The 243,793-nt window shown below is 41.8% G+C and overlaps 3 protein-coding genes across 7 annotated transcripts; 2 read left to right on the top strand and 1 right to left on the bottom strand.

Annotated features, from left to right (window-relative positions):
• Positions 1-5,232: 5,232 nt before the first annotated feature.
• Positions 5,233-100,298, top strand: LOC308223217 (unconventional myosin-X-like; the record flags this gene model as incomplete). Its single annotated transcript, XM_080621970.1, has 41 exons — positions 5,233-5,637; positions 19,146-19,244; positions 24,797-24,955; positions 29,764-29,951; positions 30,196-30,330; positions 37,875-37,999; positions 39,352-39,365; positions 40,007-40,091; positions 41,704-41,807; positions 43,099-43,228; positions 44,085-44,203; positions 47,342-47,488; positions 48,208-48,308; positions 50,500-50,566; positions 51,026-51,118; positions 54,684-54,752; positions 55,620-55,702; positions 57,237-57,345; positions 58,043-58,123; positions 59,093-59,217; positions 59,992-60,106; positions 65,990-66,096; positions 70,368-70,673; positions 74,655-74,694; positions 76,182-76,973; positions 78,893-79,016; positions 79,505-79,748; positions 80,592-80,687; positions 82,345-82,438; positions 83,079-83,134; positions 84,570-84,712; positions 86,397-86,591; positions 89,168-89,325; positions 90,532-90,655; positions 92,543-92,840; positions 94,041-94,248; positions 95,035-95,171; positions 96,041-96,164; positions 98,208-98,657; positions 99,428-99,619; positions 100,185-100,298. 41 exons carry the CDS (start codon positions 5,233-5,235, stop codon positions 100,296-100,298), a joined length of 6,555 nt encoding a protein of 2,184 aa, XP_080478096.1.
• Positions 100,299-110,316: 10,018 nt separating this feature from the next.
• LY75 (lymphocyte antigen 75) lies at positions 110,317-159,837 on the bottom strand. Of its 5 annotated transcripts, none has more exons than XM_080622088.1 (35): positions 159,720-159,837; positions 156,841-157,215; positions 155,097-155,270; positions 154,655-154,819; positions 153,962-154,072; positions 152,063-152,203; positions 150,153-150,341; positions 149,402-149,559; positions 148,378-148,488; positions 147,001-147,089; positions 146,479-146,651; positions 146,105-146,301; positions 144,634-144,776; positions 138,866-138,947; positions 138,262-138,333; positions 136,759-136,882; positions 135,865-135,900; positions 135,080-135,255; positions 134,180-134,244; positions 132,856-132,932; positions 131,620-131,756; positions 130,556-130,661; positions 124,790-124,950; positions 124,002-124,131; positions 121,371-121,597; positions 119,519-119,687; positions 118,181-118,342; positions 117,046-117,168; positions 116,421-116,615; positions 115,797-116,017; positions 114,495-114,669; positions 113,809-113,976; positions 112,444-112,566; positions 111,841-112,008; positions 110,317-110,851 (listed from the first exon to the last, which is right to left on the bottom strand). In XM_080622088.1, the coding sequence occupies exons 1-35, from the start codon at positions 159,817-159,819 to the stop codon at positions 110,667-110,669; spliced, it is 5,208 nt and encodes a 1,735-aa protein (XP_080478214.1). In that variant the 5' UTR covers positions 159,820-159,837; the 3' UTR covers positions 110,317-110,666. The 5 variants fall into 5 exon arrangements, with proteins under 5 accessions (XP_080478214.1, XP_080478216.1, XP_080478215.1 ...); XM_080622089.1 differs by lacking the exon at positions 110,317-110,851 and adding an exon at positions 110,915-111,353; XM_080622090.1 differs by lacking the exon at positions 118,181-118,342.
• Positions 159,838-202,957: 43,120 nt separating this feature from the next.
• MYOZ1 (myozenin 1) lies at positions 202,958-216,833 on the top strand (the record flags this gene model as incomplete). Its single annotated transcript, XM_080621576.1, has 5 exons — positions 202,958-203,033; positions 204,705-204,886; positions 212,534-212,777; positions 215,610-215,769; positions 216,602-216,833. 5 exons carry the CDS (start codon positions 202,958-202,960, stop codon positions 216,831-216,833), a joined length of 894 nt encoding a protein of 297 aa, XP_080477702.1.
• Positions 216,834-243,793: the final 26,960 nt, after the last annotated feature.

The raw sequence follows: 243,793 nt of genomic DNA, 5'->3' as shown, positions 1-243,793 counted from the left end.
ATTAGGTGGATGCGCTTGGCTGGCCTCATCTTCACATGTTCTGACTGTAATTATAGCCTTGTGCAGCTCAGCTCTCTTATTCAGCAATCTCACCCCAGGAGTGCATTTCTCATGACCAAGGTATAAAAGCCGCATGTAGCTATGTTTTGGCCCCAAGCAAACCTGTGGCAACACAGGGGAGCCATGGCAGGGAACCTCAGCTTGCTGCTACCTGGAGGGGGGCGTGTGGCCTGGGATGTGGCAGAGAAAGGGAGGAAGGGTTGGGCTGGGGGAACAAGACCGGGATCCCTATCTGCAAGAGAAAGCTAGAGGCACCTCATTATGGGTTTGGTCCATCCAGCACAGCCAAGTTGTCCTGGCTTCAGCAGTAGCAGTCAGTTTTTCTCCTTCTTAGTAGCTGTTGCAGCACTGTGTTTTTGACTTTCGGCCTGGGAACAGAGCTGATAACACCGATGTTTAGACTGACCAAGGACTTTGTGAGTCTCATGCTCTGCCAGGGAGGAGGAGAAGCCGGGAGGAAGCAGGGACAGGACACCTGACCCAAACTAGCCAAAGAGGTATTCCATACCACAGCACGTCATGCCAGGGGATGTAACTGGGAGCTACCCGGAAGGGCATGTCCTCTTTTCTGTTGGGCTCTTTTCCGGCGGGCGGTATCATATTCTCTTCCCTTGTTATTTCTCTTATCATTATTATTATTGGTGGCAGCAGTAGTGATTTGTGTTATACCTTAGTTACTGGACTGTTCTTATCTCAGCCCGTGGGAGTTACATTCTTTCGATTCTCCTTCCCATCCCTCTGGGGGGTGGGGGGGGAAGTAGACTGCGTGGTTCTAATTTACAGCCGGGGCTTAAACCACGACACAAGTGCAGATGGGCTGGTAGAAAGTCACAGTGTTACAGCTAGTGCTGGCCCCAGTGACGCAGCTTGGAGGATGCTTCAGAGGCCAAAGGGTGGCATGCAGTGACAGTGGCGTGGATGCTGGGAGCATACACCCTCCAAGCCCATCTGCTCCAGCTCTCTGCTCTTGTGCTCAAGCTGAAAGTGAAGAAGACATCTTTTTTTCCTGACCTACAGAGAAAGGGCAACCCTGGAGGTCATTCCTGCTCTCGGATGAGATAGAAAGCTTTTCCTGCTGCTGTTAGACTAACCAGGGGTTCAGCTGCCCTTGGCCTGGGCTCTGCAGTGTGAAAAGGCAGTCCTGTGTTGCAGTGAGTTGGCTCACTGCTGATGGAGGCTGAAGTGAGACAGGAGACAGTGGGGTGCCCAAGACAGATAAACAACCCCATCCCACATTGCCCCCCTTGCAAGGAGAGCTCTCCCTCACCTTCCTGCTCTCTGGGGGAGCAGGTGGCACAGTGCTTGGTGTGACCCTGTGAGAGCCTCTCCAGGCAGTCTTAATCACATTCCTCTGGAGCAGGGACACATCTGGCACAAACATGATCCTGTCCCCAAGGAGCCTGGGTTAATTCCTGCTTCAGAGCCCCAGAGAAGCCCTGAGCAGAGAGAGCTTTGGCACAGATTTGGACACCACCATCCTTACCTTGGAGGGGACAGAGACAGCTTGTGAGCAGCAGGGCAGGAGGAGAGGTCCACAGCTCCGTGCTGAGTTTGAGCAGTCTGAGGCTGAGCTGTGGTGGCACTTCCTGAAGGCTGGGAACGGGAGACGGGAGGAACTGCCCTTTTCAGGAGTTGATTTGTAAGCTGATTTCAAGCAATTGTGGAACTGGAGTGGGGAGGGGGCTAGAGCTGCAGGGTCAGTGTGTGCCCTGCTGTGTGTTCCCATCTCCTCCCACCAGTGCAGACTGCATCAGGAGAGTGCCTCAGTGTCTGGTGCTCTGCAGGGTCAGGTCACTGTTGCAAGGGGACACACTTGACTTTTGGCTGCTGCTTCTCAGTAGTTCCCCTTTGGAGAACCATCTCCTACCTTCTCTGAGCAAGGAGGATTTTGGTGGCCCTGGCAAAGCAGCAGGGCCTTGTGGAGGGGACTGCCATGGTGGCAATGCACAGCAGAGCACGGGTGCCCTCTTCCTGCGTTCATTCTTTCCCATCCCTTCAGCTGGGTCCAAGGTATCCTGCCTCTGCTGTTGGCTCTCCTGAGTGAGTTTATGTCAGGGATGATGTCAGAGATCAGTCCCCCACCCTATGAACACTCCTCTGATAACCCACTGGGGAGGTGGCACTGTGGCCAAGGTGTCATAGCTCATTACCTTGCAGGCAATGGTTGACCAAGCCTGGCTGATGCTCATCACCTGTAGCAGGGGCATGTTGGCCTGCCTGCCTCCCAGCTATGTGCCAGACCCGTGGCAGAGGAGGAAATTAGGATATTGTCTGGTGTCCAGGAGGAATTCCTGCCTCGGCTTGTTCCTGCCAGTCCTCCACCGACCTGCCCTCAGCATATAAAGCCCAGCAGGAAGCTGACTCACTGTCTGCTGCCGCCACGGCTGAGTGCGGGGCCCTGCTGCCTGCAGCACTGGAGGGCTGCTCATTTCGCAGATGCAGCAATACCTCATTGCCCAGATCCCCGACACCAGTCTGCCCCAGCTCTCCTCTGCTAGAGCCTGTCTCTCTGCTGACTAGCAGAGAACAGCCATGGCACCCCAGATCCTGTGCCATCGGCAGCTGGGCTGACAGGAGAGTTGGGAGCTCAACAGGTTGAGGCTCAACAGGCTAGCAATACTTGTTGTACATGCAAGCAGTGCCACTGCACCAGGCTCAGGGCAAGAGGCAGCCCTGAGGCAGGGAGAGGAGCAAATGGGCTGGAGGGGTCCTGGGCTTGTCCTGCATGGGGGTCCCATGCCAGCCCTTGTTGGCTGCTTCATATTCATCATGTCGCTGATGTGGCAGCCAGCCCTGGAGCTGCTGGGGTGGCAGAGGTAAGATTCCAGGCACATGGTGATAGCAGCGTCTGGGTGCAGCGATGGCAGATAAGAGCTCACCTGCTTGTCAAAGACCTGTGAAGAAGCAGATGGCTGTAGCTTTTCCTGGTGAGCAGCACCGAGAGTTAGGAGACAGGTCAGACATCGCTGTTTCCAGCTGGGCTGTGTGAATGTAGGACTAGTGATTTAATTCAATAGCAGAAAGGAGCAAATATCAGGCATAAATTTCTTATGAAGATTCTTTCCACCTTTTCTACTAGGCTGATAGAGCACAGGGCTTACTGCATTAGCCAGTGCTGCTGCATTTGAAGAATGTGACTTTTATTGCCTGCATTTTTTGGAAAGCTACTTTGTTCTGAGGGCTCGGTCAAGCCACCTTCTTCTTCCCTCTTAGAAGGTGTCACTCAACTAAAAACTTTTGTCTTTTGACAGGTTGGTTCCTTACCCCGCCCTGGGCTTTCCAAGGTATTAGCCCCCTGCCTCAGAGCTGCAGAGAGGTCTGTCAGGTTGGAACAGCAACTGCTTCCGTACAGCCCAGCAAAATGTGTGCTGCACAATTGCCACTGTACTGGAAACTGCAGCAGTGATGGGTTTAGACTTTTTCCAAGGTGTGTGTAGGAACTCAGCCTTGCAGCACTCTATGGAAGGTGATGAACAGGAAAGGGAAAAGATCACAAGGACCCTGTCCAAAGAAAGAAGAGTAGGACCCTAACTTTATGATGAGTGCATTTAGATTGCTTGGTGAGTTTGCTGGGAATAGGTTTGCTGTTAGCTTGTCACTTCGTTGTCAGATCTCCCTTGACATACAGCTGTGAGGGTCATGCCTTGATGAATAGCTTTAGATGACAAGAACCACCACCAAAGTTTCTCCACTGGAGAGATCTGGGAGGGGTTATCTGGGGATGTGTGCTGGTGGAGACTCTTGGCAGGCAGGCAGAAGAGGTAAACAAGAGGTGTGCTCCTCAACTTCCCCATGGCTGTGAGGAGCTTGACAGCCTCCTGTGGTGACCATCCAGTAGCTGAACAACCAAAATGGTCTGCAGAAGCAGCAGTAGCAGAGGAGGAACTGCCCTTCTATGGGAAGAAGGCTGATGGTGGCAGAAACAGCCTGATGACAAACGTATGGTTGCAGAGAGGACTGTCAAGGATACATTTCTATTGAGTTGATCTAATCCCCTACACTCACAAGATAACTGGCCATGCAGACAGAAGTATTAGATGTGAGTTAAGGACCGTGAGTTAAGGGCTGTAAGTTAGGCTTCTGGTACTGTCTTGCATGATGTTTTCATAAAACAGGAAAAGTGGTGTAGATTAATCTAAGCCAGCACAAGTACAAAAGAGGCTGGGTAGTCATGCCCAGGGTAGTTCTCAGTGGTGTGTTCTCAGTCATTTCAAAATGGAAGGACACAGTGACAGTGACTCATACATTAGAAGTCCTTACCAAAAGGTTCATATAGTGAAAATGGAAGAGGCTGGTGGGGTGGTCATCATGGGTTAGACAGCAGCCTAGGTGTGACTTTGTCTTGCAGCAGAGATTGGACAAGACACTGCGATCTCCCTCGGAACCCTCTCTGTGTTTTTAAGTAGTTAAAAAGCATATTATTGACAAAAATAACAAAAAACCTCAAGCAACAACCCCGAATTTGTGTTGTCCCCCCTCTTGCTGTTAAATCTCCTTCCTTTCAGAATGAAGAAATAATTTCTTCCTGCAAGAAACACCCTCACAGTGTAGGCTTTCATGAAATATGATATAGCCACACTTTTTTGACAAACTTCACCCAGCCTCTTGCTCTGCGCCAGCTCTTCCAGATCTCAGAGACATGATTTTGAAGCTCTGTCAGAATGCTTGTTAACGGTTTCTCTCACTATATCCTGCTATGACAACCGCTGAAAGGATCCCAGATCCCAAAGGCTAGCTATTCTATCCGACATCAGTTGTCCTTCCGAAACCGGCACTTGGCCGCTGTGGCTGTGTACAGAGGTCGTTCCTCTTCCCTGCCGTGGGTCCGCTGGCAGCACTGGCTTCGCCAGCGCCTCCAAAACCCCAAGCCTTTCTCGGCATCACGATGCCCTGCACCCCGAGCTGCCCGCAGCAGTGTGACCACCTCCCCTGCTCCCACATGCTCAGCACACGCCAAGGTTCAACCCCCCCCTCCCCCAGCCTCCACCGTCGCAGCGGCCGCGCTCCCTGCGCCCCGGGGCGGAGCGGAGCGTAGCGGGACGGCCCGGCCGCTCCCCATTGCCGGCGAGGCGGAGCCAGAGCGGCGCGGGGCTGGCGAGTCGTGCCCCCCCCCGGCCGCGGCGATGCGGAGCTGAGAGCCGGCCGGCAGTGCTGTGCAGGGCGAGACCGCCGATGGACGCCGCTCTTCGCCAGGTAGGAAGCGGCGGGGACAGGCGGCGGCAGGGGACTGCCTTTCCGCCTGCTCGCCCCTGCTCAGGGGCTGCGGCAGGCGAGGGAGCCGGGCCGAGGCCGGCCGCAGGATCAGGTCCCGGGTGGGACGAGCACAGAGCCGCAGTGCTCAGGGTCGGGGCTGCCGGGCTCTGCCCCGGCCTGGCAGAGGGCCGCCGCAGCCCCTCACCCGGGCGGTCCCGGTCGCACTTTTCCTTGAGCGCTGAGGTGAGGGGGGTTTTGTCGCCGAGCGCCCACCGGACCCAGAGCGGCAAGGGTCAGGCAGCCCCTGTGGGGAGCAAAACGGGTTACGGGAGCCGGAGCCCTGGTGATGTGCGGCTCCAGCAATTCAGGCTGAGGGCTGCTTGCGTGCGGGGGGGGTTTGTCGCATGATAGTCATGGCTGCCCAGAGACTGCTCGCATGCTGCTTAAATCCCCCGGAGCGACTGAAGAGTCCGGAGCCTGCTCCTGCCTGTGTGTGCTTGTCACGGCTCGGCTCGCCGCTTGTGGCACCGGGCCACAGCCGAGCCGGTGCGGAACCGGGAAGCGTGCAACGGGAGTCTTCGCCTTGGTCCTCTGCCTCCTCGGTACCTCTGCCCAGTCACCTTCACGCTGACGGGCAGGACCTGCTCCGGAGCCAGGCTTCTACCTTTTTGGCGTGGGCTCTGGTCCTGAGCCTGCCCCACTGCTCTGGCCTTGGGTGTGTACAGCAGCCGTGTGAGGCACTATGCTGCCCGGGGGTGGGCGTGGGGAAGTAATATCCAGTCTTAATGCATGTGCTGGTGCTGTGCACAGCTCAGATACCCCGAAATTATTTCTGCCTTTTTCCTTGCCTGAGCATATGCAGGTTTCCAGCCCAGCCTGATGCTGCCTTTGGTTGTGAGGGGCAGGGGGTGCAAGGCTGGGGCAGCCCTTGCTGGCCCCATGGGTGACAGTGGGTGCCCATGGCACTGGCAGTGGGCATGGCAGGCACTGTGGGGTAATGGAGCCATCCTGAGGTCTGAGCTGAGCTCTGAAAGCCTCTTATTTGGGGCCAGGGGCATCAGACATTCACCCCTTCCAAACCCTGGTTGGTTTCCACACCATTAAATCCAGTGTCTGGCCCTTGCTGTGTCCTGGGTGCGGTGAGGGAACTGGCAGCCCTCCCAGGAGCAGCCGCTGGTTGGGGTGCTGGAGCAGCTGATGGATGCTCAGGCCTGCTTCCTCCTTGGTGAAGTACTTTCTTTATCAGAACAGATGTTCTCCGAGATCTGATCCCAGAGAGAAAGGAGTGGCTGCCTCGGGGGCTGTGCTGCTGGGGCTGCCCCATGGCATGCGCAGCACATGGCCCAGGATCCTTTCAGCCATTAACTGATTAACTTGCTGCTCCTGGAAGCCCGGGCTGCCTGTATCTAATCAGATGGAGGCCACAGTTTCCCAAAGGGCCATTTCAGCAGAGCCTTTATGCCCACTCCTCTGTCACGAGGAACCTCCAGGCCTCTTGCAACAGGAGTAGCCACCAAGGAGCCTGAAGTGCCTGATGGTAATGAGAGGCTGGAGAGGGGATGCCCAGAGGTTCATGTCTCAGCAAGTAGCACCCAGCAGAGAACTGCTGGCTTTGTCCAACTCCACTTGTTCAGGCATGTTTCTACCATTGATTTCCAAGGAAAGGCTGAGGGGCAGTCCTGAAGCCAGAGACTCTCTAGGAGTCTTATATCTCTCATAAATCACAGGCTTAAACCCTGGTGAAGCAAGGTGGCCAAGGCTGGAGAGTCAGGGCGAGCATGTGTGGGAAAGCATCAAGCTTTCCTTTGCAGGAAAGGCAGTGGGGGTGGGAGAGAGGGAACGTGGCTTCCCTGGAGGGGGAATGTTTGGCATTTGCTGCACCCCAGCAGCTCTTCCTCCTTCTCTATAGGGGGTTCTTGGTGGGAGGGCATGCCTGTGCAGAAGGGAGTTGCTCCACCTCTCTGCTGCAGCAGAAGCCAAGCTTGTCCGAGGGGATATATGTCATCCCTGACAATGGATAGCTTAAACCCCAGCATGTTGTTGGTCTTGCCATTGCAGGCTCCCTTGCTGTGCTTGCAGCATTTAGATACCATGCTCAGCAATGTGGTCACTGTCTGGGGTTAGTTGGGGATGCCATGAGTCTTCTCAGTTTCCCTTGTTCTGCCCTCAGCATGCTGTGAACCAAAGGAGTTCCTATTGTTTGAAGTTTATCTATGGTAAGTGGCTTAGGGATAGGTTCAAACCTACTTATTGTCCTGGCTCTGCCAAGAGGGAAATAGTTTTGGCCAGTTGTGCCAGACTGATGCTGCTGGAGGGCTTCCCATGTGCCATGCCCTCCTCTGACTGCTGACCTCAGGAACAGAGAGTTTGGGTGCATGCTGCCATCACTCTTCCCCTGTGGTGTCCCAAGGGGGAGAAAGCCTTCATTCTCAGCAAGTGGTACAGCACAAAGGCATGTGCCTCTGCCATCTGAGGTCTGGTGTGCAGCATGGCTCAGAGATGTGGTGAATGACACCTTTGATCCAGCTGGGTGTGAGCAGAGGAGCTGAGATGATGTGTGCTTCCTCATCTCCTTTCTTGGCTGCTGAAGTGGGTCCTGTGCCCAGACAGGGAGGAGGGGCCCTGGAGACCAGGGCTGTGGCATGGTGACGGATGATGGTTTCCCTGTGTGTCTGGAGTGCGGGCAGGATGTAGGGTGACACAGAGGATGTGACTCGCTCTCCAATTTTCCCCAAGGAGCAGGAATGTTGTGGCCAGGGTTGAAGGAGATACTTCTCCCATCCCATCCCTCTCTGCTCTCCAGTTGGAGTGACCAGTCAGCACGGCCTTATGATCAGCCTGCACTGAGAAGAAGCATCCAGTGGAGTCAAAGGTGCTCCTTCTGTTCTCTGCCACTGGCATAGAAGTGCTGGTATTTTAAACATTAAACAGTTTTCCTCATTGCTCTTTTGGTGAATTGCAGTGCTTTTCATCTGTGTTGTAAAATGAATCCCCTTAAGTTCTTAAGCTTTCTGACATGGTAAGAAAGAGGCTGGGGGGATCTTGTGCTCATGTTCTGCATGGCTGTGGTGGTCTGAGCTGTCTTCTCTACAGCTGACCTGGTCTTCACTTACTGTCCCATATCCTCCCCTGGCTACAGCCCCTCTCATTGTTGTAGCTTGGGACATCTGCGGTGCAGGTGATGAAAGGAGCCGTCTTCCCCAGGGACACATGCAGACCGGAGTGGAGCCTCAAAGTCAAGTCCATGGAGGAGGAAAAGGGCTTCCTGAGTTGCCACCATGTGTGCATCTGAGTTGCTTTCTTAGTCCCAAACTGAGGTTGGGAGCAAGCAGCTCTGGCAGGTCTCTCGCGCTCCGGCAGCTTTGCCTTGGCTGCTGCGCAGATGTGCTGACTACTGGATGCAAGTGGGAAGTGTGTGACTACTCCACAAAGCCATCAGCTAGTCGGCAGAGCCATTTGCTGGCCACGTAATACTCAACTGTATATGCTGTCCTCCAAGCATCTGATGGTTCCTCAGTCCTGGTGTAAACTCCAGTGTGTAAACATTTGCAGACAGAGTACATGGGTAAGGAGAAGAACTGAAGTGACTTGTCTGTGAATGCATCCTTGGAGTATGGAGCCTGCCTTATTCATGGGTGCAGCAGGTACAGGACTGCTCTGATTTTTGGTTGTACATGAGATTCTAACCAGCTTTGAGCTGTTGAAGCTGCCTGGATGCATATTTCAGAGATCAGTGTCCCCAGGGAGCCCAGCTTGTACTGTTGGGGAGGGCTTGTACGTGGCATGCTAGATTAGGTTTCTCAACAGCTTGGTTTGCCCTCCCCATGCTCCTTGCAAATGGGAGAAGGTGGAGTTCCTGTGAGAAAGGAGCATGGCCAGATGTGCTGGAAGATTCTTCCAGAGATTCTTGTCTGAGATGAGGGAAATGGTTCAGCTGAGTGAGTTGATGCTGACCATGAGTGATGTGCTGTCTTTCCAGATAACAGTGAGCTGAGTGCCCATGTGTTAACAACTGTTACTGTTGGCTTAGGAAGGAAATAGTAGGTAGAGCATCATCTTTTTCAGAAATGAGGCTGCTCCATGAAGTATTCCCACCAACCCTCTCTCTTCCTCTGAGGAGCGTGTGCTTTGCTAACTTTCCCCGATGACCTTTTCTTAGAGTTTACGGAGAATATTGTGACCTCTTAGAAAAGAGGATCTGAAGGGACTGAGAAAAGACAGAGAAATGTGAACTGTTACATCCATGCTGCATATGTGACGCTCTCTGAGTCAATACCAAACAGAGCAACCCCTCTGTATTTAATTAGTCTGTGTAGTTCAGCTAAAGATAAGTACCACTGTCCTTGAAGATATCCATTGGGTTAGTGCAGCATGGATGTTCTTACATGTGGAATCTTCCATCCCAGCCGCATTCCCCCAAAACTGTTTAAGCGATGGAAAGGCAGAGGTGGGGCAAAAGGGCCTGGCTGCCTGTTCCTGAGCCACAATTGTGGGGAAGAAAACTCCTGTGCCAAAGGTGACATGAAGAAGTGTCTGGCGGCAGGGAGGGAGTCCTGCTAGCTCTCTCCTCAGGACATTCATCTGGAGCCAGACTGCATGAGCTGTGACCTTGTCAGGTACTATCAGTGGTGTGAGTGTGAGCTGGCTCAGGCACTGTATGGGAGCCCCCACTTGAAGAGCAGCCAGGTCTCCATGGGCCAGTCTAGCTGCCCCATCACTGCCTCCAAAACCACCCTCGTACAGCTCTGGTTTCACTTCTAGCCTCACTTTTTTATTTTTTATTTTTTTCGGTTTTTTACATAATAATCAGAAATGTTTCGCAGTTTCTTATTTCCCATTTTGCTTCAAGGAGAAGGTACAAGCTGTTTAAATGTGATCATTAAGACTGAAACTTCTGTGAGTCTGTTTCCTGGTTATCCTCCAGTTACCCTAAGCTCTGCTGTTCTGTCTCCTCATTTCCATCTGAGATTGCACACAGTTCAGCAGTGCTGTGGAGCTGAGTCCCAGTAAAAACACCTCCGGAGGGCCTGTCTGCCATGTACTGCTTGGCACAGCGTCCGAGGGACTCTTATAAATGCAGTAAGTATCATAGCAACTGAACCAGTGGCAGAGCCTCTCATATATACAGTGACCAGTGTATGTTGATGAGAAGGTGGAAATTAGGGTTAAGACCAAGGCTGTGTATTAATGCTGACTCCTGCTACCTGTGTCTTGAGCCAATGATTAAGATTTGGCTGAATCATACTTTATGGAAAGGGTTCTTATTTCTGGAGGATCCCCCGCTTTTTGCAGTTTCTTCAAGTGGTTACACAACCTTGTTTTAAAATAAATCCTGCTTCAGTTCTAAAGTGTCTAGCAGCTCCGTCCATTTTTGGGTCCTACTTTTCCACTGCTTCATGAGAGTTGTTTCATCCCAAATAACTTCTCTATCTGCAAGAAGTTATTCTTCAGCACCGGTTTGCCTCTTGGCTGCTGGCAAAGGTGAGACAGCAGGTAGCAAAGCAGCAGCCTCAGTACTGCTGGCATTCATGTGCTTTCACTAAGATGTAGTTCAGTATGCAGGGATCGAGGTGAGGTTTGCAACCCATGCTTGGGCCACATGCTGTTGTGCTCCCTCTGCTATCAGTGTCTAGGTTAGATACGGCAGCCCTAGCTCTGGCAAATCTACATAATGACATTAACATTTTCACAAGTACTTTTGCATTACAAGGGGTCTTTCTGAATAGCAAAAATGTCCGACTCTTTTAGATTTTCTCTGGAAGGCTTCTTTTCTCACACCTCAAAGTATAAGTAAACAGTCAACTTCCTTACTCCTGTTTATACATCCCAGACATGCATCAGCTCTTGTTGCAACCAAATGTCCTGAGATTCTGTGCAACAATTCACAATCCTCTTCGAGTCTGTGAGTTTCCAGAAGACATTCCTCTGTTTGAAGTGCTCCTTGCATTCCTTCTCTCCTGCAGCTGACCTTTCAGTTTGGCTGTATTTTAATCCTGTTTTTTTCAAACAAGCAGGCTGTGGAATCCATATTGCTCTAATGGTCTCGTGTTTGTGGGTACTTACTGATTCCCAGATGTTGGCATCTGCTAGTACTGATTTTGATTTTAGGTCCTTGATGAGAATACAAAATAGTACTAATCCTGTCTCTGCAGAATTTTGTTAGAAAATCCCTCAATTAGTCATGATTTTTCCCATTCATAAGAATTGTTTTGAGATCCCTTTGCTACTGTTTGCTCCTCATGGGCTGACTTTTATCAGAATACTGTGTTCTACATGAGCAGTGCCACTAGAGTCTATTTATCTCTCATGTTTGGATGTAAAGAATGTACATGTTGAGTGACACTGGACAACACTTAAATGTAGAGTATCCTTAAGCTGAAAAAACTGAGGGTAAAACTCATGTATTTTCCCTGGGGTTCTCAGAATAAACAACCCGTGGTTACTTGGGATGACCCTGCTATCGCCCCCATTTAGGCTCTGACCCTTCCAATCTCTTGGAATTTCCTCAGTGTTACCAGGCTGGTGGGAAACTTTACTGGACAGATTTCTGGGAACTCTTGGACCTGTTGATTTTTAAACATTTTACATCCTTTCCATCTACTAATATATGGGAAAGCACTCTACCCATCTCAATGTGATGCAAGAGGGGTACTTTCCAGGGATGTTTATTAAAAACTTCTGCATGTCTCCATCGTTACTCACAATGCTGCCACCCCCATCTAGTAGCTGGATGTTGCTACTAACACAGGTCTTTGTCCCCAGTGATTTTAGAAGAGAAAATAATGAAACATACACAGTTCTGTCTTTGCTGTCTTTTACTTACATGAGCTGTTTCTCTCAGTTTTTCCCACTTTCACTCTTATTTTGGATTGGCTTGCAGTGCATTGCAGCTCAGAGGCACTCCACTTGCTTTCTTTGTGGTGTCTGAGGGAAGGACACTGAGAACAATCAAATGTCTCATGCAAAGAGTTTGAAGAACTTTATTAGTGAAATGACAAATAGGGTGGGACACAGCAAAAGAGCAGAAAATAATGGATGAGACAGAGAAGGTGGATTAAATTCCTCTGTTCTTCCACCTCTGACTGCAAGACAAAGGGATTTTCTGCTTCACAGTGTTGAGACTGATTAAAAAGTGTTCCCATACAATGTGTGAGTAGATGGTGCAAGTCCACATGGCAGAGAATTACTGGAGTTAAAGATACAGAACGGTATTGGACATAATCCCAAATCATGCATAATAAATGTTGCAGAAGAAATACTGCTTCAGGGCTCTCATCTGAGATTTTTACAGGATGGATTGCACTATGGCTGCTCGAAGGCATGATGCTGGAGCTGGCATCTCTGTAACAGACAGCTGTATCCTCATGGCTTTCTGAGGCCCTGAGCTCTCCTCTGTGGAGCATGAATTCCCCTCAGCTGTCCACCAGCCCAGCTTCAGCATGAAGCCATTGGCCAAATTTGAGAGAGGAGGTAGCTGCAAGGAAACCGTCTCACTGTATTTGGTGGCAGGAGAGGGAGTAGACCCAAAGCAGTGTCCAAGTTGAGGACAGGGCAGGGATAGCTCTTCTCTTGCTCAGTTTGGAGCTGCTAAATTGTCAGTGAAGGTTCTGCTAGGGCCAGGCTGGGATTTTGCACATGCCATGTTGCCTCCTTCCTTTCACGGCTATGGAGAGGATGTGGGAAAGCCTGTGATGTGTCAGGGATGTTCAAAGACAGGGAATACACATCTGTAGATATCCACGTGAGTAATGTGCCCTGGGCAATGACTAATTTTAATTCAAGTTTTAGGTGGGGAGGGGCTTGTAGGGAAGGCATGGAGCTGGTGCTAGCTTTTAGGAACTGAACTAAATTTAGTATGCATTTTTAAGGCTTGTGAGAAGTTCCATGTGGTTGCAAACTGTAGCATTGTTGCTTCACCTGAGGAGGGCAGTGACTCCAATGCCCATGGTGGAATTGCAGGGAGGCAGCTCATCTTAAACTGAGCCTGGAGGGAGCTTGCAGTAAAGTCTGGAAGGATGCATGCCTGCCTCCTCTCTGTGCACCTTGTGCTCATGGCAAAGGACAGCCTTGAAGCACGTAGAAGCAGTTGGGAGTTCACTTCCTTCACTCTCAGGGCAAGGAGCTGATGTGGTTGCTGGTAGTTCTTCCTTTGAGAAGATCAAGAACTACCTTCAAGGACCAAGCATTTCCTGGAGGATATCTGAAGTTGGGAGATGTGCAGGAAGAGTGGGGAGAAGAGAAACTGTGCAGCAGCCAAACTGGGGGAGAAGAGAGGAACAGAACAGATGGGAGGAGGAGGCAAAAGAGGGATGCGAAGCAGTGCATATATATCAGTGACCAGAAGTAACAAGCTGCTCTTAGATGATTTAAAATGCACAAACCTTTTCCTGATACTGCTATTCTGCAGAGCTGCTAGCAGACTGAGGGCATTGCTCCTTAATTAGTAAGGAATGGGGCTGCTAATTGGCAGAACTAGTCTGAGTCATGAGCTCAGCCTGGGTTGCTGTTCTGGAGCTGCAAGACCTATGGCTGCAGCTTTGTGCTCAGCTCTGTGAGCTGCACTGGCTTGCAGGGGCTGCCTAGACTCTGTGGACTACTGTGTGGGAACCATGGGATCTTCCCAGGTGCAGCCCAGACCCTTTTTGCTCTGCAGTGTGTCATCCTTGTGTCTCACAAGAACTCTGCTTTTGTTCCTGTTATCCCTGCTCCTGCTCTTGCAGGTGGTGTCCCTCTTCCCAGCTTCTCTATGTTGGCTGCTGCCAGTTCAGCTGTTGTTGCTTCTGTCTCTCTCTTAGTTGTGGCCTCCAGGACAGCCCCCTCCTTGCCAGTAGGGTTTACTCATCGGATACAACCCAGGGACTGGCTGTATAACTTCATTGCAGCCTGACATCAGAAAAACAGCAAAGTTGCATTCCTTCTCATATGGGCCTAGGGTGTCAGGGACTCCTCCCCCCAATCTTGTATCCATTAGCCATGTCTCTTTCTATCTCTGTCATCACTTATTCATGATCATCTAGATCAATCTGTTGAAAAGTGCATTTATTGAAACCTGATCCTGGCTTTGTCTGGATTACAAGGGCCTTTCTAGCCCAGTCTCTGCTGTGTGGTTACAACCACAAAGCCCACTGAGGCTGGCAAGAGAGCTGGCTTAGCACAATGCTGTTTCCAAGCCTAGGACCATATGGATTCATTACCAGGAAAAACACAAGGCTTGGATGCCTAGCTGAGAAACTTGAAGTACCCACAGATATTTTTGGTTTGGACTTACAGGGCATGCGTACATTTTTGAGGCATCCCTGCCTCTTGCAGAATGTCTGCAGCAGTGATCAGGGGTCAAACCAAACCAGGCACTGCAGGAGCCTCTCATAGTATTGTGTCTGCAGGTAGATCTGGAGGCTGAGAGCCATGTTCATTCACAAAGAAAACCTTACAAAAACATCCTGTAATGGAAATAGTGGACAACTGTGTACATGTTTTGTACACTGGAAGGTGTCTTCCAACAAAAAGTGCGTTTGCTCTCTGAATAACTCCTGAAAAATTGATGCACCCATCCCAGTTGTAGGCCCTGCTGAGCATGTTACTTGTGGGAGTTATGCAGGTTTGTGCACAAGGAGGAATGGGGTGTGTGAGTGCTGTTAGAGAGAGGCAGTGCTGCTAAATCTCAAATGCTGTACAGCTGGGGCAGCTCATTCTTGCTTGTGCCTGGGAAGAAGGAGGTTCCAGGAGAGAGAGACATCCTGGGGGAACGTGAAAATTCAAGGGTAATCCAGACTGCACAAATAAGAGGAGAACAAGATTTGAAGACTTGTTTCTAAAGGGTGGTAGGTGCAAAGCAGTGGCTTGCTCATGTCAGTCCCTGAATGTGTCTCCTGCTGAGTTGGGAGGCTCTGGGGAGGCAAAGGCACCTGCAGGTTCTGTGTCTTGTCCTCTGGAGCTTACTTTACCTTCAGTAGCTGGATAGCTGATGAGAGTGCACCCACTGGTGGCTACGCACTCTGCTTTAATGTGTGGGTGCTTTGCTTGTCTGCATCTATGCCCCTTCTCTCATGCTTTCCCAGCTGACACAGTGTATAATGCATCTGCTGAGATGCAGATGCAGACATGTGAATGCAAGAGATAACTTCTGGTATCAGTCATGCTAAAAAAAAAAGGCAGAGAAGGCCAAAGAAATCTGTGGCTTCAATTGATTTCTTGATGTCATGGATACCGGGAAATGTTATTTATTTCAAAGACTAGAATCCCAAAGTGCCAGGTCTTATGTGAACAAATGAAAATGACATCTTAGCATTTACTGTCCACAGTGGAAGACATCATGGTGTGAGAGTGAGGCAGTTCTGATGAAACACTGCTCTCAATATGAAGCAACTTTATTTTCTAAATCATAACCCCATGCTAGGGGATCAGTTTTCAAGATTGTGCTTTGCTATGTACTTTGTGGCAAGGCCAGTTCATGGACAGATTGTTACTGAGGCCATAGGAATGAGGATGCTGGTCTCAGAGTTCATGTAACATCCAAGTGGCCTACCCCCTGATACAGTACATGACTTCAGTACATGACTACTTGGTTCTTTCTTTCAGTATCTGCTGTTGTTGCACTCCCTTAAAAGCAAAACAACCCCACTAATAAACTTCTAGTTAAAAGAAGAATTGGGAGGGGATGGGCTATTCTCGTTATATAAGGGGGCTCCACTTAGCTGTATCATCAGTATTCAGCCAGCTTTATTCGATGGAAAGTGGTTACACAAAATCATCACTGCTGTTCCTTAGCTGTCTTTTAAGGTGTTCTCTCCAAATCAGTGATTGCTTGTTGCTTCACTGTGTTAAACTCTATTGTCTCTGGATCTGGGTGAGACCCTCTGTATCCCAGTTTGAAAACTGAAGGATTTTTACTCTTGTGCTAGGAGAGCAGGGGTTCTTTTGTCATCTGCAGTGCCTGTGGCAGCTGGTACACCCCCAAAGCCAGCAGGTCTCTGCTTTGCTGCCCTTGCTTCTCCCATGGAAGTTCTGCCTTGCTGCCTGGCAGTCCTCAAGAAGCTTTCTGCTCAATTTAATCCTTTCAACTGATCAATGAAATGTGTTGTACTGAGGGAGAAGGGAGTGATGTGGGGGCAGTCTCTTTGGTGTCACCATCTGTTTCTGTATTTAGTCAAGGCTCCTTGGGGAATTTCATGTTTAGAAAAAGGGGCTGATGGAAGGAGATGCACTAAAACAAACTCAGCCTTTCAGGAAATGGGGGCTATGCTGGGCAGAAGTTACAACAATTATTTGCTCTGTGGTTCCTATTCTGGCTGTCTCAGCATGATGTTCCTTTTGGAAACAACATAAATGGGTGCAGTTATTCTACTGGGCAGAGGCAATTGCTGTTGTAAAAACAATTACAACATCCAAGTAAACTGAAGTAAGTAGTTCTGGGCAGCTGAAATGCCACAGTGCCTGGGAGTTCTATTGTGTTGTCTTCTACTCCTTAGCAGCACACAGAAGGATCTGCCATAAATCTGTAGGAAATGGTGTAATATGGTACAAAAGAACTCCTTTTGAGAGTACTACTACTTTTGCACATGGACTTCTGCTGGCAAAGGGGTCTGGGTGACTCTGGACTTTTTGATAATTTCTAGGTGTTGAAGACACCAGAGGGATATCGTTGTCCATCTCCCCTCTTTTCCTCTCTAAATGGTACCTAATAAGTAACAATGTTCATGCCTGTGGAGTGTCTCTTGTGTGTAAGATTATCAGCTGCCTCTATCTCCAAACTTATTTCCAAGTTCAGAGTGTGGAAAGTGTCTGTAACCCAGACCTCCCTGGTCTGCAGGGACAGACGATGCAGGGTTCTGTGAGCATGGCACACTCCTAATGCATGTGCATCTGCCATGACATTGGGGTGCAGTGTGTTTAGGAGGGTGCATGCCTGGCTCCTGATTAAACTGCACTTGCTGGCAGGCTCTCATCTCTGTGCTCCTGCATTACTGGTATGTGAAGGCATTGAGATGCACTGATAGGAATGAGGGTATTAGAAAGGTTTTCTTTCATCCCACTTTTTGGAACTCCAGACACAACTTTGCTATTTGGCACTTTGTTCTATACTGTGATGGTAGTAGGAGCCTTTGGTGAAAATAGCATAAAGATCGTCTACTAATGCATGTTCCTGTCCATATGTTTAGGCAGAATAGTCAGAATGTGATTTAGGAAATGGATGATTTCTCAACAGCAATGTCTTGCCCAGATGCTTCAGGACACTTTGTCTCAAGCATCAAGAGTTTCAGAAAATGTAAGAAGATGTCGTGAAGACCTCTTCCTGAATCTGACGAACCATGAAGTTCCTCAAAATCTGTATTCAGTGCATTGCTTACCAGCTCTCTGGGATCTTGAATCTGTAACATAAGAAAGACTATTGCTCACTGACCATGAGGGTGCTCTTTGCACACTGTCCTTGGGTTTAATGACCAGATGCACTACTGCTTTTCATCCACTTGGTGAGGTGAAGTTAATCTGCCTGCTGTGGAAACTCTGGAACAGAACACAGTAGCAAAGCTGGAATTGTGTAGGCCTTTTTTAGTGTCATTAAAACCAGTCCCTTTACAAGGAGAACTGGAGGTTGGCCAATACACATCTTGTACAATAGGGAAAACCCAGGGTACTAAAGTGTTTAAAGTGACTAAAGTAGTTTAAAACCCCTAAACTAATATAAAATAAATCATTAAAAATAGAATTAGTGTTCCACATGCTGTATAATATAATACAGAAATACCATGGCATCTCTTCAAACATAATAAGCCTATAAGCAAAGAGCTAATGGTGCTGACAGGTTAAAGAGGATAGGAAGGGCTTTTATAATCAATAACTTAGGGGTAGAAAACAAATTACGAAGAAAGTAGATCTATGAATCGATGAAAAGCAGGATGGCCTTAACATTACTCAACAGTTCAGCACTTTGGCTTTTTCTCAATACTTATCCAAGTAGAGTTTATGGGATTTCTATGGGAAGACATGGAACAGATTAGTCTGCAATAACTGAAATGCAGTGTGACGTTATGCTAATTCTGTGTAACTTCAGGTCATGCTTTCCCTGATTTGCCTTTGTGCTTCTGCTGTTTCCATTGTATCAGGTCCCACCATCAGGCAGAGCAGAAGAGGCCAATCCAGCAAACTGATTTCCCCTGCACTTTCTTGGTAGGCAGACTGTCAGATCAGATCTGCTTACTCTGCAGATTCCTCCATGTGTATTGCCAGAAATCTGCCCTTGTGCTCAGGGTTGTCTTGAAAGGCACTGAGCAATTTAAGATGTTTTAATGTGTGTGAAACTATGTATACATCAAGACCATCATATATACATCAGTGAGTATGTATATATATATATGAGAGAAACTGTCAAGTCATGTCATTTACCAAAGGAAATTCTTGCAAGAGAGGCCAACAAAGCTCTGTGAAGCTACTTAGCTGTTGCTGATGCTTTCTGGAAGCATCATGGCTTACAATGATGTGTGGGTGTATAAAATTGTAAACATGCTTTATTTACGTTTCCTATTATTATTATAGAATGACTTTTAATGACTGGCTATCCTAAGCTCGAAAATATTTAAACAGACGAACCCACTATTCTGTGTGCTTGTATCTTTCCATGACTCTTTCCGTGAAAATTGATGTTTCCTTCTGCTGATTTCCACATGAAGCTGATTAAAACTGCTTTTTCTTCCTCTCATGTTATGTTAAAAAAAATCAAAACCAGTTTCTCTGAAAATGTAAGTAGGACTTGCTTAAAAATTTTGAGCAGCTGTAGCTTTGAAGTAATCTCTGAATACCGCAGCTTCCCCCAGCTTTCCTTGGGTGTTTGCACCCCCTGTGCCAATCTTGCAGGCTCCAGTTCTTTCTAATGGGAGGTCTTCTGGTTTTTGCAGGGTGCCAGGGTATGGCTGCGGGAGCAGGACCAGCTGCAGCCATGCACTGTTGGCTCATGTGCCGATGGAAATGTGCTCTTCACCTCAGATTATGGCATGGTAAGTGAAGGTTGCATGAGGCTGTAGCCTATGTGAAGTTTCAAGATGTTCTTGTTCTTGCATGACCTTCATGTTAAAATGAAATGTATCAATGGAAATATTGCAATTCTGTTTGAAAAGTGACCCAGTTCTGTTACAAACCATGCCAAAGGCCTAACAAAGGTTAAAAAGAGAAGATTGTTCTCTCTCTTCTGTTCATTTGTCTACTTGCCTCGCTCTGCTTGGTTTTTATTGTGCCATCTCTGAAGGAGTTGCATTAACAGCCTAGCAAAACCATTACATTGGCAAAATGCTCCTAGGAAGGAGGCAGCTCCACCAGATAAGCAGCCCCTTCTGCTGGGATGTGCTTCTTGCAAGCCATGCTGCTGTAAGGGCTGTTGTGCTCACCACCATCTGCTTCAGTAGCTTTTGCCATCAGCCCTTTGGGTCATGGGCACATGGAAGCGAGCTCCCTGTGTCAGTCAGCAGTGTAAGTGCAGCAGCTATGCACAGCACAGTTCAACAAGGCAGCTAGGCTCCTCTGAGAGCAAAGCTCTCTGCCAGAGAGAGGAACAAGCCTCTTTCCTGCCAGGTTTCCAGCCCTGTGCGCCTTGTGGTTCCCTGGCATGCTTTCTGCAGTGCTTGTGGAGTAATGTTGGTAGGAAGGGACCTCTGGGAGTCATCCATGTCCTCAAGTGAGTCAGCTCGGCTCACTAATCCTGGGAACACTATTCACTGCCTTCACTGAGGTTCTTAGTGAGTCAAACTGGTGCCTGGGCAAGGAGGAGGATTGGGAAATCTGCAGGACCGTGCCCTCTAGCAGTGAGCAATTAGATCTGCTCAGCTGTGTTGGTGAATGGTGCTCTGCAGGCAAGCTGCTTTGTTACAGAAAATTGGACAGGTTTTTTCAGCCTCTTACCTGCAAACAAATGAGAGCACAGGGGGAAAGGGATTTAGGACTCCAGTTTGTGGAGAGTCAGTGGTAAAACTCATATTTTTCAGTCTTGCTTTGAAAGGACTAGATTTCAAATCATCATTCCTTTTTAAAGAGTCTGTTTTGTTTCTCAGAGTCAGAAACTCATCTAGTAGACACATAGGTTTTCCGTTTAGTTACTCTAGTCTCAAATCTTTTCTCAAGGAGTTGCCTTGTTTTGGGAGTCATTAACTCATTGTAAGAGATCACAGGGTTGTTCATCACAGGTAACACAGCAGCTCAACAAATGGTGAGTACTTCTGTAACTCTCCTAGAGTTGCTCCTGTCTCTTCTGATACGCTGCTGTGGCCTTGGAAAATCCTCCAGACCCACCTGGCACCTCTGAAAGGACACCAGAAATCCAACTCATAGAGCCGGCTGAGTGGGTGCACCCACCACCAGTGTCCATGCTAGAAAGTGTGCACATGATAATGCTGGCTGGAGTCACAGGTCTTAAAAAAAAAAAAAAATAAAAAAAAAATGAAAAGGTGAATTTGGTTTTGGTGTTGGTTTTTTTTCTTTTTTTTTTTTTGGTCAATGCATTTTTCCCTATGCGGTTCCCTCATCTGCCACCTTCATTGCTTCATAAATGCAGGAGGGACTGGCTGTCCTACCCCAGGTGAAAATTCGGATGGAAATATCTTCACTTTACTTTGGGTTGGATGGGCTAGTTGGTCCCTGTGATTTTAGGATCTCTAAATGTACTGTTCTCATGTTTGCTGTGGCCAGCATTCCTGCAGCTCTTGCAGCTCTGAGGTAAGAAATTCAGTCATGCTTCAGAACTTTTGTTATTTGTTTTCACTTCCTTAAAAACACCTCAAGCAGCAAATCTATCAGAAATGTCACTTCCTGGGAGGAAAGGAGGAGCCAACTCTTAGGAAAACACGATTGGAAACCACAGTCCAGATAGACCAGGCAAATACTTTGTGTATAGATAAACATAATTTAGATGCCAGGTAGGTGCTTTTGCTCAAGTGCCCAGGGTTGCGCTGAAGGATGGATTTGAGATTGAGAAGGAATCATTTCTCCCTTTCTCAGCCTGGTGAGCAGGGTTGGCAAACCTCCTCTTGGCTTGCCTGCTGGCCAGGTTTTGCTTTATTCCTGACCATTGCAGGGGCTTAGAGAGAGTCCTGATCATTTTGCTGTCTGTGGGCTAAATCTGAGACAAAATTAGTTTATCACTGGGGAGAAAGTAGAAATCTTTGCCTATGTTGTGAAGTACCTGTGTGGTATTTGATGGCTTTGTAGTTAGAGTGAAAGCTGAAAGATCTGCTCATTAACACCTATAACTTTCTGTTTAAATGTTAACTGGTTGGATAAGGGATATTCCAGAGGCAGCTTTGCTGAGAGAACAGTTTGTGTTCTCACTTGCTTCAGACAAAATCAGCCATCATATTCAGCTCAGCAGTGTAAGCTGCTGAACTCAGCCTGGCTTACCAGTCATGCTTCCATGTTACCTGAAACAGGATGATGGAGAGGATGTTCCTCCAAACTGGTCCCCTGGCAGATTGCTGGAGGGAACCAAAAGTGAGCAGTAGAGTAAAAGGAGCCTCTTCTTTACTGGAGTGACTGGAGGTGGATCAGTGCCGCACCCCGCAAGCTCTAAGGGCACAGTGTCATCATGTCTGGGTCATGTTTGTCTCTCAAACCTTAGAAGTCCTGTGAAAAAAATCCTTTGACACAATTTTGGGAACAAAAAACTACCACATGTCTGTCTCCAGGATCCTGGATGATCACTGCAGTCTGTTAGTGACAGAGACTGGAAACTTGTCTCTACCCTGGAGGACACAGGACCGATTAAAAGTCAACTCTCACCCAGCACCAGTGAAGGCCTGAAATTTCTCACGCATGCCAAAGGTGCCTTCCACAGGCACAGAGACCTCACCTCCCAAATTTCAGTGGGGCTGGAGGCTCTAGGTGAGCTCTAGGGGTTCAGTGATGCACAAGGGTATCAGGTGAACTTCCCCAGTCTCAGGGACACGTAGTGGCCTGAGCCAGGGTGTCAGTGTGATGCCTGAAGGGCATCAGACTGCTCCTCCAGGGAGTGTGTTTCACCTATGCAGTGTTTCTGTCCAGAGGATACCGGAGCCAATGCTTCTAATCCATCTTTGCAGCAGTCTTCCCAGAGCACCTGCTTAATTCTTTGAGGATCTTGTACCAGATTTTTTTTTTTAAGAGGAATGGCTGAATAATCCCAGTCAGAGGCAGCTCAAAGCAGGTTTAGCAGGTGATGATCTAATCTGTAATCGTTTACTTGTGTATTTAGGGCCTCTGGTGTTCTTCAGGGTCCCAGTTTCTCCCTTATGGTCAAGAGCAAGTAGACAAGCTCTGGCCCATCACACAGTTATTTTTCATTCTTAGCAGCCTCTTGGCACACGTGCTGCTGACTGCCTGGTATCTTTCGGGACACTTGTCCACTCAGCTTTTTCTCTAGATGTTTTCTTAATATTTCTCTTCTGGTCCAAATGGCCACAAGTGCTGACAATGCATTGGTGAATGAGTAAGTGCCAGGCAGATGTAAGCAGAGATCACATCATACTGCTCTGGACTTGTCCCCTTCCAAAATTTGTCCAGGTCAGCAGAGAAGAGAGAGCCAGGGTGGTTTGCTGCCTCATGGTTTGAAAGTGGTATAGTGGTTTTGCTCCTGACAGAGTCCAGTTCACGTTGTGCATCTGCAGCTTGTACTCTTCACTGAATTTAGCTGTCCCATTCTCCCTTCATGCTCCATCAGTTCTCGTGTCAGAGGCCTCTACTCTGAAGAAGAAATAAAAATTGCTGTGTTTCTCCTGGGCCATGCTTGTGGAGCCAGGCTCCTGCTGCTGGCAGTCATACCTCTCTGATACCCAGGCGCAGAAGTGGTGCAGAGAAGCCTAGAGATGCCTGGGAAAAGCCTGTGTGCTGCAGTGGGCTTTGTCCTATGATGTTCATGAACATGAACTATGTCTTTTTGAAAACCTCCTGGCTGGCAAAAAAACTGGACTGTGGGTGGTTTCCGAGTGGAAGAGACCAAGTGCTTGTTACATTAGGTGTGACTGAGCAGACCTGGGGCAAACACATCCAGGGAGATGAGCCTGTTTCTGCTTCCCAGCTCCGTCCAGGAGCAGAGCTGCTGCTGTAACTGTGCAGGCTTCACAGGTATCACAGGGTTCTTGTACAGGGATCCTGTGCTAGGTCATTCCTTCCTCACACTGGCAAGGGTGCGGGCTCAGAGCTGAGAAGGGGTGCTTGCTGGGCACCTGTGATGTGCTGCAGCAGTGAGCACCCTGCAAGGGACTGGCAAGGTTGGAGTGGCCAGGGTGACCTCATTCTGTTGTCAGCCTGCAGCTGGTGGATGGCCTCTCCCTGGCAATTACAGCAGCCCAAGGACTCCAAGAGAGCAGGCAGGAGAAACGAGTTAGGTCAATGCTATAGATCATGGTTCATTCTCTGTGGAGTCAGTTTCTTGCTGGCACCTAGGAGGACTGACAAACAGAGATATAGATGACGTAGAGACCAGAGCCCCAGAAGGGAAAGAAAAGCCCAGGTTTCTTTGGAAGTTTTACTGCAGGCCGGTTTGCTTCTCCAGGCTTCCTGTATGAAGTCTCCCATCTGTTTATATTGGGTCTTACCATCTAGTGCAGCTTGGGATGCTGGGTGGGAGATGGCACATGGTTGAATCCAAGAGTGGGAAGCAACTGAAATAACTTGTGAAATGCCAGCATCGTGCTTGAAAAGGAGGAAAGGAGGGCTGGGATGTGGTTATGGTGGAGGGGAACAGTCACATAATCTCAGCTGTGTTGGAAGGGGGTGAGGAAGATGACCTGATAGTGGAATAGTGGGTTATTGAGGAGGAGGAGGAAGCTCTAGCAGGAAGGATGCAGCAGTTGAGGCAAGAAGAGTGCAGCCTCATAACAGGAGAAGCTCTTTCCAGAGCAGTGATAGAAGTTAATAGCTGTCACTGCACAAACACTTAAAAAGTTGTATCATATACATACATGACAGTGTACACATAGGATGTCACTCCTTTATTTGGCTTCCATGTGCTTTGCTTTCCTCTAGTCTTGACATGACAACCTCTCCCAGACACTCTCTGGCTGCTTCTATGGAGAGTGCAGGGCCAAACCTGGAATATGAATAGGCTTTGCCTCAATCTCCCACAGAGACATGATGACACCTGTGGTTTTGTGCAGGATTGTTCCTGGTCTCTTGGGAGCAGCTGCCATCATTATTCACAGTTACAAGTGTAGTGTGTAATACCTGTGCAGCCCAGAGCAGCTGGAAGCTGGTGCCCTGCTCCTGCTAAGGGGATTTTATTAAAAAACAAGTAACCTTGCACTGATCTGTCCCTGTCAGTAGCAAAGATGAGAGTTTGACTCTGTAGCAAAAGAAGAGAGTGTTCTGTATGGTTTCTGGCCAGAGAGCTCAAATTGGTAGGAACAGGAACGGAAGAATGACTATAAAAATAGGGAGCAGATCTGTGCACTATTCATTTCCTTTTCCAGTGCTGAAGTATAAAGCTGTGAAAAGGGGCGTGTTTCTGGTAGGGAATAAGACCGTGTGCCCACATGTCCTTGTCCATGTCCATGTCTGAGCTTATTTGTCCTTTCCCTTATTCTTCCAGGTATTCCGGTACCCCAAGGCCTCCCTTACCAGAGAAAAGGTCTTGCCAATGCACCAGACCAGCGTTGATGGGGTAGAAGACATGTCCATGCTGGGAGATCTGCATGAAGCTGCCATCCTGCTTAACCTGCACCAGCGCTATCAACAGGGTTACATCTATGTAAGTGCTCAAGCTGGGCCACATCCCCTCTGGCTAATGATTTTTGTTTAGTTCTGATGCCACTTAGCATGTGAGATACTGATTTTAGCGTTGTTTCCTGAGCATTGGTTCATATGAATAGGAAATGAGATTTTTTTTTTTTTCCCTGCCTTGCCAGGTCCATCAGCCCTGTGAGACCCTTCCTCTATCAGTAGAGTATCCTTGCATCTATAGAACTTCTAAAACATGAACATTCACCTCTAGGCTTTGTCGTAATTGTGCAGCTCCATGAACATCCATGTATTACAAGCTGGCATTCATGTTCCCCGGATTCCCCATTATTGTTGTTCAGAGGTTTATATGGCCATGTAGGCTGGACAGTGCAGTGTACACAGGTTGTTGCTGAGTATCCCTTTTGATCTGGGCAGATGAAGCTATTACCTCTTTCCAAAACTAGGAAAGCAAGCTTGTTGCCTAATTCTTCTGCTTTTATGTACAGTTGTGCCTTTTTTGAGTTGCCCTGCCGTCCTTGCCCAGATGAGGACTCAAAGCACCTCCTGATTTCCCTCAGGCCCTCAGGAAGGAGGCAAGCATCAGGAAAATGACTTGTGAGGGAAACCGCACCTGGACAAGGCATCCCTGGAGTGCTGGGATGGCAGCGTGCTCTGCTGAGACATGGAGAGGACAGGAGGATATATTGCAAAGACTGCCTTACTTTGCTTTACTCTCACCTTGCTTGTCCATTCTACGTGCACCCAGAATTTTTCAGATTTTGACAGGAAAAATGTGAATCTCTGTGTTGCATAGCAACTATTACCAAGGCAACCAAACCGTATGCACCTGTACTCCAGGAAATGATCAATAAAGTGACCCCATTTCTGAACCATCTCCTGCACCGGGATGTGAAGGAGATTGCAAATTCTCTCTTTTGTCACTGTAGATCCTTGCCTGTTGTCTATCAGCACAGCCTTGTGACCCTGTGGCCGTACTCATGTGCACACACTCTTTTGATGGCCCTTGTCCTTGCTGCTCTTCCTGACCTGTGTTTGACATTCACTATGTGTTTGTGCAGCTGTTTGCCCATGTGGGTATATTCCTCCCACTTCCTCTTCCTCACACTTTGAAATGTGAGGCAGGGTTCTCTGTCTTTTCAGTCTGTGCCTTGCACCAGAGATGCTACACTGCCAGCACCGTAACAGTGTCACAGCAGCTGTATGTCCTTAAGCCTTTCCTCTAGCTCTGATAGAATCATAGAACAGTTTGAGTTTGAATGGACCTTCGGAAGTCGTCTAGTCCAAGCCCCCTGCAATGAGCAGGGACATCTTCAACTAGATCCTCATTCCTTCTTCTATTCAGTATTAGTTCTGTGCCTTCTCCGTCTGTGTGTAAAAGTGTTAGAGTTTAGACATGATGTAATTTTTGGCCTGTGCATAGTGCACGAATACCAGCTGTGCACCTCAGATCTGATTTTTTTTGAGATTTATGAAGGAGCCTGACTTCTGTAATGTGCTCAGCGCTGGGAAGAACCCCTCAGTGAAGAACTGTAAGCCTCTCTGAGTGAGACTGTATCCGGCTATATGTGTGCAGTGTCTGACCTGGAGCACATCAAACTGTAGAAATGCTGTTTTGCATTTCTGCAGTGCAGTTGCATTTACCTTATCACAAACAATTTGTTTTTGCCATAGGCCAGCTGCATATAGTTTTCAGTTAAGCAGAAACTGAGAATGTCAGCTGTCACCTAGTGACTTGCAGTGATCTGTTAATACCAGGAATGTTACAGAGCTTGTGTTCATTTAATATCATCCTCAACAGTCTCCACAGATAGAACATAGGCTCAGGTTGCAGATGAAGCTGTACGGAGAGGAGTTATGCTTTTCAGTCAGGGCCAAAAATATTTGGAAGGAAATCAGAGAGACCAGTATCAGGTGAGAAATACAATTATTTTTCTGGAAAACACATTCAAGCACTGGGTACCATGGAATACTGATAATTAGTCTTAAAAATACTAATAAAATCATAAAAATAATGAGAGAATGGAAAAACTGAGAATGTGAAGTGGACAGCTGCTGTGAAAAAGGGCAGTGCAGTTCTGAGTTGTTCTGATGCCTGGAGGCATCCTACCATGACCTCCTAAAGGGGTCCTATTTGGTCAGGGAGTGTAGGTAGCAGTATATCTAGACTGGTGTGGTACCTATAATTAATTTGCTACAGGAATACTGACAATCTCAGCAGTACCTTTTGTTTTCCAAAGAAATCCTATTCAATCTCTATCAAACTGTTTAAGGAAATTATGTGAGAACAGCAACAGTCTGCAGCTTTTAGGAGTGCATCTTCCCTTCTCTCTTAATTGCTGCAGTTCCTGTATCCCTTAATAAAAGTAGACCCAACATAATGTGAGTGATGTATAAATGAGCCAGGGACTGTGTTGCCACGTTTTGTGCTGTCCCTAGCATTGCTAAGCTGAACCACCCAAGTAGGATCTATTGTCTTGATTGTGTTGAGAAGTAGACATGCCACGCACGGCTTGTCCTGCTGTAAAGAGTTCTCTGGGGATGATTAGTCCTTGCTAATGGAGTGGCTGGTATATACATGGTTGATTCACAAATGCTACCACTGTTAAAATTTGTGGATAGAAATTGTCTGTAAGGGACTGCAGGTGATGAAAAGACTGCAATTGGGAGATGGGAAAGTTTCCTTTGAAAGAGATGGCTGTAGTAGAAGAACTGAGAGGAACTGAGGTGGGAGAGCTCCATTCCTTGGGAGAACTGGAACTAGAGTGGGAAATTGCAAATAAAACATCTGAGAGGAAAAAAATGCAGTGATGATCTGAGAAAAGTGTTAGGATGGAAATCTCTGTCTTGTAGTCTCTGGACAATGCCTGTTGCTCAGCTGCTTGTACAGTGCTTTTTTGTGATCTGTGTTTTCACTATCAGTGCTTTCCTATTTTCTCACACCTATCTTGCCAAAGATCATTTGCTTGCTTATTGCTTTCATCACAAATGAATTATATTTCTTCCCACAAAACTCCATGTCAGAGTCTTCAGGACTTGTTGCATGCTAGCCTGTTCATACTGATAATGCAATTAGGCCTGTGTGGATGTTTTCCCTCTGATGACCTCTGACTGCTGCTTTCATAAACAAGTCCTAAATATTTTGGTGAATACAGCATTTCTCGGTCTGGCTTCAGAGCTTGGCATTGCAGTATGGCCTCAGATTCCATTTGGCAGGGAGAAAGCATGTGTCTTTCTTGTCACCAAGTGTTTTATTTACAGCTTCTCCAATGGATGCATACAAATCCTTGTATATGTATGTGGTGACTTGTAGTTCATGGTTTGGAAATAATACTAGATGGTATCCCTGGCCACAAAGCTTGGCACCTACTGCAGCTAAGTGTTTCCTCTGTCACCCCTGCTGAGAATGGGTATTCCTGGCATAGAGCAGTCCACACTGTCCTTGTGAAGGAGGCCACCGCAGCAGCAGCAGGATTTAAGCTGCATGTTGACCATATTACAAAGTCATTGTTAGGAAAGTGGTGGCACCATTGCTCTGAAGTGCAGCTCTGAGAATAACTGGATTTGAGCTGGTTGGCTGAACCAAAAAGGTCATGCCCAAAACCCGAAATTAATTTGCTTCTGACTTCATAAAAGAATACATTAGAAATTCAGTATTAGGCTTTCTGTGTTTAATTTTAAAGATTACTATCTCTTTTCTCGAACTATGAGATTTTCAAAATAAATATTTTCAAAATAAAATGCTTAGAAAATGTAGAAATGTTTTGACTTGAAATCCTGAGTTTCATCTTCAGCTGTCAATTTTGATTTGGTTTACCGAATGATTTAAGCTGCTTCAAACAGCATTTTTCAACAGAATTAAAGCAATATGCTTTAGTGGCTCTTTGCACACACGTGTGCATGAGTGTGTATTTCTGTGTCCCACCTCTTTGTTCAGAAGGTGCTTGAACATTGCCAAGCCCCCTCTACTTAAGACTGCGGATAGCGGCATTGAAGGTATCTCCTGACACTCCTTCAGTCCTGGTTCTGCTTTTCGGATTCAAGCACAGTTCAAAGTAGACGGGCATGAAGACAACTTCATGCTTTTAAATTGTGTAAGCTTAATTCAGCAAAGACAATAGAATCATAGAATAGTCAGGGTTGGAAAGAACCTTAAGATCATTAAGTTCCAGACGCTTGCCATGGGCAGGAACACCTCACACTAAACCATGTCACCCAAGTCTCTGTCCAGCCTGGCCTTGAGCACCGCCAGGGATGGAACATTCACAACTTCCCTGGGCAACCCCTTCCAGTGCCTCACCACCCTCACAGGGACTTCCTCCTTATATCCAATCTAAACTTCCCCTGTTTAAGTTTTAACCCATTACCCCTTGTCCTATCACTACAGTCCCTAATGAAGAGTCACTCTCTGGCATCCTTACAGGCCTCCTTCAGATACTGGAAGGCTGCTATGCGGTCTCCATGCAGCCTCCTCTTCTCCAGGCTGAACAGCCCCAACTTTCTCAGCCTATCTTCATACGGGAGGTGCTCCGGTCCCCTGATCATCCTCGTGGCCCTAAGAACTTGTAGACTAAGAACATTTTATTGCAGAGCCCCATCCAGACCCAGTTGTGCAGCCCCTGCCCTGGAATTTGACATTCTTTGCCATTGTTTGAGCTCTCTGCTTAAGCCTAAATTCCTTATTTAGGCTTTCTTCCTTCACCATGAGTTATTTCAAGGTCTGGGTTTGTTGTGATTTTTTGGTGTTGGCTTTTTTTTTTTTTTTTTTTTTTCCCCAGGAGCTTTATTTCCTTGCTGTGTTTTGTTTTCTCCCCCTAGACAAACATTGGTTCCATTTTGGCATCAGTAAATCCCTACAAACCCATCCCTGGTCTGTACAGTGTGGATGCCATAGACTTGTACAGACAGCACCGCCTGGGTGAGCTGCCTCCCCATATCTTCGCCACTGCTAACGAGTGCTACTGCTGCTTGTGGAAGCGTCATGACAGCCAGTGTGTTCTGATAAGGTTAGAAATGGGACAACCTGATACTCCCAGACTGCATTACATGCCTTGCTCCTGCTGCTCCATTTGCAACGACATCTGCCTGAATATCCATACCATCTTGCCTACCCTTTGCTTGATCCCTGCTTGCCACAGTGGAGACACCACGTGTTTATTCCTGGAGATCACTTTTCTGCTGCGGGTGGGATGGTCATTAGCTCTGTCTGTCCTGGATTTGTGAATGAAATGTATGGTTTTTCCTTAACAGTGGAGAAAGTGGAGCTGGAAAGACTGAGAGCACCAAGTTGCTGCTGAAATTTCTGTCTGCTATGAGCCAGACCTCCCTTGGAGCCCCTGCATCTGAGAAGAGCACTCACGTGGAAGAAGCCATCCTGGAAAGCAGGTACAGTAACTCTCACTGGCCCGTGGGGCCCATCCTTGTGGATGCTGTCATGCGGGGGCAGCCTGTCTTTGGTAGGGCTCTGCCTCCTGGATAGCTGTGCCGTGGATGGAGGCAAACCTGGGAGGTGAGGATCATACAGCTGAACGGCGTAATATCAGGGAAATGCAGCAGTTGTGGTCATACCAGGATGCTTTGCACTGACTTCTCTTCCAGCTGCCCGTGAATGAATTAGGCTTCTTTCCAACAGCAGTATGGGGTGCCTGTGACAGCCAGAATCCCTCTAGCCAAGGCTGGGATTTCTCCTTTCGTCAGTACATGCAGCTGCACCCTAGAACTCATCCGCACATCACTCCACTGTCCCTCTTTCCAGCTCTGCATCTATTGTGTCAGTATCTGGAGGGGACATGGGTAACATCCCTCCCTGGTTGTCTCAGGTCATCCCTGTCTCCTACAGTTCTCAGTTGTGTCTGTGTTCACAGTGAGTCTCCATCACGCTCTGATTCCTGATCTCCTCATTTAGCCTCACTCTCTGTTTCAGACCCCCTGTATGTCTTGCCCTCATGTGTACTGTGTGCTGCCTTGCAGCTCTCTTGCTGTCCAGGCAGGTGATTTCATGGAGAACTGTCCATGGGAGCTTTAAGGGGCACGAGCGAGGAGATTTCTGGGGCACAGCAGGACTGTGTGGAAGGAAGCCCTGGACTGTAGCTTGGGAATAACCACCACCCACCAAAACCTTGCCAAGGCATCAGGTAGGCAGGAGTCATAGAATCATAGAGTGGTTTGGGTTGGAAAGGACCTTAAAGATCATCTCGTTCCAACTGCCCTGCCATGGGCAGGGACACCCTCCACTAGACCAGGCTGGTCACAGTCCCATACAGCCTGTCCTGGATAAAACATGTTTGGGAAAGAAACTGGCAGCCATAAGGGGATGGAGACAAACTCTGTGGGGAATCCCTCATGCCAAAGGAGGTCCTGACACCCCCAAGAGACTGTGGTGACCCATGCCAGGGAAGGGATACCTCTGAGGAACTGTGGCCCATGGGTGAACCATGATGGAACAGGGACACCAAGGAAAAAAGCATCAGGAAAACATGAATAAGCGAAGTGCAGTTGGGGAAAACCAATAAGGAAGCAAAGAAAAACAGAAAGAAAGTTATGTGTGTGTGACTCCAGCCTCCTGTGCTGCCAGCTTCCTTGAGGGTGGAGTTGTGAGAGACTGGTGGTAAAATGGGAGCTGAGGCTAAGAAAAGATCGACAATAGATGTCAACTTTCAGGTAAGCCTTTGGAAAAGGAAGGAAGGGTGTTTACTGAAGTGTCTGTTTTATTGTTTGTGTCCTCATTTCTCTTAACACCTGAATTCTATTTAGTAAATTAAATGAAAATTTCCCAACACAAGACTGTCTTGCCTGTGACTGGAGGACCTTGCTGGGGGTCTTGCAGTTCAGTACTGTCAAGGACGAGGCTGCAGGTTGGTCCCAGTTTGAGATTCTGATCGTTGCAGTAACCTCCAGCGGTATAAATCAGATATCTGCAACAGAATCTAGATGTGTAATAGCTGAAATCCTTTGAACCATCTGTGCAAAAGTGACTGTCGTGCAAGTGGCATATTTCAGGGCCCAGAGAGAAAGAAAGTTTCTGGAAGATGGTGACACAAAATGTTACTAGTAACTGTGGGGGAAATAGCCTAAGCAGACATGGAGTGTCTAAGATAGCAGCTGCAAGAGCATTGCAGTTTTTAGGTTCCTTGCAAGCAGAGCAGCATCAAGCAGAAGGGTTGCTGCCTTTGGACCTGGTGCTTGAAGAGACAGTTGTTGGATGATTTATGCTTTGCAGGGTGCAGATTTCACCAGGGACATTGGCAAATTGGTAAAAGCTCTTAAGTGCAATACAGTCATGACTCAAGATCTGCAGAATCTGTTTTAAGGCAGGTGGCTTAGGAGGCTCAAGCCCACTTAGTGGTTAAGTGGTAACTTGACTGTAGTCCAGAAAGCTTATAATGGTAAGGTAAGTGATTCTGGAGTCTGCAGGATCCCACAGCTGTGATGTTTAGTGAAGTAAGAGCTTGTGACCTGTTTTGTGTATATCTTTAGTGTTAAGTGAGCTATTGCAATGTGAGTGCCAGGCAACGTGAATTGTCACCTTTTCCCTAAGAAGAGAAGCTGAAGACCTGGCCCAGAGCCAGAAGCTGCTGCCACTGCTATTGAGTCTACCTCATCCGTTTGTGGTTCAGCCTCACTTGCTCTGCCCTCCTTGGGTTAGCTAACGGCAGCTTTTCATCCTTACACCCCAGCACATACCCAGGAGCAATGCTGGATTCTTTCTCAGTTTCAGACAGCATTATAAACAAAGCCTTACGTCAGTTTTCTATCATTTGTCTGTGTTGTAACATTCATACTTGGCGTATTTCTCAGAAATCAGGCTCTTAAAACTCCTTTGGCACTGTTTATTTGGTCTGTTTTCCTTCTTGAAAATATCCAGCATTCCATTAAAAATTCTGCTAATTCCTCTGAGCTTTCTTTCCTTGTTTGTTTCACTTCTCTGTGTTGGGTGCCACTGCTGACAGCATAACCACCTTTCTTGTTATTCATCCCTCTAATCTTCGAATCTTCTTTTTTTGTCTTCAGCTATGCATCTGAATCCTGGAGCTGCATATATTGTAGTATTTCTAGAATCCAGGCTTCACTTTCTGCTGCCCTCCTGAGACTGTTTCCCATCTTTTTGAGTCCTGCAACACACCCTGCCCACATCCAGCTGAGTAGCCAGCATCACCTTTCTGATGCGCTGCTCCACCTCACGCAGTTTGATGTGGCATCAACTCCACGTTGCAATGTGCCTGCTGGCGTGGGCAGTCTGCTCTGCCCTCATTCCTGGCTGCACCAGCTCACCCACCCCTCCGCCTCGCAGCTCCTGCCAGCCTCAGACACCCATGTGCCTGTTCCCTTCCCCATCCCTGACAGAATTCTGCATTCATGTGCACGAGCCTATTGCCAAACTAAACTATAAAGATACTTCCTTGTGCTTTGCTTATCTAATTTAACATGATTTAGAGCCATAAAGATTGGCTGGCTGGTTGCTGCACTCTCACTGCAACCGTGGTGGTCATATAATGTAACCCTGTCCTCCCTTTTTCTGGTTGTTCCCATTAATTATTGTTGACTCATGGTGTTGGTGTGCTCAGGGGGATATTCCCGTGCAATGTCCTTATTTACATACTTCTTTCAGAGTCATGGGTCTTGGAGTTCACATCCTCCAGGGCAAGGAACTTAACCTCCTGATCTGTGCACACAGACTTCTATGACTGGGATTTCTATAGTTGTAACCTATTATAATGGAGCAATCTAATTTCTATGCTTGTGTTTCTTTAAAGTGATGTTTTCAAGAGATAAACTAGGACAATACTGCCTGAAGTTTCCTGAAGGTTATTGGGCCTTTCCTAATCACAGCTCTCAGTTAGCTACCACTTGCAAGGCCTGAAGCTTTCAACAATCTCCAGCGGTATCTGTAGTTGTGATTATTTGTCATGTTAATAATTATTAACTTGTGAATAATCCTGTATCTGCCCCTTTCTTCAGTGGAACCATGCAGTGGATTGGTAGAGATGTTTAAAAAGCCAGTATTTCTCAGGGTGATAATGGCAAAGATTTTTGTTAAAAACTACATGTTTTAAAAATAAACATGACCCACATACAGGCTTGTTCTTGTAGCGTCTCCATGGCTCCTTGCTTGTCAGGCCTTCAGATTATTTTAGAATTGGCTAAATTGCAAAAATGAATATTTTAATCCTGGATTCAGCATGTCAGTTTGAATGCTTTGAGCTTTCCCTTGTACTGTTCTGTGGAGCAAGAGTTGAGCTGCATTTTAACTCACCAATCTCCATATTGTATGAACCTCCTTGAAGACAGGAAGGTGACCAGGAGACAGAATTCTTCAGTTCGTCACCTGTCTGAAATTTAGTGGTAGATTATTTCTCAACATTTTTTTTTCCTGAAGTGGATTATGTGGCTCTCTTAGAATAAAGTTTTCAAATCTATAGTGTGTGTATATAGTCCCTTTACTTAGAAACCATGTGGCTTGTACCAGCCTAAGTAAGATTTAAGTAAATAAGGGCTTGTGTGTTCTAGTACCAAACAAATCAGTTTGGTACTATGTTTGTTTGATAGTTCTAAAATGTTCGCTTGTAATTTTTAGAGATGGTTTATACTGTCCTCTCTCTCAAAGATAGAAGCAGAAACAAAGCAATACATAATTTAAACTTATAGAGTGTTTGCACTATATGTTTGATGCTTCTGAAAATCCTGAAAAAAAAACCACAGCCACAAGCCTATACCATGGGATGCTGCTGTGCTGAGCACATACCTGGCTGGGTCTTGCCTCCTTTCATTTCCTGAAGCCACACTAGTGAGGAATGCCCTTGACAGTGTAAACACCAGCCAGCAGCCCATATTCACTGGGGACTGATTTAATTAACTCTGATCCCAAAGGTTCAAAATTCATCTAGCAGCGTGTTAAATTGCTCTTGCCATCATTCCTTGCCCTTGAGCTCTTCCTGCTTGTCCATTCTGATGCTGTAACAGATTAATCTCGCATGGCAGTGCACACTGTGCAAATGGCAAAGAGCTGGGCACGCAGAATAGAATCATAGAATAGTTAGGGTTGGAAAAGACCTTAAGATCATCAAGTTCCAACCCCCCTGCCATGGGCAGGGACACCTCACACTAAACCATGTCACCCAGGGCCTCATCCAACCTGGCCTTGAACACCGCCAAGGATGGAGCATTCACAACCTCCCTGGGCAACCCATTCCAGTGCCTCACCACCCTAACAGTAAAGAATTTCTTCCTTATATCCAATCTAAACTTCCCCTGTTTAAGTTTGAACCCGTTACCCCTCATCCTGTCACTACAGTCCCTGATGAATAGTCCCTCCCCAGCATCCTTGTAGGCCCCCTTCAGATACTGGAAGGCAGCTATGAGGTCTCCACGCAGCCTTCTCTTCTCCAGGCTGAACAGCCCCAACTTTCTCAGCCTGTCTCCATACGGGAGGTGCTCCAGTCCCCTGATCATCCTCGTGGCCCTCCTCTGGACTTGTTCCAACAGTTCCATGTCCTTTTTATGTTGAGGACACCAGAACTGCACACAATGCTCCAAGTGAGGTCTCACGAGAGCAGAGTAGAGGGGCAGGATCACCTCCTTTGACCTGCTGGTCACGCTTCTTTTGATGCATCCCAGGATATGGTTGGCTTTCTGGGCTGCGAGCGCACACTGCTGGCTCATGTTCATTTTCTCATCGACCAACACCCCCAAGTCCTTCTCTGCAGGGCTGCTCTGAATCTCTTCTCTGCCCAACCTGTAGCTGTGCCTGGGATTGCTCTGACCCAGGTGTAGGACCTTGCACTTGGCATGGTTAAACTTCATAAGGTTGGCATCAGCCCACCTCACAAGCGTGTCAAGGTCCCTCTGGATGGCATCCCTTCCCTTCAGCATATCAACTGAACCACACAGCTTGGTGTCATCGGCAAACTTGCTGAGGGCGCACTCAATCCCACTGTCTATGCCACCAACAAAGATGTTAAACAAGATCGATCCCAACACCGATCCCTGAGGGACACCACTCGTTACTGGTCTCCAGCTGGACATCGAGCCATTGACCACAACTCTGCGTGCGGCCATCCAGCCAGTTCTTTATCCACCGAGTGGTCCACCCATCAAATTGATGTCTCCAATTTAGAGACAAGGATGTCATGTGGGACAGTGTCGAACGCTTTGCACATGTCCAGGTAGATGACGTCAAGTGCTCTGCCCCTGTCCATCAGTTCCGTAGCCCCATCATAGGAGGCCACCAAATTGGTCAGGCAGGATTTCCCCTTAGTGAAGCCATGCTGGCTGTCACCAAGCACCTCCTTGTTTTTCATGTGCCTTAGCATGCCTTCCAGGAGAATCTGCTCCAAGATTTTGCCAGGCACAGAGGTGAGACTGACTGGTCTGTAATTCACCGGGTCATCCATTTTCCCCTTCTTGAAAATGGGGGTTATATTTCCCTTTTTCCAGTCATCGAGAACTTCACCTGACTGCCATGATCTTTCAAATATGATGGAAAGTGGCTTGGCAACTTCATTTGCCAGCGCCTTCAGGACCCGCGGATGGATTTCGTCAGGTCCCATGGAGTTGTGTACGTTTAGGTTTTTAAGATGGTCTCGAACCAGATCTTCTCCTACAGTGGGCCTGGGGTCTTCATTCTCACAGTCCCTGTGTTCGCCTTCCAAGACTTGGGTGGTGCCGTCAGAGACTTTGCCAGTGAAGACAGAGGCAAAGAAGTCATTAAGAACCTCAGCCTTCTCCAAATCCAGGGTAGCCAGTTCTCCCGATATCTTCCGAAGGGGGCCTACGTTGTCCCTAGTCTGTCTTTTACTCGCTACGTACCTATAGAATCCCTTCCTATTATCCTTAACATCCCTAGCCAAGTTCAATTCTAACTGGGCCTTAGCTTTCCTCACCTGGTCCCTAGCTTCCCGGACAGCATCCCTGTATTCTTCCCAGGTCGCCTGTCCCTGCTTCCACCTTCTATAAGCCTCTTTTTTTCTTTGAATTTTCCTGAGCAGCTCCTTATCCATGCAAGGAGGTCTCCTGGCCCTCCTGCTGCACTTCTTTCTAGTTGGGATGCAACATTCCTGAGCTTGGAGCAGGTGATCCTTGAATAACAACCAAGAGCCTTGGGCCCCCCTGCCCTCTAGGGCTGTATCCCATGGAACCTTACTAAGCAGGCTCCTGAAGAGGCCAAAGTCTGCTCTCTTGAAGTGCAGGGCAGTGAGCTTGCTGCACGCTCTTCTCACTGTCCTGAGGATCTCGAATTCGACCATCTCGTGGTCACTACAACCAAGGCTGCCCTGGAGCGTCACATTTCCAACCAGCCCTTCCCTGTTGGTGAGCACGAGGTCAAGCATGGCACCTCTCCTTGTCGGCTCCTCTTACTTGCAGAAGGAAGTTGTCTTCCACACAATCAAGGAACCTCCTTGATTGCTTGTGCCAGGCCGTACCGTTGCTCCAACAGATATCAGGGTGGCTGAAGTCCCCCATGAGAACAAGGGCCTGTGAGCGTGAGGCTTTTCCTGTCTGTCTGTAGAGTGCTTCATACGCAGATTCCTCTTGATCAGGCGGTCTGTAACAGATCCCCACAGTAATGTCCCCCATCGCTGCTCTCCCTTTAACCCTGACCCACAAACTCTCTGTCGACTGCTCACCTGTCCCCAGACAGAGTTCCATACTCTCCAGCCTATCTCTAACATAAATAGCAACTCCCCTTCCCTGCCTGCTGGACCTGTCTTTTCTAAAGAGCCTGTGTAACCTTCCATTCCAACACTCCAGTCATAGGAGCCATCCCACCATGTTTCTGTGATGCCTGTTATATCATACCCCTGTAGACGTGCACACATCTCTAATTCCTCTTGTTTGTTCCCCATGCTATGGGCATTTGTATAGAGGCAATACATGTTTTGTTTTAATGGTATCTCATCACCAATCATATCTTCATTGCCTTGTTTCTGCAGCCCCATTCTGGAGGCCTTTGGAAATGCCAAGACCATTTATAACAACAACTCCAGCCGCTTTGGCAAGTTCATCCAGCTGCACTTCTCTCAACATGGACACATCCAAGGAGGGAGAGTAACTGATTGTATCCTTTTCTTCAGTGGACCAGAAATGGGTGGAGTGAGTGAAGATGTGGAGCTCAGAGTGGGTCAGGAAATCTCTCATCACAGTTTCTCAAAGCCAGTTTATAACTGTGAGAAAAATTTACAACTTGAAGAGGGAAATGTTTTTTGTGGTTCTGCAGCACATAACTCTGGAAACCTTTTGTCTAGGTATTACATTAGGTAGGGACACATAGTCTGACTTTTCACTTGTCAGTGACCACAACTCTTGATACTTAAATCCCTAGAATTTGCTGCCTAGAAAATGCCTCATGTTGATTGCATCCTGTTTTTCACAGAAGATTGTTCCCTTATGTTAGGTCTGCCAGTGAATTCACAGTTTAGAAAAGTGAGACCAAGCTAAGAATCGGTATATTCTGCACAATATTTGGATGCAGGGAACAGGAATTTAGAGGGCCAGTGATGACTTCCTGTTTTGGTCTGCCCATCTCCAGTGGACCTTGGAACGCTAATCATAGAATCATAGAATATCTCAAGTTGGAAGGGACCTGTAAGGATCATTGACTCTAGCTCCTTGCTCCTTGCAGGACTACCTAAAACAAAATCACGTGACTAATAGCGTCATCCAGATGCTCCTTGAACTCTAGACAGGCTTGGTGCCATGATCACTTCCCCAAGGTGCCTGTTCCAGTGACAACAAGGACAGGGAAGACTGGATATAGTCGAATTATGTTGTGCTATGACCACTGTCTTCCCTGTATGCCCATGTACCCTTCTCACAAAGACTTCGACCTATCTTTTGTCTGCACGAGGCAGCTAAAGCTGCCCTGGCTACATTTCTTGATGCTGATATTCAAAGCTGCTGCTGACTGCAAATCACACCAATTTCCACTGGAGTAGCAACCAGATGAATTTACTACTGTTGTAAATAACAGGCTTGGATTGTGTAGTCTCTGCTTTTTATGCTCAGTAGATTAAAGATAGTGGTCTCTTGTAGAAGCAATGAGAACTGATGCAAGATTTACTGTGTGCAATAGAAACTTTCAGATTAGAGTGGCATCTCTATCTTTTTAGGTGTCCCTAATGTGGCTCATCCTTTGTAAGGTTACCTCACCATTGTGCAGGTCCTATGCTCTATCTGACCCTGCCCTTTTAAATGGATCTTTGGCACATGATACTTCCTTGGACAAAGAGTAAAGAGGATCTTAGATGATGTTTGGGACCACCCTTTGTTCCAATTTCCAAAGTGTCAGTTATTTAATGATTTGTTGCTTGTCACAGGGTTCATCCTAATGTGTCTAGAAGATTCTTTGCCAGTCATCAGCAGATCTGTGAATATGTTATTTGAATGGTTTTTCCTTAACATGCTGTTCAGATTTACTGGAAAAGGTAGGTATCACCTCTACTGACTGCTGTGCGAGCCCTGTTCTCACAGTATGTTGAGGCAGTGCCAGATCTCCAGGATGATGTTGCCTCTGTCACAGCGCATAGTTCTTTCACTGTCCTCTTCCTCAGTTGAGACAGTTGCAGTAGTATCACCTAAAAAGCTAATATCTATGTTTGTTCTTTATCTGTCTATCTGAGCCTGTTCTCCTCTCTTTGTAAACTCTGTGCATTACAGAGAAACTTCAATAAAAAGCTGTTTACCAAGGGTAAAACGAGAGAGAACAAGTACCTGGAAACTCAATTCCATAGGGAGGAATATGGGGTTACAACTCCAAAATGCAGACATATCTGCTCTGATGTAGGTTACTTTGAACACCAGAACTCACTGAGTAGTGGGGCCAGAACTGGCAAAGTTCAGTTTGTCCATGCATGTACATTCTGAGTTCAGAGAAGTCTACATGCTTGGTTGCACACAGGACAAGATCTTGATGTAGACCTTATTTAGACAACACCATTACTGAACTGGAAGAAACCCCTCTTGTGTATTGACCCTGGAGACTTACCTATATTGTGGTCCTCTCTTTGTCTTTGCAATCACAAGTGCAATCTCTTTCTACTGGCTACTCCTGTATTCTTTGTTTCAGAACAGAGTGGTACACCAGAACCCCGGAGAGAGGAATTACCACATCTTTTATGCTCTTCTAGCTGGTTTGAGCAAGGAGCAGAAAGGTAATTTCATTTTCTGGAATACGTTTCTGTCCTTTTTCCAATCCAGCATGGGAAGCAGGTATAAGTCAGTCAGAGCATGGATATTTCAGGTACTTGATACATAACTTTTTCTTGAAGGCCATATGGTGATTTAATAGGAAACAGAAAGGAGATTTGAGAGAAATAGGCTGAGGATGACAGAAATGTTGTATGAGAAAAGACAACTCAGGCATTCTGAGGTGGAGGGAAAAGTCTGTGCAACTGTGATAAGGTAATGCAATTAGCTAGAGGCAAAGGAAGAGTGAAGTCTCTTGATTCAGATGCTGATGGGAGCTGTTCAGGGAGTTCAAATGTTGGAGAGACAGACATTCAACAAACCTTCAGTATAGGTAAGAGGAGTGAGAAGAATTAGAGAGATCAGCAATGATGCAGGACTAGAGTCAAAACATGTCTAGTATCTGAATAAAGGATTTATGGCTCTGTACCTAGGGAAGGGGGAGGTGGGTCTGGAAGAGGACATGCAGAGAAAGCAGTAGCTGCAAGCAGTGGAAGAATCCTCTTGGTAATACAGCACCCCCTTAATAACATTTGTGTGTAGCTGCCTTGGCACTGCTGAGCACTGGTGGTCTTGCTGAAGAGGATACATAAGTGGACAGGAGCATGTTACAGTTGCAGTCCGGTTTTGAGGGATTGGGGAGCTTCCTTATGCTTTTATTCTGTGTATGTTAGGATAATCAGATAGAATTGGGCCTGACACAGGTGGGAGTAGGGCTTCAGTTCTAAAGAGTTCATGCAGGAATGGCTACAGAGGTCTATTCAGAGATCCATCTACAATAAAAGGAAAGTGGAGACCATGGTTATCAGTGAGTGCTTAGAGAAAGCATACAAACTAGATTTTCTTCAGCAGATCTTTGCTATTCTTCCCCATCTCCTTCCAAGCTGATGTCCCAGTCTGTTTCACTTCCACCGTCTGTAATGCTTTTCTAGTTCTTGATCATCCTTGTCTCCTTTTTTTCATATATCTTTCAGTTCTCCTCTGTCTTTTTCAAAATGGGGATCAAACATGCAGATATCATTTAAGATGAGGTTGTGGTATAGATATGTACAGAGACCTAATTCTGGTTTTGTGTTTAGTTCTGTGTTCCTTCTAAAACTGAAGGAACTGAAGTGTATTCAGTTTTTGACTGTTGCTCAACAATGCCATTGTATCTTTAGAAATCTTACTGTGACTCTTGGAACTCTGCCTCAAGTGGTAATACCTAACTTAGAGGTCTTTATTGTATGGCTAAGACTTTTTTTCTGTACACTATATGAGATTGAATTTAATCTTCTGTTATTTTTCTAAGTCAATTCAGTATTAAAGCATTATTCTGCAAGCCTGCAGCTTGGGATTTGACTGTTCTAAATCATTTTACATACCATCTTCAAGCTTTGTTACCACACACCCTCCTCTTTTCCTTCCCCAGGGAATTCATTGTTCAGATGTAGATTTTGAGGGATATGGAATCTGTTCAGATGAATTCTCCCTGTGGTAAACATATGCACTGTTTTGGGAGTCAGAGATCGTAGAATGAAAAGGCTGATTGCTAAACAGTTGTCTTTCCCTTCCTTGCCTCTCTTTCCTCTGTTGCAGAGAGCCTCTTTCTCTCTGAGCCAGAGACTTACCACTACTTGAACCAGTCTGGTTGTGTGACTGATGAGAACCTGAATGACGTAGAGATGTTCAGTAAGGTCATGGTGAGTCCTGTCCTATCTCTTCCTGAACTTCTGAGCACAGTCTCATGGGCTAAACATGCTGCAGGATCTAGATCCCACAGGCAGAATTTATTTGTCCTAAGACAAAATACGGTGTTCAACTAGTCTGAAACTCAGCTCTACCTTTTTATGGTAAAAACAAGGCTCCAAAACTGTTTTTTTCTGTACAGAAATGGGGTATTTGAGAAGCAGTCAAGGATGAAAAATAATTTAGAATGATGGAGACTTTGGAGACCATAATGGTTCCTGGGAGCCCTCTAGATGGCCTGATGCAGGAAATCTGACATTGACCATTACAAGGGGAACAGTTTGGTTGAAGGTAGTGTTCTCCTGAAATGTTCTGGTAAAGTTGTATCACCTGAAATACCACACAGATTTCAGTAGACATCTGTAACTTTACCAGAGGCTATGGGTTTAGCAGGATGAGTATGCAATTCATGTTTTGTTTGTTAAATGGTTATTGGCCCAAGGGCTTTAGTAATGTAGCTGAAACCAGATAAGCAAGGTGAGAGGAGTCAGCTTAGGATTTCAATAGTTCCTAAATAAGTTTGAGTTAAGGGAAAGAGATGTCTCCTGTGCAGCAGAGGTTTCAGTAGCAACATGGGGTTTATACTTCAGCTGAGGAGACACCTGGAGGAAAGAAGGGAACTAGAATCCTGAAGTGCCCCACTGACACGGTGAATGCATGAAAACTAGGTCCTACCTCTCAAAGTCAATTTATGCCCCAAGAACCGAAGCTCACGTGCATGGACTAAGACAGATGGAACGTACCATGCTTGCTTATTATCTGTTTTTAACCATCTAGCAGTCAATGCTGAAAGCCTGGTTTTAAATCTTGCTGCATAAATCTGTTATTTTAAACTAGAGGAAATTATGGGGGTTACCTGGATCAAATTAGGTATATTATATGGATCTGTCCTTCAGGGAAGATAATAAAGCAGAATGTAGAAGCAGTCCAGTGACATCTATAACTTGTACTGCCAGTGTTCAGGAAAGGATTTCTTCACGCAGGCATGAGCACGTTCTTCCTGTGACAGGCAACAGCAGCAGTGAAGTCCAGCTCGAGGATAGGGAAAATACCCACCTGCTTTAGACAGTGAAGATCACTGATAGATGTGCAGCTGAGAGAGGGTCTGTGCCATCACATTTCATTTTGATTCATGATTAATATAATTCTGAGTTTTACATCTTACATGGGTTGGGTATTGTTGTGGTGGTTGCATTGTACTCTGGCTATATGTACAGCCAACATTAGCAGTGTGGTTTTGCTTAGACTGCCATGAAGGTGGTGGACTTCAGCACTGAAGAAATCAGAGACATCTTCAAACTTCTTTCTGGGACACTTCATTTGGGAAATGTTGAATTCATGACAGCTGGTGGGGCCCAGGTCACAACGAAAGCAGGTGAGTGGGACTCTAGCAACTAGGTAGACCATGCAAAGCCCTTTAAGGACCCCAATAAAGCTCATTCCATTGACCTTTCTCCCTCTGCTGTGCTGATCTGCAGTGCCTTTGTCAGCAGGTTCTCTGCAGTTTAACTCTGCAAAAGCATTGCCACAGGATGCATGGCTCTAAAGCACTGATATGATTTAGTTGGGCTGTGGCCATGTAATCTGTTGTCCTGGATACTCTCAGACTGACTTCAGTCTCATGATTTCTTTTTTGCATTGAAAGAGCTGAAAGAAATAAGAACAGAAAGGAGTCTGAGATAAAAGTAGTCTGTTAAGAGACTTTCCTGCATCTTCCTTTGAGTATCTGCTAGTATGCGCTGTGTTACAGTTATGCAATCTGAGCTGGTCTGGTAAAGTGAATCCCTAAACAGACAGAAGCAATAAATATAAATTACAAATGCTGGAAGTCTTAAGTTAATTGCCTGTCTTCTTGACATCCATGCTTAGTAATCCCACGCTCAAGCTGCACTACTGTGCCCTTAGGAAAACATGTCTTTTCATTCAATAAATATTTTCCTGGTGCTGATTTTTACACAGTGCTTTGCTCTTCTGGTTGTCAACAGAAAGGCTGACTTACATGAATGTCTGACTGTGGCCAGTAACAGATGCTGACCCTACCTTATACTGGAGCTTACAGCTTTGGCTGTGCCAAAGAGAATTAAATAAAGGGGAGTGTGTTTTGTGCTGGGGTTTAGTCACTTGCCTTGTAGAAGTTCCTGGGATTTCCTTGCTGAGTTGCAGAATATGGATCCCCCATGAATGATGGGGATCCATGCAAAAGAAAAAAGTGTCTTCTCCTTTGTTATTAGTGCTGAACATTGCCAGTGACCTCCTGGGCTTAGATGCCTTTCAGCTTTCTGAAGTACTGACACAGAGGTCCATGATTCTGCGTGGGGAAGAGATCAGCTCCCCTCTCACTGTGGAGCAGGTAAGTGCTCAGTGTATGCTACTTCTTCTGCCACTTCTGCATTTCCAGACCCTCTCTCTCCCTCCTGTATCATCCACTGAATTTTAGGGTTTCCTGTTACACCCCCTAGGTGCTCAGCTGTGTCCTCAAGTATTTTGCCCTTACTGGTAGTTCAGGTCCCATTGTTGACTCTGCTTTTTAGGCTTTACAGGGGAGTTCACTTGCAAATCACAATGCAAAATACTGGTTTTAAGTCACCTTCGCTCACCCAGAATTAATCACACTTCTGTCATGCAGAAGGTAGATCAGATGTTTTGTGGTAATTGCATGTGTGCCATTTATTGGGAAAAAAAGCTTGCACGCAGTTACCATGAAACATCAGGAGGATGGTAGGTTGTTACCCCTCAGTAGCTTCTTTGTGTACCCATACAGCTGCAAAAGGGGACCAAATAAACTGATATGTAGTTCTCATCTTCTGAACCTGTACTGTGTGCTGGAGCCAGTCCTGCTTATTTATTACGTTTCTCTGTGGTTCATTACAGTGTTGTGCTGACTAATTTTAACTTGTGGTGTTGTTGATCACTTGAGGGCACTCTTGGTGTTTTAGGTCCATGCACAGACAACTGTTGAAAATCTTCTGTTATTAATAAAATGCAAGACACTGGGCAACAAGGAACAATATTACTAGGATGGAAGAAGCATCTTGTTACAGCAAAATGAACATCTGTAATGGAAATCTTGTGTTGGCATGGAACTGCAGAGGGTTATCAATCCAACCCTTACACTGGCAGAGAAACCAGAGTTACTAGGCTCTCTCTGATGGATATCTGTCTAACTTTCTGTCAGATTTCCCATGGAAGGAATTTCACAGCCTCTTTAAGTATGTAGCTGCAGTGGAGTCTGGAGCTGAAAAGATTTTCCTTATATTTAAATTACCTTTGACATCCCAGCATCTGTGAAGTTTTTCATGTGATGTTCTCTTTTCTAAGCTAAACAATCCAGTTCCTTTGATGTTTCCTTGTAAGTAATTTTCTAAATCTCTTCTTCTCTATCTGTTTTCCCACGTCTTTCAAGAAGTGGAGTGACCCTAACTGGACACAGTGTTCAAGCTGAAATCTCAGCAGTGCTCATTACAGCAGAGTAGTCATAGAATCATAAAATAGGGTTCTTTTCTTGCTGTGAACACACCTGCTAATATATCACAAACCAAGCTTTGCCTTTAAGAAGTTGTATCTTTTTTTCCATAGTCTGTCACCTTTCTTTGCAATGTAATTGTGTGAAAATAATTTTTCAATATACAGTCTGTGGTAGATACCCTCAGTATCCAGTACCAGTTTCTCTTCTCAGCTATCTGTCCTGAATAAGCTACAACTTTCTATATCAGTGCACAAGGATGGATAACGAATAATGCCAGAGACACCTTATGCAGTCCAGAGCAACAGTGCATAGTTGTAGGATTTACAAAACTCTCCCAGAATAGAGCTTTCCCTTAAACTATAGCTGTTCTTGACATCTGTGCATGTTGGACTCTACACTTACTGCTTTGCAGCCCAGCACAATACTAAGTCTGCAAGAAAATCATTATAATGCAAGTGAATGCTGGTACTTATGTGTCTTCAGTGGGTGAGCCTGTTGCACTGAACACTGGGCCTGTACAGACTGTTCCTGCTTAAGCCCTTGTGTATGGTGCCCACCTATTCCCTCTTGCTGTGGGAATGCATTGATAAAGCTGCCAGGGATTTCTCATTATGTAATGGGTTTGTTACCCATCTGAGCTTTGGCATTTCAGTGGGCTGAATGGATGAAGTGGTCTGAAAGCGGGCAAAGCTGGGAGGATGAAAGGAGCCTTTGAGAATCTCATTTGAGCTATATTGTGGGGAAAGCGGTTTTGCTTACAGATGGATAGGGAGCTCCTGTTCCTGAAAAATTAGTCCAACTTGCTGGGTAGCCAGAGGCAGGAGAGAGGCATGGCCTTAAGGGTATCCAGTCCCAACTAATAAGACAGACCATCTGGTAGAGAGAAGAAATATCCAGAAAAGGCATGTGTGCCCATGTTTTAAAATATCCTCTTCTGTGGAGAAGAGAGGTTGCTGTGTGTTCTCAGCCTTGGTCTGCTGGAGGGAAGGTACAACCCAGGAATAGAAAGGTCTTTGCCATCTGCTTTCCTTGCCCCCTTTTCTGCTCTCTGGGATCATGTCTTATATTTGGGAACCCTTCTTTTTAGCTTCCCCTTCTTTCCAGTACCCTAAACCCTGGTTTCCCAGTCTAAATAGTGTATGTGCAGAAGGAAAACATGCAGTCAGCTCTTAATTTGTGGTTCTGTCTCATGTCTCTGTATTAATTGGGGAATTTGGCTGTGTCCCTTTTGTTTAGTCCAAATGTCACCAAAATTCAGAACCAGCCAATTCCTGTTACAGCTATCAAGTGGTAGGCTTTTGGTTGATATTTCAGTTGTTCTCTTTCAGACACTGATCCACACACTTACATGCACCCAACTATCTACTGCCTGTTAGCTGTCACAATTTAAGGGTTTTTTTTCCACCTGTAACACTTGGTTATGATCACTGTGTGAGATGTTGAGTCAGCTCCAGAAAGGTCTCTCTGCCCATGCTCTTCTGGGGCATGTGTCCTGGCTGTTGGCCAGTCTACTTGGTTTGCAGTAAGATAATGCTGTTTGCAAGAAAGTTTTGGAGAGTGGATTTTTGAGTATAGCTTGGTGCCAGAATACTCTATTAAATCCTGCCCTACCAGTTTTTTAAAGACTGAGCAGACACGCGTTTGACAGCTGTAATAGGAGTACTGAACTGAGATACCTTGCTGTCACTGCAAATGTTTGCTCATGTGACGCAACTGACTGCTACAGGCTTAGTCATGAGGTATTTTGCCACCTTCCTGCCCTAGCACTTGTTCTAAAAGATGGCAGGGAATTTGCTTCTTCCTTCAGCCTCTCAAGTTCAGTTACCCAAAGGTCTGAAGTTACATTGTACATTTGTGTGTGGCTGGGCTATTTGCAGACTGTTGACTGTACATACAAACACTGCACCATACACAACCAATACAGATATCTGAAGAGGAGAGGAGGAACCTGAAGTCCCTTAGAGGTTCATGGTGCCCCTTTTGCCTTCAGTTCTCCTTGTGACTCATTTTTTCTATTTGCAGGCATCTGACTCCAGGGACTCCCTCTCTATGGCACTCTATTCCCAGTGTTTTTCATGGCTCATTAGCAAGATTAATACGAAGATCAAAGGCAAGGAAAACTTTAAGTCTGTGGGCATCCTGGATATTTTCGGCTTTGAGAACTTTCAGGTCAGGATTTTGTCTTTGCAGGGTGGGTTGGTCTGGGAGATGGCAGCCCATACAGGAAGAAATTTTGGTTGGTTTGTATCCTGTTTAGGTTAGGATAGAGCATCCTAAGATGTCTCCACTGCCACTTACTCCTGGAAGCAGAAAGATATATTTAGCTGCCCATATCTGCCACCTGTATTTATGTAGACTGATGTTCAAGGTCTGGTTTGTGACACAGGCCCTAAGAAGATGTACTGTGATAGATAATACTGAATTTTTGACTTGTGTACAAATTAAATGTCCAAATTCTACATGCACATTGTTTGTTAACATCTATTTTGCTTTGTGTTGAGAATCTTTGTGTAATGCTTCTGACTGCAGCCGATGAGGGATGCATATTAAACAGCCATATAGTGACTGCTCTGATATTTCACAGAAGAGCAAGCCTGGTGACCTAACACTAATGGTATTATATTTCTTCCTTCCTAAGAAGAGAAATGTGATTGTCTTTAGCATCCTTTACTACCATTTAGGCCTACTGAATGAACCTTGTGTGAGCTACAAAAGCTGTTTTCCTGGGGCACCTCCCCATACTGTCCTCCTCAGGTCCTTTGGACGCCCTTTGCCTCTATGCTTTCTGGCTTTATTCTAGCCACACCTGGCATCTTCCCCATTGCTGTTATAGATTCTTTTAGAGGCCAGCTTAAATTAAGCTTTATTATCTTCGTTTCTTCTTACAGGTGAATCGTTTTGAGCAGTTTAACATTAACTATGCAAATGAGAAACTCCAGGAATATTTCAACAAACACATCTTCTCCTTGGAGCAGCTGGAGTACAACAGGTGACAAACAGAGGGAGTGGGGGCTCTATTTCTTTAATGGATGACATCATTCCTCCATTGCGCTGCCTGGTCCCTACCACTAAGGCAGAAAAGGCAGCTGAGCCTTAGTGCAATCCTGACTGTGGATGTATCTCTGTGCTTTTCCAGCATAAGTAGGTCACTTGTCTCCAAGCAAAAGCTTTCTGTCTTGTAGAATTTAGAAAGTCCAGATTCCCTTCTATCTTTCAGCTGAATGGGAACATCGTGGGCTTTAACCCATTAGAACACGTGGTCACTGGCCTTGTTTCTGATTTCAGTAATGATTTACCTAAGGTAGTGGTGTTGTTATGCAGCTGCAGTCTTGGTGTGCAAAAAGTAAAGTCCCTAAAGATAGATGGTTAGACATCTGACAAGCCTAGAGATTCCTATGGTATGAAAAGGGTTCTTTTCCTTACCAAGGATATTTAATTCAGGCTGTTTCCTGAGCTTAAAGAGCATGGGGCCTTCTGCACAGCTGTTTCACTTCTGTGGACTTCATATTGGATTGTGTTTTGTGAAGTACCTGGGATGTTCTAGATTATTTCTGCTTCTAGAGGCCGCTAGACAAATACTTCTGTTCTTGCTCTGAAACAGTAGCCTTTATGTTTGTGAATGAAGCAACTGAATAGGGTCAGTGAGGGCAAATGAAAGCAGCCTTGTAAAAGGAGACAGTTGAATAGGCAATTCATGAAATTCTAAAGATTACAAAACTGCAAGGCTATTTATGCACTCACTTCTCAGGCCAATTCCACCACTGCAGGAAGCTTATGTTAAGAATGGTATCATACTGACAAAAGATTTTTTCCCGATGATTACATAGGAGTGTAATTTCTGTGGTTGAACTTTGCAAAGAACAAGAGAATTTTATTATTGACTATTCATCAAGTTATTCTAGGATGAAGTGTTTAAAGACCATCTTTAAGAGTATCAGCTCTGTTTTCTTGAGTTTAGTAAATAGTTCCATGAATTTCACCGTTTGATTAGACAAGGGGTCTGTGGCAGTAGAGACATCTTGATTCGTTTGTGATTTTGATTTGCTTCAGAAAAGTCTGCTCCCTTCAATTCTGGAAGGTCATCTTGCTCTTAGGAGGAATCCAGGAGGTCTTTTTGTAAAAATGCATGGCTCCTCTGACACCCATTGTTGCAAAAATCTGAAACACTGCGAACTGATATTTTTTTCTCATTAAGTGGTTAAGTTATTTTGTTCCTTGTGAGGGATAGATAGTCCTTTCCATTCTTAGAAATTATTCCAGTTTGTTGCTTCCAGCTGTTGCCCACAGGTTTCTGAATGTTTTGAACCTGAAAGTACAAAGCTGAGGCTGAAAGGTTTGTAGACAACAGCTTCGCTATCTTCAAAATGTTAGCCTTCACCTGAAAGGGGTCTGTATCAGAATATCAGTAAGTAGCTTCACACATAGCCTGTAGTCTTCCTTGGATTCCTGAGCAAGAGTTATTCCCAGGCTTCTCTGAATTCTGAAACCAGAAATGGCCTGTATTATGGGAGTGTAAGAAGGTGGTAAGAGAGGGGAATACACATTCAGCACAGATTTACAGAATTACATGCATAGTTTTCAAAGTACGCTTATCACGTTGCTTGCCTACATGTACTCTCATTCTGAAAGATGCAGAGTCACCCTGCAGGTCCCCTGCATGTTAGACCAAAGCTTACATGTCTCATCCTCTTCAAAACTCTCCCTGAAAAGTTGCCTCTGTCTCTTCTTCTGCTTGGACTCATGATTATTCAGTCTTCTGGTGGATGTGCTTCCGGCCTACTTTCCAGATTGGTGGGTAAGCAGTTGACTCTTGAAGCTGTGTAAGAAATAGTCCATCATCACCACCACTTAGTCTGATGCTCATCACTCCTGAATAAACAACTGAGAGCAACTACAGTTTGTTACTGCTTGGTATGGAATTTGCTGAATGACTACAAGATAAGCATCAATCTAAAATGCTGGGATGGATAAGAAAGGCTGTCTCCTACTTTCATCTCTTTGTGGCAGCCAGTGTATTTTGTGTGTGCTATTCTTTTTCCTCATACATGGCAAAGCCTAATTCCTGCAAATTGTCTGGAGTCTTAGGACAGCTGCCTTGCTCAGCTACTTCTGTTCTTCTGCACCTCAGCGCATTGCATCTTGCATTTCACATCTTTGTTCTGTTTGTTCTTGACTGTCAGGGAAGGGATAAACTGGGAAGCCATTGACTGGATGGATAATGCAGAGTGCCTGGACCTTATCGAGAAGGTGAGCGGTTATCTGTGACAGTTTCCAGGTATCACAGTGAGGCCTGCTGATTTTCTTGAAACTTTCCCTAGGGTTTCCTACTTTTAAAAACAGGTAGCTGCTTAGACCCTCTTCCCATCGTGACCTGGCAAAAATATAAGCTGTTCTAGCCATAGTCCTGGCTCAAGAAAAGAGATCTCTGCTCATTGTTGAGAGTAAGCTTAGGGAGGGTGTCATAGTTTTAGACAGGGAGCAGAGATTATGTAAAACCTTAATGTGAATTTTTAATAACTAATCTCCAGTTATCTTCTGTGTGATGAATGCATTGGCTGGCCAGAATTCTGCTTTCAGCCCAAGCTTTGCTGGGTATAACTCAGGGGTTATTGCTCAATGTGCTGTCCAGATCTCCAGTTCTTGGCTTGGTGCTGTGTAGTTAGAGCTTCTGATGCCTGTAAAAGCGCCTCTCTTGTTTGGCTGTAGAAACTGGGTCTACTGGCTTTGGTGAATGAAGAGAGTCGATTCCCCAAAGGCACAGACAACACCCTTCTGGAAAAACTTCACAGCCAGCATATGGTAAGTAAGAAAATAACCTGGCAGGCAAACGATCAGTATGTTAGCCCCATCAGCATTTCAAAACCAAAAGTGAACGTTTTGTTGATATAAAATACGTGATTTGTGCAAAAAATTTAAAACGCCTTAGGCCTGAAACCTGAAAATGGTTGCTTGTACATATAGAGGGAGGGATTGTACGTTTCACAGGCTGTGGGTGGAGATTTGAATCTGTAGCATGGGATGGAGGTCAGATTCTGCTGGTCTGCAATGGGACATGAGGCAGCACCCCAGGCACAGGATGCTGCTGCACAGTGTGCATGCGTTTCTCCTGCCAGCTGACTCACAGGAGTCTGCTCCAGAGCACGTCAGATCTTTGTCTCCTGGGGCTGGGGACAGCTTTTGCCTCATGACTTTTAATGAAAGCTCTTTTATTGTTCCTAATTAATTAAATTCTTTCCTCCTTTTCCTTGCATTTTGGACACAGGAGTAGAAGGGCTTTTTCATGCAGGTCAGAAAGTTATCCTGGGGACACAGAAACCACAGCGAGATCACTCTTACCCTGTCTCTGGTACATGGATCTTCTAATAGAAAATAGACTGAAAACAAAGCAAATTAAACCCTGTAGCAGAGACATATGGAATAATTTACTACTGTAGTAAGAACATTGTCAGCTAGTGTTTCCTAATCCTCTAATTTAGGCTTCATTTCATGCCTGAAAATGTGCAAGTTTGTATCCTTTATCTGAACTTCTTTTTTTTTTTTTAATAATTTGTATGGATGCAGATATTCTTATTTTTTGTATTTGTATCTAACTCTTATGACTACAAATTGCATACAATTGCAATAATTTCTGGTTGGCTGCTTACACATAGTTTTGTGGAAGTATTTCCTTTCTTTAGGCTTAAATCAATGCCTTCAGTTTAGTCCACTGCAGCTTTCCCTAGGTATATGAGAGTGTAGGTATATAAGAGTATAGGTATATGAGAGTGCCTGATTTACCTTCTTATTTTTTATTGTTGCTGGTGTTTTGTTAACTTTTAATATAGTACTTATGAATATTTTTATTATATCACTTCTTCTGAATTTTATTTCTGAACTGTCCCAGCCTCCTCAGTTTGTCTCCAAATGGAGAAATTTCAAAGCTCCTCTTTCTTTCTGCTGTTTGTCTCTGAATTTGTCTGCGTCTTTTCTCTATTCTTTTCTGAGATAAATAATCAGACCAGAATGCAGTTCCCTTGGTAAGAAGGTACCTGTGGTTTATTGTACAGCAGCATGAGACTATCAGTATTATTTTGCATTCCTTTATGTCCCACAACATTTTGGTTGCTAGTTTTGGTGATTTCTGTGCATCTAGTAGCCCTTTCATTAAGCTGTTCATAGTGTCACCTCTGTCTGCTTTGAGGGGATAGCAGTTAACATGGAACCCTATGAGAGATGGAAGAGGCTGAGGAGTTGAAGTGCAAGGTGGAATGATGAAGTACATAGATAGTGCTGTAGGGTTTGCATTTATTTAAGGTGACAGTGTCTTTTGTACCTGTTAAATGTCTCTAGTGCTAGCTAGAAGAGCACTGGAAGGCATCCAGCCAGTGTTGCTGGAAAGCCCGAAGAACATTACACAAAAACAAGTCCTCTTTGTGTTTTCTGTGGATTCCAGTAGGCTTAAGGAGGGGAAGCATAGAGCTGGGATTTAAGAGAATATGACCTCTGATACAGTTGGGGAGAGGAGCAATAGTGGAGATGGGAGAAGGAACCAGAAGTGTTGTAGGCATGGATGAAATATAAAGGTTTGGTAATGAGCGAGAGGAGGGTGCCCATCAACACGAGAGAGTAACAGTCATGTTTGGAGTGGAAAAAGATGACTGGAGGGGGGAAGAGAAGAGCAAAGAAATTAGGTTAACATGAAAAGGAAAAAGGCAATGAAAAGGTTTTCAATAGAAATAACAAATTATCAGGGTCAGAAGCCATCCACCTAATATTGCTGAAAGAACTTGAAGATGAGAGCTGAATTACTAACAGTGTTATATAACATCATACTTAGATTTTTTAGTACTTGTATATGAGAAGGTGGGAAATTATTTCAATTTTTAGAAAGTACTCTAGGAAATTATGGGCTTGTAATCCATATTTCTCTACTCAGTAAATTCACAGAATGTAAATGGTCAGTTATCTCAATGGAGCAATGCCTGTAAGACTATCTCATATGAGCACAGAAGTGGAAGTTTTCTCATGATTTACAGGGTAAGGCTGCTGAACTGAGAGTTGCCTTATGAAACTGATTGGGTTGTAAAATGATGATGAAAAGAAGTGTAGATAAATGTAGAATTGTGTGCCTGAAGGAAAACAGTCCAAGTTTCACTTTTGAAATGATGGGCCTGAGCTGGTTGCTGCTGTTCAGGAGCAGCAATCTCCCAGACAAAGGCTATGATGGATAGTTCCATAGAAACATCAGCATGGTGCTGGTGTAGTAATAAAGAGCCCAGATCAAGTATTAGAAATTCCTAGGAAAGAAACAGACCAGAAGCAGAAAGCATTGTTATAGCTCTGTATAATCCATGGATCACTTCTGCTTTGAACAGTGTACACCACTGGGCTCCTCCACTCAAGAAGGGCCTATATCAGATCTGGTCAGCAACAGGTCTGTTGCTTCAGTGTTACAAAATAGCTTGTTGAAGGAACCCTGCAGTGTGGAGAAAAATGACTTAGGGAGGATGTGATGGTTTTAAAAGTCACATATGGCCCATGGAAGACAAATGGCACTAATTGGAGCCAGGCTGTATTTCCCTGTGTGGTTGGTTGAGAGCTTCCTCCAAAAGGACACTCTGGATGCAAGAAGTCTGCATGGAATGGGCAAATATTTCAAAGAGAAATCTACTTGGAGGTTCTAGCTAGGGAGACTACATGAATATAATCGGAGTTTGAGAGAGTATTAGGCTGAAAGCATAATTTACTTGCCTTCTTGTTACTCTACATAACCACTGCTGGAGGCAGAATCCTCTGCTGGATGGGCCATTGGTCTCAAGCAGCATGCCGGTTCTTACATAGCTAATGTTTTTCATTTCTATGAAAGGAGAGAGAAAATGAGAGTGTATAACAGCTAGTAAGAGAAAGGAAAAATGAATATTGAAAAGAGGGGAAGAGAAGTGCAAAGACATGAAATACATAGGAAGACAGGAGATTGTTATTATATTTTCCTTGACAAAGTAGAGATGTGTAGGAGTTTTGCAAATCTGCCATCGTCCCTGCACCCTGATCCTGTGTCCTGTACCACATGGTTTGTGTGGAGCCCAGTCTCCTCAGGTTTCAGACATGCAAGAATTAACATTTCATCCATGGCATGCCTGCCCAACCTTGATTCTGCAAGCCCTTGCTCACATGAGGAGTGCCTTGAAGGGCTGGATTTTTCCATCTTATTGGAATACCGTATTTGTAATGTAGCTGCAGATAGCAGCAGCAGATGTGGTCGGGCTCTGCAAGAGCTAAGGTCCTTCGCCATCCCAGCGTTGTCATAGTCATGGCAGAATTCCTGACTGAGCGTATTTATTCTTACACTGGTGTTATAAGAAGGCTTCTTTTTCTTTCATTTCAGAGCAACCACTACTACGTAAAGCCTCGGGTAACAGACCATCAGTTTGGAATAAGACACTATGCTGGTGAGGTAGGTGTTCATGGTGTGAGATGCTTGGTGTATACTGGGTGTGTAGTCCTGCAGTTTAAATTCCAAAAATCAGGAATATCTCCCAGGGCTGTTTGTGTTTCTGCACAATTGGTGCCCCATACCAGATCACAGGGAGTATGATGGGCTTAAATTAGCATGGCATTCTCCAGTACTTATATTTTCTAGCTTGGACATTTGTTTGAGTTTCTCAGCTAATTTTTGATTTGGGAGATAAAATCCTCCTTACTTCTGTTACTTATGTTGTCTTTTCTTACACATTCACAAATAAAACCCAAAGTAAAAGCCACAAGGATAATTTGACTTTTGGGGAGGAGGAGAAAAGGCTAAATACTTATTGCAAAAAGGAAGAGGTCTCCAAGCCTTCAAGGTTAATGCTGCTCTTTGTTGAGAGATGGAGCAGACGGAGGTGTGTCAAGGGAGGGCACCTGCACACTAACAAAGGGCTAACCTCCTAGAATCGTATCTGCTGAGCACTAGTGGTTGGGAGGTCAGGGGACTGGATGGCATAGTTAGTATTTCCTGAAGTGAATGGAGTTCCTCACACCTTGCCGAGGATGTTGCCACTCACACACCAAAGGCAAATCTCTGCAGCTGTTTCACTTAGCTTCTGGTTTTGAGGTCTGAGGTTTGGGTTTTGGGGTTTTTTTTGTGTTTTGATTTTTTTTTTATAATTGATGGCTAAAAGCCACTTTCTTGCCAGTAACTGAGGAGCCCAAAAATTTGGATCTTGGCACATGCCCACAGCATTTCTTTGTAGCTCTGCTGGAGGTCTTGTACACTGAATTGTTAATGTAGAAGTGCTTAATGATTTGTGTAGTGTTCTAGTGGCTCTGTTCTGCATTGCAGGTGCTATATGATGTGAGAGGCTTTCTGGAGAAGAATAGAGACACCTTTCGAGATGACATTTTAAACATGCTGAAAGACAGCAGGTATGTCCTTGTTATGCTTGTGAGGAGGCCACATCTGTCCTCATTTGGTCCTTATTTGGGCTGGACTAAGCCACATTCATGTAATAACTAGCCCAAGGAAAGCAGTTGCTTTTTGTCTGAGCATCAGGCATCATTCTTAAGTTTGTGCTTCAGTGTCCTGGCAAAAGAAAGGAAAGCTGGAGAAGTCAGATGAGGCACCGATTTAATCAGTACTTTTGTCCCAGTTTTGAAAAGAGCTATAAAAGCATGTTGGAAATCCCTCCAGGCAGCGTTGGTTTTCTCCCTCCTCCCTTCTCCCTTTCCTCTTCTTCCTCTTATCTCCCTGTCCCAGCAATGGCAAATTTGCCGCTGAATGAGTCAAGACTCTGCCATGCTGTCATGCAGAGAGGCTGCTTCTTTTCCAGCCTGCTTGTTAGTGGAGAGCTTCTGTCCTTATCCTGAGCCACACTGAGCCTTTGCTGTGGGACCAGGCATGGCCCTTACTATTATACGCCACTGCTGCAACATGACCCTAAAGAAATGACTTTGACCTTCAAAAAGACTTTGACCTTCAGCAGGTCTGGAAGACAGAGGTGGTGCCTAGTAGAAGGAGAGAGGCATTTAATAACTTGGGGGACCCTAGAAGTTTTTGAGTAGCAACTCTTACCACATGCCTCTTACCTCAGTCACTGTATCGCCTCTGGGCTCCAGCCTGATGAGACTGTTTCAAAACTGCATCTTCTCTGAAGCTTCCTGCAGAGTTTGCACTGTGAGCACTCTTGAAACAACCTGAGGGAGCTGAGAGTATGAGCTGCTTATAGCTGCCTTACTTGGACAGTGGCATCTGGGGAACATTTTACATAGGGCTTGAAGCCAGAATTGTGGTTGTCATTGTCCAGCATAATAGAAGGACTCAAGATTTTTCAACAAGCCAGAAAGGGAAATTCTGCTAGAAGCAGTCATAACAATAAACACGCACAATCAGTGATGGAGAATTTTGTGCAGCTTCATAACAACCAGCACCACTGTCTAAGGAGTGGCAAAATAGTGGAAGATTCCCCAGAGCTGACCTGCACTGAGGGTAGCTCTAGAAGTCCTCTAGCCACAGAAGGGCTGTGATTGCAATTGTATGAACATGTCATGTGTGCTAGCCATGAAAGCTAGGTCAGGAAGGGTGTGACAGCACAGTCTAGCTGGAGTATCTTCAATGTAGTTTCACCTGGGGGCATATACCTTGAGGGAGATGTCCTCCTCAGGGCAGAATGGAGATCTTCCTTTGTGTAATATCCTACTTGACAGCATGAGATGGAGTTTCTGGTTTTGCAGCTGAGTGTGGCATACAGGGCAGCCCGCAGGATCTGGGCAGCCACATGGAAAGTATTAATTTCCTCACTGAAGTGCACAGCTGAACTGCATCCTGCAGCTATTCTGTGTCACAACAAGAATAAAAATGAGGTGGTTCACACTGGGACAGGGCAGTAGCTGAGAGTGAAAGCCATCTTCTCACAGGCAGTGGGTGTCTTGCATCTTCTTTAATTCTTTTCTTCTCCCTTAGGCTGGACTTCATCTATGACCTTTTTGAAAGAGTCTGCAGCCGGTGCAGTGAAGAGACACTGAAGATGGGCACCCAGAGGCGCAGACCGACTGTCAGTTCCCAGTTCAGGGTAGGATGTTTTCCAAGACAGCAGCAGGCTTCTGGGGAGGAGCAGATGGGTAAAGCAATGCCTGCAGCCAAGAGGAGTCATTCATCCTTGTTTTGTGTTCAGCACTGGAAATGTGAAGGAATGTTGTTGTTCTAAAAAACAACAGTGCCACTGCCCCAAGGATTTCTCTCTGATGTGAAATGTGAGATGCTAAGACTGACCAGGGTGGAAGAGGAAAATAATAGTTTCCTGAGTATATGAGGTTCTTGAGGTTCTTTGATCTTCCATGTTGGTTTGGTGTTTCAGCTGAGTGAATGTGTCCTTTTAGGCCACATCTTTTACTGATATAGTGGCAATTCCAAGAAAACCTTACTGGGGGGATCTTGCAGGTATGAATCTCAGCCCCTAGATTGTCTGCAAACCTTCTGTTAGTTTCACAGTTTAAGTTTCCTATATTTAAAGTTTGAGAGACTTGTAAAAATAACTCGCATCAGCTATACAGCTCTGAGAACAATGATGTCCATGTTAGAACAGCGTTACAGTAAACTAACTCTGTGGGTGTGGTTTGGACAGGAAGTGATCTCCTGCATTGCTGATGTTTTGGTAGGCGAAGAACATTAGGAATGGGAAGGATACATGAGGATCCTATTGCATCAAATGTAGCACCTTTCCCACCTATTGTGACAGATCCTTTGGGTTTTGTCTTTCTGCTTTTTAGGATTCTCTCCATTCCCTGATGGCCACACTTAGTACTTCCAACCCATTCTTCATCCGTTGCATCAAACCAAATACAGAAAAGGCAAGTCTGTCTTCCAGCAAAACATATGCATGCACACAAACCTTCCTGAGCACTCACTTGCACAAATGGCTGACAGGTGCCTCTGTCAGGGTATACGCAGTGTATAGGAGCAGTCCCCCTTCAGCTTCCTTTTTTCATTCTGGTTGTTTTATAGTTGAGGAAAAATACACCCTCCTTCTGGTAATCAGATTAAAAGACTGTGCTGCGTATGGTACGCTATAGCCATTCCTACCTTTTTCTGTGCTTGTGCAGAGTCCATAGCTGTGGGAGAAGCAGCAGTTGATCCTGTTTGTGGTGCCTGTAGCCAGTTTGTTCTGGAATGCAGGACTTGTGCAGTAGGAAGCATCTTCTGCAGATCTCTGGCTCTGAGGCAGTGGAGGTGCATACTTCATGAGCAACTTACAGTGCTTAGAGACTGGCTCTGGCTTGTATTGTGGACTGTGATGGAAGATATGCTGCTAACTAGATTGAGTGGGGAGCTCTGAATGGATAATTTTTCTTTGTGTACTTTGAAACTGTGTGAGATATGGCAGAAGAAAGCCTGCTCGGAGGTTTATGCCAGAAAGGAATTCTCCAGTTTGTCTCTAGTTTGGCTGGAGAGAGACTGTAAATAGAACTGAGTCAGAGTTCTACATCTTGTATGCGTTAATATCATTGCTTTACTGCCATGATCCAAATATGACAGCAGGCTGCACGCTGGGTTTTCTCCAGGATCGCCCAGCTCCCTTTTGTCCCTTTTTCTGAACCATGCAGAGCTGTGAGGTTGCTTTTCCCTTGACCCAGACTTCCCCTTTTCACCTGGCATGCCCAAATATGCAGGGCTGACTTTCTACAGCAAAATGGATATACAGCCTGTGACTATCTGTGTTCAGAGGAACAGTTAACGTTCAAGTCAGCAAAGAAATAACACCAAGATCAACACTTTCTGTCTCCATGCTTGCTTGGTTTTTAATTTGGATCATTATGTAGGCACCGAACCTCTTCAATCCAGATGTGGTGCTAAATCAGCTCCGGTACTCAGGGATGCTGGAGACAGTGAAAGTTCGAAGAGCAGGTTTCCCAATACGGCGCCTTTTCCAGGATTTTCTTAGCAGGTAATTGCTATCATTGTACCACATGCTGTAATAGCCCCACTGTATATAATTCTGTATGTTTATTCCCTCTATAACTGCTACTACTGATATGAATAATTCGTGGGATGTTTTTCTAACCTGGCCTTGTTGCCCATATCATGGACTGATTTGGAAGCCATTTTAGGGACTTGCCTTTAGGGTAAGAGTCAGAATGGAAAAGTAGCCAAGCGTTCCATTTTTTTAATTTATTTTTTGTAGCTTTGCCACAGATTCGCTTGTGTGCTGCTGTGAAACCCAGCTGGTCATAATGATATGTGAAAAGAAAATAGGCTGAAGCAAATTCTAATGGACAGTATAGTTGAGGATTAAAATTGGAAAAATGATTATTTCTTTTAATTGGCTGCATCAAAAGGATTTCTTGAAGTTTAAGGCTAGAAGAGACCATTGAACATTGCTTCCTTTGTCTCTTGCAGCATTAAATGCCACCGCTATACTGAACAGAATAACTTGTGTCTGATGAAAGCACATGTTCCAGAAAGACAGTTGTTCTTTACTGAAAAATGCAGTTTGGTTTGTAGTTTATTACTGGGATTGCAACAATAATTGCCAGTGTGGAAGGAACAGATAAAGGCTGGGGGATGGAGATTTCCAAATTGGATGGCAAACATGAAGAAGGGAGGTCCCAGAGGAAGAAGGACTAATGGGAGGAGGATAATTAAAGTTAAAAGATTAGAGAGGAAGGAGGGGACGCATTACTGTTTTACATAATCTCATGAGATTTTGTTTGGTTCTGAGGTACAAGATGCTTGTGAAGGGGCCAAGTCTTTCAGACAACAGCAGAGCTGTATGTGGAGGCTTTCTTCAGATCTATGACAGCAGCAAGAAAGAATGGCAGTTGGGTAAAACCAAGGTACTTCATCAGTGTGGTGTGGGGTATGGCTTTGTTCCAGGTGCAAGGGTATGCCATTGCATCTGTTGAAATTCAAGCCAGTAGAAAGGGCAAAGCAGTGATGACCCTTTAAATATATTGAACTATGCAACTAACCTGTCACATCTCAACTATTTCTCAGACTATGTACCTAGAGATGTAAAAGGCTTTTTAATTTTGTCTAAAATTCTTCTCATTGACCAAGCCAGATTGACTTTGTTGTGTCTAATCCAATTTCAGGATCCAAAGAGGACAAGCGTGGGTCTCATTTTATACAGTTGCCTTGTATGCCAGACATTTTGCTTTGCTTGGCTAACCCAAATTCTTGCAGGAGGCAGTGAGCTGCTGCTTGGTATATATTAAACTGTGAATAGGTAGCTAGATCACCAGATATGTGGCAGCTTTCTGCTGTGGAAGCTCAGCTGATGGTTTACGCAGTTAGCCCAGATGCTAGCATACCTTTTCTAGGAAAAGGTATCCAAATGCTTCTTACCACTTGCAGAATTCAGATTTTATTTCTGTTCTGGTGAATGTTTAACAATTCTCTCTTGCCTGATACAGTCTGGATTTGGGGTGTGGGTTGGGTTTCTTTGTTTAGAGTATTTGGTTTTGTTTTGGTTTTGTTTTTTTTCTCCAGATGTCCAGATGGAAATGTACCACTATCTCATTTCATAGAGAGGGAGCTGGGTGTTTCATTCTGAACTTTTTCAAGCTTTGAGGCAGCTTCACATAGCAATAGATGTAAGCATTGTGCAGTTGCTATAGAAACTGGGAGAGGGAAACTATCACAACTTTCCACATACTCCAGTAAATTCGTCAAAGAACATGCCAAGATGGATGGTGTCCAGTTACAGACAGCATTTCTAAGTAGAGGGTATACAGTCCATATCCAGAGCATATGGTGGTCCATGAAAGCAACTTTTCTTGCATTTTTTGCCTTTAAGCCTTCAAAAAAGTAGGTCAGAGTATTTCCAGGGTCACAATGGAACTGAAGCGATTTGAGTGAATAGTCACATTTAATTTGCTAGGAGATCAGATAACAGTATGTGTTACTTTGAGCAATCATTTCTTAATGAGTGGGTATCTTACAATGTTTCTTAAAAAGCGAGCTCTTTCTCTCCTCTTCTTAGAGGAGTGGTGATAGCCAGTTGGTAGTCTGGGCTATGAACTCTGTGTGACAACCAAGGAAACCACTGGCTTTTGCTATGAGAAGGAGATGTATTAGCCTGAAGTTTCTATGGCCTTCCTTCACGTTCCTCTACTTACATTCAAGAATGAAGGTTTTATCACTTAGCTGTATGTCTGCTCCATGATTAAAGTGTTCCTCATCTTTGATTTGGGAATCTGGTGTCTCCTCATTGGTCCCTGCAAACCAGGAACCATTTCAGTCATTCTTGTCCCTAGACAGCCCACACTGCTTGGGTGGCTGCCAGTCTCACAGCGTTTTAGTGTTGAGGACTGTGTGGAGTGTGTGTGTGTATTGCAGATCTGCTTGTGCTGGGGAAGCTTTAGAAAGTGGTGGTTAGAGCCGGTAAACATGGAATTTGAACTTTCTTCCTAGCATAACAAGAGATGGAAGATTGCTGGCCTACAGCAAGGGCAGCAGGGAAATACATGTGAGGACCAAACTCATGTGCACATATTCACCTCTTAAAGTATAAAAGGTTATATGTAACTGGAGTTCATGGACTACAACAGACTGACGACAAGCAGGAAATCCAGGCTGCTTTGAGCCCCTGGCAGCAATGGGATCCTTTTTCTCTTCCGCCCCTGTTGTGCATCCTGAAGGACTGAGTCCATCTGTCTGTTTTTGCTCACTCCTTGACCTGCACAAACAAATTCTTTTGGAAAAACAATGTAAATGGTAAACTGTGGCAAACAAAAGGTGTTTATATTTTGCTGAAACACCTGATGTACTCTAATGTAATTTTTTGGAACAATTACATCCTATAAACTAAAACTTGGCTGGAACAGCTGTATGCAGCATGTTGGTAAACAGCAGTCTTTCTGCGAGGGCACTGGTTGCTTCAAGTGTGAATGTTGTGGAAAGAAAGAAATTATTAAGAGTTGACAGTCTTTGTATTTCTTTATGACTGAGAAAGAAAACTGAAAGGAGTTGGGAAGCAGTTGAGCCATCTTGTTTGGTTATAGAAGTTAATTTATATTCAGCACAATTTGCATTAGAGATGTGTATCTTAGTAGAGGAGAGCATTTCTATTTTTTGTAAAGAATGTATCATTCCAAGGCTCTCCTGGCCTGTTCCAGCCTTGCTGCCATACTGAATGGCTGACCAGCCCCTGGCTGCTCTAGGGTGCTGTCACCATTGCCCTGACATTTCATTCTTCAGAGGAATTGCTTGACATTCTTTCTCATGCTCAGATGGTGGCAAAGCCATTTCATTGCTCCCTTGGAGACCCCTCAAGCAACTCTGCTTTGTGCCAGTGCCTCCAGAAAGCTTGAGCCTAGGAAAGCAGATGCCAAGGTGAGGCCATGCAGAATAGTTGTGCTTCCTGGTAGTCCCTTCCTTGCTGCCTGCATCCAGCTGTTGTGTCTTGGGTTTGGCTTACAGAGTGCCTTGTCTGCATTCATGTTTTAATGGGTGTTATGTAACACAGGCCTGGAATACTTAGGTTGATAAGAGCCCTGACTTTGCCTAACTTTTCCAGAGGATTTCAGGTAAGGCTGAAGTTACCAACTAAGGGGCACAGAGTGTAGGTCACTGTCCTGGAGGAAAAGTCCCCTGTGTGCCCTTGCTGCCATTTGCTGCTACAGGTGCAGCTCTGGGTACCCAGATAGCAGTTCCCAGAACTAACCTTGGCTTATGGAGTCACAAGTAGCTACTGAAAAAGGTGTGACAGGCCAATGGGGATGTAACCTAGGAAGAAGTATAAGGGGTGGGTGAAGAGCAAGGCTTATAGAAGGGGGAATACTTCCTGCAAAATGAATGGATGGATAATTATATCCTTAGCAATTGTTTGGAAGAGGAAGGAAAAGAGTCCGTGAATTAGTGCAAGGGATTGTGAATCTTGGGAAAGGAAATGGAGAAGGAAGGGCAAGATGATCTTTTGTGTTTTTCTTTAAGAATAGAGCAGCTGCTGTGTTGGCAATTGTCAAATTAATGTTTATAAGAGATATTAATGTATATAAGGAAGGTTTTATCCTGTGGCATGACAGACATGAGGGCTTGGATGCAAACAAGCAGTGTGATGATGGAAGAGCTTGTGCTAACGTGTCCTTGTCTTCAGTGGGGGGGGGGGATGGAGCAGCAGCTTCTGTGCCCCTTTCCTTGGGGCACCTGGACCTCCTGCCATACTTGGCCATACCCACAACACAGGTTTCTTATGGCTGTTTAACACAGTAATCCTTGCTGTTTGAAAGCTTTAATTTCCACAGTTCAAACTGCTGCTTTGCAGGGCGTTTTTGAAGGAGGAGATTTCTGTAGACTATTTGGCATCCAGGTCACAGTGACCCACTTCCTGCTTTTCCTAGTGTTGTCCCCAAGAATCACATGAGCCCACTTATAAACACATGGGTGCACACGCAGTTCCATTTGTGCCTGCATGTATCTATACGTAACCTTAACATGTTCACTGTTGCATTGATAGTGCTTGCAGGCATTGAGGTTGTGAGGAACACCAGTGCTGCACTATGGTTTAAAACTTGTCCAGTGTCTAATATAAGCAGATATGATAGAAGTAACCATGTTTGTTTTGTTCAGTCATTCCTTCCTCAGATGAAAGTGATCTCATGTTTTCAGAAAGTGAGTATGATTTATGACAAAGAAATGGCCACCTTACAAGTTATTTCTACAAGGCATCAAAAATATTTATGGATTTGAATACATTTTACTCTTTCTTGTCACCTATGGGAGTCTGAAAAAAAATCCTCAAAATGCCAATTGCTTATAACTAGGTATTATTTCGTTATTTGAGATTAACCCCTCACTCTCAAGCATAGAAAAGCCTATAGGGTTAAGGTTGGGTCTTGCTGAACTTCACATGCGCTGAAGTTAGGGGTTTTTTTCCCCCTCCTTACTGACACAGAAAATTCTGTGCTTGCTAGGGAAATACTGAGGGACTGAGTATTTTTGCAATTTGATGAAGATAATGGACTGAGACAGTGTTTTGCTGGCTGCATTCTTGAAATGGGTGACTGCTGCTTGGTTCTGGAATGTAATGGAAAGAGCAATCTCTGCCTCAAAGAAGTCTTTAAAAGATTGTTGAGTTGACAGAGGGAGTGGATGTACAACTTGCAGGGAAGGATGCCAGCTTCATGGTTGGCAGTACCTTGATAATGAACCTTCTTTTAAGGCTACCCATGGTTACTTAGTCATTACAAACCAGCTCATTTCTTAAGGCCATCTTAATGGAAATGGCTTCCCGGGAAAAATTCGAGTCCAAGGAAATCACTGGCTACGGGTAATAACTCAGGGAGAGGCTTCAGTACGTGGTGATCATTGCAGGGGGAGGAAAGAGCCTAAATAAGTGATGAGGCCAAACGCAGTGATGGAAGGGAAGGCATACAGAGATATAAGGGGAGGTAAGTGGAGAAGGGGAGAGTTTGTGTAGAGCACTGGACTAAACTGTTCAAATCTCTGGACATCCCTCTGGCTTCTCAGCATAGCCATATGGATCTAATAAATTTGTAAGGCATTTTTACTGATTAATGTAGTTCTGCAGGTTTATGAGTGTCAGCTCACAGCCTGTGTTCATGGCAGTGCTTTAACAAGTAGGGCACTTTCCTAGTAGCAGTCCGTTCTGCTGCTGGCACTGGCAGTGATTTAGCCAATGTCAGGCAGCAGGTCACACGAGTGTGGCCGTATGGCAGTTGCTGCTCTGACTACAGCTTGTATGGACATGGCTCTTAGCCAGCTTATTCTAGGCTGGGTACTGCTAGCAGCATACCCACAGTGCCATGGAGCTCCATGCATGCTGCAGTCCATCTCAAAAAGCAAAGCATTTATTTGAGCAATTTGTGCTGAAACCTGTGGTAACATAATGCAAACCAGCTAATTTAAAGTACCTCAGATATGTCAGCACAATTCCTGTAAACATGCCCTTATCTTGCTTGTATCTCAGTCCTTTTGTCTCTAAGATAGCACCGTCATCCCTCAAATAAGTGTTTGGCACTGAGCAAAGGACTGAAATACTGGTGATGAAAGATGGTTGAGAATTAAAATACGGGACACTGAAGTGCAACTAGTAATATTTCAGTTTCCCCTAATGCATGTTCCACTGCTGAGCCTCTTTAGCAAAGAAGCATTTCCACCTCTGAGTTCCTGGAGGTTGGGGAAGGATTTCAGCTCCAGAGGACTGAGGGCGCACTCAGCTTTGCACCCCGACGGGGCTTTTAGTTTTCCAGCTGTCTTCCATTATCAGGATCGCTGTTAAGATTTCTTCCTGGAGTCTAGAAATCTGAATTTTCCTCCCTTCCCTTGAAATGCTGAGGAGTCCCTTTGCAAAATATTTAATCACCCAAGTAGGTATCAGTGCCAGCTGCAGGGAGATACTGGTCTGTGCAGGGAAAGCTCTCAGCCGGGAAAGAGTTAATCCCAGGCGCAAGCACAGGCTCTCCTCCTCCCCTCCTTCCTCCGCTCCCTCCCTCTCTCTTTTAAGTCTTGACCACAGCGTGAGGGCGGTGGGGGTTGGGCACGGAGTTTGGTTCGTGTAGCTGCAGAACTTTTCCCGGTGCCCCTCGTATGGGCTGCCCGGGCGAGGCGCCGAGGTGTGCGCTGGAGCGGCGGCGGCCGCCGGGACACGGAGCGCGCTCAGCGCCGGCCACCCGGGGATGAAATCTCCCGACTCTCCCGGGGACTGACTTCTTTCCTCTCTTTGTGTTTACTGAAACTCCTCCCCGTGGCGTCAGGTTTTCCTGAAGGAAGCTCTTGAGCAGAAGCTGGAGAAGGATCGGGAAGACGAGTTGAGGAAAGCAGCTGTAGTCATCCGGGCCCACGTCTTGGGCTACATGGCAAGGTCAGTGCTGGGGGCTGCCCCACCATCCCTGTGCTTGCGTGCCTGGGTTGCCCCGACCCCCTGCTTTGCTCTTTAGTCCCTTTGCATCCCTCCCTTCTCCCCCTCCAGTATTCCAAGGGAGAGTTGCGGTATCTGCCCTCCCTGCCAGCATCAGTTCTGCTGAAACCTTTCTGCACCTTTGATACCTCTTCTTCAATTCTGTGCACACTGGCACCCTCCCTTAGCAGTGCTCAGCAGGCTTCTGCAGGGACCTCTGCACCTACTGCTTGCCTCCGATGATACCTTTTCCTTGCCTTCAGGGCTCTCCTGGCTGAGCCCCACCTATACTTTGGGTCCCCTCCTTTTCCTTATGCCTGTCAACTCTTGGTTTCTGCTCCCCCTGCAAATCGCTTCTTCCTCAACTCGCAGCTCTGCCTTTGCTCACCCTCTTCCCTCACCCTGCCTGTTTGCCTCGTGATCTCCCTCTCCTTTTAATTAACTCTTCAGAATTGGTTTTTGGCCAGCTTTGCACCAGTAATCTCCTCTTGCCGCTCCCTTTTGCACCTGACTGGAGAAGGGTTGAGAAAACCAACTGCAGACAAACCGCCCCTCCTCTGCCCCTCACAGTCAGTGTAACAGCTGACTCCTTAATGACTGTGGCATGCACACTTAATCGCAGTAAGATGCTCTTTCCTGGCTGGTCTCTGCTCCAGACACCTGTCAGTCAGGGATGTGAGGAGGTGAAAGCCCTGGCCAGCAGAGCTCTTCCAGCAGGAACTCTTCTTACAGCTCCAGTTACACCAGGTAGCTCATTTTGCGTTGTGAAATGTGTGCAAGGTTGTACCCTGCCTTGCTAATGTGGAATACCAGCAAAATACACATTCGGTCTCAGGGGCTTTTATTCATTGGTTTATTTCCCTCTAGGAAGACAAACGAGCTAGCTCCATTGTTCATACATTAGCTTGCAAGTTCTTTGTGTCAGGGCCTCTGCTCTATTTTACTTTGTGTCTAGCATTTGGAGAGAGGGGTAGAGATTAGCACAGGAAAATTGATTTTTCTGGGAAACATCACTGCAGGCAAACTGAATTACTGCTTTTCTGAGTTCCTGGGAAGGTAGCTGCTGCCTTGCAGGGCTGTGATGGAGACAGTGTTGCAGCAGTGTTCCTTTTGGATAGAAATCTTGAAGTCGTCCAGTCTGCACATCCCACATGTTGCTCTTCTGAGTCCCATCTTCAAGAGCAAGCTGTACTTCCGCAGCCAGAGTGGGAATCCTTACAAGCAGCTGGAGGTAACTGGACTTTGCAGGGAAGGAGAGCAGGGAGTGAGGAAAGAGCTAGGGAGGGACACAGGAAAACTTTTTGTGAAGAGTTTCCAGTTGCACTGCACCTGTATTGGAGAAGGTCCAGCAAGAAGGAGTTCATCTGGGTGAGTGCTGAATGGTCTTGTGCAGAGTTGGGCAGAGATCAGGACTACCAGGGTGTGCTGCCTAGAGCTTAACACCATTTCTGTTAGTTTTGCAAGGATAAGTGTATTTAAATCCATTCAGTCTCATGCGAAGTAGGCTGGTGAAGAAGGGGTACATATGCCACAGGAAAGATTTTACTGGCTTCTTCCCTTTTGTGAGCTTGTTCTGTGAGCCTGGAAAATCAGTCCTAAGGATGAGAATGTTTTCTTTGTCTCATTCCCTACAGCCTAGTATCTCTGACTAATCACTAAAAGTGAGACAACAAAATCAAGCCCAAATCAAGTGATCCCATTTTTTATAGCTAATCTGTGGAACTCTAAGCTGCAGGATCCATGTACAAATTTGGCTGTGTCCCTGGATTCTGCAGGACTTTATTGCTCAGGGGAAGAAGACAGTAAGAAATTACTCCATAGCCCTGTGTTCGCTAGTCCTTGGAGGCATAACTGCTAAGTACAGCTCATCAACAGAGTAATTAACTAAATTCCAACATGCAGCATAGGAGCCTTGCAGTCACCCTGCTTTCTCTTGTGATACATGGTCAGGATGTCTCCCAACTCCTCAGCACGGATTGCAGGTTTTATTTCCTAGGTCAGTGCAAGAGGGTGAGTGGAAAGCTGAACAAGGGGAATGAAATTCACGGCCTGTGTGCAGCAGTTCCAGCCGAAGGGCGTCTGCAAGCTTGGCTGCGGTCATGAGGAATGAGGGGACACTTCAGCCTGGCAGATTAGCAGGCAGAGCTGGCCTGTAGCTGCGCAGGGCTTGGCACATGTTGCACTTGAGAGAGTTCCTGGCAGATGCATTTTGTAAAAGTCAGAGTACCCTTTTTGATGCGCTTACATCTGCCTTGGCAGAGGGTGCGTCTGCAGCTGTTCACACCCCATGTGCAGGGCACAGGGAGAACAGAGGGAGCAGCGGTGAGGGAACTGCAGCTCCGGAGCAATTAATCTAAAACCTCCCACTTCTTATCACCTCTTCCTTTTCCTTTTCTTTTCTTTGTGTTTCCTCCCTTTGATTTAATACTTATGGAAAAGAGCATGACCTCTGCACACTACTGCTATTAGCATCCCTCTCCTGGCTTTCTTGACTAGGCTGACATATCTGCTGTGCAGGTTGGTGACAAACTGTCAGCATGGGTCCCTGTTGCCATTTGAAAAGGGTTTTATTGCCAGGAAAGGGATTTTGAGGTGTGTCTTTTCCTCAGGGGATTGCAGAAGGTCTGTGGGAAGGATATGTGAGAGCAGTGTGCTTTCTAGGACTGCAAGACCTCACAGGATTACTGTAACCTACTTGCCTAAGATCCTGCATAACAGACCCATAGCATTTCCCTCTGCAAATTTTGGTTTGGAGTAAAGAAGCTTTTGATTTTAATAGTATCAATGATCATTTTCCTACAGCAAGATCTTAAGGTGTCTAAGATATATTCAATTACTTCTAAAAAATATCCACTTACTTTCAGGCTGAACAGACTTCAGCTTCAGGTCAATTAAATCTTATGTCTCCTTTTGGATAAATGGAAATGGCACCCAAAGATGTGGGTACTTTGACAGGGATCAAGCATTTCCATAGCCTTCTCTTTCTTAAGGTCATTAAACAAGTGCTCTCTTTCTGTAAGCCTGAATTTCTGCTTCCAATCCTGCTTCTTCAGAAATCACTTGAGGGTCTAACATTGTTCCTGAAATGAAAGTGCTAACACTGAATACAGGATAAAAGAGGCAGTGCAGTCCCCTTCTACACAGTATTTCTGCTTGCAAGTGTAAGAATCCCAGTAATTTTTTTTTTTTTTTATAGCATTTTGATGGGATCTGATCATCTGTCCCCCAAAATCTTTTTTTGACTTGATGCTTTCTAATCTAGTCCCACATCAGGTGTGTTTGGCCTTTGATTCTTCAATACAAGACTTTATGTTTGGCTCTTTTGGATTGTTTAATGTTTTCTTGAATCTAGCTTACAAATTTAGCTTTACAAATAGCTTACAGATTACTGTGTAATAGTAACTCTTTGAGATTTGCCTCGTTTGTGTATCATGTACAAACTTCTACCAGTGACTTTTTTTTCAGGTCCTTGGTAAAAATAGTCTGTAATGCAGAAGCAAGAGCTGACTTTTCTAGAACTTCACCAGACTATAGAAATACTGAATGATGATTCTTTTTTTTTAAGGCCCTACTATGCTTTTTTGGTTTTAAAGTGCTGCAAAGTTGATTATAATATCATTATTGTTTAAGCAAAATATTGTGCAATATAAGTATGTGTTTGTGGGAGCCTGTTACAATGTTACATTCAGCAGTCAGTGTTGTAGTATCACTGTGTTTTCCTCCAAACAATGCAAGATTAATGCGACCAGATTCTTTTGTGCCCCATTTTTGCTTTTCTAGAGTAAATCACTTTTGGCCACTGAAAATATAGGGCAGTTTGGGACTTGGTTCTCATATAGTGAGGCCACTTAGATACTTTTATTAGAATAAATCCACACTGAGTGATTATGCTAATTGCACAGTGAATGTGTGTATGTGCAAGGCAAGGAGACTTTGGACCAGTGGACCATCTCTTTCCGTGTGCCAAATACCTGTCCCTCATCCTCTGAGAGTCTTCACAAACATAGGCGCCCATGGAAACAAACCAATGGTAGATAGAAGAGTGAGAGCAGTGAGGAGGATATGATTTATGGGTAATGGCAGTAAAGGAACAGAAATTGTGTCATTTCTGAGGACTGCTTTTCCAAATTAATTTTTCTGTGGACGTGGTAAGGTTGATCAAAATATACCAGGGCATGAGAAATGCAAGACCTGTATTACTTCATGGTGCATTAAGTATCTGGTTTTGTTTTTAGGAAGAAGTATCGGAAGGTGCTAGCCAGTGTTGTTATAATCCAAAAGAACTACCGAGCATACTTCTGGAAGAAGAGCCTGCTGCGACTGAAGGCCTCTGCGGTCACCCTGCAGAAGCACTGGCGTGGCCGCCTGGCTCGCAGCCTCTACCAGCACCTGCTGCAGCAGGAACTCCGTCGGAAGCAGGAAGTGGAGGAGAGAAGGAGGCAAGAAGAGGAAGAACAGATCAGAAGAAAGGAAGAGGAAAGACAATGGCAAGAAGAGGAGGAGCGTAGGAGGAAACAGGAAGAGGAAGAGGTGAAGGAAAGGTACAAGATGGTATCTTGCACTTACAGTTCCCTAGCACTGAGGGAGCTGTACAGGCAGGTCTGGTGACACTGGAACAGCAGTTGCATGAGAAAGTGGCCCAATGCCAGGGGACAGAGTTGGGGTGCACTTGTGGGCAGCCTAGAATAGAAAAGCAGCATAGAAAAGGAGTATCCTGCTTCCTTTAGGAAGTCAAATTGCAGTGCATTTTTCCCTTTGGAATCTACATGGTATTCTGCTTTGGAAAGTACATGAAAGCTTCACCAATTGAGCAGAGATGAATATTTTTGTCATTGCCTTTGTAGTGGTAAAGGAATATTTATGCAGTCTTCCAAACTCTGGAAGGATTAGCAATATGAGAAGATACCAGTATCATGGGTCTTGGTGTGTCCAGTAAGATGCATCAGAGAGCAAGATGGGCAGTGTACCTCTGGCTACTGTTGTTCTTACATTCATGAGAATTTACATGTGTTCCTGCTGCTGTGTATCTCTCATCAGGGATATGGATGTGTCGAGAGATCAGGAGGAGAAAGGAAAAGCTAATGTGACAAAAAGAGGCAATCTGTGAGCAGTGACAGTACACCTATTGAGAATCTTGTGCCTCGTATCATTTACTGTTCACTCCATGGTTACCTACATCCTAGCAAAACTGGGTGTCTCTTTTGATATTCTTTTGTTTTAAGAAGCATAAAACTTCAACTATGAGATTATTACATAAGTTTGAAAAAATAACCTGTGACATTAAGTTTTTCATAAATAGTTGGTATGGTTTTTATAGTCTTTTGTAACATACTTGTCCTGATGTTGGATCTTGGCAGACTTAAGGTGTGTGACAAGCATCAGAAAATTCTAGGGTTAGAATCATGTCACAAGAAAAAGAAATTGCTTGCAATTTCACTGGAGATAGTAGGGTGATGTATCTGCTGGGACAAGACATGGAGTCAGTGACACCAGTGATGAAGTTTGGTCAAGGAATTTGTTGAACAACACTGAAGGCTCCATTTTATCAATATGTCAGTTTTCAACAACAGCTGTGCAAGTTCAGAATGTCAAATACTACAGACGCTCTCTCGGGTCTGAAGTCCTCATTGTACTATGTAGAGCCTGTTCCTACCCAGATAAAAGAACCTATTTAGCTTATTCAGTCTAGTGTGTTTCTATTCCTGCCCTTTGGTTCCCAGCCCCATGCAAGGTGTGATGAACTCTGCATCATTGTAAAGAAGTGTCAGTGTTTCTAGGAATTGGGTGAACTGCTCATTTTGATTTCATTTTCTGCTTGAAGTCAAATGGCTTCATTCAGAGTGAGTAGCCAAAAAGGTACTAGCAGACCAACTTGACTAAATCCTGAACTTCCATGGGACCTCAAAAATGAAGTGGAAGTCCACAGAAATTGCAGATTGGCTAATCTACTGAGAACAAGCAAAAAAAACCCAACACACATGCAAGGAGAAAATTAGAAGGCCCAAGATGCAACATGAATCCTAACAAACTCAAAGTTGGCATGCAGTTATTGTGCATACACTTAGGGAGATATTGAGCAATTTGGTTCTACTGTTCAACAGGAAGAAAAAATTATAATGTTGAGAAAGCTGAGGTACTTTATATTATTTTTGTCTTTCCTGGAAGGAACAATACAGTTAGCACAGATGTGAATTGAGAACCTAGTAGGAAAATAAAAGGTTAGAGAATGCTCGAATAAATCAGATTGCAGAGTCATCCAGACTTAGTGAAATCAATGTTTGGGTACTTTAGGAACCAGCTGAAGCAGTTCTATTTTATTCTCGCTTTCTCTTCCTTTGCAGATATTGAGTAGAATTTCCATAAAATGGGAAAATTCCAAACCCACATTTAAAATGGGAAGAGGAAGAATGAGGGAATTGTGGACCAGTCAACCTAACCTCAGTTTTAAGATACTGAAACAAACAGTGGTAAATGCTTGATAAAGGAGTTAAGAGCTAACATGGATTTCTGAAGAACAAACAGCATTAAGTTACTTGTTTCCTCCTGTGATAGCTTATGACATGCCCTCTGGATAGGGAAAAGCCATACAGGGTGGATAACTTGATTTTGAGTAGGTAGGGACTTTGGCATGTTATGACAATCCTGTAAGACACTATGATGAATGTGATTTAGAAAAAAAATGCATGAAGCAAGATTAGGATTTGTGTTTTTAATGCATTGTATTCATAGAATCATAGAGTAGTTAGGGTTGGAGAGGACCTTAAGATCATCAAGTTCCAACCCATTGCATTTTAATTAGTAAGCAATAGTAGGCTTTTGTTAAATAGGAGAGAACTCTTTAGTGGGATTCTTCCACGGTTTGTGCTGGGTATGGTACTAGTGCAATGTTTTCATAATAAGTTGGATGAGGAAATATGAAAACCCTTATTAAATCTGCAGATAAAACCATCTTTTGGAGGGCTTTAAGTATAAAACTAGACAGGATTATAATTTGAATAATTCTGGCAAATTGAAGAAAGGGTCTGGAAAACATAGGGTAACTTCCAATACAAACATATGCAGATCTACAATTAGGAATAATCAAATGCACAGAGAGAGAAAAACAAATGCCTACTTCAACTGGAGAAGAAGATTTGGAGGCTAAGTTGAGCATGTTTTCAGTGTCATGCTGTGTGAGAGGAGAAAGCAAATGCTGTCTTTAAACAGGATCCTTTCTGTGAGATGTGGGGGTGATTCTTCCGTTCCGCTTGGCACTTGTAAGGCTTCAGTTGGAGTACTGTCCTCAGTTTTGGGTGTCACATTTCAGGAAGAGTTTGGATCATTTGGAGATGAGTGGAAAGCAGCAAGAAGTATCAGAGGTCTAAAAAATGAGAGGAACAGTTGCAGCAATTAGTGTGTAGATTGTAAGTGATATTCTTGATTTATTTTAAAATGGCTCTGCTTCTCTGCCTTATCATTTAAGGCAATTGTTTAACCCATGGCTCTTAGAGATCTTTCAGTAGAGTTGGAACCATCTGGATCTCACTTATGTCAGCTTTCATTTATAACCATTTTCTGGATTTTGTTTTTTTGAGAGGGAGAGCGCAAGAGTGAGGACTTTGTGACTTGCAGCTGCAATTTAGAGTTTGGCTGGGAGGCTGAAGGCCCTGAGAAATAAATATTGTTGCCCTCCTATTCTGCTTGAGGTTGAATTATAGATTTGAAAATTCCCACTGCCAGTCTGAATTCAGCTGCACAGTGGTTACTACAGGCAAACTCTTCCATCCAACCACATACTATCCCTGCTCCCTGTGCATGACTCTGGCATTTTCTGCTAGTTCAGTTGCTTGTAGCATGCTCACTATGGAGAAACTGGCCATAATAGTGACAGCTTTCTCTTGAAGTACAACCTTTTTGATCTGAGTGGAGATGCAGCACCGTGGGATAGTTTTTTTCCTCTACTCATATTTACTAACAAACTGACTCTTACAGCCCTTACTAGTAAACTAGGTTTTGGATGCCATTGAGAAGTTATGCAAGCTGGAGCACCCAGGTCTCTAGAATAGAAAGTAAAAGCCAAACAAAGCACAGATTCCATTCTGGTATTACAATAATTCTGTTTTTTAAAAAAACCAAACACAAATAGTTTCCTGGTATCTGTCAGTCATGCAGGTACAGTCTCATTTAATATCCATGGACGTACAGTACTTCAGAAGATTCTGTTTACATTTATTGTGAGTCAACCTGATCAGTCTTTCTGACAGTGTTTCCAATGTCCTTCTTAGTGTGTTCTACCTAGTCCAGTTTCCTGATTGATCTGAAAAAAGCTAAGTGTGTTGAGGAAATCTGTTGTATCCACAAAGGTCGTGCCAACCACAGAGAATTGGATGTTTACTATATTACAAAAGCTTTTAAATCAGTCTTACCACAGGCACCTTACTTTAAGCTTAACTGTGGAGGGATGATGTGTCCATGTAATTCTGAAAGCCTCATATAGAAGGACTGGGACTATCTCTTGACTATTGTGTCTTGTTTCTTAACAGAGAAAAGGACCAACTGAATCTGCTACTCCAGGTGGCTCAGGTAAGTTTAAGAGTTATTCTTTACGTATATTTTCTATTGAGTATCTGTGAAGGGTCCCCCATTGCCTACACTTTGACCAGAGCTAGTATTTTTATTGTGGCAACACTATTTAAGAAATTGGCTTTGTTCATTCAAAACCTGCAGATGTTTGGCTTTGGCAGAGAAGCATAGAGTGAACAAAGTGGTGTTTTTTTCAAGGCTCCTGTACCAGCCTGCATAGTTCCTGTCTGAAAATTTTTTATTGAACGTGCAGCATCCTTTCTTCTCTCTCTACTGCTTGAGCTTATTGTATGACCTTGTGATGTGCTGAACATAGTCTATTTTCCTGGATTGTTGCCTGTAACAGCCAAAATAAGAGTGCAGCCAGCTGCTGCCATGGCTAAAATAAAGCCCTTGTAACTGATCTAATTGTTGGTACTTGATATATCAAAGAGCACACCACCTACCCTGAGGTGTGTGAAAACAGCTGTGTATTTTCTTATTTCTTGTCTCAAACCACTTGTTCCCCAGTTTTAGGCCAGCTCTGTTCTGGAGAGATGACAAGTTAGAGTATAGAAATGCATTTGTCCACAAGTAAGAGTCAAGTAGAGAGCAATAAACAGTATAACTAAAGAAAGCAAGGTTTGTACCTTAAATGGGCCAGTTCATTGGCTGCATTGTCATACTCCAGACAGGAAGTACATGAAATCCTTTTGGAATTTATTTATGTTTTTTCTTGTGTGTGTGTGTTTTCAACATCCTCTGTGGAGGGGAGGGTGGCTTTATCTTACAGCTAAATGTCAGTGAAAGTTACCAGTATCTTCCGTCTTCTAATTATTGTGTACTTACTAGAAATTTCCTGTTACTTCAGTTATGGAGAACAGGAAGACTGAGTCTTCAGCAGCCAGTCATCATCCATCCAGTGATGCTAAAGAATGCCAAGAAACTCTGGGTGGAGTTTTGGTGGAGTGGGATTGGAATGGATGCAGTCCTTACTTCACTGCAAGTACCCCTTCCAGACCTAGATTTTCTGATGGTCAGGCCCCCAGCTCAGGAAGCAATGAAATCCCCAAATCTTCCAATGAATTTCCAGGAAATCTTCAGCTCTTAAGCAGGCAGTGCATATATGTATTCATATTGCTCTTTTATGTGTGTGAGATAGTTCAAAAAGAGGCGATGGGCTTTCAGAATGCTTTTACCCAAATTGTAGTGTACAAAGGGCTGTAATATGAGCAGCAGACAGAGGGGATCTTCTAAAATTTCACTGATTCCAGTGAGCTTATTTGTAAGATTCAGAAAGGAGTTAGGCTGCTTAAAAAAAAGGAGGTACCTGAAAATCCATTAGTTCTACTTTTAGCTTTTATACCATGGATGATTGCAGGATGCTTAGTCATCTTTTTGCAAATGGAAAGTACAAGGCAAACAAGATATGAGGGAAGAAAGATCCAGGCAAGGAACACATATAAGTTGAAGAAACTGCTTTAACACTGTTGTATAAATTCTTCAAGGTGGAAGCTGTAAAGACTGAGGAGGTAGATATTCCCCTGCAGGAAGAGGAGAGACGTCAGATGGAGGAGATCTTAAGACTGGAGAAGGAGATTGAGAAGTTGCAGCAACAGAAAGAGGATCACATGTCTATCATCTGTGAAAATACCAGGAATGAAATCAATCGGCAGCGAGAAGAAGAGATCCAGAGGCTGGAAAAGGAGGCATCTAGGGTTGCCCAGGAGTTTTTGGAGCTGCTGGATTTTGGCAATCTGGATGAAAGTGTGCAGAACTTGGAGCGCTCACTTTCTAGTGAGGGGACACTAAACATTGACTGCAGCCTGGTGGCACCACTGGCTGAAGAAGAAGTGGATGAGGGTTTTCATGCTGATGATGAAGGACGACCAACTTCCAGTTTGGTGGTCTTGAATCAGCATGGCACAAGAAACAGCAATAGCTACTCAGAGAAAGTCACAGACACAAGCCTTTCACTTCTCCATAGGGAAGTTGGAGAGGTTGTTCCTGCTCCAGAACAACCTGTGGATAGAACCACTAGCCCCAAGGAGCAGAGGGCTCTATCTGACCCAGCAGAGAGCATTTACAGCACTGTCTCAGATACACAAAGGAGTAACAGAAGAGAGGTGGGAGAGCCGATTTACACTTCCCCCCCCGATGTGGAGTCTGACTATGACCATGAGGAATTTGATGGCTGTGGAGAGGCAGGTAGCACCTCAGCTGAGCCTCTGAATGGTGAGGAAGGTCTGAGACACTCCCATGGTACCAGTCTGGACTCCAACCGTGGCAGCCTGGACTCGGTAAGATGCTCTCCCTTTACTTTTCCAGACACCAGTGTAACTTTGTTGGCATTTTTAATAATATCCTTGTCTTCTTACTCAGTGTCTGCTTGCTGTTTGTATTATTACTGACATATAACTCCCTGTTACATCAATAATCAGCTTGAAAAAAGGGAAGAGTCATAGGTAGGCTGAAGGCCAGAGGGCTTGTGATTGTCCAGTGTCTACTGGTACAGAAGCTAGCACATGTCTCTAGACTATTTTAGATTTTTTTCCATCACCTTATATTAACCTAATACCCTTTAGGAAGACTGAAAGCAGGCAACTAGTATCTTGTAGGTATGTGTTCTGCCTTAGAGAGATTTCACAGAAGTAGCCTGAGCTTTCAGTGGACAGTCACAAGAGGAAATGGGAAGGGCTGGGGTTTGGTTTGTTTCCATCACTAAAGCTTCTCTTGTTCTAGTCCTGTTACTGTTCGGAGTCAATGGCTTATTTTCAGCTACTGTGTAATAGATAAGCTATTCTAAAGCTACAAAAAATTGCTGTGCTGATATAGGCTAGGTCCCAGTGCACATAACTGAGACTGAACCTTTTCATTCCTACCACAGGGACAGTGACTTGGTAGTAAAGCTGGGCTATTAGCTTTACACTTGGTGCATCTCAGTTTAGATCCCATACTAGGCTCTGAACTTCCTGAGTGCCCTGAGGCTAGTTGCTTAATAATGCAATGATACATCCCCTTACAGAAGCAGATGTCAGGTGAGCCCACATAAGATTGTGAGGAGTTCAGGTGTGAAGCCAAAGATAGCCATAAAAATACTTCTGATAAATTATGTCTCTGAGAATAGAGCTTTGAGCTATAAAATATCTGTAGAAAAGGATTGATTGGTTGACTTTTAAGGAATTCAGTTTACTTCCTTTACTATTCTTTTCCAATGGCAGATTGTGACCTCTCTTAAAAAGTTGCTTGATCTTTCCTGTTTGCATTTCCCTAATGTCAGCTGCCAGCCATCAGAATATTTTGTGATGTGATCTGCTTGAGTAAAGATACCTTCTCTGTGGGCAGGTACTCGGATCACTGTCAGGTAATCTTCAAGTCATGAATCATTCTGTCACAGCCTAGACCAGTTTCCACCATTCTTCATAAAATGTAAATAAGAAGTGGAGGGTTTTATTGAGCTGCACAGCGAGTAAGACCCATAAAAAATCCAGCTGTTACTGTGTCATGGCAAGAAGCATACGAGAGATAACTGCAGCAGGGTCAAGATCCCATCAGTAGCTGCTGGTCCAAGAGTACTTGCTTTTTGAACCTCAATGGCAAGAGAGGGAGAACGACTGAGTGGAACAGGAATGGGACAAAAGAGTAGCACTTTGCAGGGTCACAGAGAGAGGACAGAAGGGAAACATGAGAAAAAGCAACATGCATTTGGGAAAAGAAAAAGTCTAAGGAACTGCCTTTATTAGTATTAAATTAATAAAGCCAGTCAAATGAAGTTGTATTTAAAGTAAAGGAAATGATAGGGTAATATGAGGTTTCATCGTAAAGTACTTTCTTATGGTTGAGGGCCATTATCTAGTTGTAGAACAGGGATGAGTAAATACTGTGATATTATTTCAGTAGTTTAGATCTTTGGACTGCGGGCTCTGCCTTGAAACAGAAAAGTTTGTTACCGCAGGTAACTGGAGTTTTCTAGCCATGTCCACTGCTGAATGTCACTTTCCTTTCTGATATGGAAATTCCATGCTCTAGAGACTCTTGCTTTAGGCATTAATGGGTAAGCGGTCAAGCCTCTAGTTTTACTGTATTGCTTTTTTTGTACAGGGAGTATGTGTAATTTTGCACCTTTTGATCATGTGACTTCTCTAACCTTGTTAATTTGCTCCAGCCCTCCTGCAGTCAGGAGAGCCCAAGTAGCCTGTATTTGTTATTTCCTTTGTAGTTCCTGGAGAGTGAAGAAGAAGTGGATGTTTACATTGATACAGATGAAGAATTTGGTAATGGACGAGTCACTCTCTTCAATGGCACAGGACCACCTTATTTTCACAGCTATCTCTACATGAAAGGTAAGTGCTTTAGCCAACACTTTGGAAGGATGGAATCCACAAAGCCCACTTCCCTCTTCTGTTTCTTCAGAACCATCATCTTCGTCTTCTCTTACTTCTCTATTTAATCTCTTTTTATCCCCTTCTTTTATTTAATGCAAGCAAACCAAACAACTAGGAGGTGGATGTCAGGGAATTGGACTGGTTTTCTTTGCCACTGGGACTTAATTGTGCCCACTTAGCATGGGCTTAAATGACTCATTCTGAGCAACAAAACTGAAGACAGTATAAAAATATAGTAGTGTATGTATTTCTATATTTTATGTTTGTTTCACTAGTTTGTTCTGGTTTTTCTCTGTCCAAACTTAAGCATAACCTTATTTCCCTCCTTCAGCTCCTTTGTTTCCTCTAGGAACTGAATTTCCTACCAAGCGCCAAAGAAGGAGGGTCAGAATGGAAGCATGGCACTTGTTGCATGTCTGATGAAATCTTGTTTCCTTGCTTTTCAGGAGGTCTCATGAACCCATGGAGGCGGCGCTGGTGTGTTCTGAAGAATGAGGCCTTCATGTGGTTTCGCACCAAGCAAGAGGCACTAAAGTCAGGCTGGCTCTATAAAAAAGGTGGAGGAATGTCAACACTTTCACGCCGCAACTGGAAACGTCGGTGGTTTGTGCTTCGAGAATCCAAGCTGATGTACTTTGAGAATGATAGTGAAGAAAAGCTGAAGGGGACAATTGATATCAGAAGGGCAAAGTAAGTGAAGAAATAAATCCTTGTGATCCCCAGTATTCACGCTCTAAATTAATAATGAAGTGTTTAGTGCTGCCAGTTGATCAGCCTATGTATTTCCCATAGGGCTAGGAGAATCAGAAACATAAGGAAAGAAAAAGACAATTAGAACTTGTAGTTTTAGTCTGGAGGTAGTCTGGAATTGCTTGATAAGTAGTATCAAGTCTTGCATTTCATAATTCAGCAGAAGCTCTTTCCAAGCCATGGAAGAAGCCAGAACGGGAGGGGATAATTAAGTACATACCCCATGCATTCTCTCCTACCCTGACTCCATCTGTTTCCTGGCATCTTCAGGCATTCACAGAGGTGGTATGAAGCTCACAGCGGATCTGAATTTGGCAACATGTACTGTGCTTTTTCCTGAGTCCCAGATGCTCTTTTTGCCGCTTTAGCCAATTCCTCAGCTCCTGCTGTAGGAAAGGAGAGCCTAGTCATCTGTTAGCATTATGTGGTCCTGTAAAGTGCCGAAAAGAGTGGCACACCCCACTTGTAAACAGCCCTCTGTATCAACCTCCCTGTTATCTCTTCTTCCATGTAATCATGTAGTCTGCTGGTGTCTTGAAAAGCCATTTAACACCTAAAGTTTTGCTTTTGTAGTAGATTAACAGCACAAATGTTTTTAAGGAGATCCTAAAATCCCTGATGTATATTGGAAAAATGTGTTTCTGTTGGAGTTATAAGCCATCTGAATCAGTGCTTTCCCTTCTCTATGTTGAATGGTACAATGTGGAAAAGAAAGTTGGCCAGATGGAATTCATGCCTGTGAAAGGTTTTCAGTTTTGACTCTTGTGATTTGGTATGTTCCAGGGAGATTGTGGACATTCATGAAAAGGAGAATGCCTTGGACATTGTGACGGAAGACAGAGTTTATCACATTGTCGCAGAGTCACCAGAAGATGCCAGGTACAAGAGGGAGTTTTGTTAGGTTTGTTCATTCAGTGCAAGTCTGACCCAACTTGCTCATGGGACAGCCTGGGAAATATAATCACTTCCCTTTTGCTGGAGAAAAGAGGGGATTCATTCCTGACTGTCATTTAGTGCTTACTAGGAGGTACCACACCTACTTTGGGGACTCCCTGTTGCAGCTTCTGGGATGGTGGTTCAGCCTATCAGTCAGTTAGAGGACTGCCACCTTCTTATGTGGCTGTGAGCATGCTGAATTCAAGGGTTACTTCAGGAGACACACAAAACCTTAATATAAACTGGAACATCTAATAGCTGATTTATTTATTAAATGGAATCTTGAATCAAACAAAAAGTCTATTCATGTTGTCTGTAAATGATTGCGAGAGCAGCTGGGTTTTACCCAGGAGACAGAGAAGAGGCTGCAGCTTATCAGAGTCTGTAGTGTCATCTGATAAAATCTTCTCAGTGCAAAGCAAACAAATGACTCATGTCCTTCCTTCTTGGTGTCCTGGCCAGACAGTGGGAATCAGTCACTTAAGGGCAGGTTGGACCACCTATTCTGCCTATGCAAAGCCAAATTAAGAGGTTACTGTCCCTAGCTGCTCATGTCTTCCCACTTTTCCCACTGCTACCAAGGCTTCTACTCTCTCAGCCCAGCCAGTGTAACTGCTTCTCTGATCTACTTTAATCTGATGCTGTGAAATTATTTAGGGTTGGTTATTATTTCATTTGGATGTAGGAAGAGTATGGGGGAAGGTGAAAGAGACTAACAAAAATAGTCTGAAGAACTGCCACATGAACAAGAAAAAGGCAAATTCACGGGGCAGTAGCTGAAGAAACAGTAACTTCTGAACCTAGAACTTCCACAACTGGAAGGAAAAGGAATGGGCCTGCCCTAAGATAACATTGCAGAATTGCTAGGAGAAGTATAAAACAAATGTGGCCTCTGTCAATGCTGTATCAGTCTCTGTTCTGAGGGACAAGAAAGCACCAACACTTGCAGTAGCAAAATTAGCAGATCTGATAGAGTATCCAATTTGAGAATCCTTCATGGAGTCTAGATATTTGTTGTTATCATTGGAAGCTGCAGATAAGAATCTGCTTGCTCTGTAACAGAGATTAGCCTCGAGATACGTCCGTAATGAGAAGCTCTCTCACAGCCAAATAATTTAACTCCAAATTAACTTATAAACCCCCCCATGTTTGGCAGCCATATGACTTTTGAGTTTATGAGCAGATCAGAGAGACACTAGTTGGAAAGGCTTCCAGCCGTCTGTAGGACTCTAGTCCAGGAAGATTCCCAACTGACCCTGACTGCCTTACAACTGCTGTATGCTCTTCTCAGTCTGCTGACATGTGCTTATGTAAAGCCATTGCCTGCTTCCAGTTTCTTGAATAGCAAGTAGAAAACTGGATTTTGTGGGAGCAGCTGTCAGTGGGTTGGAGAACGTGCACAGAATTTTCATGGATAAATAGGGAGGAAGGAAGACATTAGAATCTGGTATGATCAGCCCAAGAGATATTTTGTAGTACAGTCCTGAGGAAATTGTGAATGAAGAAATTTTCCCACTGGCAGCTCTCCAGGTTCCTTGATCATATTCTACAGCTAGTTTCACTACCCAAATCTTAACTGTGAGTCTGTTTCAATTGCCAGTGGTTGGTTTAACGTCTTGAGCCGAGTACACAGCGCTACAGCGCAGCAGCTGAGGGAAATGCAAGATGAACAGGCCAATCCAAAAAATGCTGTGGTGAGTTACTGTGCCACCAGTCTGTGGGCATGCTTAGAGCCCTCTGTGTTTAACTATTTTGTGCATGTTTTTCCAGCACTTGCAGTGCTGTAGTTCATCAGCTGCATCAGAAAGTTGCACAATTACTATAAAGAAACAACAAAGATGATAGAACAAAGGGTAAGCAGTGGGGAACATGGTGGTTGTGGTGGGTGGCTCAGCTTGATCACTAATGGCTATCTTTAGTTTGAGGGAAAGATTGGGGCTGCCTTATGCAGATAAAATGCCTTTTGATGGGATTATGGGACTAGTCTGGGACTTCTGTCTGGGTCACAGTTACTCCAGACAGAAGATACACAGTTGGGAAGAACAATGTATTTATTTTGCCAGTACTGAGATACCAGTGAAGGTTATTTCAGACCTTCATAATGCTCTTTGGAAATTTGTAGCTCTTTTTCCTCCAGTCCCATGGAGCCCTTGTACATCTTCTTGTGCTGTTCAGGGAGCAAAGTGACTCACTCGTGCCTTTCTCACATGTTCATTTCTACTCAAGCTATTGGAATTCAGAATAATATTTTCAGTTCCAATCCCATTCATGAAGGAGAATGTCTGTAATGTAAGATGCAAGCAGTTCCTGTTCTCTGTCTTTCTCACTGTACAGGGAACCCTGGATGTTGGGCTTATTGACTCTGTCTGTGCCTCAGACAATCCTGATCGGTAGGTACAGCAGCCTGACCATCTCTTAGATCAGAAACTCTCTAACATTTTTGTGGGTAGGTCCAGATTTTATTTGGGGTTTGCATTTGTTTAAATTAATGAAAATTCTTTTCCACATAAACATAACTGAAGTGTAGCTTGTTTCAAGCTGTGTCATTTCACAGGCATGAATTTCACACCGCATATATTTGCTTTGAGTGAAAATGGTCTTCTTTTCCTCTTAAAAGTGGAAACAGCATAATCTTAATTTCAAGAAATTACAGGCTTACCTATTACTAACACTGAACAAAAATGTCCAGCAAAAGCAGCACTTCCAGTTTTTTAACAGAGTAATTTTGTTGTAAATTTAGCAGAAAGAAACACCATTGTGGAGAACAACGGATTAATTGAGAAATCTCTGTTGTTCTTGAAATCTTTGCAGTGCAAGAGAGCACAGACCTTCAGTTCACAGATTGGTTTGTTTCAGAGAAGAGACATTTCGTATCACTTACATTAACATTTAATTATTTCCCACAGTGTTAACAGGTTCAGCCAGGGCAAAGATTCTTACTAGAGTGCTGGAGTAAAATGTTAGCTACTATTTACCTCTGTGGTCTGTTTTTTTTTTTTTCCTCACACAAGTTGCCAATCTTTGGGGTTACTAGTTTAGGAAATGTGTATCTTGTTAGCAAACTAAGATTTCATTGATCAAAATGTTTTAGCCAGTTCTCAGCATGGCTTCCTCATAGTTAATCTGTGTACCAGTAAAAAAAACTAGGCACAAATAGTAAGCTGAACAGAAATCTGTGTTTGCTTTCAAAGCTTTGAGTCTGTCCTCTTGGAACTGGTCATATTTTTATTTTTCCATTTTCCCCTAGGGCATCAATTCTGTGCAGAACTCTGAATGTTCTTTTGGGAGGGCACATTTGTCTGTTGCAAGAGGACAGAATCATTTAGGAGTAACATAATGTTTTTTCCTCTATTTTGTCAGGATCAGCTCATACTCTTAAAAACCAATCTCAAACCTATTTTAATTTAGGACCTCGCTGGAACCTATGTTTGCTACTGCATGCCTGGTGTTAATAACTATGAGGATAATGGCTGTACTAGCTCAGTCTAGTGGTACTAACACTAGCTCTGTGTGATTGGAGGATAGAACAAAGTCCTGTGCCTATGAACCCAGGACATTTTACAGCTGGTCATTAGCTGATTAATGTTTTCTAGTCTTCAGAAATAGCTTCTGAAAGATGTTTCATTCCATTTATCTGCTCCCTGCATTCATCAGTTTGCAGATCAGCTGCAAAAGAGATGCTCTTAAGTTCTACACTCCTCTGTAGTTTGTATTCAGAGACTTTCTGCATTGTGTATGGGAAGGTAGAGAACATGGCTTTGGGTGTGCTGCGAGTTGAGATACTTGTATGGTTACGACAATTTCAGTGCTTTTATTTTCTGGCAGACCAAATTCTTTTGTGATCATCACAGCAAATCGAGTGATTCACTGCAACAGCGACACTCCTGAGGAGATGCATCACTGGATCTCCCTGCTGCAGAAACCAAAAGGCGAATCTAAGGTTGATGGCCAAGAATTCCTTGTGAGAGGTAAAAGGAAATGCATGTGATTATGATACATGAAACTAGTCTTCCATTTATGATCTGTAGGGAGGTGTGATTGCAGATAATCCCATCTTACTGCTTACTTACTAAGATAATCGCATCTTACTTACTGCTCCCCAAAACCAATCATTTCCTGCCCTCTCCACCTTCCTGCCTGCTGCTTGTCATGTCCTGTGTTATGCTCGCACTGACTCGTATATGATTCGCTGTCAGGTGGTTTCAAAAAGCTAAAGCTGGAAAAAAAGAAGTACTTCTTTATACGTTTAGTTTTTGGATGTTAGTTCTGTAGCTTATTTCAACATGTCCAGCAAATGCCGTCAGGGAACAGGAAGGGAGCATGGCTGCTGTTTAGGAGCAGCTGGCTTAGACTGACTATGACATGACACTGCAGCTTTTGTTTTCAGAAAGCTCTGTTCCTTCTGACACCTGTCATGTAGAGAGGGAGGGAGAGAGATCTTTGTGGGATTGCTGCTGTCCTCAGCTAAACAAACTAACCTGATTAGGGTTGACATAGTGAGGTATAAAGAATTCTCTGAGGCTGAGCAAAAAATTTAAATTACGTCTCTATTTAGAGCTTAGTTGGTGATGGAGGACCTGATGCATGAGTACTGATCACACATATTACAAATATTACCCCATTTGTCTCAAATATTTTTAAATTCCCTTAGTACTTTCAGCCCATCACATGGTCTTAAAGGTATGAAGGCGCTCCTGATCCCATCTGTGGAAAGGAGGAGCATGAGCAAATTGCCTGACACCTTCCAGAAAGTATCTGTGATGAATAAAGGTCCAAGAGTGCTCATGGCAAGGCAAAAGTGGCATAAGCCTTCCATCCTAGTCTTAAATATTTTAAGGAAATTAAATGCTATAAAGCAGACTATCAAACAACAGTGTGAATACCTTAAATTTTAAACACTTAATTGCAGGGTAGCAGTTCCTTTCATCTTATATTGTTCATTAGTTTAAGATAAAAAGAAATGCTGCTTTGCAAAGTCAATGTATGCTCTGCACTTCATAGTAAGATGTTCGTGTGACAGTAATGTAGCCATGAAGGCATATGTTCAGAAAGGTCTGTTTCTTTATCTTTTCTTTATATGGAACCTCTGGGCTCAGTCCCACATTCTTTGAACTTTTTGCCTTGTGGGTGGACATTACTTTTTACAGCTCTGAATAGAAAATTGTCTTTTTGACAGCTTTCACAACTCAGACTATGTTTTCTTTTATAGTATTGAATGTAAAATGAGAGAAGACATATTTTTCCTGACCATGGGAGGAAGAGATGCATGTATCACCAAACCTTTTTCATTGAGGTTTGGATAAGCATTTGGCATCTCTTTGGAGAAATGAATTGTAAAGTATTTGTTCACATGTTTGTGACTTGTGAAAGAAGCATTCTTAATAGAGGATGCCCTCATGGTGATGGCAAACTAAACCACAGATCAATACATAAAGTTGAAGGATGGAACAGCTAAGTGGAAAATTTTGGGCTACTTTCTTACAGAGACTGTACAGAATACTGCCACAGCCAGTAAAGCAGAGCTGGTAGGTCCCAGCATGATGAGCCTTTTGCAGAGGGTGGAATTCTTGTCCCATAGTTAGAGAGCTACCAGGCCAGAGACAAGATTGCTGTGGTGGTAAAACCATTGACATGTCTGTATTCCTGTGCTAGGCTGGCTTCATAAAGAGGTTCAGAGCAACAACAAGATGTCCTCTCTGAAGATGAAGAAACGCTGGTTTGTTCTGACGAATACTGCCCTTGACTACTACAAGTCATCTGAGCGCACAGCTGCCAAACTTGGCACACTTGTGCTCAATAGCCTCTGCTCCATAGTACAGCCTGATGAGAGGGTCTTCAAAGACACAGGTAAGAGGAAGAAAGTGGTAATGAGCAGATCTTCCATGCGTGAAGTTGCCTGAAGAAGGAATAATGCAGGAATGTAGTGGTGTGTCATGCTGAGAAGGTGGTCTTGATGTTATGTGAGGCTTTGTGTCTGGCTTCAAACATCTGTTCTCACAGAAACTGTAAGAGACTTGCAAATGGCCACAGTAGTGTGCAAGTGACAGCAAGTCCCTCACACCTGATGGAGTTATGCAGTGCTGATGTTTTTTCACTGAGTAGTGTCACTATGTGTTTCCCATATCGGCAAAGGGGCATGAATTCTTGTAGTTGACACTGTAATTATCAGAACATCTTTATAAATAACTGTTGCTTTGTAGCATGACCTACATTTGTCTCTGGGGACAGTGTTATTGTCTTAAATGACAGCAGTGGCATACACTCTTTTCTGTAGCATCACTTAACTCATCAGAAACAAAAGATTACAAGAGCCTATGTTTGCTTTCTGTGCAGTGTCACACAGTTCTGGGAAGGCAGGATCTGGCATGATCCTCCCTGGCTTGCCTTATGAGTTCAGGAGGGGAAAAGGGTGAAATCCCCCTGACAGAAGATGAGCCTTAGAACAAGAATTGAAATACTGGACATTTGAGTAGTGGAATTACTTGGGGTATTTCTAAAAAGGGCTGGAAGCTGGAAGCACTTAGTAAAGTGAGATGAGAGAAAATTTCTTCCACTTGCTCACAACAGGTAGTCCATGTTTTTGATCCCAACAAATATCTAGGGCTGCTTTTAGCAAAGCGAATTTGTCATCTCTCAGTTTATGTCAAATACAGTATTTTTAAAAACTTTGAGAATTCATTTGGCAATTTGACTGGGTGCTCTGTGTAGAGTGGTCATTTTCTGAGTGACGACAGACAGCCCAAATGCTGTCTGTGAAAGTGACCTGCCTGATTGGCAGGGAAGTATTCATGTTACACTGCAAGATCTATCTTGGAAAGCTGTCTTTGTACCAAAATTTGGATTAGGACCTTCCTGCTGATAAATATGTTTGGGGAATAGGGACATTAATGTCTATCTAGTCAATTTTAACTAGACACACCATATGTTGCTATCAAAGCAGCAAGGGTTTTCTCTGACATGCTACAAGCAGGAAGAGAACCATAGAATTATTTAGGTTGGAAAAGACCTTTAAGATCATCAAGTCCAACTGCTAAACTAGGGCTGCCAAGTCCATCACTAAACCATGTCCCTAAGCACCATATCTACATGTCTTTTAAATACCTCCAGGGATGGTGACTCCACCACTTCCCTGCGCAGCCTGTTCCAATGCTTCACAACCCTTTTGGTGAAGAAATTTTTTCCCAATATCCAAACTACTCCTCCCCTGGTGCAACTTGAGGCCATTTCCTCAAGTCCTGTTGCTTGTTACTTGGGATAAGAAACTGACCCCTACCTCACTACAGCCTCCTTTCAGAAGGTGTGTCCTGAGCCTCTTTTTCTCCAGGCTAAACATCCCCAATTTCTTCACCCACTCCTCATAAGATTTTTTTTCTGGACCCTTCACCAGCTTCATTGCTGTTCTTTGGATGCACCCCAGTGCCTCAGTGGCTTTCTTATAGTGAGGGGCCCAAGCCTGAACACAGTGTTCTGAGGTGTGGCCTCAGCAGTGCCAAGTACAGGGAGAGAATCACTTTCCCTAGTCCTGCTGGCCACACTGTTCTGATACAAGCCAGGATGCTGTTTACCTTCTTGGCCACCTGGGCACACTGCTGGCTTATGTTCGTCCGGCAGTTGAACACCACCTTGAGGTCCTTTTCTGTGGGGCAGCTTTCCAGCCACTCTTCCCTGAGCCTGTAGCATTGCATGTGGTTGTTGTGACCCAAGTGTAGGACCCAGAACTTTGCCTTGTCAGACCTCATACAGTTGGCCCATTGATCCAGCCCGTCCAGATGTCTCTGTAGAGTCTTCCTGCCTTCCAGCACATGAACACTCCTGCTGAACTTGGTGTTGTCTATACCCGACAAACTTACTGAGAGTGCCCTCAATACCTTGTCCAGATCATTGGTAAAGATATTAAACAGAACTGGCCCCAGTACTGAGCCCTGGGGAACAGCACTTGTGACTGGCCACCAACTGGGTTTAACTCCACTTATCACCACTCTTTGGGCCCAGCCATCCAGCCAGTCTTTTACCCTGCAAAGGGTACACCCATCCAAGGCATGAACAGGCAATTTCTTCAGGAGAGTGCTGTGGAAAATGATGTTGAAGGCTTTACTAAAGCCTAGGTAGACAACATCCACATCCTTTCCCTCATCCACTCAGCAGGTCACCTTGTCATAGAAGAGGATCAGGTCAGTCAAGCAGGTCCTGCCTTTCGTAAACCCATGCTGATTTGGCCTGATTGCCTGGTTGTCCTGTAGATGCCATGTGATGGCACTGAAGATGATCTGCTCCATAACCTTCCCGGGCACCAAGGGCAGACTGAGAGGCCTGTAGTTCCCTGCGTCCTCCTTCTTTTAGATGAGTGTCACATGTGCTGATCTCCAGACAACTACATTACATGGAAGCAAGTTTTACCTTCCAGCTTCTTTATTTCCCCACAGGCTATTGGAACATCATTGTCCATGGGCGAAAGCACTCTTACAGACTGTACACGAAGCTGCTGAATGAAGCTATGCGCTGGGCTTCTGCCATTCAAGGTGTCATTGACAGTAAAGTTCCCATCGAAACACCTACACAGCAACTCATTCGTGACATCAGGGTAGGTAGCATTATGCTAATTCCCAAGTGAGTTGAGAGCAGCTAGATCACCACTGGCCTTACCCAGCCATTGCTGAGAATGAGGCAAGAAACAAAGTTGCTGTCTTGGGACTGGGAGGGCAGGGAGTGAAGAAACCTAAATGGCTGTGAAACTAAACAATCAAATCTTATGTTAATTTTACTTTGAATTATCATGTTATCTGATCTGTGTAAGTCTAGGCTACAACTGTGTGTAATTACAAATTGCAAATTCTTGTTTTGTCCTTTCCTAAACATCCTCTGGACACAAATATAAAAATTTCCATTCTTACCAGCCATGTGACTTTGCTGTACCCTGAAGTCCTCTATGTACCTTAGGCTTGTGTGGGTAATAGCAGAGTAAAAGGGCAGAAAGAAAACGTCCTTCAAAATAGGAGAAATTTTGCCACTGTAACAGGATTAGTTATTGAAAAGGCTTCTTTCCTGAAACTGTGGCAAATTAAATAGAGAATCATATTAGAAGACACACCAAAGCATATTTCAGAAGAAATGTAATGTAAACATATGCATTGTGATGAGCTCTAAACTAGATGCCATTATATAGTAACTATTTGGGAAGAAAGAGCTGGAGAACCTTGGAAAATCTCAGCTCAGAGTTCAAGGACAAATGGAATGTTAAGTATTATTAGGGAAGGAATATAGGATGAAATGTGGAAGATGCCAATATATACGATAGCGACGGGCCCAGATTTTTAACACCATGTGCACTTTGGTTGTCCATTCTGTAAACACATGGAGTACAACCAGGCAAATGCAGAGAGATCAGTCACATTATTACATATTAAACATGGTGGATCTGTGATCAGAAGGTCTGCTAACCATTTACTGTTGAAAACTTGAGGATATACCAGGGAGGAATCATGTCATGTATGTCTGTTACATGCCTGCATTAGGTATCAGCCACAAGCCACATTTGAAGTGAGGATCCTGTGCTTGGTATGACCCAGTGTGACTATTCTTATGTTTAATTTTCAGCAATAATGTACAGAGTAATTTTTATATGTGAATTATGCCTTGGTCCCCTAGTCCCTCTGTAGACCTCCAGAAAATTAGATAAAGGTGGTTGAGCTTGAACATAAATGTGTAAGGACATCCTGTGAAGGTCTGTCCCCATTTAAGGATCATTATAATCCTCTTTTATTTTTATTTCTTTTTTTTTTCTCCACAGGAAAACAGCACAAACTTTGAAGTTGTGGAACAGACATATAGGAGGAACCCAATCTTGCGATACACCCAGCACCCGTTGCATTCCCCATTGCTCCCACTGCCATATGGAGATGTTAGTGTCAACTGTAAGTATTTTACCCATGTGACAGAATCTGCTCACATTTTGAGGATCAGTGTGGAGCCTGAGCACCACAAAAATGGTCTGTAAGCGCTCTCTATGCAGGTGAAGTTCATTTGGGTTTACATTCATTTGAGAAGCCCCCAGGGTTCAGAGAGGGTTTAGATCCTTTCACGACCCAGAATGTATTCTGTGTCCACTGCCCTGGATCTTACGAACTCTGAGTCTTAAAGTAAATGGGGGCAGATAGTTTATCATCTATCTGGAGGATGTGCAGCCTGTTATCCTTTAGCTGCAACTGTGAATAGCTCCAGCAGAAATCCTACAACAGGATTGCATTATGCAACTGGCAGTGGGATATTATTCCCACATACAGAAGCTGCAGTAAAACCAGACGAAATGAATCCTTCAGACGCTTCAGGAACATGAAAGAGCTAGACTGTTTGGTAGGCCACCAGCAAACTGAGGTAATTAGCTGATGATTCCAGACTGTTTGGCAATACTAAAACTGAAAGCTGTCGCTGGAGACCTATAGAAGAATCTCTAACACAGAATGACTGGGCCACAAAATCTTTTCAGAAATTAATTTCAATCTGGATATGCAAAGCAATGTATATGGGAAAAACAGTGTTGCATGGGTAGTGATCTAGTTCTGCTTAGGAAAGTGAACAGAAATTCACATAGCTTTATGAAAATGTCAAGCCGTATGCTGAGCACAGAAACACAACAGCTAATGCAAGGTTTTGAAAGCTTAGAAAACGAAAAAGTCTCTGTGCGTCTTTACTGATGTATCATGCACCTGCATCTTGAATACAGGATTCAGTTTGGCCTTTCATGTATTAACAAAGATACAGGAGGAGTAAAAACCTACCCAAAGATTAAAGGCATAGAAAGACTTGCCTACAATTAAGAGACTAGCTAGAGCAGAACTCTTCAACCTCAAAAGGAAGCTTTTAGCACTAGAGTACTGTCATGGAGAAAGTGAAAGGGGAGTAACTGCTCACTTCTGATACAACGATCAAATTAAGTGGCAGATTAAAAGCAAAGAAAAAACAAAATCTGGAAAACAGAAAAATTACAGAGCAAAAACACTGTGGAACTTGCTACAGGGCTGTGTATTGGTACTGTACAATTAATGCATGGCCATTGGGGAAGCAATGGCTATATAGGAGATTCATAAGGACCTATGGCCCCAGAGATGTGCAGAAAATGCAAGCCTGGAGCAGTATGGTAGTATCACACGCTTCTGAGCAATTCAAGGCAGATATTCAGGTGCTTAAGAAACTTAAGCAGATTTGGAGTAGGCATTCTAATTCTAAACAATAGGTAAAAGCTGCATCAGTGGTAGAGCAATTTGCCAAAATTGTGTTGTCTCAGGGGCAAAACATAGACTATTGGGAGTACACAAGCCAGGCTTTGGTGTTTGCTCTCAGGCACCTAAAGCTGTAACTGCATTACTGACCCTTCACTTTACAGCTGCTCTCAGGTGAGGAGACAGTTTACAAAGAGTTGACTTTCTGCCACCCCTTCACCTCTGTCTGAAGATGAAGTGCCAAAAGCTGTCTCGTGGCAACTCATCTGCAGACACTGAAGCCTGAACTAGATTTCAGTGCTAGTTTTCCTTAAAAACATTACTTTGCTTTTCTGCACAGTATATAAAAAAAATGGATTTGCAGTGGTAGCAAGTTAGGTGTTGGCAAATGCTAATTAAATCTGCATTTGTGCATGTAAAGGGGAAGCATTAATCAATTTTAAATATAAATTTAAAGTTCAGGAGATGAGCTAATGCTCAGGTCACTTTTCTTCTGTGACAGACTAGTACAGTTGCTCGTAGTGTTGCTGGGCCAGTAGAATGTAATGCTCACTTCTTGTCATCTTTGTGATTGTTCCCCAGTGCAACAAGAGAAGGGTTACAGCAGCTTACAGGATGAAGCAGTGAAGATCTTTAACTCCCTTCAGGAAATTGAGACAGTGTCTGACCCCATACCTATTATCCAAGGCATTCTGCAGACCTGCCATGATTTAAAGCCCCTTCGTGATGAAGTGTACTGTCAGCTTATCAAACAAACTAACCACATGCCGCATCCCAACAGTACTGGGAACTTGCACCACTGGCAGCTGATGTCATGTATGAGCTGCACTTTTCTGCCTAGTAGAGGGATCCTGCGCTACCTCAAGTTCCACCTTAGAAGGTAAACATCCTTTTTATTTGCAGCCTGTTACCTTTCTGTCTGCCAATCTTCCAACTGGCTGTTGTAGTTCTCCATCTCATTCTCCTCCTGTGCAAACATCTTCCTGTGGTGTTGCACCCTCCTACCTCTGTGCACAATTTTTGCTAGCAGTTGTTCTGTTGTGAAGTTTAGGTTAGATATAAGGAGGAAGTTCTTTACTGTGAGAGTGGTGAGGCACTGGAATGGGTTGCCCAGGGAAGTTGTGAATGCTCCATCCCTGGCAATGGTCAAGGCCAGGTTGGACAGAGCCTTGGGTGACATGGTTTACTGTGAGGTGTCCCTGCCCATCACAGGGGGGTGGAACTGGATGATCTTAAGGTCCTTTCAACAATTTGTAATTTTTCAGTATGTATGTGCTTAACTAAGCACATAGTGCTGCAATTTGTATTTCTAACCTGCTTTAACTTCCAATTTTCATGAACTAAATGATTTACATTTCTTTCTAATTCCTCTTCAGCATCTAATGCAGCTTTCCAAGCAGTCTGCACTGAGGCTGAGCTGCAGCCATGTAGTCTCACTCCATTCATTAATGACAAGAAAGATAATCTATTTAATTCCTTCCAAGCCAGGAAGGAGCATGATGAAACTTGTGCTAATACACCAAATAGCTACACCAGGGGCTGGTTCTAAGAGATGCTGAGGAATATTCTATGTCACCATTTCATGGTTTTATCACTAGAGTTGCAGATAACGTTATACTTAGAACTGCTGGCCTTGGAGGGAAGAGAGCTGTGTACAAGCATCTACTTTCTATCTTTTTGATTCAGAAAAATACTGTAGAAGTGGCTCAAGCACAGCCAGCAAATTAAAAAACACAAGTAAATGAAAAAAATTTTACATTCAATTTTATAGTTTTTAATCTCAATTTTGTAGATTGAGATGGTCAATCCTATTATCTTCAGCTGGTACTAAACTCCGGAATGTTTGAACTGCTTATTTCATGTGTTGCTGAGAAATGTCACTAAAGTGACCTTGGAATGACTAGTAAGAGCAGGTTATGTGGTTTAGGAAATAAGAGAGTTCATTTTTTCTGTGGTTGCACTTGACATCAGTATCTCCACTGAACGCTTTACATACAGTAGTCCGAACTATATGGTAATCTGTTACATGGTAGTTCTGCTTCACTGTGTAATGAGTTCTTCCACTTCTCTTTACAATTAGGGTAAAAGACCTTTTTCCAGGCTCAGAAATAGACAGGTATGCGCAATTCATAAGTGATTCCCTGAAGAGAACAAAGACGAGGGAGTTTGTGCCCTCTCAGGAAGAAATACAGGCTCTTCTCACCCGTGAAGAAATGACCACAACAGTGTACTGCCATGGAGGTGGCTCCTGTAAAATAACCATCAATTCCCACACAAGTGCTGGGGAGGTAATGCATTAGTAATGTTACATCTAGCTCTAACTAGATGTAAGCACATCTCTCTGTCTGGATATTGGCTTTGTGGAAGGGACTCCCTTTTCCCATTCAACTCCAATTTCTTATTTTTTTAGGTACAATTTTTTTTTTCTGTGTCTGCAAAGTCTGTAGGGAAAGCTCAGCTTATTCTGCAGGTTCAGAATTAGGCAAGGCCTATGCCCAGGTTGTAAAATATCACTTAACGATAGTGTTGCAAAATCTAAACACTTTTGGTGTTCTACCCATTGGAAAGGTAATAATTCTGATGACTTGCTAAAACACAGTTTTCTGGATAAGTTGAAATTCCAGTTCATAATGTAATCATTCTGGAAGGTTTACAGTATAACTTAATCATTGGCAGGTCAGAAGCAAGATTTCAGATTATAGTAGGTATGTCTGAAAACATTAGTGCTAAACAGATGTAAAAACAGTAGTAAAGAGTGGAACTGTTATTAGAGGAACCAAGAATGTCATCATGACATCTAAATCTCTTATGTGTCTGTACCTTGTACAGAGTTTTAACTCCCCCATCTTCAAAAGGGTAAAGGAGATAGAAAAGGTTCAGAGAAGAACAGCAAGGATGATCATATACAAGTAATGACTTCCTTGATCTTTTAGGGTCAGAATTCTTTCATCTGAAAATGAGGTAACTAAGGGAGACATGATAGAGGTCTATGAAATTTTGAGTGAAGAGGTACTGATTCTTCCGTGTGAAAGCGTGTGTAATACCTACTCTGTGATCTCTCTCCAATTTTGCAGGTGGTTGAAAAGCTGATCCGAGGTTTAGCAATGGAAGACAGCCGTAACATGTTTGCACTCTTTGAACATAATCAGCAGGTGGACCGTGCTGTTGAGAGTCGGGTGATTGTGGCTGATATCTTGGCCAAGTTTGAGAGGTAAAATAATATTACATAAAACCTTTAACTCCTAGTTGAATGTTACATTTAAGTGGTTAAGTGGCAGTGCAGTCTGGTAGGTTTATGCAAAGCAATTGCAGTGATTCCATCATTCACTCTGATTTGAGCTTCCCTGGTAAGGTTCAAGCACTGTTTCTCACCTTGAGGAAAAGCATGTTCACATCTGTTTTGGTGAAGAAGCTTTCTTTACTAGGGCAAAATCAGTAGTGCCTTTATCAAAGAATAATGGTTTGCTAGCAGAGCTAAGGCAAAGTTTGCTGAAATCTGATAACAAACTTGCCAAATTACATCATAAAAGCTATATCAGAAGAGAGAGCAAAGATTTGGGCATAGAAATGCAGCTCTGATTTCTTACGGTGAGCTATGATTTTGTGGCTAGGCAAACAAAAACCCCAATAAATAGTGCAAGAAACTGTCAGTGCCAGTGTCTATTTTACAGTGGTTCTAAAGACAAAAACAAAATAGTTCCAAATAGTGGCAAGGTTGATGTTTTTCACCGTCACAAGATTACAGGATCTGATGGAAACAGTAGCTTGAAAATGGGGACTACTTTGTGTCCTGCCCCAACTCTTGCATTTATTATCTAATTTTTTGATCAAATATATTTGATAAGAACTTTGGTCCTTCTGATGAATCAAACTTTCATGTGACTTAGAGTTAAAAATGGAAGTTACCAGCAAAGTCTGCTGCACTGAGGTTGTCCTGCTCAATTAGGTAGTTATGTATTCTCTCTGTTTCAGAAATCCAGGTATGTCTTCCATATTGAGAGTTGCACTGTGGACATCCCAGTACTGTGGTGCTCCTGGTTACTGATTTGCTCTCCTCTCATTCTGTTTCCAATATTACAGACTTGCTGGGTCTGAAGAAGAAGAGGAGGAAGGACAGTGGCAGCTGTATTTTAAGCTTTATTGCTTCTTAGATATTGAGAATGTTCCCAAAGATGGGGTGGAGTTTGCCTTCATGTTTGAGCAGGTAAGCTTACTCTGGAAGGATGATTTAATTTCCAGGGTGGCAGAAGCACACAAGAGTATACAGAAAACTGGCTTACCTTTGCATTAGAAGTGGGAATACTTGTTGGAACAGAAGAATTTAATGGGCTGAATTTTTGCCTGGGATCTACCAAGCAGATAGACTGTGAAGTTCTCTAGGGAATAGGAGTATTAGAACAAAAGCAAGAAAAATGAACAAGGGCTTAAAAAACCTTGAACACCAATGATAATTAAATGCTTTTAAAATTTAATTTTGAAAGATACAGAAATTTGGATAAAGATTCAAGAAGAATCATTAAAACTAGCTGCTTGCAAGAACATAGGTGTAAAAAAACCTGGAAAATCTGGCTATCTATCTGCATATCAGCTTACAAAACCAGCACATCCTTGGGGTGTTACAGGAATTGACTAAAAAAAAAAAAAAATCTGTCTTTTGGGCAATTTCTTTTGATTAACAGAGTGGCACTAGAAGAGTGGTACAGAAAAAAGAAAAGAGAATGCAGTTGACAATATTGATCTGCTGAGTAATCGTTTTAAGTCCCTATGCCTCATAGCACAATGATGCTGGTTAGGCGGGAGGTCACACTGGTATGAAATAACCATGCAATTAGAGATGCAAAACTCAGTTGACTGGAGTATTCAGCTGTGTGATTTGTCCCATCTTTATTACATCTAATGAACACTGATCTTGCCTTAGAAAACTATAGCTGTTGAAAATTAATTAATATGTGTTAAAGGGGTCAGTGTCTTAAAGATTGAAACTCTCAGATAGTCAGATGGTTGGCATGTACGTCACACAGCCAGTGGTTCCCTGAGAAGGCTTTCTTGAAAAGAAGATTAAATATTGTTAACTACAGAACGTCTAGGAAACAGTCAGGAACAAGACATCATGGTACTCTGGAGAAACTCAGTTGTACCAAGCTCCCTGTTGACAAGGCTTTCAGTCTATGTAGCTTTTACTAGCAAAGAGGAGTGGAAGAGAAGTGAGACCTCACTTGGAGTATTGTGTGCAGTTCTGGTGTCCTCAACATAAAAAGGACGTGGAACTGTTGGAACAAGTCCAGAGGAGGGCCACGAGGATGATCCAGGGGACTGAAGCACCTCCTGTATGGAGACAGGCTGAGAAAGTTGGGGCTGTTCAGCCTGGAGAAGAGAAGGCTGTGTGGAGACCTCATAGCAGCCTTCCAGTATCTGAAGGGGGCCTACAAGGATGCTGGGGATGGACTCTTCATCAGGGACTGTAGTGACAGCACGAGGGGTAACGGGTTAAAACTTAAACAGGGGAAGTTTAGATTGGATATAAGGAAGAAATTCTTTACTGTGAGGGTGCTGAGGCACTGGAATGGGTTGCCCAGGGAGGTTGTGAATGCTCCATCCTTGGCGGTGTTCAAGGCCAGGTTGGACAGAGCCTTGGGTGACATGGTTTAGTGTGAGGTGTCCCTGCCCATGGCAGGGGGGTTGGAACTAGATGATCTCAAGGTCCTTTCCAACCCTAACTATTCTATGATTCTATGTAACAAAAAAAGCATGTAAATATATTTAACAGAAAAATAGGCAAAAGGAAGCAAGAAGACTGGGGGAGACATCAGGTGAAAGAAGAGGAGGTGGAAGTTGCTGATGTGCAATGAGACTGAGATTAAGAGCTTTGAGTTTATTATACCTAACTTTCTGGTGTTGAATATAATCTCCACATAGGAGCTATAGCTGGTACAGCACTAGACAAATTGCCTCAATTCTGGTCTCTCCTATCTGTTCCAGACTTTACAAGTCCTCATTGTAAGACTTCCAGTTCAGGACAGGAGCCCCTCAGAGATCTCTGTCCTGTCCAGGCTTGCAGAACTAGGTGTTCTCCACACATCGACCAGTTGCAAACTGACTTCTTTATTATAATTTCTGCTCTAACCTCCAGAGTTGTCCTTCCTGCTGGGAAGGACAGATGCCAGAGGAATCTGTACATCGATCCAGCTGCGAATAAAGTGTGCTTCTGCTTTCTAATGAGTTTGGGGGACTTTTTGTTTCTTTGTAGGCTCATGAAAGTCTCATAGATGGTCATTTTCCTGCACCAGAGGACACTCTGCAGCGCCTAGCAGCTCTACGGTTGCAGTATCTTCATGGAGATTATTCTAAAATAAGCTGGACCCTTGATGGAATCTACCCAGTTAACAGGTTAAAATCCAAAATACTGCACTCAACAAAGAGCAGCGGCACTACCAGTCATACCCTGGAGAGGAGACGAACCAGCTTCCTTGAGGGGACATTGAAACGTAGTTTCAAGACAGGCTCTGTAAAGAAGCAGAAGGTAGAAGAGGAGCAGATGATGGAGATGTGGGTAAAGGAAGAGCTTTCAGCTGCTCGGGCAAGCATAGCTCAGAAATGGACCAAGCTGCAGGGACTCTCTCAGCATCAGGCCATGGTGAAATACATGTCCATTGTAAAGGAGTGGCCAGGTTATGGGTCAACTCTCTTTGATGTTGAGGTAAGTGACGTATAAACTCATGTTTCTGCTGCCAAGAGGCATCAGTCTGTAGAACAGATGCAGCTGTGTGTACTACATTGCTCAGCAGCCAAAGGGAATTTTGGGAACTGGCTGCATTTTGCCATAGCAAGCTTAGGGTGAGCCTGCAGTACCACATACCCGAAGAGGTGAGACAGCACAGGGTAAACAAGCTGGTGCATCCTGGTAAATGGAGGGGGACAGTGGATTCCTACTTCATTAGAAGAGCAATAAAATTTGGGAATTTGGGCTGGGGGCCTTAAGAAGATGGTGGTTAGTGAAAGCAAAAGTAAAACAAAGATCTTTTGTCCCTACTGGCTGTTTAGCAGAACACTGCAACAGAAACTGCTCAGGCGGTGTCAGTCAGACCACTTCTAGCACACGAAGGCACAGTTCCAGTTTTATCAGTTTTGTTGCTGCCTAGGTCGATTACCATAGGAAGTTGCTTGCACTCACTATATTATCTGTAAAATACTAAGAGGAATACTGACTTCCTAAATCACTTCAAAAATCTGATGAGAGCTGTTAGCTATTAAATTATTTATTGCTTAACTAGTATTCGACTCACAGCCATCACTTCTAAGTCTTTGCAGCAGGAGTGCCTACAAGATTCCTTCTGCAGACATCCTATTTTTTTCTATTAGGGTGAAGACTTGAGATGTCCTATAGGAGCCAGAAATAGAGGACTTTATCTTGATTCAAAGACTCTGTCACTGAACTTATGCAAAATTTCATGTTTTTTCTTTCTGCAGTGCAAGGAGGGTGGATTCCCAAATGATCTTTGGCTTGGAGTTAGCACTGAAAATGTGTCTGTCTACAAAAGAGGGGATCCTAAACCACTAGAAACTTTTCAGTATGAGCACATTGTTTTCTTCGGAGCACCACAGCCTAACACCTTCAAAATTACAGTGGATGAGAGAGAAATGTTCTTTGAAACATTCCAGGTATATGAAAGCACAAGACTTGTTGCATGTGCAGTTTTACTGGCACTTAAGCAAAGCTTTTGTTTCGCAGGACTAGACAAGTTTATATGCAACAACTCTTGCTAAACGGACTGGACAGCCAAGGAAAAAGATGAGGGGAGCTTAAGCCTGAAGTGTCATGGTACCTCTTCTGGAATACAGGGATTAACAAGAAAAGAAAATGATGCTGGTTAGAAAGTGAATGAGGTTGAATGGTTTTCCAAAGCACTGGGAATTTCCAGTTTTGTGTGCATATGCGTGTGCTTGTTTTTTTCATTCCCTTCCAGTGTATGAATGGGGAGTTCAAAAACACCAAAAAAGTTTAGTGGCATTAAAGTTGTTTTTCTTTGAGCTACAATCCTTTGAAGTGTTGCCACAAGAGCACAAACTTGCCAAGCATTTCTTTCCTTTCTGTCGTGTTCACATTTAGTACTACATGCAAAGTTTGTAGTGCCATGACTTTAGACAAGGGGAATATTTTTGGAATGGAATCAGTGGAATTAGGTTTTTAATGTGCTTATCCTCTGTTATTATGTACCCCCTCTAGGTGGGTGAGATAATAAAGATCATGAAAGCATACATCAACATGATTGTGAAGAAACGCTGCAGCGTCAAATCAGCCACCAGTGTCGACAGTCATGCCAGCATCTGGACTAGGTGATACAAATGAACTGCCACACACGAGAGGCAGTTGTTTTGATGGTTAATATTTGCAACTTGCCAGCACAAGTGTAGCAAAGATGTTTTTTAAAAACTCCACTTGCCTGACTACTGTATTTCAAAACTGAAGTGACATCTACAGAACCACAGGATTTGCACCTCTCCCCAAAGACAGTAAAGAGTAACAACTGTTGTTAAATATTAATGACCCAAAACTTGTTTTCCCCTTGTCTGATGAACAATGTACCTTAAAGAAGCAGAGTCAGAAGCATCCTCCTCTTCCTGCGTGTCTCTCTGCTGCTTTCACCTGTCATACTAGCAGAAAAATTCACAAGAATCTTTTCTGCACTACAGGAGACAGACTTGAACTTCCTTATGAATTTCCAACAGGCAAAAATCTGCGATCATGGGATCTCAGCATGATCTGCTAAAAGAATATAGGGTTTTATTTATTTTGCAAGCAACTCCAAAATAGAAGTCACTGTGGTGTTTTTTCTTCAGGATGTACCAATGATCTGATCTGGTCTTAAAAGAAAATGCCTTTGAAAAATTGAAGCCAACTGGGCCAACTAAGAGGTCAAACCCTACCTGAGAAAGCATTAAACAAACATAAAACCACCCAGTGTGATTCTTTCCCTTCCAATAGAAGTTCACAGGTACACAACTGTTAAAAGTGGCACTTTAAGTTAAAATTCTAAGTCCTCCAACGTAGGAGAAAATCTTTGGGATTAACACCACTGAAACAGATCAGCGAGTGCCATTCTGAGAACATCCCAGGCAGCACCTAATGCCTAAAAATGAATGACTGACTTTCCCCCATAGAGCTGAGGAGGCGAGATTGATTTAGCTGCATCTCCAAAACAGCTGCTCTTCACGAACTCCAGGTTTTGGATGGAGGTCAGGGGTTTTTATAGTGAGCAGCCTGCCTGTGTTAAGTCCCTTCTTTCTCTGCATGGGATTTTAGGATGACTAGGATTCCTTAACTTCAGTTTTAAGTTAACTGTTTCCTACTGAGCAAATAGATGCCTAGATAAATTGTTACAGGCAAGATTCTCACTTCCCCTATACTACTGTAAGCAGATGCCAAACCTTTCATCCTCCTCCCAGTTCTAATTGGAACTGCTCCCGTAAGTGAGTCCCCAAATCCACTTCCAATCTCCCCTAGGTCCCTCGTCATCACCAAAACTTGAAAACAATGCTGTTTTGCCAAAACAGCTGCTTCTTGGAGGGTTTTACAGCTACTTGCCATTTGAAGAAGCAGATTATTTTTTTCCTCAGTGAAAGATGAGAGTCATCTTCAGTCTGTTGACTTCAGAAACTTGATTTCATCATTTAAAACAATATTCAGTATCAGTCACATCATAAATCATTTGCATCAGTGATCAAGAAACTTGGGGGCTAGCCATATACTATGACCTTTGTCTAGTCTTGGGATCCCAGAATGCAAAGGCCCATTCAGTGTCTTAATGAAACTGAAGAGCTGTATGTGATGTGGGCCTTGCTCCGTGTTTGAAATCAGATGTCTCCATTTCTGTAGAAGTGGCAGATAAGGCCTGTTAGCTATGAAATAGAAATTTCATAGAAAAAACCCTAGGAGTCAGTATGCAACAGCTTCTGTTTGAATTCATCATCAAATTGTGCCATGTCACTAATACTGTGACACAGAACACTGTAGTTTTGAGGTTGACAGTACAAGAAGCCCCCCTGTACATAACTCATGCTTTGCTCTCATTTCCACTGCACTGCAGCATGTGCAGACACTCTGTCCACTTGCCACACAACCAGCCTAAGAGGATAGCCACTGCTGTATATTGTAACTTCAACTGGAGTTTTGCCTTAAATAGCTTTACCGAAGAATTCTACAAACATCCCCTGCTTGTCACAAAGAATGAAAAGATAACCAGGTCATGAGTGAGAGAGAACAGGAATGCAGAGGCAACCTGATAAGCAACACTTTATATCTGTACACTGACTAGATCTCTTTATGTATCAGAATAGCCCTGATTATCCCTGTTCTAATTCTGCACTAGCTCTGTGTTCTGGCTCTTGGGTTGCTGCAGGCAGCTTGAACCCACTTGGAAATGTAACTCCCATTACTATTTGTTGTAATTTTGCTTATTTCTATTACAGAATTCTTCTGCTGTCTTTTTTAATTTGTAACTGGCTTTACAAGATGGAAGTTTAATAAATTATTGGATTGCACAGGCTGTATTCAATCACAAACGTTGTGTGCTCATGTTAAGATGCTTAGTCAGAGCTCTAACACTCAAAACTTGTAAGTGGGCATCAGTGGCATGAGGAGGCAACGGCCCTTCTTCTCAGAAGCAAATTTTGCCTTTGTGACGAAGCTTATAGAAGCTTGCCACTACAAAGGGGAGGCCTTGGTTCCAGCTTCAGCTGCTCATGCTGAGGCTCAGTTGCACCTTTGTGTATGTCCCATATGAGCTCAAGGGACTGCTTCTGAAACAGTTACTATGGTGAAAGCAGAACAAGAAATGAATCAGCTCCAGAGGCCTGGGCTGCAGAGCATCTCCATCAGCTTAGAGCAGATCTGCTTCATCCCTCTGTTCCACACATCAAAAGTCACTAGTAACAGACAATTCCCCTAGCTCAAACAAGCTGCCAGCTGGACTTCTCACACAATAGCATGACCCAGCCATGGTGTTCACCTAAGAGCATGTGTCACTGAAGTGGTAAATCTGGATTGGGGCAGCTCAGCTGTCAGCAAGACAGGCAGGCTCTCCACCAGCAGACAAAAGTTCCCTCAATCCATGCACAGGTATGGAAAGCAAGCAGTGATGCATAATCCCCATTAATACACTGTCATCCCTTGATCAGATACTTCAAGAGCTTTGGGGCCCTGGAGATAGTGCTATGCAAGTTCATCTCCATCTGTTTACAGATTTTTAGTTTCCCCTTCCTTACCACTTTGCATAGACATGCCAGGTCTTTCTTTGAGGCTGGAATTGCCTCTGCTTCCTTCAGCAGTTGCTTTTCTTTCATCAACTGCTACACTACTTTCTGTGTACTTTCAGAGACACACCAGCTCTGCCTCATTTCTGCTTAAGGAAGCCTTAAGACACAATAGGCAGCTACTGCTTGTTGGAGTGGAAGAGGGTGTCAAACCCAAACACAGGCTGCTTGGCCAGCCTACTCTCCTGCACAGCCCTTTTGTGATGAAGCACCAAGGCGTCCCACCAGAGTCCACATACCCCCGTCTGCCCTGCACACTGCTGCTGGGCCCTGACTACCTGCAGCTGAATGTTTTCTGGGTGCTGAACAGCGCGGCCAACCCCTGTCACCATAGGTTAAAGCAGGTGGTAGCCAGCCGGGCACCCTTGTTTGCAGCTGTTGAATTTCAAACTCCACTTGTTTCATCTAATGCATCACTATCATGACAACAAACTTGCACTGCTGGAGGCCCAGCATGACCATGATAACATGCATGAATTCATTTACAACTGGTTGCAGTGAATAACTGCTCAAGTCAATGGCTGACTCACAGTGTTCTCTCATTCCCTTGTTACTTCTGCTCTATCACCCTGCCAGTGTAATGCATGTGCAGTCCCTGCTGACCTCCACCCTGGTATTCCCCTAATAGTTAATTCAAGTTATGTGGTCTAACATTCATTTCATATGAAAGAGTTTCATGCCAAGGGGTGGGTGTAAGGCTTTGGAAGAGGGTACAATTTATGATCAGCACCTACACCATAAACATGAAGTGGTTTATACACAGAATCACAGCCCCTGGTAAGTTATGGCACAAGCACACATATCTAGATATTAAATTTGTCTGACTGTAAACTTCAACTATTTACTTACACCTTGCTCTAAAACACACAGCCTTTCCCTATGTAGGCTGTACATTGTATTGTTAATCCATGCACCGATTTCAAAATGAGATGCTCCCCTTGGGCATTTAAGCAAATTCCTCACACATGAATTCCAACCTCCACTGTAAAAACATAAGCTCCTAAATCTGGATTGCAAATTTGCTGAACTCTAGTCCACATTTTATGCCAGAGATTCCTAATGCTCCAATTAGGTATACACTTTGGCCCCTTGCCACTGCCAGCACAGAGGTGATTGCTGTGAATTTGATCACCAGTAAAATTGATGTATATACCCACCTGTCAAGTGCTGCTTTTCAATCACAGCCACACACTGGTTGGCCTTTTAAACCCCATCAGGGAGACTGTGTCTCACAGCGTGCCTGGACTCTGCACCAGTGTTGAGGGTTGGATGCAACCAAGAGCAAAAGCACTACGTTGGGTGGTTCCTGGTTCTTGCCAGACATGTGCTACAACCTGCTGCCCCATGGCTCGGGCAGCCTGGCTGGTTGTGGTGCACAGCTGGCTGGTAGGGAGCCCAACCCTATTCCCGGATAACACTGCACCCAGAGACACGTTCATGGCCTCCTACAGCCACCTGGTGCTACACCCTGGAAGAGCAGCACTTTAGGCATACCGAAAACGGTGTGAGGGCTCAAGATTACTGTACAAACACTTGTCCTTCCTGCAAAAGCAAAGACCTGTGAATCCCTAGTGACTCCATGAACTCACAACAGCCTGCCAGTATTGCAAGTCCACTAGCGAAGCACACACCTTCATAGGAGCAACTTACCTGCCTTGCTTCTTACTCCTGTCGCAGCATGAGGCCAACTGAAGGTAACTCACCTGTTCCTGGTTGTACCTTGCCAGGGTGTGCCTATGGGCACAGCAGGATTTAAAGCAGGAGCCTTCTCCTCCCACCTCCCCTGGGATAACTGTACCTTAGCAAGTCATCCTTTCTAAGCACAGCAATACAGAGGAAGGCTCATGATTAAGTGCTCAGGAACAGAACTGCTCCTGCAAGGTGAGACTCATGTGGAGTATAAAGGCACTGATTCTGTGTGGTAGGAGAAGCCCTGGTTGGAGAGGAGAGCTGTGGAGGGAGTCCCTCAGGGCTGGAAGAGGGGAGTGTTGGCTATTGCCCCAGCAAACTCGTCTTTATTGTGAGTGTTTGGGGCAGGGTCAAGAGAGTTGCTCTCTTCCTGCCTGCTATAGGTTTGCTGCTCAGAGAGGGGAACAGACTCACTCCTGCCTGGGCCGTGATGTTCTGCCGCTGCAGGATCTTCTGGCTGCCCACTTGGGCTGTCCTGGCCCTTTCCTACCACTCTGGCCTTTTGTGCGGATGGTAGCAGTGCTTATCCTGCACCTTTTAGGCTTGTAGCTGTGCTCAGCTGGTGGCCGCTGCTGCTCTTTAGAAAGGAAGTTGTGCTGGTGTAGGGCTGCTTGTCTGGCTCTTGTCTGTGGCAGCAAGTTCACCCTTTGGTGGCTCAGTCATCAATGCTGCAAAGCTGGTATGAGACAGAACAGGCACAAAGCAGAGCAGTGGCCACAGGAGACAATGCAAGATGGAAATCTCAGGAACCCAGCCTTTTCCATCAAAGGAGCTCACAATCCAAGCCCGGGGTAAATGCACCCTCCTATTATCCACATCCATGTATAATTCACACTCTCACTTGACACAAGATGCTCTTTAAATACCCAGATCATGTTTATGAAAATAAACACCTCAGTGAAACAGACCGTAGTTCAGTTGCTCATGGGGGTGACACTCTATCATGTCCAGTTGTGAAATCATCTCAGCCACCTACTTTGTAAGTTTAATTTGGATGTGCCTACAAGGCTTGCTAGTTTTAACAACGTATAAGCACCACAGTTTTGTATCGTTATCTGTTCTAGATCATCTGTTAAAGGGGACCTATAGCACACAATGTTTGAAAAGAGAAGTTTCATAGAAATCCGAAGGAGTACTCTTACTAACAGTCCTGAGACACAGCATGCAGTAAAGGCTCTTTGTTCTAACAAAAAAAAGCACCCGTAAGAGGCCAGCATAATGAAAAAAGCAGATTCTGCAATAATTCTTTTGTATCACTGACATTCCACCTTCTTAAAAGCCACCTTGGAGTAAATTTTTCTGTTTATGCTGAGAAGGAGCAAAGCTAACAAACAACTGTTGTTCTGCTTGTAATTATAGTCCCTTCTGCACTGGCAAATAGAAATCCAGAAGGACTTACAGTCTGTGTTGCATTACTGTGTAATCACAATAAAATCTTCATTTTATATCCTCCCCTAACCCTTCAAATCTGTTAAAAATCTTAGTTACTGGCAGTTATTATGGTAAGAGTGCACAAGAGTTTTCAATGTGACAACAGCATAAAGGAATAAAATCAAGAAAACAGCCTTTTATAATGCCATTTATGCTATGCACCATTTGCAAGTTAATTTGCTATCAACAGAAAATTACCCTTTCTAGTGCTTCGTCAACACTCATCTTGAAACCCTTCAGAACTAAATGGGAAAGGTCCATTAGAGTGGCAATTGAATTCCCTCCAGTAGCTGATCTGCTGTTTTCCCGAAGCTTGGTTGTTTAATATTGCTCATAGTTCTTGTTTCAAAACTGTGTAAAGCCTGCTTAATTTGCTAAATAAGGACTTTATGTAATTCTCAACAACAGAATGAGTTTGACTTACTTTTATGAACCTGGGTGCTGTGTACCCCACTGTGTCCCATACGCATAGCAACTGCAATGCATAAAGGGTCCAAATTGTGATTCTGACTTTTAGCAACAAAAATTGTGATGTTTGGTCTTTGTTTATTTGCAGCTGTCACTGACAGGCCATGAAATTTATTTCCTCCTTCAGAAATGTTTAAATGTGTAACACATGTCCCAAGCCATAAGCTGATGGTGCATTTGGTTTGAGGGAAAAATGGTAAGAAATGTAAGTGCATCAGGCCCAAATACTGCTCATGTGTTAAGTACTTGTCATGGATTTCTATGTTAATTAAGTTACTAATGCAGCAGCAGTATTAAAATGAAAATGCTGGCTGGTCAAGTGGCAGATGCAGACTAACCTTTCCATGGCACAGCGTCCTCAGAAACTGGGCAAAATTCAGAAGGAAACAAGCCCTGTGCTGCTCCCCTTGCCCCAGAAGGAGCCTGTACCCATGGGAGTGAGCCTAGCACCACCAGGAGGGAGGCCAATGAGCCAGAGTCACAGGTCAAGCTTAAGTGTGCAAAAACCTTTGTGTGTTTACCTGAAGTTGTAACAGTTTTTGCTTGGTGCTACCACAGCCCAGGAGTCAGGCCAACTCCACTGCTCCGGGACTCAGGAAGAGTACTTCACTTATCTGCTTCTCTTTCCTTACTCATTATCTTCAGTTTTTAGTTTGTTTTTGAGGCAGGCGACTTGTCATCTCGCACAACAGAATGTTTCTCCCAGCAAGCATAGCAATGCACCACTGTAGCTAAAACCAACCCTGCTCCTTCACCTGCAATCACAGATTTTAGAGGTCTGGAATTCAGAGTTCAGATGACCCAAATTAATAAATCTCGCACTTTAGTTGCAAACGTTACATCACTGGAAGTAGTTTAACTCTGCCCATGTTTTTGAGTTATGTTGGAAGCCCTTATAAACTGCCTTGGAGTTAATTTGGGCCATGAGGTGCTAACGAACTACACCCCTTGATTAAAAAAACAAGGCAGCGATGAATGTTCCCTTTCTGTGTAAGTCCAGAAGCAGCTTGATAAAAGCTAGGTATAACCACAGTCCGTGATAAAGTATGATTTCTACTGCAAAAAGAAAGTTACTGACATTCTTTTTAAATACATCAAAGATTTTCATTACTTCTAAAGTCTGGTGTAGTTTTTTTTCTTTTAATCATGGTAACACTCATCTGCTTTCATTGTGATCACAATCCCTCTGCTACGTACTTTTTTTAGCTAGTGATTAATAAGCTGTACCTTTAGCTCTGATAACTGCTTCCATGGAAATAAACCCAGTGTAAGCAGTTTAGTGCTTTATTTCACTATATTCTTTCAGTTACAAATACTGCTAAAGAATTTGTGTATTTCAAATAATGTGGGTTATTCACCTGCACTGAATTGTGCTTACTCAAATAAGAATCACCAGTCATTAGACAACTTGGGTATGATGAAACAAACATGAGAAATGAGGCCTTACAAAATATTTACATCATTGATAAGAATAAAATATACATTTTTTAATAAAAAGTGTATAATTGTGTATGTTGGAGAATTAAGAATTTACTAATGTCCATTTTCCCTTTCAGATTCACACCTAAAAATGCTCAAAGTATAAACATCTATAAAATTAGTAAATCTGAAAACATGAGAGCCTGTAAATAATTTTCCACACTTATTACTGTTAGAAAAAGACAATAACCAACACTTTTTTAATCCATTAAGTTAGAAGTCATTTGGCAAAGCACTTAGGTATATAAGCTCAACCTGAGGATGACAGGAACCGGGCTTTGTTACATTTCAAACACTTCTCATACCACGGTAAGTTTAAGAAGGGGGTGAGGGTTATTTTCATTACACAGTAACTAGCGTAACGGCTATTTTTTATGCAAGTTACATCAAGAAAGAAAAGGTTCACAATTGTGCCCAAAGTACCAAATAAACAGCAAAAGTGCTTACTTCTTTGTTCAGCGAACACAAACATTGGCTCCTTTTCTGTGCCCCTTCAGGCTGCTGTTCTGACAGGCTCTAACATGGTATCTACAAGACATTCTCTATTTCTCAATACAATTTATAAGCACTTGCTTATCAAAATAGTGCAAACAGGAAAAAAGGAAAGTGCTGTCAAGGTAAGTAAACTGCAGGGGGGGAAAGGCAGCTGGAACATCATGACCTTGTGCCATTGCTTCAGAGAAATCAGTAGTACTTTTCTCAGCACATCCGACCAAATGAATTCCTATTTCCTGCATCATACCACCATCACATGGGGAATGGATGTGGCTTTTTGCACATCCTCCTTCATAAAAGTGTCTGTTCTTTGATTCATGCATTTAAAGTGAGAAGACTTTTTCAAACCATTAAATCATTAGAGTAATTAATATATGCAAGTTTGTTTTCCCTTTTTCCCTTCATAGCTTTCTTTGGAGTACATAGAAAAGGCCACAGTGACACATCACATACAAAAATAAAGTTAAAAATTTTAGGTAAAATACTCAAGTATTTTTAGCATTTATGTGCACAAGTTTATTTACCATACATTCTTTCTGGCTCTTTCCCTAAGCATATCATGTTTCCTAGACAGATGACACATTTCACCTATCAAGTTAGTTAGGTATTTAATCCTAGTATAAATAAGGAAGTATTAGGAGAAGTAAATGTTGGGAGGATCTCATTACAGAACTAGGAACACTGTCACTGTGACACTCCTGTCCCTGGGTGTCACAGTGCAGTAGATCATAATACAGAGCAGGTCTTTTGTGTTTTGATCTACGAGAAAATCACTCTAGTGAGTAGGTTAAGATGTATGATAGAATGTGGTATCTCCTCCTCTAAGTACTACTCCAAGTGCAGGCTTTTTAACCTTTAATTAATTAATACTTAGGTCTAGATACTGATTTTTCACTGTAAACATTCCTGCTGTTTGTGCTTTCAAAACTTTGTGAAAGGAGCTGTGAAAAGAAATTGAGCCAATTACTTGAAAAGCATTTATGTCACAGGATAAAACATTTATGCCTCTGGTTTTTATAGGGCTAAGGCTTTTATTGTATCTCGAGTTGTGCTTCTGTTTGCAGTAAGCCCTTAGTGGGTATTTTTGTTAGCCCCGCTACCACTTTCAGGGGATAAGAGTAGTGATCTGCCAGCTCGACACAGTCTCAGCTTTTAAATACTCTATGTTTATTTAATTTACTGCTAGATGGCATGGCTTTAGCTCAAGGTTTTCCTCATAACTCTTCATACAAACTGTACATTCTAAGGAAACTTCTTCTCTCACCACTATGATTTTTTTTTTGGGGGGGGAGGGGGAAATTGCAGCATGATCTTCCTCCACTATAACAACAATATTTAAATTCTAGTTGGTTGGGAACAAATACTTGGTTGTCTAGTAACTCCCTGCTCCCATTATATCAAAATTTATAACTGCTTATTACAAAAGCTGCTTCTACAGGGTAATCCAATGCTAGCAGCAAAACCCTTATGGCATATCAAAATGATGGATAATTGTACAAAGTTACAGAATTCATGTAGCAATTTTAAGCGCATTCATTAACGTGATGTTTCATGAAGTACTGTTGGCATTATTCCACTCTCTCCAGTAAAGAGAGAGAACACCGTAAATTAAAAAAAATCAAACTCTAGAAACCTTGCACTTAAATGGCTGAGGCCAAATGTAATTACCATGGACCTGAATAAAAACTGCACTTGTATAAAAGAACAAAATTTACCCCCTATTAATAACCTTCTTACTATTTTTCCAAAAAGAAGTAATAAACCATCAAGTAGCTCATTCCTTACGGCTTCACACAGTGAAGTTCATGCAAAATTGCCCAGAAGGAACAGTTTCTCAATAGCTATCTTTAGTGAACACATCATCAGTTTCATCATCATTCACCCCTCTTTGATAGCGTACTGAAGAGAAGGCACTCCAGTGAAGACGCTTCTTTTTATAGAGATACCAGACTAATCCGACCATGAAGACTAAGATAATTAGCAGGGCAAATGCTACAGCCACGCCAGTATGACTAGAACCTGTAACAGAACAAAACATAAACAGTTATTCTTTCAGAATTTTGGTAAGAATATTTTGTCATGGGGTTGATGCTTAGGTAACTATACTCTAATACCACACGCGTTTAGTTGAAGTTAAGGCAAACTGCTTCATCATATTAATAGTCTTCACATTATCACATGGGAAGTTATGTTCCCATATGAATTAGCATCTATTAGCTTATTTTTGATCATTCTGTTGTTAATTTCCTAATCATATTTAGGTTGGAAGGGACCTCTGGAGGTCAAAAAAACCTACTAGTAAATGCTGTACTCATTCCAAGGTTTGTATAGTTCAGAAATCTAATGAGATCCTGGACTCTCTTGGAGTGGAGGGCATTGTGCTTCCCTTAGACTGAAGATATCTTGTTGAGGTCTTCCTCAGCAACATGTAGTTTCCATTTCAGTGAATACATATACAAAATCAGAAAGATTCCAGTACTTCTCAGGAACTTGCTTAATGCTCGGGTAACTGCTTTCTTTCCTGTACAGAGCAGAGTATGATGAAGTAACACAAGGCCTGAATGAATTTCTGGAACTGCGGGGCGCCATTTTCAGAAGCCTCCTCAAGACTGAAAACACAATCTGCAGTACCTGCTTACTGAGCATCTTAAAAGCAGAAGTCTCTCTGTTCCAACCTACACTTACTCACCTGCGAGAGAGATCCCATGGTAAGAAGTGTCTGCAACTACTTTATGCTCTCTTGTGAGTGGAAATTTCAGTTCTCTCCCTTACCCTTTGAGTGGATAGTGGGAGCCAGGAGAATTACATTCCTAGCTAATTTGTCCCTGAATGCAATTTTATGGCAAAACAGCAACGGAAAGTTCTTGCTTAGGCAGAGGTAATTGACAGGTTCTTTTGTGAATTACACTTTCATTATTTCAACACGGACTTTTCCCACCAGAAAAAGAAAATTCTGAATATGTTCACTACAAAAAAAAAGTCTCTGCTAAAGATTAATGCTTCCGTACCTAAAGGAGCTTTACAAACCACTCTGCTTTGACTACGACTGCAGTCAACTTTGGACCACGTGCCAGTTGTGGACAGGATAACACTGCAGTTTTCATTGACTGCTGCGGTTTTATTTTCCCAGTTGACATAATTAACCGATGAGCCATCAAGCCAGTTCAGGGACTGATCTGTTGGGGAAAAAAAATTTTGCTTAGTTTAGATCACTAAAACATGCTCTAATGCTACACAGTGTCATTCACAATCTGTTGATTTCTTTATGTTGCCAAAAGAAACAGGACTGACTATCCCATATGTTAAAAGCAATAAATATGAACACATCACTTTCAGCCACACTTCTTCTCCAGACCTTTAGTGTTTGATTAATCACTAGGCATCAATGAGAGTGTTGAGGAAAATGTTGCACTCCTGAAGGGTGTCACAGGAAGATATTTAAGCTATAATGAAGTCCAAGGAAAGCTTTATAATGCTAAATGAGAGATTCCAACCTCAGCATGTGTTACTGTAAGATATCAACACTACAAAACTGCATTCTTATTTGAGGACTTAGCATTTTTATTTACCATATGAAACATTCATGCTCATACATGGTTGCTACTTCTTACCCTTAGAGCTTTGAGCTAAGCCAAGCCATACGTTTTTGGTGATGAGATCATTTTCCTTTATGTGTGCACTCACAAATGCATTTTCTTCAGCATCCACTATAGTCAGAAGAGTTGCTGAAGGATCTAAGGGGAAGAGGAAAAATTGAAACTTCAGATATTTTTCATGGTGCTTGTACCACTTAGTGCTTTTTGTGGGAACAGTTACTACAGGAAAAGATTTGCTAATCTGGGCTTCTAAAAGTAGCCTAAAGTTACCTGCAGAATAAAGACATAAACCTCCCATTCCCTAAAATACAGCATTTTATGCAGATGGCTTCAGATGACTGGTTATTCAAGCAGGTCATAGAAAATAAAATGGGAGTAAACTTACTGCAGCTGTGGATTACATACATGGAAAACATCAAACAATATGCCACACTCAAATTACAAGTCCTGTCAAGTAATAAACCCTTTTCAAAAATACAGTTGAACTAAACCTCATCATTTTGCTGAGTTGAGTTAATTTCTAAATTGATCCCCTCATTGTGCCTCAGGTTTTTATACAGAGTGTTACAGCAATTAAGAAATAAGAGGGAGGAAAGGGTATACTGGAGACAGGCTCATTCTTTACAAGCACGTACAAATATAAGACAGAAGCTTAATTTAGAAGAAAATCACTTTCTCTTTCAACTATCAGGCCAGGTAGGACTTGACAGAAAACTGCATCCAGGACTGGGACTACTCGCACCTTTTCTTTTTCATCCTACACAGAGTACACATCATAAGATAATCCAATAAAAGAAAGTTATGACAGTCACTAGCTTCTAAGCTAAGAAGCTAATTAAAAATTCTGCACATGACATTGCTTAACATCATTATCTGCAATACAATTCCCCACACAGCTTCTCAAAGAAGAGAGAAAATCCTTTAACTGGAAGTAAAATTAAGGTTTTTAGTGATGTTATGTGCCTTAATAATATCTATAAAGTACATGCTTTGAACCATTTGATAGGTTAGTAAGCTCCTTATTAGCAAGCAGCTACTACAAGGATGTAAGAAAGCACTGCTAACAGCACTATATTTATTATAAAGTTAATTGTATGCAAATAGAAGGGTTTAATCCTTAAATTTCTGAGCCCTCTATCAACGCTATCTTCATTTTACTTGCAGATATCTGTGTACTAAACAATCTGTCAGTACATTGCAGCATTTTATCAAGAACCTTTATCAGACGTTCAGAGATAAAGTTTGCTATTGCTTTTCCTAAACTGAAGACAATAAAAAGCTGAAGTATAACCAGTATAGGCTTTTTGGTTGTTGGATTTTATTACTTTTTGAATAGTGGACTAATTATAAGTTGTAATGTAAGGACGAGTCTAAACATACTCAGTTTCTGGCAGACTTTCTTAGCATCTTCCACATTATATACTGAAAAATTGTAGAATGCCATGTCAAATGCATAACAATGATACTTGTGCTGCATCCATTGTAGGGTACTGCTAAGCTGTGGGCATCCTGGGGCTTTGCTCACTGGCTTTGGCTGTAATTGTCTTTCTGCAAAAAAAAAGAAAATTATGTTATTTCTGATGCAGAAGTTTTTGCATAGTCTCTTCGGAGTAACAGGACAGTATTAGTGACTACCTCTCCTACCAACAACCATGATTCAGTTAACTTTCATTTCTCCTTCATATATCATAAATGAATCTATTTGAAAACAAGCATGAGACAAGCCCCAGAAAATCTTGGGAACCATGTTAACATTTTTCTTACCTTTTAGGGAGGTTTGAAGTTTGTTGTATGTGTTTGGTAAGGATTTTGATTCAGAAAAGATAGATACAGTGTGATATTCATACCACAGGTGATAAGAAAGTGACCAGGATTGTTTTAGATCCACTGGAACAGACAGAATGAATCTCCCTGAAGTATTAATAAAGTATTTTATCATCCTTGATAGACAACTCCTCTTTAGAAGGAATCGTGTAGCATTTCAGCCTTCATTTGTAGTTCTAAATACAACATGTGTAAATAGAGTAGATAAGAGAACTACACTAAACATTAAAAATAACACTTACTGTTTGGAGGGCTATAGCAAATGGCACCTTCAGCAACATTTGTACATTTTGTACGGTTCCAAAATCCTCTAGTATCCAACAAAACACAGTTCTCAGTAGTATTTGAGTTTTCTAATTCCCAAGGATAGTAGTTAAAGTCGCTTCCATCTGACCATTCAAAATTAGCTTTACTTCCCTAGTTAAAGAAAAAGAACGCTATAGCTTTTAAACCACAGTATATAGTTGTGGTTTAAATCCTGACAGTCATTAGTAAGTAATGTAGAAATATTTATCCCTTGTAGGGTGATGAAGTATGGGTGGCCTCATTTTCTAAATCCATACTCAATACAGGTACAACACGGTTTGTATTTTCCAATGAATTCCTAAGATAGAAATCCTGATTATTTGTGGGAACTGAGAAAATGTGACATGTTTGTAAGAAATTTAAACCTGTAATGTGCCTTGTTTTATTCTATGGGGAACATCTTACTTAATTTTATCCTGCTGTTCCATTTAAGCAGTCTGCATTCCTCACTATGAACATTATTAGATATGTTCCAAACTGCTAAACTGTTCAGATGGCCTCAGTGAGTACAGCTGAGCAGCTCAGGAATGATTAGCTCCTACTGCAGATACACTGCTGGAAACCCATGACAATGAAGAATCAATTGTCAGAAGTGGAGGGACCCATTCAGACCAAAGAACAGGCAGAGGCAGCAAAGGCACATATATAAATCACACACCTCTGCAGAGGGTTAATCCTTCCAAGTCTAGCAATTAGTATGGGGAGCAGAGTAAGGGCCACAGGCTTTTGGCTCCAAGGTTAAGTAGACAAAGGAGAAGGAAGATCTGCAGCTGCCTCCTCCTATGCCTCTTGGGAAGAAGGCATAATTTACTAGACAGTCAGTTCCTGGAGACCCAGTCCTGACCTACACTAAACAGGCTCCATGCAGCCTTGTCTTACTGTATTTGCAAATAGAATCTCATCCTGCAGAAGGCCATAAAATCTGGAGCCTCTAAAGGTAGTGCTGTAAATTGCACTTTTTTGTCCTGCAAGGAATGATGTGGGACCATTCTATTATTTTAAAATGTCAAGGATTTGGAAAAATGTCTTGGTGTGGCTACTTACACTAAAATTTAATATACTTTAACTTACATTACACAGGGCTGAAAAAGTAGGTAGTTTACTACACTGAATAGAGATCCTAATAAACAGGAAAAAAGCATCAGAAAGTATTTCATCTTGTGCAGAACATTATTTACAAGCTCTGTTACTGATGCCACCAACATATACTATATAAGTACATGTAAGCATATACTTACATCATGAATTGACAACCCAAGCCACAGAGGATAGCCATCCTGCTTGACAATATCTTCTAGAAATAACTGCTGTGATTCACTGTGTACACTTACTAAATCACTCCCATTTTGTTTGCATTCTCTCAATGCTTCATACCATGTTAACTTTTTTTGAAGGATTCTATATGTTCTGTTTCCATGTGGAATAGACTCAGGCAACGGAGGCTTGTGCTGTTGAGGTCCTATGCCAAAGAATAAAAAGACAACAAGTTCTGTGTGCTTCATTCATGTTACCATGAACATACAGAAAGCATTAAAATCATTCCGTATCGATGCAACTCAAGCATTAAAGTGTGCATTACAAGCCACTTACATGAAGTAAGTTATCTTCTGCTACTTTGAACATTATGAGCAGGTGATGGAGGAGTACACCAAACACAATTCCTCCTGATTTCTTATTACAATTAGTATTACAGCAGTGATGCACAGGCTGACCATACAGCCCAAGAAAACCATGACAGCTGTGCCATGTGTTTCACTGGCAGCAAAACCAAAGCCTGACAGCAGGTACTACAGAACTAGAACTTAAATTATGACCCTCATCCAACTCTCCTTTACTATACATAAATCTTCTCTGCTACTTACCACTTTCAATTTTACAGGCGAGAATACTGTACACATTGTAGTGATGAGCATGCCAGCTTTGAGAATAATTATAAATATCCCAAAAGCCATCAAGATTTACACCAGCAAAAAAACTGTTCTTCTTTATGTTAGGTCTTCCCAGTCTCCAGTTATTGTAAGTCAGGTAAGTTTCATCATACCATTTGAGAACTTTATCTGTGGAAAACACTGCATGTTTACTAAAATATTGGCACTAGGTGTACAAATCTAATTTAACTTTGAATATATTAATGACCTTATAAACAGATATTCACTTTGGAAAAAATGCAGTGATACTCTCAGTTACTGTAAATCAGTTCCATGGACAATGCTAAGTATGTTAGCATTACTTATCCAGGCCCTTTTACATTCTGTTTTCCAGGGAAATCAAATTTAGACTAAACAGAACATACTAGATCTAATTATCACTCAAACAGAAAGCATGTCGGGTTATTTTCTCCTAGCAGATAAATACAAATATAAAACATTATTATAGGTTTGCATTCAGTTTGACTTCAGTTGTATACTGAAACATGCACCTAATGCTGCAAACTTTGTCTCCAATCCAGTTATTAAGAAAAAAAAACCCCAGCACCTTAAATCTTACCGCTATCATCATAAATCACACCCAGCCAGACCCACGTAGCCAGACCGCTGAATGAATGAAGCTGCTCAGTAACGAAGTTATTCTCTTCTTCATCTCGAACACTCAGAACAAATGCTTCAGAGTCTGTTGAAAAATTTTTTTAATTACTTTCTTAAAAATTCACCTTTCAGTTACAAATTCTTTTCTATGACTGTAAATGGTTATTAAAGATAGGCCAAGAATGCACAAAGGCCTTTACAACAATAATGAACATTGTGAAACCAACTTTTTAAAGGCATGTATTATCAACAGTGCTTCCCCTGGTTTTGTGGATAACTGAAAGACATCAGCTCCAGAGGTATTTGTGGTTCCTACTGTCACTTAGGTTATGTGTAGCAAAAATTCTCTGCATAGAACACAAAAATATCAGCAATCTTTCATTATCTTCTTGAACTGCCTAGTAGAGAAACAGTATTAAGAAAATAGCTGAACCGAAATCAATCAATGAAAAATTAAAACAGTTTCTGGAGAGATGCATGTGTGAAGTGCCATAAGCAATGGTTTAATAGAAAAGCAAAGCTGTTCCTAAGTTTACACTTTGCTCAGGATGGACAGGAAAAGCCCATGTGTTTTTCTGAATGGGACTATTCTCAGTTCACTTACTTTGTTCTCTTTAGTGTTCCACATAGCAAGCGAGGGGAAAAAAACCCATGAAGTAATATGATAGTAAAGCCAGACTGTTGCCCACAGGATAAAATTACCCAACCAATTTAAAATCTACTTATTGTAAAGGGAAAAAAAAAAATCAACTTATTATAAAGGAAAAAAAAAAAATCAACAACCAATCACGAAACCACCCACGACAAAAGCATAAAACCAAGCAAACAACAAAACACTTTCCAGTTTTTCAGAGATCTCAGAATTCAACAGTTCCTAGCCATTTCTCTCTCTCAAATTCTCCTACCCATGCTCTGGCACTTTGTATCAGAGTAGTGCAAGGGCAAACACAATTAGGCAGTGCAACACTAATGCACATTTCCAAATGCTACAACCTTTCTCAACACTCACTTTGCTGTCCTTGTAAGACAGTGACTCAGATCTCATCTTCCCGAAGCTGATATGTCCATAAATACCTGTTGTATGACAAAGTACTTACTCATTTTCTTGCATAAATGATGAGCTTCTTGAGATTTCATTTCTCTCCATCTATTTTTTGTTATCATGAAAGTGTAACAATTGTTTCTAAATGATATCCAGGGTGTATTCTTAATCTTATGTGGGCACCTAACTTGTGTAGCTTGTTCTTTTTCAATCTTCTCTAAGGAAAGGAAAGACAACATACAGGACATGACTTGTTAATAACAAAACATAACCTGACACACCACATACTACCTTCTGGTACCACTGAAAAACTTGCAAATTAAGTGCCATCCTCTAAATGTGCAATACATTGTTCCTGTTTCTTCACGATGGTGGTTTGTTTTTTTTTTAAGTAACACCACCAACAGTAAGCATTATCAAAGAATACAGATGCTTACAAGTTTTCCCAATTGTTATGCTATATAGTTTTAAGAATAAAATCCCTACATGAAAGTGCTAAGTGTGGGCTAATAACTAAAACCTCTGACTGCCTCTTGCATGAAGGCAGATCACCATAACAAATAAGCGACTCAGCTGTCAACACATCTTAGTTCTATGGCTTTATCTAATACTTAAGAAGTGAGGACTCTTCCTGCAGCTACTGAAACTGCAAGCACAAAATAGTTGAGCATGTCATAATGCCAAATATATACTTCACCATGACTCAGTATGTACAACAATAGCTTAACTGTGTTTCCCTCACAGAAAAAAAACAAAACCAATGAGCCAAAACAAATTATAATGGTCTCTCATAGGGAAGAAATCTGCAATCTTTTTAAATTTTCAGAAAAGTACTATGCTACATATGTATCTCCTCCCTAAAGATGTCCTCCCTACCTGTCTTGCTATAATTGGTATGTATTTAGTAGAGTTTTGTGAACTGCAGATGACTTTAATGTACACCTTTCAATTCAATGTCTACCTGCTATCTGTCTTCTCCATGTAGTCATGTACCTCCTCCTCCCTGTATAGACTTCCATGTCTGAAGAGATTGCAGGAGGTCCCAATATTAAGATGTAAATAGTACAGAGGTAGTTGAATCTTCTCCCATATGTAAATGGGGGAAATTAGTATGCAACAATCTTACAGAAACAGTGGAAAGGCAGAATCACTTGGCAATATGAACAGTGCAGTCTAGCCCAATGCACCCATGCCAAATTAATTTATAAGTAACGTTGATTAAGAAGAACTGATTTGTGCCCTCTTTGAAGTTTGTTTCTTTTTTTCCTGGCATGCAAATCAGTCTGGCTGAGAACATGAGTTAAAAAAGTTCCAATTTTGAAGTTACAATCTGGAATTATCAAGTATGTACTGTGTAATTCAGCTTTTATAAATATTATGCTAGGATACATACTTTCTGATGCATAGCAAATAGCACCTCGATTTTCAGAGGAACAGTCAGAAGTTTTCCAGAAGCCATCAGTATCCAAAAACACACATTCTTCACTTGTTTCTTCATCATCTTCAGACCAGCGACTGAAACTAACTTGTTTCCCATCCAACCAGCCATAATGTCTTCCACCCTAGCATTGTATAGGTAAAAGGGATGAGCTTACATGGTAAAAAATATTAGAAATGTGACAAAATCACAGAAAATGACATGATAATGACATGATATTGGCTAGACATTTACAGTGTCTCTGATGAGAACTGTAAATGTTCCACTGTCCTCATGATCTGATCTGCTGCTCAAAATATAACAAACTTCATTATTTTAAGTTTTGCAGTTGCAAAAATATGAAGTAGCTGAAGTAGATGTTGCATTATTTAAATGTTGCATCATTTGCACCTGCAAATAAATGGTGGATGTAATTACCTGGTGTTGGAAAACAGAATATCTGAGAATAAGTCTCAGTTACTCCAAACTGAGTTGAAAGTAATCTATTAAATAGTTAACTGATTTAATAAGTGCATTCCTGCCCTGGAGGATGCAGGAGGAATAAGAAAAAAACCCCACATGCAAGCACACCATCCTTGAAGAATCCTGTATTTAAAAGTTTTCTTCAGGAAATCCCCCTGCCACCTTGTAATTTAATTTATCTCGTATCTTTCTTCTGTGCCTGTGATTCCAGCACTGGAGTAACAAGTTCTGTTGACCACTTTCATTATAATTTCCTTTCATGTGACTTTTTAATTGTGCCCAAATAATGAAGTGTTGCAATAGTGAAAAGCCAGTGCATGCCCAAGTTGTATGTAGCAAAATTAACCATTTGATCTTCATCTACAGATGAAGATTCAAAAGAGGAGGGGAAAACAGGTTGTCTGTTTTCCCCCATCTTCACTAACATGAAATGCCCTATTCCTTTTAAAATACTCTCTACAAAGTATATATTTATACTTTGATGTATTTATACTTGATATATACAAGAATATATTTACACTTCATATATATATCAAGTTACTACTCCCCCTCTCCCCACTTTGCCTACAACGCTCAGTAGCCCAGTACTGACATAGGAGGATCATAACACCACAGACTATGAGTGAGCACTGTTAAACTTTCCGGGTAAGGCACTTCTCAAATAAATTTTAACTTTTTTCTTATGATGACCTCAAGACTCATGCTTGACAAAAAAACATAAACCCTGAAAGCAAGCTCAAACCATTTCATTAACAGCTGAGAGAGCTCTCAATCCACAATGAAGATCTTTAAGAGGTCTTAAAAGCAAGCAGTACCTCCTCCATTGATTTTTCCACAGACATAACAAATAGAAGAAGAAAAAAAGAAAAGCCCACTAACCTGCCTTAGGGAAGTCTCCCTCTAACTATCTCCACAAAAGTTCAATGATTCGTTTGGGTGGTTATTTGCCACTTCTAGTTTCTCCCTCTTAAAACAGATTTTGGGTTGTCTTTCTTTCAGTGGCAATGGTATTAAATGGCAACACTAATTACTCGTTCGTTAACAAAAAAGACAAAGATGATTCAACTATCTATGATGCTGCCACCCTACAATATATCCTTTCATCCTATCATCTTTTAAAAGAATTGTCTCTTCATGATCAATCCTTCCAGTGGACTTCAACAACTATGTAACTTGGAGAACTGAAGATTTAGAACATTAATCTTGAGACCCTCCAGATGGTCATTCCCAAATGAAAACAGTTATCCCAGAAATTAATTTTTCATTGCATTTCTTTAACCCAGTTTCTATTTCACACAACTCTTAAAATTACCTTAAGCCACAGTCTGAGGGAAATAAAACTTACATCTCTGCTGAAGAGTCCAATCCACAGTGGGTAATTACGAAGGGCAGCCTGAACAGCAAGAAAAGCCTGCTGGAACTGATCTGTAATGCTAACCAACTGCATCTGGTTTTTTATGCATGCAGTCATTGCATCATTCCAGGACAAATTCTTCAGAATTATGATGTATTGAACATTTTGATAGCTCAATGTTTCATTAAGGACTTGCTCTGTCTGGTTATCAGCAGCTCCTATGCATAAGAAATCAATCCAGTTACTAGGCGGTTAAACATCAGAATACATTTTAAACTCGCAATTTCTCTATAACAAACAGAAAAACCTGTCTGAATTCCCACAGATAAAAAAAGATAATAGTAGATTTTGCTAGTAATTATAGTTAGAAGCAAGTGTCTTTGATACTTCAAATAGAAAAATACATAAAAGAAAAAACAAGGATTACTTTCAGCCAATCTATTTTTACATACATTTCTCTCAATTTAGTTTCGCATTGTTTTATATTTGCTATTTTTAACTAATTGTGAAATAATGTGAAGAATTCTATTTATTGAATTAAAAACATTCTACAATTTTAATTAAATACATGAACAGGAGAGAGTGACTGCTCTCTGCTGCAATCCAGCAACAGATAAACTTGACTCATTTATCTCCGTGGAGCATGTGGATTTACGCTTATGTAAATCTCATGGGCTATGAAACTTGTCTACGCAGATCTTAGCACAGCACAGTCCCAGAATACCTTACTACATCCATGAGTATAGTTGGAATTGATTTTGCCTCCACGTGTGCTTAACTAATTGCAGAAAATCCACTTTGCAAAGGGAGGGGTATAATTCACTATTTATGCTCTAAGCACTGAGTGTTATCAGCATCATACTTGAAGGCATACAGTTCAGCGACATATAGCAACTGGAAATACTAAAAGATGTAAACATTCCCATGAATGGCAAATTAAAGCATGCAAACCAGGTAACCCCCAAAACTTACACTCAATCAAAAATAAACCGGCTCTCCAAAAGGGAGAAAATCCCTGACATTTAAAATATCTCCAGCAGAAAAAGATTTATGGGGAGGGACAGAATCATACTAAAAATACCAGGGTATAAGTGACTGATTGACTGACAGAGCCACTTTTCAAAATACAGGTAAACAGAAACATAGTATTAATTTGATTTTTACAGCTTTAAATAGATCAGAAAAGTGACAAGTCTGAAACAGGTTGTTTCAAGTGGTTTGTATCTTGCTGCCAAGTGCTTTCACTTAGTAAACAGCTACAAAAAAAGAATCATGGAACCAAGGGTGCCATCACACATCATGGGGTACCAAACTGAAAACAAGGTAGTAATGGAAGTGTCCATTTCTGAAAGAAGTAATTGCCATCTGAAGAAATGAAATGTGAAATCAAATTCACATCTGAAGAAGTTCTACAAACCACAATCATGCCACTATTTCCAAGGAACAGGAATCATCTTTTTCCCTAGGGTAAAACCCCAGTCCAGGTTGGTCTGGACTCTCTCACGGCTGTCCCTGCACACTTCGAATGTGAACTACACTTAGATCTCTAATACAACAATGATTTAAGATCAGACCATACCAGGACACATTCACTGGCAGTTCAAAAATGTTTCTCATTACACCTTCTACAGCTATGGCAAAGAAGAAGTGTTTAGTATTTCAGTCAGCCTAGACTAATAAAATAATGATCTACACATATACATAGTCAACCTCCTATTAATAAAAATCCCCTTTTCGAATTTTTATGACTACCTCTCTTCCATCCAGACTTCTAATATGGACACTTGGAATTTCAGAAGTATTTGGCACTGAAATAAAGAATATTTTTTGCATTAAGGGTGGGGAAATATCTTTGCCTATTTGAGAATGAAGAAGGTGGGCATATTCTTCAGTGTTTTGCACAACTGTTGGTTTTCTTCGGGGTATTCTTGTGGGTTGTTTTCTTTTTTTTTTTTTAGATGATAGCATGTTAGTGACTTAAAAGGATTATTTACATAGAGGAACATACTCAGAAGTGGGTATGCTGAACATTAGCTCATAGCACTAATTAAACGGGTATAACAGCGACTTGTTTGATCTGATTCCAGTAACTGCTATCGACCAACCCACACAGCTACATCAGAGTATTATTTTTAGTTTAGATTAAGAAAACCCACTTATACCAACAGATCTGTATGAAGCTAGGGAAAGCTGCATCACCCCAATTCTGATAGCACTAAAACCCACATGGTATGTTTAAGTAGGATGGAAATATTGTGAAGATTCCTTTCCAGGGCTTCTCACTTCTACAGCTCTAAAGAGTAAAAAAAGGTCACTGATATGACCTTTATGCCCACAGAACATTAAAGCCCCATCTGCTGAAGTATGGTTGCACCGAAACACAGAGTCTCTCAGGAAAGGAGATTCCCTCTGAACTGGGCTATGAAAAACAAAAGGGAAAATTCTGAATAACTGACAAAATAGGTCCCAGATACTTCTTCACATTCTGCTTTTCCAAAAATATACCTGCTCAGTCTTTCCTGCTCTTTAAGCGGAATAACCTACATGCATTAAAAGGCCTTCTGCAACTTGCATCTTTACTGCAAATTCTGGCTTTAATTTATTTTCACTCTTCAGACTTACCTATAGGCCTTTGGCATATACCCAAGAAGTGCCTGTCAGCACAAGCAGTGAAATTCCATGTTCCAACATACTGTGATTTGGGATCATTGAGGATTACACCACACTGATTGTTAAATTCTTCATCAAAAAGCTGAAAACCAGAATCAAATAAGACATAAACAGACTTGTGTAGAGAAGGGGAAGTAAGATAAGGCTAGGAGAACCTGAGCTGTCTGAACTTGTTTAAGAAGTTTCAAAGAAGTGGTGCAATACAGCTTACCTATTTTACAAGCACTGGTAGGTGCCTGGACACAAAAGTAATTCATAAATTAAACACAGGGGAGAATAAAAAAATTATTTAACACACAATAAATCCTGTTTGTAGGTGTGATTTGATTACATTTCAAATGTTTCACCTGGGGTAGAGCAGCAAGCAAAATACCAATGTATAATGGTTTACAGATACATTCTAAGTGTAACTGAATCAAGAATTACTGATGACACCTTTCTGATGACTGTCTTCATGTAGTCTTTAAATTGCAAATAGAAGTTCCAGAAGAGTCATTAAATAGTTGTTTCAGCTTTTATTCTTTGCCCTCCAGTGTTTCGTATCTCAGTTCAGAAGTTGTCATCCAAATAAAGGTAAACAGAACTCCATTATCATCAGTCACCTTGTTTGCAAATTAAAACCACTAACTGGGGATTTTGTCTGTTATAGATATTTTGGCTTTTTTTCTTCTTTTTTAATATAGTCAATATTTCAAATTTCATTACTCAATAGCCAAGGAAAGTCAATAGTCAGAACTTACATCCAGTGGAATTTTCCTTAATCTTCCTGTCAGGAGTGGGTGAAAGTTACTATACAACAGTCTACTCTCATCTATCCATTTGTTTTCCCTTGTGCTGAACAGAAACTGCAAACCAATCCAAATATCTTTTGGCATACCAGGAAGCAAAGACGTTATATGATCTGTTGGGCAGAACAGTAAATGTACATATTGTAACAATAGTAAACATCTGAAAAAAGGCTTCACATAAACAAAATAATGCAATCCCCATCTGTATTAACTTAATGTTCTTAGCCCTTTATGGTTGTGAAATGCTTATCATCCCTTCCTTCCATTACACCTTTCATGTTGATTTTATCTGAAAGGATAAAGAGTACTGGTATTTGTCCTTCAAATTCTCAGCTGAGGAGCAGATAGTGGATTTAACCTGTTTCTTTGCCCACTACTCGGCACTCTTGTATCGAAATCTCAAAATCTGCTTTTCCACAGGCCTGCAAGATCTTCTATTGTACCCTGCAAAGAATTAAACTTGAATTAAACTTGGCTAGGGATGTTAAGGGTAACAGGAAGGATTCTATACGTATGTAGCAAATAAAAGACAGACTAGGGACAACGTAGGCCCCCTCTGGAAGCTATTGGGAGAACTGGCTACCCTGGATTTGGAGAAGGCTGAGGTTCTTCATGACTTCTTTGCCTCGGTCTTCACTGGCAAAAGCTCTGACCGCACCACTCAAGTCTTGGAAGGCAGACGCAGGGACTGTGAGAATGAAGACCTTAGGCCCACTGTAGGAGAGGATCTGGTTCGAGACCATCTTAAAACCCTAAACGTGCACAAGTCCATGGGACCTGATGAAATCCATCCGCGGGTCATCAAGGAGCTGGCGAATGAAGTTGCTAAGCCACTTTCCATCATATTTGAAAAATCATGGCAGTCAAGTGAAGTTCCCGATGACTGGAAAAAGGGAAATATAACCCCCATTTTCAAGAAGGGGAAAACGGATGACCCGGTGAATTACAGACCAGTCAGTCTCACTTCTGTGCCTGGCAAAATCTTGGAGCAGATTCTCCTGGAAGCCATGCTAAGGCACATGAAAAACAAGGAGGTGGTTGGTGACAGCCAGCAGGGCTTCACTAAGGAGAAATCCTGCCTGACCAATTTGGTGGCCTCCTATGATGGAGCTACAGAACTGATGGACAGGGGTAGAGCAGCTGATGTCATCTACCTGGACTTGTGCAAAGCATTCGACACTGTCCCACATGACATCCTTGTCTCTAAATTGGAGAGATATCAATTTGATAGGTGGACCACTTGGTGGATAAAGAACTGGCTGTCTGGCCGCACGCAAAGAGTTGTGGTCAATGGCTCGATGTCCAGCTGGAGACTGGTAAGGAGTGGTGTCCCTCAGGGATCGGTATTGGGACCGGTCTTGTTCAACATCTTTGTTGGTGACATGGACAGTGGGATTGAGTGCGCCCTCAGCAAGTTTGCCAATGACACCAAGCTGTGTGGTTCAGTTGATATGCTGGAGGGAAGGGATGCCATTCAGAGGGACCTTGATACGCTTGTAAGGTGGGCTGATGCCAACCTTACGAAGTTTAACCATGAGAAATGCAAGGTCCTACACCTGGGTTGGAGCAATCCCAGGCACAGCTACAGGTTGGGCAAATAAGAGATTCAGAGCAGCCCTCTGGAGAAGGACTTGGGAGTGCTGGTCGTTGAGAAAATGAACACGAGCCAGCAGCGTGCGCTCGAAGCCCAGAAAGCCAACCGTGTCCTGGGCTGCATCAAAAGGAATGTGACCAGCAGGTCGAAGGAGGTGATCCTGCCCTTCTACTCTGCTCTAGTGAGACCTCACTTGGAGTATTGTGTGCAGTTCTGGTGTCCTCAACATAAAAAGGACATGGAACTGTTGGAACAAGTCCAAAGGAGGGCCACGAGGATGATCAGGGGACTGGAGCATCTCCTGTATGAAGATAGGCTGAGAAAGTCAGGGCTGTTCAGCCTGGAGAAGAGAAGGCTGTGTGGAGACCTCATAGCAGCCTTCCAGTATCTGAAGGGGGCTTACAAGGATGCTGGGGATGGAGTATTCATCAGGGACTGTAGTGACAGGACAAGGGGGAACAGGTTAAAGCTTAAACAGGGGAAGTTTAGATTGCATATATGGAAGAAATTCTTTACTGTTAGGGTGGTGAGGCACTGGAATGGATTGCCCGGGGAAGCTCCGTCCCTGGTGGTGTTCAAGGCTAGGTTGGACAAAGCCTTGGGTGGCATGGTTTAGTGTGAGGCGTCCCTGCCCATGGCAGGGGGGTTGGAAGCATATGATCTTAAGGTCCTTTCCAACCCTAACTATTGTATGATTCTAAAGATAATAGAAGAGTTCCCTCCTGTCCTCTGAACTGATGGAGAAAGTCTTATCTGCCATCTTCCCCTCCTTTTGAAGTATACCATAAATCAGAACCACTTCTTGGATTCTGGCAGGGCTTGCCCAGCCTACCAACAGAAAAAAACAGGACAGGACAAAAGAAGACAGGTTTAGCTGGGCGGGGAAAAAAAATGATCATCCAGGAAACCCCTAAATTAGACCCCTTCTCAGTGAAAATTCTGGCACAAAACAATAGGCTTCAGTAACCCTCCAGGCACCGAAGACATTCACTGGACTTGTCTAGATTAGGAAGACAAATTGAAGCTATGCAATTAGCTACTGCTGACATGTCTTAGCTATTGGCCACATGCCAGATTAGCTGCAACCTATTTTCTGAGCTAGACAAAGCCATTGAAGATTTACATGTCAGAGCTAGCTAGTCACCTGATGCCACTGGGAAGAGTAGAAGCAGCCTACAGAAAGAGGCAGGGGTTTTTGTTTTTTTTTTTTTTTTTTTTTGTTTGGTTGGTTGTTCTTTTTTGTTTGGTTGGGTTTTGGTTGGTTGGTTGGTTTTTGCTGGGTTTTTTTAAGAGGACTGTGCCTTCCTTCCATACAAGTGGCCTCTGCTCCAGGGCACAAAGAAAAACAAACAAGAAACAACAACAACAGTTCCATACGCACCAAATCAGACAAAAGATCCTACTATGTAATATTTCAGAATGGCTGTTGAATCTTAAAAGCATTCAAACCCACACAGGTCTCAAACATGTATATTTCTGTATGGTTACAACTCTATTCCTCCCCAGTAACATCATTAAAAATAACTGCTATTCAGCTGATACCTGCAGGCACACTAGTGGCCTCACAGTCCACCTTCCATACTGCCTTTGCCAAGAGGTCATTTGCATATAAAGAAAATATGCACTGTGCACATTGCAGAATTCAACTGACCTACTTCAGATACACCTGTAGAGAATTGTTAGCTATCCACAAGAACAAAGATGCCAATACAGCCATTTCATTCAGCAGCCAACATCACTAGCAGCCAGTGCAAACACCTTTCTTCCTCACTGCATTTACCTCACTGACTCTAGTTTAAACAACAGCTGAGAGGCAGGTGGAACAACTCCATATTTTGTAAGCCCCCTGCTTTCCACCCCCCTATCACTGTCCTGGAGAGCTTGCAATTGGTCCATTTAGATACGCTGCCCCATTAAACTGCCTAGCACACTGAGATGCCTCTGTCTTTACTCCTGCAGACTCTCCCCGGGGGCCCCAGATTCCTATAGCCCCAGAAGGAGTCAGGATAAAGGAGGAGTTTGCTTTGGTAGATGAGGATTGGGTTAGGGATCAGTTAAGCAATCTGGACATCTATAAATCGATGGGTCCGGATGGAATACACCCACGGGTGCTGAGGGAGCTGGCAGAGGTCATTGCTAGGCCTCTCTCCATCATCTTGGGTAAGTCGTGGGAAACAGGAGAGGTGCCTGAGGATTGGAGGATGGCAAATGTTACACCAGTCTATAAGAAGGGCAAGAAGGAGGACCCGGGTAATTATAGACCAGTCAGCCTTACCTCCATCCCTGGAAAGGTGATGGAACAACTTATTCTTGACACCATCTCTAGACATATCAAGTATGAGGGGGTCATTAAGAGTAGCCAACATGGTTTTACCAAGGGGAAGTCATGTTTGACCAACCTTATAGCCTTCTATGAGGAAGTAAGTAGGTGGATGGATGATGGTAGAGCGGTAGATATGGTTTTCCTTGATTTCAGTAAGGCATTTGATACTGTCTCCCACAGCATCCTCATAGATAAGCTAAGGAAGTGTGGGCTTGATGATCAGGTAGTGAGGTGGATCAAGAACTGGTTGAAAGGAAGAAGGCAGAGAGTTGTGGTCAATGGGGCAGAATCTAGCTGGAGGTCTGTGACTAGTGGAGTCCCTCAGGGGTTGGTGCTGGGATCAGTGCTGTTTAATATTTTCGTTAACGACCTGGATGAGGGAACTGAGTGTACCCTCAGCCAAGTTCGCTGATGACACTAAACTGGGAGGAGTGGCTGACACACCAGAAGGCTGTGTTGCCATTCAGCGAGACGTGGACAGGCTGGAGAGTTGGGCGGGAAGAAACTTGATGAAATTCAACAAGGGCAAGTGTAGAGTCTTGCATCTGGGGAGGAACAACCCCATGTACCAGGACAGGTTGGGGGTTGACCTGCTGGAAAGTAGTGAAGTGGAAAGGGACCTGGGGGTCCTGGTGGATAGGAGGATGACCATGAGCCAGCAATGTGCCCTTGTGGCCAAGAAGGGCAATGGCATTCTAGGGTGCATTAGAAAGGGTGTGGTTAGTAGGTCAAGAGAGGTTCTCCTCCCCCTCTACTCTGCCTTGGTGAGGCGGCATCTGGAATATTGTGTCCAGTTCTGGGCCCCTCAGTTCAAGAAGGACAGGGAATTGCTTGAAAGAGTCCAGCGCAGAGCCACAAAGATGATTAAGGGAGTGGAACATCTCCCTTATGAGGAGAGGCTGAGGGAGCTGGGTCTCTTTAGCTTGGAGAAGAGGAGACTGAGGGGTGACCTCATCAATGTTTACAAATATGTAAAGGGTGAGTGTCAGGATGATGGAGCTAGGCTTTTCTCAGTGATGTCCAGTGATAGGACAAGGGGTAATGGGTGTAAACTGGAGCATAAGAGGTTCCATGTGGACATCAGGAAAAACTTCTTTACTGTGAGAGTGAGAGAGCACTGGAACAGGTTGCCCAGGGGGGTTGTGGAGTCTCCTACGTTGGAGATATTCAAAACCTGGCTGGACAAGTTCCTGTGTGATGTACTCTAGGTTACCCTGCTCTTGCAGGGGTGTTGGACTAGATGATCTTTTGAGGTCCCTTCCAACCCTTGGGATTCTGTGATTCTGTGACACAGAGGGTCCTATATGATCCAGCAGGTGTTGTTTAACGTCTCATTCCCATAGAGATAGCTGAGCTTGTCTTGGAAGGAGCTCCTAAGGGAGTTTTCACAGTGCAAAGTAGAGTCTCAGTTATGTTTTAATGTGCAAAGCAAAACATGGTAATTCTTCATTCAGTGGTGACCATTCTATCCTCAACACTTAGTGAAAGGTGGGGTTTTTTGTTTGTTTTTTTTTTTGGGGGGGGGGGTTTGTTGGGTTTTTTTCTTTCCTTTCCATAACAGGTTAGAATTATACAGAGAAGCTGCACTTCAGACTGGCCCAAGTATTTGCTGACTGCATTTCCATGTTATGTTTCCAGTGATACAAAAAAGAATAGACAACATATTTTTAATTGGTCTTAGATTTTTAGAATGCTCCCACTATGCCGGTAGATAGCCAACTGATTTTATGCTCAGGTTCTTAAGCAGGACTATACTGATTTTGGAAGATAAGCTGCATACTAAAAGTGTTCACCATCGTACCTTGCTCAGCTTGATTTGAGATAGATGGCAGAGAGCCTCCAAAAGTTACACACTTTTCATTAGCTGCATTAAACGTTAAATATTCGGGCTTCATCTTTAGAAAACACTGCAAAACAAACATAATGAAACTGATTTTCATCATGTTCTTCAACCAAGCCTAAAAATTCACTTCTCACTTCCTGCAATAACATACAATTATTTTCCTTAGAAAGCAAGGGAACTAGCTGCATGCATTTCTTACTAGATTAAACAGAATAGCTAAATATAAAATGATCCCACTAACTCCTCATTCACTGAGGATTAGAATTCAGTAATTTTTAATCAGCTACATCAGGATCACATACTGTTTTAAGACTGAGAATTCACACATGAAGTCTCAAGTCAGACATGAACCTGTATTGTAATGCATTACCTTCTAGGAGAAACTACATGGGAACTTAAAAGCTGCATTTTGCAATGATGTGAATTAAATTTGCAAACATGGCACAATGTAATGTGCAGATATGATGCAAGTTCCATCTTACATACAGAATAATGGTGGACCAAATAACAGGAATCAGTCTCACTAAAGACTTTAGATGACTGCCTTAAAACATAGTACTGAAATCTACCATACTATGGTTTCTGACCTGTTGGTTAATTCTTAAAAGCTGCTTCTAACTCTTAAGTAAGTCCTTAAAGTAACTTCAGAAGCAGAATGTCTGCCAGCTTGCTGCCCACCTCTGATTACTCAGCAAGAGAATCAAGACACTTCTGCCACAGAAACCTCATCTTCTCTTTTCCAATCCTTCTCTTCCTCCTACAACTAATGTTCTTGGACTTAAATACATGGTAATGGGAAAGTAAAAAACCTGAAAATTACTGCTTTGAAATGAAGAAATCATCAATCGTGAATCAGGGACAGAGAAGTGGGGGAGATGGTTTTAATCATACCATTTTCAAAAGCCACCTTCCAGTCTATTCTTAAACACAGGGGCTACTTTCTCACCTCCTTCAGCAGGGCACTCCACCTTACTGGACTATGAAAAACAGCAAAGGATGACTGATCTGTATTATCTCTGTACCTTATTCCAGAACTGATGCCAACCTTTAGGGCAACCTCCTCTGACTGGGCGGTAACTGGGATCGTGTTTCTCTAGTAAGGAGGCATTATTTTTTTCACAGATGAAGGGCAGTTTCACATTACAGTTAACTGGATAGTCTGCAGAAATAAAGTTTTAAAAAAACAGTTATGGTAATGCCTATCACTCTCCAGTTGCCCTCCATACTTTCTGACATGACAAAGACCAATCTGAGGGGAAGTCCTTTTCAGTGCATCCATGGTGAAGTACTATGCAATTTAAAGCAATAAAAGTAACAATAGAGCAAAAGACAAACATAAATTATTTCTATCAGACAGTAATACAATATTTCTAAAGATTCAGACACCGATCCATTACTTCCAGTAGTAACATTTCATATAGGCAGACAACTTCAAAACAGAAAAATCATGAAATACGAAGATTTTGAATATGAGGGCTAATATCATATTGTGGCAGAGGATATGTGGTCAATAAAGCCAAAAGCAACCCTTTAACATCCATATGGAGAGTGTCTGTCCTATGCTGCTTTACATGGCTTCCCAGTCCAGAGCAATTTTTGGTTAATATGGATGAAAACGGGTCAGCAGTATACAACCAATAATGTGGAAAATGTGCTTTAAAGTGAAAACTGTAGTAGACAGGAGAAACTATTTGTTCTCCAGGCATTACACATTTTCCCCAATATAAAACAAGGCTGAAAAAAAGGAAGTAAGAAGCTTCAAGTACCACCAGGTAACATTTCCATTACTTTGTGTACCTCTTCCAGTACGACTCCACTACTTAATGAAATTTGCATCTTCAGATGCATATGCGATTGCCAAGTATTCAGTCAAGCTTCTCTACTTAACACAATACTAAGACTTAATTTCCTGAGGTCAGAATATGTAGCATAAACACAAAAAAAGGTAACCACCAAAACCAGATTTCACCTTATTAATTTATGTTGTAAAAAGAATGACAATCAATCTTAAAAATTTGTCAGCTGAATTCAGGTTTGCCTCTGGTCATCAAGAAATATTACCATGGCTTTCACTACGAGGAAGAAATAAATGATTCCAAATTCAATCAGATCATCATCAAGAAGCCAATCACTCCTCATTCAATATCAATTTGCATTCAATAAAAGAGTTTAGTCAGAACAGTAATTACCTTTTTTTTTTTTTTTTTTTTCTAATGTAATAATGACAGAGAAGGATGAAAAAACAAGAACAGCCTTACCTCGATACCAGTTTTTTCTAGAAACATACCAGCAATCTCTCAGGAACCGATCATGGAAGCGTGAAAATAACTGTAAACTGGATATAAACATTTCAGAGTCAATCTCCAATCCAACGGGATCTTCAAATGGAAGCTCTGATAGCAACAGAGCCAGTGCAATCAAAAATTTGGGCTGGTAACTGTTTCTAGGAGATGCCCTACAGCACTGGAAAGGACAGAAGGGGAAAAACTAGACTAGGAACAAAAATGTGGTAGATTCAGTAGTCATGTACCATGCCCAAATTAACTATGTTGAGGAGATACACAGAACAAGGGTAGCAGGTTATTAATCACCATGCTGCAATTGCAGAACACTTTCAGGAAAAGTGAGGAAAATGGGCAACAGTCCATTCTATTTGCACAGTAATACATTTCTACAGTATTTCGGAAAGTAAAGAATTTTTCCTTGTAAGAAAGCCATGATCCTTTACTGCAACTACAAATAGCAAAATGCAAGGTTTGCTGTGAGTCATCTCTGCTCCACAAGGCTACACTATAAGCCCTCCAAGACTTCAGCATCACTTAAATGCAAGAGTGATCTCTCAAGCCAATTTCCCATTCCCTGGTCCCAGGTACTTTTGGGATATCCTCAGAGCCAATAGACAGTGATTTCTTTTTTTTTTTTTCTACCACTTCCCCAATTTCTAACAGAACACTGTTGAGCTTAAAAATCCAACAAAAGCATTTTAAAAATCAATGGAATAGTGGTCACTAGGACCACAGATTTCAAGGATTCATATGTCAAGACTAAGATGTCAAAGCCCAATATCCTGAAATCTAGAGGCTCTCATAGACACACAAAAAATAGATTATGAATTCAGTTATTACTGTTATTAAGAATTAAACTTTTGATGTCTATAATGCTTCTAATGGGAACAGAACTCAATTTGTTAGCTAATTGAAATATTTCAACAATATTTTGAAACATACCCACTTTCTAATTGTACACTCATGCTGTCTTAACCATTATTTGCTTTGTCCGAGCACTACACAGTTCTACTCTCTCTGGTTTCGATATTCTATGATTTAAGTTCAGCATGGCAAGAACATGTGCAGGCAGGTACACACAAACAGAAGCAAAGAGCAACAGTCACTGAATAATGCTGCATTTTTTTTTCTAGCTTGGTTAAAATTATTTTTCTCTGGGACGACACAGAAGAGGTATTCCCTTTTACAAATTTTGGGATAAAATATTTTCCTTTGGAAACTATTCTATTTAACTATACTCCTAAAAAGCACATCAAAAAAAGCTTTCAATAACGTATCTCAGAATTATTCTACATACGGTGAATGATAACTGTAGCCATAATCAATAAACTTCAGCCACCACTTCTGTTCGCTGTTTGATAACTGTGGAAACAAAGAACAAAAAGCCCCCAGTATTTTACAACCCACAGAGAAAAAGCTCCAGTCTCTACCAAGGATAAATCAATGACAAAATTAATTTTCATTTAAAATGTTTCTAAAATGTGATGGAATTATTATTCTGCAGCAAAAGGAAAGGATACAGTTTGAGACAAATACACCAAGTAGACAGACCCCTGCACCTACTGGAAAAAGAAGCTGTATTTTCCACTGTGCTGCATAAAGCAAAGGAAATCTTGCAGCACTGTCTTAAGCATGTGCTAGATACATCATTCCCACAAAATTCTTAGGAGGAATTCTACCAGATAACTAGGACTTGAAAGGCTTTGATAAGATTTCTTAAAAGAATGTACTTTCATGCTTTCAACACTACAAAACCATTCCAGTAAAGTCTATCAAACCATCATGCATTTCTAATTCAATTCTCTCATCAGGTGAAAAATTGATGTGATGTCCTGTGCATAAAATTAAGAATGGGCACAATTGTTAGTGAAGTATTTGCAGACAATGGGATGCTTACATGGTGGTCCTATCTGTTATGACATTCTCTGTTCTCCATTTGGAGGTTTGTTTTTGGTTTTGGCTTTTTTTTTTTTTACCATGTTGTTAAGGCCATTTTTAAATTTAAAAATTCTTTAACAAGACTGAAATTAAAATATATATAAAAGTCTATTATTATAGTGTAAAAACTATTAAAACTATTAAGGCCAACATGAAAAAGAAAGAAATTAAGGATTAACATCTTCTTACATTGTAAAAAAATGGCAAGAAAATTTCCCTATAGTGGAAAGTATCTGTTAGACAGATTACACCCCCTTACCTTTTCTATCTGAGACAGTATTGCTCTGAGTTTGGGGTAAGACTCCACAGAGGCTAAATCACTATCATTTTTTTGACAGTAGAAAATAGCTTCCTGGAAGCTCAGGTTTTTATCTGGTACAAACCACAGCTCTGCTCCATCAACAACAAGTGGGGCTCCATGAATTCCGATTTCATCTATGCAGAAGAAATACCACACGCATAAGAAATCAATTTTGAAAAAAGATCAGCTTTTTTTTTCTGAATGTAGTAAGAAATTTCAGTTTGATATGGGGAAGAGCCAATACTCCTTGCATTCCAGTATCTGAAGGGGGCCTACAAGTATGCTGGGGATGGACTATTCATCAGGGACTGTAGTGACAGGACAAGGGGGAACAGGTTAAAGCTTAAACAGGGGAAGTTTAGATTGGATATAAGGAAGAAATTCTTTACTGTGAGGGTGCTGAGGCACTGGAATGGGTTGCCCAAGGAGGTTGTGAATGCTCCATCCCTGGTGGTGTTCAAGGCCAGGTTGGACGAAGCCTTGGATGGCATGGTTTAGTGAGAGGTGTCCCTGCCTGTGGCAGGGGGATTGGAACTAGATGATCTTAAGGTCCTTTCCAACCCTGACTATTCTGTGATTCTATGATTCTCTGATTCTCAGCTCTCTCAGAATCAAATTCTATCAGTCATGACCTTTGCCGGTATCAAACAGGTATTACCATACTAATGACAAAACTAACAAAAGATATAGTCTTAACAACTATATACACATAGCAGAAGAATACATAAAAAAAAACCATTTACCTGGTATATACCACTCAGGTGTCTTTGGAGTGCTACCTGTCCAGAGGAAATAAAGGTAATAGTCACTTCAAGTTCACCTTCTAACAAGACTGGTCACCAATAATGGAAGTGATGGATTATACTTTTGCTTCTCAGTATGAATGATGGAAAAAACAGGAGAAGAAAACCATACATTAAGTTTGACAGATCAAATTAAGCTGCTGTAAAACTAATGGGAGTTTTGTATACCTCAGCCTTAAACATCTGTGGGCTTTTTCTCCCAAGCAGAATACAAGCATTAAAGTAGTGTATTTACCAGTATCTCATCACAACAAGAAAGTTTTATCCCCTGAAATGCCTTTTAATAAACAACTAAAGCATAAAAGTTTATTAGATTACAACACTTTTCATACTGCATGGAAAAACCTGGATCTGTGCCAATATGTCAGCCATTATTTTGTATTCCCACCCCTCTATCTCACTGCAATGAAGAGCTAGTACACTCGTTTTACCAGAAGGCGGCTGATTCACCTAAGGCTGAAGCAAACTGTACACTCAAGATGTCTGTGTTCATATAGTTATAAATATCACTATGAAAAATTAAGAGAAGTCCACAAATGCTGCAACTCAGTGGCTTATATCACCTCACCTAATAATAAGCCACTTCTCAGGTTGTAGACAAGAAAGAACATGGGAGCTGTGATACTGTTCATGGTCATTTTCTGATATAGCTTTGAATATTCTAAGCGCACGTCTGTTTGTGACAGAGGCGAGACATCTCACATACTGTCCTCTTAACAGTTCAGAGAGGAAATGATATTGCTTGCAGTTTCTGTAACTCAGCAATAAGGACAACTTAGTGGAAATAAATAATAAACTCTTTCATTCGAATAAATGGATGTAACTGCAGTTTACCTTTTGTTATCTGACAGACCCATTCAAGTTTAGCTTCACAATCAAAAGGCTTAAAGTAAAATTCCACATCTCTGCCTTCATGGAAATAAAATCTCCAAAATGATCTCCGTGAAAACTGAGAAGTCTGTATACAAGTAGAAACAGAGAACTGAGTTAGTATGGCATATGCCTCTGAAATGTGAAATGAAACTGTACTTAAAAGGTACTTTGGCAAAGTCAGTGTATTTCACTGTGGTGTTAGCCCCACAACTTACCTGGCAAAACATGAGCAGGTACAACTTTAACACTTCAACTATAACTCTCCATGCTAGTGGAGTGATTAGGTAAAGGGCTTAAGGTCAACCTACACACAAAAGTCTCTTGCAATGTTGTTTCTTTGAGGGATTTTGTAGCACACAAAGTCTCCTTGATGCTTATTTTTTAATTATTTGTTGCTATTTGTTGCCCTGAAATTATTCTCATGTCTGCTCAAAAGAAGAAACTATCTGAACTGGCAGAGAAATAATCTTTCCTATTTAAAATTATTTCTTACAATCAAGCTTAAAATCTGATATTGCTCTTGGTGATCTCTCCAACAACGAGAATTTTCTACCACTTAGTGAAAGAACATGTCTATACCTAACAGGTAGGTGAGGGAGGTTACTATATTCACAGTGTTCCCTTCAAACTGCTCTTCTCTTGTCTAGAATTTTCAGTAGCTTAATGCTGACAGCTTCTTGGCCTGGTGTCATGAAGACAGCAGAAGAGAATGAGGGGAAATGGCTGTGAACAGAAGCAAAGGGATGCAACTATCCTCTCTTCCAGTAAATCCTAACAGCAGAGGTGATTCTAATTAAGTTAAAAGAAAGGATAGTATTGGAATAATCTTATAAAAAGTCACATGATGTTTCAAGAAAAGTTAAAGGCCATTTTAAAATTCAAGCTATCAAGCCCAAATTAAGCAATGAAGAAGGTAATTAGGAATTAACCAGAGGCCTGACATTTTGATTAGAAACTGACACTGCACTTACAGTCTATTTTACAAGTAAATAAGGAAATACACACAATAAACACAAACACACACTATATCCTAGCTACTGCATTCACCTATTTTAGGTTGCAAACATTTGCTTAATTAGCAGTTCGGAAAAAGTTACTGGTAGGGCTCAGTTTGCCTTTTTGTTTTAAGACTCCACTTTACATTCTTAAGTGTAATATACAAGAGATACATAGTACAACATTATGCAAGAGAGAATAGCATTGATCTTTAAATATTTTGTAGTTCAAAAGAAGTCTTACGAAAGGTTATCATTAGCACAGCACTTGGTTCATAAAAAACTGCTTGAATAAGGCAAAATTTATAATAGGTGTATACTCATAAAGGGAACACTAGCAACTCTTTCACTATGCTAAGAAAGCATATAGGCAGTCAATATAAATTCAATATATAGCTGGCAAAAGTATTTTTTCCAAGTACTTCCACGTAAAAATATTCACACTGTTATAAAAATCCTTGAAACTAACCTTTAATGCAGCACAGTCTCTTGTATCATATTCATCTTCCAGATAATCAAGTGGCATAACAACACTAGTTACCTATTGGATGGACCGGATGAAAGAATCATTACTTCATGGCTATTTTGCAACAGAGATAACCACTCAAACCTAGGATCCCGCTACATTTATCACTATTAAAATGTGTGTTAAATGGCAGTTACTGGATCGGTTTTGAGTCTGTGTACCTGTTACCTGGGGGAAACTCACAATTTCAAGCAAATATATCAGCTGCAGTGAGGAAGGTAACTTTGGAGCAGCCTGACTTATTAAGGAGATGAACCAACAAACCCTCCCCTCTGTTCTGGCATTGAAGACATCTTGTTTCCTACTACAGTTCTGTTAAAATATTTTAATGCAACAGAGACAGAAATCAGGTCAACCTTATTAAAGATAAGGTTTTAACTGCAAATCTGCCTGGATGGCAGCTCTTAAGTGCACAATCTTCTTTTGGATTATTCACCTGTTGGAGGATCTACCGTATTTTAACTACAATATTTACAAATTTACTTTCAATACAGTCCAAGCTGAAACAAATCAGGACATGACGTTTCCTGGTTAAAATTTAACTTACGGGTTTATCATCACTCCATTGCCAGGTTCCCAGAGAATCTGGACTCCTCTTATTCATTCCAATCCATACCCATCTGTCATTGCTGTAAATAAACAAGATAAAATCTTAAACCAAGTATACGGTTCAGCTCATTTAATAGAAAGATTGACCTATGCCACAGCATTACTTAGGATCAAGCAGCAAAACCAAAGGTTTACTACTGCAAGCTGCAGCAGTTCAAACTAAAAAGGGGTGTGAAGGGTTAGGACCTCTTCTGCACTTTTCTTTAAGATCTATAGGTAATTTTAATCTGTGCTCAGGGAAAGACAACCTAAATTGGGTAATTCCTTTGTTCGCTGCATCACCACTTCATCTGTTGACATTTGATATAAAGGTTTCTTTTCTAAACTTTTCTTCCAGAATCACACACACCGTGTTTATCTGTCTTAATTCTTTCTCTTGTCCATCTTGGGTCATCTCTCTCTACACCATCAGCTCAAATGTCCTCTTCCTCAAAACACACAAAAACTTCTACTCATACAGAATAACTGGTTTCATATTCCCCTCAAATTTATCAGTGATATAAACAAACCAAGCATGGGCACATATTTCAATTATACACCTTCATAAAAGAGGCATAGACATAAATGAGCACATAACACTACTACTCTAATGACTGCATAAAAGAATGGCAATTGATATTTCATCCCATTTTACAGGATTATGATCAGAATTGTATTTTTTCCTAGATTTTACTTTTTCATTTTTTATAAGCAGGGGATGTTTAAATTCAAAATTTCAGCTATGCTCCAAGATACAAAGTTGCCCACAAAAAATGGGTTTACAATCTAAATACTTAAATCTGCAGTAACAGCCTTTATCCTACTCTTCATTATTGCTTATGATACTGTACATTGTGTTATAGGTAGCATAACACAAGAAAATACGTGCTAGCCAAACTGCAAGGTTAGTTCTGTATTGCAACCTCTGCTTCTCAAAGAATCAATTTTGTGCTACATAATGAAGTTTACAATAATTCACCCCAGTCTGCTACACTGCCCAAGAAAGGCAACAGACACTTTACTGAAGGATGGTATCAGCTGGAAGCAGCAGACCATGAGTTTTCTATGAAATCACAGACTACGTGAAACCCTACTGCAACAGACCTGTGGAAAACACACTCTGATCCAAATGGTCTGACAGTGGTAGTAAAGTATGGATGCCACAGTACAGGGCTCTGGTAAAACTACATAAGGAGTACTATTCCATAAATTCATGTCGAAGCAAATACAGAGAAGGAATTTAGAATATTTGAGGAAATGAGAGTTTAGGTTATTAACAAGGATTAAGGATTTTCTTGTCTAGCCTTGACAAAGATGGACAGGGAAAGGACGTAATTTTTCTTTAGAAGACTAAACCCCCAAGAAGAGAAGCTATTTAAGCAACAGGAACGTCATGTCTGAAGGAAGCACAACTCAGAAATAAATCTAGGCTCAAAACTGGAAAGAAATGCCTGACCAGCAGAGGTCAGAGCTTGAAAAATCTCCCCAGAAAAATTAGTGCTGACAAATTTAAAGTGATTTTAAGACAGAATTTGGAAAGTTTATGAAAATAATGTTGTTACATGGAGGGACGGGCTCAGACCCAGGCTTATCTGCATAAGCAATGTTATGAAATCAAGGTGCAATGTTAAGAAATTCTTTGGCAAGACTGGGCCACTGTCCTTCCATGTGCATTACAGTAAAGATGCTAAATTGAGCCTGAAATGGCTGACAGTGCAGCACCAACAAACAACATGTTAGCCAGAGTATGTGAAGGGCAACAATATCTTATTTAGAAGGGTTCTCATTGAAAAAAAAGCATCAGCCACCAACGTACCTTTTTTTTTTCCCCTCTCAACTCCAGTATCAATTTTCTGACATTGGTGTGACAGTGTGAGCACAGTGCTGTGATCTTATCACACTGAATAGTCTTCTGGCTTTTAATGGTATCACTAAGGAGCCTTTAACGAACCTAAATGCTCCATACAACTCCAGAGGGAAAACTGTGAGCCAAACACTCACAGTTGTCAAGCACCTACATGACTTCTGGCAATCTGCTTTTAGGATTCTATTTTTCTGTGATTGTTCTTTCCAATTATGAATCAGACATTGCTTAACCCTTCTCTCCAAATCATCACCTACAGGTTTAGTGCAGTTTAAGCAATCGATCCTCACAGAGGAGCATCTACTAAAAAGAAAACTTGAGACACTCAGTTCAAAAGGATCTGCAGTAATTATCTGAGGAACTAGAGCAAGTTTTCAAAATCTTTCAACCTGTATTTGGCTTATGTAATGAAAAAAAATAATGAGAAACAAAATGAAAAGAGTGTCAGGTGAAGAATTTCTCCAGCTTATTTCCCAATTTACAATTACTGGCCTACAAACATAACAACGTTTTCCAGCTGACTGGGCATTTAGACATGAATGCACATTTTCTGGGGTTCTTTTGGAAGTGTTCAGACATGACCATGAGCAATTCAGTAACTCTACAGTATCCTCCACGCCACTTTGAAGCTTAACTAGAGCCTTTTGATAACCCTCTGAAATTATACTATCATCTCATCACAGAAAAGAATTACGCCAACTATTGAAGACAAGCATGAAATGAGACTCTCTTGCAACTAAGCTTGCAGCAAGGAATTTGCTTGTAGTTCAGGTGTCTGCCTCCTTATTGCAAAGCATTTAAAACCCATCCTATGGACTGCTATCAAAATAGATTTATCATTGCCAGAGTATTCTTTGAGCTACATTCCTGGAACTGCCTCTAAAACCTACATGATGCTGAGTTTTAAACCAAAAAATGGGTGCAATTTGTGCTTTACAATGAACTCCATGCTGATTAACAATGAAACACCCTGAATCTCCAGCAATCCCTGCAGAATACCAGTGGCTTTTCTCTCACAGAGAACTTAAACTTCATAAAAGTCAATATTATGTAGGAGCGGAAAAATATAGTTTAGATTTATTGAAGGGAATATAAAACAGTCATTTTTCTACAGTCATATTCTAACTGCTGAAATAGAAAAAGGTCTTGTTTTTCCTGTCCCTTATGTCAGCTCCAATACAAGACAAAGAGCACAACTGAAGTTACTGTGGCTTGTAGTTCAATCTAATTCTTGACACAAGGTAATGTATACTTCTGGGCCAACAACCTAGTGGTGCAATTTAAGGCACCATTTAAACCTAGGCAGTGCTGGCCTAGAAGTATATATGAAACCTACTGGACCCCTGCAACTTGCTACTGCCACTAGCTGAGCCTCCATCCTGCTAATAACATTTTCTTTATAAGCAGAAAAGAGCAACTCAGCTTTATTGCTGTTTTGGCCAGTGTGTTGAGTTTGAGTCTGCAAGAGAAAACTTAAGCATCAGAAAGACGCTTTCTAGATTCAGAGCAACTGCAGCAGCAGAGCTGTGCAAATAAAAGGCAACGGATTTCTTTCCAGTAAGGTGTCCTCATTGAAATGTTATTTCTAACCAATCCAAGCTGTTACTCTATGTCCAGCGCTGCTGCAAGCTGTAAGCTGCAGAATGCTCACAAAAACAATCCTAAAAGAATGGAAGCAACTGAACAGGATCTGCCCTGCCTGTATTATGTCCCTCAAAGTGAAAAGAGGTTATATCCCGTTCCTCCAAGACATGGGAAGGTTGGCAGGCAAATTCTATTTTCCTTTCCAATGGCAATTGCCCAACTTGGCTGGAGCTGTTGTAGTTCTTATTTGCGTCTAAGGTGGAATCCCAGTAAGGAACAGAATGGACTAGACAATCTGCCCTTTTCCTGGTGAACCAAACTGACTTTTGCTAACATTTAAAAACAAACAGTTCTCAATGAGTCACTAGAGAACTGTGTAAGGGGAAAAATCCCAAAACAAAAAAAGCCAAGGTGTGGCTCCTTCACCAAACTGAAATGAATGCACTGAATGAATAGCTTAGGTCAGAGTTTGCACTAAGTAAATGCAAGGAACATGGACAAACTGCATGTCAGTGCACACCAGCAGCTAATCACACTAACATTATCTTATGATGATTTCTCTTAGCTACCTAAATTATTTGTTCTTGGTGAAATAATGCACTTGGTTTCTTCTCTCCTTTCTCAAATGAGCTTATTTTCAGACAAGTTACCCTTGACTCTGGATCTCCAAAACACTTCATATAATCATGACCTCCAAGTAATTTAAAAGCATAACTAACTTAAACACTTCATTATGTTATCTGAACAAACAAACAATATTTAAAACACTTCAGTTAATATCAAATATGCAGTATTTCTGTTCAGGAAGTCATACAATACTTGAAAAGCGGTTAATCCAGATGAAAATACTGTGGTTTGGGTTATATCTGACACATGCAGTGACCGAAACACTGACTGCAAAGCCAATTTATATTGGGCTCAATATACTGCCCCTTATTTCAGTTCTGGTAGAATAATACTTCTTACAGGCTAAGTTCAAGTTTTCTGAAATACGGGAATTGCAGTAGCAGTGTGTGTTAGCCGACTTCCTGGAAAGACAGAAAAAGTTTCTGCCTTTAAACTCCTAATAAAAAAATAACCATTAACTATAATTAATACCTCAGATGGTCTGCAACCTGGAAAGTAGCTGGAAGTATGTGTAGGAAAATAAAATAAGTTATTTCTCTATTCATGTTGCACAGTAGATTAGGTACAGTAAACCAAAAATTTGTAACTGCAAACAGTATAAGAAAATACATAGGTAAAAATAATTTGTGCACTACTTTTTAGACACTTTAGTAACGAATCACATGTGGCTTTTATACAAGCTAAATCATCTATATATAGAGCATACAAGTTTGGTTTTGTCTGTTATTAACATAAACATTGAGTAATTTTCATGACTTGTGCGCTTCTAAATAAAGTTCACTGGGCTTTCAAGAAAGCATGTCTTCAGTCATCAAGTTTTAAAATGCAATCACAGTGTTGTATGTTGGCAGCTTCTGAAATAATCCTGATTTAGTTTGTTGATGAAAAAATTTAATCAGACACTGGCAGCATTTGAGTTTAAGCTGGCAAAAGTTCTGAAAAACCATGCTGTCAATCAAAAAAAACCCTCAACAACATATTACACAAGGAGCTGACATCACACCAATGCCTAATAAAGCCTTGCAGTGACAGTTTCTTTGATTAAAAATAGAGCCTCAGACTCATAAATTATGTAGCATAATTTGTTGATACCAGAAACCTCAACACGCCCATCTAATGCACATACGGTGTTACTGCAGTTATGCCAAATGGGATCTGTGCCAACCAGACTGCTGGACATTACATTATTCATATTTTCAAAAAACAGCACCCAGTTTAGTCAGGCAGCATTTCATGAATAAGGGTGAGACTTACCTGAAAAACTAAACAACAACTCATTTCTAAATAATGTATCAGTAAAGAATAGAAGAAACTATCATCTAGTTGTGCCAAAATTCAGTGCAGAGAAGGAAACACTTTTATAACAACACAGACTTGAATTCATGAAATGGAAGATGCTCAAAGCAAACCTCTCTTTTCCTGCACTCCCTCTAGCAATGTGAAACATTTGCCCAAGCTGTATTCCCTTGACATTTTCCAGGAAGGCAGTGACATGACCAACAGTTCAAATGCCATATCTAGCTGTTTTTACTGTGGGAAAGACAGTCGCCGCACACTAGCTCATACTTGCCATCTGGGGTCAGCAACAGCTTTTGTGATCTACTGCAGAATGCGACTGAAACCAAAATTTTAGCACATGGCTAGTTTGTTACCTGATTATTTTTCTCAGGATAGAATGAAGCACCTTGATTTCCTCCGAGTGACTAAAACTAGGCAGATGGCCTCCAAGTGCTTCACAGAACCTTTCTGCCTCTTCCCAGGTCCTGGTTCGTAGCACTCGTTCACTGTGGAAGAACTTCAAAATAGCCAAACATCAGAGTAGAAAACAACACAAGTGACAGCCTTTTTCAAACACTCTGTACTACTAAAATATGGCCACCATAGGCAGGAATGTATAAGCGGCATTTCCACAGGGAGAGAGCTTGACTTCTTAACAATTATTTTCTTTTCAGTTTGTTTGACAACAGCTGTTTAGCTCACAAAATTTGTTTCAAATGCAGCATACTTCATGTGGCAGGCTTTCCGGTTTTCTTTACCAGAAAGTACCCAACTCATTCCAAATCTGCAACCAAATTATAGGTTTTAAGGGATGCTGTTCTTTCAAATTTCTGGTGAACTGCAAAGCCCAATATTCACTGAAACCAGGCCCATTTGGGTCCTACAGGTGAAGAAAGTTCTTCAGCAAGCCCTTTGCTACCTGTATGTATCAGAGTTGCATATTTGGCTCACACACCTCAGCTAATGTAACCACTTGATCCCCTTGACTTCAGTCCAAGCCAATTTCCATCAGCTAGATTCTGCACAGACATGCTACACTTGGTCAACAAGAGTTCTGGAGAAACTGCCAGCTGTCACATCCCATCAGCTATGGGACAGCTATGCTGCACATTAGCTAGACCCATCCTTTTGGATGTTATTCAAGCTGGGTTCTCCTATTTTGCGACATGAGCTGTTTACAAGACACAGCTCAATACAGACACTGAGTCCAGAAATAATGAAAAAACAATCTAATAAACAGCCTCAGTTTTAACTTGATTTGATTGTTAACAGAAGGGGGAAAACCTGCATTTCTAAATACGAACCTCTTTAAGCCACTCCAGCTAACAGCATGGCTGCTTACTTCAACTATTTACTTCAAAACCAGTAAAATACAGCTGAGGCTGCACTTTTTTAATAATGTTTGATATCCATATTCAAACCAGAGAAAATCCCATCTCTCCTATTCATACTCTTAAGCGTATAGAAAGGGAACGGAAAATGACAAGAGAAGGACACCTATTCAGGTATCTCTGCATGCCAGCTGATGGCAGGCAGGCTAAGACACGGGTGTGGTACCCTCTGTCAGCAGCAGGCTCCTGAGTCAGTAGCACAGGGCAAATGGTGCCAGCCCACTCAGCTGGCCACAGAAAGAGCAGGGAAAGGCATACTGCATCTTTCAGGAATCAGCAGAGTATGATGCATGAGAACATCTGGGGGCAGTCAACCTGAATCAACGTAAATTCCTCCTCACAGTGTAAAACATCTTTGAAATACTCTGCAGAGCAGCTGTAAGCCACAAAATGGTTAATCAAATGCAGCAAGACAGTAATGAACAATTAACATCTAATAAGAATTACATTTTACCTTGTAGCATGCAAGGCCGGATCCATTGTGCCACCCAGGGGGACAGGGATCAGTTGGCTTTGGGAGTACTTCTGGCTTCTTGGGCAGCCCAATATATTTTTTGCAGACAGAAAATGCTTTAGTGGCTTTACAGTCCTTAGTTTCCCACTTTCCAAGATACTTTCCACTGGGCATGGCCACACATCCTCCTGAAAACTCTAAGATTTAAACCAAAAACATATTTAAAACTGTTGGCTGGTTGTCCAAAAAAATCTATATATTTCTGAATAATGATTTTATTTCATGCTTAAGAGTTCTGTAACATGGTACTCCAATGCTTGCTCAATGTAAGGTAACGGTATTTTTATGCTTTTTTTTTTTATTGTTAAATTTACCTGGTTGCAAGGAATTCCAGTTAGTATATGTCACAGCTTCGGCTTTTTCCCCATCCACTGTACCCCAGGAATATATTCCTGATTGGCCAATATCCTGCAAACCAGTCCAGAAGTATTTTTCCTCAACTTTGGTGTGTTTTCTAATTAGACTGTTTATAAATTCTTGTTCAAATCTGAAAATTCACAGATTACTTTGAGTCAATATTTGAAAGATACTGAAAACTACTGAGACAGTTTGAAAACCGGGCATATTATTACATGAGTTAGTTCCAGTGGTGGTCCAGGCAGTCCAGCACAGGGTCAGCAGGCTGGGAATTCACATACTTCCAAGAAGGTTTTACGCTGTAGGTTTACCATTGCCACACCGTGGAAAACATAGTTTGCTAGTTATTTGAAAAAGCAATTGTATCTCTGTTTTTTCTTTATAAACCACTAGTTAGCATACAGAGGTTTTAATCTCTGACTGTTATCTCCAGGATCGTACTGTAAAACATGCCCATAAATTACAGAGATGTGCTTTACCTGTTCATCACTGTAAGATTGCACTGTACTCCAAATGAAGCTTCTGTTTTATAGATCTTGTAACAGTAGTTTCCATGTCTCTCCCATCCCTAGTTAGAGAACAACAAACACCTTTATACATTACAACCTTATTTAGGTATTATCAACAGGTGAAAATAAATAATTGCTAACATTGGTTGGTACCCCCAAGCTGTCACAGCTATACAAGAAAGAAAGGTAGTGCATCACATACAAGGTCCTGTACCATCAACTCTTAGATTCAGAGTTCTAAGAAATAATGCAACCAGAAGAATAAAATACACCACTGTTTTGCCTTGACTGTGCAGAGTCTTCTGACTGCTACATGCATTTTAGAGAGAGAAAACACAAGGGTGACCGCCTAGTCCCATTCAAAACAATAGGAGTTTTCATGCTGTTCTATCAACACCAGGATTCAAACAGAGGAATAATATGAGGGAATTACTAATGTTTCTTTACTTCTGCAAAAAACATTTTATATTGAAAATATGTGAACTTAAAAATTTTCTCTATTATTCAAATCTTTTCCCCTATATTTACACTGAATTCTAAGGCACATTAATGTGTTACCTCTTTGCTAGCTTACCAATGCCACTGGTATCTGAACAGCACAGAAAGCTGTAACTCTACATGCTGTCACTCTCTGAAGAGACAGAGTCCAAATACCTCAAGGTTGTGCAGAAAGATAAGGAGTAAGCATCTATCCTGTTGCAGGCAATATGCCACACAAAACTGAACCAAAGAACTCTGACGTAACTACTAATACCATCCCAAGATTTTTCAAAACAGAGAAGACTTCTTTTCAAGCTTTATTTATGCTGTAACATGTAAAGTTAAACAAACAACAAAAACTACCCCCCAAAAAAAACCCCACAACAACCACCTCCCCGCCTTTATTCAAGTCAAAGAACAAAAATGAAAGCAAACTGTAACAGAAACCTAATCTCAATTGTCAATCTCTGCATACCCTTATGCTGCAAAGTGCTTATCCTAAATTTTAAAACATATGTAAAGCAAAAACCACAGGAACAAATGCCGCTAGCAATAATACACCTAGTAAAAGCAATCTTTTTATTTTTTCAAACAAATTGATAGAACACATCTCCTTAGTCCAAGCTTATAATGCTTTCATCAACGAAAAGACTGGTAACACATCCAGAACCTGCTTAGGGAAATCTGAAATTTGGCTCATACTATATAATTTTTTTTCATCTTTTTTTCATCCTTTCTCATGTAATGAAAATGTTTCACAGATTTTATTGTACAGGTAAGAAGGAAATGGGAAGAGCAGCAAGTAAGTGATTTTAAGGAGGTTTCTGAATCAAGTGAAAGTAAAGAAAGATACAGACTTCCTATTACCTCTTCTAATGAACAGCTTTCATCTGATTTTGTTTCATTCAAAATCTCTCCTTTTTTCTTGCACACATATTTCAATTTCTCTTCACAGGATTTGACTTTCCACTGTCCCAGCTATGAGAAGGAAAGGAAAAAAAAAAGCATTTAAAATTCTAAAGTATGTCAATTTCCACAGTGCAGGGCTGAGTTTTCATACAGGGAAAGTCAAAATGCCTCTAGCAAAAATACTTGGGGTGGGATGCCCTGGATTATATGCATTGGTGCATGTTTGGAAGGAAGAGAGAAAGCTGACAAATGTAGAGATGGGAGGATTCTGGACCATATCTAAAAAAGGAAGAGAAGGTCAGGGTGGTGCCAACTCCCTCAGATCAGTAAGGGAATGGGTGCAGAAGTGTGCTCAGCTTACTGCGGAGATGGGGAGAAGGCACCTCAGAGTTACTTGGCACATGAGTTCCACTGCCAGCCTGACAGCAGGCCGATGCTTGCCTCAGTTTTCTACTAAATCTGGGAGATGGGATACAGCCTGCTTCTCTTTCCACTCAACTTTTTTGTCCTCTCTCCTCCATCCTCCCCTTGCTTCTTCAGTATGGTATCTGCCCAGGGTCTGTCTTCTCCTACTTATGTAATTCACTACCCATCCTCTGATAGGATGGCCCAAATTGGTCCTGGATATGATCGAAGCTAGGTTTTCCTTTTGACAGTTTGGCCTGCCTCCTTCCTAGCTCTCTGCCACAGACATGCAAGAATATGGAAATACAAAATGCAGAGCGACAAGGATAACTGGGTGGCCAACAGCCTCAGAGCTGTGAGCAATTTCTTCCATTTGTTGCAATATACAGTTAACAAGTGCACCAACCCAGATTATTTTAAGAAATCTGCTTGTCAAATAGTATCATCTGTATTTTAAAGATTATTCCAAAAATGAAATTAGTTATCTGCTTTACTCCCCTCTTTGACTTTCACACACATCAATGTTAACTCTACTATGATGGAAAAAACCCTAGAAAACCCAACACTGTATTCCTACCTCGCCTGAATATGATACACAGTTAGGAGTGTTGTTAAAAGGAACTTTTGGTTCATTCTGATCCCAGTATGTAAAAACCACAGCTGAATGATCTGACCATTTGAACAAAGTTGGTACATCTTCATTCCTGAGACCCATCCACATTTCTTCTTTAGCATCTGTAATTTAGAATTCGGACAATACTGTAGTTTTAAAATAATGTTCAAACTAATTGGAAAGGAATGCGAAATCAGCAACATTATGGCTTTATCACTATACTGCACACCATAAATGCCAATCTTTTCCTTGCAATGAGAAAGGGGATTTGAGACAAGTACAATGTGCATTCTTGTTTCTTAACTTACATTCATAAATACGAGTAAGTTTCACAGAGAAGGTAGCAAACAGGAATTAAAAAAACCCAACAGAAATAATGAATACACAACCAAAAAAAAGCTCAACCAAGTTAAAGTTTTAGCATGCAGATGAAAACATACGACCATGAGAAAATTAAACTCCAGTTGTTAGGTAACTAGAAGTAGGTTAGCCCTGTAAATAAATAAATTGAAATAGATCAAACAAAACAAGTACTAACACAGAAGGCCTGGACCTGAACAATACCATTCAGTACTGGCCTGGGTACAAGCCCAGCATCAGCACCTTCATTTAAAAGGTAGAGGTTATGACAATCATATGTTAGGACATGAAAAGTGGTTTGTCATTTATGGTGTGCAGCACTTGCTGCTTGACCTTTAGAAGTATCCCAACTCACCATTATGAAGCTTTGTAACAACCAGTTCGACATCTGCTAACGAGTGTATGCTGATGAGATTACTCTTATTTGCCTTGCACAGTTCATCTGCTGTACTCCAAGACGTCTCGCTGTTTATCAGCGTATAGCAAAAACCATTGTGGGGAAGCCAGCCTGAATCACAGCGAGTATCCAAGTGTCTCCAAAACACTAACAGTGAGGAGAAACAGAATTAGAGGCCTTTGTTTTACATTGGCTAGTGCAACGGGTTGGCATTTTCTTCATGTTTGAAATCAGGAAGCACCTTGAAAACAGCCAGAATGCAGCAATCAGAACATGTTCACATCTCTTCAGTGCTAATGTTTTAAGAAAGGGTCACAGTTTAGTCAAGCAGATAGAAATGACTGAGCAGTATTATGGGGATTCATAATATTTTGGGGCCATGAAGTAGGCAGAAGGAGAGCGAAAGTAAAAAGCTGGAATGCATTACATTAAGCTGGTCTTAGTACAAGCAAAATGTTCAGAATTGTAAGCAAGATTTCAAAAGCAATTAAAGACAAATCAAGTTACTTCATTGCAGTACAGCGGCTTCAAAAAAAGAATCCTGTTTTGTACTATTTGTTTGCATTGTAATAGGGCATTATTATTTATATGTAGTACTATGTGTAAGATCTATTTGGAATAGCTCACAATTAAACAAATGCTTAGTTTTAAGTATTTTTTTCTTCTGAAAGCTAAGATATTCAAGAATTCAAGCTGTTTCTAATGCATGCTGAAAAAAGGATATACTAATACTCTTCCTGGTTTAAAACACACTATAAAATACTCTGACCACAAGAATTTTGTTCTTTAATTAATAAAACACTGAATAAATACTTCTAACAACTCCACATACCCCACTGAGGAGATACAAAACAGATAAGGATGGTTGATTGACAACTAGTTTTCAAGGGATCACTTAAAAACTTCAACCAGTTTAGTTAAATTTAAACTACTTATTCCTGTCTTCTCCTGAGGGAGCTGGAAAGAATGTGCCTTAGCCAGAGACACTAATGACACTTTCCACCTCCACAACACAGCTTCATCCCTCTTATTCTCTAGTCCTCCCCCTCATCCAAGGACAATCACTTTCCAGTAAAAATTTTCTCACGAGAGCCTCACAAGCATGGGCCCCGGAAACCCAGAAAGGCCAAAACATACATGGAAGAACAGGTCATGGATATGGGAAGGGTTGGACATCCAGGTGTAGGCAAATGGCCAAAAGCATGGAAGCAGTTGTATGTCACAGCTACACTGTAAATACTGAAGGACTGTATGTGTGTGTGTGTATAGGGAGGAAAGAATAAGCATTCTTGTAAAAGCTGTTATGGATCCAGTAAAGATTACACACTGGGCATGCCACCAACTCTTGCACTCTGCTTTCCTGTTCACTTCCGGGCCTGGTTCAAAGGACAGTAAAGATCACTTAACTACTTCTATTTGACCTCAACAGATTTTAATCCAAGCCTCAGGTAGGTCCCATTTTATGTCAACACATACCAAGAGTGAGATGAGGAAGATGCAAGGTGCTACTGCCAGTTCTAGACTTTCATTAGCATGCGAAAGAAGGCACAAGCCATGCACACTGATGAAAAGAGCAGCACACTCCTGGGAAATGTTTTGTGTGTGAATGAAAAAGATGTAAAAAGTGAAATCTGTTCATGATGCATCACCTTGACACTGAAGGTACAGAGTTTGCTTCTGCTCTGGTAAAAATTCAAAGCTCTTGTGAAAGCATTTTGGCAGAGATGCCTCAGAAGTCTTGGGGATGGAAAAACAAAAAAACCAAACAAACAAAAGACAAAAAACTAGGAAAAAAAATATTACACCCCCCCATAAGTGAACACTACACTCATATTAACATACAAAAACAAAAATGCAAGCTGTCCTACCTGGGAAGCTTGGAACTTCATTGAGTGACTTCTTGCAAATATACGGAAGTGGAGTCCCACAGTGGTAACTTTGCCACTGACCTGAGGCAGCATTCATCACTGCACAACTAGTCCCATCCAGCGGGGACAAACTCTGCATATCTATGGACAGGGACAAATAAAAAGAGAAGAGTACAAATTACCAAACAGTAAGGTAGTAGTGACTGCTGCTTTTTTTCTACTACTTTTCAGTACAAGAATAACATATTTTGCATAGCACAGGCCCTTGTATTTGAAGATCATAACTTGCTTTGAATGGAGGCACCTGTCCGACCATAGGTCCCATAGAAAGTTTTTTTGTAAGAGAGTTTCACAATCAAGGAATCTGGACTTCTTTTCTCGAGTTTAATCATAGAACCAGGAGGAATGTTCTATTTACAATAAAACAAACCCTTGGCTGAGCACTTTCCCAGACTAGAAATATCTCAGGGGAGAACCCTTTGTGCTGCCCTCAGTTTCCTTTGGCAGCCCCTTTCCCACCCCACTACAAACACAGCTCTGCACTCTCTCTCAGTGCTAACCATAACTCCTACCTTAACTTGAAAAAAAGCCACAAATTAAAAGTATCACAGAGGAGAACCCTTTTTTACAGTCCTCAGCTTCCCTTTGAGCCCCATCGCAATGGAACTTTTTTGGCTTATCTTCCTTTTGAGCCCCAGTGCAAACCTGAGCTGTGTCCTACGCAGATTATCCCACTTTCCCCTGCACTGGGCTTGCTCAGTGTCATACAAAAGGCTAGAGGGAATCTTAGTTCGTCATGGAAGAGTACAACAGACAGGGCCAGCCTCCTTTCAGAGGTGTACAGTGAAAGAACAACAAGTAATAGGTACAAATTGCAGGTAGCAAAAGTCCTGTTAGATACCAGTAACTATTTTTCACAAGGAGGGTAGACATAAGTGCATCTGCCATGACTGAAGATTAAATTATACCATTGTAACTCAGGATAGTTTGGTCTCCAGCTCTGCATTACAGTCCTAAAGTGTCATCACAATTTCAGAAGAAGATGCAGCCAGCAGTACAAGTCCAGAAAAGTCCTTAACCTTTCCAAAACCCAGAAAACCTTTGGAAAATCTCATAGAAATTTCTTAGTAAAGCTTTCAAAGAAGGAAGAGAAACCACTTCTTATTTTTTCACAGAATTCACGTTGCAGCACTGTTCTAGAAACTGAAACTCATAGAAAAATAGGATTTCAGTTTAGAAAGGTCAAATTCAGCTTGAAAGATGGAACAATATTAGCTTCAGTATTCCTGATTATTATTCCTCCAGGATTCTCATTTATGGTTATCCATGGTGTATTTGTGAGAATATTACAAATACACACTGAAAATTCTGAACAAACAAGAGTCTCACCAATTCTACTAGGAACTTGGGAGTAATCAAAAAAGTTTTTTTATACTTCTTTCATCTTCACCTCAATACAAATTTAAGCAACCGTGAAATTTTAAAATACAAGTCAGTCTTCTAAGTAGTTATCAGTCCTCACATACATGCCAATAATTGTAATATTTGAGGGAAGTCAATTCCATTATGCCATTCTGTCAGTAGGAGGAGAAATTTAGAAGCTAAGGAAGCTGTAGATACCTTAGTAAAATAAACCTCAAAGATACTATTTTAAGTTTTTGGTTTTTAGAGATTTATTAACCTAACTGTCTATAAATATAGAATGAGTACAGAAAGATTCATTCTCTAAGGAGAAAAGACGCTTCACAACTTCTAACAGAAATGCGATAACAATGATTGCTCTGAAGAAGACCAATAGTGAGGGGTGTTAAAAAAAAAAAAGAAAAGGGGGGGGGGGGCAAAGCAAAATATTAATGTTAATGTTGTAGATACTGTTAATACCACCCAAATCATCATTACCTGGATGCCAGTTGAGAAAATTCAAAGGGTTGTGATCTGACCACTGCCAACCTCCAGAAACGTCCAGTTGATTTAAGCCAATCCAAAACATCTCAGCAATGTCATCCTTAGCTGGAGAGTTTCGGGGTTTTTTTTAAGAAAACAATTAGCATAAAAAGTTCATCTTTAATTGGTCTCCTTTAAATTAAAAATGTGATCTGAAAGGACATGCATTTGAGGAAAGAAAGACTGCTACTATAATCAGGCATGCAAACTTTCTTGAACTGAAGAGAAATTCACCCACACAAGTTCCAATGCATTCAGATGTTTGCCCTTTGGCTTTATATTCCCAAAGGCACACTGACAGTTCCTCCAAGATTGGATATCAGTGAAGATGATTTCATAGCAAAAGTGGGTAATGTACTGCTAAAACACTAACTGCCATTCTGGCCCATATCTGAGATTTTGGGGACATTCCTCATTATAAATATAAACAACAGCTAATGACAATAATGAAATCACACAGACAATTTTTTTAGAAGCCTCTAAAGTGAGATTAGCAACTTATTGTTGCCAGACAAATGAAAGCACCAATGCATTTTAAGTACAAGCAAGTTTTAATCCAGAATTTAAGAGAGAAACTAAAATGCTGTCTGCACTTTATGTTAACTTGTCAAGATTTCCTGATATTGGTACGTGAATAATTACACCTACCTTGTATGTAACTTAATTCAGATCCATCTTGGATGCTAAGTAAATCTCCCCCTTGCCTTTGGCATGAAATATAAGCTTCCTTCCAAGAAAGAGCAGACTGTGTATTAAACTGGTAGCAACTTCCAGAGCCTGGATCATGTTTCCAGATATCATGACAACCATCCTCTGTTTAAAGGAAGCAGAAAGTACTTGTAACTACAACTATACCGAAACATCATGGAAGTTGTAGAAGAAAAAATGTAATACTGAAGATCTACCAATTTTTATATTGCTAATCACATATATTACAGAGTAAGTGTGCACTGACTGTCCTGTCAGTGCTGCAACAGAAAAGGGACCTGCTTTTACCCAGCTTAACAGCAACATGCTACACCAAGGTGGAGCCATACATACATGAAGTCACAGAACACTTTTAGGACATCTGTTTAGAAACCCAACATGCCTGGTTGTAAGCAGATTCCCCATTTTCCATCACGAGTATAATCTTCAGATGTGGCGCACCATTTTCCACCCATATGTGTTTCATCTTGAATGCAGTCATGATGCCACATCTTATTATACAGAAAGGGGAACTCACAGGGTTTTCCATAGGAGTTCCCATCTTTGGTATAAACCTCTGCAGGAAAAAAATTAAATAAAATTAGAGAAGTAGATGCAAGTTATCGAGGGGAGGAAAGAACAGCAAATCAGTATTACTGCATGTCCAGACATAGTTAAGTTAAAAGCATGAAAATCACACTCATAGTCTTAAAACACTGTACGTTGTTACAGATAATATACAGCAATGCCAGAACAGAAAGAAATGAGAGGAAAATATTTTTCTGTACTTTTTCTTCTGAGTGCGGATAACACAGCAGAAACTTGTTTCCCCCTTCCTGGTAAGTTAGGGATAAATACATCGGCCTGTTGAAAGCCAGGTGGTTTGCACCAAGCACTACAGAACAAGGCTCTACGAATAAACACATACACGTTTCAAACACAAATGTTTCAAACTCGAGTCTACTAGGCTCTTCAGACTGACTCCTTCGAACAATTCACATACAAAGATAATTCTGCTCTTAAAGTAAAGCAAGTTTTCACCACTTCTTCCAGCAAGCATGAGATTTCAGATGAGACTTGCTTCCATGGCAAGTGAACAGACTACCAGAACAAAGCAGATGGATAGTTCCTGACAGTCCAAAAGGCTGCAAGCTTGCAGCATGCACTGAATTTGATTGTACAGCTTACCAGCAAAGAAAATGTCCTCAAATACCACTAACAGTGAAATTCACATTGTTGTGAAAAGGGCAGCATCATTTCTGATGAAAGGTGGTTGATATTTCATAAATAAGTTCTCAATAAAATATGGGAGGGGGGATTTAAACTGAAAGAAAGCCACTTGATAACACAACTTCTTCAGTTGTGCATATTTATTTTTTATTAAAACCAGTTAAGTTTCATACTTTAATATCAGTATCCCTCTACAACAAAACTTGTTATTACTTTTCTGATTGGTCTTTTCACAGGATGAATTTTAAGAATTTACTGCCATGGACATACAGTAAAAAGCTCTTAACAAAAAAAAAAGAAAAAAGAAAACAGGAAAAGAAAACAGGAAAAGAAAACAGGAAAAGAAAACAGGAAAAGAAAACAGGAAAAGAAAACAGGAAAAGAAAACAGGAAAAGAAAACAGGAAAAGAAAACAGGAAAAGAAAAAAGGAAAAGAAAAAAGGAAAAGAAAAAAGGGAAAGAAAAAAGGGAAAGAAAAAAGGGAAAAGAAAGAGAAAAAGAAAAAGAGAGAAAGAAAAAGAGAGAAAAAGAGAAAAGAAAAAGAGAAAAAGAAAAAGAAAAAGAGAAAAAGAAAAAGAAAAAAAGGTAGAGAAAGAGAGAAAGAGAGAAAGACAGAGAGACAGAGAGACAGAGAGACAGAGAGACAGAGAGACAGAGAGACAGAGAGACAGAGAGACAGAGAGACAGAGAGACAGAGAGACAGAGAGAAAGAGAAAGAGAGAAAGAGAAAGAGAGAAAGAGAAAGAGAGAAAGAGAAAGAGAAAGAGAGAAAGAGAGAGAGAGAGAAAGAGAGAGAGAAAGAGAGACAGAGAAATAGAAGAGAAAACGAAGAGAAATAGAGGAGAAAAAGAAGAGAAAAAGTAGAGAAAAAGAAAAGGAAAAAGAAAAAAGTCCTCCAAACTCCCGTGCAAACTTACCATGGTAAGGATACTGACATATAACATCAGAGGAACTGTTGCTTCGCCACTGGTCTGTTGCATTTATGCTTGCAGTTACATAGGTACTCTTGACAGTCACTTTGTACTGAGATGCACCAAGGATGGAAGCATCTGCACATCGCCACCACAGCATTAGTTCTGAGTTACAATCAACCATTTTCAGGCGAGACAGTGATGTAGTGAATATATCAAGTCCCAGGCACTGCTTGGACCCCAGATGAAAGAGGCGATTCTGGGATACCCATTTCCATAAAGCTTCACTTGTCTCCTTGCAGTCATCTATTACTATCCGTGAGTTTTTAACATGTATGCACTTGTCCAATATGCCATGGCGAATGGTAAAAGCAGCATTGCCTGCATAAGAACAAACAAATATCCACATATCATTATCACTTTCACAGAAGTTAATTTTAAGTGTAATCACATTGAGACATGCTACCAGAAAAGTACAGCTGTTTGTACATTATACTATCTCTTTCGTATAAGCCGCATTTTCCTGCTCTTCTGTGAGTATTCTTTACTTTCTCTTTCAAAGTCATTACAAAAAGAGGGGAGATAAAATGAGGCCATTTTCTAAGTCCAATCCTATCAATGAGAATTCCTCCTTTAATTTTAACATATAGTGACTGGATAGCTCATAGCAGCCTTCTGAAGGGGGCCTATAAGGATGCTGGAGAGCGACTCTTCATTAGGGACTGTAGTGATAGGACAAGGGGTAATGGGTTAAAACTTAAACAGGGGAAGTTTAGGCTGGATATAAGGAGGAAGTTCTTTACTGTGAGGGTGGTGAGGCACTGGAATGGGTTGCCCAGGGAAGCCGTGAATGCTCCATCCCTGGTGGTGTTCAAGGCCAGGTTGGACAGAGCCTTAGGTGACATGGTTTACTGTGAGGTGTCCCTGCCAATGGCAGGGAGGTTGGAACTTGATGATTTTAAGGTCCTTTCCAACCCTAACTATCCTGATTGTATGATTCAGTGATCAACCCCTCATTAACTTACAAGTTTACTGGGTAAAGAATCTTGCCTTCATACCTATCTGCATGTTACCTGCTGTTATACACTATAATAATAATTTTCACTTAGTAAGCACTGTTTGGTTTTTTCAACTGTGTATCATATACAATACGCAGCATGACAGGCTCATATGTGATCCAGTTTGTGGGTGCAACTGCAGTATTACTAAAATAACTGGCGCTGGTTTTGGGAGTTTTAAAATGAACACCCCACCAAAGATGCCACACAAATATTTTTTAAATGGTAGAGGAACTCTAGTTTTATTTTCAGTTGTGATGCAGCTTGTCATTAAAAAGAGAAAAACAATACAATTTTATAAAGCACAGTGTACAATTTTTAAAATATATGGATCACTTTACTGAGACAAGCTGATGCCTCTGCCAGTGTAAGAACACCTTGGACAAGTGGCAGTAGGTTTAGTTAACCAAGAAAAAGCAGCCCTGAAACTATTTTAACGCCACAATAAATAGGGCCCCACAGTACAAAACTTTCACTAACCAGGTTGAAATGGACCTTGACTGTGCATGATCCATAAGGCTATTACTTTGCTGTTTTAAATAAGGAATCTGCTGAGTAGTGTTTTGTGTTTAATAGTAACACCCTGTCAATCACATTCCTACTACATTTTTTTAATATGACTTAATAACAGGTTTGGCTGAACAGTAAGAAAAATATTCAGTGATGTTATGCAGTGAATTTTACCACTACTTCCCTGTATACTAGTCAATTTCCTACTGTGTATGTGCCAAATAGTACCTAAATAGTACTGGGCTGGTCAAACTCTAAAGAAGAATCTCTTAAGTCAGCCACTTACGGGAGTGACTTTTTCTAAATACCTCACTTAAACCAACCATCTCTTTCATCCTATTAACTAAGACATTTTAACAACCAAATCTGCTTTTTACCCTGTGCTTTTTCAGCACTATATCTGCTTTTTGCCATTTATTCTCCTCTCCAAACTTTCTTCTTCTTTTCAGTTGTTTATAACATTATTGGCCTCTTCTCAGATCTTACCTTTCGTTGCTCTCCTTTCACAACCCTCATTCTGACATCAAAAAGAAAACCATTTTTTAGAATTTTCCTGGCAGAACTGCTGCTATTATCTCACGCTATCTCTCTGCACAGCAGTTTACTAATACTGATACTCAATCACTCCAGTTCAGCACTCTGGCCATGAAGTTTTACCTGACATCTTTAGCTACAGACCCAAGCCTGTTACTGTCAAAAGACATAAAAACATGTGACGTGCAACTAATTAGCAAAGTGCTCAACCTCATTCCCAGCAGCTCTTACCGACCTTTGGCTGGCAAGAACTTGCTCGACGTGAAACTTTTCCACCTGCTTTCTAAAAGTCAGAGTAAGCCTCCTTCCTCTCTCTCTCTCAGCGCATACAGCGGGGAATGAAAACGACACTTGACGTCCTGTAGGGGCCCTGCCTCAGCTCGGGTTATTTCTCCTCCCGAGGTAACATACCGAAGGCCCGCCTCCCTCCCACCGCTCCGCACTGCTCGGCGCTGCCTCGGCACCGCGGGAACCGGGAACGTGGCAGCCGGAGGCGGCGGGGCAGCGGCTGCTTTCGCGACGCCCCAGGAAGCAGCTGTGGGGTTTTTCTTTCCTTCCTCTCTTGCTCCTCCTCGTAAGTTTCGCACGTTGTTTCCACGCAGTCGGACTTTGTCTCCTAGCCCAACGCACGGAGGAGCCGGGAACCGTCGGGGCGGAAGGCCCGTCACAGCGCCTCCTTTCCCTCACAAGCGCCCGCCGGGGTGGGAATGGGCCTTCCGCACCCCTTGCGCCGAAGCGCATCCGCGCAGCGCTTTCCCCCTTGCAGGTAGGAGCTCGCCTTACCTGAGGGGTCCTGACGGGCGACGCAGCAAGCGAGGAGCCAGGCGAAGAGGAGGCAGGCGAAGTCACAGGAGGGCACCCAAAGCCCCGCCGCCCGCGCCATCCTCGCACAGCGCGCAGGCTGCGCGAAGCGGGCGCTGTGCCGGGCTCGAACTGCCGGAGCGTCGTGCCCGCCGCCGGCTGGCCGGGACAGCAAGCAGCCGACCCGGATTGGCCCGCTCCGGCAGCGTCACTTGTTTCCAGGAGAGGAGCGGCCCCGGGTTTGAGGCGAGGTGTGGGGCGGGGCCGGGCCGGGGCGATGGCCGGGTGTGAGGGAACGGCGCACCAGGGAAGGAACAGCAGGGTCGGCCGCCCCGGCGGGAGCGGGTTACAGCTGGGGGTGAGGGAGACACGGGAAGGGGAAGGGGAGTCGCGAGGGGAAAAGATGAAGAAAACTGAAGGCAGAATGAGGACAGGGGTAAAAAAGGAGGGAAGGAATGAAGAGGAAAAGGAAGGAGGAAATAAATGGTGAAAACAGGAGGAAAAAAGAAACTAAAAATAGCAAACCGGGCCTAATTATCACTCAGTGATTAAAGTTAAAACTAAAGTTTTTAGAAGTTGGTAAATAAAGGGAAGTTGAAAGTGCTAAAAGTGAAGAAAAAGCAAAAAGTGAAGAGAATATAAACCAGAATTAATGACAGCCATACACTGAAGTAAAATGCTTAAAAATTGCTCAAATAACACAATTTCTAAAGGGTACCGTGTGATACTCATCCCTGTCAGGCTGTGAGGCCATGTGCTGGCCATGCTCAGCGTGACAGCCGTGACAGCACTGGGAGCCAGGCCAGGGGCTGTGGGGTAGGGACAGGGGCTGCTGCCCTGCCTGGGGTCAACTGAGGGACCTGGTGTTACTGTAGGGTCCCTCCATGCCGCAGCAGCCCTTGAGTCAGGGAATGGTTGACAGCATGGGGCCATGGCCCTCACCACCATGGGGAGCATCAGGGACCCCACGGCCAGGCACCACTGCTCTTCCCTTCCTCCCTCCCTCCGCCCTCATCCCTCCCTCCCCATTGCAGACCTGCCTCTGCAAGTTTGCTAACTGGACCTTTGCAAAGCTGTCGAGGGAACAGAAGCAGACCAGGTAGCCTTGCTATGCTTTCTTCGAGTTTTATGGTAGCTAGCAGCTAAAATTGCAATTGTCTCATCCTTTTCTGCCAGGGAAAGGGAGCGGGAGGGGGGATGAGACTGGGAGGAGTTGAAATTACTGTTGCTGAGAAAATTATGATGCTGTCTACAGGAAGATACAGAAATCAAAAATAAAAGCACAAAGACACAGTTGGCTAGGAAAAACCATTCAGAGTAGACTTGAAAGAGCAGTTATTCAGGAAAAGAAATACTGGATTTTCAAAAATATGGGAAGAGCAACTTGAAGTCTGTTTTATGTGTTTCAAATATGCCCATCTGGACATCCAAAGACTGCAGGAGTTGAGGGTGTGCCAAGCTGGGAATTGGGCAGAAAGAAATGAACAAAACCAGGCATCTGTAAGTGAGCAAATGTTCTCTCCAGCTGGAAACCACAGACCAACACCTGGCTGCTGAGGCAGGGACTACCTGAAAAATCAGAAATAAGGTTTGGATAGACAGGGGTCCGTAGCTGCAGCAAAATTGATGCTGTGCTACCAGAAACAGTTCGTTTTCTGGAAAAGCAAAGGTTCAGAGTCTCCATGCAGAGAGTGGGAGGCAGAAATTCCCCACCGGTGAGCTTGATACAAAAGCAAGCTATTGAAACTAAAATTAAATATGTGGTGGGATGGCATGTCTCTTTTTGAATAGAACATCACAACAAGAACAGCACGTGTGAACCCTGCATGCCCATGAACCTTTCTGAATGTGTGCTGCTTTCAATGTAGTCAGTGACTGTCCCAGTTTTGCTACGGAGAGTAGTGAAGAGTTTAACCTTGAAACTAATAGTGTTCAGTGCATATATACCGACCATCCATGACCAACTGTGACATTCACAGCATCCTATTTACTGAACATGTATCAGCAATTATGTATATTAATAGAGATTCTCTTAAGGTGTCTTAACACATATAACATATGTTTCCCAATATGCACATCCAATTTGAGGTCCTTTTTTATCTGTTTATAAAATACCATACAGGATAACACAAGATCAGACCTCCATCCTGACTCAAAAATTAAAGAATGCTCAAGGATAGGATGAATAGCTGTTTGCATTCATGCCTCTTTGTTACAGTTTTGTGTGCATGTGCCTGCCCTACACTTAAACTCTGTGACAGAATCATAGAATAGTTAGGGTTGAAAAGGACCTTAAGATCATCTACTTCCAACCCCCCTGCCATGGGCAGGTTCGCCTCACACTAGACCATGTCACCGAAGGCTCTGTCCAACCTGGTCTTGAACACATTAATGTAAGAGAAGATACACGAAATGCATTCCTTCTGTCTGACGTCAGCTGAACAGTAGAGAGATAAGGGCACATAGATTCACACCTGTACAACTATTAGTTTCAAGTGTTTTATGCACCAAACAAGAAGTCAGTGTTTTGAGGACAGAAATTTAAACAATAGGAAGTTATTGAAAATCACATGTAAATAGTAGCTTTACAGGGGTTTATATCAAGAGCATTTTTTAAAAAGCCTGAATACAAATACTTTTTTTTTGTTTGTTATCGTTTTGGGTTTTTTTATTTGTTTTGTTGTTTTTTGGGGGGAGGGGGCTGGGGTTTGTTTTTTGGGGGTGGGTTGGTTTTTTTTTCTTCAGATAAAACAAGTTGCAGTGCAATGTTTTGTCATCTGTGGAAACGATCAATTAAAAGCTAATATGGAAACATCTTGCCTACAAGAAGTCTGGAGAGGGACTTTTTACAAGAGCATGTAGTGACAGGACAAGGGGGAATGGCTTTAACCTGACAGAGGGTAGATTTTGGTTAGACATTAGGAAAAAATTCTTTACTGTGAGGGTGGTGAGGCACTGGCAGAGGTTGCCCAAAGAAGTTGTGGCTGCCCCATCCCTGGAAGTGTTCAAGTCCAGATTGGACAGGGCTTTGAGCAACAGCATTACCCACAGCATAATCAATGAACAATTTCTGTATTGCAAATCACAAACATTATGATGTCCCTGTGAATACCTACAGCTCATTGCGAAGCAGCACCTAATAGCAAAGCAAACTTCCATCATGCCTGGAGAGATAACCAAATACAGAATTTCATACACAGGAGGGACCCAACCACGGAGATGACAGTAATGCACAGGAGCCTTTTCTCTTGCCTTTCAAGTCAAAAAAGCCTTTTAAGGTGCCAACATCATGATTAAGAGCCTTGTGTTTCTTGCAGAAGTCTTTCTTGCTCATCAATAGATAACTTCTTTGCTTTTATTACCATACATTTATAACAATAGCATTATCTGCAGAAAGTGTCAACACCTGTCTATCCATAAATCTCTATGCCATCTCCCTTCTGCTCACCACACGAAATAAATACATCGCATGAGCAACCTTCCTCCCTCTTTTACAAGTGACACATTGTAATCCAGTTTTTCTGGCTAGGCTGAGCACATCCACAATCCAGTGAGCACAAAGGGAAGGCTGGAAAAGGATTTGCTACCTCCAGCATCTCCCAGGGGTGGGAAGAGGCTCTGGAGATGGTAATTTCTCTTCTCTGCTCCCTCCAGCAGTGACTTTGCAATTGTGACATCTGAACAGGGAACACTAGTTGTTTATTACTCTTCCTACCTTGCAACATTGGTGCTTGCAATACCCAGGCCCTTACAGAAAAAAACTAAACCAAACCAAAACCAACAACCAAACAAATGAGGGCTTACAAAAGTTGCAGGAGCAGTTATTTCCTGAGGCAGAGGACTTTGAGAAAGTCATGGTGCCCACAAAGTAGCTAGCAGACAAAGATTTCAGCCCTACCTAGATTCTGATGCTAAGTTTCATGTTAGAATATGGCTATGGTTTGAGAAAAGTACCCGCTAGCCATTTAAAATACCAGCCCTGGTCATGTTTAAAGGTAGTTTAATGGAAAGGAAAACTGGACAATTGCAACTTTTTCCAGGAGCGTGGCTAAAAGCCAAGTGGTTCTTTCCTGACATATACTCAAGTTTGGTTTAATTGAGTTAATTCCATATATGGCTATGAAAAAAAAAATCACTAAAATTCAAAGGGAAGTGACAAGCATCCAGCAACTGATTTGGATACAGAGAGGTCTTTTAGAGCAATAACTTTTGACTTGTTTTTGCAGCAACGGCCCCTGATGATCTTTTACTTTATTTGCTGTCTTTCTTTTTTAACTGGATGTTGAGGACTTAATTGTTTTTAAGCATTAAGGAATATTTCACTTTAAGCAAAAAGGGAACCAAAGTGAAATGGTTTCTCTGCTGTTGCTTTAGATTTCCCGTTTCATCAGCCACAGCCTAACCTTTAGCACATTATGAAACTGTTGCACTGCACAGTAAACTTAAGATGAAATCACACACTCAGTTGAATTTTTATCTATTTCTTACATCCTTTAACATTCTCTATATGAATCTTTGGCACAAGTTCCAAAGTTTTGAGTTTTTCATTGAGGTTGAAGAGTTTATTATTGTTAGGGATCCTTACACTTGTCTCTTTTAAAGTGTCATCATTCATAATAAATAGGCTAGATGTTATTATAGCATTTTAGAGACTGTTCTGGTTCTTCTACTGCACAGAAACATGGTAGGTAACTTCCAGAAATAATAATAGGAGTTACAAACCTTTTTTCTAAAACCAACCTCCATTTTTTACCCAAATGTAACAGTGACAGCTTCTGTAGTGCTGGCTCTGGCTCTGTCCTGCTGTATATTCAAACTCAGATTAGACAAGGCCTACTCAAATACTAGAAACAAGTTTGAGAAAAAAAAAACTTGTGAAAGTGTGGACACATCCAGTCTGCATCTTTGCCTGTTGATAGCAGGGAATGTCTTTCTCTGAGTGTTGGTTTGGTTTTGAATCCTGCTGGGATCTCTGTATGCTTCTGGAACAGCAACAAAAAATACAAGTGGTACTTTAACATTCAGAGAACTGCTTAAAATTGTAAAGTAAGTGGTAAATGATACTGTTTTGTAGCACGTCAAAAAAGGTACAGATACATATACTGGGCAATTTTAACGGAAATTGTGCCTCAGTGTAGCAGCTCTACTGGCAATGTTTATATGCTCCATCCCCTCAAAAGCTGTTTTCTTCTGTTGTCACTGTGCCAGTGAAGGATTATAACTCAAATTATGATTGTGGGAGATGGCAACTCAGATGATATTTTGTACCACAATACATGTGTTGTAAAAAAAACATAGTTTGGAGGAATGGTTTATGAAAGAACATAATTTATAATTTGGGAAATGTTTTTAAGCAGATACAGATTCATTCAGGTGGAAGATCTTTTACATTCAAATAGAAAAGCTTTTTGTCTTCTTTAAACATGCAAAGCAGAACAGCTCCAATAAAAGTGCTGGGGAAGAGCCTGTGGATTTCAGTCTCACATGATGTTCTGCAGGCAAAATTTAGCTTGTTGAAGGGAAGATAAGACCTTCTCCAACAGCACTTTTCCCAATGCTCCTACTGCCTTTTTTATGAACAGAAAGGGGCAAACTTTCAATGTGCATTTGAGAGCATGGTACAAAGAGGAAAATTTGAGATTGATCTGGACTTTGGAACACTTCTGATATAAAATAACCTGTGTAAAAACGTGGGCTCACTGGGGGCTAAACTGCTGGCATTTAAAGGTTGTGAATGATTAAGCTATGAACTGAAGAGCATCAGGTGTGGGGAACACACCATTCCATATGTGGTTAGCAACAGCTTAGAAATTGTGCCTTTTTGAATGCAGGAGAGGCCAGAGAGCAGAAATAAGGAATGGAAAATAGACAGATTGTCTTTCAAATGGGAGATGAAAAAGGAAACAAACACTGCAATAATGCATACTTCTACACAAATGCTAGACAGCCAGTGAATAAATTGAGGGAAATCAAATGCTTAGTCTTACACAAAGACAATGACATGCTAGACACATATAGAACATCTCTGTACCAGAATATAAAATATACAGAAAAAATAAAAGTCACCTGTGCTAGTGCTGGGGTAGTGAAATCTATTAGGGGATCTTACAATCGAATCAAACTAGCAAAGCAGGGAACCAGCAGGTGACACAATCTGCGTAGACCAAATGCCATCTTTAAATGTCTGTAATACTGAGTCTGCAGACTGCCTGCCTGACCAGGACAGAGAGGATATGCTGAGAGAGAGAGATGGGCAAAGAGGGTGGAAAATACAGTCAAAACTTTATTTCAGGTAACCCCCACGTTGTCTGGACACTGCAGCATTGGAATGCCACACAAACTACATTCAACTCCATCTGTACTGCTTCACGGAGCACTCCCCTGGGACAGGGAGGCTACTGAAAAGAGGCAGCCCTTCATTTGGTCCTTATTAATGTGGAGGATCTTGTCCTACACCTTCATCTTACAGTTACTGTTCCTGTGTTTATATTCAAAATTCCCACAGGCTTGAAAAAGCCCAAGCATTCACAGCAGTTGCACCCCGTTTCAAAAGGGACAGAGACATAGAAATGAAGAAGCTTGTGAAGAGGAATCAAAGAAGAGCTGAATTTGCTGAAGGATGCACAGCACAGCATCAGTGTATGCCATCAACTAAAGACTTGAGAACTGGTAAAGGGAAATGAGCACAGATGATCTCAATAATCTCAGATAATCTAATGAGTAGATTATTAGAAACAAGACATTTGAGTCATCTCCAAGTGAAAAACACAGAAAGGATCATAAACTGACATGTTAAAGGAAAGAACAGTGAAAGAACAATAAAAAGTGTGTGCAGCAGCTAGCAAAAGGAATCCAGTTAATATTAAATCTTTCCTTAGACACATGAAGACCAAGAAGCCCACTGGAGTCCAGTGGCTCAAATGACAACTGAAGACTGAAAAAGAGGACAGGCAAAAGCATTTCCAGAGAAGCTAAATTATGTATTTGTTTGTGGTCACTGGAATAAGTAGATAAACTCCATACTTGAACCCTTATTTCTGAGGGAGTCAGCAGAGACTGCCTGAAAGTTCTCCAGGGGGAAATGAGGGGACAGGCTGGACAATACTAAAGGCTGGCAAGCCTAAAATCAGTAGAAGCTAAAAGCAGTAGAAGCTGCAACGAAGAATGGAATTTGAGTGCAACCGGATAAATATGGTCCATCTGGGCAGTGCCAACACATCTTCTCTAAATGTAGTATTTACATTCTGGACTTCTAGACAATTTTTTGATGAGGTCAGCAAGCATGCAGACAAGAGTGATCTGGCTGATATGGTCCACCAGTAATTTCTTGATCTGGATGAAAGCTCCTACTGGGTGAGCAAATCAGCAAGCACTTCTAGCTAGAACCTGCTGTTCACGTTTTTCTACTGATGTGAGGGGGCTTTGTTGTAAAGAAATGATTTGTACCTTTCTCTTACTATTTCTGAGAGTGAGACTGAAATAGCTTTTGTTATTACCCACAGCTTAATGAAGTTGGGACTTGGAACAAGAACTACCTGTCTGTGACTCAACATGCACACAACTTGAGATAAAGTTTGTGGGTGGACAGTGCATACAAATGAGTTTATAAAACTGCTATCTGTGATTGACACCATGGGTAAAACAGGGAGAGTCTATGAGAGTGTTGCTATCAGCTTTTCATCACTGCACAAGTACTGCTGGTGTGCTGTTTTTGTGGGCTTGATGCAAAATATATGAGGGAGAATGTAGAAGATGAAGATAGTACAGAGCAGCACAGATCCCTTATGACTCAAATCTGCAGTGCTCTGCACATGCACTAACCATTAATAGGTTCTAGACAAAACTTCAGAGTAGATTTCAAGCTATAAAGCCTTCAGGATTTGGTCACTTCAGAGACCGCCTCTGTGAATGACATACTCCCATTGTAGAAATCATCAGTTGTGTCCAAGCGGAACCTGTTCCTGGCTTTGATTGTGAGCCCGCTCTCTTTCCTTTTCTGAGGCTGTTCAAAATGTAAGCCTGCTCTTTATGGTATCTTACAGCAGGCACTGGATGAGCACCTCTAGTTATATTTTTAAATGAAAAAAAAAAAAAGAAAAGAAAAAGAGTATATTTAGGTCCCATGGGCATGCATAAACTTTGGAAACATTAGAAATCTCTTTACAACCAGTGAACCCGGAAGAAATACTCATATGCTGTTGAAATTAATCCAAGTAACTAAGTGAAATAATCATAGGATATCTAAAGATCACCAAGGGCATCCCCCCTTGCTTAGAGCAGTGTCAGCAAGAGCAGGTTGCCCAGGGCTGTGTCTAGTTGCATTTTGAGTATCTCTACAGATGGAGACTCTACAGCCTCTCTGGTCTATCTACACCAGTGTTTCACCACCACCACAGGAAAAAAAAAAACAAAACACAACTTTTTATTCTGTTTAAAACCAATTTCCTGTGTGTCATTTTGTGCCTATTGCCTCTTGTCCCTTCACTTGAACCCTTCTTTCTGAGGGTGCCACTGAGTCGGCTCCCTCTTATTTGCTCTCTCCAACACTAGGTATTTAGATTCATTGATAAAATTGCCCTGAGCCTCCTCTCTTCCAAATCTCAGCCACTCCTCATATGACAAATTCTTATCTCATATGCAGTCCCTTAATCATCTCTGCAGCTCTTTGCTGGATTTGCTTCAGTAAATCCCTATCTTTCCTGCACCAGGAACTCGAGAACTGAATCCAGCACTCCAGATGTGTCTCACCAGTGCTGACTAGGGTAAAGTGATCACCCACTTTGATCGGCTGGCAAAACCTCTCCTAATGCAGTCCAGGATACTATTGGCTACCTTTGCTGCAAGTGCACATTGCTGTCTCATGTTCAAGCTGATGTTCACCAGGACTCCCAGGCCTTTCTCTGTAAAGCTACTTTCCAGCTAGTTGGTACCCAGCCCCTAATAATCTCTGGGGGACATTACTCAACAGGTACAGGATTCAGCATTTCCTGTTGTTAAACTCCACGAGATTCCCCTTGGCCAATCTCTCCGGCTTGTCAAGATCGCTCTGAATGGCAACACAACCATATGGTGTATCAGCCACTCCTCCCAGTCTTCAATTCTCTGCAAACTTGCTGAGAGTGCACCCTGTACCATTACCCAGGAATATTAATAAGCAGTATTGACCAGTAGTGGCCCCAGTATTGACCCTAGGAGTACACCATTAATAACTGGCCTACAGCTAGAATTTGTGCCACTGATTACAATCTTTTGAGCCTGGCATTTCAGCCAATTTTAAATCTACCTCACTGTCCACTTGTCTAGTCAGCAGTTTGTTAATAAGGAAACTATGACAGCCAGTGATGAAAGCCTTGCTAAAGTTAAGATGATTAGCATCCTCTGCTCTCTCCTCATCCACCGAACTAGTAATTTCATCATAGAAGACTATCAGGCTGGTCAGGCATGATTTTCCCTTCATAAGTCCATGCAGATGACTCCCAATCATCTTCTTGTGCTTAACATATTTGAAAATGGTTTCCAGAATTATATGCTCCATCACTTTCCTGGGTATTGAGGTGAGGCTGACCGGCCTGTAGTTCCACACATCCTTCCAGTTTTCTTCTTGAAGCTAGGCATGACACTGGCGTTGAATTTCCAGTCCTCCTGTGATCACTGTGACCTTTCAGAGATACTTGAGATTGGCCTTGCAATGACATCTGCCAGCTCCCTCAGCACTTGTGGGTGCACCCCGTTGGGCCCCATGGATTCATTTAAATGTTTTGATCTTCTCTACTGAGGGTGATTCTCCATCACTCCAGATGCTCCCACTTGTCTCAGGGCCTGGAATTTCTGAAAGAAAATCTTACTTGTAAAGAGAGAGGTGAAGAAGGCACCTCTGCCTTTTCCACCTTCTTTGTTACCACCACCCCACTCAGCAGCAGGCCCACATTTTTTCTAGTGTTCCTTCTGCTGCTGATACACTTGCAGAAGTCTTGACAGCACAGAGCTATTCAGCTCCTCACTTTTCTCTAAACTTTGTTAATGGTCTGGTCCACTAGGAAAGTTCCCAGGCAGAGAAAGAAAAACTGCTGTGGTCTCCATTTTAACAAACACATGGACAGTTTGGGCATCTTTGCTATGAAAGATTCAAATGCAGTCCCTTTTTCTAAAAGGAATCTGAACTCACATTGATCCAGGTTAATTCAGTAACTATCAGGCTAAAGCAGGTTCTCAGTATCTCCTTTTGGAAATGATCTGATTTATTCAAAGCACTCAAATATTTATTAGAGCACAAAGTGGAATTTAGGTCTCTCTCTTCTTTTTCCCCACAAATGAGTACTGTTACTACTGAAGCACAGTCTCACTCATATTTTCATTGTTACTTGTTGAATGTTTACTTATTGGTATAGAGTCTGATGGTTACACTACATTTGTCTTATGAATCTAACCTTTGACTTGACCACCTTGAAGTCTTCAGAAAGACAAAGTGCTAAAAGTGTATTTTAACTTTAACTCAGGCACAGATGTGAAATACAATTGTAATCCTACCTTAAAAACAGAACAATTCAATTACTAACTTCAGAAGTGAATCCTTATGGCAACAATAGCCATATTTGCTAAACCTAGCATTTATCTTTAACCTTTACTCCCACACACTTTTATAGCCACAAGCCCTGCCAGAGAGAGCATGACAGACATGGCAAAGTAGAAATAAGCAAAAAGGAAGCCAAGAGTCTTGACTTTAAAAGCAAAAGTTAGTGGAGGCTCCAGGTCAGAGCATATTTTATGCATCTAACAAAACATGTTTAAACACAAGTATTGGACTTAAAAAGAAAGCATGAGCAGACACAAACACAAGGCTAGAGATCACTTTAAACGGAAGTCGGCTTCAATTAGTTTATTTTTATAACAATACCATGGATTTTGAAAGATTGCTAATGCTGTAATATAACACCGTAACAATGCTTTAATGAAACAAGCTTGGTATGGTAATCTCACATTTTTAACCCAATACAAAACTGAAAATAGACTTGATTTATCCATTTCATTATGTTGTCATTTTAGCTCCTTCCTGTTACTGCTATTAGCCTGAACCACACACAAAAGTTATTTCAAGTTCAGTTGTAAAAAAGAACTTTGGAAATTAAATTTTACCAACAGTTTTCTGGCATAAAATGTATCTGTCTGGCCTCAGAAGCAGTCTGGAAACAGTGATGGAACAAGGTATTTACACTGTTCTTGCAAGGGGAGTTCCCCTTAGTAACAAGGTGTTGTTTTTGCAACTTGCATAGTACCTGGCAATCATTCTCTCTAGAAGACCACCAAAGAATGTATTTTCCCTCCCATCTGATAGGTGGAATACTCAAAACAAAAAACAGATGAGTTGGCCAAGATGACATAGAATCATAGAATCATAGAATAGTTAGGGTTGGAAAGGACCTTAAGATCATCTACTTCCAACCCCCCTGCCATGGGCAGGGACACCTCACACTAAACCATGCTACCCAAGGCTTTGTCCAACCTGGCCTTGAACACTGCCAAGGATGGAGCATTAACAACCTCCATGGGCAACCCATTCCAGTGCCTCACCACCCTCTCAGTAAAGAATTTCTTCCTTATATCCAATCTAAACTTCCCCTGTTTAAGTTTGAACCCGTTACCCCTTGTCCTGTCACTACAGTCCCTGATGAAGAGTCCCTCCCCAGCATCCTTGTAGCCCCGCTTCAGATACTGGAAGGCTGCTATGAGGTCTTCACACAGCCTTCTCTTCTCCAGGCTGAACAGCCCCAACTTTCTCAGCCTGTCTTCATACGGGAGGTGCTCCAGTCCCCTGATCATCCTCGTGGCCCTCCTCTGCACTTGTTCCAACAGTTCCATGTCCTTTTTATGTTGAGGACACCAGAACTGCACACAATACTCCAAGTGAGGTCTCACTAGAGCAGAGTAGAGAGGCAGGATCACCTCCTTTGACCTGCTGGTCACGCTCCTCTTGATGCAGCCCAGGACACGGTTGGCTTTCTGGGCTGCGAGCGCACACTGAAGCCAGCTCATGTTCATTTTTTCATCGACCAACACCCCCAAGTCCTTCTCTGCAGGGCTGCTCTGAATCTCTTCTCTGCCCAATCTGTAGCTGTGCCTGGGATTGCTCCAACCAGGTGTAGGACCTTGCACTTGGCATGGTAGTGATAGTAAGCCCAGGAAACACAGCCTTTTGCCTGTACCCGCCACCAAACAGCACGACAGTAAAATGCACAGCTTCTCCTTTCCCCAGTTTTCCTCTGAGATAGAGAAATAAAGACTGGTTGATTCATGGACTCAGTGACCGTCCATTGCTCTGATGTCATTTGACTACTTGTTTGTCATTAGTATTGTAACTGCCTAAGAAAAGGAACAGCGATGCATGCCCACACATCTTGAATACTCCATTCATTAGATTTGTTTGCTTGGTTGGAAGTTTGTTTTTTTCTGAAAAGGTCAGGGTGAAAGCAGCTGGACCTACAACTGAAGGCATCTCACACAACTGGCACTTCACCGGCAGAGTAAGTGTTGGGTCCCTTCTGCATTAATTCCTGTGCAAATGTGTGGATTTCCCCTCTGATCTTGAAGTGTATGATAATATGCTAAGACTGTCATTCATGGTCACTACAGGATGCTTGAGTTTAATGGTTTTGGTCAAAAGTACTGTAAGTGTTCACTTTACATAACCAGTGGCAATTAAAATCAGTCCTGGGAGGGACAGAAGACTGTTGCAGCATTCTGGAATTGGCAAGCTTTACAATTACTCTAGCTCATCATTTGTAATAGCTATCAGTACACACACATGTGAGTTATTTCAAAGCAACTTAGAGAGCTGCAAATAATCAGGGAATGGACAAGTTCAGAAGGTACTTTGCTAGCTACTGTATAACCTACTGGATAGGACGTTAGCTAAGCTTATAATACCACCTACAGCATTACAAAGTCAAAAATATGCACATGGAATCACGGAATGGTTAGATTTGGAAGGGACCTTAAAGATTATGTAGTTCCAACCCCCCTGCCACATCTCTGATACCAAAATTAATTGTCAAGCAATTCAACTTTAAAAAGCTTGCCTAACAATAACATTTTTCTCTAACAGTCTGACACCTAAAATGACTATACACTGAATTACAGGGAAAACAAAAATCAGTTTGGCATCCCACATGATCTGTTTTTTTTAAACAATAAAGCATTCTGCTACATCTATTTTGGCGCTTACTTGCTAACGGCAGATGTCTCTGTGCTGCAACCAGGAAAAGAATTCTAATTTTAAGCAAAAGGTAGAAGTTGTTCCTAAATTTCTTTTCTTATCTCATCCTTGTTTTTTTGGTTGCTTGGTTGGTTGGGTTTTTGTACCAGGGTATTTTTTTCCTTTAATCTATTTTTTTTTTTTTTCTGCTTCTATTTCATGCTATAACTATAGCTATGACTGGCCACAGGTTAAATGCTGAACTACACCAGAGTTCAGTGTAGTGCCCATATCTAACCCTTCCTTTCTTCTATCCCTAAACCATCTAAAATAGGAGAAAAATAACTGTATAGACTATACAGTGACTTCTCTGGCCAGCTTGTAGTGGAAGGATTAGAGCATTCAGGTAGAGTGAGATGTAAATATGTCACAGCAGTGTCTACTGTCCAAAGACCATTATGCCTTTTCTTTTTTCCTTTGTCTGATTTAAATATTTACATTAAGTATCTGAATATTTATCACAGTAGCTCTTGAATAATATTTTCTAAGGCACAGTATGCAGTTTGATGCACTTCTCCTCTTTAGAGCTTTGAAAATCCCCTTTTCCTTATTGCAAAGTGGTCAAGAGGCAGACAACAGTCTTTTTTCCCTCATGGCAAAGTGGTCAAGATGCAGATAACAGTCTTTTTTCCCTCTCTATGACTTCTATCACAATAAATGTATAACTTCTCATAATTCCTTAATGTTTGACTTATTTCAGCCTCAGGACTGCTGAATCATACTACAGGGACAAAATTAGTCTAAGACTGAATTGTTATCCATCTTGAGTTCATTTATATATCACAAGTTGTCTCCTCCCTTTCTGCTAAAAATACCAGCTGCAGTATAGGTATTTCTTTCCCAAAGAGATTTACATTATGTTTTATATTTTCCCAGAATGTCTCATATGCACATTTCCAATTCAGTCTCTTCCCTAGAGGGTTAATAATTAGCAAACTGACTTCCCCAGCTGGTTTTGTTCAAAGTGCAGTCATCCTCCTGAATTCAGTCAACATCTATCAGAAACAAAGACGTCAAACAAAACATATTAGGCTCCAGTATTCTTTTGTGAAGTTTTGGCCTCCAGCCAGAAAATTTTATTATTTTCTAAGCAAGCTTTATTTTTCTTTCCCTGCTCAGCAGTTAGTGTGGATCAAAAGAAAGATTGCTTTAAAATGCAATCATCAAAATAATAAATACTAGCACTGACATAGCACTGTGCACCTTAGGTTAAGCCTTGCATCTGTTTTGGGTGTTCTTGTATTTGGTAACACACTCCAATGTGAACTTTCCGGGGCTCCAGCTTTTTTCAGCATCCCATGAATATTCCTCTGTCTCCAAAGGGAGACAGAAAACCTCCTAGCTGTGTTAGGGCTCTGTTTAAATACCATTACCATAGATGCTGAAGAATGTCCATGTCAATTAAATTTCTTCTTTTTGGTGTTGCATCCAAATGGATTAAATGCATCCAACTTCAAAAAGGAAATTTTTAATAATTTTATGATCCTGATAGAACTGAGGTCAACCATTCCTGCCCTTTCTCCTAGCTTTTGGCTTTGCTTTGAATGTCATGGGCCTTACTGTCTATCCAGCAGCTCTTGAACCAGATTTGGCCACAGATACATTCCAGCAGACCCACATGGAGCTAGGAACAGCTATTTGTAAGTTTGACAAAAACTGCCCTGTAAGTCAGTCATATCTAAGAGCTTTGAACTGGGCAGTTGCTGTACAGGAAGTTGCCATTTCCACTAAATGTTACAAAAGAGAAAGAAAGAGAAGCTCAGTACATTGCTGCCACCTATGCAGAAGCAAGGGCTGATGCTTATCTCAGAAGTCTGTCCCCCCCTGGGGTCCTGCTTCAGACCTGCTGAGGCAACTGGACCACTCAAAGGTACATCACAGACGCACCTTCAAAGTACAGCTTAAGTAAACAGGTCATCAGGCATCCCGTGAGCTGGGTCTATGATGTCTCTGGGGGAAAACAAAAATAAAACCAAAGACAGCTTCTTCTTTGCATGCATTCTTTTATTTTTATGCTCTTCCTCTTATTTTTGTGCTCTTCCTGTAGTGATTCTGGGCCTTCACTTCCTTCACCCTGGATGTAGATTTCTGGTACACAGGACAGGTTGGGTACCTCTGTGCCACTGGCTGCTGTAGTGGATGAATTGGATGATTTATTTCAGAACTGTCTTTCTCTTTCTGAGGAAGACCACAAATTTAACCAGAGGTGTTTTCCATATCCCAGTTGCCTGCAGTTTGTATCCACAGAGATTCTAAATTCTGGCTGTTGAAATCTAGAAGCTAGTTTTGGGCTAGAAGGCAGTAGGATAATGCATCAGCAGTCACACAGACACATACACACCAATATTTTCAGGTCAGGCTTACTCTTCTTTACCCAGACTGAGCTGAAAGGGCCATCCAGTGTTGTAGATCTATTCACCAGCACTGGTGGTGGTCTAAATCACAATTATCCAGCGGCTGATCCCTGTTCTCTCTATACTTTTGCTTTCACCACTGATCAGCTTTTCCTTTCATCTTTCCTTCCATGAGGGTTTTCTTTGTCCTACATCAGAGCAAGTGGTCAAGCAATCTGAGACTCAGCCAACCTGGGGTCCTGCTCCAGGCCTGCTGAGGCAACTGGTCCACTCAAAAGTACATCACAGACACATCTTCAAAGTAGAACCCAAGTAAACAGGTCATCAGGCATGACCTGTGGTCAAGGCCTGACAGTGGTCAAGCAGCTGAGACTCACCCAACTTCACTTTACATTCAATCAGGGAGGAATTAAACAAATTTATAGGGAAATAGCAATAGCTAAAATCCAAATCATCAACCCAGAATAGATTCTTGAAGGTCAGGGGAAGATGGATGGTCAAAGGCAAGATGGAGAAAGGAGCCCACATAGGCTTTCCTTCTCTCTTCCATAATTTAACTGTACTGGGATGCCCAGACACATGGTACATACAGACCACAGTTGCTGTGTTCAGTGAGTCAAGGCACTCCAGAAGGCTGCAGTGGTAAAATCAATGTCAGCTGCATTCTTGGATATGGTGTGTGGGGAAGAGCCACTCTGCGATTTATACTACAACTACCTTTAAGGGTAAAGTAGCTGCTGTTTCTGTAGGTATTCTATTAATCTGTTCTTTCCAGATGCAAATCCTACTGGAGCTGTTCCGATGCATTTCCACGTTTAACTGAATAGTTCCTTACATTTTTATAGTTACAATGTGTACCATATATACAACTCCATCTTCAGCATTTGCTTTTGAAACAATATTTAAAGCAATTCAATTTGCCTCTCAACATAGTTTTCATCCCACAGGACTAGCAGGACACAATATATGGCAGCAGAAACAATACTTTCTTACCTTTTCAGAAAGAATCCTTCTGATACTCTTGAATATTGAGTAGCAAAATATATAATGTCTAGGTAATGTAGGCATTTAGGTAGGTGTCATATTCAGACAGACAATAGGTAAGCCTGTTGGGATCAGGAGAAACTTCACAAAAGAAACTAGAATAGGTAAAACAGAATTATGCATAACCTGTGCTAGGACTGTAACAAATGAAGCCTTACATGACTTAGAATATTATTTTACTTTATATTAAAATTTTATGTACTCCAGCTTATTGGCAATGTCCAATGTTTGAGATTCTGCTTGCATACCCGAATGAACCTGGAAGCATCAAGCTCTGGGATGAAGTCCCAAATCCAGTGAAGCCATACAGCCCAAAGCTGCTGATGAGTCTGCCTTTTATCAGCATCATTCAAGCTTGGTTTTGGTTTCCAGCAAGGGCTTTCCAGGGGCTTCTTACCTACAACACACGCAAAGTTTATGGCAGGAAGAATTGGCAAAACAGGTTTAATCAGGTTATGGCTGGGTTCAAAGGCCTAATAACATGCTTAGTATAAATTACCTGAATAAAGAGCTTCACAAAAGGAAAGCACTTGATGGGCTAATTTTCAGTATTAAAAGAAGTGAAAGAAAAAATACAGAGGATTTCTTTTGTACAGCATAAATGGAAACATTAATTTTTTATTTATTTTTTTTTTTTTTCAGATGAACATCCATCTATAAAACTCTGAAAAGATACAGGATAATTTTGGTTTTCCAGTCTTAGACACTGACCCAACTAGTGTATTCTATCAGTCAGCCAAGTGGTGGTGGATGGCTTACAAGCCGGTGACTGCCACCATTTGGTGCAGGCTGGCCACTGTGGAACACAGGTTGTTAGTTAGGCCTTTATGTGTGTGACTCAGAGAAAGAATCTCGCTATTTGCCTCAACTAGCATGCAGAGAAGAGTAACTTTTAGCCCACTATGCATTTCAAGATTTATCTAGTATATACAAGTTTAGCTGTTGCCACTAAAACTATGTTTTGAATCATTTATTTCTGAGAACTGCAGTAGAGATTTATTCTGTAGGTTGACGTTAAGAAAAGATCAGGATTTTTCTACAACAGCAACAAGCCAGTGAGCAAAAACTAAGCAGCAAAAATAAAGGAAATGGTAGTAAGTATTTTTGCTATTATCTAACTGTGCACTTTTGGAAATGATTGCAGTTGAGAATCACTTCAGTAGTTATAAATTACCATGGTGCTACTTGCAAGTACTGTGGCAGACAGGGTCTAATACAACTTTGACAACTGCAGTTGCTTTGTCACAGGAGAATCAGAGAAGTTTAGAAGAGCTGCAGTATAAGGAAACAAGATTATAAAAACTAAGACTTCAAAGTGAGGCTTTATTCCAAAATGATTATCAATGCCCTTTTTTATGGTTAAATTTCTAAGATCAGAATCCAAATCCCAGTCATCCTACACAAAGATAATGGATATAGAAAGGGATCAGCAACTCTTACATTTGAGCAGTTTACAGAATAAATCAAAAAAAGGAGAAAATAAATCCGTTTTCAACAGTGCTGTGGAATGATTACTCATGCAGTGGATGTCTAAAATGTTTAATAACTTTCATTTCTATGTCTTAATTTTCTTTTTCCATGTAAATTAATAAGTAAATGCCTGCATTGATACAGTCAAGAAATAAAACGTTAAAACAAATCCATTTACAGGAATGCAATTGTGGCATGCTTGATATACTTACTTATTTAATACTAAGGAACCCAAGTGGATGTTTCCATCACCCACCAACCAAAAGAAAAACCCACAGACCAATGTTATCCCCTTCCAGTCATTTCAGTGCATCCCATTAAAGTTGTTGAGAATGAACCCTGAGACTTGAAAAAATGGCTTAACACAGCTTTGTAATGTTGCAGCTGTGGCTATGAACTGACACTGACATTTGCAGTCCCGCAAACTTGAGAGTTCTGCTGCTCATTTAATTAGAACTTCTAAAAGATCCAAAGATCCCCCATTTTTAACTGCTGCACAGCCCATTTATCAGCTCTGTGTGTTCCGCTACCATCTACTGGCCAAACTGAGACTGTGTTTCCAAGCCCTAAAATCAACCTTAGTTCATACCATTTCAGAACATTGTAAAGCCGTGAATTTGCTTCTGACGGTTACTTACATAAGATGAGGGCTGCATCAGATTGTAATAGATCAGTGCGGGTCTGAGGGGATTTAAAACCAATATTTATTACAAACGGAAATATTATAAATTATTATAGCTCAAGAGAAGGCCTCTTTTTTTCTTTTCATTTTTTTTTTTTTTTTTTTTTTTTAAGCTGAGGAGTTACAGCCCTATTGCTGAATGTATGCAATTAAGCTTTTATCCAAAACATTCTGCTTATATATAAATGCCCTGGAGGAAGAGTTTATTATTACAACAGACTGAGGATGCCTTTTACTGCACTAAGGAAGGGGCAACATGATGAAAGAAAACGATAGGGAGCTAAATTAAACAAGAATTTGTACGGAAGTGCCCTGGGAATCAGAGCTGGCCAAGTTCCACAGAGTGTGCAGAAACCTACCTTTTCTGTACACTCCCTCCAGACTGCACTGCACAGATTTCAAGCAGCCCCGCTGCTCCTCTCTTGTCGTGACCCAGCCATAAAAGTGTGTGAAGGTAGGGGAATGGAGAAGGAGAGCAGAAGTGAGGAGGATCCCTGCACAAAGAAGGGCAGCACTGCACCAAGTAGAGGCACAGCTGGAAAGGGCTTTGCTTAGGAGTCATGTTGCCCACTTGCAGCCTTGTGCCACAGCCCTTCACTCTGCCCAATCATGCTGGACATCTCTGGCATACTTATGTTCCCATTGCGGACTCCCATCCAGGTGGAATGTGACAGCTGCATGAAGCATCTCTTTCCCTCAGAGACATGCTGCAAGTACTGCTAAGGGGACCAGGAGGCAAATTTTCTCCTGAAATGGAATCTGCAAAAATAAGCAAATGGATTTTTTTCCAAACCCTAATATCTGGTAGAAAAGGTTCATCATACATGGGCCTGAATGTATCCATCCCTGGTGGGGATACCCTTCCATCCCTCAAGCAAGGGAGTGGTATGGAAACATCTAACACTTCCCTTTCAGTAAATACCATCAAAGAAGCTGCGTGGCAGAAGAAAATGCAACATTCATTTGCCTGCTCAGGCTCTGGTGAACTCAGTTCTTTGACATGGGAAGCACTTCAGTGCAACCAATGGAAGCTAGGGTGCTGCAGTCCATGTATCTTCATCTTGCATATTATACCACTGCCCTTCAAACATATTACAACATACCTCAAGGAAAATTGACTATGTCAAGTTTTAGAATCATAGAATCATAGAATAGTTAGGGTTGGAAAGGACCTTAAGATCATCTACTTCCAACCCCCCTGCCATGGGCAGGGACACTTCAGACTCAACCATGTCACCCAAGGCCTCATCCAACCTGGCCTTGAACACTTCCAAGGATGGAGCATTCACAACCTCCATGGGCATCCCATTCCAGTGCCTCACCACCCCCACAGTAAAGAATTTCTTCCTTATATCCAATCTAAACTTCCCCTGTTTAAGTTTGAACCCGTTACCCCTTGTCCTGTCACTACAGTCCCTGATGAAGAGTCCCTCCCCAGCATCCTTGTAGCCCCGCTTCAGATACTGGAAGGCTGCTATGAGGTCTTCACACAGCCTTCTCTTCTCCAGGCTGAACAGCCCCAACTTTCTCAGCCTGTCTTCATACGGGAGGTGCTCCAGTCCCCTGATCATCCTCGTGGCCCTCCTCTGGACTTGTTCCAACAGTTCCATGTCCTTTTTATGTTGAGGACACCAGAACTGCACACAATACTCCAAGTGAGGTCTCACTAGAGCAGAGTAGAGGGGCAGGATCACCTCCTTCGACCTGCTGGTCATGCTCCTTTTGATGCAGCCCAGGACACGGTTGGCTTTCTGGGCTGCGAGCGCACACTGAAGCCAGCTCATGTTCATTTTTTCATCAACCAACACCCCCAAGTCCTTCTCTGCAGGGCTGCTCTGAATCTCTTCTCTGCCCAACCTGTAGCTGTGCCTGGGATTGCTCCAACCCAGGTGTAGGACCTTGCACTTGGCATGATTTTGTGAGAAAAATATACACCTTCATTAAGGACATCAAATCTGACAAGATTCTGCATAACTAGTAACAACACTGTAGCCTAAAAAATACACATCATCAGAGACAAAGCCAGGTAACTGACAAACAAAACCCATCCTTCAAGCCATTCTGTTTGCTATAGTTGAAAAGGCAGCATTTACACGCTTGTCAGTTTATGTGATAAAGGGGATTTGTTGGTTTAAGCTCCTCCTAATGTAGCTTAAATAGGTGAAATTCTCATGGGGAAGCTTCTGCTTTTAGTGGTAAAGCAGCTATCACAGTTCATATATATAAACTGCAGATGATCTGGCAGTTGTATGCAAATGTTTCAGTCCACAAACTCTAATAGCGGACTTCACATAAGAACAGCCCCATAGATAAATCTAGGGGACTAAACTCAAACTTTCAAAATATTACTGAATACTAATGTAGGGGGTTATACCATTAGCCAAAATATACACAGAAAAGCAATTTATATTTTATATGATGGAAAAATCTCATATTAAGAACTTGTGATAGCTACACCCATAGAAGTTGTAGTAAACAGTAGGTCGAAAATTTTATTGGGATCAAAACCTACTGCAGCATCTTTGACAACATTTTTGAATGATTCTGTAGACCAGCACAGAAATATTCTATGTACTAAGTAATTTTTTAAAATAGCCCTATACATAATCATAACATGAACAGGCAATTTTTGTTTCTAAAATTGGCCATGTGAAATCTAGCTAAAAGGCAGTCATACATTCCTGTGCCTGTGTACAAATAGCGTGTAAAAGCATTTCAGTTGGCCTTAGCTGCTTGCTTAATTCCAAGGAACATACCTCCATTTTCAGGCTCTTGCAAAATTGTTAGATTGAGTTATCATAAAACAAACAAGCCAACAAACCCAACAATAAATGCAGCCCTGCACAGCAGTTTTCAGAGGCCACTGAAGGCACAGTTAATCCATTCTGCAGTAACTCATCCTGACCAATCATTTGTTTTTCCACACTGCAATAAAAATAAAAAATAGAATCCCCGAAAATCTTCCAGGAATTTTAAGAGACGTGGGTGGAAGGCTTGTTAGGGTGGTGGGAGTCCCATGGAGAGTAAGTTCTGCTCTCCTGGGCTTCTGTAACTGAGGTAGTGCTAAGACCTGAGCTGGGACCTTCACAACCATCAGCCCGCAGACCAACTAGTCAGCTAAATTTATAGAATCATAGAATCATAGAATAGTTAGGGTTAGAAAGGACCTTAAGATCATCTAGTTCAAATCCCCCTGCCATGGGCAGGGACACCTCACACTAAACCATGCCACCCAAGGCTTTGTCCAGCCTGGCCTTGAAAATCTGTCTATCTATCATCTGCTTCATTGGCACCTTCCTATGAACACTTCAAGTAAGAAGTGTTGTTTTGAGGGTCTGCTACATCAGTTTATAGGATTATAGAACACTTTAGGAACAGCAGTGTGGCTTCCCCATGTATCGTCCTTAGCTTTTGAGAGCAGAGTCTCAGAAAAGCACACATCAATACTGCTTGCAGAAATAATGCAGGTGAACAGTAAAGCAATTTATTACCATAACTTCAGCAAGATTTATAACAGTTCTTTTTCTTCAAGCAGATATTGCCCCAAAATGTCTTTAAAAGAGGTTGATGGGATTCCATATCTGAAATAAGCTAGGAGAGATATCACCTAGTTAAATCTTTAACAGGACACTGGATGTGTCTCAAATGAATTTGTTAACTTCAGGATGACAAAGCCTATATGCTATTATACTTACAGACTAACTTGCTTTACAACATGAAATAGGTATCATGGGCCAAACTAACTCTGGCACTCTCAAGTCAGAAGTGACTTCATCTCTGCAAATCCACCTGGATTCATCTCTCTTGGAAATCCACCCGGCAAGAATCCAGTATCTGAAAAACAGCCATATAATTCTTGGGGTATGTTTCAGTGTTCCTAAATTCAACGCTAAATTTTAATGCTGGCTGATGAGCAGATTCTGCAACATATAAAAACAAAACACAAAAGCCCAAATGTTTCCAAAGTAAAAAGTTTCACGAGAATGCCTGCTCTTCTGGGGCCTCAGACACCACTGCTCCATGTGAGTGGTTGGAGGTTTATGGTGTGGGAGTATTTTCAGTTCCCAGCTTGCCCCAAAGGGGACAATTTCACAGTGGTTCTGTCCTGCATCCTCACCTCATCCTGCCAGAAAGGAAAAGCTCTGCAAAGTAGGAAGCCCCTACAGCATTCATGCCAATGGCTGTGAGGGATTTTCTGGGTATAGGTGCTCGAGGGGAACTCCCAAGAAGGAGAAAACCACTGCAGATTGTGGAGACTCACATGGAAGACATGACCGCTTGCTGTTTCTGACCAATTACTTGTTGCTACTTCTCTCAAAATCAGAAATGAGGGTGCTTTCTTCCAAAGCAGGAATGTCAGCATTAATCAGTGGCAAATAGGTGTTTCTGATCCAAAGTATCCTGCGGAAGAGTTGGTTATTCTGCTTCTACAGGCACCACAGAAAAAGGGAAATGGCAGCCAGCATCACCAATGTCATGGGAACAGCCAAAGCTACAAGCCCATGATATGATGCTGAAAGGGAGGACATAAAGTGTTATAAAGCAAATACAGCTATAATTATAGATAATTCTAAATATAAACACATCGGTGTTTTATGGAAAACATATTACTCCCCATATGTCACACATTTTAAATTACAGGTTTAACAGTGAAAAAGTTACCTCATAAAATATCAGCTCAAAATGTTTAATTACTCCTTATAAAAAAGTAAGAAAGTACAGAAGTAAAACCTTTATCAGAGGGTCTGTTGCATCAATATCTGAAATAGAATCCAGAACCATCATAAAATTACCCACAAAGCTAGCACAAGTTACTATACATACTCACTGTAAAATTGATACTGAGAAGACTATCTAAACCCATACAAGAGCAGATTGTTTGAGTCATGTCAATTGGATTCCAAATGTCTACGTTCAACATGATCTAATCAGTTATCTAAAAACCCTTAAATTTGTCAAAATATATTAATTGACACTTGTGCAAGGATGAGCAGCAGTATTTATCCACTCTTTAAAGTACAAAGATCAGTTTACAGCACAAAGCCTGGCCTCACAAATAACTGTTCTGGGACAACCAAGAAGATGACAAACTGAATCATAGTACAAGGATGTAGGAGCTTCCAGAGCTCAACTTTGCTGTCCAGGAGCAAATGTAAGGAAGATCACAGTACGGGTGCTTAAAGAGAAATCCTTTGGGCCTGAAGACTTAAATCTCTTTTTGATGATAAACTAACACAGCAATATCTAAAAAAAGAAAAAACAAAAACACCAAACATGAAAGGAAGAAGTAGAATTTTTGGATTTAAGAAATAGAGTCTCTCATAAGAAAAAAATCAGGAGAAAGAGACCATCTCCACCCCAGCCTGGTCTGTGATTGCTGTTGCTGTTGCACTTGTCTACAGAAGGCAAATGCTTTTGCTAATGTGTATGAATGTCCATAGTATACTTTAAGCAAGACTGTCTAAGTAAAGCAATGCCTCAGTTTTAACCCCGTTTGCCAGTTTGGACTTCTGTGTGTAAAAATTCTCTGTGATTACAAACTGAAGTGAGTGCTTTGCTATAAAGTGGAGTGGCTTTAGATTTGGTTCCCCTTATGACTAAGAGAGGAGGAGTGTTAACAAGTATCTTAAAATAGTTAATTTATTATTTGTCATTCACAAATAGTCTAAAATAAGAAATTTTTAATCAAGAGACAGTTCTGCTCTTGAGCTAACTGAAACATTCCATTTTGTTCCAGCTTCCACAGTGCATGTCACTGCTTAAAAAAATGAAAAGGCAGGAAATGCAGTAAAACGTTGACACAATCCAAACTCAAGCATCACTAATACATCAGAGCCCAGTTCAGATCTCCCACTGGTTTATTCCATTTTAGTTTCCTGCAGAAAATAATTTTAAAAAGGGGAGATGGGATGCAGACAGGATGCTAAATTAGCAAGCTGCAGATGGTTTGGGAGAGTGCCATGGCTGTCCCACTGTGGAGGCAGGACTGGTCCCTTCACCTCCAGGAGCATCCTGCTGCACCTGGGCCAGGCAGGCAGCACTGAGCCAGGGGGGCAGTGTGTCCTCCCATCGCCATCATGCTTTGGCTGGGGCTCTCACATTCACCCAGTTGGGAAAACATGGGGAGGGCCCTTAACACCCACTGCAGTCTCATTCCCCCCAGTGCCCTGCAGCCTGGCTGTGCGATCGCAGCTATTATTCTTCCTGACTTTTAATGGCTTTTCCATCTACCCAAAGCAGCAGCAAGTGGTTAAAATACAAACATTCAGGAGGTAAATAAAACAAACCAGCAGGAAAATGTTTCTTTTTTTTTCCCTACACTATGTGCAGGATTACTCCAGCACTCCCTCAACTGCAGTTCATAATAAATGATGTCAAATATGGTTACGGTTTGCTAGAGCCACATGTGAGTGCTGCCCAAAGCTTGCATTTGTTTATATTACTTCTCGACTCACTCTCCCTCACCTCCTAGGCAGCCAGCAGGAGAGATTGTCTCTTTAGGCCTAGAGCTTAACTAAGAGGTGATACATAAAGTTGAGCCATTATTAAACCACTCCTGCAGTAAGTACAGCACCCAAGGACACTCCATACAGATTTAGATTACCGCTCCCCCCCTTCCCCTCCCTGCCCCGCTTTAGGTTAATAATTTGCCACTGGTCTATTTTGGTAACATGCCCTGGCAGCTTCCCACTGGGCTCTAAAGCTGTGCCAGCACCCTGAGAAAGCTGGCGGCTCCCCATCCCAGATGCAACACAGGAATGCGGCTTGAAGAAACCAAACAACGCATGGTCTCCACAAAAGCTTCATGCTTCTAGCAAGGAAACTTACAGTAACAAAGTTAGACAAATATGAAAAGAAAAGCCAAACTCTATTTGATCTACCAGTCAGTTTGCACTGTTCACAGAAATCCATTTTACAGAGTCTATTCTAATCTAATTTTACAAGTCCTGCCGCCTCATCATATTTTCATCAAAGTTACCCTCAGTTTTGCCTTTTTAAATTTCATGCAGTTACTCTGCTGCCATGATAGAAAACATGACATTTCATCTCTATACCTGATTCTAAGTTATGCAACAGAAAGCTCAAAGTTAGAAAGAAAACATAGTGACTTTCTTTTTTTTAAAAATCACTTCTACATCACAGCGATCGATTTATTAAACAGTGTTAATCTAGTCTGTCTGAATATTAATCTTAGAAGTCTTTTATGTTCCTGGTTTTAGAGATACCTCTAATAAGCTGATCCTAGATGAAAATAATGTACAATGAATTCAATATAGTAAGAAAAGAGAACAGAGGCAAAGCAAAACTAAACCTTACCCTGAGACTTTTGGACGACAAACCCAAAATTTTTCTGAGTTTTTTAAAGTACCGTTTTCCTGTATAATAAAAATTAAGGTTATTTGATTCCACCGTACACAGTGGAAGTTGTTCTTCAACATTTGCACTGTTATAGCACTGTCTCTACAATCAATACAGAACCTTATATTAAAAAAGACACTGTGTAAAAACAATGCATAATTATTACACTAAATTTGAAAAAATAAATATCTGAAGGTCACTATTACAAATATTTAGGTAGACCAATGAACACTCTCATAAATATGATTTGAAACAATAAGCTTATAATAAAAAAGTCAAAAGCTTTCACTGAATAAACTCAAATGCTAAGACAAGTATGGACATGGTGTAAAACAATAAATAAAAATGAAAAATTCATAATCTTATTCCTTATGAATACTGGAATTCATAACCTCATTATATGCTCAGACCCAGCATATGATACTAACCATGTAATTCGAACTTCGGTGCTTACAAGCAATTGCAAGAGGATGTGATTATAACCCCAATTTATGTAAACAACTGTCTTGATCATGCCTTTTTTACTACCTGCAGTTATGTCCATAAATCTGTGCCCACAGCTTTTTTGAAATTGAAAAAATAAAGAGAAGACTGAGTTGCTGTAACAAGTTAGGCCTTGTCTTTGCAGCAGTCATCATTCTTATGGAAAAAAGAACTTCCCATTGTCCTTAAACCAACTGGAAATACTCACATGCAGTCCTTCAACTGGAGACCAGTTGGAGTACATTGGAGGATTTTCATTCACCTGTTTTTCATAATTGTCACTCTGGAAACCATCCAAAGACTAATTTTCTTTCCAAATAGATTCACTATTATGAAAGCTGGAAAATGAAACAGGAATAAAATAGAATTAATTGGTAGCCATTTATGGATGGATGAAGTTTCTTCCAGTACACTAAAGCACTGAAAAATTTAATTACTAATCAATGACATTGCATAGATACTAGAAAGTAAGAACTTGAGCAGCATTTCAGGGTCATTTAACTATAAATTCAGTTAACTGAAGTTAATTTCAGTTGGGTTAGGATCTAGTCCATTACTGTCCTGGGTTCAGCAGTAGCAGTCATTTTTCCTCCTTCTTAGTAGCTGTTGCAGCACTGTGTTTTTGACTTTCAGCCTGGGAACAGAGCTGATAACACCGATGTTTAGACTGACCAAGGACTTTGTGAGTCTCATGCTCTGCCAGGGAGGGGGAGAAGCCGGGAGGAAGCAGGGACAGGACACCTGACCCAAACTAGCCAAAGAGGTATTCCATACCACAGCACGTCATGCCCGGGGAGGTAGAACTGAGAGTTCCTGGAAGGGCTGGATCACTGCGGGGTGGGGGTGAGGTACCGGTTGGTGAGCAGTTGTATTCTCTTCCTTGTTATTTCCTTTATCATTATTACTATTAGTGGTAGCAGTAGTGATTTGTGTTATACCTTAGTTATTAAACTGTTCTTATCTCAACCCGTGGGAGTTGCATTCTTTCGATTCTCATCCCCGTCCCTCCAGGAGCAGAGGGAAGAAAGGGGGGGGGGGGAGGTAGACTGCGTGGTTCTGATTTACGGCCTGGGCTTAAACCATGACAATTACCTAAGAAGTCTTCCAGAAATGTTCACAGCAGCTTGAACAACTTATGTTATTAGTTCCGGGTACAGTCCCATTGTTAAAACTTTTCTCAGTTTTAGTTGAAAGTAAGATTTTTCAATTACAGATAGCCAGTGAGATTCCTCCCACCTCTAAATAAGTGGTTTTACAAATGTATGCAATTCAACCCCAGATTTGCATAAATACGGTTTATAAATATTTCCAAAAGTGCTGGCATTTCTTTCTGGCAGTTCCAGCCTAGCGTTATGCTTATGTGCTATATTACAGATCAGGTTTTAAGCACTATTAAAGAAAAACAAAAAAAGAGGTTGCTTTTATAACAGTGTGATGGTACATTCATAACATAGAATTTTTGCATAGCAAATTTTTAAATGGGTACTCCGTTACGTTTTTGTATTTCTAATGCATGATAGTAAGCACAAAAGAAATTATAATTACTCCTCAAAACGTACCTGTCAGATAGCTCAGTGAATATTTGAACTTTTACATCTTGGGAATCTGGGAAAGAGAAACACTAATTTGTTTAAAGCAGTGGAACCATGAGTAGGATCTGAATAATATTTTTTTCCTGCATTGCTATCCAAGACGAAACTTTATCACCCTAATGAAGATAAAATTTTATTTATTTAGTAATATTTTCAGTACCCTACCTTGTTGCAATTCATCTTTGAGAGAAGCAAGTGACCTATCATAGCTACTGCAGAATTCTTGTGCAATGTACTGGTTTTTTAGAAGCTCTGGATCCTTCAGAATTTGTATCCAAAAGCTGTAAAAAAAAAGGAAAAAAAAGGGCTTGTTTTGGTTTTTTGCCAGTTTAAAAACTATTTATCAATCAACAAGAGTGATCACCAAAACATTTCACTGAATATTAAACATTTGATTAGTTTCTGTCCTGCAATGGACCTCTCCAACATGCTTGGTATCAGTTTTCACCTGCCACCAGGCTTGGACTCAAATCAGCTGTTTAAATGCAAACACAGTCTTGGTTAAATTTATCCTTGGTTAAATTGGTCACTGCAGTTCAGTACTGAGATAAATCTGGCCACATCCACGCATGCTGCTATTAAGGAATGCATGTATTTAAAAGAAGCCTGATGAAATAATTGCCTTTTAATGTTCAATTGCAAATAGACTTTGGTTTATAATTATTTTCGATAAACCTTATTTGAAACAACATCTCTCCAAGGATGGCATCAGTTAAGGATCCGTTTAGTACAACAGGGGGTCAGAGATCTGTTTCAAGAGCATAAAAGACTCTCGGAATTGTCATAAGAGGAAAAGAGAGGATGGAGCATTTTTTTTACACCAAAGGCACAAATACACTTACATAGCTTTCACATATCGAGTATTCATTTCCTTGAACTAAAGTAAAATTTTTGACACCTTATTAAGACACCTTATTCTGTGTGCAAAGCTACTCTATTTTCCTGTAAACCTCTGTATCACTGTGTCAGTAGTTAAAAACCTAAGGTCCTTGCTTTCAAAAAGGAAGAAAATCTTCAAATATAGAATAATCCTCAAGAAGTCCAATTTCTGCCATAAATATGGAAAGTACTTTGAAAAATCAAACAGTGGAAAAAAATGTTTTGCTTTGAATCCAAAGCGCAGACAGCCTTTGGAGCATACTCCTTGATGGTTCTGGTCTTTTGGGATCTCTTTCTCTATTTTCCATGCAAATTTACTTTTACAAATACAGGGAAGAGAGACAGTACAGTTTGCATTACCCCAGAGTCCTCTGTAAAAAGAAAAATCACAGCTCAATATTGGCTTAAGAATTGGAAAGGGTTTTTTTCTTAGATAGCTTAGACATTGTTAATAAGGGTTTCCTTTAGTGGTTGAGTAAGATGACATTCTACATCAAATACATTTGGACATATCACATTACAGTGGATTGGATGGTCTACAGGGCTCATACTTTTATCCCCAGTTTGATTTTATTATGTTAAACCAGTTCTTCTACACTGAGTCACATAACATACGCCTCCAGATAAAATAGTTTCACTTCCTTACATTGAAGATTTTTGGCAAGACCCAGGTACTGACATAAAACGCTGACCTGCTACAGAGGAAAATACATTTTTCAGTGTGCTCAACAAGCTGTTGACCAGCTCCCATCTACTGTTCAGCTGAGGGGCGAGGGTGGGCATCTCTTCCTTTAATACTAACTCTAGTAACACCAACCTCAAGAATTTGAAAGTCATGAATCAAAACCCCAAGATTATGTGCAGAAAAAGTTTTACTTTTTTTTTTTTTTCCATTTTGGTTTTCGAGGCTGAGATTACAAGAGTGCAGCTGGATAAGTTTTTTTCAGCTCTTCTCACAAACAGAAAGCTGGGCATTTTTTATTTCCATGGAACCTGACATGTTTACTTTGTCATATGACTGGCAGATCTTCAGGAAACAGAGACTGTGAGATGACAGAAATCACTGGAACCACCAGCACTGTATTTATTACTATTATTGTTGTTGGTATTATTACTATTACCATAGCAAAATATAGAGCTATGTGATGATGTAAATGCTAGCACCAAAACCATAGTACCCCAAAATCCCTCAGCAGATTGGCTATGGGATCACAAATAAGCTAGAAACCTGAGTATTTGAAGTTGTATGCTTGTAGAAAAAGCAGTGTATAAATGTAGGAAATATTGTTGCTCAGTCCATCTGGCTTATTTGGTTATGAGCAAACTAACTGTGAAAACCAGCAATGCATTAGCATTTTTGCTGTGCCATATAACAGATTCTTAAGTAAAACTAAAGTATCAGTGTCACTGGAATCTTTGTATTTTGACATTAGAGAACTGGAACTATTAATATACTTTTAAATCCTACAAACTAGTCTCTGAGCATATTAATGATATTTCTCTATTCTTTTCTTAATCATAAAAATAGTTATGCAAATTATAACCATGTAACAGGACTTGAATATGGATTGCATTTCTTGAGAGCAATTAATATATAACCTCTTTGGCCAACAACAGAATCAAGTCTCAACTCTGGCAGCAAAAGGAAATATAAAATAAACCTGTTTGTGATGAAATGAAGCCACACCTTCTCCCTGGTTTCTGCTGATCTCTTTCTCTCCCTTCATTCCAGTTCTGGCATGTTCCTGGTGATTCATCTCTCCAGCTGCAAAGAAATGTTGAGTGTAGTTACACTTTCTCCCATCCTTACCTAAAAATATACCCTCTGTTATAAGCATTTGTAAGGAGACAAAAGATAAAGTGCCCCTTTATTACCCAAGTGTTAAAAAATGACAACCAACAACAAGGTTGGTACTCATGCCTTTCATTTGTCTATTTTATGACCCTTTCAGAAGAAATACTGTAACATGGAGATAAATTAAGTGTAATACATTCTGAATTATATTTACCTACCTTACTGAGGTTTTCAGCATGCAATCCAATCCATTATTTGATAGCTAAAAAAAAATAAAAATGATTTCCCATATGTTTAGCTGTTGTTGCCCTCTTATCAAAGCATTAACAAATTCCTAAAATCAGACTCTGTATTCACACAAATAGCACCTCCATTCAATTTCAATGGGAGAACAGGTTCCAATGGGAGTACACAGGGCCTGTGTTAATTTGTGTCACTTCAGTAAGGTTATTCATGTAAGTAGAGCATGATTTAGACCCATTTCAACTGGACTGCTGACATATCTTGTATAGCCTAGGAATTTACAATTTTAGGAATTTGCAGTCTATCTGGCTTGAAAAGGACTGTAGTCTGAGACCAGAATTTGGTTTTTCACCACCTCCTAACAAAAGACAATAGCAAATATTTCCTTTTAGCACTAATATACTTTGTTAATGTTTCCAAAACACTTCCTATGAACATTTACTAACTTTGTATATTGCATGCACGAGACTGCTAGAGATCCTTTCCAAACTGCTTGTTATTCTTATGAAAATCTCTAGACCTCCACTCCTAAAAGGCAAAGTATTATGGAAAAGTCACAGAAATAATGTAATTCGAACACCCACTTATTATTGCTGTGCTGACTTGATTCTGCCTTAAACTATGAACGGGCTTTCCTTTCAGGGCTAGCCACACAATAATAACAGTTTTGAGGTCTTGGGAAAGAGCCAACAACAACAAAAAAGTTCTGAATGCGCAGGATACCAGAAAAGCCACCCTGAAAAGCATTTCTTTTTTTTTTCTAGAAAGAACTGAAGTTGCTGTGGCACCCACACTGCCCTCAGAGTTACAGTTAGGATTTCAACAGCCTACAGCTTATACAGCAATATCAAATGAAGAAATTAAACATTTCTGACAAAGAAGAAACTAAGGAAGGAATGTCGTCTGATTTTGTATTGCCTGGCCCCAGCATTTAATTTTCTAATCACAGCACTCAGCCTACACATAACAGTTTAAGAAGAAATAGTGAAAAATGTGATTTCAAATTCCATGCTAGAATTTTTTGACCAAGTTTTATAATGACACTTGCAAAGTCTATTCAGACTGCTGAGCGTTATTTTACTGATTGCCATCCTTACTCTTGCTTCCACAGGAAACCGTTACAATAACTTAGGGACACACCTGGCTGTACTGGGAATGCTTAGCCAAAGGCAGCAGGCTTAAAAATAGCTACATCTGTTACAGTCTGAGACAAAACTTCATGGAAGTTAACCTGATTTTCAATGCCAAGGCAGTAAACTTGGCTTTTTCATTTCCAGGGATTAAACTTGGTTGGACTGACATGGAAGAGATATTCTGCTCCTTGATAATATGACCATGACAGTTCTAGAAAAGGAGCAAGAGTCAGTGGTGTGCAGGGGCAACAACTCATTTAAAGTCTTATTCTTTGTGACCCACTTGGCCAGCTTCAGCCACATGTCACAAGACAAATATGCCACAACTAACAGCAGAACCAGATTTAACCTATCGATTTTGGGAAAAAACAAAAAACCACCAAAACAACAACAACCACCAAAAGAGCACTCTGACTAAATAAATAAATAAATAAATAATATCTTGTGATAGTGCAGTAATATTAAGAGAGTTGCCCAGCCTTTGCAAAAAGGCAGTTTTAATGTGATGCAGAAGTTATGAAACTCCTGTTCTTTTTACTGGCAACGTTCCTTCACCAAATCGAAGTAGTATCTGATGTTTCAATGTTCCTAAATAAAAGAGTGGCAGATTTTGATCTGTAGCAACAAGCCCCTACAGAGTTCCTTAATGTAAATTTTTAACTCAGAATTAATTTTAGTTACTTTATTTTTAGCAATGGCTTAAATTGTATTTCATAGAATCATAGAATAGTTAGGGTTGGAAAGGACCTTAAGATCATATGCTTCCAACCCCCCTCCCATGGGCAGGGACACCTCACAGTAAACCATGCCACCCAAGGCTCTGTCCAACCTGGCCTTGAACACCGCCAAGGATGGAGCATTCACAACCTCCCTGGGCAACCCATTTCAGTGCCTCACCACCCTAACAGTAAAGAATTTCTTCCTCATATCCAATCTAAACTTCCCCTGTTTAAGTTTGAACCCGTTACCCCTTGTCCTGTCACTACAGTCCCTGATGAAGAGTCCCTCCCCAGCATCCTTGTAGGCCCCCTTCAGATACTGGAAGGCTGCTATGAGGTCTCCATGCAGCCTTCTCTTCTCCAGGCTGAACAGCCCCAACTTTCTCAGCCTGTCTTCATACGGGAGGTGCTCCAGTCCCCTGATCATCCTCGTGGCCCTCCTCTGGACTTGTTCCAACAGTTCCATGTCCTTTTTATGTTGAGGACACCAGAACTGCACACAATACTCCAAGTGAGGTCTTGTATTGAGTACAAGAGCAGAGTAGAGAGGCAGGATCACCTCCTTCGACCTGCTGGTCACACTCCTCTTGATGCAGCCCAGGATACCGTTGGCTTTCTGGGCTGCGAGCACACACTGCTGGCTCATGTTCATTTTCTCATCCATAAACACCCCCAAGTCCTTCTCCACAGGGTTGCTCTGAATCTCTTCTCTGCCCAACCTGTAGCCTGGGATTGCTCCGACCCAGGTGTAGGACCTTGCACTTGTCATGGTTAAACTTCATAAGGTTGGCATCAGCCCACCTCATAAGCGTGTCAAGGTTCCTCTGGATGGCATCCCTTTCCTCCAGCATATCAACCAAACCACACAGCTTGGTGTCATCGGCAAACTTGCTGAGGGTGCACTCAATCCCACTGTCCATGTCACCAACAAAGATGTTGAACAAGACCGGTCCCAACACCGATCCCTGAGGGACACCACTCCTTACCAGTCTCCAGCTGGACATCGAGCCATTGACCACAATTCTTTGCGTGCGGCCATCCAACCAGTTCTTTATCCACCGAGTGGTCCACCCATCAAATTGATGTCTCTCCAATTTAGAGACAAGGATGTCATGTGGGACAGTGTCAAATGCTTTGCACAAGTCCAGGTAGATGACGTCAACTGCTCTGCCCCTGTCCATCAGTTCCATAGCCCCATCATAGCAGGCCACCAAATTGGTCAGGCAGGATTTCCCCTTAGTGAAGCCATGCTGGCTGTCACCAAGCACCTCCTTGTTTTTCATGTGCCTTAGCATGGCTTCCAGGAGAATCTGCTCCAAGATTTTGCCAGGCACAGAGGTGAGACTGACTGGTCTGTAATTCCCTGGGTCATCCATTTTCCCCTTCTTGAAAATGGGGGTTATATTTCCCTTTTTCCAGTCATCAGGAACTTCACTTGACTGCAAAGTCAGGTGAAGTTATAATGTTATAATTCCAAGTTCCAAGTTATAATGTTTCAAGGTGTGAAAACCCAAAATGTTTTCATACCAGCTATGTACCAATCTGGATGCTTTGTTTTAACACCTGCAAAAATACAGAAATAAATTAAAACATTGCTGATTAAGAACAAAAAGAGATATTAATTGAAACTGCCTTCTCCACATGGTAAGGAATCAATAAAAATCATAAAGAATATTGCTATACATGTTCAGGACAAAAAAAGGACTTTAACACCCTATACATTAAAAAAGCTCCGTGCAAGTAAAAACTTCAGCAAGATCCAAAACATTCTCACTACAGGTTATAATACACTCACATACTGACAGGGTGAAGAATTTAGGGGGCACCCCAGCTGGCCTGCCCCTCAGCTTGCTCTAACCCAAACTCTACCCTTTGCTTGTAAATCTGGTATCAACAAAAGCTTTTAAGTTGTGGTAAACCCAAATTTAAATTCACATTGAACAATTCAACTTAATAATAACCAAGAGATCAGAAGCCCAAATCAGTCAGAAAATCAAATATATCACACTGTATCCTCAGGCTCCAAGCCCAACCCTAGCCCTAACCCAATTCATGTTAAAGTCTGTTCAATTTCTGGGTCTCAAGAGGTTCATTTTGCTCAGTTTAGGACAAGCGTTAGCAAGACACCTTTCCTAGACTTGTATCATCCACAGACAGCAATTCTTGAGCACTGCAAGAGATGCTGGGTCAGCTGTAGGATTAGACTGCAGACTTCGGACACTTGTCCAGGTATCATTTTGTGAATGTTTTTCAGATTAATTACAAGAAGGGGTTCCTTATGCAGTGGTCTGGAGGTGGGTTTTGGGACTATTTCTGATTGATTTGCAGACAGGAAACACACAAATGGGCAGCAATGGTTGCGAAACCTGAGCTTCTGTCAAACCAGTAAGTCTACAGATGCACAAGCTGCAGATTAGGGCTGCATCTTGCTTTGCCTAATAAAGCTGACATAGTAGGATTATGAGCTACTCCAGATGGTTTGACACATTGCAGGACAGTTGCTGTGTCCAGGGTTCTGATTAAATTTTCTGTTAACCTCTACAAACTTCTCAAATGAGAGTCATTTCTTCTCACAGCAGATCAAGTCAGAAGGAGCCAGACAAACAGAATTTCAAAGGTGGAACAGAAGCCAGCCCTGAGGTTACTGGCACAAAGCAAAGTCAAAGGATTACTGAAGAGCTATGCAGCAGGCTAGGGATGAATTGGACTTCAGTTAGCTATTCTGAGAGTACTTTTAAACCAGAAAATAGTAAGGTGCTTAGTGGAGATATCTACCCCCAAACAGTCACACCCGATGGAAGGAGAAGTGTCCAGCAAAGAGCACAGCAGGGCAAATATTAGGCATGCAGGAGGAACAAGGATATTCCCAGGCAGTACAGACCTATAGCTTCTACGGCCACTAGATGTTGCCACTGTTCTTCTCTGAGTTACCCGGGCTTTTGGCATGCGCCTGATACGGTATTAAGTCAGGAGGGTTTAAAATCTTTAGAAATCCTCTTCCCAATCTGTCCTCTTTTAGCGTTCACATGTGGTGTTGCTCAGTCGCACATACAAGAGGAGAAGGCCAGCCTCATACCAGGGAGTTTTGGCACTGAGAGGCTTGGAGGCAGTTCCTGGGTGGTAGCATGTAGGGCACGCAGGCAAGTAGGCTGCCCAGCAAGTAACACACCATGGGCACGTCAGCTATTTCAACACACACTCCAGCTCTGTGATAAAATCCTATATAGTTGTCCAGTCCTATACCTCCCTACGCACTAAGCACACTTAGTGGCAGGATGGAACCTGGCATTAACAGTTTCTCCTACTGTAGTTCTACAAACTACTAACTAGTCTTCCTGGTGTTTGTGTGAAAATGGAAGCGATTAAGCATATATGAAATATTTCAAAATAACATATTTTAAAATAAAAAAGGAGGAAAAAAAAAAAAGCCAAATCAAGAGTTCTGCAACTCTTTTTTGAAACAGATTGAATCATGTCGAAATCTGCCTGAATGCTGAATACTTTCAGTACTGATCAGTCCTGGGCTCCGGGGAAAAAGGGGAGTAGGGTCAAAGATTTAATTCTTTATCTTTGGAAAGTTAAAATGGTGAATGCTATTTGCCAGACTGACACTGTTTGCCAGACTTCCACATGATCAAAACTGCTCAGGAGACAGCCCTGCTGATATGCCTATCTTAGCTGCTGCTTGTGTCCGTCTAGCACTGTGTAACAAGACAAATCTCATCTGCTGCTCTTGAAATGCTTTTGCAGACATCAACAATTTGAAGCTAGACCATTTGAAATTAGGTGCACAAGAATGCAGTGCAAAAATAAATTAATTTTGAAGGTACAAATCAGAGAAAGCAAGCTTTATGCAGGCTGTTCCTAAGGCCACTTAAACAAAGGATATATTTGGAAAGAGGGAGGTGATCATTGTGAGATACAGAGAGTTCTTTGTATGATTAAAAACTTCTCTCTGAAATGTTGTACAGTGCTGAAATGCTGTACAGATAGCAGGTGTACTTGACCTAAGTCGAAACTGCACGTACTCAAGCAAAGATTGAATTTAGCCACCAAACCTAACCACGCTCCAGGTAAATCCCGCAATCCCAATCTTACCCCAAAAAAATAAAACAAAACCACAAACAAACCTAAACCAGCTCATCAAACAGGGCTTGTCATGATTTGAAACCTTGAGCACTGAGTAGCATGAGTGGGTAAGATAACACTAAGAGCCCGACATAACTTCATATCTATGCTGAGTTCATGGTATTACTTATAGCACAGATATCAGATTGGTAAAATATTCTCAGAGGAAAAAGCTACTGAGCTCCTGAACCTGATACCATGGCTGGGCAAAAGTGAAGTCTCTGCTAAACCCACCACTGCCATTTCTAGACTACTGAACTAAGTGTTTCTCAGAGGAAACTGTTCATAAAGAGGAGAAAGAATTAGGATTTAGTTCTCAGCCTGGTGACTGAAAATGGAGACATATAACTTTATTTGAAGGTAGAGTAGGAGGCAAGAATCTCACTCTAAAGATGTGCCTTGGTGCATAAGTGTCAGACACAAGATGGCTTTATTCAAATCACCCTATAAATCCTCGTGCCATGCTAATAAGATAAACCCTCTCTGACATTTCTTCTGGGTTCAAGGCTCACACTCTGTGCAGTACCCTCCAGCTGCACTCTTAGGTCTTGTGTCTAATCTGGTGTATGTATATATGCACAAGCAGATGAAAATAACCTCTGAAGGGTCAGGAAAGCAACAACAGGACTTCACATAGCACTGAATGAGGGCTATGGATCATCTTTCAAAGAGGAGGTGGCCAAGTTTTCCTCAGAATTTCAGCCTAATGACAGTCATAGCCACAACAGCGCTGAAAAACCTGGATAAGAGACTGGTCTGAACCTTGGATTTTGCTGCTGGAGTTTCTGAGGAGTATGATGATTGGCCTAGGAAACTAAATACTACCAACCAGCATCTAGGGAATAAAGGAATCTCCTCATTTGATCATTTCAGCTTCCAGATCCTATTTCTGAATCCTGGATAAACATCCTGCCCTGAACTCTCTACTCCTACCTTACTTTCCTTCATATGGCTGCTCAACCTGTCTCATTTCCAGTTCCTCCCTACCCTGCCTACTTCTCACACAAGACCTTGACATGGCATACAAGGTTCTTGGCCTTGCCCCTAACCCTGTTTGCCTCTTGCCCTTTGAGCTGGGTATCCACAGAGGAGTCTTGTCTCCTGGAGTTAGCTCACCTTGAATTGCTCTCAGTGCTTTGATTCTGGTCCTAATCGCTGGGCATGCCTGCTTATATCCTGATTGAGATCCTCACACATCATGCTAGACATGCCTTCTCTTCATCTTCTTGCTATTGCTTTTCCCTGTTCTCCCCTCAGTGTTGTAAGAGGGCTCACATCTCTTACCTGCTCACATCCAATTACCAGCTAGCCATGGGGCATCTCCTCCCTTCCAGCCTGCTTTGCTCTTCTCTCCCTGCAGCTGCCTGCTGGAGAAGCTGTGAACCTCTGGGGTGGGAGGAAGCACAGGAGCAGCAGGTGATGCACATGGCATGGAAAAGCAACCACATTCTTCCCTGCTAAATCATCTTTTGGAGATGTACCATGCCTGAAAATCCATCAGTTTTCCATATGATATCCATCTGGTGCAAACTGTTCCCCTGAGGTGTAATTTGTGCTCAGGAAGGCACAGAAAATGACTGCAGAAGTAATACAGCAGCTATAAATTGGTCTGAAAACGGCTGCTGGAAGCGAGTAGAGAGGAGGTAGATTTTAGCATCGCTCCAGTGACTGCAGGAAGGTGACATATAGTGGTAGCTGCATTTCTCAGTTTCTTACCCCATAATATAAATCACATTAATTTCTTAGAATATTATCAAAACAGAGCTAGAAACTTCCTACAATTAAGAGGTAACTGTAGCACATGCCTTTGGGAAAGGAGAAGCAAAGGTCTGCCGATTTTAAGCAATATAGCAGCACACTGTGCCTATTTTCACTATGGTCTGTCCCACCCATGCCATCACCTTGAGACAGGCAGTAGTACACTTAATAAAGAGGGTTTAGAATGCAGGGAACTTGAATAGGAGAGCAGCATCTCAAAGAGCACAACTGGACATTACAGGAGGCACTGAGCACTCTAGGCAAATGTCCACCATGGTGCTAAGCCAAGCCAAGAGAAATACATACAGTGAAAAAATACTCCTCTTTGTAAAACTTGCAATGAGCAGGGCTTGGCCAACACCAAGACACCTGGTCCTCTATGGCCGGTGTGAAGTGTAGACCGATGGTCAGTTGTGATAGTAGTATTTGGCACCATCCAGCTTTGTACAGATGTAAATGCCTTCACAGGCAGGAAGCTTGGTGATGGTGCCCAGAGCAGGCAGCAGGTGTTTGCAGTTCAATTGTGCTGTCCCCTGCACCTGTTTTACCCTGGCACAGCTCCAGGGAGTTATCCCGGATCACCAGAATGAGACTGTGGGGGCAGGATCTGGGCCAGACATCATTCTGGTGTATCTGCTGGGCTTAGTGAAGGATGCAGCACTCTTGGATACTGGAAATCTTACATCATGGTGTTACAGTAGACACAGATCAGAAAGAGGAAGAGCTGTGCTACAGGCATAATATGAAGTATACACAGTGGTTGTATGGGTGGAAGCAAAAAGAAAACAGGAAACTTTAGGCCAGGAATTTGCCATACATGCCCTGACTCCAAGCAGCGTATTACTGGGCTGATAATTGCCCATAAGTATGATACAGTACTCTTAGAAAGGATCTTCCAAACAGTTACTGGGGCTAATGCTTTGTGCTGTAAACCCGCTTATCACACTGGGAATTTTTATATGCATTTGGTGCAGACGAAGCCAACTACAAAACCTAGGAAAAAGGGAAAGTGACTGTCTCCTGGTATTCCTTTACATAAACTTTGCTTGAAATTCTCTGGGCAAATGAATTTCCACTGCTATCACCAAAGTATTTTTGGGTTGGACTCTAGGTTTATTCAGAGGGGAGCTTGATTTTGCTCCAATGTGAAATAGGAAGGTAATGTTTTCTGTCAGATTTCCACTTTATGTAGAAGCTGAAAAGTATGTGCAGTAATTCAGTAAAATGAGATACATTCCCTTCATCCTAGAACCATAACCCAGCTGGGTACAGAGATAAAAAGAGGAGGAGCTGCCTCATAATGAACAGGAGCTAAAGAAGGGGAGTCATTTGCATGTACACCAAATGCAGGCAATCAACTCTATTTCTGTCATGAATCAGGAAATTAGTTTCTTTGCTATTTGATTCTGTTGGGTTTCCCATACACATTACACAGCTACTTCCTAGAACTCTGCAAATAGCTTTCTAGACTTCATGGTTTTCCTACTACTTCTTTCTTCATTCATACAATTATTTTTCTTCTGTGGTTTCTGATGTATTATCTGAATGCCTGGCATTTTAGAAATTATGCATGAGAGTCTTGAAGACACTGGGTTGAATGACGGAGTGAGGAGGGGGCAGAAGGAGGGTATAAAACAGAGCAAGACCCAAGAGAGCTTTTGAGGCATTAATGACAAACAGGATATTGAGAAGGTTTTACAAATTGCATTAAAATGCAATGGAAGGAGGAAGGGGAACAACATGTTGATTTAAAAAAAGAGGAGGAAGAAGTGAGGCACCTATGGAGTGACTGGTCTTTCTGGGAACTGAGGCAGTGACTGCAGGAGACCTGAGGAGCAACCTTTTCCTTTCCCCTCTCCTCAGGGATGGCAGTAGTGCTATTTGAGACTCTTCCCTCTGGGCCATTGGCTATTAATAACCTACAGGATGCCTGTGCAAACAGCCTTCAGGAGTCAAATTCACAGCACTTCGCATCAACACTTTGTGCTGGGCAGAGTTTGCCTGCACCCAGGCACCCTGGGTAAGCAGGGCTGCTGTACAAGCCTCCCCAGCAGCACTCAGAGACAGGCTAGGAGGAAGCAGCCCACTGCCAAGCTCTGGGGAAGGCACTTGAGCTGGCCTGAACCTGGCACTGCAAACCTGAGGTGAGTTGAGCGGGTAGCAAAATAGTTTAGAGCAGGTGTTGGAGAGGGTAAAGACTGGTTTGGTGTGCAGCAAAACCAATCAAATCACTGCTGCAAAGACTGATGCAGAGGAATTGAACCAAGGGTAGAGCTCAGGGGAGAAAAAGATAACTGTGGCCCTGGCTTTATGAGTGGGATACTGGAGAGGATGGGGACTGAGGCTCCAGCAGTCTCTTTGTGGTGGGGTGGCTGAAAGAGCAGCAGTCCCCGTGTAGCTCTGGAACCTGTCCATAGTGAAAGACTGCTGCCCCTTTTCTTATGCTAGATTAACTGCATGCAGCAGGTTTTCCGCTCCCCAGTTCTGCTGGATTAGTGAAGGAGGACAGCCAAATGGGACGGACTTGCTCTCGCTGCTCCTTGGGAATGAGTGTTCTAGAGGAGCACAGCTCCCCACCAGGGCCAGCATTTTCTGCCTTGCCCCAGGGAGTCCACATTTGGGGAATACAGATTATTTCCCTGTTTTGCCAGTCTTATGACCCATCAGATGGGCCACAACCTCCCACCCCCCTGCCTCCTGGCAGTATTGCCCCTTTCCTGTCAAGCAGGGCCTGCTTCTTTTACATAACCAAGCAGATGTCCAGCTGCTCGAGGAGAATGTGCAGCACGTGCTTTATGGCTGCACCTGCTCATGCTTGCTTTGGGAATACACCAGGATGGGCTCTTTTATGATGTGAACTACATAGGCAGCATCTCGTTGTAACAGAAAAAAACAAGCAAAAAACAAATAAAAAACCCCTTGGAAATCTGAAAGAAAAACTAATTCAAGAGAGTATTTGTTAATGTGATTGGAGCTGGTTTGCTGTGCCTGGGCTTCTTTTAGCAGTTATCATCACCTCATCACATGAAAATCATGTTGCAAAAGGAGCAATGGTGGAATGAAACTGCAAAATACACAGGAGATTAAAATGTCTTGATCACAACAAGGACCATGTACAAACTCATAGATCCAACTGTTTGCTTGCTAGTTTTAAAATATAATTCATAGTTCAGTGTCTTCAGTTCTGAAATTTTAAGCAACTAAAGCGCAAAGAATCACAAGGACAGAGATGGTTAATTAGTGCTATTGCTGAAGCCAAAGGGTTTTGGTCATTTTCATTTGTATTGTACTAGATGAGGATCTGTCGCCCTATATGTTGTTGTTTGGGCATAGACAGTGTTGAAGGGAAGGCAAGACATTTGCTCTACTTGCATTATGTGTGATAACCCCCCAAGGAAGGACTCTGAGAAGCTGCCTCAAGTGGAATTGATGAGATTTCTCCTCATTTTCACTGACTTTGCAGTACAGGGCTCTCATTCTATCTGGGGACACAGATGGGGAACACTGCACCAGAAGAAATATCCCTTTTCCCTCCTTCCCCCTTCCAAATGATACGTGTATGATCAATACATAAGATATAGGTGCAAGTGACTTCAAACGAATCAGGCGAACAACTTTTCCTTTATCAAGTTTGCCTGTGCCTTCTTCCTCCAGCCCTTGCATAACAAAACAGTAGCAGTCATAGCAGACAGAATTACTTAGCAGTTTGGTTGTTTTGTTTTGTTTTCAGAACTTTCAGTCTTTTATTCAGGTTTTATGAATACCTATTCTAATTCTAATAGTACCATCTAAATATCAAAACCAAACTTGCACATTATTCAAAATGCTCCCAAACTCATGGCCAGATTCAAAATCCTTATACTAAAATATTGATTACCATGTAATGATAACTGCATGGTATTATAATATGGTATGATAAAGCAAATTTTCAAACCGACATTCTGTTAGTGCAGCACAGGATGATAACAGACTACCACTGTAGCACATGTGGGCCTGGGAGACTGCCATGTTGCAAATAAAATGCCTGCTTTGGATTACAATGCTATATGACACAAGCAATGCTTGTGCTATGATCTGCTGCCATATTTTGTGTCATAATGCTAAGCCCTCAGAGAACATCACAATTGGCTGCTGATAATATTCTGTATAGGATGATACCACTCACTAGCTCCTTCATGTGGAAGGGATAGAAAAGAACCCGTGTATAAAAGGAAGGCTGTGTATCTCGTAACTGTAGGATGGCAACTAGAAGAGAGGCAAGAAATAAGTTTCCAGTGTTTCATTCTCCATTTCCTTGTGTGTTTAGAGCAAAGCAGAGAACCCTTTGTGGGAATGCCCCTTGCAGGGACTCCTGCTCCTGTTAAAAGGAAAAAGTCCACTAAACTCATTGGGAAGCTGATACAAGAAGGTAAGATATGCAAAACTGCACACATGAGAATTGTTTGGCTTTCAACCTGAATTTCAGCCTTTAAAATTTCACCTTCTGACTGAGCTCCCAGAGCAAGACATGCAGTGAACATATTAGGAGGCAAAGCCACAAATATTACTGAAGTTCAGCCTGCAATCACATTACATTTTAAAAATTTACTGTTCAAAAGCATTGTACACGCACTCAGGTTAAATGTTGACCTACATCACACTTTGTAAACTCATATTCTCCTGCAGCATTAATTTGGAGGCACACCAGTGTAAATGGAAAGGGAACATCATCTTTTATGTGAATCAATATTGCAGAGCCTAGTTATATTCTATGTCATTATCTCTTTTATAAGCTTTGTCTCTATTTTTCCTCTCTGTGATAGAATTCTTCCAGCACTCATTAGTTGAAAAAGTCTGTTTCTTAGAGGGGGTAATACAGTAGGAAGAATATAACTTGGGACACTTTTCTTTCTACAGAATACCTGTGTATCGAGTAGGGTGACTTTTAATTAACTGTGATATCCTTATCTTCTCTTTACTTTTGACAGCATGGAGAAGATTTTTAGGGGTTTTGAAAAGCATCATTTCAATGTTGCTCCTTTCAGCAGCCCTCAAAAAGGGCTGGTACAGGAATATATTTTTCTGTTTGGCCCTAATCCTTTATTCAGGTAAACAAATAAGTGAAAATCCAATTTTCAGTTAAAGGGCATTTCCCCATGTGCTATGAAATAGTGCTACATAAAATTGGCTTGCTAAAAAAAATATTTCTTCAGAGAATGTTTAATGAAATGAATGGGCTTATGCCAATATTATACTAGTTTAAGGATGGAGATTCATTCTCTGTTGTAAATGAGATGTAAGGGTGCATAAGTGGTCTTAACCTTGGTCAATACAGAAAAAACAAAGCATAGTAAAAGTTATGTGTTTCTGAATGAAAAGCTTTAACTGCATTTCTGCAAGATTTTTACACTAAACAGTTTTTAATCCATTGTTTTGATGGAGAATTGGTGGTACCAAATTAAATGGAAAGGACTTATTGAATCACTGTCATATTAAGACTTGAAGAGAACTTCAACTACTTTTCCCTTTAAAAATTCTCCTTAAAACAAACAAACAAAAAGATATAATAACATTGAGTCTTGCCATGGCTTCAGGATAATGTTTAAATCAAAGCACACCACAGTTGTCTTTATTTGTTATATGTCAGCCCAATCTGAGGAACTGACTGCCACTCATCTAATTCTTTATGAGGGGAGACACATGTAGGAAGCAACCAAACAAGGCAGTGGTGCATTTTGAGATAATTCTAAGGAATTCTGGTGCACTGACTGAGAAGCTTCAGATGTGGGACTCTTCTCTGTGCAGATGTGCTTTGACTGCAGTCCAGAGTAAATTCCACCCATCTATACCCATGTGTCATCAAAGTAAAGAAAAAAGCTACAAAGTAAAAAAAAGTAAAAAAAAAAGCTTACAAAGTAAAAAAAAAAGCTACATCTATGTGTCATCAAAGTAAAAATTTGGTGCATAGGTTATTCCTAAAACTTAATTCAGAAGAGAATTCTAATTTGTCTGCTTTGAAGTTACTACTGATGCTGGGAAGCAATGCACAAGAGACTTGGGCCAGAGCACTTCCTAAAGCATCCCATTCCATGTTTTGTAGTCATGCCACAAGAGGTGTCCAAGCTGAACTTGGGGAAGAAGATCAGCACCCCCAGAGATGTGATGCTAGAAGAGCTTTCTCTCCTCACTAACAAAGGATCCAAGATGTTCAAATTACGTCAGCTGAGGGTGGAGAAGTTCATTTATGAGAATAACCCTGATGCCTTCACTGACAATTCTGTGGTAAGTTGGAGATAAAAATTAAAAAGCTGCCTCATACACCCAGGGGAAACAGGAATGGAGTGTGCCCAAGCTCACCTGTCTGAATGTGCATGAGCCAGGGCGGAGGGAGGATCATGGGGAAGGGATATCTAGTGCAGGAAAAAGCCAATATTATATAAACACACAGTTATATTTCCTTTTGGCAGCAGCATTAGTTTCCTTCAGCAAATACTTGGTATCAGACATGCAGAAGCACAAGAAAATTCAGAACTGAGTGACAAAGGCGGACTGCATGTTTGGCAGGTGTTTAGAGCTGCACAGGGCAGGACTAATTGTTTCTGTACCTATTCCATTTCTTCTTTGCAATATGGAAATGACCCATCCAGGTCTAACTCTAGATCCCATAGTTGTGGTTCTATTTTTAGCCTATGATACACTTTTATGTTTCCTGCTGGGCGGAGTCCTTTGCTCATTTCTGCAGGAAGTTCCATAAATGAAAATTCAGACAGAAACCTCTAACCTGACACTGCAGTATCTCCAGTTTATTTGCTAGAAGCTATATTTGTTTTCTTCTAAGGTATTTTCCTATCAGATATGGCGTATAAATTCAGACATTCTTTCCTCCCTGCCCCCTTTCCCATGAGTTAGTACTGTTATTTAAGCTTTGAACTTCTCTATACAGCTTGTTGCTGGTGTAAAGTCCTCTGAAGATACTTAACCTTTTACAAATACAACTCTCCTTTTACTTGATTGGCAGTAGTTCAGTGAAAAAAAATAGAAAATGTTTCAGGTTATATATGCATTTTGATGTAGCATCTCGTCTTGTGACTTTTTTTAAATTTATTTGGTGTCATTTTGCTCATTTATGGCATCTGTTTTCCAGTCCAAGGAAACTCAAGGAAAATAGTAAAAGTCAAGCTGAAGAAAATGTTCTGCCAAACAAAACCACGCTATGTTTTATCCCTATTTTTCAAGGTTTTTTATGTTTTCAAAAGCAGCAATAAGTAAATCTTTGTAGTTCACTTCTAAAAATGACAATTTGGGAAGAGGAAGTGGGAAGATGCCTGAAAGACAAAATGTCATTAAAATTACAACAGTAGGTCAGCTTACAGATCAGGGATGACACACCAGAGATACAGCAAGCATACCTGGTGTTGTTAGACCTCGGGCAGTTTCTTCATCTCTTTGTGCTTTAGGTACTTCACCTCTTCAGTGAGATAACGCCTTGAAAGGATGCGAGAATGAATCGTGTTTTGAACTTTGGACTCTTCAGATAAAAATCCTAGAAAAATACACTATTTTTATAAATACTCAGCAATCTCAGAGTTCCTAAAACATATGACAGCCAAGTTCATGTTAGAATCTGCTGCAGTGAGGAAGAGCGAGACAAAGGTCTTTTCCAACCTAGTTGATTCTGTAAGTCTATAATTCTAAATAATAAGGTGAGAGAAGAAAAAGTCTGAAGTTTCAAAAATTTGAGGATGTCACTTAAGGGTGTCCAATCAGAGCAACACAAAGCGAATGAGTTGTGACAACCTGACTCAAAACTGGACATGCACAGGGTCCTTCCAAGACTGACACTGCAAAGGCTGATGACAAACGCTTCATTTTTGTTAGCTGTTTTTCCTACTTTGTTTATTCAGCCATGCCTGACTTTCACTCCATACTCTTTCTGTTGTCAATCTCTTCCTTTGTTCTGTAAGAACACCTCTGCTCCCAAGCTCTTTGAGCAAGACTGTGGATGTGGATAAATGTATTTGGGTGTTAGACAAAAGTCTAACAAGTCTAGGATTTTCTTTATGGCTTTGCTATATGAGAACAAAGGCATGGTCTCCAAACAGCAGCTGATACTCTGCTTTAAAATCCTCGATGATTCACTTTCATGGCTACCTTTTCTCCATATTTATGGTACAGATAACAAATCTCCATTGGTCATTTCAGGAAGACTTTGGTCTGCCCTAGAGCCTGTGCACAGGACCAGCTTAGGAGGATCACAAACATAATTGTTACCATTTGCTAGCTGCCCAGTGTGCTCTGTGCAAGGACTCTGCCAGGCTGCATCCACTGCTGCCATGGATAACTATCATCATCATCACAGCCAGCATGAATTAGCATCTTTGATGGCAGTCAGAGCAGTGAGAAGAAAAGCTGAGTGACTGCAGCAACTGAGCCATCCTCTCTGAGAGCTGGTTACTCTTGGGCAGGTAAAGGCAACAGATCTGTAGCATCACTGTTATCTTCCAAACCATCGGGACAGTGCCTGACCTTAGCACCAGATAACTTTCATCTAAAAGCCCTTTTGATTGCAGTGTTTGATTAGCTTTCTGTTTCCTTCCTTTCTTGCTCCTGGCTCTGCTCAAAGGCAGATGAAAAGAAAGCTTAAACAAAAGGAAACTGTGGGGGAAAGATAATGGCAGAGTAAAGAATTTCTAGTGCTACTTCCAGTTACTTTCCCCTCCCAGTTAATTTTCACATCCTTTGCTCCTAAAGAAGTCCTTGTGCCTTTAAAGCTGTGGTACAGCGAAGGGATTTAAAGCTGGTGGTGTGTTTACTGCTTTTATATCACAGATTTTTAACTGTCTTAAAATATTCTCAGACACACTTAGCAAAACAGAACAGGAAAGGTCTGGGGTGGAGAACAGAGTGGGGTTTTTCCCTCAAAAAAAAAAAAAGTTTAACAGCAAGGTAATGTAATGTAAAAATACACAGAGAGAAATGTTATTAAAAATAAATCAAAACCATATAAGGGGTTCCAGAATAGCCTGTGCCATAGCCATAAACCTTCCACACAAGGGAGAAGATCTCAGCAGTTATGTGTCATTGATCCACCCTCCTGCTTCCCTCCTCCTCCTTCTTCTCCAGCCAAAAAACTACACTGGACAATCAGATGACTCTCTTCACTTTTAGCAGAGAAAACACATACGTTGTGTGTGCATGAGTGCCAGACCAACTCCATGCAAAAGTGAAAACCTGCCAGTCTTTCATTAGTGCAGCTCCATTCATAAAGGCAAACTATAGCTAAACCCACAGATAAAAGGACTGACCATTCCCAATGTGAGCAAAGTGAAATGTACTATGTACTGTGCAGCTGTGTTCAATGCTGTGACCCTCTTCTCTTGCAAATACACAATACAAGGGGATGTTTTTTGGGAAGACTGAGATTGACACTTTTAGCACACTGATACCTTGCCAAATAGGGTGTTCATGTGACACCCTCATTGTTTGCTGCTGGGCTGGAGAAGCTGGGCTCTGCTAAGCCCTGTCTAATACACGAGAAGGATTTCTTCTCCTCATCCCATGCTGTGCCAACCTGTCACAGGAACTGTGGTTCTCTCCATGTCTCAGAGGATACTATCAACCTCACTGTGGAGCTGCAAGGTGCAACTTACTACTGGCTAAAGACCATGATGAAATCCTACCTTGCTATGTGCTCTATTGCTGTAGCATCTGACCAACTATGGCATGAAGGAAATTGCTACATGAATTTTTTAACAGTGAAACTGAAGCATGGGGTAGATTATCAAATCACCCAAAATCATAGAGACGGTCTCAGTCTTATTTCCTGGTCTCCTAAATTCTACTTCACAGTTCAGCAATTAACAGATCAGCAGTGCACAGACCTTTTCCCCGCTTCATAATGTTAAATTTATCTGGCTTCAAACACATCAAGATCATGTGAAATTATTTTTCCCAGCTTTATAGACCCACTCATTATTACCCTAACTCCTAAGCTGAGATATGAGAGGGTCTCAGGTTATGACCTAAGTGGAGTGAGCCAGCTGAGATGCAACTTTTCTAACAAAATTAGACTTGCTGTGCTGCAGATGGATTAATGCAGAAGACCTAGAGGCCCCAACCACACCCAAAGCCATGTAAGTGTGAACATGAAGTCTGATGCCTTTTTACTCAAGAAATGACTGGTGTGGAAACAGCAAAATGACAGAGAGGAAGAGCCTTTATTTTCCATAGCTGTTTCCTGGAGCACTGTGAGAAAACTTCTGACTGAAATTCTGAAACTCAATGTCTTTCATCCACAAAGAAAATGTGGCAAGGATGACATAAAATATACAAATAAGATATAAATGATTTGGGCAGTATTAGATAAAAATTCCTATTATTTAGATGGGTGAATTCAGGCATAGAGATGAAAACATAACTTGACCAAGATTAAACTGTAAGTGAGAAGTAGACCTGGAAACAGAAAGCAAGAGCTCAACCTGTTGTGCCTCTCGGGGCAGCATACTTAAAAAAAAAAAAAAAAACAAACCTTAAGGGACACTGAGGTTACTTTTTCTTTTCTTTTCTTTTTTTTTTTTTTTTTTTTTTTTTTAATAAAGTCAATCATAGGTTTCCAGGCTATGCAACTCCAAAATAAGGACCAAGGCACAGACTTTGATAAAAACAGTAGGAAGTCTCTGAGACTCTCCAAGTGTCTGAATTTTAAATCTCCCATCCCACTGTTAAGGAGCATTTGAGTGGCTGCCACTGAGAAGATTCAGTCACAGTAACTTCAGAAGTGTTAGTAACCACATAGGCATCAAACCTTTGGGGAGCTCTTTATCAGTGAGGTGGAAATAGAAACACATTTGGTGGCCTCAATCATTCTCTTTAGGGCACAGCAAGGAGCTGATGGGAAGCACACAGTGTCTCCTCCTGGGGACTGCCCTGCAGTGACATCAGGGCCTTGAGATGCTTAGAGATCTCAGCTCCATTAGTTGGATCATCTTTCATTATCTATTTTTCATGAGGCACATCCAGTAGCTCCAGAGAATTCAGAATTCATCTATCTGGGCACTCAGCCTGCAGGATCAGGCTCTTGCTGTCACTAAAGACTTTAAAGACATGAGCCTAATTTGTTTAGCCAACCCAGGGAACATCAGACGAACTTACTACATTTGTTCCCTTGTTAAAGTGGATATAGGGACACCCAGGGACTTGATAACATTCCCTGCCTCCAGTAACATGCAGACAGGGCAGACCATACCAGGAAGGAACTGTGTGATCTGCCCCAGAGACACTCTGTCGTGGTTTACACACTCCTAGGCTTCTCTCCTGGGACTTCCACCAACAGGGTCAATCAACCCTAACTGAGAGGTTGGTTTTGTGATGTAAATATGCATATACATAAAAGCTCCACATACTGTTAGCAATGGCTCAAGACACACATTCCCCTCGAGTGTAAGCCCTGTTTCACTCTGAATACCCTGAGCAGAAGCATGATGTAAGTACTGAGGACAGAGCTGCATCTACCCAGCTTTGCTTACACTGAGACTCCTGCTTGAGGCTGCTGCTCCTGAGCTCTCCTCTGTTGGAATAAGCTCATTTGAATCTGCCAAAGTTCAAGATTTCAAAAAGTTTAACTTGCCTTTGTCCTCTGCTAATCTGAGCTAAGACAATCTGTTGTGGAGGCCAAAACTAAAGAAAAATATATTTTTATTCTAGCAAGGGGGTAGACTGGGTTATTACATAGAAAATGGGTCTTTCCTATCTAAATGGAGATGTCTGCTGAACATGGGATGTTTTCTCAGGAGGTCCATGAAGAATCCTGAGGCCAACCAAATTGATTTCATTTGCAGCTAAATAAGATTTAGGTGTGGCTTACCTGAGGCAAACCTTGTGTTTCAGAGAAACTTCACTCCTCCTTAGTGATAATACTGCAATTTTAAATAACATCAGGTGACAATGATGCTCCTTCCTGGTCAAATCAAATACTGCTATGCACAAAATCAAACCAGCCCTTTTTACTGTATTGCATGTTATGCTGATGTTTTGTGACCTTTTTTTTTTCTAGGAGAGTGCATATAAGTAACAAGAGGAAAAGATAAATAAGCATTTAATTACGTGGAAGGTCATGCAGCATGGGTGAAACTTAAAGAAAAAACAGATGCAAGTCCTGTTTTGAAATTACTGAGCAAATGAGTGGTAGCATTAACCTTGGATACATATTAACATTTTGAGAATAACCTCATTTTGACCTCTAGACCTCAAAATACCCTTCTTTCAGTTTGCTTTTTTACAGCCACATATCTCTCATGCATAACTGAACAGATTGGCGTACTAGCTCCTGTGTACAGCTTAATGCTCACAATCTCTCCCCTCTCAGTGCTTCCTGACATTCAGGGGAACATTATCCCTCTGTTCCTAAAAAGGGAATTCCCTGCAGCTAGGAGGACAGACAGTCCCTAAAGCCCCTGAGGGCACCAGCTCTGCCACTTCAGCCTGCAGCTGGCTGCCTGCCTGGGTTGCAACCCGGTGACCTGCTGTGAAACCCTGGACACTGCTGCTGGAGACACAGAGAACTGAGGGTAGATAATTCTGCCTTGAGCCTTGTGGGATTTTCACTTCTCATCTATTTTTAGCTGACCGAACAGCTGGCCTTGGAACCCTGTTTACAGCCTGGAAAGCTTCTTTTTTGCTAAACTGTACTAGGTGTAAAAGTCCTAAGAAAGCTTTAACCCTCTGAGAGCCAGGCCTGAGGATGGCACTCTTGTCTGCCATTAACTGCCTGAGATGAATTTATTCAAGCAGAAACACAGCACAAGGAACCACAGATTCATTCACTTCAGCTGTATATTTGTTTCATCTTTGTGCATCTACAGCCAGTCCCCTAGTCCAACAGAAAAACCATATGTGATGCATAACCCAGGTTATTTTTGTTACACATCCATGTGGGCTGTAATACATAAGAGATACTTTTTTATATCTGATAGGAGTCAAGCTTTGATCTTGTTTATGAGCAATACATAAAATATTTTTCTGAACATATTATTATCAGTTCCTGTTCCCCGCAAGTATTTATTAAAATTGGTGTGCAAAAACAGCACCTTGTGCTGGCATCAAAGGGTATATAAATCCTGCACTGACTGTTTGCTCTTTCACTATGTACTACAGGGATTGTGCAGAATCTAGCCTGGACTTGGCAGAGAGGATGGCCTGGCAAATAAGACCAACTTGCTTTTACTGATGGACACAGTTTGCTTTCTTACCCTGCTGCTGGTTAGATTTGGTTCATTAATGCACGTATTGCTACAAGCAATACTCTTCCTGCCATTTTCCTCTTCTGGTGTCCAGAACATCTTTCATGTTTTTCCAGGCTGCTATCTCTTCAATCTTGCAGATGTAAATATCCTTCCCCATGCAGACCTTCCTTCATATGGAAAATAGACATGTGGGTAGGCATCTTTCAGGCTTTTATTTTGTCACCCTGTTGTTCTGCTGCCCCGTAACACTTAGCTCCCACGCTATAATCAAGCCGACTTTGCTGGGCTATCTTAATCTTGACATGAAAACACTTCCTATGTAGGAAGTATCTCTCTGGACCTTTACCTGCTCTGGTAAAAGCTGCATTTCCATTCCTTCCCTCCTGTATTTCATACTGATCACTGCTGGAGACAAGACACAGATTCTCTTCTCACCCTGATGAAATGATTGTGAGACATCCATTGAAAGGTGTGTTTCCTTTGCCCTTACTACTGTTCAACAACTTACTGTTCAACAACTGCTTCTATACGTAATATAAAGAATAACTCACATAAAGTTCTGCCACCGGGTTTTGTAACTGAGACACAAAACTGGTCAGATCACAGAGACTCAGGAGTTCATGTTCTGAAATGTAAATGGACCATGTCCTGCAACAGGGATTCCTATTGTTCTTTTTTATTGCCCTAGGATCACTTTCAGAAGTTCATCACACCAGGAGGGCATTACGGTGAAGATGCTCAAGGCCATGCCCACGGGAGGATGGTAGGAGGAGTGACAGCTGAACAGCATGGGCAGCATGGCTCCAATAAGCAGCAGTATCCTGGTGCTCCTCCTAGGCCTGGAAGCAAAGGAGGCCCTAGGGACAGCAAAGGGGAGCATGCTGGCGAATCAGCTGGAAGTGGTGGAGAAGGAGGTGATGGTACTGAGAAAGGCAAGTATTTCTCTGCAGGAATAAGAAATAGCTAAAGCTGTCAGAGCTCATGCTAACCCTATTCCTAGGGACAAGTAGATTAATTTGTCTAAAGCACGAATTCTTCCAAACTAAGTTCCATTGCAAAATCTAGAAAAGTTGAACTGCCCTCAGCTTGACAGTTTTGTTTGCATGCTTCTGTGTTGCTTAATTATATGCAAGAAGCAGAAATACCTTCCTTGGCTGGACCAAAGAAATTATAGAAAGCGTAACTACTACATGAGCTCCTAAGGTTGATGGAGCAGTATGCCAGCATTTCATACTCTTTCCTTTCAAGGGTTTCACACTGACCATCACTGGAGCTCTTTTACTCAGTAGTCTGACCTAACACATCAGTTTTGAGTATATGAGTCCTGATTTCAAATCAAAGTTCCCATCTAAATGAACAGCACCTTCTGGATAACTTTCAGAAAGGGACCGTGTATTTGTAAAAGTTATCCGGTAATCACCACTGGTCCACTGAAGCAGTATCTTTACTAGTAAAAGTATTTTTCATTGAATTTAGTCTTGTATGAGAATCAGCAGATGAAATCGGTTTTTTTAGCAGTCCCTAAGGGATTTTACAACAAAAAGTAAATTTGTTTGGGAACCAGTAATCACTGTCATAAGTGACCAAATGAGTGACTTGTAAAATCCAAGGTAGCTCATTTACATTCTGGAAGCATGTGCACTTTATATCAAAATCTGCTTTTACATTTCTGACCATCTCTGTGGAAAAGAAAACTGTGTAGAGTATATGCCTTGTTACAGGAGATTTTTCTCCATTGTTATCCTATTTCTGTGTGCAGGGAGAGGAAGGATTAATATCATCCCATAGTTTTCACTGCAGAAATGGATCCCAACTGCGTTTATTTTTTAACCCTAGCAATCAATTTACTTTTAGACTACTTAGTTTCAGTCCTTCACACAGAAAGAAGCAGATGGTTGGGTTTATTTTTTAATGAAAATAAGATTGTTGTACATGTCTGCAATTCTCTGAAACCAAAGCCCAGGATTTGGCAAGGTTTGAATAAAATCAGCAAGACAAAGAAAGAAGCTGTGATAACTAAGAAAATTTCACTTAAGAGTAGTAATACTCATTCTTCGCCACTTACTTCAAAAGGATGTTTCCAACACAAACTGTAGCACCATGAAAGCACCAGAATGTATGACTCCATTAACCTATTATTCGTATCTGCCCTAATCAAGCTAAGCAGAAGTTATTGCTCAGGAGTTCTAAAGTTTATGAAAGATGATTATCTTAAAAGCATGCTATATATCAATACACAACCAATGCTCTTATTAGCAAGGGGGTATTATACAGAATTGGAAGGGAGGGAAAAAGAAAAGAGGCACACAGAATGAAAACTTCTGTCTAAACTCATTTGCTTAGTGAAGCAGCCAGAAGCATGTGACTGAACAGCAAAGTGCAGCTTTGTCAATGCCAGGATTTCAACTTCCAGAGAGAGAGCCCGTCGTATTTACCAACTGCTTTTAGCCATTCTGAGGTGTTTAAGCCAGATTTGTCTCTAACATTCTGGTTAAGGAGGGGGAAAATATGAATGTCTGTTCATGTAATCACAAAGAAAATGCCAATTCATAAAAAAACTGAGGCAAGGGAGATGATAATTTTAGAATATTCAAGAATGAATGATGAAGACATTGGTAAAGATGGTTGTGGGTTGCCAAGACCCTCTTACAGCTTAAGCCCAGCTGGCAACTAAGCACCACACTGACTCCCCCCTACCTGGTGGGATGAGAGAGAGAATTGGAAGACTAAAAGTGAGAAAACTCATAGGTTGAGATAAAGACAGTTTAATAGGTAAAGCAAAAGTCACGCACAGAAGCAAAGCAAAACAAGAAATTCACACACCACTTCCCATTGGCAGGCAGGTGTTCAGCCATCCCCAGGAAAGCAGGGCTCTATCATGCATAATGGTTACTTCAGAAGACAAATGCCATCACTCCCAACATCCCACCCTTCCTTCTTCTTCCCCTAGCTTTATATGCTGACCATGATGCCATAAGGTATGGAATATCCCTTTGGTCAGTGGGGTCAGCTGTCCTGGCTGTGTCCCCTCACAACTTCTTGCGCACTCCCAGCTTGCTCACTGGTGGGGTGGATGAGAAGCAGAAAAGGCCTTGACTCTGTGAGTACCATTCAGTAACAACTAAAACTTCCCTGAATTATCAACACTGTTTTCAGCACAAATCCAAAACATAGACCCATACTAGCTGCTAGCCAAAACCAACACAGAGCCTGAAATATGATACTTAAAGGGTTCTGGTCAGTTTGAGTCAACTTAAAAGTCTGAGTCTAGTTTTGGAGTTCACACTCAGGGCTTTGTTTGATGCATCTGATGATGATGGTGAAGTTGATCTGGAGGGGTTTTATTTGCTATGATCAGACAGAGAAGAAAGAAATAAATTATGAAATTAGATAGCACTTTGCCTTGCTTCCCCTGAGGTAGTGAAAGAGGTGATAGGGTAGGGATACTGGTTCTTGGGGTAAGAGGTTTTTATTTGAGCGACCAGGGAGAAGAATGAAAAATCAGCTTTCAAATATATGCTTTAATGTAAATTCCTGGATGAGTGGCTTTTAGACAGTGATACACCTGCTTTTGTGGATAAGGTCAGAAGTGGTGTATGCCAGTCTCTTTTAAAAGAAATCTAACCATAACTTCTCGGACTTGATCTAGGAGTTTCAGAATCTGGAAATAAAGCTGGTGTCTTAACTTCAGTAGCAGAAATCAAAAAAAGCAAGGTATTTAGAGCATCATCTAACAAGAGTGTATTACCTTCCTCTGTTTACAGATGGAAAGTCAGGAGGCAAAAAAATCACTGTATTTAAAACTTACATCTCTCCCTGGGAACGAGCAATGGGTATCAGTCCCGAGGACAAAAGTCAGTTCACCATTGACTTACTGTCATACAGTCCCAAAGCTGATTTCCCCCATTACAAGTCTTTTAACCGGTAAGTCTTCTTGGTTATTCAGGTTGGTTTATTTAGCATGAGAAAACACAATAACCCTGGCCATAGCCCTCCCATCTTGTGCAACATAAATAAGGTTTAGCTACACGCCATTTTGCTTAGCACAATCTTCCATGGATAAAACATCTAGAGGCCTACAAAGAGAAGATACATAAAAAGCTAGAGATTTTAATTAAGTTTATGGACTGAAAACCTATGCAGCTGCATAAAAGGATTTTAATCCTATTTCCCTTCCTTTCTCACCCCATCTGACCAGGGCGATTTAGCTTGCCACTGTTTATTACTGCAGCTATTTAAAGTTCAAGAAAAATACTTATGATCAGACGACATATATTTCACAGCACTCCAAATAAGGATAAGAATCAGAATTTCCTGCTGTTTCTGATAAGAACTGAGTTTTACAAATATTTCTAGGGCAGCAACAGTTTTCTGTTAACCTCTGTATATAATTTTGCTACCCACTTCCATAGCCTCAGGACATCAATACCCAAGACAAACACAAATCCCACTCATTTCTGCAATAATGCAGCCTCTGCCTCCTACATGTATGGGGTACCATCAGGTCTGAAAAGTTTATGATTTTATAGAGATTGATGCAACAGGAGTGAAGGAAGGACACAGGAGCAGAGACACGGTGGTTTGGGTTTTTTAGTACATAGGCAATGGATGCATATATGTTTTCAGGAAGGATTTGTTGGCTAGTCAACTGCAACAGCAGTAAAATTTACAATCTGCATAACTTCAACTGTTTATTTTCTAAATCCTGTCATTTACCTATGCTGTGTTCACTAACTCCATGTATTCCCCATGCCAGGACTGCCATGCCTTATGGGGGTTTTGAGAAAGCAGCCAAACGGATGACCTTCAAAGTACCTCAGTTTGATATTTGCCCTTTGCTTCCAGAATCTCTCATGATATATAATCAAAATTTCAGCAGCAGGCCCTCCTTCAACAGAACCCCTATACCATGGATGCCTTCAGGAGACTCCTCTGAGTATCATACTGAGATCAATGTGCCAAGGAGTGGTGAAACAGAAGAGCTGTAAACCCCTACTGTCAAGACCTTCCTCAGCCCTTTCTATTTGTAAGTAGATAGTAAGGAGCTGAAGAGTGCAACTCTAGTTCCATCAGCCTTTCCTTTCATTTGCCCTTAGGCCAGACAAGTTCCTAGCAGATTCTAAACTTATCTTCGCCGTGGAGTTAATCGATCAGAAACAGTTTCAGGGAAAGAAGCTTTTTATTCACCAGGGCATAGAAAGGCAAAACTAGGAAGTGTTTTTCTGCTAAATGCTGCCTGTCTGCTCCATCATGAATCTGTTTTGTCATATAGTAACAAGTAATAAAACACCAAGAGGAAAAAAAGCCTTTGTGTTTTCTCCTTAAAAAATGCTGCTGAATCAATTTGGGGAATAGCAATAATAAAAGTTTCAATCTTATAACTAGACTGTTAGTACATGAAGAAAGAGCGAGGACTGATGGGGATGGTCATAATATAGGTATACATCCAGGTGGCTTGGATAAATACTGAAAATCTGATGGTGGAGAATGATGACTTTGAGAGGAAATGATACAGGTAATCTTAACAACATCAGAGGTATTAACAACATCAGAGGTAAAATAGCAAGTCAGCCCTGTCAATGTAATGGACAGATTAAAGTATTTCACTGTCACCTAAAATTCCCAATTCTCCAAGATATAAAACAGGTGATAGCTTAAGCAGGGTTTTTTGGTTTTTTCTTTTTTTTTTTTTTTTTACACAAAGAGGCCAAGAAGGCAATAGGTTGGGAAGGAAAAGAGGCACACCCAAGTGAGATGACTTGCCCATAGTTACAGAGCAAGAAAGTAAAAGCTTTAATTATAACAGAAATAATTTGACACCTGCCACAGTGCATTACTTATCCAAGTACACAGCAGAGTCTACTCCACTTCTTGTAACAGCTTTATCGATGCAACAGATATAGGAAGAAAGGCATGCACTGTGGAAAACCAATAAAGAACTTTATTTTCCTACATTAAATACCTTCTGTTTCATGAACATTTGCACTTTGACACATAACATACAAGACTGCTGTTTCATTACCATACCCTGCCTCAGCCTGCATGGAGACTGGTTTGGAATTCTCTGTCCTGGTGCCTTCTTTAGATCAACAATTCCTCTTATAAATAGGGATAAACAGCTTCTTTAGAGGGACAGCTTCCATGGGAGTACTTTTAATTTAGGAAATTTTCCTCCTTATCTAGAAACCCCTGCAACAATGTACTTGATTTTCATTCTGTTTCAATAGTTATGAGGTTGGCTTTGTTACACTCCTCTAAAAGGCTACTGCCAGGGCTACCCTGAGATCCCTTCGTGCTAACAATAAGCTGCAGAAGTGATGTATGAGTAATTTCCCAACCTTTTTGCTGAAATGCTATAGAACATTTATTATATGTCCTATTAAATGATTAAGAAGTATCCATAACTCAGTTCTGTAACTAAATTTAAAACTTGGTAATTTGATCTTCTGAAAAACATTTCGACACAAATAAAAAGGTTTGGCTTTTTTGACATGTTCTCACAAAGTATTTGAAGTTTCATTTGAAAACAAATCCTCAGAAAAACTTGGTTTGTATTTTGGATAAAATGGATCCAGGAATTAGCTGAAAACACATTTCCCACACTGATTTCCTTTTTTAATGCCTACATAAATACATGCAAATTTCACTGGAGAAAGACATCTAAATGGGAAATTCTCATATTCTACTAAACTATTAGTTTATTCTATATTTGAGCTCTGTCTGAAGATAAGGATGCTGTGGGTTTTTCAACATTTTTAATCAATCTAGCTTTTTCAGTTGCAGTGTAATTAAGGTGGAGGAGATTTCTCTTCCAGTTTGAAAAGTATTCTACTATATTACAAGAACCCGGGCTATGAAGAGAATGCCAGAAGTTCAGAAAGACAAAGGAAATCTCAGAGAAAACTAGGCAACACTATGCAAAATATTTTCTCACCAAATATGCCATTTATGGCTTTGCCTTTTCTGACACAGATTTTAGACTCTAACAACACAGAATTACATGATTTTTTAGAAGTGAAATATGTGATGTTTTTGTTGTAAATATATCACGAGCAGCAGAAACAAGACAGTTTGATACATGGATGTCATGGTCTGTTTTCAATAGCAGGTGTTCCAGATCATGGGCCAGTTAGCCATGTCAAAGTGCAGAGAGCTAGCTGCTCCAAGGAGAGGTGAGCCCCAGGCAAGCCCAACACAGGCAGTGCCCTCACCAACCATCACACAACCCCACCACACCTGAACATAGCAGGCAGAGCTCCGTGCTTGTGACAAGGTCCATCAGTCATCCCAGACATGGTGGGAGACGAATCAGGCACAGGGACCACCCAGGGAATCTGGTCAGGAGCTAAGGGAAATAGGGCTGGATACAAACTACACTGTTGGTCCAAAGTCCATCTATCAGACAGGCTAGCTCAAGCACAGGTTCCAGGTCCACCCAAAAGACAAGAGTCTAAATGAAAGACCAAATAAAATAGGTCTTTAAATATGTAGGGAAAGGTAAGAAATGCTGTAGAAAGATAGCACAGTGCTCTGTGGTGGTGTAGTTTCAAAGCTCTTGCATATAAGGAAGGCAGCATCATCTAGCAAGTAGGTCAAAGGACTGGGTATATACTCAAAGCTCTCTCTGCTTCATAATGTCCTACTGGACAAGAGTTTTTACCTGTGCACTCCATTATCATAAACCCTAAATGGGGATAAAAAGCTGCAATGCGCTTGGAATTAGAATGGTAGCTCTGCAAATTATTAATGATATTGCTATAATTCATACTTACAAGCTAAGAGGATCCTTTGGTTTTCGTAAATTTACTTAATGAGGTATACAGATCTTTTGCCAGCACACTTTCAATCTCAAATCCTGTCAAGCAGGATTTATGTGGTTTTGTTTCTAGTACAAAACAAGACTGGAGCACCTCCCGTATGAAGATAGGCTGAGAAAGTTGGGGCTGTTCAGCCTGGAGAAGAGAAGGCTGCATGGAGACCTCATAGCAGCCTTCCAATATCTGAAGGGGGCCTACAAGGATGCTGGGGATGGACTATTCATCAGGGACTGTAGTACCAGGACAAGGGGTAATGGGTTCAAACTTAAACAGTGGAAGTTTAGATTGGATCTAAGGAAGAAATTCTTTACTGTGAGGGTGGTGAGGCACTGGAATGGGTTGCCCAGGGAGGTTGTGAATGCTCCGTCCCTTGTGGTGTTCAAGGCCAGGTTGGACGAAGCCTTGGGTGGCATGGTTTAGTGTTTAGTGTGGGGTGTCCCTGCCTGTGGAGGGGGGATTGGAACTAGATGATCTTAAGGTCCTTTCCAACCCTAACTATTCTATGATTCTATGTTGTAGAACAATTCAGACTATTGTCTTGCTGTTTATATAGCTTAAGATGCATGCTAGTTTAGTCATCATTCAAAGTAATGTTAAATGCGAGAAAAATCAGTAATGCGAATTCTGCCTCAAAAATAATTAATTTCAGTAAGGCTTGCAGCCACTGTAATCAGAGCAGAAGTTTGTCCAAAATAATCAAATATTTAAAAGGAAGCAAGTAACTGCTCTTGCTCTTTGCTTTCCTAGGGCTATGATGCAGACTCAGGGGAATTGCCTGTGTCAGAGTATTATTTATATTGGGAGTAAGAGGATTTTATAAGATTTAATTACAGTGGATTTCCCCTACATACTATGCGCTACAGAATGGAAACTCAGTCATTTGCTTCTAAGCAGGATCATCATAGTTGGAGATAAAAAAGAACTACCAAATTATTGAGCTCATCACCTTGTAAAGGCAGGCTACAGTTCCCTCATAGAGGATGTACTGGATCTTACTGAAGCTCACACTCCATGGAACAGAAGCCAAAAATCCATTTAACAGAGATGGGATGCCCATGAAAAACAGATTGGATAGAATTTTGTGACATTGAGATCTTTCATTCAGAACAAAAAGTTCTTATATTTAACAATGTTACTTTTAGGAATATTATTTTACAGTTTCCCAGCTTTGAATGTTTGCCTCACGTAAGGCAACTTGTATGATATAGAATACAAGCTATACTGAAAATGCATAAAAAATAGTGCCTGTGTTTTAATGTAAAAGAAAGTTGTTCAACAAAATGTCATCAATACTATCCATAAATATGGAGTTGTATGTTTTAAAATCTTGCCTGAAGTTACAGCTGATGGCATAAATATTTGGCAGGTAGTAGCATGCTTGATATGCTTCCTGGTATAGCACAGAAAATCTTCCATTTGACTTGAATATATTCCCTCATCAAAGGGTTTGCATCTTGTAATTGCCTCTCATGTGAACAGCTTTCCATTAGTGATGATGAGGATATAATTCATACAACTAACATGTGGGAATTACATTTTATGTTGTTATTGACAGAGCATTTAGAGGAGATGGCTTTGCCATTAGGCTTAGTGAGTCTCCGAAATAAAATGTGGAACAGTTTCAGGCTGTTGGGAGAATACAGGCTTTATCTTGTTTGAATTTTTAAAATCGCACTGTGAATACATAAAATGCATTTACTTTGCTCACACAAGATGGCAGGGGCCAGACAGCCAAGAGCATGAACACAATTGTTCTGTTACGGAGCAAAGAAGTCTGCATGCGGCTGTCCCTCCATGAGAAACACTGACTTGTTGCACAAGGCTTGAACATTCATTGCACTGAAGCTTTTTTCCTGCCTAGCTTGTCTGCAGATATATGTTCTCTTCCACAGAAGACTGCCACAGGTGTGATCATCTGGCAAACACCCCACTTCCAAATGACTGCCCTCTGGCATAACAAGCTGCTGTTAGCATTTCTCTGGCAACTTATGGGGTCCACCACTGTTCATCAGCAGCACATATGCTAATTTCTCTTAAATGAGTATTAGAAAAGTTTTCAAGCCAGCCTGATGGCTCACAGCACATTAATACATTTATATGCAATCTCATCTATGCCCACAGCCTCAAATTGCAGGCTACAAACTAGTTTAGACAAGTTGCCTGCACTGTCTTGGAGATGTGCCTGACCAGGACCACAGATAATTAAGCAGAATTTGCAAACACACACAGAAGCAAGATTGCACACATTTTGTGGAACCCTACAACTTTCATGAACTGCTGAGTATATGGGATTTGAGACACTATTAATTATATTCATGGCATCATATATCTACCAGTAGAAGTCTCTTCAGCTAATGTAATTAATTAGCTGTGCCTTTATGCTATACCTCTTGCTCTCTGTGTATTTAACACACAGTGTCATCTTCTCTCAGATGATCATCTTCTGCTTGCATTACAGCTTACATGATGCTTTAATGAGTGCAAGTACTTGCTCAGATATATATTGTGTTAACACATGAAGTAAAGAGAAGAGAACTACATAAACCACTCTGAAGCAATGCTTTTAAATGCAACTTAAACTCCAGTCAGCTTGATAACCAAATTCTCAAATATAAACTCTTCATTTAATTTTCAATTACACTTTTTAGAAATATTATTTATATCAAAACTTTTAATGTACATTTCCCAACTTTCTTGAAGGAAACCTGCAGACTCTTTTTGTTTGCTAGCTTTGAGTTCTGATTAACAATAAAAAGCCTCAAAATGTTTTTAATTTTAAAGAAAATTAATTTTATAATTAAAATCTATAATAATAAATTTTAAGAATAAAGAATTTTAATTTTAGAAGTCTGTTTTTCATTTAAAGAAAATTCCATCTGATGTACTTTCAGAAAGAATTGACACAAATAAATCTGCAGATAGGAACCACTACACTTCAAAGAACAGGAAAAAGTTATAGGCATAGCTCTAGACAGAGTTGTAATGAACATTTGCATTTAAAAAATCCACAATGACCAGATAAATGCATATATAAGATGAGACTAATTTATAGTTCTAAGTTCTTCTTTCAGTACCAAACCAAAATAGTTATTCTTTCTTTTTCTAACAAGGCTTACTGGGAACACTTATTTGGGGAAAATTTGGACAGGGAAGGTACAACCATACTATGAGAGTCTGACAAAGGTCTCAACTCTTCCCAGGGCAGCACCACTGTTTTACTTCAGGTTCCTGCATTTGTAGCTAGAAACAAAAAACGCATACAAGGAGGGCACTAACAGCATGGAAAAAGGCTGCCCATGAAGCAGTGCTTTATTTGTGCTCCAAAACATCCTTGTGCACAAAAGGGTAAATAAGGACTCCACAGATTTCCCCTTCTTACTGGGCGAAGTTCCTGCCTTAAGTAACAATCTCATTATACATCATTCACCGCAGGGAAAACAAAATGGCCCCCAAAGGATGCACAAACAAATGAGAAACTTTCTGTTGGCCAGCCTAAGGACAACCTATGGGTCTTATTGCACAGGACCTCCCCTTCTCACAGACGCTACACAAATTCAGTTACACTGAAGGGCGCTTTAGTAAAACTCCACAGTACTCTGAGGAGTAATTACTTCCATATTCTATTGTAAAACCCACCATACTTTCATGGGCCTGAAGCTAGCATGGATTCAGGGCTTCATTATATCTACTATCTCTAAATGTTTCTCTTCGTTATCTTTGGTCCCTAAGAAAGGCTTGAGGCCATTCTCATTTGCTTGCTCTCTCCCAGTATGATTGGCTTGATTCCCAAAGCAAAAGACTGAAATAGGATGGAAAGTCACAAGTAAACAATCATTATTCCAAATGCACAAACTTTTTTTTTTTATTATTATTATTTTAGTGGTGGTAGAAAGGCCATATTAACAGCAGAAGCACAAATGGTACTGCAGATACCTGTATATACAAACAGTATGCTTTGAGTGTTTGTGCACAAAAAAAGGGAGCCCCAGTCCTCTAAGCATACTCTAATGATCTGGTGTACCACTGATGGCATACCTGAATTATCAGAAGCTGGTAATTCTGGCATACAGAAACACATCTTTTAGATATAGAACATTATGCTTTTCCTAGGTAAAAATGGGGCTCAACTACTGGGGAAAAAAAAACAACAGACCAACTCAAAAAAACCTTCCTCTACAACTTACAGAGCTGGCAGCAGTCCTCTAAGGATTGTTACAAAGGGCATGTCTCACAGATTTCAGGAACACTGAAATACAAGGGCAGAAAACAAAAAGGTTTACCCCTCATATCTTCATGTTTCGGTTTGAGTAATTACTTACATTGTAATTACACTGTTTATCCAGGGTACTAGCACTGAGATATCAACTGCTCATGGAAATGGCAGTCCCCACAGTCATCTTCATTGAATCACAGAATCAACTAGGTTGGAAAAGCCCCTTAAGATCAAGTCCACCACTAAACCACCAAGTGCCTCAGCTACACAGTTTGTGAACACTTTCAGGGATGATGACTCCACCACTGCCCAAAGCAGCCTGTTCCAAGGCCTGATCACCCTCTCTGTGAAGAAATTGCTCCTAATCTCCAGTGTAAACCTACCCAGGTGCAGCTTGAGGCCATTACTTCTTGTTCTATCAGTTCTTACTTGGGAGCAGAGATCAGACACCTCCTGGCCCCACCCTCCTTTCAGGCAGTTGTAGAGAGCAACAAGGTCCCCCAAGCCTTCTTTTCTGTGGATTAAACCTCCCCAAGACCCTCAGCCGTTTCTCATCAGACTTGTGCTCCAAGCCCTTCACCAGCTCCGCTGCCCTTTTCTGGATGCACTCCAGAACCTCAATGCCTCTCTTTTAGTGAGGGCCCAGAAATGAACACAGACCTTGCCTTGCCCCGCCCGGCCCTGCCTTGCCTTGCCCCGCCCCACGGCGCCCTGCCTTGCTTTGCCCCGCCCCACGGCGCCCTGCCTTGCCCCGCCCTGCCTCGCACTGCCTTGATTTGTCCCGGCCTGCCCCGACTTACCCCACCAGCCTTGCCCGTTGTGCCTTGCACCACTCTGCCACACCTCGCCCTGCCTTGCATCCCCGCCTTGCCTTGTCCTGCCTCGCTTTGCTCCAGCCTGCCCTACCCCCGTCTTGCTTTGCCCCGGCCTGGCCTGCCCCGCCCCGCCTTGACCCACTCTGCCTTGCTTTGCCCCGCCCACCCTGCCTTGCCCCGCCCTGCCTTGCCCCACCCTGTCTTCCCTTGACCCGCCCTGTCTTGCCTTGCCCTGCTCTGCCCTGTTATGCCTTGCCCCGCCCTGCCTGGCACCGCCTCACTCTGCCTTGCATTGCCCCACCGGCTTGTCTTCTCCCGCCCCGTTTTGCTTTGCCCCGCGTCCCCCGGCCTGCCCCGCCCCGCCTTGCCCCGCTCTTCAGCTTTCTTCCTTGCCTTGCTTCTCCCCTCCCCGCCTTGCCCTCTCTGCCTTGCCCTACCCCGCCCCGCCTGCTTTGCCCCGCCCTGCCCCGCCTTGCTTTGCCGCATCCAGCCTTACCCCGCCCTGCTTTGCCCCATCCCTGCCTTGGCCCGCCCCCCCCTTTCTTTGCCCCGCCCTGCTCTGCCGAGCCCCGTGCCGCTTTGCTTTGCCCCGCCCTGGCCCACCCCTCCCCGCCTTACTTTGCCTTGCGCTGCTTTGTCGCAGCCTGCCTCCTCTTGCCCCAACCCGCCCTACCTCTCCTTGCCTTGCTTTTCTTAATCTCCCTGTGAAAAGAAGGCACAGATCTCCCTCAGCCAGTCACTTGCCAACAAAGATATTCTACAGAAGCTCAAGTGGTCCGCGGGCCACTGGCTGTGAGCGAGGTATTGGAACAATCCCTGAGATAACTATGCAATAACCTACTAAAAGAGCAACTGCTCAGCAAAAAGAAAATAAAAACAGGAGAAAATAAAGTGTCATACTCTCTTTACATGCATGATCCTGAATTCTTAGGAAAGGACTCATTTATTTCAGCAGGCTTGAAATGTTTCTTGGGTATCACCAAAAATACTACTGCACCAGAGACAATGTTACTACCAGCGCTCTGCACTAGTGACAGGAAAATCATACACTACAATGTGCAGCTGGTGCAGTTCAGGGAATGTGAGCTTAATATTTTACATATTGTCTAGGATTCTGAAAATCAAAATGCAAATTTGTAAAAGATCTTATTAAAATTTTCCCAGATCCTGAGATGATCTAATTCACACCTTACGTACTTGGACAGATCATGTTGAAGGTATGTTATACTGCTCTAACCTGTGAGAAAACCCAGCTCCCACACGAACTACAAGTGAACTTTTGCTGGACATGAATATGTTGGACTCCATTCATATCCCACAGCTATCACAACCCATACTTTGCAATTGTGCAATTATGCACACTCTGCAAGCTCACCTATTTCTTTTCTGGCAAGAAAAAGATATTTCTATCCAGGCAGCTCCATCGAACTGATATGCGGAGAGACTCCACAACTCGTTAAAGTTGTAAAGTAGGTATGCTTTTATTCAGCGCTGAGGTGCATAGGGATCGCTCCTCCAAAGTATGCACACCTCAGTGTCGTTTCCCTCTACATTTATCCTTTAAAGTTACATGCCTATACATATTCATGACCTATCCCCGCATCCTATTGAGCTAAAAGGTCCTTTGCACATGCGCAGTACCTCCCCGTGCTCATGGGCGAGGGTCTCAGGATGAAGTAAATGAGTCTTCCTCTTGTGAGTAGGGGTCTTCAAGATGAAGTAAACGAGTCTTCCTTTTCTTAAACTTTTCACCTTTGGCACAGTTGGACGCCCCAGTGGTCACACAATTAGCTGAAACCAGCCATTATCTGTAATTCTTCTGTTAACTAGCAAAGATTTAGAACACGGTGACCTTCTTGCAAATTTATTGCAGGATGGGCAGGCAAGGAGTATCCCAAGCTAGCAGATGTTTGGGAGGCTGTGTCTTTGAACTAACTGATAAGTAGAAGGATGGTGTGAAATGTTATACTTTAGAAGGCTAGTGTGAAACAACTCATGTTTAGTGGGGCCCCTAAATTCCACAGACTTATACCATCGTTTTCTTTCTACAACTTAAGCTAAAAAGTACTTTATATTTTCCAGGCACTAGCGTTTCTTGTATCAAGCCCCCTGTATCAGAACAAGCTCTGCTGCATCAGCTTAAGGCGCTCAATCTGCGGGTAGTTGCTTCGGGAGAAACCAGCCTCTCCGCACAGGAAGGTGGTTCACCGGGACTCTGTCAGCCCCACAAACACCTGAAATGATCGCTAGCTACCTCCTGGCTTCCAGCCTGGTCTGGGAACAGCTCTACTACCTACTTCCCAAAGAGAGTTAACCACAGCGGGTACCTCTCCCCCCTTCTGGCCCGGGACATCGGGTTAAGGCCACCTGCCCTCCGAAGCGCCCCGACTCGATGCAGGGCTGCCCTGAGCTAAAGGAACGAGAAACGGCGGCAAAAGACACAAACCAGACCCACCTTCACGAGCCCGGACTATACATTTTCGGCCGTCTCGCGAGAGAAGGCACCCCCAGCGGCAGGCTCTCGCGGGAAGATGTCTCCTCTCGCGAGAGGTTGTTGCCGCGGCTCCCCGTAGCTATAGCAGCGAGGGATGAGGCTGGTTGAGGAGAAGGGATATTTGGTGCTGCGGCATGAACTGGCACTGGCAGGTAGGGACTCACGAGAGTGCCGCCCCGGCGAGGAGCTGGGGTTCTCCTAATCTCCTGGATCCTGTTGTGGCTGTCCAGAGCTGTACTGACTGTCGCCGTACGGACTTTTGCGGCGCTGGGTGGCAGCGGGTCGCGGCTCCGGCGGCGGGACGGGAGGGGTCGCTCCTCTCAGCGGCACAGTGGGCTGGGTGAGGGGTTGGAGGCGCAGTTTGTACAGCCGTGCCGGCAGCGGCCAACTCCTTGGGGGGCGCGGCGGGAATCCAGGATCCACCGCTTTCGGGAACACTTGGGATTTCTTTCCTCCTGTCCGCACATCTCAGGGGAAAAAACAATAAACCAGACCTAGCCGTTAACTGGTTGCTTGTGCCTTGTGCCCGGAGTTTCAGTAGTGACTCTCCCGCCTGTGTAAGGCAGTGCAGCCCCGTACGTCTGCACGGCCTGGTCTCTGCAGGTGGCGGGGCAGGCTGCGGTCAGCGGGTTCTGTGGTGGGGCTCAGCCCAGGGCCTGACCGCCGAGGTAACTGCGAGGGAAGGGCCCCCTCTGCCTGCAGCCGGTCACCTCAGGCGAGGAAAGCAGTAGCAGCTACGAGAAAGAGGACGCTGGAGGCAAAAAGGGTTTTCTATCAGCAGGGTCTTTGAAATTAATATCACTGACGTTGCATTACGTTCGTTAATAACTCAGACACGATCAACTTTCATTAAAAGTTAAACTTGCACAGATAAAAGCTGTTGGTTAGAAGAAACTTCTCAGTTGCAGTATTACATTTACTGTGTTGGTCCAGGGTAGGCAAAAGCATGTGCAGAAGCTGTTTGCTTTTCCAGGATCTGATTTTGCTCAAAACTGTTTATTCAGTAGGAGGATTATGAGTGAGGATTTGTGAGGATTACAGCCCTAAATAGAAACCATAACAATATACACCTGCTTTCAAAAAGTTGCAGACATAATGGGTTTCTGGTCTTTCAGCTGGGAGAAGTTGTGTGTATTGTAGTGGCTGATTGTGCATGTGAGAAGAATTCAAAGAGCTTTTCAGATTGCAGAGCAAATTCTGAGTGTTATAGAAAAAAAATGCATGTGAAATGGGATGAAAAATAGTTTTGTAATTTCTCATGCAGTTTGAAAGAAAGAAGTATGTACCAAAGACAAACCTCTCTAAGCTTGTGCTACTCTTTAGACTTGAAAATCTACATCTGAAAGGTTTTGTGCTGCAATATACTTGATATTGAACAGCTCTTTTGGAAAAAGTTAGCAGTTGTGACAATAGTGACATAGATAGTCTTGTGTTTGTTTCTAGGAGAAGAGAAAGTGCTGCTGTGCTGAGAACTAAACTGGTGAGGTAATACATAACTTGAATGTGGCAGCTTTAAAAATAATTACCAAAAATGTATTATGGGCTTAAAAAAAAAATAAAATTGGAATGAGGCTGTTGAAATCTGTTCTCATTTAGGAAGTGATAGAAATAATGATCATTTCACTAGACAGGATATTCTTTAAATTCTATTCCAGTACCTAATCAGAGTATGCCTAATCAAGCATGCTGCACGTCATTCAGACTGAATTAAATAGGAGCCTTTTTTCTTTTTTTTTCCCCCTCATCTGTGTGATGCCAGCCACAAAGCCTTTTGCCACAGTGTTCTTGGGGTGACGTGAAGGGTATGGGTATGCTTGATTTGTCCAGAACAGGCAAAGTTACTTAGAGTTATCCAAGAGAATTTAGAAACACTCCTTTCTTTATGCTAGTGACAGCTGTAAAAGTATTTCAGTTCATTTCTTCAGTCACTGCAGGTAAAAATTATGTCAGTTCTTCTATGTGTTCTGGTTAACAGTCTGTTTTGAGACTGTAGTCACGAGTTCATTAAAAAGGATAAAGGGAATTTAAATCCTTCTTTATCCAGTCCTGCTGATGCTATTAGGTATTGAGCCTTCTTAGGCGAATTTTCATGGAGAGTACATAGAAGAGAAAGTGTGTTTATTTTCAGTTTGTGAGGCTTCAAAAACCTTGTTACCTAGAGATAAAAGAATAGTGGCAGAGCTCTTAGGTATCACATTATTGTAGTTACAGTAGGTTCTGTCCACACTAATCAGAATTTGGCCTCAGTGGTGTTTGAGTGCTGTGTAAACATATCTATTTAAAGAACAGTTGTGGCTGTCCTGAATAACTTTTGGTGCAACTGGGCAAAATAAAGCAGCTAGTACTAAAAGGAAACTGAGGTAGCAAGATGAAAGAATAATAGAAAGTAACAGATTTTTTTTAAATCTGCTTATCTTACTGTTCAAGCCAATAAAAGTGTAAGTTGTATAATAAATGTACTTACTGGCACCTGTAAAATGTATTAGTCTTTTTGTTTTTCTCATGCAACCTTCTGAAATTTAAATCCCCTACACATCCTTCAGTTTCCTAACATGGTCCACTCACATTTATTCAAACATTTTATTTTAATTTGTTCTCTGAAGTACTCTACTTCTTGCCTTTGTCTAAACTTTGCCTTTTCATTTCTTTCTTTTCTGTCAATAATGGCTGCAGTCACTGTTCCAAAGTTACTGTGCATTTCTGTCACTGAAAGTCATTCCCTAGTGCAGGTATGCAGTGTTTGATGGCACATCAAGTGTTGAGCAGCAATAAGTCTTGTTACTGACTGTCAAGGAGTTCTGATTGTCTTACATGGATCTCTATTGTTTTGTTCTTGTTCGCTGCAAGTCAGGTAATAGACAGTCTTTAGCCTTTAAGATTTTGACTTAATGTGTAGGCAGCCACCCTTCCTTAAGCTTGCACCCTAGTGTGAGACTGCTAGGAGGAACCATGTCCTAGCTGTAGCCTGGACACTTTCTAAGGCAAGTGACATAATATATAGGTCTTTTATCATGTCTCTTGATACTCAAATTTAGTGTGCAGTTTATTTCTTGTTTTCTCTCTGTTATGTTACTTGATGCATGGAGTTTTCTGTTCTGTGACCTGAGAAAGTTGAAAGGTTTGGGTGGATCTCATCAGCTATTGTGTATGGGACACAGGACTAGTGTTTGGCCAAACTAGGGTATCACTTGGCTATGCTCTTCTGATTTTATAGCAATAGACTCCATGCCAGCTCAATCATTCAGCTTGCTGAAATTGCATGCAGTCATGGGAAGCTAACCTGTTGTGGCTTTCCTAAAGTTGCAATAAGTGTTCTATTTCTTGAGTTGTTGGGAAAGGAAGGAAAAATTTCACTATGTTGTCAAGATCTTAGTAAAACCCAAGGAACCTGCAAGGAAGGCAGGAGGCTCTTACTTGTTATTTTGAACACATTTTCCAGGATCTAAGAGCTGTATGTATTCTGTTGTAGTCTTGTTAGAATAATGTTTTCTGTTCATAGAGTGTAAAACTTCCATTAGATTCTATTGTGTAGTGCCCTAAATATGTGAAGTAAAGGTGATCTTAAAGGTGCTGTATTAAAACTTGGTGTCTGTATTCACTTCTGTAGCTGTTAGCACTTGGTAAAATGGAGAACTATGGTACCTGCAAAGTGTTTGCTGTGATTGTTGCTGAACTATTAAGAGACAGAGGAAGAGGCTATACTTATGGTTTTGAGGCTTAAAACCATTTTTGTTCAAATTCTGAAAGCAAGTGGAAAGTTATGTGCTGTTACGACTAACCTGTACATACATGCCTGCATGTATATCAGACATATTTATATGAAAGAACATGACTTCTCTAGTATCATTCATAGTAACTTGCAAATATATTCCAAATATATATAAATATATTTTTGAATTCAGCTCATCTGCAGGAATTGCTTAAACACCACTTGTAGCAGCAACATTTTGGCTACAAATACGTCATAACAAAATGGATATTACATTTGTTATTACTCTTATAAAGCACTGTGACCATTTTCTTCAAAACCTTTGGCCTTATAAAATGCGTCTTTGAACAAGATATCCAAAGAATGCATTAAGCAGCACTGTGAAATTTAAGTTTTAAAATCTGCGTATTGGTGTCTCTTCTTTCTTGTCTTCTTTAGTAATAAAAATCTGAAAGATTTGTCCTGGTATACAGGTAACTATGACGGGGTACCTGAGAGGCAGAAGTAATCTTTATCCACAGAATGATGTGCTGTACCACTGGTGGTGTCATTTTCACTGTTCCTCTAGCACTCTCCCTGTGTCCTGGTCTGGAGATGGTGCCCGAGGAGGAAGAGATTACTTCTGTCTCTTGAATTTGTTTGTAAATTTGTTGGGATGAAGTTGTTTTTCAGGAATGCAAGTTGTAATGGTGAATTTTGAGTTTAGTGGGAACTTGACTGAGCCTGATAAATCAATTTGCAAAGGCCGGAGCTATCAAATAGCTTGCCTTCATTACTGACCAGTTTAGATTTGAACCAATGACCTAGAGATGAAAAGCTCAGCATTGCATTACCAATCCTCTGCTATGTCCATGTGTTGTCTTGTTTAAAGTCCCTGTAGTCATCTTAAACAATACATGCAGTAAATATTAAGCATCATTTGAACTTGTAAATACTAGAACAGTGTCCATTCCAGTTGTCTGCTGTGAGGACAATCCTGCATGTGAGGACACTGAAGTTAAATATAGCAAGAATTTCTTACACTCTGGCTTTTCATGAGAAACCCTCACACAAATCCAACCATATGGCAAACCCCAGCATTATCTTAAAACCATTAACGAAGAACCTATTGCTACCGTTAACAGGAAAATGAATCCACAGCTCTAAGTTAGCATGCTGGGATTTATTACTAACCTCAGGCTGCTGCTAAGAAAATGAACTTAAATGAAATATCATTAGGAGTTGAGTCATCCCACCAACACTTCTGCAGGTTGTATCCAGGTTTGTATTTATCTGTGGAAGCCTTTCTAGAATATATTATTGTTATTGCATGTCTACTTTGTTCTTCATTGAGTATCTTCATTGTGCTCAATGCTGTAAAAAGCATAATGGAAAATTATTCCCAAGGATTTCATAAAGTAGATTCAACAAAATATCTGAAATACACAGATAGGAGCACATAATCCGTTTCTCCATTCATTCTGAGGTGTGATGTTTCTAGGCAACCTACTTAAAAGGAAGGGGTCAAGAAATGTAAATACTTGTCCAAGTTACTCTCTGTTAGTAAGGCTGTTAAAACAAGTTACTGTCTGCAGGTCATAGTTTCTGTGAGCTTCAGAAATAATCAAATTTACATTTGTATGTATGTGGATTGTTTCTTTATTTCCTATCTCTTCTCCTCCAATCCTTAGTCCCATTTTCCTCCTTAACAATACACAGTGCTATGGACAGTCTGTTCTGACTGACCTGCTGACAAATCGAATACATAAGAGGTGAATTTTCCCCGCACTTAAATCTGGTCTTTTTTCTCTACCTGACTATAGATTTTTCTGTAGTTTATAGGAACATAATTATTTTTGACAGCTCTGGGTTTTTATTTCAAAATGTTGGAAATCGGCCAACTGATTTGAAAGATGTTGGAAGAAAAGCAATTTTGGTCAGATGCTTCTGTGGGCAATAAAAATAATTTGCTGCCTGCTTAATAATGAATGGAAGCTTATGATCATGTAAGATTTATGTCTGATATATTCTCAGTCCCATTTGTTTTCTCCTTTTCTCCCCCTTTTCCAGTTAGAGCATCCCACTTAAAACTGTATCTTCCTTTTTTTGCACAGCGTTTCTGGTATATAGGATGTGATCAATTATCTGGTTTGTAATATTTTTTCCCACTCCTTTGATTGCACCTTACTCATTTCCCAGGGGTTCTGTCATCCAAAGTGAGATGTCCAAATCCTTGGGTTTTTTTCGAGAATTGGAGAAAACAGATTTTTAAAACTCAGAAATATGAACTGTGAATGTTTCCTTCTTTCAAACATCTCCCAAAGCCTGAAAAGATGCCAATTTATGTTGCATATAAGACTTCATTGAATTGTGACTGGACATGAACCCTGCTGATCTTTTGCTTAATTATTTTGCAGTAGCCCCTGCTTGTTACATTCTGCCATAATCGATTTGATGCATGGATTTGGTCAAGCTTGCAGTCCTTGAATTTGAAAGCTGGAAGCCTGGCTTTTGGAATCACTTTTCCCTGTCATATTTTACAGCTCTGAAAATTCAGACAGTTAAAGCTCAGCTGTTTTCCCCATCCTGTTTAAATCGGAACAGTGAACGTGGGTTTATTGTAGGCATTTATTTTGAAAATTTAGTCATTCTTACAAAATTGTATAAACACTTCTTGGCACAAAGGTAGGTTTTTATGAGTATATACATTGCAAATAAGTAGTAAGTAATTGCTGGTTCAGAGGTTAATAATGCTAAAGGCAGAAACAGGTAGAATGACCTGTAATAAATAATGATCACATATTAGTGTATTTTATGTTTGGCTCAACAGAATTGATACAGAAGTGTAAATACACTGTATACTCTGTGTGTGTGTGTGTGGGAACAGGTTGCATGAGAGAAGCCTGCCGGGAATCAAGGGGAAAATAGCTTTTTTTTTTTTTTTTTTTAAGTTTCTTTGTCCCTGTATGCATGAAACTTGTTTTGGCATTTTACAGTATTGAATTTAGACCTGAAAGCTTGTTCATTTCTAATACTTGCTAAAATGTAAATAGGTATTTGTAGTAGATAATGTTTGGTGCGCTTAGTTCTTACCTTTTTAAAATAAAAACATGTTTTGTTACATTTTGACTTTTAAAAATAATGAATGGACTAAAAATATGTGAGAGTGATTCAGACGTGGGAGACTGTTTGAAGAGGAGGAATCTTCTGTAATTATTTCCACAAAATGTTAAAATGAATGTACCGTGGGAAATAGTTAATCAGTAAATTGTGTGACACAGCAGAGGATAGCAAGAGACTTTCTGATCCTCCAGCTGGTAGTCCCAGTAGAATGAACTTAGAAATGGATCAATAAATGACAGCTAATGCATCTCAGCACATCACTACATGAGCTGTACTGTGACATGGAAACAGGTTAATGTCCTTACTAGGTCTACATGTTATTCAGAAAAATAGGTCATGGTAAGGGAAATGGAGGGGTGGGGGGAAAAAAAAAAAAAAGTGTTGCTTATATGCGCTGCCTATTCCCTAAAACTTTTCTGTTACAACTGTACCTGAGACATGCTCACAAATAGACAGCAAAGCTTCATAAAATTTGTGATTAGTAAACTGCAACATTGTCTGTGATATCTATTATGGACATTGTTATGCACAACAAATCTATGCAGTACTTACACTGTAATGGATAATATCTGGGGAGTTATGTAAACATTTAGAAGTATGTTAAAAAGGTGTTGTCAGCAAAAGCTTTAGGATCCTTTGATAATGGATGCTTGATAGATCTTAAATATAGATTTATTTCTTTTTCTTAGAGAACCAGGAGAGAATGCTGCAGTGTGAACTTGGCAGTGCTGCAGGACAAACAAGAATTTTCATTGAAAGTGCTGTTTTTAAGGTGCTCCTAATTTGTTTAAAGTCTCAAAGCTAGATAAATTCCATAAATTTTCAAGGAAGCTTTTTTAAACATTGTTTTAGACATTTCTCTTAAAATGCATTGTTCTGGGAGAGGATTATAACTTTCCTGTTGGCAAAGGGTATTTACATTATCTTCTCCTTTTGGATAGCTGGTTAAGACTGTAGGTTCAATATGGAAATAGCCATCTTCGGAGATGGAATACCTTCTGTTGTGCAAATGTAGTTTCTTAAAGGGCTCTTCCTTTTTAGCAAAGGTAGAAAGGTAGTTTAATTAATATAGTAATGTATTTCCTCATTCAGTCTATTTACTGTTGTTAATTATAGCAGTCATATTTAACTGTATAACTAACACATAGATTAAGCTATTTACCACTTTTCTATTGTGTTTTTCTTTGTTTTTTTTTTGCTTGTGATGGGCTGTCCTCTACCTGTCTGGTATTGCAGCTGCAGCCTGAAAGGTACCTGGATATTTCCACTGTATTTAGTTCTTGCTGTGGAGGGAACTGGCGGTGTTCACAGACTGAAGATGGTAGAGTCTTGCCATCTGTACCAGAACAGAGGGCTTCTCGGGCTTACAAATAGAGTGACATTTTTAAGTTGCAGTTGCTTTTTCTGGCTGTGTAGCTCCAGGAATGTTTTTAGGCAGGAGCAGTGGTACTAGCAAGATCTGCAAAGGAATACGTCAGGTTTTGGGAGAGAAAATGTGGAAAATGTATGACTGTTGCAGTGTCATGCCTAACTGAATTGCTTAATTCTGTGAAAAACATTACTTCAAGTATCAATTACAAAATTATATCACTTTTTTCTTCTGATAAGGAGTGTATGTACTGTTTGTACAGGAGATAGGATTGATATGTCATCTGTAATTTTAACCTTTGAGATATTTTCTTATGTGTGCATGGTAAAAAAAAAAAGTCAAATTGTTTGAACAAGTATCTAAAGCCTAAACCAAGATTTTTAATTAATCTTAATATTTTTAAACATTTTTTGAATTGTACTCTAGATTTTCACAGCTGGAAATATTAAATACTAACTTGTTTTATTATTGTTTTATTTAAAATTTAGCAGTCTCTGGCAGAACTGAAAATGGTAACGCTAGCTGTAGTGCTTCTTTTCTCATATCTCTACCCTCCCATTTTATTTTGATGGTATCAATAAAGTGCAACAATATTCCAGATTGTTCCCAGGCTTCCCTCCCTCTTCTTATTCCAGCTTGTCTGGAATTCATTTGAGTAGTTACATGAATGTGAAATGCTGGGGCCATATTGTTACCCAAATACGTGAATGAATTAGGATCCTCATCTGGTCTGTAATTGCTAGCAGCCTTCAGTATTAATAGCACTCAAATTTCCAAAATTACTTAAATAAAACAGTGGAAATGCTGTTCTTTAGGTGGACTCTGAAAATTTTCAGTGGCAATTCCTTTTTTGCATACTAAATTTTCACTACTTCTGTGTGATGCCAGCCTATTGAGCTGATACAGGAGTGCTAACAGATCTCTGCTTTATGTAGGACGTAATAATGTCTTAATTTGTCCAGTCATACTAATCTCCTCATTTGGATTGTGAAAATCAATCAAAAATAAGTGGTAGGAACTTTGATGAGAAAGCATGTGAAGTATGCTGTGAATTTGTGGACATAAACCAAGAAAGTTTTTGACTAGTTGCAAGACTTTCCCCCCTTCTCCCCCTTCCCCCTCCCATTCCCGTTAGGACAGTCATGCATTTGAATAAGAGGCTGTACAGTTTCCATCCTTAGAAGATTTTAATACCCAGCTGGATAAAGCCCTGAGCAACCTGATCTGACCTCTTGGTCATGCTTTGAGCATGAGGTTAGGCTAGAGGCCTCCTCTGGGGTGCTTTCTAACCTCAGTTATTCTGTGATTCTAATTTACTTGTTGATCACACTCTTCTTCAGCATTCCTTGTTCTGCATTAGCTGATCATTTGGAGTGCTCAGGAAATTCCTTCAGTAAGAATCACATGAGACTGAAGAATTAGAAGTACCAGCTCAGGAAGAGAAGGAGTGTGGAGAAATTGCTTTCCAACTGTCCTGATTAGTGGCTGAGGCTGTGGACAGGTTAACTCTTGCTTTGAAGAATATTTATGTGGAGATTTAGTATAGATCAAGCCATTTTCCTATGAGGACTTAATCAAACTATTAAATTCTGCATTTTAAATTTTAAAAAATTATGGAGGAACTTGACTAAAACATTGTTTTTAGTACAAGAAATAGAGGGTTCTGACACATATTACACATATTACATATTCAGAACAAATTCTAGCTGTTTGTTGGTAGGATATAGCATAACTTGCACATAATGTAAACAAGAAAAATTAGAGCAAGGGAGCCAGCACACTCTTTCTGTTAGGCACAACGAATTGTATAAATACTTTTAAAAGAATAGCAGTGTCAATTACTTTTCAGTCTTTGAGAAAAAAATGCATTTAGATTTAAAAAGACTTTTTTAAAAAGATTTTGAAAAACCTCTTCAGATAAATTCTTTTTTGAGACTGTTAAAAAAAATCCTTTTGTCTTCAGAGTTGTGTCATAAGAAAAGAAAAATTATAGAAACTATCATAATTTATGCCTCTCTAGCATAATCATGATAGTTTTATGAAGAGGTTATAGCTTCTGAAAGTTAGATTGGGGAGGAAGAAATTTTACTTCTCTACCTAGTAGTAATATTTTTTGATGAAACTGGTCCTAGACTTAACTGAGGTGTATTTTGTTTTAAATACCCATTTTACATTTCAGTTTTATTCCAATAGTTGATCTTCATTTATGTATATTTAAGGAGAGCTTCAGGCTCACGGCCTGACTGCCACAGCAAAACCACAGGTGCTGTGCAGCGGTGTTCTGCATGGCCAATCCAGTTTGCCAAGTTACTTTGATACGAGGTACATGCTGGCAGTGCTTTCTAGTGTGAATGCTGAAGTAAGATCCAGCTGCTTGGTTTGGACTGCACACATCTGGTAACAACTGAAAAGCAGTTCAAGAAATAGTTTGCCCCTCACTTTCCCCAACAATGATCTTATAACTGTCCTCCCCCACAATGACTGTAGGCAGTAAATAGAATTTTAGCTCATAAATTAATGCTTGAATTTTCCTTATTCTGCCCATTCTCATGATTTAGGTATGTAATCATGCAGCTTTAATTCTGCCAACACTCTGTTCTTAATAAAACAAGAGCCCCAGCAACTACTGAATACGGAGGAAAGTGGTGTCGAAGGAAATGAAGGGTTTCCATTTCCCCCTTTTTTATGAGTATCAACTTGCTTGGTTAGTGTGGGGCTTTTAATTTGTTCAGTTTTAGTTTGTCAGAGTGGAGAGGTTTCCTTAGCTGCTTACCAAAGGAGTATCTGTTCACTGCTAATATTATCACATTAATGAGAAGCAGTGATGATGTTTTTGACTCTTTTAAGGATTGGTGAAGCCTGACTCTGGGCTCCTGCAGAGAGGTTTTAAAGAACCCCTTAATCTTCAGGAGGGTGATAAACCGTTGGTCCCTTTTAATAACAGCCATTACATTATCATCCACAGGTGCCCTGGCTCTGGATAGTGTGAAGACTCCTGGTTAGTAGTTCTGTCTTTAATAATGCTGTCTTTCATGCTTCATCTCACAAGTAGTTTACCTTCCCAGAAGGAAAAGAAATAGTAACCCAATGTACTCCTTGAACAAAAATTATGTTTGCAACAGTAGCTGGTATGTAGGACTTCCCATTGCTTTGCAGAGGATTTACCTACTTAAGTCCATGCACTTCTAGAAAACCATCCTTTGTGTTTTTTCAGTCAGCTTTCGTGGAGGATTTTATTATTGATCTTGTAAGAACATAGTAATACTAATGGAGTACTACATGTAGCAGTCTAGACAAAGCTATCACTTGAATTCTGGCTTTTGAAACATGGACAATTGTAACTTCTTGGGAAAGCCAATGGTCAAACAGGTGTATGTGTATTTTTTTTAATTTTTTTTCCCCTCCTGTCTGGGCTTTACAAAATAAATGACACACCTGAAAAGTCTAATTATTTAACAGTTCCTTCAAGTGTTCTTGCAGGCTCTAATTATCCAAATATCTTTAAAGAGGGGAAATTAGATTCTTCTGCCTCAATAGCATTCACTTAAAAGTCTTGAATTCTGAATTGGAGTGCAGAGGGGGAAGCATGTGTATGTGTTTGCCTGTCATCTGCATATTCCTTGGGAAATGCAACGCCAAATCCCATGCCTTCCTCTAAGCTTACTTGAACTTAATGTCACAACTTGTTTATTTTCTTGCTCTGTTGGCAGATTGCGATCTTTGAAATAATGGTTTTGAAAATTGGAAGTTGGAGTTAGAAAACTATATCATTGCCAAAAATCCATTTGACATTTTAATAAAGAAGCCTATTTTCCTGGATGAAATACTGGCATCTTTGTGTACTTTCAAGGTAAAATTGCTTTGGAGATTCTTTAGTCATCAGGAAAACTTTTCCTCTGTTGCACTAGGATTTTATCAATGTGTAGTGGTATTGCAGAAATTATGTGGAATTTAGACTAGGATAATGGAAAGCAGCATTTCTTGTCTTTTTAATGATGTCTGTTCTCCTGCTTCCACAACAAGAATAAAGTCTCTTGCAGAAAGAAGTTTTTCCCAGGAAAGAATTTCTGTGTCTTCCATGGCTGTTGCTGCTTAAGGCAGCCCAGGACTGGAAGTACAGACACAGCTGGAATCAGTCCTGTTTTCTTATACTGCTTAAATCTTATGAGTCTTTTATTCCCATTGAATGAAGTAACAGGAAAATATGTTTACCAGTACCTTCAGATTTCTGGATGCAGCCAGGATGCCAGTATTGGAAGCTTTGTGTTATGACATAATATGTTTTATATGCTACTGGACTGCATATTTAGTTATGTTTTGATCAGAAATATAACTCTGCTTAGTAGAAAAGATAATCAGGTAGAATTGCTAGGCAAAGTATTAAAATGCATTTTCAGAAAGCAGTACTCGGCTCTTTCAGATCCTTTGAAGTTTGGAGAGGAAAAATACAGAGGAAAACACAGAAGAACTCAAGTCTGCTACTTTCATTTGAAACATTTGTGAGCCTTAATACTGAGTTTGCATATTACATTTTTTTGACATTTCAAAGTAGCCAATGTTTAAGTTGCAAAGCTGTTGACCTATCAAAGAGAATGTAAATATAAAGCAGAGCAGGCTGGTGGGCTCAGTTTATTGGTAGATCCTCTAGAAAGGAATATCCACAACTTTTTTGCTTCAGTGATGTCTTTAGATTTAGCTTGGCCATTCCAATAGTAACCATTGGAGGGTTGATACTATGAAGAAGATGACAGCACTTAAAATTTTAGAGAAGCAAGAACTAGGACACTAGACCATTAGCTTCCACTGGATATTTATTACTTCAGCCTCCATTCTAGCCTTCCCTGTCAAATTGTACGTAGCTGTTACCTAAATTTAAATGTACTGGAATCAGGATCAGCTGCTTTATATGGCACCACTGCCTTGCTTGTTGTGATGGATGTCCAGAAACAAGGCTTCCTCTGACAAGCAAGGGGCTGAGGATTTATTTCTTTTCTTTGCTACATAACCAGGCAATCCCTTTTTCAAACAGTATTCAAAAAGTATTCCTTTTACTGTTTGAAATTTCAAATTAATCCAGGTGAATGCAGTTCTCAGTATGTTTTTCAGCTTTTTTTTTCAAGCCAGAATTCTGTTTTGAGTCTTTCAGTCCAGATATTTCAATGAATTTACTTTGACATGGTATCATCAGTAGCCAGAATGGATGGGCACAGAAGCTTGGCTTGTTGGAGGATGTTAGTGTAGAAGTGGGAATAGAGTTGGGTGTTCTGGCAGTTCCAGTTCTGTCACATCCCCAGTTCAGTGAGAAGAGGAACCAGATCTTGTGCTGTCTTTGTACAGAAATAGTTCTAAAATCTGTTAACTTCTACTGGGGGAGGAAGATCTTGGAGGATATACAAAGTAACATAATGAAACTACATTACAAAAAATTCTTATGAGTTAGCAAATGATTTTGCTAATGTAACTTGTGGGCGTATCAATACTAAAGACAGAAATTACATATTATTCAGAAGCTCACAATAATTCAGTCTTTCTCTGAACCTAGATTAATCAGCAGTGATAATGTCTTCTTATGGATCCTGACCACATAGACAGGATGCAACTGAGCTTGCAGCTAAAACTACACATAAACAAGCATTGTGAATACACACTATACTAACCATTCAAATTTTTAGAGAATTTTTAAACTGAATATGTGTTTGGATTGAATTCCAGTGTGGTTGTGAATACATCGTAGAAGCTAATCATGTAGTAGATAGCAAACTAGATATGAGAGAGCTCTTCTTTCCAAGTTTAAAGGTAATAGTAGGAGCCTGCATCAATGTACTTTTTTGTATGGACGGAAACAGCTGATGCAGCAGTGCAAATCCTGTCTGCAAGGTGCCGTGCATCTTACCATGTTTTCCTAAACACATGAAGTTCTTGAGTGCCAAGTTTAAATGATTATGTGGTAGGAACCGTAGTAATTAATCTACTTCATATAAAAGAAAATTAAACACAGTTATTATTTATGTCTCTCTCAAAATATACTTCAAATTGACCAGTAAAATGCTATCCAATAGTGGTTAGTGTTCAGTATGGCTAAGAGGATCAAGAAAATTAATAGTTATATTTGTAACATTCTTACTAGTTTCCAAATTAATCTTTTTTTAAAATATGGTGATAGCAAAAAGCAAGCAAACAAAAAACCACACAAAACAAACAAAAAACCAAACACACAAAACCCCCACAAAAAACCCTCAAACCCACTACCAAATCCCATCAGTTGAAGCCTAGGTGTTTGTCCTTGTAAATTTCTTTGCCTCATCAGGAAAAATGTGGAAAGCTGTAAATTAGTGACCAAGCAGTTGCAATGTAAATTTTCTTCTGTTAATATATTGTCTGAGATTTCTCTTGAGTGTATATAGTTAATTCACTTGTGGTTTATACTAACATGTTTTGGTTCTCAGGGTAATTGGACTAGAAGAGCATTAGTCAGTTGATGCTGTTCAGCTGATAGTCAGTATCTTGTTAAGTCATGATAAATCAGTGTTTTAGCCTCCTCCTTCCATGGTGAACAGAGCAGGGTATGGCTGATATCTGGAATGGTACTTTTTTTTTTCCCCCTCCTTCAAAAACATGGGTAGTGGTACTATAAACTAGATAAAGCTGGATACTTCCCAAAAGCTTAGTACTAATTTACCATCTTAACCTACAGAAGCAGTATTTTCATTCTTTTTCTTCTAATGTTAAGCCTGTTAGATTTTGCTGTGCTGTTTATAAATTAATGTCATTAAATTATATAATGTGTCAGATGAATTTTGGACAGTATTAGGGGATTAACTAATTTTAAAGATACTTTTGTATCTTTATTCACTTTTATTAATTTACAGTTGTATTACAGTATCCTACTTCTTTTGGTCTCAGGTATTTATGGCAAGATGAAATTTTTCAATGCAGGGAAGGGCTAGAAGGCTCTAAGTATGCTTACTGTATGAAGAAGATAATGGTTTTCAGTTTTATGTGACCATTGTATAATTCTTATGAAAAGGAAATAAACAATTTGGGTGCATAGTGAATACCCTCCAATACACTTATGAAAACTTAGGTATTAGTTATCTGGGAAAAAATCAGCAGAGCTTCATTACAGCTACTGATGTCTTTAAACTTTTTTCTTCCTGTTCTTTGTTGCTATTTTAACATAATAAAATCAAACATTTACATCTTAAACTGCCACCTAAGCATGTACTATAATAAGAGTCTATTCTTATGTAGTTTAATTTTGGGCAGGGACAGCAAGCAACTAACATTTCTAAATGTCATGATGCAACAGAGTAGGAATGTACAGAAGGGTGTTGGTTTTGTGCTATTAGAGCAAATACTCTGTGAGAGCCAGGGTATCTGCAGAATCATCTCTGTCAGGCTTAATCCTGTTTATCTGCAACCCCTTGTCCTGTATATGTGCATGAGTATGTGACGAAAGTACGTGCCCTCCTTCCCCCATCCCTCTTCCCCACCCAAGGCAGCTCTATCTGCCTAGCTAGGAGTACAGAACAGATTTCGTAATTGACACAGAAGTGATGCTAATATGCTGCAAAAGATCTGCTGAACAGTCTTCCCTTGCTGGTGAGATAGCAAGTCTGGATTGCAGAGCTCCGGTTCTGTTTGTGTTACTGTCTTCCTGTAGTTTTCCTACATATTTCCATTGAACTAGAGATGGCCACCCCGTTTAGAAGTACCCCTTCCTCATCCTGGGGCCTTGTCTTGACCTTTCTGAGGGCTGCACAGACTGCAGGCAGAACTGGAGTACTGCTGCCTGCTGAACTGCCCTTACTGCAGTGTGTTTTCTAGCTGCCAGTATATCCATGGTGCTCTAACGTAGTGTTTTTGAGGGGCAGCACAATTTTGTAGGATGCACTTGAAGTAAGTACTATGAAAGTACCCTCAAAACATGAGCAGAAGAAGAGTATAAGTGAGCAGCACTTAGCACAGGAAGGAGACTAAAAAGCACAGAGGACATAGAAGATGGATGGCAAATCTGAAGCAAACTTTTGCACACTTAGTACTTGGGTAGCTTATTTATTAGTCTGGGCCTGATGAAATTAGTCCTTTGACATGTTAAAGAAAAACCCCAAACAAGTGATGGAAGACATCTCAGTACCACTAGCTGCTATTTGAGATGCTTGATACTTGAAAATGAAATGAGGGGAAAAGAAGACCATTCCTCTCATCTTCCACATTTTGAATAAACTCTTGCACTAAGCCTTTGGGAGACAAGAAGAATGTGAGTCACGACCACCACAAATTCAGGAGAGTAAATAGTCCAGTTTAATTTTCTTCTCTAATATGACAGGCCTGTGAATTGACAAGAAAAGTGTGAATGTTAATATTTTGATGTTGGTGAGTTCTTTGCCACCATTTCATGCAGTAATCTTACGAACAAGTGAAGAAGT

This window comes from Psittacula echo (assembly GCF_963264785.1).
Source record: "Psittacula echo genome assembly, chromosome: 6".
NCBI lineage: Eukaryota > Metazoa > Chordata > Aves > Psittaciformes > Psittacidae > Psittacula > Psittacula echo.
The sequence above is the reverse complement of the archived record's forward strand: the minus strand, read 5'-3'. Positions and strand labels throughout refer to the sequence as shown.

Bases quoted from the DNA above. Each gene is read 5' to 3' on its own strand.
- LY75 (XM_080622088.1), bottom strand. From the start codon at position 159,819: ATGGCGCGGGCGGCGGGGCTTTGGGTGCCCTCCTGTGACTTCGCCTGC. The intron at 138,948-144,633 runs GTAACAAACTAG...GTTTATTTACAG, and splicing joins ATCCTGAGAAAAATAATCAG to CAATGACAGATGGGTATGGA. The intron at 130,662-131,619 runs GTACAGAGATAA...TTTGTTTTGCAG, and splicing joins GGCATCAGTTCTGGAATAAG to TGTTTTCTAAAGATGAAGCC.